We start from the raw sequence: 288,358 nt of genomic DNA on the forward strand, positions 1-288,358 counted from the left end.
TTGCCAGTCCTTTACAATAATCAAATTGCTTGCAATAGCCAGTTTTTCACTGCATTAGAAATATCTTCAAAATGTCAGTGACTGGCAAGGAAATTGGTTATTTCTTATTCTCGGATCTGTGGAGTAGATATAGTTCTGCTGAACTCCTCTGGGTTCAACTGGTCTAAACTGTGTATGAGGCTCCAGCTCAGTTCAGATCTTTCTCACTAGTCTTCATCATTCTTCAACTAGCTACTACCAAAGCATTTTCTTCCCATGGTAAGTAGAAGTACAAGAGATCAAAATAACCCTGCAAACACATTATTTAAAGCCTCTGCTCTTTAATACTCACCAACATTTCATTGGCCACAGAAACTTACCCGGCCAAGCTCAACATCAGTGAGATGAAAAATTATACTCCTCCCAAAATGAGGTAGGTGTTGAGACATTGACAGAATGGGAAAAAATAAATGTTGGAAAACTGTAATCTACCACAATGTCAAGTGTGATTTAACAGCAGTTCCTCTTCCATCCTCCAGCCTGGGTCATAGGCTGCAAGTTTACAGTGTGGATAGTAGATGTGGTCATTTTATTCTAATCTCTTTCCCACTCAACCCCACCCATCTCCAATAACCGTACTAACTCATTCATAGGTAGAGAGTGAGAGATCTTATGGGAAGGGGGACAGTTAAGGGAAGAGGTCAGTTAAATTTTTTACATGAATGATTATTGGCATAAGATGGTTTCTTGCTGTGTGTGCCTGGCTGATGTTTAGATGGAGGGAAATATTGTGGGATCTGTCCTTGGTACTGAACACATTCTCCTGGTGGTACTCTCCAGCTGATACTTTTGGAGCATAAGCAATACTTTTCCTTCAGATGATGGCTTCCCTATTCATCTCCTGTTTGTTTTTATGTTTTGTGTGTGCGTGTGTGAGAAACCCATTTCTCATAGTCTAGAGTCGTGGCACACTTTTTAGTCATTTCTCTTGGGCAGAGCTCTCTCCCGTGTGGAGTTTATTTGTTCTAAGGAAGCACTCATGCATATTTTGACATATCAGCGAAAGGTAGTCCAATTAATCCCTAAAGTAATCAATTACTTGTTTCTCTCCTGCCCGGGCAGCTCTCTAATCAATCTCTGTGACCTGCTTTTGATTCTTTCTGAAAAGCAGAGGACATATTCCAAGCTTTCTGTAAAGAGCCTTAGAAAATTTGTCTTTCTGTAATTGATGTGAAAGAAGTAGTCTCCCTCTCCCATCCTTTTCCAACAGATGAGGGAGGGTGATGGGACTCATAGAGGGCAGCAGTTGTCTTTCAAAAACTCTACTGACAAATTACTTCTTTTTTATTGTATAGTACTTTTTTTGTTGAAATACAGTTGATGTATAATATTATGTTAATTTCAGGTGTGCTACATAATGAGTTGACATTTGCATACATTATGAGACGATCATCACAATAAGTCTAGTAAGCATCTGACTCATATAAAGTTAATAGAATGTCATTATTGGCCTTATTCCTTATGCTGTGTATTACATCCTCATGACTTATTAATTACATCACTGGAGGTTTGTACCTCTTAATCCCCTACATCTATCGCACCGTCCCCTGCCTCCCTCCCTTCTGGCAACCACCTGTTTGTGCTCTGTATCCATGAGTCTGTTTCCATTGTGTTTTGATTGTTTGGCTTTTTAGATACCACGTAAAAGTGAGGTCATGTGGTATTTGTCTTTCTCTGACTTATCCCACTTTGCATGATTTCTCTAGTTCCATTCATGTTGTTGCAAATGGCAAGATTTCATTTTTGAGGGCTGAGTAATACTTTATTATATATTATATACATCACATCTTCTTTATTCATTCATCTATCAATAGACAGGTTGCTTTCTTACCTTGGCTATTGAAAATAATGCTGCAATGAACATAGAGGTGTGTGTATCTTTTCAAATTAATGTTTTTGTTTTCGTTGAGTAAATACTTAGAAGTAAAATTTCTGGATCAAATGGAAGTTGTACTTTTAATTTTTTGAGAAACCTCCATACTGTTTTTCCATTGTGGCTGCACCAACTTACAATCCGACCGACAATTCATGAGGGTTTCATTTTCTCCACACCCTTGCCAACACTTGTTGTTTGTTGTCTTTATGGTGATAGCCATTCTGACAGGTATGAGGTGATATTTCATTGTGGTTTTGATTTGCATTTCCCTGATGATTAGTGATGTTGAACATTTTTTTATGTGCCTGTTGGCTATTTGTGTGTCTTTTGGAAAAATGACTATTCACGCCCTCTGCTTTTTTAAAAACCGGGTTATTTGGGGTTTTATTGTTTTTTTGATATTGATTTGTATGAGTTCTATCTATATTTTGAATATTAATCCTTTATTGTATATATCATTTATAAATATCTTCTCCCTTTTTGTTGGTGGCGCGTTCATTTTCTTGATAGTTTCCTTCATTGTGCGGAAGCTCTTTAGTTTGATGTAGTCCCATTTGTTTATTTTTGCTTTTGTTTTCCTTGCCTGAGAAAACATATTTTAAAATATTGCTAAGACCAATGTCAAAGAGTATACTGCCTTTGTTTTCCTCTAGGAGTTTTATGGATTCAAGTCTTACATTTGAATCTTTAATCCATGTTGAATTTATTTTTATATGGTGTGAGAAAGTAGTCTAGTTTGATTCTCTTTCATGTAGTTGCCCAGCTTTCCCCACACTATTTATTGAAAAGGCTGTTTGTTTTCCCCATTGTATACTCTTGCCTCCTTTGTCATAGATTAATTAACCACATAAGTGCATAAGTTTATTTCTGAGCTCTCTATTCTCTTTTGTTGATCTATGTTTCTTTGTGCCAAAACCATACTGTTTTGAATACTGGAGCTTTGTAGTTTGAAATCAGGGTGCATGATACTTCCATCTCTCTTCTTTCTTAAGATTATTTTGACAATCTGAGGTCTTTTGTGTTTCCATACAAATTTTAGGACATTTATTCTAGTTCTGTGAAAAATGCCATTGGTATTTTGATAGGGATTGCATTGAATCTATAGAATGCCTTGGGTAGTCATCTTAACAATATTAATTTTTCTAATCCGTCAGCATGGTCTATCTTTCCATTGTGTTATCTTCAGTTTTTTTCATCAGTGTCTTATAGTTTTCAAGTACTGGTCTTTTACCTCCTAAGTTAGATTTTTTTCCTAGGTATTTTATTCTTTCTGATGCAATTGTAGATGAAACTGTTTTCTTAATTTCTCTTCCTGGTAGTTTGTTGTTAGTGTATAGAAACACAAAAGATTTCTGTATTTAATGTTGTAACCTGAAATATTAGTGAATTCATTTACTCTAAGTTTTTTGGTGGTGTGTATAGGATTTTCCATATAAATTATCATGTCATCTGCAAAAATTGACAGTGTTACTTCTTCTTTTCCAGTTTGGATTCCTTTTGTTTCTTTCTCTTGTTTTATTTATGTGACTAGAACTTTAAATACTATGTTGAGTAAAACTGGCAAGAGTGCACATTCTTATCTTGTTTCTAATCTTAGAGAAAATGCTTTTGGCTTTTCACCATTAAGCATGATGTGGTCTGAGGTTTGTCTTTTTTACGCCTTTATTATGTTGAGGTATCTTCCCTCTCTACCCACTTTGTTGACAGTTTTTAATATAAACAAATGTTGAATTTTGTCAAAAGCTTTTCTGTATCTATTGAGATGATTATATGATTTTTATTCTTCAATTTCTTAATGTGATGTATCGTGTTAACTGATGCTAACTGATTTGTAGATATTGAAACATCCTTTCATCCCTGGGATAAACCCCATTTGATCACTGCATATGATCCTTTTAATATACTGTTGAATTCAGTTCACTAACATTTTGTTGAGGGTTTGCATTTATGTTCTCAGTGATATTGGCTTGTTATTTTTGTTTTGTTTTGTCTTTGTCTCACTTTTGATATAAGGGTATTGGCTTCATAGTTTGAGTCCAGAAGTGTTCCATCCTATTCAACTTTTTGCAATAGTTTGTTGACAGCTTTTTTTTTTTTTTTAAATTTACTGCTTCAGTTTTATTACTGGTAATTGATCTGTTCATATTTTATTTCTTCCTGATTCAGTCTTGGTTGTCCAATTTTTTGGCATGCAGTTGGTGGTAATCACTTAAGATCCTTTGTATTTCTGTGGTGTCGGTTGTAACTTCTCTTCCACTTCTGATTTTATATTTGAGTTCTTTCTTTTTTTTCTTGATGAGTCTGGCTAGGGCTTTGTCAATTTTGTTTAAGTTTTCCAAGAATCAGCTCTTATCTCTATTGATGTTTTCCACTTTTTGTCTCTATTTCGTTTATTTCTGCTCTGATCTTTATTTTCCTTTCCTTCTACTAAATTTAAATTTTCTTTTTCTAGTTCGTTTATGTATAAGTTTAGGGTATTTATTTGAGATTTTTCTTACTTCTTGAGGTAGCCTTGTAACACTATAAGCTATCCTCTGAGAATATATATCTGCATCTGTAGTATGTTTCTGTATCTGTTTCTCCACCAAACCTTGTTAAATCCTAGACTTTGGTTTTCCTCCAGACAGTGCAACAAAATGAATGTCTTTGCAAAGCCTAACAATGATTCTAAGTTCCCTACACTATGTTACAGCTGATCTTTAAGAGATTTAAATATCCTGTGAAAACATAAACTCTTCAAAAGCTTAAGTATTATCTCTTTTTGGTTCAATGTTTATTTTGTTTTTTAAATCAATTTTAAATATGCAAAAATTTTTAGTAGGTAAATGGCCAAAGGGCATAATTAAAAAAAAAGGAATTCAAAGATTATGAAATAAATAGTAGAATGTTTAATCTTACAATTTAAAAATACAAATCAAGATAAAAGATTTTTTTGTCAAATAACATTTTAAAAAATTTTTCATGAGAAAAGCAAAAGATTCACAGACACTAGTAAGAGAGAAACGTTCAAGTAATCACTCCTTCCTGGCATAAATTAAACCACAGTACCCTACATTTTAACTATTTTTAAATTAGCCCCTGCTCTTTATTTTCTTATTTGCATGCCTAAAAGCTAAAGCACAATTGTTTCAATCTAATGATTTTAATAGTATTTTTACCTCACCATAAAACTTTGGCCTATATCAAGCATGAACATTTTTATTAAGGCTAACCCACTACTCCATATATCTACATGTGCTTAGAAAAAAAAAACAGCTAATCAACAAACCAGTCAACAACAACAAAATTCCATTATATTTTCATTTGCAGCGATTCCATTAACTATAGAAGATCCAAAAGTAATCAGACCCAGAAATGAATTTACAGTTAGTAAGAATAAGTTCATAGCTTGTGTATGGAAAGGTTTGGGATGAGGTGAAATTAAGTAAGATGGAATTGTGATACCTTACCTGAAGAAGATGTGTCCCAAGTCAAAAAGAACTGATTTAATTGTTGGTAATACAGGGGTCCAGTCTTCCTTCTGGCTTCTTTTAATTTTCTCCTCAGATTTAGCTGGTCTTTCAGTTTCCCATTGATGCTGCAATGTTCCTCATAAATCAGTTTTTCTTATGGCAGCCTGAATTAGCTCTGTGCTTCTATTACTGAGTCTCAGGAAATCACATGGTCTTATAGAGTCATAGAGTTTGTAAAGGGAAAGTTAAAAAAGTGGTATTCTAGTCTCAAACCACCCTCTATTTTTGATAAATATTTAATTCTCAACCATACAATAAAGAGTTGATCTCTTAGGTGAAGTAATTTCTACTTCTAAGACTGGTTTTCTCAGTGTAGATTTCCTCAGTGGACAAGTTAAACTCAATTTGAATATAGCACATTATGATTATGCAATAATCTTCAATCTATCAAATACTTATTTGAGTATCTGATAGCCCAACCTGTTCCTAATACCTATATCTGTGTATAATACCTCTGTACTTTTCTGAAAAACATACTTTAGGTACAGCATTTTTTAAATATTTTTTCTATTTGATTTTATTCTCTTCCTGCATAATGAAAACTTCATTTTCATACTTTGAAAAGTAGCTTATGTGTTATGTAATTCAATTTCAGAACATTATTCACCATCATGTGACATAATCTATGGAGTGATTTTCTGAGGACAGCTCTCTGCTTGAATCTATCTGGTTGCCACATAATAAAAAATGCTGTTATTTTTCCTTTTGAATTTTGCAGCTCACATCTTCTCTCTGCACAATAATTCGTGGGTATATATAAAAAAAAAACCTCCACACCTACAAAATAGCACAGCTTGGGCTGCTCTGAATTCATGATTGAACTGAAGAAACTGTGCTCTAAGAAATATATTTGTATACATTGTTATTAAGATTTGGGTTTTGAAATAATTTGCCAACTAATCTCAGACAGGATCCTATCATTGATTTTGCAAATGGTTCTGATCAAAAGTGCTGGGATTTATGAAAAATGCTTTTTTGGTGTTCTGTGTAAGTTCTTATGTATAAAAAGAACATACATATTTTCAAGAGAAACAAGCAAATCATTTGAGGCAAAGTGATTTTTTTTCCAAGCAGAAAATTAAAAAGTTCAGAAAAGAACATGTTTTGTCAGAGCCCTTGAAAATAATGGTTGGTTTTTAAAATGTTGAGGTGGTAACATACATTGACCTAAATATAGCAATGTAATTAAGGGAAAGAATTATACATATAAATGTGGTGAATTAATAAGCAGAGAAGTGTTTAGGCTATAAAATTTGTTCTTTTGCTTAAGATTGAATTTACCAGCATCATCATCCCACCATTGGTGAAGAACTTTTTTTTTTTTTTTTTTGCATAGGAATCAGGATGCCAAATTATTACATCTAATGTATTACATAAGCTATCCTTGTGGTTGAATATTCATAATTCAGCTTATATATTTCTGGAAGAAGAGATCACAGTACAAAGACAGCTAAGTCCTACCTATTGACAGTCTAATGAATAAACACACATAAACACATACATGCACACGCACACACACATGCATTCACAAACTCAAAATTCAAATAGGAAAGAAAAACTCATATAAGGTTTCATTGCATTTTTTAAAAATTCTGTGAAACAAATAAGCCAAACAATTGTATATAACAACTGCTTATACAAGTATACATGTATGTACACACACACACACATACATACACATACACATATTCATGATAGAAGGGCATAAATACTTGAGGAACATAATCAGGTCCATTGAATATAGATCATAAAGCCTGACTGAGGAACCAAAAGAAGAACTGAATGAAGAATGAGCATTAAACAGACGTTGCCAGAAAGCCAAGGCTGAAATACCAGCTCTTAAAGGATGTGTTAAAATTTCATAACTAGAGGGCCTCATATTTGCAGATTTGGGTGACTGGAATCTAGAGGACTATAGGTTGAAACTTGTTCTTAAACTGCCACTGATTAGCTGTGTCATATTTGTAGTTATTTAGCTTGCATGGACCTCAATTTCCCCATCTGAAAATGAGACAATGTGAGTGGAGGATGTCTTAAATTCTTTCAATCCTAAATTGCAATAATTATTACATATCTAGGTTATGCATGATCTTTATCCCCTTTTCTTCTGTCTGTAAAATGATTTTTTTTCATTTTTATTGTTGAAATCCTGCTGATTCTCAAGTGAGCTGTATGCCTTAGCATGTTCATTACAAGGGTATACATTTTAAGGAATAACTGAAAAGAAACTAAATAACCAATTAAAAAATAGCTAAATTTTGGTTAATCAACTCTGGAATATTATGCAGTCATTTAACTTAAAATTGTAAATAAAACTTTTAATAACCATGAAGTTTTTAAAAAGTAGAATAAAAAGTTGAATGTATATTTCAGCTGCAGTTATATAAATGGTATAAACACATAAAGAGAGTAAAATGAAAAAAAGCCAAATTAATTTTTTTGAAGTACTAGGACTATAGGTGATTTTTATTTCTTTTGATATTTATTAATGCGATACTTAAGCAATAATGCTGGTAATGATGACAATTTAAAAGTGTTATCCATATCTTAAGACCTAGCTTAAATGCTTCCTCCTGAATAAAAATAAATTTTCTCATTTGTTTCTACTGCACACTCTACATCTTACAGTATTTATTAATTTAAACTTTATTATATATATTTTTTCTATATCAGTATCCCTTATAGATTATAGACTCTTTGAGGGAAAGAACATGTTGTCAACCTCTATAGTTGTCTGTAATCTATAACTCTATGCCTTGTAGATACTTTGTGCTCAGTAAGTTTGTTCAATTCAGTTCAATTTAATTAGCTAGACTGCACATCATGAAATAAAGCAGAGTTGAACTGATTAATATACTCAATATATATTTATTGAGAGTCAGGTTCTACTTGAGGAGCTGGGGATACCACAGTAAAAATATAAACAAAGTTTATGTAAAACTGTATAAAACATAACTTTTCAGTGTGTTACACCTAACAACGGGAAGGTTTTGTGGCTGCAGAAGAGAAAGAAACAGAGAGGTAGGACATAAGGTTTGAGGAGAGAGGCAAGGCTAGAGCATATAAGGCCTTCAATGTACCTGGGAAGGAGTCTGGATTTTTATTCTGGATAACATGGGAGGCCGCTGGGAGATTTTAAGCAGGGAAGTGCCGTGAATTTACTGGAATTTAAAAAAAATTTGTAGTTGGGAGCTATGCTTAAACGGGACAACATTGAAAGAAGGAAGACGAGTTATAAGGTCGCAAGGGATTTGGACTGAACATGGTGGCATAAATTTTGATGGCAACTATGTTATAGATGGTCTCTGCCAGATAAGTCAGGTCTCTTCTTTAAGGTTGTATACACTGCTCATCTTGGTCACTCAGAGCCTTCATATCCAGTTAAGGTCTTAAAGTAGTCTGGTTGCTGTGTCTGTGTGTTACATTAATCTTAACCATTACTCAATCTCTGCTAAATCCCTATATAATCCCAATTCTTACTGTGTCCAGAATTGGCTTTTTTCTTCTTTTTTTTTCAGATAAGACATAATTCCCACTTTAATTTTCTATGTACTAGTTCTTAGGGGAAACATATATATAGTACAGGAATTGTTTCAATTTGCAAAAGAGTAACTGAATTAAAGAATTTAATTTACCAAACAGCACAAAAAGCGTAGGCAGAGAGAAGTGAAATATTTATTTTCCATCTACCATTGATACTATGCAGTATATAAGACAGTTATATATTTACCACATTTAATCTGCACAAATCCCCCATGAGGTAATAGTTGTTTTCCTTAATTAACAGATGAAAAACAATAATTTAACTGATTTTCGATAATGCTCAGCTATTAAATTTTAGAGTGAGGATTTACACTCAGGTTAGTTTAATTTTTAAGCTTCAGCCTGCCATCAAAGCTACCTACTACAAATTCATCACTCAAATTTGGATGTTCTTTTAAATTTTGTAGTTTAAGATTTAGTCTTTTGCACTTTTTATAAACAAAATGCAACTTCTTTATGAGGATTCAAGTAGTGATTCTTTGGTTTCCTGTGAATTTGTAGGATTCAAATATTTTAGTACCCAAGTGCAAATTATTCCAAATCATAGAGGTGGAACATAAATGTAAATGTAACTTGTTACTTATATTTTTATGTGTTTGTGTGGTTTGTGTGCATGTGTGTGAAGGATATACTACAGTTAGTCTACGTCGTTAACTGTTGAACTTTCATATAGTAAATTAGTTGGTGATTTTTTGTTTTGGCTGCTGGCATAGTGGGTCAACATAAATACAAACATTGATATGTGGAATAAATTGCTTGTCAGCTCTCCTGTGTTTGAATCGTCATAACTTACACACAATGGCTGTTAGCAAGATTGTTAATAATGTCTACAAACTTACTGTACTTTTTGGGCTTTCAGATTAGGTATCCTCTTAGAATCTGTAAGGACTGAAGAATGTATAGGTGTTCATACTCAGGTTTATTTATTCCAAAATGTATTTGAAAGTACATGGGTTAGAGAAAATCCATTTGGTAAATTTACCTTAATTCTCCATTTCCTAGCTATATTGATTTTTTTTTCTCTCACACTTTTTGTCATTGACTATTTTCTAAAACTTAGGTAATGACAATATGCTGCTAATTTCCCAATTTTCCAACAACCACAGAATCAAATTAGAAGACCCATAAAAACTCCCCAAGCTATAATTGAACATTTGGAATTCATGAAATGAAATTCTGGATGTCTCAATAAATCTGGTGTACATGCAGTCTGCCTTTCAATGACTTTTAAAGTGAGTCTGGGCATTGTTCACATGATACAATATTGTTGTCAATAGGGCAGTATGGTTTCAAGACAAACAGATTAATGAATCAGACATCATCTTGTGCTTGTCCTCTATGTAGAAATTTTATGTAGGAATAACAAAATACTATTCCTGTGAAAATATTGTCAGTTTACTTAAAATCAAACAAATTTTCCTTCCTTAAAAGATTTAACGACCCAGAAATACGTAAAATCACAATGTTCAATAATACATAGTATTTTAATTCTATTTTATGTGAAGGGTCTGATATATTTGTCTCTTGGAATTATTGAATAAAATGACATCTGTGTGATTATGTTTGAATCAACTATTACTATAGTATCTTCTATGAGGAAACCCAAGAAATGAGGCTCATAAATTATAAAATCAGTCTTAATAAGATGCTACAAGAATTTATGCGACTAAAATCTTTTGATCCAATGTTCTTCTTCATATGCTTACCAAAATTCCATAATATTTCAAGGAAGTATCTAATGAAAGACAAACACAGCATTTAAGACCACCTCCCTTTCACTGTATTTGTCAACTATGATGCTCATAGTTGATTCAAAGATGAACAGTCATCTGGATCAAGATGGCAAAGTAGAGGGATGTGGAGCTCATCTCCTCCCAAGTACATCAGAAATACGTCAACATGTGAAACAGTTCTCACAGAATACCTGCTAAAAGCTGGCAGGAGATCTCATAAAACCAAAATTACAAGAAAAATCTCCATATGACGAGGTAGGACAAAAGAAAAAAGAAGGGCTTAGGATGGACCTGCACCCCTGAGAGGGAGCTGTGAAAGAGGAAAGATTCTCTCATCCTAGGAAGCCCCTTCAGTGGGGAAATCAGCTAGGACAGAAAGGGAGCTTCACAGGCTCAGGAGAGTGCGGGAACCAGTATGTAGCAGGCAGAACAGAGAGAGGTCCGGGCCAACTTGCTGCATTGCCCAACCTGAGATGCTCATCTGCTAGTGTGAGCGGGGGCTGGGTGCTGAAACTCGGGCTTCAGAGGACAGATCGGGGAGAAGACAGGGGTTGGCTGTGTGGAGACAGCAGACTCCAGGATGCAACTGGGAGTATGCACAGGAAGGAGCCTTGATCTGCGTTGAAGCCCCATTGTTAACATGCATACTTGAAGGGAGGGGTGGAGCCCACCCTAGCAGCTTCATTCTAGGCATGCTCACAGCAGGCTTCTATGAGTTCTGGGAGTGTGCAAGCACTGGCAGGTTGCCCTGAAGCAGAGGTGAAGCTGAAATCCAAGCCAGTCACCAGGGGCCTCGTGACTTTGGAAGCAGGGCTGAAATCTGAGTGTCCTAGCAGCTGTGCATTTCATGTATTTACCCGCTGCAGGCAGTGGGGCATCCTAGTGGCTTCCTGGTGCTTCCATGGCTGGGGCAGGTACAGTTGCCAGCTCTGCAGGCATGCACACACAGAGTGGGGCCGGGGTATGAGCTAACTCAGTAGCTACTACAGTGGGTTGAGTGCCTGACCTCAGTGATTCTGTGCCATCAGATCTGTGCTAATGGCTTTGTGAGCACAGTGACTGAAGGACATCCAGGTCGATTGCCTGAATTCCCACAGTTGAGATGGGGCTGAGGGCAGTACCAAAAATAAGGTACTTTGTGAGCCCACCCAGGGGGTGACAGGTGACACCATAGAGCACACTTTGCAGTGGATGGCTCCTGCACAGCTCTTCTCACAGTGGGAGGACTCTAGTCCCGCCCACCCCACATCACAGTTGAGAGACAGATGGGGGGGGTGTTGACTCCAACAACTGGGAGCATACACTGCCCGCAACAGAGCTGTGACAACCACAGAGCAAAAAAAGAGACCCTGCTCATCACCCAGTGCAGGCTCTGGTCATCACACCAATCACGTCCCCTACCATGGGGGTAATGGCCAGCACACACTGAGGAAAGAAGTTGCAGGCATCCACACTAACAACAAAAATATTAGGCTCACAGAGGCTGCATAGGGACACTTCCACATAAAAATAGCTCTTCAAGACCACAGTAGATAACTGCTTTTACTAAACTCACAGAGTTAGAGAAATATAAGAAAATGAAAAAGCAGAGGAATTACTCCCAATTAAAAGATCAAGAGAATTTCCTTGAAGAAACAATGAACAGACAACTCCAGTCTACCAGAAAGCCCAGAAATAGACCCTTGCAAACCTATGGTCAATCAATCTTTGACAAAGGAGGCCAGCAAATATAATGGAGAAAAGACAATCTCTTCAGCAAGTGGTGCTGGGAAAGTTGGACAGCAGCATGTAAATCGGTGAAGTTAGAACATTCCCTCACACCGTACGCAAAAATAAATTCAAAATCGCTTAAAGACTTAAATAGAAGACATAACACTATGAAACTCCTAGAAGAGAACGTAGGCAAAACATTCTTTGACATCGAGTTGTACCAGTGTTTTCTTAGGTCAGTCTCCCGAGACAATAAAAATAAAAGCAAAAATAAATGGGATCTAATCAAACTTATAAGCTTTTGTACAGCAAAGGATACCATGAACAAAATGCAAAGACAGCCTACAACCGAGAGAAAATACTTGCAAACAACGCAGCCAGCAAGGGCTTGATTTCCACCCAGACCACATGACTCCAGAGAAGTTAATCTTAGTCACAGTGCCGTGGTACATTGGAAATGCATGTTTAGAAACAGACTGTATGGTTATGAAATCACAAGTATTTATTTCTAATGTATTTTCCTGAAGTCATTACTTTGTATGACTTTGTGACATATTTTCCTACCCTAGATCCCTTTTTCTAAGCTTCCGTGCATTTTCCTTCTTTTCTTATGTGTATAGCATTGTTATTCTTCCATGATTATTAATTGCATATATCCTATACTGTACGCCATACTTTCTTATGTAGTTTTAAGACTTCCTACACCTAATGATGGTACTGTTTCTTTGCTCCTGATGCAAAGAAAATATATTCATTGATTTCCCCAAAAATATCACTACAGAATATTCTGTTTCAGGCACTGTGCAAGGCACTGTGGTCATAATAATGGGAAAAGAATTAGAGCCTTTGTATTTAGATAGGTTCCAGCTTATTTAAGGAGAAAGACATTAATGAAATCACTATTATATTGATGACTGTGTAAGTACAACTGATCAGAGCTCCACAGATGAAGACTAAGTATGAAGACTGAGACAGCATACAGAAGAGGACCAAACCAATGTGTAAAAATGGAGGGGAGATGTAAAATGTTGAGAAAATATCTGGAGCAAAGTTTTCATGGGAGAAGGAAGAATGGCATGAAATGAGATCTGAGAGAAGGTTTGATAATGCGCCCAATGTCTTAGCTTAGTCAGAATGCCAAGACTCACTTCCACACTTCTAAATATTGTTGGGTCCGGTTATGGGTTGAGTTGTTTTATACACACACACATACATACATATAAAATTCCTAACCCCAGTACTTCAGAACGTGACCTTGTTTGGAAAGAGTTGTTGCAGATGTAATTAATTAAGTTAGATGCTGCCATCCTGGAGTGGGGAGGGCTCTTTACCCAGTGCCACTGTTGTCCTTATGAGGAGACAGACATGTGAAGACACGGAGATTCAGGAAGAAGGCTACGTGATAAGACAGACAGAGACTGGAGGTATGCAGCTCTAAGCCAAAGAATATGAAAGATTGTCAGCAAAACATTAGAAGCTTGGGAGAGGTAAAGAAGGATTTTTCTACAGGTTTCAGAGGAGTGTGACCCTACCGACATCTTGATTTCAGACTTCCAGCTCCAGAACTGTGAAACAATAAATTTCTGTTGTTTTAAGTTTAATTCAATTTTTGATGTTTTGTTCAGCAGCCCTAGGAAACTAATATATTCCCTTCAACTACAACCTAGAATATGAGCTTCTATTTTTTTCTAATAAAGTGTGATTAAGCTTAAACCCTAGGATTAAGTCTAAGGTATGAAAATTTTAGAATTTAGTATCAAATGGGGAAATGGAAGTTCCCTTTCTAAAAATGCAAATTGAAAAGGTGAAAGTGATAAATCAGAACAACAGTGTAAAATTTTGGAATTAGCATTTTTGTTTCTTTATGTGTATGTGTGCATGTGTGTGCTTGTGCGTGTGTGTATGCTCCATTAAATATGAAAGAGAAAAATATAGATAAATTCCTTCAAAGTATTGTTAGCACATCAAATTTCATTGCATAATGGACATTGCTTGCAATAATTTTCATTTATCAAGTGAAACCCAGTGATTACAAAATCAATCATTTGAAAAACAGCATAAGCAGGAACAAGAAAATAAAGGAACCAACCACAAAGATAATTTTTAATTGTTCTCATTCAAAACTGCATGTACTTTTCAAAACATTGCTCTCATTTCTGGGAGACTAATTACAAATTGTATCAGAGTACATCTAACTGCAAGTTCCACTCCTCCTAGCAGATTGTTGTTGGTATGAGGACATCAGAGAGTGGGGGGGGAAACTGCCTGCACCAATGACATAGTTTCTTTATAAGAGTCAAAGATAGAATCAGAGGATAGGTAATTTCTAGTGAATGTGATCATGCAGGGTGCACGTGGCCACATTATTTACACACACACACACACCCCGTTTTCTTTTTTCTGTTAAGCACAGGGATCTTAACAAGAGAGTGATGCGCGTCAATATTTCCATATTACTTTAGAAAGCTATGTGTCATAACTTTTGGTAATTAAAATAATTTAGTGATGACCTTGTTATAGCAATTACTTAAAAATATAAACTATAGATCCCACTTTTCTCCAATTCCCTCAAAACTTGTAACAAGAAAATTTCATATTGATTGTATAATAAAAATTATTTATAAAAACAAATTGCAAAATAGAAGTAAATATGTCATCTTACATTTAAAAATTTGGTCTTAGTATTCTGGATTACATGCCAACATTCTGAACAGTTTTTAAAAGTAACTTCAAAAATAAAAGATAAGTTTATTATTCATTCATTTAGTGCCAGGCACTGAGAATAGATTTTGTATTAGTATACTTTGTTTGATACATGAAGTTTCTTTTTAAAATTATTTTAAAGGTAAATATGCTTTGCTAAGTGGCTTTTGTCTTCCAGGCACATGCAGTCTCACTAGGCCTTTCTCTAAAGTGCCTGTAGACAGAAAAAAAAAACAAAAAATATGCACATTATTGAAAATTAAGATTACCAGTTAACCCTACATCCTATTAGAAATATCCCTCTACTCTTAAATCAGTGGTGGTTCATTAAAAAAAACAAAAGTAATAAAACAACAAACAACTACCAGGCTTCAGTTTATAGTCTGTGCCCTAGTCGTGAAATGGATATAACCTGTTAAAAATGTATTATCTCTCCCCTAAAAGTTGGGAAATCCTAAGCTAAGTCATACTCTAAAAGACTTCCAACAATGATTGAAAGTAAGGGAATATGTGTTTGGGGAACACAGGAAAAACCAAAAGACAGTACAAGAATGTAATGGGGATGATTAAATTTTTTCTGATAGTACATCAATGCTCTTTCTGGTATCTGTTTTGTACTCCCAAGCTATTCTCTTTCCAGTATTTTCTGCGAAACAATACACAATTTACCACAATGCAAACATTCCCAAGATTACATGAAATTAAAAGCTGATTGAAGAAGTGTATCTAAAACTCAGAATTATGTGGGAAAATTTTCTGTCTAGGCAAAAGAAAAATTTCTCTTATTTTTAAACAAAATTGTCTACATTTAGGGTGTACAACATGACGATTTGATATATACACAGTGAAATGATTACTACAATCAAGCTAATTAACATATTCCCTCACAAGGCGACCACTTTGATTGTGAGATGAGTGCACCTGAAATCTGCTCTCAGCATTTTCCAGTGTTCAGTACACTATTAAGTATAGTCATCCCGTCTGCTGCATTCGATCTCTAGCCTCATCCATCTCACATAACTGGAAATTCTTACCCTTTGACTGACCTCTCCCCTTGTCCTCTCACCTCCAGACCCTGGTAAAGACCATTCTGTTCTCTACTTCTATGAGTTTGATTTTTTTTTATTTAAAGATTCCATTCATTAAAAGTGATATCATGCAGTATTTGTCTCCCTCTTTCTGGCTTATTTCATTTGCATAATGTCTTCTGGTTTCATCCATGTTGTTGCAAATGGCAGGATTTCATGGCAGAATATTTTACTGGGTATATATATATATATATATATATATATATATATATATATATATACGCATATATACCACATTTTATTTAACACATTTTCTTTATCCATTCATTGGTCAGTAGACAGGTTGTTTGCCTAACTTGGCTATTGACAATAGACTGCGATGAACTTGGGAGTGCTAATATCTCTTCAAGATAGTGATTTTATTTCCTTTGGATAAATACCAAGAAGTAGAATTGCTGGATCACATGGTGATTCTACTTTTAATTTATTGAGGAACTTCCGTAGTGTTTTCCATAGTGGCTATACCAATTTAGATTCCCACCAAAAATGCACAAATGTTTTGATTAATATATCTTTGTAGTATATTTTCAAATCGGTAATGTGCTGTCTCGAACTTTGTGTGTGTGTTTTTCTCCTCAAGATTGCTTTTGCTATTTGTGGTTTTTCGAGGTTCCATTTGAATTTTAGGGTTGTTTATTCTGTTTCCGTGAAAAATGCCAGAATTTTGATAGGGATTGCATTTAATTCATATATTGCTTTGGGCAATATGGTCATTTTAACAATATTAATTCTTAAAATTCATGAGCACAGAGTGTCTTTCCATTTATCTGTAATCCCTTCGATTTTTTTTGTTAATGTTTTATCGTTTTCAATAGACAGTTTTCACCTCCTTGTTTAAATTTATTTCTAGATATTTTACTCTTTTTGATACAATTGTAAATGAGATTGTTTTTGTTAATTATCTTTCTCATAGGTTATTATTAATGTATAGAAATGCATTAGATTTTTGTGTATTGATTTTGTAACCTGCAAATTTACTGGATCTGTTTATTAGTCCTAACAGTCTTATGATGATATCATTAGGGTTTTCTATATATAATATTGCCATCTGCAAGTAGTGACAGTTTTGCTTCTTCCTTTCCAATTTGAATGACTTTTACTTGTTTTTCTTGCCTATATGCTCTGGCTGGGACTTTCAATACTATGTTGAATAAAAGTAGTGAGAGTGGGCATCCTTATTCCTGATATTAGAAGAAAAGCTTTAGAAGCTTAGAAGAAAATTTTTCACTATTATAAGGTTAGCTGTGGGCTTGTCATATATAGTCATTCTTATGTTGCGGTACATTACCTCTATGCCCACTTTATTGACAGTTTTTTATTATAAATGCATCTTGAATTTTGTCAGTTTTTTTTCATCTATTGAGATGTTCATATAATTTTTATCTTTCATTTTTTTAATGTGTATCACATTGATTTGTGGATATTGAATGATCCTTGCATCTCTGGAATAAATCCCACTTGATTATCGTGTATAAATCCTTTAGTGTATTGTTAATTCAATTTGCTAATATTTTGTTGATATTTTTTGCACCTGTGTTCATCTGGGATATTCATCTGTCATTTTCTTTTCTCGTGGCCTCCGTATCTCGTTTTGGTTATTGGGGTAATACTGGCCTTGTAAAATAAGTTTGGAATGTTCTCTCCTCTTACCCTTTTTGGAGGAGTTGGAGAAGCGTTGGTGTTAATTCTTTGAATTCTTGGTAGAATTCACCAATGAAGTTATCTGGTCTTGGACTTTTATTTGTTCACGGTTTTAGATTATTGATTCAGTCTCCTTGATAGTAATTGGTCTGTTCAGATTTAGTATTTCTTCATGATTCAGTCTGAAGATTATATGTTTCTATGATTTATTCATTTATCAAGGTTGTCTAATTTGTTGGTATACAGTTATTCATAGTAGTCTCCTACAATTCTTTGTATTTCTGTGGCATCTGTTGTAACATTTTCTCTTTTATTTCTGATTTTATTTGAGTTCCCTCTCTTTTTTTCTTCATGAGTTTAGCTGAAGTTTTGTCAAAGTTGTTTACCTTTTTCAGAGAACCATCTCAGTTCTACTGGTCTTTTCTATTGCCTTTTTTAGCCTCTATTTCATTTATTTCTGCTCTCATATTTATTTCCTTCCTATTACTAGTTTTGGGCTTCATCTGTCCTTTTTCTAGTTTCTTGAGTATAAAGTTAGGGTTTTTATTTTAGAATTTTCTGATTTCCTGAGGTAGCATTTTTGCTATGAACTTCTCTCTTGGAACAACTTTTGCTTCATCCCATGAATTTTGCTATATTATATCTCCATTTTCAGTGTCTCAGTGTTCTTAATTTTTTTTGACCCATTAATTGCTTAATAGCATCTTGTTTAATCTACACATATTTATACATTTGGAACTTTTCTTCATGTAATTTCTGGTTTCATATCATTGTGGTTGGGAAAGATGCTTGATATGATTTCAATTCTCTTAAATTTACTGACTTGTTTTGTGACCTAATATATGTCTTGGAAACTGCTCCATGTGTACTGGAGAAGAATGTGTATTTGGTTGCTTTGGGATGGAATGATCTGTAAATATGTGATAAGTCCATCTGGTCTAATGTGTTGTTGAAGGTCAATGTTTCCTTATTGATTTTCTGTCTGGATGGTCTACCACTGATACAAGTGGGATATTAAAATCCCCTATTACTATTGTATTGCTGTATATTTCTCCCTTCAGGTCTGTTAGTATTTGCTTTATATCTTTAGGCTCTCTTATCTTGTGTGCAAAAATATTTACAGATGTTTTATCTTCTTGTTAGATTGATCATCCTTATCATTATGTCATGTCTTTGTTTTAGTCTTTTTTTGTGTGTGATTGATAGAAACAGAGCTACTCCAGCTTGCTTTTGGCTTCCATTTACATGGACTATCTTTTTCTATTCCTTCACTTTCAGTTTGTGTATGTCCTTACATCTAAAGTGAATCTCTCGTAGGAAACATACAGATCAGTTGTGTTTTTTGGTTTTTTAGTTTTATTTTTAATCCATTCAGCCACTCTCTTTTGATTTAGCCACAAAATGAAGAATTTAGTCCATTTTCATTTAAAGTAATCACTAACAGGTATGTGCTTAATGCTATTTTGTTCATTGTTTTCTGGCTATTTTTGTAGTTCTTTTTTCCGTGGTTCTTCTCTTGCTCTCTTCCTTTGGTTTGATGACACCGATGATAGTGATATGCTTATATTACTTCCCTTTATTTTTGTATTTACTATAGGTTTTCCTTTGTGATTACCATGAGGCTTATATGTAACAACCTATAACAGTATATTTTAAGTTGATAACAACTTAATTTTGATCCCTTTTAAAGCCCAACAACATTACCAACCCCACATTTTGTGTTCTTGATGTCACATTTTACATCTTTTTATCTTGTATATACTTTAACAATTTATTGTTATAATAATTATTTTTACCACTTTTAACCTTCATACTAGCTTCGTAAGTGATTCATCCACTATCTACTATATATACTTCTGTGTAAAAAAGCTCTATGTTTAACTTCTCCTACATTTTTTGTTATTGTCATCACAATTCACATCTTTTCTATATGGTGTATCCATTTAACACATTATTGTAGCTATAGTTATTTTAATGTTTGTCTTTTAACTTTTATGCCAGAGTTAAAATTGATTTACATAGCACCATTACAGTATTAGGGTATTCTGAATTTGTCTGTTCTTAGCTCTACAGTGAGTTTTTACCTCCATGTATTTTCATATTGTTAGTATCCTTTCATTTTAGCTTGAAATCATTTTAGTGCTTCTTGTAAGGTAGGACTATTGGTGATAAACTCCCAAAGCTTTTTTTTTTTTTTCATTTGGTCTGAGAAAATCTTTATCTCTTTCATTTCGAAAGGACAGTTTTACTCAGTTTACTCAGTAAAGTATTATTGTCTGGCAGTTGTTTCTTTCTGTATTTAGAGTGTATCATTCTGCTTTCTCCTGGTTTGCTAGGTTTCTGCTGAGAATTCTGCTGTTAGTATTATGGAGTTTTCCTTGTATGTGAGAATTTCCTTTCTCTTACTGCTTTTGAAATGTATGCTTGTCTTTGATTTTAAACAGTTTTATTATAATGTATCTTAGAGAAGATCTTTCTGAGTTGAGACATTTTGGAGACCTATGACCTTCATGAGCTTGTATGTCTTAATTTCTCCCCCAATTTATGACGTTCTCATTCATTATTTATTTAAATAAGCTTTCTGTCCCCTCCTCTTTCTATTCTCCTTCTGGAATTTCAATAATACATAATTGTGTCTCTTAATGATATCTCAGAGTTCATACAGGCCTTTTTCATTCTGTATGTTGCCTTTTCATTTTGTTGATTGTGTCCTTTACTGTACAGAAGATTTTTTTGTTTGATGTAATCCTACTTTGTTTATTTTTGCTTTTGTTGTCTTTGCTTTCAGTGTCAAATCCAGAAAAAACTTTGAAGACTGTTGTCAAGGAGCTTACTGCCCATGGTTTTTTTTCTAGGAGTTTTACAGTTTTAAGTCTTAAATTTAAGGTTAAATACACTTAAGTTGATTTTTGTGCATGGTATAAGATATGGGTCCAGTTTCATTCTTTTGCATGTAGATATCCAGTTTTTCAACATGATTTATTATAAAAACTCACTTTTCTCAATTGTATATTTTTGGCTCCTTTCTTAATAGCAGGGGGTCTAAGAAATGGCCCACTTGGCTATAAGAGTAGAAATGCTGTCAGTATGGTCAAGACAGTGACTTTTTAGCCACTGGTATCACTATTTTAACTACAAATGTAGCTGTCCTGGTGCATGTAAGGTGAATATGGCCTCTGCATATGACTGCTGTATCTATTTGATGGGAAAGTTAGTGGTCCAAGATGTGGCAATAAAGGTCCCTTTTTTTTTCTCCTCCACTAAAAAGGATGACAACTTCCTAGGTTCCTCCACCTGCATGTGAAGGGAAGAGTTTAACAGAGTACCCATGTGTCTTCATTTGTTGAAGGCAGGGAGCAGAGCTAGATACACTAATGGATAAGAACACTTGCCCTTTGGGTATTTTAAACTTATAGATGATCAAATATAGTTCAGAGCATTGAGTTCTTCAGAAGTTTGCAGATACTCCAGTGCTCAAGAAGAGCCCTTAATCATGACAAGAGATCCCTTGGGGCTTCTTGAGGACAATGCCATCTAAGCCTAGTCTTAAAAATGAGATAGAATGAGTCATGCAATTAAGTGAGGGATAAAGGCTTGGCAGGAGGTGGTAGTTGAGGCAAGGACAAAGTCATAGAGTTGAAAATAGCAATGGAATGTTACAGTCTGGGAACAAGATGTTCAGAAAGCAGCAGCGTAGGATGAAAGGCAAGGAGCTCCAGATGAGTGTAACTAGGAAGATACATAGGATGCAGACCATGAAGGCCTTTAAAAGTAGTTTTCAGTTCACCTTAAAAGATATTGGAAGGGTTTGGAGGCAGGTAAGCAAGTGACCACATTTATAGTTTAAGAAGATCACTGGATGCAATGCCAAATCTAGATTGAAGGGAGAAAAGCTGGAGGCACAAGGACAGTTTAAAAGGCTGTAGGAGCAGTCTAGGCAAGAGATGCCCCAAGTGATAGAAAGGCTTTTTACTGGGCAAAACTTGTCTTCAAGGGATTTGAAGACAGACTGATGAGCCCTGGATACTCAGTGTGGGGTGAGGAAGAAGGAGCAAAGATGACTTTGAAATTTCAGGCCCAGGTCACCATGTGGAAGCTACATATAATCAGTCTGAATCCTAGCTCTTTCCAAGGCTGGGTATCAGAGAGAACACAGGTTTGCTGGGACACTCAATGTATAATATGCCATTACACACGTGAGGACTGTTGGCCAACCACTGTTTTATCAGTGCAAACATGGTGTCTCATAGAAATGATCAAACCCTTGTGCTCACTCCCTAAAGACTTCTGTATTTAGCTGCTGGAAGAGTACTTTGAAAGGTCAGCATCGGGTTTGAATATTAAAACCCACTTCTCCACATCCCAGCAGAATATTTGATGCACGGATAAGAGTAATTGAATGTAGGTTAAAAAAAATTCATAAGTAATCTTTGTGCTTAACAACTTAAACTGCTTTATCCAAGACTTCACAGTTTTCTCCCACTGATAACCACAGAAGGCTTTCAAGATAGAGGCTTTTAAAACAGAAATTATAAAAAGAAAAAAATCTTTAGTTTGTCACTGAAAATGGGAAAAACCCATGAAAGACCAAAAAAGAAAATAGTAATTTTTGGTTTTCTTTCCAAAGGGCTTTATGTGTTGTGTTTTGATCATATTTTGTCTTGTTTTACTTTGTTTTTTCACCTGAACATCTTGATGTGCTGTCAGATCTCAATATCACAAAACAGTAATACACTCTTGCATGGTTTAGTATTACAGTAAGACATACACATCACACACACGTACCCTCTTAACATACTTTTAAAACCACTCAGAAAGATATAAACTCAACCCTCCTATCTTCTCTGATCACTTTTTCTTACTTTTGACAACATAGAATGCTCCAGTGGAAGAGAAGATATTGTGGACACTGTACAAAACATTCAGACTATTTCTATATATTGAGGGCTGTGAAGATATATGCTACAATCATAATTGTACAGCAAAACAAAAGCTGCAGCTAATTAGATCTTGGGTGTGCTCCAGTGCTCTTCTTTTCCGTTAGAAAGTTCTACTCAAGATAACCCAATTAAATAATGTTATGAAGCCTCTGCTGCAGTGTTTCAGATTACTTCTGAGACAGGGAAGAGCAGCTCATAAATGGTGCACTTCAACCACGGTTCCTGACCTCAATATATGGATTACCAATGCACACAAATCAGATCTAATTTTATCATGTTCATGGCGGGGTTCTTTTCCTCCTTGTCTGAAACCCTGAATCATGATTCCTCTGAAGGACCAGTCTGCTTCCATGACTGACATCTGGATCCTAGCTTTAAGCTGTATTTCATTCTATTTTATAATAAACATTAAATTTTTTTTAATGAAAAGGAGATGCTCATTTTTAGGAACCCTGACTGTGGCTATGTGACAGAACTCTTGTCTGTTGCAAATGCTTTTCCTACTTTGTAAAGTAAAATCTGAATTCAGACACACTGATGTGATAATGCTATATAACAACTGACCGAAATCGATAATACATCGCACAGACCAAAAAATACAGCCTAATTAAATGGGTTGCAAGGCCTGTTTAGTCTTAAATTTTAGTGTAGTTCTTTTCCTTAGTACACTCATGTTAATTGCAGTTCAAGCTACCAGAAGAAATGATCCAGAGAGAATATGTTAAGATGTCCATTAAGGTCCTGCATGACCTTGAAAACTATGCAGAATCAAAATGCTATACTTAGATCTCTGATTCAGGATACTTTTTTTTTTTCTTAAAAAGGGTAAATTTGTCAGAGTGAAATGAATTGACCAGTATAGGGATTTGGGTTTATTTTAATTACTTTAATTATAATTATTTTTAGAAATGACTTAGATGCTTTTTTTTTAGCATTTTTTATTGAGTTTTAGTCATTTTACAATGTTGTGTCAAATTCCAATGTAGAGCACAATTTTTCAGTTACACATGAACATACATATATTCATTGTCACATTTTTTTTTGCTGTGAGCTACCACAAGATCTTGTATATATTTCCCTGTGCTATACAGTATAATCTTGTTTATCTAGATACTTGTTTTTTAACAACTCACAATTGATTCACCAAATACAATTGCTAGTACTTTTATTTTTGTTAATCTCCAGCTAGGAATTCTCAACTTGGAGAAATAGTCATTCAGTCAGTCAACAAACAAGCATTCTTAAACATTTATTATTTGTCAGGAACATAATAGATGCTAAATAATCCCTGTCAACAGAAAGATTTAACAAAGTGGTGAAAAAAAGTGATGGCAAAAAGCATACCCTCATGTATGATTCTACATGACTGGCATTATAAGAATCATGAATTAAAAGTCTATAGGAATTCAAAATAAAGATTCTCTTTTATCCCAGAAATGTTAAAGAAGATGAAAGACTTCATGGAGAAAATAATGTTTCTGTTCACCTTGAATAATTAGTGTGTTTCAGCAGACTGAGATTTTGTTAAGGCTAGCACAATCTATGGCTAGAAAAAAATCAGGAGGGAAGTGAGAGGGGTCATGTATGGTTGAAAAACACTCAGTGGGTCTACACTAGGTAGAGCACATAGAGTCATAGAAAATAAGGCTAGAAAGTTAGAGCAGAATCAGAATGAGCTGGATATTGAATGCCATGATAATTTGTGTGTTTATTTACTATTATGTTATTTTTGAAAACAAGCCACAAAATAATATATTTACTGTCACAGTTTTCTAAAATAATGAAAAGGTTTGTGTGCACAGAAAATGTACTAGAGACTCAAAATGGAATTCTTTTTTTTTTTAAACATTTTTATTGATTTATAATCATTTTACAATGTTGTGTCAAATTCCAGTGTTCAGCACAATTTTTCAGTCATTCATGGACATATACACACTCATTGTCACACTTTTTTCTCTGTGAGTTATCATAACATTTTGTGTATATTTCCCTGTGCTATACAGTGTAGTCTATTCTACAATTTTGAAATCCCAGTCTATCCCTTCCCACCCTCCACCCCCCTGGTAACCACAAGTCTGTATTCTCTGTCTGTGAGTCTATTTCTGTCCTGTATTTATGCTTTGTTTTTGTTTGTTTGTTTTTGTTTTTTAGATTCCACATATGAGTGATCTCATATGGTATTCTTTCTCTTTCTGGCTTACTTCACTTAGAATGACATTCTCCAGGAGCATCCATGTTGCTGCAAATGGCATTATGTTGTCGGTTTTTATGGCTGAGTAGTGTTCCATTGTATAAATATACCACCTGCTTCTTTATCCAGTCACCTGTTGATGGACATTTAGGCTGTTTCCCTGTTTTGGCTATTGTAAATAGTGCTGCTATGAACATTGGGGTGCAGGTGTCATCCTGAAGTAGATTTCCTTCTGGATACAAGCCCAGGAGTGGGATTCCTGGGTCATATGGTAAGTCTATTCCTAGTCTTTTGAGGAATCTCCACACTGTTTTCCATAGTGGCTGCACCAAACTGCATTCCCACCAGCAGTGTAGGAGGGTTCCCCTTTCTCCACAGCCTCCCCAGCATTTGTCATTTGTGGATTTTTGAATGATGGCCATTCTGACTGGTGTGAGGTGATACCTCATTGTAGTTTTGATTTGCATTTCTCTGATAATTAGTGATATTGAGCATTTTTTCATGTGCTTTTTTGATCATTTGTATGTCTTCCTTGGAGAATTGCTTGTTTAGGTCTTCTGCCCATTTTTGGATTGGGTTGTTTATTTTTATCTTATTGAGTCGTATGAGCTGCTTATATATTCTGGAGATCAAGCCTTTGTCGGTTTCACTTGCAAAAATTTTCTCCCATTCCGTAGGTTGTCTTCTTGTTTTACTTCTGGTTTCCTTTGCTGTGCAGAAGCTTGTAAGTTTCATTAGGTCCCATTTGTTTATTCTTGCTTTTATTTCTTCTAGGAGAAAATTTTTGAAATGTATGTCAGATAATGTTTTGCCTATGTTTTCCTCTAGGAGGTTTATTGTATCTTGTCTTATGTTTAAGTCTTTGATCCATTTTGAGTTGATTTTTGTGTATGGTGTAAGGGAGTGTTCTAGCTTCACTGTTTTACATGCTGCTGTCCAGTTTTCCCAACACCATTTGCTGAAGAGACTGTCTTTATTCCATTGTATATTCTTGCCTCCTTGGTCGAAGATGAGTTGACCAAAAGTTTGTGGGTTCATTTCTGGGCTCTCTATTCTGTTCCATTGGTCTATATGTCTGTTTTTGTACCAATACCATGCTGTCTTGATGACTGTAGCTCTATAGTATTGTCTGAAGTCTGGGAGAGTTATTCCTCCAGCCTCTTTCTTTGTCTTCAGTAATGCTTTGGCAATTCTAGGTCTTTGATGGTTCCATATGAATTTTATTATGATTTGTTCTAGTTCTGTGAAATATGTCCTGGGTAATTGGATAGGGATTGCATTAAATCTGTAGATTGCCTTGGGCAGTGTGACCATTTTAACAATATTGATTCTTCCAATCCAAGAGCATGGAATATCTTTCCATTTTTTAAAGTCTTCTTTAATTTCCTTCATCAGTGGTTTATAGTTTTCTGTGTATAATTCTTTCACCTCCTTGGTTAGATTTATTCCCAGATATTTTATTACTTTGGGTGCTATTTTAAAGGGGATTGTTTCTTTACTTTCTTCTTCTGTTGATTTATCGTTAGTGTAAAGAAATGCAACTGATTTTTGAACATTAATTTTGTAACCTGCTACCTTGCTGAATTCTTGATTTTTCTTTATAAATTGTATGTACATTTTCACACGTCAAAAATAATATGCATTGTATTAATGTATTGAATAAGTGTTTCTAATTATAAAATTAATATATGAGCAAAGAAGAAAACTATATTTTTCAGAACATGGGAAATTAAGTGCATGCACACACAGAATCCCTAATAATCCAACCATCTAAAGGTAATGTTCAATGTTTTGTTTTATTTTATGCATTAAAAATAATTACAGATTACTTTTGAAAAATTATTACTTTCAATTTAAAAGTATGATAAATACGTCCCAATGTCTAGAAACATGCACAGATTCTTGTTAAGTAAGATTATGATTAAGATCACCTGAAAAATCTCCAGGTTCAAATGGTAGAATAAAATGTAAGGAGATGCTTTAAAACACATGGCTCATCTTGCAGGAACAAAAAGGAAAGTCAGGCAACAAAGAGAACTCTACAAATGTTGGATTTCAGTAGTAGGTATAATAGATTTTAGTAAATTTCTATTTTGGACATCAGTGTCCAATTTTCTCACTATTGTAAATGAGCTGTAATTAAACTGCTTTTCATATATTTTACACATATCTGATTATTTCTTTTAGAAAAGTCCTAGGAGTGTTGGCTCAAAACACAGACATTAAATGCTTTAGATACGTATTGCTAAGTTCCTGTTCAAAAGGCTTAATCAATTTGCATTCTAGTAACGACAGCAACTCTTTATTGACACCGTGTCAGGTAGATTACATATATTATCACATATAAATCTCCCAAAACTGAGGTTTTTATCATCTCCAGTTTCAGGAGTAAAAGCCAAAGATTACAAAATGAAAGTTACTTGCCAAATGTATAAAGTTAATAACTGGCAATATAGTAATTTCTATCCATGAATTACCTGATTTCAAAAACCAGTGATATGAATCACTGTACACCATTAATGCCACTCCGATGAAGGGTGCCAGTTTCTTTCTGTGTTTCCCCATGCTGGCCTTTACTGTTCATTTACATTTTGCCAATCTATAGGGGAAAATGATCTCTCATCTCATTTGCATTTCTTTCATAACTAGTACAGGGTAATCATTAATTTTTTAAGTTCATTTTTATTATGAATTTAACTGTTGAGAGGAGTTTTAGATCCACAGTAAAACTGAGGCGAAGGCACAGAGGCACCCCTTGCCCCACACGTGCAAGCCCTACCCCATTATCAACATCCATCTCCAGGGTGGTAACATTTGTTACCATTGATAAGCCTACACTGACATCATAATCACTCAAAGTCCATAGCTGATAATTACATTCACTCATAGTGTTGTACATTCTGTGGGTTTGGACAAATGTATAATAACATATAACCATCATTACGTTATCATACAGAGTATTTTCACTGCCCTAAAAATCCTCTCTGCTCTTCCTATTCATCCCATTCCCTCCCAATCTTTATCTCCTTTCCAGCAACCACTGAGTTTTTTTTATTGTCTCTGTAGTTTTGCATTTCCCAGAATGCCATGGAGTTGTAATTATACAGTTCATCAGCTTATTTTCAGGTTGGCTTCTTTTACTTAGTTTTATACATTTAGGTTTTTTCCACATCTTTTTCATGGCTTGAGAGCTCATTTCATTTTATGAATAATATTCCATTGTCTGGAGGGACCACCGTTTATCCATTTACCTAGTGAAGGACATCTTGGTTGCTACTAAGCTTTGGCAATTATCAATAAAGCTGCTATAAACATCTGTGTGCAGGTTATTGTGTAGACCCATATCTTTCATTTTTATTTAGTTTTGTTTAAAAAAACCCCACAAAACCCCCCCAAAACTGCCAAACTGTTTTCCAAAGTGGCTGTACATTTTGCATTCTCACCAGCAGGAAAAGAAAATTCCTGTTGTTCCACATCCTTAGCATTTGGTGTTGTCAGTGTTCCAGATTTTGGCCATTCTAATAGGTGTGTAGTGGTATCTCGGTTTAATTTGTATTTCCTTGCTGACATATGGTACATCTTTTCATATGTTTATTTGCCATCTGTGTATCTTCTTTGTGAAGTATCTGTTAGGATTGCTGGCCCATTTCTTAATAGGGTTGTTAGTTTTCTTACTGACTTTTAAGAGTTCTTTCCACATTTTGGTAAGACTCCGTTATTAGATGTGCCTTTTGCAAATACTTTCTGCCACTTTGTGACTTCTCATTCTCTTAAAATTGTCTTTCTCAGAACTGAAATTTTTCATTTGAATCGAGTTCAGTTTATCAGTTATTTATTTCACTGATGGTATCTTTGATGTATCTAAGAAGGCATTATCATGCCCAAAGTTATCTAGACTTTCTCCTGCATTATCTTTTAGGAGGTTCAGAGTTTTGTGTTTTACATTTAGGTTTATGTTTCATTTTGAGTTAAATTATAACTCATTGATTGATGGTGTTATTGCATCAAACTGTCCTTTCAAGACTTTCTGCCTGCTGGATCTGTCCATTGATGAAGGAGTGCTGAAGACTCCAGGTATGATTGTGAATTCATCTATTTCTCTTTGTAATTCTATTAGTTTTTGCTTCATATAGTTTAATGGGTTTTTTAGTCAGGTGCATACAAGTTAAGTATTGTAATGTCTTCTTTGAAAATTGACCTGTCTTTCATTAAATGATGCCCTTCTCTATTTCTGATACTGTCTGCTCTATCCAAAATTACTATAGCTAATCCTACTTTTTGGATTAGTTTTAGCATGGTATCCTTTTCTACATTACATTTACTTTCAATCTATATGTATTTATAATTAAGCAGGTTTTCTGTAGACGTATGTATTTGGATCTTTTTTCAATCCATTCTTACAATTTCTGTCCTTTAATGGGTACATTTAAACCATTGACATTGAAAGTGATTATTGATATATTTGGATTAATATCTACCACATTTGTTACTGTTTTTTATTTGTTGCCATTGTTCTTTTATTTCCTATTTTTATCTTTTACTCTTTTGCTGCCTTTTGTGGTTTTAATCGAGCATTTATATGATTCCATTTTTCCTCCTTTCTTGACATATCAGTTACACTTTTTTATTCTACCTTTTAAATGACTGCCCCAGAGTTTGATATACATTTCCAGCTAATCCAAGTCTTCTTTCAGATAAACTGTATCACTCACAGGTAATATGAGTTCCTTATAATAAAAAAAAATCATAATTCCTCCCTTCTGTCCCTTTTATCATTGCTGTCATTCATTTCACTTATATAGAAGCATATATGTGTATATAAAATTGAACACATTGTTGCTATAAGTATTTTGTACAAACTGTTACCTGTTAGATCAATTAGAATGAGAAAAATAAACATTCTTATTTTACCTTATTCCTTCTTTGATTCTCTACCTTATTTCATGTAGAGCTGAGTTTTTGACCTGTATTACTTCTCTTCTCTCTAAAGGTAGATCTACTGACAACAAATTTCCTCACTTTTGTTTTTCTGAGAAAGACTTTATTTTTCCTTCACTTTTGAAGGATAATTTCACAAGGTATAGAATTCTAGGTTGGTGCAATTCCTCCCCTCAGTACTTTAAATATTTCACTTCATGTTCTTCTTGCTTGTGTGCTTTCCTAGAAGTTGGATATAATTCTTATATTTATGTCTCTGTAAGTAAGGTGTTTTTTAAACTTTATGTTTTTCAGATTATTTTTCTTTATCTTTTATCTTCTATAGTTTGAAAATGATTATCTTAGGTAGAGCATTTTAGGCATTTATCCTTCTTGGTATTATTTCAACTTCATGATCTGTTGACATTAATTGGGGGAAATTTTCAGTTATTGTTTCAATATTTCTCTGTTACTTTATCTCTTTTCCTTTGTTATTCTCATTATGCATATGTTACACTTTTCATAGCTGTCCCACAGTCCTTGGGTGTTCTGTTCTAATTTTTAAAATTTTTTCCTGTTTTTCAGTTTTTGAAGATTTTATTGACATATCTTGTAGTTCAGAGATTCTTCCACAGCTATGTCTGGTCTACTAATAAACCAGTCAAAAGTATTCTTTATTTCTGTTACAGTGTTTTTATTGCTTGGATTTCTTTCTGGGTCTTTCTTAGGATTTCCATCTCTCTGTCTACATTGGCTATTTTTTCTTGCATGCTATCTACTTTATACGTTAGTGCCCTGAACATGTTAATCACAGGTGTTTTTAAGTTCTTGATCTGATTATTCCAGCATTTCTGCCATATCTAGTTCTGATGCTTGCTCTGTCTCTTCAGTATGTGTTTTTTGCCGTTTGGAATGCTTTGTAATTTTTTCTTATTAGCTGGACATGATGTACTGGGAAAAAGGAAGTGCTGTCAGTAGGCCTTTAGCCATGTGGTACTGAGGTGTGGGAGGAGGGGAAGCATTCTGTAGTCCTGTGGTTAGTTCTCAGTCTTGCAGTGAGGTTGTGACTGGACTGTGAACTTCACAAGTGTTTCTCAGGTTTTTTCTCCCCCTCTTTGGTGGAACAGAGAATGGCTAGAACTAGCTGGGATTGGGTATTACCTGTCACTCAGGTTAGTTAGGCTCTGATAAAACCCCAGCAGGTTAGACTCTGGCTATCTAGTTTCCTCTGAGCACCGGCCTTGTTAAGAGAACTAGAGTGCTCTGGTGAGTTTCACGATAGTCCCTTTTCCACTCTCCCTGCTGGAGCATGTGGGATTTTTGTCCAGTATTTTCTGTGGGAACCTGGTTGGGCTCCTGGAGGTAAACTCACCAAATTGTTGTGGTTCCACTCTGAGTGAGTCTCCCGAGAATTTTCAACTCTCAGAGTAGTCCTCACTGAGCCTTCAGCAATTTGCCAATTACAGTTCAGGGTTTCCTTCCTGGGCACTGGTTTCCCCAGTGGTTTCTGCTCATGAGCCTCTGCTCTGGTAAGCTGTGACTCCCCGTATCTGTCTGTCTCTCAAATTTGAGTGCAGCAGTCTGCCCTGTGTCCTCCCTTTTTTAAGGATCTAATATAGGTTGTTGATTTTTCAGTCTGTTCAGCTACTTACCTATTGTTAAGATGAAGTGGCAACTTCCAGGCTTTCTTACATGCAGAACTAGAAACCAGAAATCTCTGAACACTTATTTTAATGTTTATTGGCCATTTGCATTTATACTTTTGCAAACTGCTTATTTGAGTAGAGTACCTGTATTTTCCTTATTTATATGTAAAAGCTTTTAAGAATTATGGGTATCAATACTTTTATAACTGTATTAAGGGTATTTTCTCCAATAAGCTGTTAATTTTTGACCATAATTTTGTCATAAAAATGTTTACTTTTTTATGCTTTAAACTTTATCAATACCTATATATATATATTTTTTTCTGACTCTGGAACATATTCCTAAAAGGATGTTGGTTGTCCTTTGAATTTTATATAAATTTTAGATTCATGGTCTACTTTAAAAAACATGTATAGAAAAAAAGTCTGTAATAAGTATGATAGTCTAAGGTTATTTATGTGGTTTTCCTTTTAACCTTTGAAACTTTTCTTCATACCACATCCTCTTTGCCCAACTCTGTCCTTCTGCCTGAAGATTAGAACTTGTTATAGAAGGAATCCAAGAAAAAGATTCATTTTCTGACATTTAAAAATATTATTTGGAAGCAAGTTTTATAATAACCTTGAGAGCTAGGATATTGTCATGAGAAAAGATTGTCAAATTTCTTTCTCTCTCTCTTTAGCGTATCAAGAGCTAGGATATGTGGGTTAAACCATGCAAGCCCAAAAAGAAAAAGCAAACAGGGAAGTCACTTTTTTTCTGAACCTGGGGAAAGCAGAGAAGGAATGGATTAGAAGCGGAGGTTATGTACATGACTACAGTTGGGTGTCCTGGAAACAGACTCATTAAGGTAACCTTGGTGTTGCTGCTCTGTCTAGCAGGGGGAAGCAATTGCGTTTTATTTCCCCAGAGTAACCCTTGTCTCCCATATTATAGAAGCAGAAGCAAGAGAAAGGCTTGCTAGAATCTCTGTGGTTGTGCAGGGAGCATACAGAGGGACCACTCTGACTAAGATCAGTGGTGGTCACACTCAGATCTCTGATTAGTTCACAGACACATCCTTGGGCAGATCAGGCTCATCAGAGACTCCCTTTAGGACTGTTCTAGATCTGAGAGTTGAACAAAGGTTAATAGACATGGACTTAAGCATTAGAGGCCAGGGACATGTAAAGACAAAACAGACAGAAGATTTACTTCGCAATCAGCTGATGCCAGTCAGTGTACAGCTCAGGACTAGCCAGGGGCCTGTCCCCTCAACATTGCAAGCCCACTCCCCCACTTCGGTGCTCGTTACGGTGAGAGGGTAGAGAAATTACGGGAGGGGTTATTTGAAAGATGCTTTAACCCTATGATTAGTTCAGGTTTTAAACTGGATCTGAGATTTAGTTAAGTTTTGGCTTTTTTTTTTTTTTAAACTAACCAGTGGGTGGTTTCTCATGAAAGAGATCAGAACAACCAATGAGAAATAAAGGGCATATAAAATTTTTTTTCTTTGTCTCTATGTTATAGAAGGTTCACTTATAGTCCAAGTGAATTTCTTTCTAGAACTCAAATTGTTAGAAGGTCATCAGACTGCAGAAAGAAGCTTTGAGAAAAATAGCTAAACCTAAAGATGAGGTAGAAATTCAGAACTTTCCAATTTTACTTTAGTGAAAATTTCTGTGGGAGGAGATGAATGACCAATCCACATTTTTTGCTTTGTCATCCCTTCCTTGTAAAACATAGTCAGGCACAGAGGAAAAGAAGAGCTTGTGCTACTCAACTAACATGAATCCTTACTAATCTTAGTTGCTCTTATAGGGAACTCTCAAAGGCAAAAACTGACATGAGTTATAAGAGGGGAAAAGATCTGTGTATTCTCATCACATAGAATACACATATTTTAAGTAGATTTTTCTCTTATATTAATATTTCTCTGTAACTTAGGTCCTTCCAATGAAGAAAAAGGATTTAGTTTCTGGGTAGGAAATGTAAAACACATACATATTTTAACACATAGAACCTAAGGTGTATGCACTTGTTTTGCATGCATGTAATATTTACTGAATCAAATAATTTGAAGTGATTCTGATATTGCCATTTATTTATTTATTTATTTATTTTGCTCTTGGCCTTAAATGTCAAAAAAGTTGGTATTTAATTTTGTAATCACTGTACTATAAAAGGCAGAATGATGAGAATCCAGAAAAAAGTCTATGAATAGATGGTCTATGATCTTTGGTTCTTTGATATACCTCTTACAACTCCATGAAGAAAAAGTGGTGCCTGTGAAATTGAAAAAAACATATTAAAGAATATAGGTCAAGATCTTGGCATTAAATATTTATTGAATAATGCAAATAGTCTCATTAATGCACTTTAAGTTGGTAGTTCTAATCATTCTTGTAGCATTTGCCGTCCTTCCTGGCTGTTCTAAGTGACTCACAAGGTGAGATTCTTTCATCTCTGCCAACACAAGCCTCACACTGGGACTCAAAGCACATAGGAGAAATAATGTGAGGGTTTAACTGACTCCAAATTGTTCCAAGATTATTTTTATGACTAGGGATAATAGCTTCACCTTTTTATTCAATTTAATGGTAGTAATTTTATATCCTTTGCTTTATTCTAGAAAGTCCTAAAGAATAGCATTGTCTTGCAGACCTGCAGAGCTTGTTTCCCACTCAGGGAAGGTGGCTGGGCTTATCAGCTCTTGGGCAACAACACAGCCTCCAAGAAGGAGATGTGTTCATGGAAAGGGTAGTTTATTAGCCCTCTTATGTGAGGCTCTCTCAACAACTATGACAGGAGAGTTTCAAAGGTCAATAGCTACCATTTTATGCTGCCAAACGTGTAATATGACATATTTTGATTTTTCTCAGTTTTTTCTTTAATTTCTTGTACTATGGAAGAGATGGTAGTTAAAAAGGGAAGAACATTAAAAATAAAAAGGAACCTATGTAATATTAATACCTTTTCAAATAAGGCAGAATTGATATAAATTCAAATTCAATACTCACCCAGTTCAACTATCAGAGCTCAGTTTTCTGCCCTTAATTTGTTTCCATAACCTTCTGTGTTGTATTCATATCAGAAGTACTGAGTTTTCCTCCCTAGTTGTTCTAAAGCATAAATTCAGTGGATTGCTTTTGTCTCAAGTTTATCTAATTTACTTAGTAAAGTGACATTATTTCTGAATTACTGCTTTAGGAAGGTCAAGTACTATTTATTTTTAAAGCAATAAAAGAAAAGCTATTAGATATTTAGGCATAAACACTCAAATAGTGAAGTATTACTTAGTATTAATTGCTTTTAAGTCATCATAATTTTCACACAATATGCATGCCAATCACACACACATTTGATCAGCCATCCAAATGTTCATTTATTAACTAACTCACATTCTTTTAAAAAAGATGCTAACCACTGTATAGCAAAATATAGTTCCCTACTCTAAGATGCAAAGTTAATCAGTGTACTTTAGATTTTGAACTTTTAGATTGATTAATCATATTGTTTCCATTATTATTAAAAGAGCATATGAGATTGCTCATATGTGGAATCTAAAAAACAAAAACAAAAAAAACAAAGCATAAATACAAAACAGAAATAGACTCATAGACATAGAATACAAACTTGTGGTTGCCAAGGGGGTGGAGGGTGGGAAGGGATAGACGGGATTTTAAAATTGTAGAATAGATAAACAAGATTATACTGTATAGCACAGGGAAATACATACAAGATCTTATGGAAGCTCACAGAGAAAAAAGTGTGACAATGAATATATGTGTGTTCATGTATAGCTGAAAAATTGTGCTCTACACTGGAATTTGACACAACATTGTAAAATAACTATAAATCAATAAAAAATGTTAAAAAAAAGAGCATTAGTACTGCTGTTTTCCCACAAGCTGTTATTATTACAAATCAGCATAACTTTACTACTTTATTTAAAAATGGCAGAAAGTATAAACTAATAGATTTGTTGGTTTTTTTTTTTTTAAACAAAAATAGTTTTATTGTAACATGGTGAAGCTTTTTTGGTTTTGCTGCATTTAACAAGCTAAGAACAGAATGGTTTTAGTGAGAGAATAGTTTTTGTTGTGGGAACTATCTTGATAAGCCTCTAATGGAGGAAGAAGGAGAGGAGCCTAGGGAGGCGAGGAACTTAGGTCAGCACAAAGCAAGAAACGAAAGAGATGGTAGAACTTCCCTATGTGATGGCAAAACAGGAATTTGGGGAAAGGAGAAGAGAGAGGAAAAAAAGGGAGCAAGATGGTGGAAAGCTGAAACCCTGTGTAAATTCCCCATCTTCCAAAAACCTCATGTGAAGTTTCCAGTATACTTAAAATGCATGTAAATATAGCTTATTTGATGGGATTTGAGAAGGACCAGAGATCTGGATGGCATTAAGCCAGTGTAGGGAAACCAGGAGACAAATGGTATCATGATCCCTATCCTAAACTAAGCTAACTCTGTTTAGTTCTGTGCAGGATCCCCAAACCAGATGTGAGCTAAACTCTCACTGACTTTACACACACACACACACACACACACACACACACACACACACACACATACAGACACACACAGACACACACACACACACAGATATGCAGGCAGGCAGACATAAAAGTCTTTCTTAAAATGCCTATTCATATGTTAGTTCCAGCTTGGAAAAAAAATTTTGCCGCCTTATTGTCAACTAAGGAAAAATATTATAAACTAGTAGAACCAAAGACCATGTAATAACTTATCACTGTATTTCATATTTTTATCATGTTAACCAGTGCACAAAAATGTGAATATATATATTATACATAATATTTATTACACATGTGCAATAAAAGTCATATATAAACAATTCTACATCATTTACAAACTATCCATTCTATAGATAGATTTGTTGTTAAAATCCCTAATCCCTTGTTTATTTCCCAACTGTCCAGATCCTTGCTTGCAGGTATAGGTAAAAGTAATGCAAGTCTGTTTAATTGTTACATAAGCAATCGTAATTAGCAATATAAATTTTATAATCTTTATAAAAGGTCATACTATTGATTCTAAACCTAGATAGAAATAATTTTGTGTTTGGAGTATCCCAAGGTGCCCTTTACAACTTACCTATTTCTACTGAGATTAAATATTTAAAAAACATGAACATTTTCTTTGATTTTTATTTTTTCAGCAAGAATTCACATGAAATCTTCTGAGGTCTAATATTTTTAATTCCTTCACACTTCTTAAGTAAGTATTCCCCATATGCTAAAAGACGAAACTCAGAAGTTCAAAATAAACAGTTTTTTTTTCATGATGAAAAATCCAAAGCTACTTATTGAATTTTCTCAATTTTAATCGCCTTGAAGCCTTGAAGAACTGCATCTGGCCAGAAATCACTCTCCATCTCCTATTTCTTCCAACCTTACCTTCAATTCTTCCCCGTTCCACTTTTGTGCAGACACATTAAGCATATACATGAGTATATATTCAGCATGTAGGGCGGTACTGTGTTACAGATGGAAAAAAAAACCATATATTAACTCAGTGGAAAAGAAAGCACTTTGTACTTTCATTCAGTCTTTTGTTCTTCCGATGGACAGTAAGTTCCCATCTGCCAAGCACTGTGCTAGACACTGAAGACAAAGAAAAAGCAAGGCATGATCATAAGTGAATGATATGATGGGAATGCATTAGGAGCTAGGAGACGAAAGCACCTGAGTCTGTGTAGAGAGAATGAGGGAGCTCCGGTAATGGTTTCTTAAAATGACTTTAACGCTGAAAGCTGAAAGATAAATACAAATTAGCTCCACAAAGAGAAGAGTGGGAGGAAGAGCCGGTGGAGATGAGAAGTCCAGAGAGAATATGGCCCATTCAATGAATTTTTAAAAAGTCAGTAATACTGGAACACGGAACAAAAGGAGGTGGGGAAGAGGCAGCAGAAAGGCTTGAGAGGTAGTCAGGGGCCAGAGCCGGCAGGCTTCGTTTTCATCCTAATGGCAATGACAGGCCATTCAAGGGCTTAAATAAGAGAATCAATATAATAAAATATGCTTTAAAAGTATGATGGCTTATTTGTGAAGAATATATGAGGGAAAGCAGTGCTGAGCATCAGTGAAAGCAAAGCTGTTGTAGAAATTCAGGTTACGAGCTGCGGGTGGCTGCCCTGAGTTTGTGATTGAAGGTGAAGAGAAATGAAAACATCCAGTAGTTATTTAGAAGCTAGAATGGATAATAAATAGTGAGTTTCTGTATATGAGTATTGGGGGGAAATGTGGTGAAGGAAGGCTGCCAGAAGTTTAATGTGGATAACTATGGATATTGGGTTTTTTTTTTAATTGAAATTAGTTGATTTACAATGTTGTGTTAATTTCTAGTACACAGCATAATGATTCAATTATACACACACACACATATATATATATATATATATATATTCCTTTTCATATAATTTCTAGTATGCAGCATAGTGAGTTATACATATATATATATAATTTTTTTCATATTCTTTTTCATTCTAGGCCATTAAAGGTATTGAATATAGTTCCCTGTGTTACACAGTAGGACTTTGTTGTTTAACTATTTTATATATAGTAGTCAGTATCTGCAAATCCCAAATTCCTAATTTATCCCTTCCCACACCTTTTCCCCTTGGTAACCATAAGTTTGTTTTCTATGTCTGTGAGTCTGTCTATTTCATAAGTAAGTTCATTTGTATTTTTTTCTTTAAGATTCCACATATAAGTGATATCATATGATATTTTTCTTTCTCTCTCTGGCTTACTTCACTTAGTATGATGATCTCCAGGTCCATCCATGTTCCTGCAAATGGCATTATTTTATTCTTTTTTATGGCTGAGTAGTATTCATATATATATATCTCTCACAACTTCTTTATCCAGTAGTCTGTGGATGGACATTTAAGTTGCCTCCATGTCTTGGCTATTGTAAATAGAGCTGCTATGAACATTGGGATGCATGTGTCTTTTCAAATTAGAGTTTCCTCCAAATATATGCCCAGGAGTGGGATTGATGGATCATAGGGTAAGTCTATTTTCAGTTTTTTAAGGCATCTCCACACAAAAACATGGAATGTTTACAAATTTGCATGTCATTCTTGCACAGAGGTTGTGCTAATCTTCTCTGTATCGTTTCAATTTTAGTATATAGGCTGCCAGAATGAGCACTGGATATTGGTTTTATTCTTTGAGAGTAAACATGAAGATGACAATAAAGAAGGGTGTGTGTGTGTTGTGATGGGTTCAGTTTGAATTTGTTGATTTGAGGATTCAACAAGATACTTAGGCAGAAATATTTAAAAGGTAGTTGGACATTTGGGATAAGAGTTTTGGAAAATGGTAGGAGTAGGTCATTAGTACATGAGGGATAAGTGAAGATTTCAGAATAGACAAAACCACTTAGGCAATGTAGAGTGATAATAGAAGAAAGCTCAGTACAGACGCCAAAGGAACACCCACCTTCAAGGATTGATGTGTAGCAGTGGAAGAAGGGAATAGTGTGGTGTGGTGTCCTGTCACAGAGCCAAAGTGGAAGAATGCTTTCTGAAGAAAGGAAGTTAAAAAAAAATAAGCATTGTCGTTTGGATTTAGTAATGAGGAAGTCGCTAGTGCCTAATAGAATATTTATAACTATAATAGGAAAATGCTCAGCAACAGGGATGGTGTGAGTTGAGAAATAACAAGAATGATGAGAAAAGTAATGTCATCAACTGTGCCTGTAGTGAAAGTTTATAAAAATGGAACCATCTCCTAGGAAGTGCCAAAAGCGTCAGAAAGTGGAGAGAAGTGGAGAAAGTAGTGTTTACAGAGAAGAACTTCAGTAGTTGACAAGCAGCACAGTTAGGCAGGGCCTTTGAGCACCTAGCTTGCAGTGACATTTACAGCCGTTAGTGTCTTTGGTGATCCTACATCCTCACAGTTGTTTGCTGTTACACGCTAGACAGTGTGAAACTCGGAGGAAGAGACTGGGCATGATGATTATGATAATAGCATGGCTGGAGTACTCCAAGGTGTATCTTAGAACTCCCTGTTGGGAATTCATATTAGGACAACCTCCTACCCTGAGGGAGGTGAAAAGCAATTGTAAATAAAATAAATGAGATGGAGAGCCAAATCTCAACTAGGCACATAACTAACAGAGGCCAAGGTCGGTAGGCTTAAATGCCAATAAAAATGTTATCACTGTCTATATGAGAGGTATGCGGGGGCACAAGTGCAGTTGGCAATCCTGATACTACGAGCATCACAGAGAATGCCTCTAGTTAGAATACAGGGTACCCACCCCAGAAAAAATGGACAGGAAAGCAGCCAAGGCCATTTGGAGTAATTAAGTGCAGCAGTCTGTGTCCTATGAATACGTATTTTAGTGTGTATGGCAAGTGAGTGAGGAGGTATTTTTACATGTGGGGGCTACAGATGGAGCATGTCTTTTAAATATGCAGTAATTCACATTATGGAATTTATATTAACTCATACCATGAAAGGTACTTCATCCTTCTTTATCTAATTGCTCTTGCTTGATTGCTTTACATAGATCCCAGCTTAAAACTGACCTTTAATGCCATATAGTGTTCCTATGTCCACAGGTGAATTGTACCTAATTTTCTCTGGATAATTTTATTATTTTGGTTGACAGTTACACTATATCACACAACACTGCTTTAATTTTTTTGGAGGAAAATGTAACTGGAGGCATAACAACCAAAGTTCTTGCTTTAATTTTTAAAAGCTTGTAAGGAGTATTATTTTAGGAAAAGCAGAAGAGTTACAAATAAATTTAAATCCGTTTTTCCTGGTCATATGAATTGTTCATTTTAACTTCAGTTGTGGTCATAAACAAGATTTTTTCAAAGCTACCTTTTTGAGCTGCTACATTTTTTAAATGATTGCAGGTTTTTCATAGCTGCATCTAGGCCACTGCAAAGCTCTGAAACACAGAGTTAGATGCTGCTTCGTCTAACTGACAATTTGGCCAGAAGGGAGAAGAATTTATAGCAAGGCCATGTTTAACACTGGCTTCTCAGCACCATGGTCAGCACACTCAAAACCCAAACTCACGCAGAGGGGTCATCACATCTGGAAGGAAGTTGGTTGGGGTGGCATTGGTAGCCCCTTCAGAGACCTGACCCTTCATCTAGGAACGTGACATTCTTTAGGAAACATGAAAAGGAAACATCTTGGTTTATCCACAGCACCACGTTGTTACTAGCAACTCAGGTCTCATCTCCCTTCTCGCTTAACTTTTGTACAACAGAACCCACCAAAACTTGAGAAGAACAGACAGTCACAAAAGGAATCAGATTTAGGGGGTGAAATCTGTTCTAGGTCTTTCCCACTATGTCAGCTCAGATGAAGTTTTCTGTGCTCTAGGTAAGTTCAAGGACAGAGTTTTGGGAGATAATTGCAGAAGAAAGAATCTATAGAAACGTGGAACAATTTTACTAAGACTTTAAAAAGTATTGAAGTTATTGGGTATAATGGAACTGGACTCAGAGTCAAGATTCCTAGGGACAAAGAGATGAGGCCTTTGTGTAACCTCTAGAAATTCATTTAATTTCCCAGATTTTAATTCCTTCAGGAGTAAAAGGTCTAGACTAGATGATAACAGTATCACATTGTTTTCAAAAGGACTTATATGTATGTATGTCATGATTCCATATCTACATAATTTTAGCATCCTGTTTACAGTATGTTTGTTGGATTCTGTTCTCCTTCAAGTGAGAAATTGCAGAGAAGGAAAAAAAATTATCCATATGAGGACAAAAACTGAGATGACAAGCAATTATACAATGGGAGCAATTAATTACACTAAAAATTAAAAGCTTGTACCTGCATATTTTAGGCCCTTAGACTGCATAACAATCTGTCATCTATTTGCATCTGTCTTATCATTTAGATATTGCAATATCCTTAGCATTTATCATATATTCTGGGAACAACATTTCACTGAAGAAAATTAAAAAATAATCTTTACCCTTCATCAAGCAGAAGGAGGTAATACCAGGCTGCCTGTAGTGTCTGAGGTGCTCATGTAGGGGAATGTGAATGTTCATTTAGGACTCATTCCTGGCTGGAAGATTCCTGGTTCAAACTTGTCCCTGGAGGGGAAAAAACAAACAGAAACAAAGGATTTGGGATTGTGAAAAACCCTCAAGGTAAAAAGGCAATGAAGATAAAAAGGGAAAGAGGGTGGAAGAGATGTGCTTTAGGAATGAGATCTCCTAGACAAAATGTGGGGCGAAGAGAAGGAGTGGGAAGAGGCTTTGTTGGCAGCTACAAGCACTGGTGACTATGGTTTAGTGACAGCAAAGCAAGATCTCCAGTTTCTATGCCTGAATTTTTATGCTTTCACACTTTTGTTCTCACCCTTAGTAGCAAAGAAAACACACGTGCATTTCCCTAAACTCAGACTTACTGAATCAGGAATTACAGTCTTAATGCCCTAATAAAATTCCTTCAAAAATTAAACCTGATATAAAAGATAGGGAAAAATCAGTGTTCACAGTGCTGCTAGCAGCTACTCCAGCCAGAAATCTGAGAAATATTAGGCATGAATTGAAAGGGAAAAACAAAAACAAAAACAGAAAATCTCCTGAGAGACAGAGATCTGGAGGAGCTGTGATTGTTGTTGGCTTCCTACCTAAGTTTTTTCCTTCTAATCTTTGCTTACACTTTGAGACCTTTAAGGAGAAGATTCTCTTAGAAGTGAAAAGGGAGCAGAAGTTATTCAAGCAAGATGAATCAAGGTATTAAAAAGCTCAGGAATGTGAAAGTGGCTTGGCATAGATGAACTCTTTGGGAGATGGTTAAGATTCTTCAGGAAATATCGAAAGATGGAACATGGGAGTAAAATTGGGTAAGGCCATCTTGTAAAGGGACATTTACCACATTAAGGTGTGTAGCTTTCATTTGGGGACAATAAGGAGAAAGGTCAGTATTTCAAAAAGGTAGTCGCATTTGTTTTTGAAAGATAACTGGTATGAGCGTAGATGCTGGGTTGGAGTGGGGAAGGGGCAGAAGGGACGAGTTGAACCTACTGGAATAATCCAGCCAAGAGGTGGAGGAAGGAAGCACTTAAGGCAGTTGTGACAGTAAAGACGAGGAGGGGACAAACTGGAGAGATATTTGAAGGGTAAATTTAATTGGGCTTAATAAAAGATTGCGTGAGTGGTGTAAAATTGCTAAGGACAACTCTAAACATAGGAGTTTGGAGAACTGGGTGACTGACAATTTTATCAGCTGGAGTAGGAAATGCAAGAACTAAGTCACTTGTAATTTTGGCCAGGCTGGGTCAGCCTGCAGGATATCCAGGTGGAAACACTCTTCCAGTAATCTTGGAGCCCACAAAAGAGTGAAAAAAAAATGTGGGGTTTACCATAGATATCTAATACTACAAATGCACTACCATTGTACACCCATGTCTCCTTCCTCCATCCAGTTTCTTCACCATCCAAAATACCCCAAAACTCTCTGAGGTCGGATTTTTTAGTCTGTGAAATTTAGCTGGAAAAGGGCCTCCAGACAGAAAGTCTGTCAAAGCACCAGCTCAAACCTATAAGGACACTATTGTATACTGGAAAAAATTAAGAAAACATAATAATCTCTCCAAAATGTAAGTTTTAGTAATCAAATGTATTAATATTATGTCAGGTCCCAGTAAGACTTATGGGAAGTACTTCCAATTTTTCCAAAGTCCTTATTTAAACAGTTTTTTGTCAAATACATTCAACTTGAAATTATTTTAGACATCTTTTATTCATACAGTTGATGCAATTTAAGGACCATGATGTATCCTCTCACTCCTTAATTTAAAAAACAAATAAATGTCTTCCATTTAAGGTGTGAGTTCAGCATGACAATTTGATGTCCTAGTCAGTTGTTATAAATGGTGTTTTATTTGTATTTGACTGTGTGTGTTGTTCACCAAAATAACATGTTCAAGACATGTTGCGCCTCTGCATAGCACTTTCTGTGATGATAATAGGTAATATTCTGAAATGAACAGATTTCTAGGCAGTTTTGCAAAATCATAAATACATTTTACACAAATTGCTGAACATTTTAAATGAGGCCAGTAGTGCTCATACATACCTTAAGCCATTTCTTAAATACACAGGGTTAAATATAAAGGTCTATCGACTTGGTTAATGAAATTAAAGAAGTGAAATTTAAATGTCATTTAATTACCTTTTTGGTGCAACTAAGAATTCTCAGAAGAAACCAAGAAACCACCAAAATCCTTTGATGAAATAGACTTACATTTATTTAAATAATGATTATTTCTGGGATTTTTTTACTTAATGATTTTCTTTTCCTCACTTGTTCCCTTCTAGTATTCCTTGGCAAAGTCAACAAAAACAGATTCTAAGTCCATCCTCTTTTCCCCTCTTCTCCAGATGCACCCTAGTTCGAGTAACAGTCATCTCTTGTCTGGGGACTCAGACCGTTTCTCTATTCTTCCACTCTCATCCATCCCTTACATAGATCCTCCCTTCAGAACAACCTTTTAAAACAGAATATGCCATGTAATCACTTAAAACCTTCCAAAGGCCCCCATTACACATAAAACAAAAGCCAAAACTTAAACGTTACACTGTTTCAGTCCTTCGTCATCCTGTGCTTGTCTGTTTCCAACCAGAATTTGCACTGTCCTCTCTAGCCTAGTCTGTGCCCATCTTAAGGTCCTGGCACCAGATCTTTGTATTTTGAACACTGTTTCCTTCATTTTTGCTTAGCTGCTTCCTTTTTTGTGTCCCAGATCTCCCAGCTTAGACAGAAGAGCCTTCCTATCACCCAGCGTAAAGCAACTGCCTCATTATTGCAGCCAGCCAGCATGTTTTAACTCTCTTCTCAGCACTTGTATGCAGTCACATTTGCAAAGACCTCTCTTGCTTGTTTCTTTATGTGTTTGTTGTCCACCTTCCTCTATGTAATGTTAAATCCCGGGACTGTTCTGTGCACGAGAGAGATGATCACAGGGGTGGGGAGCACAGTTATTGGCATCAATGGCCAAGGTTTGAAACTTTGGTTATAACTGTGCCATCTCTAGAAAGTTATTAAAACTAACTTTGCCTCAGTTTCTCACCTGTTAAATAGGGATAACATTAGTATTTACCTCATCAAGCTCTTGTGAATATTAAATGAGTTAAACAGGGACTGGTGCATTTTAAGCACCTGAGAAACAGCATCTATTATTCACCTCTGGATTTCAACAGCTAAACAGTTCTGCGTACAAGTGGGAACTTAATAAATATTTTTTAAAAAAGAAAAGAAACCTATTATACCCGTATTTATATTGAAGTGTTTTTTGTCTCTTTTAGAAAAGATTTGTTATTTCCTTCATTTCAGCTGTAAGGTATAGGTTTATACCTGTACAAATTCCAAATGGGAATTTATTTTTTAATTTGTAATCCAGCTCCTCATAGATGTAAATATTAGGTTACTTTGGAGCTTCAGTGGTCTTTCTTATAAAATGAAACTAACCTTCCTTGACCTTTCGCACTCCACAGGCATGTAAGGCAGGACAGAACTGAAGAACAGCAGTAAGTTACCGGTTGCTTGTTAATTTAGCTGCTGCCTCTGTGTAACCCCACCGCTGCAATACAAGGCAGTTTCAGTTGTAAACGGGGAAGAATATAAATTGTGGCTAATTGAAAGTGCCAGGGAGACCTGAAAGATGACAGAATGCAATTACTCAAACTGGGTGTGGGCCAGGCCAGTACGGGGATGTCTGCTCTTAGAAATACTGGGGAGCTTTATGTGCCTAGAACAACTTGGTAAAATATGGCCGCTAGAACTAGCTCGCCCCGCGGCCTCCCCCAGTCTCCCCACAGCTCTGTGTTTCCAGAACTAAGTACTCCTGGGAAAAGAGTTTCTGGGAGCTTCTGTCTCACAAATGACCACATATTTGCATAGATGTAACTCTATTTTGCTTAAAGCCCAAGAGTGCCCCTGGTTTCCTGGTCAGGAATGTCTGGTGCCTTTTGGGGGTAATTTGTCTCAGAAACCAGAGGCTGTTCATTTGATTTTAGGTTGGAAACTGCTGCTTCCTCAGTCTTGGGAATAGAATAAAACACAATTTGGTTCTCCCCTTAGGCAAGAAGATGGAATTTAATATAATATTTTTCTTTTATGTATCTTGGGCTTTAATTCGTTGCCATATAAAGAATACTTGCAAGATTTCTTTTTTGTATTTTTATGAGGTTTGCTTTCACTCTGAACTGTGTATATATGAGTTCATTAATTTATTTCAAAGGTGGGAGAAAAGTACATTTCTTCCTTATACCCACTTGCCTTGTGGTGGTTTCATTATTCCCACTTATCACAGGGAGAAGCCTCGTGTTAGAGAGGTTACATGCCTTCGACACAACCACACAGCTTGTCCCTGACCAAGGAGGGGTTCCAGCTCAGGCCCAGGTGAGCCTTCAACACCCCACTGGTTTTCAAGGACAACTACATGCAAAACTGTAGAGAAGGTTGAAAAACTGGATCTCACATTATCCACGCACGACCTTAACAAATTTACCACCTGGTAATGGAAAATGTGGTATAAACATCTGTAAGTAGAGAGGACACTCCCCCTGCTGCCCCACCCTCCTCCTGGAGCCCGAGCTGTTTTTATTGCTGGGATTCATGCGGTGCCCTGGGAAGCGACCCCAAAGAAAGTCTACAGGAATGAGGGGCTGAGTGGCTAGAAGAGGAGTCACTGTTGGGGAAGGAACCACGCAGGACAATCTGGCCTCCAGGGAGCAGAGCTGATTTCAGCCTCTCCCACTACAAGTGTATCTCTGACTCCTCTGCTGCTAGAACACATTCCAATGATCAAACGCTTGCTGAGAGGCTGTTGCACTCTTGCATCAGCAGCATGTTGCACAGGGCTTGAAGCACTGGCCTCAGTAACTGTTCACCAGCATGATAGCGAAGAGTACCAGCCGCGGGGCCGGACACCTGGGTTCCAATCTCTGCTTCACCGCTTACTAATTGTGCGACTTTAGACAAATTAATTAATCTCTCAGTGCCTCAGGTTTCTCATCTGTAAACTAGAGATAATCATACCACCTGCCTAGGACCCCCACAGTATAAGGATTAGATGCATTAATATCTGAAATGCAAAGAACAGTCCATTTTTGATTGAATGAGCTTAAACATTCCCTCATATTTTTTTTTTAACAGAGACATTAATTTCTCTTTTTTTGTTTGTTGGGTTTTTTTGTCATCAATTTTTATTTTTAAACATTCCCTCATCATGGTCGCGAACTTCTGTTCTGTAGCCTCATTGGGGACTGAAAACGGGTTTGGTCTGGTCTGCACAGTGTATAGAAGAAAACTGCATTGGAATATATTCAGCAAGGGCATGCACACCTCATTTTCACACAGCCCCGACCACTGCTTGTTTTTGTACATTCCGCACTCGACAATTTTGTGTCATCTGTCACACTGCTAGTAATTTGTTTTGAGACAGTGATAAAATTGTTAAGGAGGACAAAGACAAGGACATTAATCCATTAGGATGACACAGAAATTTACTTCAACATTTCTTAGATGCAACTGTTCAAACAACTCCAAATCCATGTCAAAGTAGATCATCTAGGCTACGTCTTTATTACACGAATCTATTTTTAAGCCCATCCTTTGCTTAAAATAGTCTTTGTGGAATAATCATTATCTTCTAATTCTCTATAAATATTCACACAACGGATTTCTATGTATTAATCTTGAATCCAGCAACTTTACTGAATTCATTTATTAGTTCCAGTAGTTTTTTTGGTGGAGACGTTAGGATTTTCGATATATAGTAACACTCATCTGCAAATAGTGACAACTTTACTGTTTCCCTTCCAATTTAGATGCCTTTTACTTCTTGTTTTCTGATTGATGTAGCTGAACTTCCAATTCCAATTTACAATTTTTTGTCTTTTAATCTTCATTCTAGCTTATTTAAGTAGTTGATACACTGTCTACTATATATTTGCCTTTACTAGTGGGAGTTTTCTTTTACAGATTTTTACTTCTTGTTGTATCCTTTTCTTTTTCACTTAGAAAAGACTCTAACTATTTTTTTTTTTTAGTGTTTAATATTGATAGACTCTTAATTTTTGCTCTTCTGAGAAGTTATTTTTCCTTCAATTCTGAATGATTATCTTGCTGGGCAGAGTATCCCGGGTCATTGGTTTTTCCCTTTCAGCACTTTAAACGTATCATGCCACTCCCTTCTGGCCTGCAGCATTTCCACAGCGAAGTCATCTGACAGACTTATGGGGGTTCCCTTGTATGTGACATTGTCTTTCTCTTGCTGCCTTTAGAATCCCCTCTTTGAATTTTGCTATTTCATTTATAATATGTTTTAATATGTATCTGTTTGGTTTCATCTTGTATGGGGGCTTTCTGTGCATACTGTACATGGATACCTGTTCCTTCTTCATGTTCCAAAAATTTTCAGCCATAATTTTGTCAAATGTATTTTCAACCTTTTTCTCTCTCTCTTTTCCTTCTGGGGCCCTTATAATGTGATGTGAATATACTTGATGTTGGTCCCTTAAAGTGTTCTCTATTTTTTAATTTTTAATTTTTTTTTTTACTGTTCTGATTGGCTGATATCCATTATTTTATCTTTCAAATCACTTTCTGTTCTTCTTTACCACCTCATCTGTTGTTAATTCCATCTAGTATATTTTTTATTTCAGTTATTGTTTATTCAGTTTTAACTGGTTCTTTTTTATATTTAGTATTTTCTTGTTAAAATTCTCACTATGTTTATCTATTTTTTCCTTAGTTTAATTGGCATTCTTACTGCTAGTGTTTTGAATTCTTTATCCATATTTTATTAGCTTTTTCTGTTATTAGTTTTGTTGTTGTTGTTCTTTCATTTGAAACAGATTTCTCTGTCTTCTCATTTGCTTGTCTGTATGAAATCAGGTGAAACAATTACCTATCCATCTTGAAGGGGTGTCCTTGTGTGGGACTGTCTGTACACAGTCTGCGTGTGACCAGTGGCTTTGGTGGGAGAGCTGGATATAAGGTGAGTATCATGTATCCCCCAGGGTGTGCTGGCAGCCATCACCTTGGTGGGAGGTGGGGCTGGAGATGGAGGGACGTTAGTGCCAGAGTCAGGTGTGGCACGGGGCTTCTCTTCTGCTCAGTGGCCAACACCATCCTTTTGGTCGCTGGAACAGGAACAGAAGCCCTGAAGGTTAGGTCTGAGCTGGTTCCATTCCCTTTAAGTGTGTGTTCTCCCCCCACCCCACCCCCCAGCATTGGTGCTTTCTCACCAGAGAGGAGCAGCACTGGAGCAAAAGGTCCTGGGGCATGTGCCTGCTATGGGCAGGGGCACATGCTGGGGCCATCTTGGCTTACCAGTCAGTTTCTGAGCTGCTCCCTATTTGCTGTCCCCATGGACACCAGTAATGGCTTTCCTTGCACAGTTTGGATGCCGCACTGGGTACAGGCTGGCTCTGTCCCCCATAACTGTGTGCTCTCCTCAGCACCAACCTTTGCTCCAGTGTGGAGCTGGCACCACAGAGCAAGAGGGCAGAGCAGGTGCTCAGTGCAAGCGCACCGGGGTGGTTTCAGGAAATCGCCACAGTCCCAAGCAGTTTCAGTACGCTGCCTCTGCTTCGTTTCGGGGGTGAGCAAGTGTGTGCGTGCTCTTCATTAGTAGAATAGGTTTATTACAGCCTTGCTGTTGGTCCCACTGTGTTTTAAACCAGAGGACTCCTGGTGTCAGACCCCAGGGCTAGGGCACTCACTATGTGATCTGAACTGCTCACTCCCCACGGAGGATCTCAGCCTGTGTAATCCTATTCCTCCTCCTCTTCTGTGCTCCCTCCTGAGTCCCGACCTGCTTCCTTCTGTTCACTTTCTTCCTGACTCCACGTGGGTCTTTCTTACAGTCTTGGTTGTATGAGCATCTTCCTGCCAGCTTCTGGTCTGTTTCAGTGAGAACTGTTCCACATGTAGAGATATTTTTGATGTGCTCATGGGAGTAAGGTGAGCTTTGCTCCTCACGCCACCATCTTGATCTCCTCCGTCACCCTTTAACCTTTAGAGCTACATTTTTAGACTGATCACTTTTGTATGATAAGTGTTCAAACACTTTCTTACAGATACTCAATTGACCCCCGCGCCATCTATTGAGAAGTCTGTCTTAAACCACTCTAACATAGTATCACCTTTCTCATAAATTCTAGGCAATTTTTAAAGTTGAAAGAACATTAAAAAAGGATATAATGTGTAATTGGTGCCCCTTATGAACATTCACATCTCAAATGGTTTTTTCTAGAGTTATTGACATACTTAAAAATATTAATTTATTTATTCTTATTTATTAATTTAGTTATTCAATTCAGTGAGAAGCAGTGTAATAAAATGGTTTCTGTCTCTGTTCCTCATCACTGTGCTTTGTGATAGTACCTCCTTGGTAACCTGCTGATTTTTATTAAGCTTTCTTGCCATGTACAGATGACAGACATACAAAATTAGATGTGAACTAAATGATGTGCTTCTGCTCATACCTATCTCTCCTCTCTGTAATTGTAATATACTCATCAGTAGACTTCATACATATGCAGAGAAGTTTCCATTTCCGAGTAACCTTAGAAATATATTTTACACAGAAGAAAATTGTAGTCCCAGAAAAATGAGGTGACTTGTCACCGTGCTAGTTAGACAGCCTAGAATTTAAGCCTAGAAATTCTGAGCCTTATGTCCTTGAAGATTCTTATTTTTTAACAACAACAAAAAAGAAAAATCTGAGTCACCTAATTATTTTGAAAATATGTCAATTCATCAAAAACATAGCTTCTTTTCTCTCAATAAGATTGGAGATCACTGGGTCTGTAAATTTTGACCTTGAGACAATGGAAGACCTGCTACCAGTCTCCTGAGGATACCTGCTCTGGTCTGAGTATTTGTGCCCCCTTAAATTCTTATGTTGAAGCCTCCAAAGATGATTATATTAGGGGGTGGGGGCTTGGGAGGTGCTTAAGACATGGGGTTGAGTCCTCATGAATGGGATTAGTGTTCTCATGAAAGAGAGGGTCCCTAGTCACAGCAGAAAGACACTGGCTGTGAACCAGGGGGAGGGCCCTCACCAAAGCCAGGCCATGCTCACTCCTTGATCTCATTATTTCCAGCCTCCAGAACTGTGAGGAATAAATTCCTGTTGTTTATAAGCCACATAGTCTGTGGTATCTTGTTACAGCAGCTGAACAGACTAAGACAATACCTCACCTCCTGACTTGTCACCAAGGACCCAGGGAAGTAATAGAAAACAGTAGCAAGAGACCCCACTTGTGTGACACCCCGACTGTAGTGACTCTAAGCTACCATTCACTTCGCGGATTTTGAAAAATTATAAAAATCACTGGCGAGGATAAATGAATTTCTCTCTTAATGTATCTGTCTATATAGATGTATACATATGTTAATAATGCATTTCTAGTCTGTACACTTTATAGACTTCATATGTTTTTCTTCATCTTTTATTTGGACTTTATAAAAATTTTTTAAAAGTACAAATTCAGTCTAATTGATAGCCATTCCAGATTTTTTTAATCCAGAAATCAATATTTAATGCAGCCATACATTTACTTTTTTTGACATTGGAGACATTCGTTCTTTTCTGGGTGTCCCACATCTCCCCCTCCCTACATAATTAAAGTACTTCTGGCAGTGACGCTCAGATCGCATTTGTACATTTCTACAGCTTCCTAGAATATAAATCTTCAGAGTCTTGAGACTTGGATTAATTTAACTAGGGACTGCCTCAGACCATTTATGTACTATCTCAAGCAGTAACTTTTTTTTTTTAATACTGTTCTAGCTTTTTTTAGTTCGAAGGTCATCTTTCCCAGAAAAGATGGAATCTGAGGAATATTTGGTTATTCTTCCTTCTTTCATTTGTAAAAATGACATTTTAAGTAAGCAGTATGTCTGTTATTTTCTTCTTGTCTCTTTACAAATAACTTCTACTGAAATATGACACTTTAAGTGGAGTAAAGCAGACATGAATGTAAATTCTAATTTTATTTCATTCGTTGATTTGAGCAAGTTTCTTAAATTCTAGAAGCTTTCTTTTCTTTATTCCCAATTCTGAATAAATGAATATATCACACAAGATTTGTGATAAGCACTTAAAGGACATGAGGTATAAATATAAAATATTTAGTAGAGTGTTTGGCATATATATATATATGTATAAACAAATTCTTAATTTCATTAAATTGAAAGTTTAACCTATACTGTGTTTTCAGATGGTCATTATCACAGAGTGATTGAGTGATTGTGTGTAAGTTGTGTCTCTGGGAGGCAGACTGAACTGGAGTTAGGAGTGTAAGATTTTTATTGGGGAGGAGAGCGGGAAAAGGCTTCAGACTCCAATACAGATCTGTCTTCTATGACAAGAAAAGAGAATCTCAAACTGAGATAGAGATCTGTCAAAATCTTCCCTGGCCAAAAGGGCTTTGGAGCAAAATTACCCACTAGAAGAGACTTAACAATGGGTAGAAATGCCAAACCCTGGTATCTCTGCCACACTCATCAGGCAGGAATTGGCAGAGACCCCAGGAAGAGTGTAGTGTTTGTTAAAAAAAAAAAAAAATCAGACATTGTAGTTAGACACTGTCAGCCACCTGCACTTCTTGCAGCCAAATAGCAAACTTTATCTTGAAGGAGGATCCAATCAGTACCTCTCAGGTTGCCATGATGGGGTTGTGGAGCGACATTGCCTGTGTTCATTCAAACCTGTCTTACTAACTGGGTTGTGAGGAAAGTCCTTATTAACCTCTCTGAGTTGTCTCCCTCATCTGTAAAATGAGAAAAATAACAGTAGCTACCATAGGGCTTCTGTGCAAGTTAAATTAAACAATGTATATAAAGTATTTAGAATAGTATCTGAAACAGAGCAGAGACCAATAAATGTTTACTATTATTATTGGCATATTCTTACACATTTTGCCACTTCTTTGGGTATATTATTCTTGGCCATATAGCCCCTTACATCTTTTGTATATATTCTTTTCTAAAAAGCATATATTTTGGTGTGAACCTAAAACGGCTCTAAAAAATAGCCTTAAAAGCACTCTTCAAGGATCCTCCTGAGTAAATACTAATTGCTTCTATGCCTTTTCTTGCTCTTGCTTCTCCTCGTTCATTGTTGTCAGTGCAGGCAATTGCACTTATTAATATTTCATTCAATAGTCGCATTTAGTATAGGTAACAAGAGAGTCTACATGTGATTTTCAGGCCGAAACCTTGCAGAGTCGATGTACTGGTTCCACAATATGAACAAAATAAGCTGCTCTGAGGGCAAATCATAAGCACGACGTGCTGTATCATTCCCAGATAAAAGGGAGCTATTTTATACCCATCAGAGTTGAAATAAGGTTTAGTTTAGTGGACCAGAAAAATATTACCTGTTTTGACATAAATACAATGGAACAACTCCAAAGAAATCCAATTTTGAAGAGCACTGCGTGGAGGGATTAGAAAGTTTCGGAAGATTTGGGTGTTCTGAACGCTTTTTGTCGTTAGCGGTGCTCTCGTAAGATGAGCCGAGCATTAATATGACAAAGCGCCTTATCCTTGTGCTCTTTCAATTTCTTCAGAAATGAAAGTTTAATAACCATCCATTATATTCACAGTCTCACCCGTTCCGAGAATCTGAAGTTTTTCAGATGTATCATCGTTTTAAGAAGATACTCCTTTAGAGCCATCCCAGGAATAGCACTAGTATTTTCATGTGAAAAATAGAAACCATGAGCTACTAAACTGTGATTGTAGAGAAACATTGGATTATTTTGACCAACTTGACAATCATGTACTTCCTTTTCAAAGTGTCATTTCTTTTTCATCGTGTCATAATGACAGCTTGCCACATAGAGAATACAAGTCATGAGTCTGTGTTCCATTTTCATGATACTTCAGTTGTCTTAATATGTTGCTGTAAGAATCATCTAATCATCTGCTTTGTGGCTGGCTTACTTCTTGGTACAATGGTATAGAAGTGAATACCTGAAATAACATTCATTAATAACATTTATTTTCCAGCTTAAAATTATTCACTATAATGAGAAGAGAACTGTTACATTGCCTACAGGTCCAAATTGGGACCTGAGCCTCTGCCTCTGCCTCTGTCAATGAGCTTAAGTTGTACAAGACCCTCTGAGCTCACCCTGCTGCAGGCACACTGTTCTACAGCCCTTCTCTTTGCTTCTGATTATCTCAAGCTTTCTCCTACCCTAGGACATTTGCACCAGCTGTTACCTCTGTATGAAAGGCCTTTCCTACAGATATTATGGTTTCTTCTCATTCAGATCTCACATCAAAGGGTGAGCTCACGGAGAAGTCTCTGGCCTCAAATAGCTCCCAACTCCACTCTCCAACACTATTTATCCTTTAATACTGTTTTATTTCTCATCCAAAATAATCACTATTGGAAACTATCATATTTGTTTTTAACTATTTATGACTTTTTTGAAGTGTTCATGATCTTATGACTCCATTTGACAGCCACCTCTCGCCCTTTTATGACCATCCGCAGGACCCCACCGTGTGTTTCTGGATGACTATTTTCTTAGTTGTAATGATCTTTGTATTTGACTTCCCCTAGCACTAACATGCAGGCTGCTTGAGGAGAGGGGGGACTACAGCTTCAGAGCCGTGCACAGTACATAGAAATGTCTCAAAATGTATTTATTGAGCAAATTAATGACTTAATTGACTTACAATTTATGTAATATTTACCATGTAATTACTATGTGCTCTTTCAACTTCCACATAAATAAGGAAAAAAGATATAAGCTTAATCTCCCTTCTCGCTTTTTAAAAAAGCGTTGCTTTCCTACTCTAAAACTATCAAAACCATATATTTTTATAGCCACTTGTGAGTTCTGGGGAATTGAATGCACTTCTCATTACAGGTCTATAAATAGGAAGCAAGCAGGAAGAATTAAGAACATTTGGGGTACTATCACTTGAAATTTGTGTTCTAGGTCACCTCATTCCCCTAAATTAATTATAGAGAAAACTTCTGACATTTCATACACAGGAACTCATATACACACATATATATAAGAAGAATGGGTAAAGCTTTATGTACTGATTTTTAAATTATTATTTCTGTCTGACATTTCTACAACCATTTAAATATACATGCCTTTTGTTAGCAAAGAGCAGGTTTAATTTCTTCCAAAAGTAACAACAGTATTAGAATTTCTTCCAACACCAATTACAGCTCTTCAAGATCATGAAACCTAATTATTTATTAAGTTTTCAAGGAGAAGATAAATGCTTGTTACTTATGGCACTGTAATAGGTAATTCCTCCTATTCAGATAGACTTACAGAGTAGATATTCGATAAGACAAACAGAATATATGAAGACCTAATTATATACAGAGAACAAAACATAAATGTGCTCTTTGATTGTGTCTGTTTTCATCAGAATTTTGTTGCAAAATGGAATATAAATCCTCAAAACCTTAGAGTAGATCAACTAATGCAGCTACAACCAGGGACACTGGAGTAGCTTCCTCAGGTATCATTAGGATTAGCGTGGGTAGAGGTACTGCTGCTGGACTCACAACCTTGACATTGTACAAAATAACAATAATTCAGCTTTTATATTTAAGTATTATTCTTCCATATGTGGTTTGAAATACATATCAGTAACAGGAACATCAGAAATTATATTAAACTGGGCCAAGTATTAAGCAAAGGCATTACATTCTCCGATAGAATTAGATCTAGGATCAATCATGTTTTTAAGAGATATTAAACTGATTCATCATAGAAGGACAGTTTTCTTTGTTTCAAAATGTCATTTTATACAGCATATTCCTTTTCTCTAAAGTGATGCACTCACAAGTACAGTCATTTTCATGCTCTGGAAAGGGTATGAGTTGCCATTGTTTTCCACAGAAGCAGTCGAGGCAAGTTAAACTGAAATGAATGCAGGAGAGAAAAATCACCATCATTCAATGGAAATGTCTGTGCCCCACAGTCGGTGGTGTCTTTTGGAATAATCTAGGGGGAAATGGGCAGTGTTTCCTCTCTCAAATGTTCTTTCAGTGTTGTCCTTTGATAGTGTGTGAAAAGATGTACTCCAGTGATTGGCAGCCTGACTTGCCCAGGTATTCACAGTGGTGTCCCCTTGCATAGATTTATATGTCGAGGTTTTTTACACACTGAGGGAGAGATTTATGTCTACATTCCTCCAGTGCATAAAGTGATGTGCAAACCCCATGCCAATTGGTTATACAAAATGCCTCAACTTGGACAGGGCTGATTTAAAAGAAAGATGAACTCAGGAGCGTCCTGGAAAGAGGAGGAAGTGGACCTAGAAGAAGAAAAGAATAAGATAAGGGAAAGACAGGATGGATAAGGCTGTATAATACTGAAATGAGCAGAAGTAAAAAAAAAAAAAAAAAAAAAAAAGGTAAAAAAATGGTGCACCAACTAGACTATTTCTCAAAGTCCAAAAACAAATTTAGGGTCATTTTCTTAATATCTTTCCCGTTCCTCCACACATTTATCTGTCATACTCAATCCGTAATGTTTTCCACATCATTTTATATTCTTAATCTCTTTAAGCTAGTGTAAGGATTAGTTCCAGGAAGAGGTTCTGTGGATTTTTTTGTCTTCACAGGAGCAAAGATAGTTCTTTAGCACTGCAAATAATGACCTCTGGCTTGTCTTGTATTGATAACCTTAAATTAGTCAAAAATTGGAGGAAATATTAATTTAGGGACAAGGGAGGGCATACAGTGAATGAGATAACAGTTGTGTTCTCCCTAGATACAAATGAAGCAAGTTGTCTTAAGGGCAGGTGGAGTGTGGACATGGTGAGGGCATTTGCCTCCCACAGTGCACCCTGGGAGATACGCTAGTTGTATAAACTCTCCAAAGGTTTATGACCATGAAGGGAGCTATGTTGGAAGAAAGTAAATAATTGGCCACACAGTAGCCATAATGCTTTTTCTGTCTCTTTTACATACTGAAGATGGTGTCCCTCTCTCTCTCTGTGACAAGTATATTTGCCCTGTGGTGAGCTCAGTTCAGCTGATGTGTCAGCTTATGGTCTAAGAATGCAAGTCTTATCGGATTCATGATTTACAGCCCTAATTACAGAAGCATGAGCGATGAAAACTGGCCTTGTACTAAATGGTTATTCACCCTTCTGCAATCCTATGCCCTAGACTTGAACATAATTTTAATAAGTAAAGACGCTGAGGTCAGATCATGAAACTAGTAAAGTGATGAAGCCAGAATTTGCATCTGCAGCTGTGACTCTCAAACTTGCACCCTTCCTGTCTTCCGGTGTTTTCCTGTTAGAATCAAGTGCTTAACCTTCTTTTGAGGACGTGGACACCTTTAAGTAAGTGATAAAACTGCTCTTACTAGAATAATCCATGTGCTTTTGATTTATGAAAATATGCCATACAGTGCAGGGGATTCACAGCCCCCATCTTTTAAAGATGAGTATTTGATTCAGAATGAGACTTTCTCTGTCCCTGAGTCTATACCAGAGGGTAAAGGGAGGGAGGGGTTGATTAGGAGTTTGGGATTAACAGATACACATTCATATATATATATAATAGATAGATAGCAAGGACCTACTTATAGCACAGGGAACTGTATTCAATTTCTTATAATAACATATAATGGAAAAGAATCTGAAAAACATATGTGTATATGTGTGAATTGCTTTGCTGTACATCTGAAGCTAACATTGTAAATCAACTACACTTAAGTAAAAAACAGAATTAAAAAACAAACACACAATTACAAAGAAAACCAAAAAATAAAAAATAAAAAAAAACAAAACCCAGAATGAGACTTTCTTATGAGAAATCAAAACAGAAGCTTTATTTCTCTTCTTTTCTGGAGTCCAAGGATTTTTTTTTTTTTTTTAATAGTGTTGTGTTCAAAAAGGAAGTGAAAGATAAATAAGGTTGATTTTAAGGGACTAAATAGTGTTATAAACTCAAGATCAGCAACAACAGAATAACAGGAGCAATCATTGTGCTCTTTTGTGATTAGAACGGATTGTTTGTACACTTCCTCCCTTCAAAGACCCGCATTTTAAAGTAATCATCTCCTGTTCAGCTCACATGGTAAAATTTTACTTTTCTACTTGTGTTACTGACATTTTAATATTTATTTTTCTATTTCTCCTTTAGTAACCGTAACCTCAAAAGAATGATTTAAACATGGATGCATTTAGACAATACAATGTACGTGACTGAGAAAAATTTTAAAACCATAATTTATGACACGTAGTTTCACCATGATTTTCATCTCAGTTACATCCTCCTGTTAGTACAGTTTAATCTAGATTTCTGAATCTAGGAAGCTCAACATGTCTGATTCTGTGTGCATAATCAGATCCAAAGCGTTAGATACTTTCCCACTTTATTTGATTTTTAGCTTTTGTTTGAATTCATCAATATGATTATTAAAACAATTGGGAAAAAGCACAATGAGCAAATTTTCAAAACATAGGATTCTGTGAGTCTCTAAAATTCGCCATGCCAATGACCAAATTTGAGAAGCTATCAAATAAACTTGGACCAGAACATTTTGATCTAGTTGATTTCTACCCTCGGAGAGATACAGAGCTACTTTTCTGCCAATGAGTAGTTTTTAAAACTCCCTTTTCAAAGTTAGATTATCCTCTCCCCATCTCGCCTGCCGTGACTGAATTAAGTGTCACATTGGTGAGAGCGTGCACACCTTCTCTTGGAAACATAGTAAAAGTTATAGCTTTCCCCCCAGCACAGGTAGAGCCATGGAGGTGATAATGAAAGTGAGGAAATTTGGAAGCCTTGTGAGGATCAATGAGAAATGAACATGAAATTGCTTTGTAAATTACAAATTACTATTTACATATAAAATATTGCCATTCTTATTTTTAGTATTGCTACTACTACCACCATCACAGTTAATATTTGGATTTTATAGAGCCTGAAGGAATCTGAAAGTTCCTTTTGTCCATGAAGGGAGGATTGATAATAGGCCTTGTGCCACAGAGATCAATATCTGAATTCTGGCTCTCCATTCAACATCTGTGTAATTTGGGGCAATTTATTTTAATTATCTGTGCCTCAGGGTTTTCATCTGTAAAGTGGGAATACAAATTTTATCTGAGAAATTCCACTTCTGGTCATGATGGAGTAACTGATACTAGACTTTCCTGCCTATGTAAAGAACTAGATAAATAAGTATGAGCAACCTGTATGAGACAACTGTTTTTAGATATGAGGCAACAGCCAAAGTGGGATGGTTTGCCCTTAATGAAGGGAGAAACCATGCTGAGCCCTACAGTTGTTTCAGCTTTCTGCCTGAATGCATATTCCAGATGATGGAGCAGGGAGAGGGAATCTGTAAGGATGGCACTTTTGTCAGTCGAGGAATTTGCATGTGGAGATCACGGAAGCTGAGGGGGCTGGGATTTTCAGAGCAGAACTGTAGGAGAGGGAGCAACACGCACAAAAAAAATGAGCACCAGAATGTACATAGGGAACTCTGTTGAGTCTGTAATCATGAAACTGTCACATGTGGTAAGACTCCATGAGTTTATGCAAAGAACAAGCACAGGGACCAGGCACCTTCCAGATACTATTAGCTGAAAAATCACTGGGTGAAATTTTTAGAGGGATGAAACCTACTGAGTTCTGACCAACCAGAGTAGAGCTATGTTATTGAACATCTGAATAGGTTAACATTAAAGGAATTTACTACATAGTAACCCTTGAGCAGTCTGGTCCATTTCCCTCCCTTCTCACAGATCCCTTCTTGTTCCTATTTTGTTTTCTAAAGTTGGAAGTGGGGATGCGGATTAACTTTTCTAAAAGGAAAGTCTTTTTGTATGAGGCAAAAGACGAGTAGAGAGAGACAGAGAGAAGATAAAAAGAGGATACACCCTTTGTGCACACACACACCCACACCCAAAAGGAAAGGAACAAATTTCATAAAAGCAAGAGCTCTGAATCACTTTCATATTTACTACATAAGCTCCTACCCCTCAGCACCATGGTCTATTAATGTTCTCAACTGTGACCCCCATCAGTGCTTCTTTTCCTTGGGGGTAGAATACAGAGGACTCAAATTCAGCTAAAGATCAAAGTTTTCTATTAATAGTCATGACCTGAACACCAGTGATGGCAACGTGGAAAAAGAAGGAAATGTAGTGAGAATTGCTGCAGAGGAATAAACTTAAGGCTGGAGTTTCAAGGATTAAGAAGAAAGAAAATGGTGGCATCATTAGTAGGACATGGAACATGGACATAGTAGGCATGCAAAAAGCATGCAATAATTTGAACATGTGGAGATGGGCCTAATTTTGGATTTGCTGAATTGGGATTGCTGGTGTACCAGTGAGGTGGAGCTGTGTGGCTGATAACAAAAAAGAGACATGTTTTATGTGAGCCATTGGAATTTAAAAATAGAGATTTTAAAGTGATCTTTTTGGGGGGTGACTATAGACACTTTAGGCAGTAATTAGTGAATAGGTTAACATTAAAGGAAATTAAAAAGTTTAGGATGAAATGTGGAGGCATATCAGACATTCAGATGAGTGAAATGGGTGAAGAGCCAGTAAAAGCAGAAGAGTGCTGAGAGAGATGAGATTTCCAGGGTGCAGTGGGTATATTGATTTGCTAGGGCTGTGTGATACTGTGATTTTAATAAGAAATAGATAGACATTTAGTTCTTTATCCATTCCTAGAACAGAGCTGCAAAACCCCTGGGAATTTCCTAAGTGGTGATAGAGATCAAGGTGTCTTTTGTTACGTTAATGAGGAGGTGACTTTTAGACAACACCTAAGGGTGTGGATTGGTTGCCAGGAGAACCAACCAAGTGGTAAGAAGGTTGGAACTTTTAGTCCCACCCCCGACTTGGGGTGGGAGGGTGTATGGTTTGCTGCTGGATATTGAGCTCAAATATCAGAGGACAAGGATCTAATCAGTCTTGCTTATGAAATGAAGCCTCCATAAAGATCCAAAAGGAGAGGTCTTGGAGAGCTTCCAGGTTGGTGAACACGTGGAAACTGAGAGGGTGGAGCCCTCAGAAGGTATGACGCTTTCTACCCTTCTCTCATACCTTGCCCTGTGCATCTCTTCCATCTGGCTGATCGTGATTATCCTTTGATCATAAACTGATGATCTAGTAAGTAAAATTTTCTTCTGAGTTCTGTGGGCTACTCTAGCAAATTAATCAAACCTCAGGAGATCCTGGAAATCTCCAACTTGTAGGTGGATCAGAAGTAACAACCTGGGCTTGTGATTGGCATCTGGAGTGAGGTAGGAGGCAGTCTTGCAGGAATACGGTGGAATACTGTGCTATCTCTGGGAAGGCAGTATCAGAACTGAGTTGAGTAGGATGCCCTGCTGGTGTCAGAGAACTGGTGATGTGAGTAAACACCTCCCCGCCAGTTGCAATGGGTGCAGAACCCTTAGGTTGCCATAACAAAATACATAGACTGAGTGGTTTTAACAACATAACCTTGTTTTCTCACCATTGTGGAGGCTGGAAGTCTAAGATCGAGATGTCAGCAGGTTTGAGTTCTTCTGAGGCCTCTCTCCTTGGTTTCCAGGTAGCTGCCTTTTCACTGTGTCACTCAATCTTTTCTCCGTGCACGAGGGTCCCTGGGGTCTCTTTGTATGTCCTCATATCCTCTTATAAGGACACCAGTCCAATTGGATTAGGACCACCCTAAGAGCATCACTTAATCACCTCTTTCAAGGTACCTATCTCCGATTACAGTCACATTGTGAGGTACTGGAGGGTAGGGCTCAACATATGACTTTTGAGAAGACACAATTTGACCCATAATAGTAGGGGAGAAAGAAAAGCATTTAAAGAAAAGTATAATGAAAAATATCTACAGTTAATTTTAGAGAAGTCAAGGAGAAATGGATTTAACAACATAAGCTGTGGAATTCTTAAAATGGTTTATTAGTGTGACGGGGTAGCAGGCAGGACGTGAAGAGTTTAGGATGGAGTGGTTGAACGGGAGATGCTGGCACGTGTGCAGTCCTTTGAGAGTGCAGCAAGACTGAAAGGACTTTTTTTTCTTTCTTTCTGACTAGAAAGGTCTGAGTGTTCTAAGTCGAGTGGGAGAAGCTGGTAATGCACAGACAGAATAGATACGGCCGGTGGAAAAATCTGGGAAGGACGTTTTAAGGAAAAGGCTTAGGAAGAAAATGGGATAGGGAGACTTAGTGTGCAGGATTTAAAGTTTTTATTTTTCTTAAGTTGTAAGAGGGAGAAATTGAACGAGTTCATGCCAGTTGATCTCAACACTTTTAATAAAGTAGGTTGCTAGGCCATCTTCAAAAAAATGAAAAGTTTGCCCTACTGTGACTGGCTTATCTCACTTAACAACTTATAGGAGGTGTCAAAAATGGTCAGACATGTGGAAGAGAATAGAATGGTGTTGTCAGGGGTTTGGGGAGAGGGGAACTGGCAGTGCTGTTCAATGGGTATAAAGTTTCAGTTTTGTGAGATGATCACGTCCTAGAGGTCTGCTGCACAGCACACTAGCCACAGTTACAACACACTATTACTGTGCTTCAGCGCTTGTTAAGAGGGTAGATCTGGTGTTGAGTGTTCTTACCACAAAAAATAAGATAAGATTAAATTAAATTAAAAAGTGGTGCGGCTCCAGCTTACTGGTAAAGCAAATGAGTGAGAAGAGGAGTGATGAGGGAATAGAAAAGAAGTTAAAGTATTGATGATGTGGAGGTTTTAATAGGAAGGAATGAATGGGAGTTTGAAAACAGGAAAATTATATTCAGAGCAGTGTTTGGTGGAATGTGGAGAAATAATAGGGATAGAATGTTCTTGTGCTTTGGAAGAAATAATGCTAGTAACATTACGGATTTTAAGGATTTGGTAAATAAAGAAGAGTAGTTTAATTTTACTGAAGAATGAGTGGGAGAGGAACTCATATCAGGCAACTGACATTAACAGAAGCAATCACCTATTTTTTTTTTTTTCTGTCTCTTAGTGCCCTGGCTCACATAATAAACCATATTAGGAGCTAAAGGGTTCTTTTAATTCTGTAACAATGTCTCATCTTGGAATGATCTGTGTGGTTTTCATTATAAATTTTTGATGTAAATTTTAATAGGCTGAACCTACATAGCCTTAAGAAAGTTAATTTGTTTCTAAGGAATCCTTTAATAGCTATTACAGAAACCAAGAAAAAGAGACCTAAGAAAAAAAAGATTAAAGTTGATTTATCTAAGTCTCAGAAAATGCAAGCTAACTGAAAATACAAAATGCCTCAATGCATGGAAATTGTTGTCGTAAAAATAAATTATCTTAGTGGATATGTATTCAGAGATGGGTAAATAATGCTATTCACTCGTAAGAATACATTTACACTGGAAAAAAATAATAGACATGTCCCATTAAGAGAGAGAGTAATACAGACACACTAAATGGTATAAAATCACAGCACAGTCAGCAAGTCTGAAAACTGATGTGGTCACGTCTGCATAATGATAGTAGTAGGATCTAGGGTCAAAAATTTCACTGTGCCCGTGTTGCCTATTCTCGTTCTATTATAAAATAATGTAACTAAAACAGATAAACAGATTTTATCTGTGGTTTCCTGGAATCAGAAACGCTTGATACATAATCACACTCACAAGGAGAGAAACTCAACAGAGACATGCATTCACTTCCACTGCAGTTCAGACATACAGAGCGTGTGGAGATGCTGTATTCTCTCTCTGATCTGTGGTTCCTCAGAGACCTCTGCTCCCACTGGGCAGCTGAAACTAAATTTACCTAATCCAGTAATCTTCGTTTGAGTTAATAATGTTAAACTGCTCTTTAAGTAATTCCATTTCTTTGGAATAAAAAATATTTTCTTCCAGATTTCTCTCTCTCCCCTTTTGAGAGAAGGCAATGACTGATGCAGTCTTGTGTTTGCAAAGGAGTCTCAGGCTGGGACTCACACGGTGTCCCGTGTGTCCTCCAGGATCTTGGCTTTGGGGGGCCTTGGACTGGTCAGGCCCCTGGTCTAGGGAGGTGTGACTGACCGTGTTTCGCTCCATGTGTGTTGTGGGCTGGCAGCCACTGCTGGAGACCATGGCTACAGGTATTTGTCCTAGGTCGTAAAGTTCCTATCTGCAGTAGCTCCATCATGAAACTACAGATTTTACAGGCCACCTACTGTCCCTCTTAGGACATCTGCTTCCCCTCACAGGGTATGTGGGAACTCCCAGAGCCTCAGTACAAGAAAAAGCCTTCAGGAACATGGGTATCTCTTCAGGTCTATCAATCTACCTGCCTCTGGCCATCACTTCTGAGCCATGTTTATACCTCATTGGATCCAGAGCATTTTCCCAGGGGTTTGCAGCCTCATCACACAATTCCCATGGACTTATGCCTATTGCCACAATATTTCCCAACTCTAACCTTCAGGTATGGATGTTTCTCAAAAACTTCAGCTTAAGGTTTTGGTACTGAGTATCAAATATAGAAGAAAGGGGCTTTGAAACTACTTTTTCATACTTCCCTGAGGAGAGTAAAACTTATGAGCTAATCATCACAGGCAGATGGAATGTCTTCTCTGCACTATGAAAGAAAGTCTTTGGCTGGAGTCTCTCAGGTTTATTTCTTCTTATACTAAAAGAATTTAGAAAATTCATGTCTCTCTAAAAAAGCTTAGAAATCTAGATAATTGTTTTTCATCAAAATACTATTTTAAACATAAACCGAATACAGCATTGACTCTTTCATTCCCTTTGCATTTCTCCTGTACCAACTGTTTGTCTCCACATGTAAACCGAAAGTGATGCCTCGCTTCTGAAAGGCAAGTGAGATAATCATGAACCTATTACATAAAAAGAAAAAAGTGCCCTAATATATTTCCAAATATTGGATTTGTTGCACTGAAAAAGGAAATTGTAGAATTAGAATGGAATTGATTTGAAATTAGGATCTATTATCTACCAATTTCTTCTGGACTTTGCACTAACTTCTTTTGAATTAAGAAAACCAAGCAAGCAGGTCTCACATCTTATCACTTCCCTATTATCTGTGCATTCCTCAGATCAAATCTGGCATTGTGTCCCTACGTAGCATGAGTTATTCTCCAGAACATGTGACTCTGGGGTGATCTGCTAACTAGACAATGAAAAAGCAAAATTTGAACACTCAGTTTTTTGATGTGTGGTGGGATCCTATTAATGTCCATCTATTAATTCCTTTAATACTGTTCTTACAGAAGTCTGGTCTCCATTAGTCTCTCGAATATCTTTATTGTCTTTGTCCATCCCCTTCACTCTAAATTTGGCCCTTATAAACTATGCTGGGCAGACATTCTTTCAGTCTGTTTAGTATCATTTCTGTATTAGTTATCAATACCTCTGTCACTTTTACCATATTTTACTTGTCAGACACAAGTTGTTAAGTCTAGCCCACACCTACTGTGGAGGAGGACTAACCTCTACCTCTTGAAGGGAGGAGTATCAGATAATTTGTGGATATATTTTAAAACCTTCCTATACCTTCCTTCACCTTCTGCCATAATACTGTGTCTGACTTTCATAGTGCTGTTCTGGACCCAGGAGTTAGCATGTGTTCAGACCAAGCCAATGACTCTCATCCACTGGACAGTGATGGTCCATCCATTCCCGAGTCTACTGCTGAAGATCTTTCACTCTTAAACCCATGAGATATATCCACTCTTACCTGTCAAAATCTCTTTACAGATACACTTTGTGTGCTCCCGAATCTGTATACCATTTGTTCACCAGATTTTCTCTGCCTGAAATACATTTCTAAATAATTTTCCCACCTTACAACATCTTCTAAATCTTCATGTATAAAATCCTGATACATCTTGAGTCCTAGCTGAAATGCTACCTCACATTAAAGTGTTATGTTTTAAGAATGTCTTACCCCTGTTTTCTATCCTCTTACATTCTCTTAGCCTACCCTTTATTCAGCTGTTGCCTTAGCAACCAGCTTCACACAGGTACCACCTGACAGCACCTTCCCTTAGCTGTTATATTTTACTTTCTATCCCAAGCTTCCCTGACCCAGGACACCCATGGGAACCAATATGGACACTTACTCATGTGTAACCTGGAAGTATTAGGGAGTTAATGTCCTGAAGGGCAACTGTGATCAGTGGAGAGAGAATAGCTTTCATTAAGTCCTGATCTTTGTCTCTCAGACTGGCAGTTCTGGGATAACTCATGGCCCTACAGATGGTCCAGGCAGAATCAAACCAAGTTTTCACCGCTGGTGACCAACTCAAGAATGTGCTCTGGAGTTGGTGTTTTCCTCCTTAATTATTTCACTCTGCCTCATTTGCCACTCCTCTTCCCTGGGATTATTTCTGAAAGTAAACTACCTATCTACTTGAAACAGTCTCGGCCTCTGTTTCCAGGTGGACACCTCAAGTGCAACATTCTCCCTGACAATCAATGGGAAACTGTCACTTCCTTCTTCTCTATCACAGTAGGTCTTCGATACTGCTCTTATTATGCCTCCTTGTACTTGTCTGTAAGATTCTTTAAAGTGGAAACTATGTGCGATTCATCTTCATAGCCGTGATGCCCACCCCTGGGTTTTCCACATCATCAGTTTTCAAACATTTCTTGAATGAAGACATAAATTCCTTAAAAGTAGATGACATAGTAGCATACATATGCATGCTGCCTGCAAAACCAGATTAAGTACCTTCCTTAATGTGCAGTGTGCTTCTGAACATTTGGTCAGCGATACAAATCAAATTCAGATTACTTAAAATTAAATTCTCAGAGGAGATGCAAACTCTGCCAATCTGAGTTATTGATGGCGTCTCTTCTGGAAAGTTATAGCCACAGATTTACGGGGGCCTTTCAGGGGATATACAGACTTCTGAAGCCCAAGCATCTTGGGGGATCACCTGAGGCTGTGTCTCTGTGACATCAGGAAAATAATAACTTAGAAGATAATCAGAAAATATAAAAATGAAAAGCGTTAAGATAGAAGCCAGCACCATCATTTCCCTTTTCCCTCTCAACATTCTGCAGTAATGAGGGAGACTTCCTTGTAAAACATCCTGTTTATCTATTGGTTGACCAGTTTCCCAAATCTCCACACTATGAACAGTTTTTATTTTAAAGAATATAAGGTATAACTGATCTCCCTGTTCTTATTTGACTTTCTTAAAATTAATTCCCCACACAGAGTAACCAAAATATTTTTAAAATGTACATCAGATCGTGTCATCACTCTCCTTAAAACAGGGGATATTAGAACAAATCCACCCCCTTACCCTGAACGACACAACTGCGTGATCTGACGCTGGCTTGTCTATCCCGCTTTCATACCACACTCAGCCTTGGTCACTGTGCTGATCACAAGCCCTGCGTTCTCTAACAGTCCACCTCTTTCTCATGGGTGGTCTCTACCCTACTTCCCTCTAATCTGGGGTGCTCTTCTACCTTTCTGCATGTCTGAGTCCTTATCACCCTTCAGTTTCAGCTCAGTGTTACTTCCTTAAGCGAATTCTTCCTTGACAACCATATCTAAAGAAACCATACTTAATCATTTTTTTCATAGCACCTTTTACATTCTGACTTTATACATTCATTTATTATCAGCTTTCCTTTTCTCTCTCTGCCCCCACCAAGTCCATGAGAGCAGGGACCTTGCCTTTTGCCTGCATTGCTATATCCCCAGTGATCTGTCCATAGCAGATGGTGTTTGATAAATCTCTTGAATGAATGAATGAGAAACAATATGGTGTGGTAGGAAAAGAATGTGCTTTAGAGTCAGACTGACTAATTTTGAATATCTGCCCCACTGCCCACCAGCTATCTACTATGGGCACCTTACTTGACCTGACTGTCCTCAGTAAAATGCAGATGACAAAAGGACCAATGTTATAACATTGTTGTAAAGATGAAATGCTTAGAACACAACCCAGCATAATAAGCACTCTGTAAGCATTAGTTATTATCAGGCAGAATGATTAAAAAAAAAAAGAACAAAGAAAAAAAGGGCAACATAGTCTTATTTAAAGAGATGAGAGCTGCCTGTATCTCTACCACTCATTTTTAAAGTTAGGGATTCAAGTATTTGGAGGGGAGGGCAGGAGAGTTGTGGTGGATATTCTTTGCTCCCTTATGTAGAAAGGGAAAGTTTTCAACTTCTCCTTCAGCTTGGCCCCTGAAAAAAACTGGCCATGACCATATGGTGTCTTACAAATGGCTAAGAGAAATGTCTGGGAGGTGGTGACTGATCTTCATGAAATACACAGTGACATGAAAGGATCTCAGAAAGAGAGGGCCAGGTGGATAAATGGCAGAATTTCCTAAGATTAACATGAAAATACTGGGTAGTTTTCCAATAGAGGCTTTGAACAGATGAATAACACAATATTAAGCCAGAAGCAATGGCTAAATTAAATTTAAGTTTAAAGTTTCTTTTTTTTTTTTTTTTTCAGTCTTTTGAAATTAGGGTTGGACAGTGAGATGAAATCAGTACTAGAAAATAAGATTACAGATTCAATAAATCTGAGTTACAGTAAATATAGTTTGGAATTCCAGACACACACATAGTCACTCATTTAAAGTGATTTTGAATAGCATTTTAAAAAAGTGCTTGGGAGAAAAGCAACCAAGTTATGCCATGTCTGACGCCAGGGAAGAGGCCCTCAGCTTGAGTGGGTGAAAGAATCACATGGTGATATTATACAGTTACAGGTATTCAACCTTTAATGCCAAAGAGTCTGGGTCAGTAGGGTTGGGTGGGCCTAGAAATCTGCATTTTAAAATATTGCTAGATGGTTAATTATATGCCAAGCTGTATGAGGACTAAATTTAAATAAAACTCTATGTCCTAAAGGTTTGTCTAACTTGTAGTTACGATAAATCAAGAGGGAACTTTCAAAGGTCCACTCCACAGGAGGGTAAGATGCCTGAATTTTAGACTGTATGGAAACAAGGGAATAAATCAAGGAAAATACAAATGCCATTAGTTATGATCTGAAAACCTAAGAAGCAACGTTTATCCTATTAACTGTTAACCAGAGAAAGCTGAAATATTTTAGAGAATGTAAGCTCTGTATAATTAAAGAGGTTAGGGAAAAGAAATCTTACAAAGAAAAGAAGACAGAGTTTTAAATATTTTATTCTTCCATTCTCCCTAATTAATTCATTTCCAAATAGCTTAAATTGTATCTGAAGTCAAACACCAGCCTGTACCAACTGCTGAGAAGCACCTTAATTTTACACCTATAAATGCACATCATCAAGGGAAATACATTCTTACAGGAGCCTCAAGTTACTTGAGCCAATTTGACATTAAAAAAAAAATTGTCTTCTCACTGTGATTCCATCTAACGTTAAGTTCAGTGACAAGCAAAGCTAATCTACATGTTAGAGCTCAGGGTTGTAGCTGCCCTTCGGGGAGGGGCGGCAGTACCTGAGGATGGGTGTCTGTAGAGGATGAAGGGGCTTTGGTGATACTGATAATGTTCTACTTTGTGATCTGGGAGCTGGATATACAAAAGTTTAAACACTTAGGACATGTACTTTTTAAAATAATTTTTTACAATTTTAGAACAGTTTTAGATTTACAGAAAGATTGTAAAGATAATACAGGGATTTCCCACATACTTCCCACCCAGTTTCCCCTGTTATTAACATCTTACATTTGCCACAATTGATTCAGATTTCCTTCGTTTTTACCTAGTGCTCTTTATCTGTTCCAGGATTCCACCTAGGAGTCCACACTGCATTTAGATGTTGTGTCTCCTTAGCTGTGACTATTCCTCAGAGTTCTCTTAGTTTTGATGACCTTGACAATTTTAAAGAATACTGGTCAGGTGTTTGGGATAATGTGTATCAGTTAGGATTGGTCTGATATTTTTCTCCTGATTAGACTGGGGTCATGGGTTTTTGAGAGGAAGTGTCATCATCGCATCATACCAAGAGCACACACTGTCAACATGACTTGTCACTGGATGTTAACCTTCATCACCTGCCTAAGACAGTTACCGTTGGATTTCTCTTCTGTAAAGTTACTCTGGTTTCCCTCCGTTTCCATATTGTGCTCTAGGAAAGGAGGTCACTGTGTGCAGCCCCCCACTTCATGAGTGGGAAGTTACGCACTACACATTTGAGGTTGAAATGCCTACTACATAAATTATTTGGAATTCTTCTGCATGGGAGATCTGTCTGCTTTCCTCTGCATATTCTATCATGTAGTTATACCAGTGTGAACTCATAAATATATTACACTTTGATTTAAATCCCATATTACTTTATGTCTCATGTTGCTCAGATTGTTCCAGTTTCAGCCACTGGGAGCCATTTTATTTGGTTTATGTGCCTTTTTGACACACTCTCACATTGTGTCTTTTTGTGGTGTTGTTTTTGTTGCATTTGTTCATTTGCTTGTTTGTTTTGGTGTTTCCTTCCTTTCTGGCACTAGAAAATACTCGAGGCTCATCTTACCCTTTTATTTACTGCCCTGGACTAGAATCAGACATGTTGTTAAGGAGCAGCTGGTTCTTTTCATGGGACAATCGTTAAAACCAAGATCGGGTGCTATGATTACTGCTACGGGAATGTCATACAACTGGACCCATATGTATTGTAGAGTTTTCAGACTGGCTTCTTTCCTTTAGCAATATGCATGTAAGATGCACCCATATGTTTGTGTGCCTCGATCCTTCACTCCTTTCTATTGCTGAATGATATTTCATTACATGAGTGTAAAACAGTGTGTTTATCCATTTACCTGTTGAGAGACATCTTGGTTACTTCCCAGTTTTTGATAGTTATGAGTGAAGCTGCTATAAAAATTTGCATGTGGGTGTTTGTGCGACATATGCTTTTAAGTCATTTGGGTAAATATCTAAGAACTTGCTTACTAAATCACATGTTGAGATTATCCTCAGCTTTGTAAGAAACTGCCAACTGTTCTCCAAAATAGCTGTATCATTTTGCAATTCCTCCAGTGATGAATAAGCGTACTTGTTGCTTTATATCCTCACCAGCATTTGGAAATGTCATTGTTCGGATTTTAGCAATTCTAATATGTGTATAGTGATATCTCATTATAGTCTTAGTTTGCATTTTCCTAATGACATAAGATGTTGAGCATCTTTTCTTATGCTTATTGGCTATCACTGTATCTTCTTTGATAAGGTATTTGTTCAGCTCTTGTGCCCATTATTTACTGGCTTAACTTATTTTTGTATTTCACCAGCTGTCTATATATTTTTGATGATGTGTCCTTTACCATATATGTGTTTTTCTCCAGGTCTGTGGCTTGTCTTTCATTTTCTTAATAGTATCTTTTGCAGAAAAGTTTTCAATTTCATGAAAGACCAACTTACCAAATTTTTCTTTCATAAGTTGATTTTTTTTTTTTTTTGAGACTGCATAATGGAGAGCAGGGGCAGAAGGTGGGGGTAGGTTGTACATGGAACAAGCTGGAATCCTTAGGTACCATATTGTTTGAGGCTCAATCCTGCAACATGGGTTTTATGCTAAAAAAAAAGACAAAGTGACTTGATGTAAACTCAAGTTGCTTTGTTCTTGTGCAAATTGAACTTCAGCAATTGACACCAGAAAGCCAGATTGACAGACCGCTCCTTGGAAACCATAGCAGCATTACCAGAAATGCAGGTGGGGGGTGGGCATGACTGACATTTTAAAAACTAGATTCATTATATAGCTAATTCTGAGGTTGAAGTTAACTCTCCCTTGGGTTGGAATTCGGTTTTTTGTTAATTAAAATCACATTTATCTAAATGGTGTTAGGTTTCCCTCACATCAGAATTGTGAACACCTCCAAGTGATAGAGACGTCCTAAAGCCCAGGCTGCACAGGAACTGGCCAGTCATTTTTCATTGCCAGAAATGCCCTTGATCCAAATCTCTCTGAGGAAAGTCAGTACATAGTAGGGTAAAAAAATGAAGCCCAGTATTGTTCTCTGAGAGTATGGATACATTTTAGAGGCAATGAAATGTCACTCTATTGATAAGTCCTTACTATAAATTATTTTGCCATAGACATTTGGAAGCAGTAAAATAACACGATAAAAGAAAGCTCTGGTGCCCCAGCACATAGGCTTGTATTCCAGCTCCAGAACTGACTGGACAGTGATCTTGCCTGAGTTACTTAGTCTTAGTTTCCTGACACATACGTAGCCATAGTGGGTCCAATATTAACTACGCTCACAAGGAAATACCTCATTGATTTAACTTGGAAGAGCAGGTTCATGGGGAATTCATGATTTCCCGAGGTTCCATCTTGGAGGTCTCCCCAAACCACCCTGTCCTCTCTTTGAGGTTTTAGACGTCATATCATTTTTTCCTCTCATTTCCATAGGCCTTTTTTTTTTTTTTTAATTTAAGAAAAGCTGGTCTCTGAAAAGACAATCTTTTCCTCCTTAGTTTGGCTGTTTCGTTCAACTTTTCTTTTTCTTTAGTGTAAGATAGATACTGGGAAACTAGCCCATGAGATGTAAGTGTGAGAAACGAGGGACAGGGAATTAGAGACATTAACTAGATGAGTTAATACTTCCAGATATAATTCCACCATACAGATAATACCCTAAGCCCAGCGCCTGGCACTGGTAAGAGGGGAGTAACAGACTTATGTTCTTATCTAATTATAGTCACCACTATTAGGAGGAGTATCTTATTTCGAGGTTCTATAACCAAATACCACAAATTAGGTCACTTATAAAAAAGAAATTTATTTCTAGGGTTCTGGAAACTGAAAGTTGGAGATCAGGGTGCCAGCATGGTTGGGTGAGGGCCCTCTTCTGGGTGACAGACTTTCGACGTGTCCTCATGTGGCAGAAAAGGCCAGGGAGCTCCCTGAGGACTCTTACAAGAACACTGTCCCCTTCAGAAGGGCTCCATCTGCATGACCTAAGCACCTCCCAGAGGCTCCACCTCCTAATACCATCATCTTTGGGCATTAGGTTTTCAACATATGAATTTGGAGGGGGACACCAACATTCAGACCAAAGAAATAACCCAGAAAGTTTCCCTAATTTGGAGTTTGAAAAGGATTACAAATAAGAATTTCTGACTGGAGGGACAAGAGAAAAATAAAGAAGAAGGAAAACCATCCTGACCGACTGGAAATAGCAACCAATAATAGAGAGCCAAAGAAAGAATGAACCAAGGGACAAAGGAAAGAAATCAAATTTTTTTCTGAATGCTTTCTTTGACTGGCTTGTATTTCTCACATAAGAACAGCACCTTGATTTCAGATACAGGAAAAACAAAATCAGTCCTGCTCAGGAACACACATGTATTTTGGCAAGTGCCAAGGCAGAGTTGTTTAATGAACAGCAAGACACGTAACACACATGCCTCTTGCATCAGTCTTGATTCTTGGTGTTGGTCTCTCCCGAACCTCAGTGCTCCAGATGTGGCCACGACAAGGGCTACTACAGAACCTGGGCTGGGTGACCTTCAACGTATTTTTGTTTCTGTTCAACACAAATGATTTCCAAGTCACTTGGGGTAAACAAATTTAATACATTGGCCCCAAACTCTCACACACTATTAGCTAATGTTTATTAACAAGAAAAATAATGTAGTTAAGATACTGATCCCAATTTAGGATTTCATCAGTTTGAGAAGTCATTTTCTATTTCATAAGCCATACTTGGGTCAGTTTTACATGTTGTGTCCAGAAGCTAGAGTTACACCTTAATTAAAACAAGTCATCAAGCCCACTCCTTTTCCTTCCATTTCTTTGAAATTCGAGGATATTTTTTGAAGCTACTCTGAGGCTACAGTGACTTAATCATAATTTTTTGTTTTCACTAAACCTGCAGATTTTTAGCACTGACCCTTTGCTTGATTTTTACATAATAGTCTATTTGCATATACTTTACATGTTAATTATATACTGCTAATTTCTTTGCTATAAAGTTAACACTTCATTATAAAATCCTACTTTTTAAGTTTTATAGCATGACAGTAAATATACCCTGAAGCTAATACTAACCTACCCAATTATTTGCATTTACTTTTTATATATTGAGATATACACGTGTATGTTTTTCTCTGTATATGTGTGTGTGTGTGTGTGTGTGTGTATTTCCCTAAGCTTGGGAATGCTAGAAAATTCAGAGAGTTCTGTATTTTGGTTTTGTTTGCATTTCTTAGCCTCAGGTTGACGTTTACTCCAGTTTTACCATGATTGACATTGTCATTAACAGTTGTTTTACATTGCTGCAAGTAGTTTGGTTTACATTTATCCGAAGCAACATTTTCTATATCAATACCTTTCATGTTAAATCACCTCTACTATCTTACGAGTTGTGTGAGAGGAGGGGCCAAGATGGCGGAGCAGAAGGACGCTCGTAGCTCACCCTCTCCCACAAATATACCAAGACTCACATCCACGGACCCACCCAGGCAACCAGAGCACCTGCGGAACTCTGACAGAACATTGCCCTCTTCAAAAGACAAAGACGCCACGAATCTTACTAGTTGTGTGAGTTCTGAATAATCCAGCTACTTCTGAGCAGTCTTCCTGAAGTGAAGACGGGCCTTACCAGAGCTTTGCTGAGGGCTGGCACTAGTATTGACTCACCTAGTTTTACTGAGTTTAGAGACCCAGGAACTCCAAAGCACAGATACCATTTATTATCCAAAACATAAACCATGTCTCTTTTCTCTTCTAAATCCATCTTCACTAACTTTGAAGAAGCTATTCTAAAGAGCCATTGTGAAAATATGGATTGATTGTCAAGAGACTCGAGTTCTGTCTGGCAGTCTGACCAAGTATAAGTCTCAGCTCTTCTGGTGTTTAGTTCATAATATAAGGGTTTTGATACGATCACTCATAGGGGCTTATTTAAAAATCCTCAGCTTCTGATAGCTGAAATTTCAGTGTCAAAGGCCTGTGTCCAAATCCCAAACCTACTCAGACAAACTCTCAGTTGGTCATGAACCTCTCTGGGGTTAGGTTTTTCATCTGTGAAACAAGAGAGAGTATCTGATCTCCACAGGCCTTTCCAGGTATAACAATTAAGGATTATAGATTACTTGATTCATACATAGTAGCAGAAAGATAAAGAATAAACCCACAAGTGATGGCATGTTGAATATACGTATTATTTTCTACTCCGTCCTAAAATCCTGTTAAATGACACCAAAATCATGTTTATAATGGACAAAATGACAAAAACAATGAGAATGGGAGAAGACACAAGAGCAACAAAATTTGGAAGCTGGAAAACAGAGGCACAAGAAGCGACTGACTTGGTACACCCAAGGAAATGAAACTTAAGGCCAACAGTGGAAAAGCAGAGGAACAACTATATTTATACTGTGGAAACTTCAAAAGGCTCCAGAATTTACTTTAATAGTTAACTCTCGAAATGGGGTGGAAATAGGGCTATAAAAGGCTGACTGAAAATCTCTGAGGTACTGTAGACCCCATATACCTTCCCACTCTTGCAGCCAGTCAATGGCTCTTCCTCTATCCAGAGAGTGATTGAAGCAGCGAGGATTATGGCAGATCTGCCTGAGACAACAGGACAGTGACCGAATGGAGAGAAGAGACTCACTCCATGGACTGGGACCCCAGCGGGGGGCATCTGGCTGTGCTCATGAAAGGAAATTTCCGTGTACAGGGATCCATTTGTTTGATCCTGGAGACATCAGGAGCCAAGCCTCAGGCTCATCACTTCCTGTCCTTCTTACAACACAGGGCCCTGCTCCGTGTGTGCAAGCCACAGGCCCAACTGCCCACTTTTCTCTCTGCTTTGTCAGTGCCCGGGTTCCACATTTTAACCCAGGGCTGGGCCAGGTTCAGGGCCCCCAGCTGGGTGGGGAGGGGACGGGGGAGACTGTGCTGTGTGAAGCAGCCCCTCTGCTTTGGGAGGCAGATTCAAGAGCCAGTAGAAGTGGTGGGACAGAGCTGGTTCTATTTTGTAGAAAAGGAAATCAGTACGCTTCTCTGCCTCTGCAGTTTGATTAGTATGCAGGAAGGTGATTGTTCTTTCTTAAAACATTGCTGTTTAACTGATTGGATTTTACCCCACATTTTTGGGTGTGGAGATACTATATAATCATACAGTCATCCTTGATCTCTCTTCTTGTGCCAGTATTCCCTACTTACTTCGCCGGGGTGGAAGAGATTGTCACACTTCAATGGCGGCTCCTTCATAAGCTGAAAGCGCTAGTGTGAGAAACCTGCCATTTGAGAAGCCATGCTGGGTTTCCATGGAAACGACTTGCAGTTTTAAGAAAAATTCTGAGAGCCAGGTTTTAATCTCAAATGCAAGAAGCACAGAACTACACACATTCTAAATGGAGACGAGGAATGGAGAAAGGGAAGAAGTGCCAATTTGAAAGCACAGAGCGATTGTTTTCTGCAAATTTACAACTTTTTCCTAAAGTCATATTTGTTATATGAATATAGTTTCCTAGTAGTGTGTCCAAGTTTGATTTTGTCAGCAGTCCAGACACATTGAATTTGAAGTGCTGTAAGTAAGAGACTCTCTTCATTTTTAGGGGGGATTTGAGAAAGCCATTTAAAAGCAAGAGTACTCTGAAGTACTCTTCTGTGCATTTTTGTGATTATGCACAATGGGGTTGTGAGAGGTGAGCCTGGACCCATCTCTGCAGAAACATAACACCGTTCGTAGGCACTAAACGACAGGTTGGTTGCGTGTTAAAACTTACCACGAGGAGGGGCAGGTGTGTGAGAAGTGTCATTAAACAAATACAGACGCAGAATAACTGAGTAGAGTTCTTTTGTAATACTTACAATGAGAAAGAAATGGGGGGGGGGCTCTGTGACAATTTCAAAAACATTCACAGGTCCGTTGGCACCTTCAAAGAGTAAGTTGGATGGAAGAAATATTGCCAGTCAGGACACAGAAAAGGTCTTTAAAAAGTTTTGAAAAATCTTTTTGATGTTTTTGCCATCTGGGAAAGATCAAAGCTAACTAGAGGATTAATGGTTAGGTAATGAATCTTACAAAATATTCTAACCAATTATCTTTCCTCAGTGAAAGTCTTGGAGCAGAAAAGGATCAACTGATGAGAATTCTTAAAAGCCTGGATAAATACCTCTATGAAAGTTAAATGAAAGCTTATTTTAAATAAATCATGGTGGTTGGGGACAGGGAGAATGGAGACAAAACTCCCTATTTCCCAGAAGATAAAAGGAACCACTTAGAAATGTGATGAGACCATCTCTACGTAAATAGCTACAAATAAACTGTAGCATACAGGTGACAGATCTATTGCATAACAGCAAATTCTTCATCAAGACACAAACATTTTAATGGAAAATGCCTTTTCTATAACTCCATAAATGGTGGTATTTTGGTATTCTCATTTTCATGGTTTGCTGCTTTACTCATGCCTCACCTACCCCCAAGAACTCGTCTGCACTGTGACACAGCAGAGAGTAAACAAAGGACCCACCAGGACATGGAACTTACATTCCAGAAAGGATGTCAGACTCGAAAAACAGCTACAGGAATATTGACTTTGGTAAAAAAGCCTTGAAGAAAAATGAAGTAGCACAAAGTAATAGAATCATGGCTACTAGTTTGTTTATTTATTTTTATTTTATGTTTTTAATATATTTTCACTGAAGTATAGTCAGTTTACAGTGTGTCAGTTTCTTGTGTACAGCACAATACTTCAGTCATATAGGATCATACATATATTCCTTTTTATATCCTTTTCACCAAAGTTACTACAAGATATTGAATATGGCTCCTTGTGCTATACAGTGTAAACTTGTTTATCTATTTTATATATAATAGTTAGTGTCTGTATATCTTGATAAATCCCAATTTATTCCTTCCCACCTCTTTGCCCACCAGTAACTGTAAGTTTGTTTTCTATGTCTGTGAGTCTGTTTCTGTTTTGTAAATAAGTTCATTTGTCTTTTTATTTTTCTAGATTCCACATATAAGTGATATCATACTGATATGTTTCTTTCTCTTCCTGGCTTACTTCACTTAGAATGACCTTCTCCAGGTTCCTCCATGTTGCTGCAAACAGCATTATTTTATTCTTCCTTTATGGCTGAGTAGTATTCCATTGTATAAATATGCCACTGCATCTTCATCCAGTCATCTGTTGATGGGCACTTAGGTTGCTTCCATGTCTTGGCTATTGTAAATAGTGCTTCTATGAACATTGGGGTGCATGGGTCTTTTAGAATTAAGGTTCCCTCTGGATATATGCCCAGGAGTGGGATTGCTAGATCACATGGTAAGTCTGTTTTTAGTTTTTTGAGGAATCTCCATACTGTTTTCCATAACAGCTGCACCAAACTACATTCCAACCAGCAGTGTAGGAGGGTCCCCTTTTCTGCACACCCTCTCCAGCATTTATCATTTGTGGACTTTTGAGTGATGGCTCTTCTGACTTTTGTGAGGTGATACCTCATTGTAGTTTGGATTTGCATTTCTCTGATAATTAGCGATATTGAGCCTTTTTTTATGTGCCTATTGGTCATTTGTATGTCTTCACTGGAGGATTGCTTGTTTAGGTCTTTGGCCCAATTTTGGATTTGGTTGTTTGTTTTTTTCTTATAAAGTTGTATGAGCTGTTTATATATTCTGGAGATTAAGGCCTTGTCAGTCTCATCTTTTGTAAATATTTTCTCCCATTCCGTAGGTTGTCTTTTTGTTTTGCTTATGGTTTCCTTTCCTGTGCAAAAGCTTGTAAGTTTAATTAGGTCCCATTTGTTTATTTTTGCTTTTATTTCTATTGCTTGGGTAGACGGCCCTAGGAGAACATGGCTAAGATTTATGCAGGGTAATGTTTTGCCCGTGTTTTCTTCTAAGAAGTTTATAGTGTCTGGTCTTACGTTTAAGTCTTTAAGCCATTTGAATTTGTTTCTGTGTATGGTGTAAGGGAGTGTTCTAACTTCACTGATTTACATGCAGCTGTCCAGTTTTCCCAACACCACTTTGCTGAAGAGACTGTCTTTACTCCATTGTACGTCCTTGCCTCCCTTGTCAAAGATTAATTGACCATAAGTCTGTAGGTTTATTTCTGGGCTCTCTGTTCTGTTCCATTGATCCATATGTCTGTTTTTGTACCAATACCATGCTACAGAGCTACAGTAGTATTGTGTGAAGTCTGGGAAGGTTATTCCTCCAGCTTGATTCTTTTTCGTCAGTAATGCTTTGGCAATTTTGGGTCTTTTGTAATTCCGTATAAATTTTGGGATTATTGCTCTAATTCTGTGAAAAATGTCCTGGGTAATTTGAGAGGAATTGCATTAAATCTGTAGATTGCTTTGGGTAGTATGGCCATTTTAACAATATTAATTCTTCCAATCCAAGAACATGGGGTATCTTTCCATTTCTTTAAGTCATCTTTAATTTCCTTAGTGAATGTTTTGTAGTTCTCCACATATAAGTCTTTCACTTCCTTAGTCAGATTTATTCCTAAGTATTTTATTGTTTTGGATGCAGTTTTAAAAGGGATTGTTTCTTTACTTTCCTTTTCTGATATTCATTGTTAATGTAAAGAAATGCCACTGATTTCTGTATGTTAATCTTGTATCCTGCTACCTTGCCAAATTATTTTATTAGCCTTAGTAGTTTTTGTGTGGAGCCTTTAGGGTTTTCTATATATAGTATCATATCTGTATACAATGACAATTTTACCTCTTCTCTTAAAATTTGGATCCCTTTTATTTCTTTTTCTAGTCTAATTGCTATGGCTAGGACTTCCATTACTATATTAAATAGAAGTGGTGAGAGTGGGCATCCTTGTCTTGTTCCAGATTTTAGTAGAAATGTTTTCAGCTTTTCACTGTTGAATATTATGCTGGCTGTAGGTTTGTCATAAATCGCTTTTATTATTTTGAGATATGTTCCCTTTATACCCACTTTGGTAAGAGTTTTTTAATCATAAATGGATGTTGAATTTTTATCAAATGCTTTTTCTGCATCTATTGAGATGATCATGTGGTTTTTGTCCTTTCTCTCGTTGATGTGGTGTGTCACGTTGATTGATTTGTGTATGTTTAACCACCCTTGTGTCCCTGGGATGAATCCAACTTGATCATGGTATATGATCTTTTTTATATGTTGTTGGATTCTGTTTGCTACTATTTTGTTGAGGATTTTTGCTTCTATGTTCATCAACAGTATTGGCCTATAGCTTTCTTTTTTGGTAGTGTCTTTGTCTGGCTTTGGTATCAGGGTGATGGTGGCTTCATAGAGTTAGTTTGGGAGTATTCCCTCCTCTTCAGTCTTTTCAAAGAGTTTGAGGCTTGGTATGAGTTCTTCCTTGTATGTTTGATAGAATTCCCCAGTGAAATGGCTACTAGTTTAGATAATATACTCAGGGGAGGAATTTTGAAACTTTTTGCCAGGGGCATTAATAAAATGAGGGTAGCAGTGAAGCTTGCAGATATCTTGGGGAATATCATTCTGAGAAGGGGAAACGGCAAAGACAATGGAAGGAAGACCCTGTGGAACGCACCTGCATAGAGTGTTCCAGAGACAGCAAGAGGTCTGTGTGGCTGGGGTGGAGTGAATGAGGGAAGAATGAAGGAAGGATGGTCAGGGTGGAAACAAGGGTTAGATCATGCAGGTTTGGATACATCCTGTAAATACTTAGGATTTTATTCCTAGTGTTGAAGGGAGTCACTGGATAGTTTTAAGAAATAATATCGTGATGTAACTTCGCATATTATAAAGGATCACTCAGTCAGCTACAAAGGAGTGGATAAACTGTAAGTTTCCAAAAACAAAAGCAAGATGAGGAGCTGCAGCCAGGGAAGAAAAGGTGGTGGCTGGAACCAAAGTGGTCTCAGTGAATAGAATGAGAAAGGTTCATATTTAGAACATATTTTGAAGATAGAACTGGCAGAGTCTCAGCAAAGGAATGGATGTGGGATGTGAAATAGAGAGAGGAATCAAGATTGATCCCAAGGATTTGGGCATGAGCAACAGAAAGTATGCTTATGCCACTTCCTGGGAAAGCAAATGTTTGTGGGAGGCAGGAAATGAAGAGTTCAATCTTTATAAAGTTAAATTTGAGTTATCTGTTAGAAACCCAAGTGCAGATTAGATATATGAACCTAGAGTTTGGATGAAAAGTCAGTGCTGTAGTTTTGGAGGTGATATGCATATCATTGAGCCTTAAAGCCATGGAACTAGACAAGATTGCCTAGGAGGGGAACGTGGATAGAGAAGAGATGTACAAGGACAAAGCCCAGAGCATTGTAACCTTCAGTGGTTACAATGCAGGTTAAGAAAGGCAGGAGGATACAGCAGAGTAGACTGAAAAGGAGCAGTCGGTATTGGAAGGAAAATCGGAAGTGGGGGTTGTTACTAAAACTAGGAGGAGAAAGTGCTTCAAGGAGGAGAAATAACCAACTGTAGCACTGCTGAGAGTTTGAATAAGATGAAGACTAGGAACTACCTCTTAAATTGATCAATTTGGAGGTTATTAGGGACCCCAATAAGAGCACTTTTAGTGGAGTGGTAAGAAAGAAAGGCTAATTGGATTCAAAACAGAATAGTAGGAGAAGTAGATAAGAGGGTATAAACAACTCCTCTGAAATACTTGCTGTATCAGGGAACACGGGGTCTGTAACTGATGAAGCCCAGTTTTTGTTGTCATTTTATGATGGAGATAGTATATATGCTTCTGTCCAAATAAGAACTATTCATTAGAAAGGAAAAAATGATGATGGTAAAGGGAGAAAAAAATCACAGGAGCAAAATCTGAGATGGAGAGAGGGAACTGAATCAAATGCACAGTTCAGAAGATGGTGTTAGGAGCATGGAAAGTTCATCCGTTATACCGAGAGACAGTTGAATAATCAGGAAAAAAAAACATGTGGGTAGATTGAAATACTTGCTGATAGATGTAGAAATTCTCTTCTGAGGCCTCTACTTCCTCAGTGAGTTCCAGAGGGCACAGAGTGCTTTCGGGATTCAGGGGTGTATTAGTTGCATATTGCTGGGTGATATCACACATTTAGCAGCTTAAAACAATGAAGATTTATCATCTCTCAGTTTCTATGGGTCAGGAGTCTTCTAAGCATGGTTTACCTGGCCTCTGAAAGGCCAGTTTACCACCCAAAGCTGTACTCTTAAGACTTGACTGGAGAAGTATTTCCTTCCAAACTCAAGTGGTTGTTGGCAGAATTTGAACTTACAGATGATTTCCTGCTGGCTATTGGCTAGAGGTCATCCTCAGTTCTCTGCCACATAGACCTTCCAAATGAGGCAGTTTGCTTCATCAAAACCAGTAAGGGAGAGTCTTCTAGCATAACAGACAGTCCAGCATTGTATATCATAATCACAGGTGTGATGTCTAAGTGCAGTCACTTACGTGGTATTTTATTGGTTAGAATCAAGTCACAAGCCCCATTCACACTCAAGGGGAACAGATTACACAAGAACTTGAGTACCAGGAGGTTAGAATAATTGAATGTGTCTTAAGAGTCTGTCAGAAAAGACTGCGAGCTTGAGTAAGAAAAGTTCAGTGCCATATGGAGCTAAATTGAGAAAGGATATGGGGTTTGCACTTTCTGTCAGGGGGACTAAGATAAGCAGGAATATAGGACACAATGTTATATGACTGATGGTATCTTATGGAGAGATGGATGATTAAGCTGAAATGTAGACCCTTCTTGGATCTGGTTCAAGGTAAGGTACGATGATTGGAGCACGGGAAGTCACGGTCATAGTGAAAGTAAATCAAGCTCTGTCATCCTCCCCACAATCCAGCTGAGAGCAGTGTAGGAACTAGGGGAAGGTGTTCTTTCAGCAGCGGTTAGCTTTCAGTATGTCATTATAGCAAACTAAGCACACAAGGTCTAGAGTTACACGGGTCTGGGCTTAAATCCTGGCCCTGTCACTAGTTAGCTTTGTACCCCTAGGTGGGTTACTCTGCACCACTTACCTCAACTAATAACACATAACTCCAGAAGGTAAGTGCTACTATTTGCATTTTATGGATGAGGAAACTGAAAATGGAGCCAAAGACAGCTTACCTTTACCCTACAAGGGTGTTTTGAATGTTAATGAGACAACAAAGTTAAAGCAACGTCAGTAGATACTCAGAAGATATTAGCCAGAAATGTTATCCTCATCTGTGATGAATTAACATGCTCTAATCAAAATATACGCAGGAGTGATGCAATTTCAACTATTATCTTAGAGTTGTTTATGAAGATTTGGCATAGATCATCCAGAGCCCATAAAGTTCAAGGCTGATTAGAAAATGTAAAAATTATTTTGGTGTTTAGATTCAAGAATTGGAAACAGAATCTTACAAGATATGGCATCCTACTTTGGATCCTGTTATTTCTGTAGTTCTGCCTATAAAAAAAATCTGATCTCAAGAAATGTCATTTGTAACACTAAGCTTTTTTGTTGTTTTTGCTTTTAAGAAAGAAGGGAAACTAGGAAGGCAGGAATGAGATAGAAAGGAAAAAAACAGAAAGCAAGGAAGGAATGAAGAGAAAGAAAGTAAAAGATTAAAAACAGACTTTTAAAAGTTTGAAAATACATTTTAGCTTATTTCCAAAGTTCTTACCAATTTTTTAGTGAAAGTTCCACTAATGAGTTGTGAGCTCACTTGAAGCTAGTTAGGTAGGTAAAATAGGTTTCTCAAATTCATAGTTGAAAATATTTTATTTCCTAGAGCACAGTAATTCCCAATAAGAAGGCATGATGCTTCTAAATGGTGAATAAAAACACATTTTCTAGAGTTCTTGGAAATCTGTGCACAATAAAGAAGAAATATTTCAGCGTATGAATACTTGGATTTATGCCTACAAAAGTTAAAAATTCAAAAAGACAGAAAGGTTTCAGGGCATCCTTAAAGAAAATCAGTATTTTCTCAGCTATCTTAATAGTCTGATGGCACAATGAACAACAAAAGAACAGTGTCAGTCAGTGAGAGAAATCTTAATTAAAGTTTTCATTAATGATAAAGAGATGACTGAGATCAGTCTACATGGCACTATAATCATAATATCTGCAGAAAAGCAGATATTATTTGAATAAAATGAATGGTTTATTCTATAAGAGGGTGATTTGTGAGACGAAAAGTTTAAGAAGCTGTAGCATAGAGAAACATTCTATATCAGTTGGTGTCAGATGTTACAAGGTTTTGTGAGCAAATAAATCTGAAGTTCTCTCAAAACTGTCAGCTCTTACAGGACTATTCATGCATCCTCAAAAATATTTATCACTTTTCCTCATAGAAATTAACTTTTTTCTGTTAGTAAAACTAACATACTACTACTCAGAAATAAAGCATTTGAAAAGCAGCACATTAATGTGCCTCAAAATTTTTTTTCTTTGCCTGACTAAGTTGCATTCGTAGAGTGAACACCCACTAACCCATCCACACAGTTGTCACCAGTACTGACTCAGTGTTTCAGCCACATTAGGGGAAATATTGATTCCCACAAGTTGGACGTAATTGTACACACTCAGCAGTAACTGCTCCACTCAGGAGTTAGCAGCCCACAGGTAGTAGACTTAGAGTCTTATAACAAATACTTTGTAAAAATGAACTTAGTTATTTTTCTCTTCTTAAGCCACATTTCTGTTTTACTCACTGGTCTTTTTCTTTCTTTCTTTTTTTTTAAGAGTATTTCTGAATAGTATTGAGAACATCCTGGTTTTTTTGTGTGTATTTATATATTTTTGTTGAAGTACAGTCAGTTTATAATGTGTCAATTTCTGTTGTACAGCATAATGCTTCAGTCATACTTGAACACACATATGCATTTTCATATTCTTTTGGTCTTTAGTAAATTATCTTATTAGATAAATTAAAGTTAGATGGTTTCAGGCCTCAAATCATACTCCTTTGTAAGGAAATATAATCCACAACAAATAAATTGTGTGTTAGTTTGAGTTCTCAGAATACATGGCAAACATTTCAAAACCTGCATATCAAAACTTATTTTCCTAAAAAACAAAAAGCATACTGTGGAATTCAGCTGATGAGGACTCAATTATCAGATGTAAACTTGGGCAAGTTAATGCTTTCTTTTTCAATTATGAAATGAGTGACAATAAAATCTATTTCATAATGCATGTAATGTACTTAAGATAGTGGCTGGCACATACTAAGAACGCAGAAGTTCAGTAAGCCATTTCTCTTGTTTGTCCGTATGTTGAATTCATAGACCTCAAAACTTAGAGTAACTCCTCTGTGAATGTTTCTGTAGCCCTTCAGAGAGGATTGACTTTCCTCTTCTTAATGCCTTCGCCACATCTACCTCTATTTTGAGACTTATAACACTATGCGCAGCTGTATTAATCAGGACTCTCTCAGTTCCATGAAAGAAATCTAACCAAAATTAATCAAAAAGTTTTACTGGCTAATGGAATGGAGACAAAAGGTAGGCGTGATTCAGGGTAGGAACTGAGGGTTCAAAATATCTCATCAGGGGTCTGTTTCTCAGTCTCTTGCTTCTGTTTCCTTCTGTGTGTTGACTTTTTTCTCAGAAGCTTTACATGTCAGACAAAATATATCTATGGGGTGCTCCAAGCCTGAACCATTAGAGCTCAACAGAGCTTCGTTCACATGCCCAGCCCTGGGCAATCACTGTAGCAGAGGGAGAAAATTCATTTCTCAGTCTACACCATATGTCCAGACCCCAAATGCAGAGATTAATAACTCCACCAGGACCACAGAGAGTAGGGAAGGGTGGTTCCTTAAATATAAAGGACAGAATTTTTACCAGCAAGAGTTAAGGGACACTGGGCAATCAGAAACAACAGATACTTGCTGAAGAAACGATTCTTTTGCTTTTAACCTAATGAACTTCTTGGGCATAGACACACTGCATTCATTTTATTGCCTCATCATCTAAAAGTAAGCACACTATATGTTTGTTAAATGGAAATAGGGGCTGCAATCTAAAATAAAACAGTAGTCCAAGGAGGCCTCACTGGGAAGATGATATTTGAGCAAAGACTTGAAGAACGTGGGGAACCACCATTGTATATGTCAAAGCTGAGAAACTGATGTCCCTTAATGTCCTTTTACTGTTCTAGGTTCCAGTCCCAGATACCATTTGCAGTTTGTTTCTATGTCATTTGGGTAAATAAATAAAAAAATAAGGATGTAGTAGTGAAAGAGTGAAAGGATGTAGGAGTGAAAGAGGACCATTGTCAGAATAATGCCTCTGAGCAAACAAGAGGAAATCAGGTTCAGATCCCAGAGGGAGAGATTAGCATTCGATGAAAACAAGCATAGTTTACCTATAATTAAAAGAAGGGTCGACAGAGCACAGATGAAACATGCAAGGGTGTGTGGTGGTGGAAGGCTGGGTTTGTTTTGATTGTGTATTAGTTTTCTATTGCTGTGTAGTAAATTATCACAAATTTAGCAACTTAAGACAACATATATTTTATTATCTCACAGTTCCCCTAAGTCAGGCTATCTGGCATGGCTTAACCTGCCTCTCTGTTCAGGGTCTCTGTTATTACGGTGTCAGCTGGTGCGGAAGACATGTCAAGTTCAGAGTCCTCTTCCCAGCTTATGTGGTCATTGGGTAAATTCATTTCCTTGAAGGTGCAAGCTCGTGGTGGTTTGCTTCTCTAGGCCAGCAAGAGAGTCTAATGCCTTCTGTCTCCAACATCTGGACTTAAGTCACCTGATTAGGTCAGCCCACCAAGGATGAGCTGCCTTTTGATTAACTCAAAGTCAACTGATTAGGGTTCTCAATTATATCCTCAAAATCCCATCACTGTTGCCATTTAATAACTTCAGAAATGATAACCCACTAACTTTGCCTTTTTCTGTTACAGGTAAATTCTGTTAGAGGTTGATTATGGGTTTTGCCCACTCACAAGGGAAGGGGATTTTCACAAGGGCATGGCTCACTGGGCTTCATCTTCAGTGGTTTCTACTTTCTAAGTAGGAAGCAAAACCAAAAATTGTTAGGACAGAGAAGGTAGCAGGGGTTTGAGGAAATGGGGAAGAGGATGAAATGTATCTAAGAATGGGTGTACCTTTTGGCTCTAAATAATCTCTTCAGGATTTACAGGGCTTCTCCAGCACGTGGTTTCCTAGGATAACTGCTGATCCAACCCAACCCTTACTAATTATTCTGAATGATATTTATGGGCCTTTGTCATAAATAGTAAGAATTAATTCTACTGTCCTTAAGATTTATTGATCTATGAGGAATTATGATTAATGGAGAAGTAAGGTTAATAGTCAACACACGGTCTTCTAAATCTTAATATTGACTGAAAGGCATGTCAGTATTTACTTTTTAAAAATTTGTGGTGCATGCTCTGTTTTAATAGCTGTGTTATATTTAGCAAAAATTTAGTGGAACGAGCACAGGGATTATGCAAATAACTCAGAAGCTATGACTATCTCAAACATTATACTGTTAGAGTAAATGACTAATTAAAAGTCTGTTTAACTGGGACACTTCTGCCACTATGTTAAATTGGCACAACAGCCTTACTTTTATGTAAGCAATGGAGCTTTTTTGTTTTGTTTGCTTTACAGAACTTCCCTAGATTGACTTTGTGTAAAAGTCTTATTAAAAAAGAATAACTTATGAAATAGAGCTAGTTTTATTTTTAATGCCTTAATGAACATACAGTGAAATTATATATGCTAATATTATTTAGCTACAACCATCAGATCATGGAACACATCTACAATCTTCTTGCGAGTAGCCCAAGAGGAACAGAAACCTCTGTGTAACACATCATTTTGTGTATGCAAAGCTTCATATGAATCTATCTTAAGTTCAACAGACTTTTAATTCACACCTACTCTGTGCCAGGCACTGGGAGTATAAAGGCAGAAAAGACACGCTCACTAATTAGGGCCAGACTTCAAAGCTACAGGGAATGCTGCATTTCATTAAATTTAATGTTGGATCTATGTATTTTTAAAAAACTTCTATATTTATTATGTTCTTTTTTTCTCTGTGTATATCATATTATTAAATGAAATCAAAGATATTCCCTACCCTCAAGGTACTTATAGTAGAAAGAAAGATACTCATGTGTGAAACTTCTCTCAGTACAAAGCAGTAGGTGCTACAAGTGTACTCTGAGTGCCAAACCTGGAAGTACCGGGAAAATGCTTCGTGTAGGGAAATATTATCAGATTAAGTTGACACTACAGTAGAATGACAGTTTGTTCAGCTCTGTCCCTACTCAACAGTGGGGATGTTGGCAACTTCCGTACTTACAGTTTTTTTGACTATAAAATAAGTAAAAGTTACCTTAGAGTGTTAGGTGAGTATTACAGGAAACAGCATGTACAACACTTATCACTGTGTTTGATACACATTAGCTACTTGTTAGAAGTATTTATTTCCTTTCTTCTTTTGTTTTTATGACCCATTCTCATGCTCCATCCAGCAGGAGTAAACTAAGTGAGAAACAATGGGAAAGACACCACCTGAAAAAAAAAAAAAAGCCCCCAAATCCTCATGAGATTGTATAATAACAAGTTTTGTTTGGTGACCCCTCTGAAGTATAATCTAAAGTATAATATTATTGTAGCAGAAATTTTGAGAAGAAAAGAACCAGGAGATAAGACTCACTGTATGTTTAGGACAACTTATATATTTTGTGAAGAAGTTCATTCTGTAGGTAGGCAATTGGGAGTCACTTAAAGGATCTGAAGCAAGAGAATGACCTAGACTCTGAGTCTAGAGACTGATTTGAAATAGACAGTACTGTAGGTATATAAAGTAGTTAAGAAGCCATAATAGGCCAAGTGAAAAATGATTATGTCCTGGCTATGATCAGAAATAGTACACACAGAGAAGAGCAGAAGTATTTAGGAAATATATAGGGGAAAAAGGAAGTAGTACTTAACGGTTGATGGGATTTAGGACATGAGAAGGTGTGATAAGGCAAAGAATAACCCCAGCTTTCTGGTTGCATGGCCTGAATGACAGCGTCATGTTCTGAGAGAATGACGAGAAAAGATGAGAAATTCTACTAGTGAAAGTACATTTGTCAGTCATATGGTGAAGGTATGATTAACTTTATAAAAAACTGCCAAATGGTTTTTGAAAGGTGAAATATTTTATACTACCCCTAGAAAAGTATGAGAGTTTTAGCATTGTCGGTAATTGTAATTTTAGCCATTTGTGTGACTGTGTAGTAGTACCGATTGTGGGTTTTTAAAAAATACATAGAAAATTCATCTGTTCTTTGTGTGTGCGTGTTGGCGGGGGAGTTGTATGGCTCTGTCAATTTTGGCAGATGAGCAGACTCAGGTAATCACTACCTTAGTCAGGGCACAGAATAGTTCCCTCATCTTCCAAATTACCTTGTGCTGCTCCTTTGTAGTCAACCTCCGTGCCTCCAACTCCTAAACCGTGATGACTACTAATCTATTCTGGCTGGAGTTTTGTCTTTTCCAGAATGTAGTGTAAATAGAATCATAAAATACAAAATCCTTGGAGGCTGACTTCTGTTACATAACATAATGCATTTGAGATTCATCCATGTGGTTGTATGTAGCAGTGTTTAGTTACTTATCATTGCCAAGCAATATTCTATTGTATGAATGTACCAGAGTTCATTTATCCTTTTACCCACATGCAGGACATTCGGGTTGTTCCCATTTTGTGTATAAAGTGACAGTAATGGCCAACGCTTGTTAAACATTACCATCTTCTAGGACTGTTGTAGGTACTTGCTTTGTATTAATATATTTAATATCCACAACAGTGTAATTTGAAAGGAAAAGACTTGAGTTATGAAACATTGAGTAGATGACAAATGTTAGTTTTAAGGTTGGTATGGTTTTATAGAATTCTTCCCCGCCCCCAGGCAGATTTTACATCTTAATTATAGAAATGCAGATGTTTCTTTCTCTTTTTTTGATGCTGTTGATAACATTAACAGGTAAACATTAACAGATAAATAGTGCTGATTACCAGTCTTAGCCATCATCCAACCCAACCCCCTTATTTTAGATATGGAAACTGGGCAGATCAGTTTTTGGTAAACATTTTGGTTTATTTTTTATTAATGGTGAGTTATGGTTATTACCAATTCAGCAAATAGAAATCTTTATATAAAATTCTAAGCTATATAACTAATTTCATTTTTCTTCCTGGAACTAATATATATTTAACTGACTCAAGTCCCTTTCATTTTGATTACTTATGAGAAAGGCTCTGTCATGGGTATAGCTGATTAGATACAAGGAATCAAGAAGTATAAACTGCATCACCTAAAACTTAATGCTTTATCAGTTAAAAACTAAGCATCTTGAAAGAAGAAAGCAACTTACTTAAGTGTATATCGCCTTCACCACTACATTATCTGGAAGAAAGTCAAGAAATATTTAATTAATGAATACCCAAAAAGAAATCAAGGGAGAACTGCTTGAGGGCCATCCTGCATATAGATGGACGGACAGATGGATAGATAGATGTATGACTGCTTTTAGTAAATGGTGCTTTGGCATGATTCTGTAATCACATACTATAAAGGTATTTATTAAAAAGTCTTATGAACTTTGATCTCGATGCATTATAGGGAAGGTGCTGATAAAGATATTGTTGTAGTATAGTATCCCCTTTATGAGAATCCTCAGAAGAAATTCCTCTTAACAGCAAAGCAGCTATCTTTTTCTTGAGAAATTTACTTGTGTCTTACACTATGGGCACTGCACAATGTGTACATGATTAGATGTCCTTTTTCACACTGGCTACTCAAAAGCTTAAATTTGTGGCCACCAGTATAGCAGTATATTTACCACATTATTCAGTTTTCATTTAGTGCTGGGCTCAGTAAGTGTATTTTTATTCCTGCTCTCCTTTTGAGACTGTATTGTCACATATTATGTATCCTAACAAATCATTAATATCCTTTTTGAAATAAAGCTGGTAAGAAGCCAGGTGAGTTGAGGCTCAGACAGACAGGAAGGCTGAACAGCAGGTAGGTGGGCAGAGGCAGGCAGGAGGCAAAAGGACAGAAAACAGGTTGCAGAAGTGGACACCAGAATTAAATGCAATTACCTATAGTTTTTTCCTACCTACTTGCTAGGCTTCAACAATGGATCCGTATCTAAAAAGCAACAGAATAAAAGCATTTCAGGTCCTTCTCAATAAATATAAATGAACTCAAATCAGCTACTCAACAGTAAATTCAGGAGGAATAATAGAGAAGACTGGCTAAGAGATATGCACCTAACTCACTTGTCTGGTGGTTTAATTTCTGATCGGACAAGACCTGGAGAAAGCTATCACATAATCAGAGCCACATGGATTAACTTTTACTGACTTGTCTTTTACTGTTATATACTTGGAATATATCCAATAATAATCACAATAACTAGTCATCTGAAATCCCTGTGAATGTTATAAAATGTTGAGGACATTTTTCGTAATACAGTTTTACATTCTTTACATCAGAGGTCAAAAACTAGTGACCAATGAGCTGGATCCAGCAAGCAAATATTTAAAAACTCTTTTGCAACATTTGCCAACAAATTTTAATTAGAAAAATTTACACACACGCAGGCATACATACTTCCTCATTTTAGGGACCCATAGCTGCAAAGGGGGCAACACTGACAAGAGCTGTTAGCAACTACTCCTATTAGGTGACAGTCGTCCACAGTCCCTAGGACTCTACAGGGTTTAAACCTAATGCATTTATTAATGTTGCCTGACAGTTTTGACCTTAGGTATAGTGCCTGTTTAAGATATGTATTTTAAAATGTATCGACAAGGTGAAGTTTGCCTTGCATAGGAACGGAGGTGCTTCTTTTCTGACAAGAGCCATATAACACCTTGTGTTTCAGTTCAGTACCAATGCAGTCGTCAGCCATACATGCTAGTACCGTATATGTACATCCTTTGTTAAATTCCGTTCTTATTTATATATTCATTGTTAATTATTTCTTATAAAAATGTCAAATCTTTTTTGCAGAGTCAGAGTACACATATTGTAAGAGGAAACATTACCTAAATTTTATTTTAAAATAACTCAAGTAAAAAAAATGACATGAGAAACATGTGCACTAAGGAAATATTTTATTTGAGGATTAAATTAAGACTTCAGCTACAAACCCATAATACTCATATAAGGAAAAATAAAATAGAATTTGAACTCAACTACTGTTTATATGATTGTCACCAACTATTTTGCTTATAAAAACGCCTCAAAAGTCAAGAGCATAATTTTCAAGAATGCACATTAAAGTATAACAGCAAATTTTCAAGTAAGAATTTAGCAATCAGATTTGCTGTTGACTTTACAGGAGTCAGATTAGACTGCTTCATTTTAATAATGGCTTAGTCTGCCACATGGATGTTTAGGTATTAAAAAATGATATATATAATGGCAGTACTCAATAAATATAAATTTAGTACATATAAACAAAAAAGTGGCTGCTAGTCATAAGTGACTGTGTTCAGAGATGTACATTTCTAAAATGTACTACATGTACTACAATTGAATTTCTTCTAAATATTTTTCTCTTTTTCATTTGATATTTTCAAGGTAAGGATAAAGTTTACATTGTTAGCCACTATAATCAAATTAACATGGTGCTATACAGTATTTTGAAAACGGCTTTTGTAAAACTGACTCAAAAATACTTTTGTGCACAGACATAATGTATTTTAGATGCCACTGAGTAGCTGAAGACTGCCCCTTTATTTTGTGTTGTTTAAAATGATTGTTTAGCTTTTTAACCTATTCTTTTAAAAAGTCAAATAAAAACACAAAAGCATGATGATATAATCATATACCATTAGCTGACTTGTTCACAGAATTATAGCTACCATGGTATATCATTCAGTATCATGAAATATTTATTTCAGTGGAATAGACTCAAAGGCTTTTTAAATTTATATAAAAAATTAACCATAAACAGAGAAATTTGAAGTACAATACATAAGATGCTTTAAATGAAGCCTAGAACATATAAAAAGTGCTAGTATGTTTCAACTTTAAGCAAATAATCATAGATCTAAAATTTACTAATTAATCTTAAATTATTTTATCTTTTGATATTATAAATACTAATTTTATAATAACAAAAGCTAATCACACTGAAATGTGTTCCCCCCTTCATTGATACCTGGAATATAACAGCACTGCGACTACATTCTTTGATTTGACTTAGGATGAATGAGTCTCTGTATGTAAAGCAACGTAGTATACCTGAATTCTTAAGAATAATAATCATACATTCAGCATACAATAACATTTAGCCTTTATGTGGATATATAACAAAGTCAGTATAAAATTTAAAGTATATTAAAAAAAAAAAAGAATATCTATCTAAGCCAAAAAACTTTTTGGCTTGGTGTTTCATTTTGAAATTGTAAATGTTTATGACCAGTTAAATTTCAGTTATTTTTATAAAGTATTGCTTCTACGCAGTGGGACATGAGACTGTTCAACCTTTATTTAAATCTCAAATTAAGACTTTTAAGGACTGTTTCTGTAGGCACTATATAAGGAGCAGTCACTGTGTTTAAACTGAGTAACTGATCAGTTTCAAGAAGTGTTTAGTTATGAACTTGGTAGGTTCTCTGGTGGCTTGTTACTTTTGTTTTAGGGGAAGATAAATTTCCTAAAGAATCTAAACTTTTTATGAGTCAAATGGTATAAGGCAGCTGTAATACATACCTGAGGAAGATTGTGGAAGCATTCCTCCCTATTCCTTCTAATAACTTTTATGATAGTCAAATAATTATAAATCAGTTAATTATCATGAGATGTGACTCCAAACATTCTTCCATTGAGAATAACTTTCCGAAATGAGAACCTATCTTATCTTTCTTAGAAATCTGGCTGTTTGGGGTAATGTGTTGGGAACTCCAGCAAAGCTCAGAGGCAAAGTTTGCTGTCACAGATGATCTATGTCTGCAGTGGGAGCTGGAGAGACAATGGTGTCCATATTGAGGATTTAGTTATCTTGTTTTTATGAAATAGTTCTAAGATTCAGAGAAAGTGAATAAAATTTACTGTCATGCTGGGCTCAAACATATGACATACGCAATGCCAAAAATTCCTGTGTGGTAGATATTTCTCTAACTAAACTTTAATAAAATATGGTATGTTATAAACAATTATTAGGTATGACATATTTAGAATTTATCCCTAAGATAATATATAGTGGCTCACTGGATGTAAGGAAAAAAAAATCCACAGGTTATAAATGTATGAGTGTTCCTATGAAAATGCTTGGTTATAACATTATAGTGATTTATTCTTATAATTTCCCATGGCCTGAGCATTCTGAGTAATGGCAAATTCTTAAGTTACAGATAAGTTTAACATTAATCATGCCTCTTTACAAAGCCATGATAGTGAAATCTATTTTTAAACAGTGCTTTTGAAATAAACTGATGAGTGTCTTTATACTCTGAACATTAATATATATATTGTTTAGTATTTCCCTATTGTTTACCTTTAGTGAATTAAATATCTAAATAATATTCATGTAATAGCATATTAGACTTTTTACTATAGTTCTAATTACAAATATTAACTATATGATACAGTGCTTTTTATTCTTTAGAAATTAAACATTCATTTTAGCATTCAGATGATTACTTCATCACATTATGACAACTGATCACAAATCTTTACCCTGATTGATAGGTAACATTACCATTTTTAGATGGGGATATTATTGTATATATTTCAAAGACAGTACTTTAAATTAAATTCAGGTATTATTTCCATCATTAGGTATTTAAACCCACTTAGTCAAACTTCAGGAATGAATTTAAGATGCAAAGGAATTTTCATTTCCATGTCTTTAAAATTGAAAATGCTTAGTAAGTTTTCTCCATTAATGTTAGTAAAAAATAGCTTAAAATCTTAAAAGGCAATCTAATGATAGTATCAACTTTTTCTTATCTAACAGTGGGGCTCTAATTAACATTAAATTTAAAAACATGCATAATAACAAGTTAAAGATTGACTTTAAAAACAACATTTGGGGCATTATATTTTCATAATAACAACTGTGAAATTGAGAAGTAGCTGTAAATATTAGACATGCAAAACAGCATGCTATATAGCTCACCAAAAATGTGCAGATGATTAGGTATACTGTGCTGCAGAAAGCAGGTCTTCCTCACATAATATGGTTCACAGTAAGGCAAAAGGCATATGATTTTACTTTTCTTAAGAATTATCATTGGAGAGTTATCCAAAGTCTGAACACTAACAAATTTAACATAGTTGACTGGATCATTTGGAAAAAAAGAACATGTACATTATCTTTCAGGTCTTTTTTTTCTTCAACACACACCAAATATACACACGATCCTGTTTCTTTGGGCCCAGAACACAGTAGGATTTAACTGTGTGCTACTTTAGGGAACACAAGCAATTATCTAATGTGGAATAAAAAGAGCTATCAAAGCAGGATTTCAATTTCAGTCAGAAATTCAGCAAGTTATGCTACAAGGAATGTTATTTGCACAACTTTTCTCTCAGATATTTTCTCAGTGCAACACTGTGTAAGGTGGCAATCATAATATTACTATCTCTAATAAAAATAATCTGCACATTTTTAGAGGTGATAGTAGTAGCATATTGACAGTTTTCTTTCTGTAACTCAAAACAAAAGGAATGTCTTGAAATTAGGTGATTTCTATAGTTATTAAACTTTAATCAGTGCATTAAAAAAGAGGTAGCTGGGGATCTAATGCATAAGCTGCTCTTTCCTTCCTGTATTTTTCAGACCATTTACGAGTTAGCTCTAGATAAAGGCTTGGTTTATGAGGCCGGTAATCCAGGTATACAGTATTACTAGTTCTTTTGGGAACAGCCTTTTCAATCTGAGTTCCTTCATGCCACTCATTAAAAGAGGTGATGGAAATTATACTGGGTTGGGCTTGGAGTGCAGCACTCAGAGCGGTCTCGTAGTATTTCCCATTGATTCGGTTGCGAGTATTCTGAGTGTTCCATGGACGGATGCTGGTATCTATGTATCCTGGGCCCACACTTGGGATAAATATCAGGTTGTACTGATCACAAAAATATTTTAGCTTAGCCCAGTTCTCATATGATGAGCCATAAGTAAAGCCATTTGTGGCAAAATATGTGTAAATTCCATCAAAACCACCTCGAAGAATTTCATATCTATGTTTGCTGTCCACTAGAAGTGCAATAAATAATGCATCATAAGGAGAATTGCGAATGCTCCGAGACCCTGAGCTGGTTAACAAATTGGCCCATTTTTCAGGAGTTGTGATATAGGAATCATAGACATAAAACATTGGAAGAGCTTTGCCAGTCTCAGTCTTATACCTATAAAAGGCTGGGTGATTTCCATATCTAGAATACAAACATAGGTAAAAAGCAAAGTGAATATACGTAACTCATTTGCTATAGACAATTGTTTATGTATTGAAAATGAAGGTAATCAGTACAGTTTAAGCACTTTGTTCACCTTCTTTGATGAATTAGCTCTAAGTGTAACATTACAAATGCATTTTTAATTTTACACATTGGGAAATGAGATACTGGATACATTAAGACATTACCAAACAAGGAAGTAATTATCTTATGGTTTAGAAATGATGAGTAACAATAAAAAGCCTACTTTCTACATAAAAATACCACTTTTTTTGTATAAGTGATAAATGTCCCACTGTTGATGACATGTTTGTTTGTAAGAGTATGGCATCTGTCACAGACTATTAGTGAAACCGTAGTAATAAATTCTTTCCTTGTGATCATACTAAATATAAATGAAAACATTAGATGTGGGTGCACCACTATAAAAGCAGTTCACATTTCATACGCTGAACGTCCTTTTAAAAAGATAACTAGATACTCATAAGATTTACAGAATTTCAATTTAAAATGTCAGATAACAGAATCATAGTCTAATAAAACAATAAAAACAGCAACCTTTAACTGCATTATAAGGAAATTCAGAAACGTTCCTTAAAATGATTGCAATGTTCACTATCATTCAAATCTAAATATACTTGTAATAGTAATTATAGCATAAAAGGAACTCACTTATCTATAATGTATTTGACATTTGTGTACATGTTTTGCTCATCTCGATTCTTATATGGTTCAATGTGAAAAGTAACCTAAAACAAAAAAACACTGATTAGAGAAAAAATTATGGGATATGCTTTCATTTTTACGTATTTTTAATAAACTGACCAATTTAATAACTTCAAGATGAATACGTACCTAATAGTAATAAGAAAGCTTTCTCTGTTAAATAATATCCTAAATATTTTATACTTTTTAACTTCAGTTAATTAACTTCAGTTAATTTTCTCAACTCTGTAAGGTAGTTACTATTAGAATCTTCATTTTCTATATGAAGCAGTAACAGTTTAGGTTCGTGACCTGTCACCTAGCCAGCTGGAGGCAATATGAGCAATCTGAATTCAAAGCTCAAATGTTCAACCCGTGTGCAATAATACTTCTTCCTATGTGCTTATTCTTTTTAAAGAATAAATAGGGATATATTCTGTTTTTAGACATAACCTTCTTTAAGGCAAAACGAAACATGGTCTAGAAAAACCTGGCTTCTTTTTTCAGCTGTGAACATTAAGTTTACATTTAGATGGAATCAATAGCAAATATCACGAAGTGACAAATTCCCCAGTACCATTAAAATAGCACTTTACAAAATAATCTGCATTTACTATATACTATTATTCAAACAATTTATAACCAAATTACTTAAAAAATCTAGTACTGTTAACAATCATTTTTAGACTGCTTGTTAGTGATGTGGTTTATATATCTCTACCATAATAGTAGAAAGCCGTAACCAAAAATATTTTAAAAATACTGTACACAGAAAATTCCATTTCTTAACATAAATTATATATCAAGAAAAACTGGCTAGCAAAACCATTTTGTCATTTCTAACTAGTGGGGTAGATTGTCGTTTAAGGGAAGTATCATATACACTAAGATCTGCAAAACAAATACAAGAAACCATTAAAAATCTTTATGGCAATCTAATAAACTTATTGATATTATTTTAATTTTAGAGTTTGGTTTCTATGAAGCATGTATGGAATTACAGACTCCTATGCTACTGCAATATAAAATGCCTTTGTTTTCAACCACCCAGTTAAAGTGAAATGTATTTTACATTAATCAGTGCTACTAGGCTTCACAGAATTAATTTTAAAGTCAGACAGCATTTAGTGAGACTATCATTCCATACTTTTAATAAAATGAGATTTCAGTAATATTATGCATGAAAAGTTTTAGTAATAACAAAGGTCAATTCCATTTCTGCAGTATATTGTACGTACTGCTAGGGCAGTTAGATTTTGCAGTAGCTCTAGCATTTGCTTTTTAACTTCAATTGAAAGAAAATTTGCAAGGGTATAGGTATTTTCATACTCTTACATAATCTTGGGTAATCTTTTAGATGCAACATTATATTTTCTAAGTACGTTTCCATTTTATATATAAAGGACACCATATTTAAGCAAATATCCTATGTTGAAATAAATTTACTTTTAAAGTTGCAGAGTATAAATGGCACCCTTTTGTAAAGTGCAGTGCAATATAGTTATAATAATTCAAAAGCCATTATTGATAAATACATAACATTTAAAATATATAACATTTAAAAATTTCCCTCATATATTCCTAACTTCTTAATTATAATATTTGTAGGCTTAATTAATATGATGTAGTCACCATTTCACTATTCCATTTGGAAAAATCTATTAGACCAATACTATGACTTTAAAAATGATAGAATACTATATATAAAATCAAATGTTTGCATTATCTTTAGATGCAGGAGAGTTATATAAATGTTCCCTCATTTCATGCTTCTAATTTTGACCATGACCGTCTCTTCTTTAACCTGCACCTAAAGTGAACTGTCTGAAGTGAAAACCTGATGATACCAGAGAGAGGTATCAGCAACATGATGGCCAAAAATGTTCCTCCTATTTATTCCTTTTTAAATCAATGAATTAGACACTCATCCATGAACAAAAGTACCTCTGCGGTGTTTTGGGACCTCATATCTTACTCCAAGGAACCCGGGAGTTGTCATATCCACCATGAAGCTGGTAAGAGACAAATAAACCTGTTCTAGCTGGGGTAAACAAAAGGGCCAGGCAAAAACTGGGTGAATGAACACCCAGGCAGGCACTCACACAAAAGACAGAGAACTTGCAGAATTCTAGTCTTCCCAAAGAGAGACTCCAGCACATAAGTGAAGACAGAAAAAGAAAAACATCAAGTTTGGTGGAGGCAGGGGCAGTAGGGAAACTTTCCTGGCACCATGCCTCTGCCCAAGGCAACACTTAAAAGGGAGGATTTACCTGGTGGAGGAGACCTGTCCTGCAGGGGAAAAGGAAAGCAGTGACTGCCCAGCTCTCCCAGCTGGAGGAAGGGGCTGGAGGTATCTGTTCTCTCCACTAGCACTTGGACTACTAAAATGGGAGTTTTAAAGCTGGGGGGGAAGGAGAATATTAGGAAACATGCAGGTGAGAACCTCGACTGGTGGTAAAGGGATTGTTTTTTGCAGATGACCACCAAGGAGCCACTGGGCTCACCCTACTGGATCTGTGGGCACCCCAACACACCCAGTGTTAAACCCAAACTTTCCCCCACTCTATGTGGGCCCCCAGCTGCCGCTGCAAAATGAAGCTCTAGTAGACTGACACCATACTCAGAAGCCTCTCTTTTGTCTTCCCAAAGGTTACAAAGGTTCAAAATTCACCCAACAGAGGGAGCAAGAAGCTGCAGCAGGTACAAATTCACAAAAACAGGGAAAAATCAGATAACATCAACATTATGGAATATAACATACCATCTGCTGAAGGCAATAAGAGTTAAGGTATCTACTTATCTTAAAAACAATGCACATCTAAAAAGAATATGAAAAATCATATCATGGAGACATGGCATCACATAAAAATTACGTATTTCTAGTAATCAAGTGCAAAGGCACAGAATACTGCAGTTTATCTGATAAAGAATTGAAAAGAGGTGTTATGAAGAAACTCAACAGGTTACAAGAAAACTCAGAAAGACAATTCAATAAAGTCAGGACTAAAATATAGGAACACAATGATTCTCTATTAACGAGAAAGAAATGATAAAAAAGAACCAAATAAAAATTGTGGAGCTGGAGAGCATGCAATAGAGAGAATATGTAGCAGAGCATATGAGGTAAGAATAACCTACTTGGAGGCTAGAAATTTTTAAGTAACACAAAAGAGGAGGGGGAACTTAAAAAAAGAGCAAAGAGAGCCTATGTGATCTATGGATATCTATCAAAAGACAAATATCAGGATAATCAGGATTCCAGACAGAGAGGAGGGAGGGGCAAGGAGATAATTTAAACAAATAATAGCTGAGAACTTTCAAAACCTAAGGAACGACTTGGACATACAAGTCTATAAAGTTAATAGATCATCCTATTATCTCAATGCAAAAAGACATCTAAGACATTAAAGGCAGACACAGGAAAAAAAAAAAAAAAAAGAGGAATCTACAAAGGACCACCATTAGGCTATCAGCAGATTTCTCTACAGATTCAGGCCAGGGGACAGTAGAATGACATATGACATAAAGAGTTGAAAGACAGAAATGGCCAACCAAGAATACTCTATCTAGCAAAGTTATCCTTCAGATATGAAGGAGCTTTCCCAAACAAAATCTGAAGGAGTTAATCATGACTAGATCTATCTGTCTTGCAAGAAATGCTGAAAGTAGTTCAGGGTGAAATGAAAACAGGCTAATAAATCACATGAATACATACAAAATTAAACAATATGCTGGTAAAGATGAGAAATATGCAGTCAGAAAACTGTAACTCTGTAGTAGGATGGTGGTTTAACTATTTAATTATAGTATAAAGGTTAAATGAATGAGTAGGAAAAATACCTGGCTACTAAAATTTGTTAATATGCAATAAAAAAGAGGTAAATTGTGACATCAATATATGAAAGGGAAGAGCAAAATGGTGGAGACTTTAGGATTAAAGGTAAGTTTCTATCAGCCTAAAATGGATTGTTTAATCTGTAAGATGTTTTATGTAGCCCTCTTTGGTAACGACAAAGCAGAAACCTGTAGCAGATCTACAAAAGACAAAAAGAGGGAAAAAGAAATCATGGAAATACAAAATCAGAATACAGTTAATAAGATTACATGTTAATGATTACTCTGAATGTAAATGGACTGAATTCACCAGTCAAAAGGCACATGGCTGGATGGGTGGAAAAAAACAAGACCAAACTAAATGGTGTTATCAAGAGATTCAGTGAAGCTTTAAGGATGCACATATACTCAACGAGAAAGGATGGGAAAGATACTACATACAGATGGAAACTTCAATAGAACATAAATTTCAGATTAAATGAGAAGTTAATTTTTTTATGGAAATGTTTCCATGTGTATAGCAGTGATGCTGTATTTTAAAATTATTTTTGTGTTTCTTCTGGTTATTTTCTTCCATATCAACAGATCTTTATAATCATTGTACTTATGCTGATTACTGTTAATTTTCTTATTGTCTAAGTGATTGTCCAATATCTTTATTTCTCTGTAGTTTTACTTTATAACTTTGTTAAAATAAATCTCTCTCTTCTATTAGGAAAAATAAAATGGCTCTGGTTCAAGAGGGTGATGTAGGAAGATCTTGAACCTACCTCCTTCCCTAGACAACCAAATCTACAGCCATAAATGGAACAATTTCCTCTGAAAAGAAACTGGTAGAGTGACCCCATCATGTCTGGCAAACAAGAGGGAAACCACATCAAAATGAAAAAAGGCTGAGACAATCTTGCTATAAACCCCATCCCTACCAGTGACACATGATCAGGAGGGAGCTCAGAACCCAGAGTTTTCCCCCTGAAGAATAAAGGGTTTGTATCCCACATTTGGCATACCAGCTTCTAAAACCAGCACCTGAAAGATGAGTCCCCAACACACCTGGCTTTGCAGACACAAAGGGCTGTAGCTCTTAAAGGGCTTGCATGCAGACTCATCCATCCCAGGGACCAGTGCAGAAGCAGTCCTTTCAAAAGTACCCAAATTTTATGTAAAAGTCACTTGCTAATTTTAAAGTAGTGGTTGAGAGGCAAGGACCTGCTGGGATATTCCATGGGGAAGGAGACTGGAGGGCTCTATTTACTCATTCACCCTCTGCTTGCAGGTGTCATTTTTTAACTTTCTTCCTTTTTATCTTTTTTTTAAGCAGGTGCCATCTTTGCACCCCATCAGCCTCACTCTGGGCAATGGGTGTCATCTTCTAGCTCTCCCTCTGTCACGCTCAAGAGCACCAGTATTTCCCAAAGAGGAGCTTTTACATGTCTGGTGACCTAGATTTTGTGGCTGCCACAAAGGGACAATTGATCATGTGGCTCTGGAGGCCAAGGGAGCTTGTGTTCCTGGGTCCCATGGGACTGTAACAGAGAGACAGTTCATGGCAGACTGCCACTCCCATGGCACTGTACAGACATCTAACTGGAACATACCCACACTCTTTCTGAGAAAGACGTCTATTGGTGCTCTGGCCTGAGGGGCAGACTTCTGGTTTTGCATACTTATAGGAGCCTATGGAGGTCCCTGTGGGGAATGGAGGCAGTGGGCACAATCTGCACTCTCTCTGCCTCACTCCAGGTCAGTTATCTTCAGGAACGTAGACAAAGGAAACATAGCCTTAGATCCTTAGCTGGTGCTCTGCTTTTTTCAGCTTGCCAGCAGATACCTCTTTATCACTTGGCACTTGTGGCCAGGGGGGCTTCAGGTTTACCACAATTCTAGAGTCTACAGAGGTGCTCAGGGCACATAGGTCAGAGAATGCCATCTTTGTGCTCTCCCTCTACCTCACTACAGCTCACTGGTATCTACCAGAAAAGAACTTACACTCAACTGGAGCCCCCAGTTTTCACCACTGCCACCCAGCAAACACCTCCAGATCACCTGGCTCTGGTGGCCAGCAGGGTTTATACTGTAATCCTACAGGACGAAATATATTTGCACTTGCTAAAATCTGCTGCCTCAGGGTCTGACTTCATATCAGCCTGAATAGAGGTGCTACCTGAGATCCTCCCCTTAAAGACACTGACTGGTCTTGGCATACCTTCAACTACTATGAGGTAGTAAAAAAAAAAAAAAAAAAAACTAGGCTGTTTGGACAAACAGAGAGGTTTGAGACAACCAAGAGCTAGGGCAGGGTTGAATGACAAGGTTCATCTTATGCAGAAGGCCAGTGCTTCGAGACAGAAGTGTTTCATCAAATGCAAAGAAACCAAAACAGAGTCAAACAAAATGAAAAAACAGAGGAATATGTTCCAAATGAAAGAAAAGATAGTATCTCAGGAAAAAAAAAAAAACTTAACAAAACAGAGATAACTAACCTGATAGAGCTAAAGTAATGGTAATAAAAATGCTAACCAAATTCAAGAAAAGAATGGTTGAACACAGAATGTCAACAAAGATAGAAAATACAAGAAGGAGGTCACAGAGCTAAATAATACAATAACTGTACTGGAAAATGCACTAGAAGGGTTCAAAGCATACTAGAAGCAGAAGAAAAGATCACTGAACTTGAAGACAGGGCAAGAGGCACTCACCCAATCAGAGAAGCAAAAATTGAAAAACAGTGAAGATAGGTTAAGGGACTTCTGGAACACTTATAATGTGAATGCTAGTTAGCTTGATGTTGTCCTCTAAGGAGCAGAGAAAGCGGCAGAAAACTTAATTGGAGACGTACTGACTAAAAAATTCCCTATCCTGGGGAAGAAAATACATTTAGATTAAGGAAGCCCAGAGAGTTCCAAATAAAATTAACCCAAAGAGACCCACACCAAGACACATTATGATTAAAATGTCACAATTAAACGTAAGAACCCAGACATACTCAAATAAATAGGTACAATAGGTAAAGGACAGCCTCTTCAATAAATGGTGTTAGGAAAAATGGACAGCCAAGATGCAAAATAATGAAACTGGATCACTATTTTACACCATAATTTAAACAAATTCTAAAAAATTTATCAAAGACTTGAATGTAAGACTGGAAACCATAAAACTTCTAGAAGAAAACATAGGTGGTAAGTTCACTGACACAGGTCTTGGCAATGATATTTTTGGATTTGACACCAAAATCAAAGGCAACAAAAGCAAAAATAAACAAGTGGGACTATATCTAACTGAAAAGCTCTGTACAGCAGAGCAAACCATCAACAAATAAAAAGGCAATGGAAGAAAACATTTGCATATCATATATCTGATAAGGGGCTAATATCCCAAGTGTATAAAGAACTCCTCCAATTCAGTAGCAAAAAGGAAAAAAAAAAAAAATCCTACTAAAAGTGGGCAGAGGATCTGGGCAGTCTCTGAATAGACATTTTTTCCAAAGAATACAAAAAAAGGCCAACAAACACATGAAAAGTTGCTCAAAATCACTACTCATCAGCGAAATGCAAATTAAAACCACAATGAACTATCATTTCATGTATATCAGAATGACTATTATCAAAAAGATAAAAAATAAGAAGTGTTGCCATACATGTAGAGAAAAGGAAACACTTTTGCATTGTTGGTGGCAATGTTAACTGGTATGGCCACTATGTAAAACAACAGGAAGGACTATCATACAATCAGGCAATTCCACTACTGTCTGTCTATTTGAAGAAGACAAAAACAGTACTTCAAGAAAATACAAACATTCTAATGGTCAGTGCATCACTATTTACACAGCCAACACATGGAAACAACCCAATGTCCATCGGCACATGAATGATTTAAAAAATGCATTGTATGTGTGTATCTATACAGTATATTCCACCATAAAAAATAATGAAATCTTGCCATTCGCAACAGCATGAATGGACGGACCTGAGGGCATTATGCTAACTGAAATAAGTCAGAAAGAAAAAAGACAAATACCATACCATCTCACTTACATGTGGAAAAGACAACAATAAAAAAACAAGCTCTTAGAAATACACAACAAACTGGTGGTTGCCAGAAGCTGGGGGTGGGATGTGGGCAAAGGTGTTCAAAACATACAAATTTCCAGTTGTAAAATAAATATATCATGGAGGTACAATATCCATGGTGGTGTAGTTCATAATACTGCATTAGCATATTTGCAAATACTTGAGAGAACAGATCTTAAAAGTTCTTATCACAAGAAAAAAAATTCTGAAACTATGTATGGTGATGGGTGTTAAGATTTATCATGTTGGTCATTTCACAGTATACCTAAATGTCAAATCTTTACCTTATATACCTGAAACTAATATATTAGGTGTCAATTATACTTAAAAAGTATAAAATTAAAGAATATCTCAAGTGAAAAATGGAAACATAACATACACAATCATGGGATATTGCAAAAGCAGTACTGAGAGTATGAAATGCATATATTAAGAAATAAAGACTGCAAATATGTCCACCAAGACTGAATCAAGAAGAAACTGACCATTTGAACAAACTGATCACTAGAAATGAAATCGAATTAGCAATAAAAAACCTCCCTACAAATAAAAGTCCAGGACCGGACGGCTTCACCAGGGAATTCTACCAATCATACAAAGAACTCATACCAGTCCTTCTCAAACTCTTCCAGAAATTTGAAAAGGAGGGAATACTCCCAAACTCATTCCATGAAGCCACCATCACCCTGATACCAAAACCAGGCAAAGACACTACCAAAAAAGAGAATTACAGGCCAATATCACTGATGAACATAGACGCCAAAATCCTCACCAAAATATTAGCAAATAGAATCCAACAGCACATAAAGATTATACATCATGACCGAGTGGGGTTCCTCCCAGGCACACAAGGGTGGTTTAACATACGCAAATCCATCAATGTAATACATCACGTCAACAAGAGAAAGGACAAAAACCACATGATCATCTTAATAGATGCAGAAAAAGCATTTGATAAAATTCAACACCCATTTATGATAAAAACTCTCACCAAAGTGGGTATAGAGGGAACATATCTCAACATAATAAAAGCTATATATGACACTCCTACAGCCAGCGTAGTACTCAATGGTGAAAAACTCAAAAGCTTCCCACTAAAATCTGGGACAAGACAAGGATGCCCACTATCACCACTCCTATTCAACATAGTCCTTGGAAGTCCTAGCCACAGCAATCAGGCAAGAGAGGAAATAAAAGGGATCCAAATTGGAAAAGAAGAGGTAAAGGTGTCACTATATGTCGACGATACATAGAAAACCCTAAAAGGTCCACCCAAAAACTACTAGAGCTGATTGAGGAATTCTGCAAGGTAGCAGGTTACAAGATAAAAGTTAAAAAATCAGTGGCATTTCTCTACACTAATGATGAATTAACAGAAAAAGAAAGTAAAGAAACAATCCCCTTTAAAATAGCACCCAAAGTAATAAAATACCTAGGAATAAATCTAACCAAGGAGGTGAAAGAATTATACACAGAAAACTATAAACCACTGATGAAGGAAATTAAAGAAGACTTTAAAAACTGGAAAGATATCCCATGCTCTTGGATTGGAAGAATCAATATTGTTAAAATGGTCACACTGCATGAGGCAATCTACAGATTTAATGCAATCCCTATCAAATTACCCAGGACATACTTCACAGAACTAGAGCAAATCATAATAAAATTTATATGGAACCATCAAAGACCTAGAATTGCCAAAGCATTACTGAAGAGAAAGAAAGAGGCTGGAGAAATAACTCTCCCAGACTTCAGACAATACTATAGAGCTACAGTCATCAAGACAGCATGGTATTGGTACAAAAACAGACATATAGACCAATGGAACAGAATAGAGAGCCCAGAAATGAACCCACAAACTTTTGGTCAAGTAATCTTTGACAAAGGAGGCAAGAATATACAATGGAACAAAGACAGTCTCTTCAGCAAATGGTGTTGGGAAAACTGGACAGCAGCATGTAAAACAATGAAGCTAGAACACTCCCTTACACCATACACAAAAATAAACTCAAGATGGATCAAAGACACAAACATAAGACAAGATACAATAAACCTCCTGGAGGACAATATAGGCAAAACATTTCTGACATACATCTCAAAAATGTTCTCCTAGAACAGTCCACTCAAGCAATAGAAATAAAAGCAAGAATAAACAAATAGGACATAATGAAACTTACAAGCTTCTGCACAGCAAAGGAAACCAGAAGTAAAACAAAAAGACAACCTACGGAATGGGAGAAAATTTTTGCAAATGAAACTGACAAAGGCTTGATCTCCAGAATATATATGCAGCTCATATGACTCAGTAAGAAAAAACTAAACAACCCAATCCAAAAATGGGCAGAAGACCTAAACAAGGAATTCTCCAAGGAAGACATACAAATGATCAAAAAGCACATGAAAAAATGCTCAATATCACTAATTATCAGAGAAATGCAAATCAAAACTACAATGAGGTATCACCTCACACCAGTCAGAATGGCCGTCATTCAAAAATCCACAAATGACAAATGCTGGAGAGGCTGTGGAGAAAGGGGAACCCTCCTACACTGCTGGTGGGAATTCAGTTTGGTGCAGCCACTGTGGAAAACAGTGTGGAGATTCCTCAAAAGACGAGGAATAGACTTACCATATGACCCAGGAATCCCACTCCTGGGCATATATCCAGAAGGAACCCTACTTCAGGATGACACCTGCATCCCAGTGTTCATAGCAGCATTATTTACAATAGCCAAGACATGAAAACAGCCTTAAGTGTCCATCAACAGATGACTGGATAAAGAAGTGGTATATTTATACAATGGAATACTACTCAGCCATAAAAACCGACAACATAACATCATTTGCGGCAACATGGATGCTCCTGAAGAATGTCATTCTAAGTGAAGTAAGCCAGAAAGAGAAAGAAAAATACCATATGAGATCACTCATATGTGGAATCTAAAAACAAACAAACAGACAAAGCATAAATACAAAACAGAAATAGACTCACAGACATAGAATATAAACTTGTGGTTGCCAAGGGGGTGGAGGGTGGGAAAGGATAGACTGGGATTTCAAAATTGTAGGATAGACAAGATTATACTGTATAGCACAGGGAAATAAATACAAGATCTTATGGTAGCTCACAGAGAAAAAAAAATTTGACAATGAATATCTATATGTTCACGTACAACTGAAAAATTGTGCTCTTCACTGGAATTAGACACAATATTATAAATCAATAAAACAATGTTAAAAAGATTCCAAATAAATAACCTAACTTTACACCTGAAGGGACTAGAAAACAAATTAAGCCCAAAGTTAGCAGAAGAAAGAAAATAAGATTCTAGCAGAAATAAATGAAATAGAGACTAGAAAAATAGAAAAGATCAATAAAGACATGTTTTTTTCAGAAAGCAAAAAAAAAAAAAAAAAAAGGCACATCTCAAGCATAACTAAGAAAATAAGACAGAAGACTGAAATAAAGTCAGAAATGAAAGTCGAGAAAATACAACTGACAGTACAGAAATACATCTATGATGAAAAGAGACTACTATAAATAATTATTAGCCAAAAAATTAGATAACCTGCAAGTGGATAATTTCTTATAATCATTTAACCCTCCAAGACTGAACCAGGAAATGGGAAGTATGAACAGATCAACAACATTTAAGGAGACTGAATCAGTAACCAAAACCTGAAAACCCCAGGACCAGATGGCTTCACTGATGAATTCTACCAAACATTTCAGGAAGAATTAATGCCAGTCTTTTTCACTTTTCTAAAAAACTGGATAGGGGGGAACATTTCCAAACTTATTCTATGCAGACAGCATTACCCTGCTACCAAAGCCAGAGGAAAGAACCCTACAAAAATAGAAAACTATAGACCATATCCCTAAGAACATAGGTGCAAAAATGCTCAATTCTAGCAAATCAAATTCAAGAATTCATTAAAAGGCTTATATACCAAATTGGATTTATTCCTGCAATTCATGGATGGTTGGACATATGCAAATCAATAAATGTGATATACCATATTACCATAATGAAAGATTAAAATCATATGATCATCTCAATAAGTACAGAAACATCATCTGAGAAAATACAGTGTTCTTTCATGAAAACAGGTTGTGTATAGAAGGGTCACACCTAATGATACTGAATGCAACTACTATACTCAGTGAAGAAAAAGAAAGCTTTTCCTCTAAGATCAGGAACAAGACAAGGGTGCTTTTTACCACTTATTCAGGCCAGAGAAGGAAATAAAAGGCAGCCAAATAGGAAAGGAAGAAGTAAAACTGTCACTATTAGCAGATGATATGATATTATATATTGAAAATCCCAAAGACATTACTATACTAGTAGTTGAATTTAGTAAAGTTGAAGGTCATAAAATCAGTACAGAGAAATCAGTTGCATTTCTATTACACTAACAGTGAAACATCTAAAAAGTGAAAAACAAACAAACAAACAAAATCCCATTCACAGTAACTTCAAAAACAATAAAATACCTAGGAATAAATTTAACCAAGGGAGTGAAAGACCTGTATGAGAACTCTAAGACTTTGCTGAAAGAAATCAAAGATGCAATACAACAGAAAAAAATGCCATGTTCATGGATTAGAAGAGTTAATATTGTTAAAATGTCACTACTGCCCAAAGCCAATTATAGATTCAGCATAATCACTATCAAGATCCAATGGCATTTTCCACAGAAACAGACAAAAAAGATCATCAAATTCGTATGGAAACACAAAAGACCCTGCACAGCCAGAGTAATCCTAAGAAAAACAAAGCTGGAGTCATCACATTCTCTGTTTTCAAACTACATTGCAAAGCTATAGTAATCAAAACAGTAAGATATCGGCATTAAAAACAGAAACATAGATCAATGTAACAGAATAGAAAGCCCAGAAACAAACTCACACATAGACTGTCAATTACTCTATGACTAAGGAACCAACAATATACAATGAGCAAATGACAGTCTCTTCAATAAATGGTATTGAGAAAACTGGATATCCACATGCAGAAAAAGAAAATTAGACCCCTATCTAACATCACTCACAAAATTTGCCTCGAAATGTATTAAAGACTATTTTATACTGTGTGTTGGATAAGGGAATAATATCCAAAATTTATAAAGAACTCATACAACTCAATTTTTAAAAATCTGGTTAAAATAGGGGCAGAGGACATTTAGAAACATTTTTTCCAATGAAGACACCACAATGGCCAATTGATACATGATAAGGTGTTCAATATCACTAATCATCAAGGAAATGCCAATCAAAACCAAAATGAGACAGCCATAGTAACAAATGTGAAGTGCTATCATCAAAAAGGTAAGAAACAAGAAGTGCTGGGTGAAGATATGGAGAAAAGGGAACCCTTTTTCTTGTCTTGGGAATTTCTTTGAAGGAAATCACCTGCACTCTGTTCTCTGCAGCATTATTTACAATAGACAATATGTAGAAACAATGTTAAGAGTCATCAATTGGTAAATGGATAAAGAAGATGTGGCACATATATACCATGAAAAGCTATTCAGTCATGAGGAAAAAGGATATGCTGCCTTTTATTGAAAATACATCGGACCTTTAAGGTCACTATGCCAAGTGAGATAGATTAGACAATGAAAGACAAATATTGTAGATCTTTTATAGTGAAATCCCAGTAAAATTAAGTTGAAAAACAGGACTGATGGTTACTAGAAGCTGGGGGTGGGAGGATGAAAAAGATGTTGTTTAAGGATATATACTTGCAACTAGCAGATAAACAATTGAGGTCCAACACACAATACAGTGATGATATACAACAAAACTGTATTACATTCAACTTGCTAAGAGACTAGATCTTAACTGTTCCCATCACTAGAAGAAATGGTAATTGGGTGACATGATAAAAAGTATTTGCTATCAATGGCAATGGTATTGCAATATAAATGTATCAAATCAATGCTATATACCTTAAACTTACACAATTTTATATGTCAATGATACCTCAATAAAATAAAAAATTTAGTGAAAATCTGCTCATGCTTTTCTTTTCAAACTCCTCCACTCCCTCCATCTTCCCCTACAATTAGAATGAGGCAGATCTTCCTACTCCTACGTGGTGACATCATACTCTTCCTGCAATTACTTGTGTTTGTCTCTGACCTCCAGTAGATCGCAAGGATTCAAGTACAAAGATAGTATCTTATCCTTCTTAGTACTATCAGCATCTCCAATAGTACCTACCACATAGAAGGCCCTGAATGAAGGAATACATGCATGAGTGAATGAATGATTTCCATGCAATAGATAACAGTCAAACTCTAGGTCTGCCATTTATATTCCTCATTTAGGTAAGTTTCACCAAGTTTTAACCACAAATTTGTATCATTAATTTAAGAACAACGCAAAAAGGGAAAAAGAGAAGTCATAGACAATATGTTTTTCAATGGAGCTGAAAAATCATTTGGATCTTTACCACAAGCAGGTTTCACATGGTCAAAAATCTGCAGAAGCCAAAGAAGCAGATACAGTGGTAACTCTAGAGCAATAGGCCAAATAAAAAAATGGATGCTGATAAATCAGTAGTATGGTAAATGTTATCTATATATAAAGTAGAAAAAAATATGCTCTTTTACAATATGATACAAAATTTATTAAAATGCAAGAATACCACCAGTGGCTGAGTGAGTTCTTTCCCCTACAATCCTGAGCAAAGAGAAAGAATCACTGTATCTGCCTGACTTTTTTATCTAGATGGATGGTTTTACTCTGTCCGGTTTGATGGGATGATATTTTATAATAATGCAAAACTGAGTGGCTTTCAAAGGGGAACATTTGTTTATTTCACATAGGTCTATGGATTGGCTATGATGACTCTGCTCCAGACTGTGGATCAAGTTCAATTCTGCTCCTTAGGTCTGTCATTCTGGGTCCTAGGCAGAAGGAGCACCTGGGGCATGCTGTTCTCATAGAAGAGGAACACAACCATGGAAGCACATATAATACTTCTGCTCAGACATGTAATGAAGTTTTCTTACATCTCATTAGACAAAGCAAGCCATCAGGCCAAGCCCAACATCAATGAGGCAGGAGGTGAACTTGCTTGTTCCACAGAGAGAAAGGAAAACAGGAATACTGGCTAAAAATAATACAATCTACCAAAACATCTCTATCATGTTTCATACACAAGATTATTTCACTGTGGTGTTCTTAATCGTGTAAGATGGGGAAGATACAGTGGTAAATATCCAGCTCTGATTTTTATATTCTCTACAAAACCAACCTACTCAATGACAGGTAAAAGTGCTACAGTGCTTGCTCCAGTGAATATGCAGACAAGTATATAAAAGAGCAGATACCTAAATCTCTTTGAAAAATCATGATTTACATTTTAGTTGTACTCAATTACTCTTCTAAAAAATAGTCTACATTTGCTAAAGATAATGTAAAACAAGTAACCAAAGAGTCAATTTTGTTATACTTATTTGTTTAAGACTTAAAAAGCACTCACCTAAATGACTTTTAGTTGAAGTTAATAAATCAAAACTGCAATTAAAACACATTTAGTGACTAATATTAGTTAAAACATTATGTAATCAAAACTAATGAGCTATGACAAAAGCTTAGCTGCAACAAATTTATTCCTTAAAAACTCTATTCCTGAACAACAAAGAAAACAAAGACAAACATTTTCAGCTCAAAAAATACAAGAGTAAAAACAAACTCAAGTAAAGAATGAAAAACACATTAATCAAGATTGAAGTAGGATTAACATCATTAGAGTACTTATTTAAAATAAAATAAAATTGAAGGGCTGTTTTTTGGGAAACGGACTAAGCAAATCTATACTGATCAAGTTGGGGAAAAGAGCAGATTATTTCCTTGCTTTGAAGATTAGCAAGCAAAAAGGTGTTAATATTGGGCCTACTTATTTTATATTTAAAGTTTCAGGTCTGGTCAGTTATGTGTATCGTAGACCCCAGTTTATCAGCATAGAACTCACAACATTATTGTTCATCTATTTGTATCATAGTGCCTTAGAAGTATCAATAATTATAGTAAATTGTTATCATTAATTAAACATTAAGTTTTACTTGTATTAGGAAGCAAAGGAAAGTTTTCCATTATTTACAAAAACAATTTACTACACTTCATCTAATTATAAAAAATGTTGATGCTCAAAATCAATACAACAGAAAACACACAAGAATCCAATAAATAAAACCATCTTATGGCTTCATCCTGTCATTCTACAAATGAGGCAGGTAAGCCAAGAAGATGAAGTAACTAATGTAAGATTCCAGAATTACTCAACTGAGACAAAACTCCAGACTCATGGTTCCTGGTCTAATTTTTTTCTTTCTTTCTTTTCTTTTCTTTTTTTTTTTTTTTTTGCACTGTATAGAGTTCATTCCAAGATACAAGGTCAAGAAATTGTTCTAAAAAATTTTGGAAAATATTTGGAATCAGACAGGGTAATTTTTCTGATCATGACGTATGCAATTTGAAGAACAGAGAGTTCAAGCATGTTGGCAATTAGACCTTTCTGCCACATTCTCCTACACAGAAGCCTACACAGGAGAAAAACCAAACTGTCTTCATGCATCAGAACATTTCACTTTACCTTTTAGAAACCTCCTCAAAGTTCTAAAATTGCCAGCTCTCTTGAGTTGTGAAGGCGTCTTACTTCCCATCTCCCAGGATTACAGTAGGGCCTGGGGACAGAAGGGTGGCTTTTGGAACTGTTTTGTGGAAAATAAATCATATTTATCCAATCTCAGACCTGATGCCAGAACCAGCAGGTCTGTCTACCTGCAGATTTCAAGTACCAGTAAGAGCTCACTGAATGGAACTGAGGGACATGGCAGATGACAGCTCTTGCCAGTCAGCTAATTTAAGAGATGCTACCTTAGCTTCAGGATTGTAAAGTAGAAAGAGAAGGCTTCATTGACCAGAATTAAAAAAAAAAAAAATCTTGCCTATTTAGCTATTCTCTTTCCCTAGAGTCCCATTTCTATTCCCCCAGTAACTACTGAATCTTTAAGCTGCAAAAGGAATATTAAGACAAACGAATTTTTCACATTTTTATGTGGAAATAAATATTTCAACTGTGATCCATATTATCTCTTAAAGAGCTTATTCAATTAGGTTACTGGACAAATCAGCCTGTGTTCCATTAGGCTATATAAACTGCAAGAAGCCTCAGAGCAAACGAAAATCTTCAGCAATTTTTAAGAGTGATAGCCACCTGAGAACTCAGGGTAAATAGTCTCTAGTTAAAAGATACTCTAATTCATGTTTTCAATAAAATTTGCAAACACTGCATTGAAAAAGAATAAACTTGAAGAAAATTGAATAATCTGAGAAGAAGCAGAATTATTAGACAAGAAAATTATTGCCCAAGGACTCAGAACAGCAGGGGGGATAATGCAAAAAACTAAACCAGTATCATGAAGCTAAGATCATTAATAAACAATTCTTTTACACTTGACTCTAAATGATTCTTGAATTACATATTAGATTCCCATATTAAGTGCCTTGTTTCTAGACTCTGTATTACATTTCACTGATCTCTGTATACTGATGCTAATGCCATACTCTTAATTTCTGCCATTTTAAAATACATTTTGGTATCTGGGAACACAAGTTTTCCCTCACTAGTAACCATTTTAAAGAAGTCTTATGTTTTTCCTAACACATTTATAAACTTTAGGATTAGCCTGTCAAATTCTTCATTTAAAATCTCATTGAAACTTTTAACTGGGATTATAGTAAATTTACAAATTATATTAAAAAATAAAATACAAATGTTAGAATGGCCACTTTTGCGATTCTGAATCTTCCCATAAAATTCATGTTTCTCCATTTATGCAAGTCGTTCATATCCTTCAAAAGGCCAGAGATAACTCTGTATATCATTGCTATGTTATATTCAATGTAGTTTTGCCCATATTTTCCCCTTTAATACAGGAATCCTATTGGCTTGTGAATTTTTTTGGTTCTAGTCACCTTACTGGACTCATTAACAGTTTTTAGATGATTTTCATGGGTTTTGTAGATATTTTCCACTTGTAAAAAATGACAATTTTACTTAGAATATGTTTTACTTTTGTATTTTTTAAATTAAACCACTTTGTTCAGAATCTCTATAATAGTATTCAACAATACTGACTATAGAGGGCATTCTTGACTGATATTGGTTTAATAAGCATACTACTGTTTCTCCATTAAGCATGGTATTTGATACAGTTTACTAAAAGATACCCTTTATCAAGTTAACTTCTGTTAAGTTTTATTAGTAATTAGTTTTATTCCTCTAAAGTTTAGTATCAAGAGATCATGTTTTCTCTCTTTTAAATAATCAATGAAGTTTTATTTACTTAACTCTTAACAGTGTTTACTATGTGCCAGACACTAAGTGTTTTACATGTATTACCTCATACAATCTGTATAACCATTTTGTAAAGTATATTTTGTTACTTTTTCCATTGAGAAATGAAGAAACTGAGGCATAAAAGTTAAATATGTAGCTAGTAAGTGGTTGACCCAGGACTGAATGTAGCAGATTTGGATTCAGATTTCATACTCTTGAACCCACTCTTAAATTCTTGCTAATAAATACTTCTAATGTAAGTTTTCTTCAGGAATTTTGCATTTATTTTCACTAATGAGATCAGTCTATAAATCTCTCTCTTGAATTATCCTTGTTCAGTTTTTGAATCAGAATTGTGCTATCATTATAGAGTAAACTTGCCAATCTTCCCTGGTAGCCAGTCTCCAAGATGGCCACCAATGCCCCCCCCCATCTCCTGATATTCATAATCTGTGCAGTTGCCTCCCACATTATACCAGGGGTGGTTTATCAATAAACCAGTAAAATTGGGCATAAGTGATAGTCACTTCCTATATTAGGTCAAAAAAAGATTGTAGCTTCTATACTGAACTCTAATCATTCATTATGGGGAAGCCAGCTGCCATGTATTAAGGAGACTCAGGGAGTTCTGTGGCGAGGCTAACCAAGAACTAAGTCCTGTACACACTGAAACATAAATCAACTGTACTTCAGTTAAAACAGACATAGCTAGAACAAATAATCCTAAAATTTATATGAAATCACAAAAGACCCAGAATTTCCAAAGCAATACTGAAGAAAAAGAATGAAGCTAGAGGACTAACCCTCCCAGACCTCAGACAATACTACAGAGCTACAGTAATCAAAATAGCATGGTATTGCTATAAGAACAGACATATAGATCAAAGGAACAGAACAGAGAGCCCAGGAATAAACCCAGAAACTTTCTGTCAATTAATCTTTGACAAAGGAGGTAAGAACGTACAATGGAATAAAGACAGTCTATTCAGAAAATGGTGTTGGGAAAACTGGAAGCTGCATGTAAATCAGTGAAGTTAGAACACTACCTCACACCATAAACAAAGATAAACTCAAAATGGCTTAAAGACTTAAATATAAGACAAGACACTATAAACTTCTTAGAAGAAAGTATAGGCAAAACATTATCTGACATACATCTCAGCAATGTTCTCCTAGGGCTGTCTACCCAGGCAATAGAAATAAAAGCAAAAATAAACAAATGGGACCTAATTAAACTTATAAGCTTTTGCACAGGAAAGGAAACCATAAGCAAAACAAAATGACAACCTACAGAATGGGAGAAAATATTTGCAAAAGATGCAACTGACAAAGGCTTGATCTCCAGAATACATAAACAGCTCATATGACTTAACACAAAAACAACCCAATCCAAAAATGGGCAGAAGACTTTAACAAGAAATTCTCCAATGAAGACATGCAAATGATCAATAGGCACATGAAAAAATGCTCAATATCACTAATTATCAGAGAAATGCAAATCAAAACTACAATGAGGTATCACCTCACACCAGTCAGAATGGCCGTCATTCAAAAATCCACAAATGACAAATGCTGGAGAGGCTGTGGAGAAAAGGGAACCCTCCTACACTGCTGGTGGGAATGTAGTTTGGTGCAGCTGTTATGGAAAGCAGTATGGAGATTCCTCAAAAGACTAAAAACAGACTTACCATGTGACCTAGCAATCCCACTCCTGGGCATATATCCAGAGGGAACCTTAATTCAAAAAGATACACGCACCCCAATGTTCATAGCAGCACTGTTTACAATAGCCAAGACGTGGAAACAACCTAAATGTCCATCAACAGATGACTGGATAAAGAAGCGGTGGTATATTTATACAATGGAATACTACTCAGTCATAAAAAATGCCATTTGCAGCAACATGGATAGACCTGGAGACACTAATTCTAAGTGAAGTAAGCCAGAAAGAGAAAAAAATACCATATGATATCACTTATATGTGGAAAAAGAAAAGACAAACTTATTTACAAAACAGAAATAGACTCACAGACATAAAAAACAAACTTATGTTTACAAGGCAGCAGGGTGGAAGGGGGTGCGAAGGGATAAACTGGGAGTCTGAGATTTACAGATACTAATATACATATAATAGGTAAACAAGTTCATACTATATAGCACAGGGAACTATACTCAATATCTTGTAGTAACTTACGGTGAAAAATAATACGAAAACAAATATACATATGTTTATGTATGACTGAAGCATTATGCTGTATACCAGAAATTGACACAACATTGTGAACTGATTTTATATATATATTTTAAAAAGTCAGTATCTGGGTTGCAATATACACAACACACACAAAAGAACTAAGTCCCATTCCAATAGCTCAAAGAAACTGAGGACTGTCAACCACCACATAAGGCTTGGCAGTGGATCCTCTAGGCTTCAGATGACTATAGCACCAGCCAACAGCTTGACAGTAACCTTCTGAGAGGTCCTGAAACAGACCCACCAGGCTAAGCCACTTCCAGATTGCCGACCTTTAGAAATTGTGTGAGCTATCAAATGTTTGTTGTTTTAAACTGCCAAGTTTTGGGGTAGCAATAGATAATGAGTAAATTCTCCACTGTATTTAGCTGTCACAAGAATCAGCTGGTTCTTGAAGGCTGAATAGAACTGACAGGTAAGATGTGCTGCTCGGAGGAAGACATAGTTAATAAACTTGTAGAATTTTTTCTAGGATACAAGTCAGTTTAAATTTTTTAAACTTCTCTCTGCACACAAAAAAATTTTTTTTTGTATTTTCCAAGAATACGGCCCATTTTTTATATATTACAAATATGGTGCTAAAAAATCTTAAGTCTCTTCTGTCCCTATAGATATATTTCCTTTCAATTTTTAGATATTCTGTTTTCTCTTTTCTTTTTTAATCTCACCAGTGGTTTGTCTATTGTTTTCTTACCCAAAGTGGAAAAATAATTAATTTATCCTGGCTACTGATTTTGGAGGTTTTGCATTTTATTTAATTGCTTACTTCATTCTTATTAATCCCTCCTTCTACTTTCAGTTTATTTCATTATCCATGTCCTACTAGTATTGATAATTTCAGTGCTGTTTATTTGTAAATCATCCTAAATTTTCACTTTTGATCTTTACTTTTAAAAGAAGTGTTATTTTTAGTTATAATGTTATAATTAAAATTGTAGGTAACTTTGTACTTCTTAAATGTTTCTTTTGGTCTTATTTTTAATGTTCAGTGGTACTGAATATTATCAGAGAATGCAGACTGTACAGTTATATTTTTATGAATTTATTAAGATTAATGTTGCCAACTACTACATAACTGATTTTTGAAAAACATCCCAGGGTTTAAAAACAATTCTTATTCTTTTGCTATTCGTTATAAAATTTTCCTTTGTAGTCCTATTCAAAATTCTTTTAATCACTACTTCTATTTGTTTCCATGATTCATTAATTTCTGAAAGAAATACAATTTTAGACTGTGAGATATTTTTCTCATTTGTTAACATACCTTACTATCTGGGTAGAATGTACTTGGCCTTGCTTAATGCTGTCTTGAGACATTCATCTGCATTTTTTATGTACTTGGGGGTGTGTGTGTTTTATGAGGTTTAAATGAAAATCAAATTTTGACAGATTTTTGAGCAGCAGTTTGTTTTCTAACTACTTTAAAAATAAATTCACATGGTTAACAAAACTTGCTTTTAATACATCTTTGACATTCAAGATACTTAGACATGTAAATCTCACTAATTACTGTATTATCTTCATAAAAGAACACTGCAATCCTCTTTCTTTTCTGCTAAAATAAACAATAAGTATATGAATATAAAACATACATAGAAAAATAGTAAGGAACTTTAGGTTGTAATCTAGATGACTCAGAGGGACTGTAATCTAGGGACTCAAATTTTTTAATGAAAAAATGTATTAAAAAAGATTCTAAGTCATTATTTTCACATCAAGATTTTAATTAAAATGACTACTCCAAAAATTGTTATTATTATTCTCATGTCCCAAAGAATCATTCATGAGTAGCTTGGTAATAAAATAAAATACCTTTAGAGATTTAGTTCAAGATGGCAACAATGTAGGAAGATCTTTAACTTACCTCCTCCCAGGGACACAACAAATCTACAACTATATAAAGAACAATTTTCTCTGAAAGAAATTCAAAACTTAGCTGAGCAATTCCTACATATTGGCTGAACAAAAAAACACCCATGCTGAAACGGGCAGGAGAGGCTGAGACACAATCTAACCACAAAGTCCACTCCTGGCATAGAGTTTCACAATCAGGAGGGAACCCACAACTAAGAGCTCCTTCCTGAGGTGCACAGAATTTTAACTCTACATCTGGCACCCCAACTTCTAAGACCTACACCTGAGACACTAGCATCCAAAACATTTAGCTTTGAAAGTTAACAGGGCTTATGTCCATGAGACCCACTAGGCTATAGTGAACGGAGAAACATTACTTAAAGGGCTCATGAGGACTTACTGTGTCTACCTCCCAGGGCCTAGTACAATGGCAGCCAAATAAAATGCCTAATCTTTCTGTAAAAGATACCTGTAAGTTTATCTTAAAGCTTCAGCCTAAGGGGCAGACATCTAATTTAAGGCATACCTACAGGCTTACTGAATACTCTCCAAAAACCAAGGAGGCTGGCAAGAGCCATCCTGGTATTCTCCCTCTGCCTCACCCCATGTCACCAGTATTTCCTGGAAAGAAGCTTGTGCACACATCTGGTGGCCCAGTTTTACGGCTGCTACTAAGGGGACACTCTGATTAACTGGCTCTAGTGGCCAGGGTGGTTGACATTTGTGGGTCCCACAGAACTGAAACAAATGGAGAAAGAATTCATAACCAGCAACAACTCACAGGACAAAGCAGAGAGGCAACAGACAAGTGCTCAACCTTTCTGTGAAAGAGAACTATTGTCCTATTTTCCTAGCTTTGGCCTAAGGGAAAGACGTCGAATTAAACACACACCTAGGGTCCAACTACAATCTTGTGCAGAGATCAGGGAAACCAGGGGGCACCACCTTCGCAAATACCCTCTGCCCAGCCCCAGGTAGCTGGCATCTCTGTGAAAAGAGCTTCTGCCCACATTTGGTGTACTTTTGTGGTTGCTGCCCAGAAGAAATATCCCTTGGTAGCCTGGCTCTGGTTGTTAGCAAGTCTTGTGTTCACAGATTTAATAGGAGGGCACAAAGGAAAAAAGAGTTCTTAACTATCATGCAGGGCTCAGTACAGTAGGAGCAAATAGAAATGTCTGTCTCACAGGCTTCCATGGAAAGAAGTATACATGTACAACTTAAAAGCTGCTCCCAGAAGTCTGGCTTCCAATCAGCCTGAATTTAGGCGTTGAGATCCTCCCCTTTACGACACTGACATATCTTGGCAAACTCTCAATTGCTGGGAGCCACTAAGAACCAAGTGGGCTGCTTGGACAATCACAAGGGTTTGAGAGACAACCAAGAACTAGGACACAGTCGAACATTAAGGTTCACGTCCTACACAAGGCAACACTTTCAAAACTGGGAGAAGAGGATATTGGTTGTTTTATCTAATGCATAGAAACCAACAAAGAGTGTCAGGGAAACTAAAGAAACAAAGGAATATGTTCTAAACAAAAGAATTTAACAAAAACTTCAGGAAAATACTTAATGAAAAAGAGAAACGATTTACATGACAAAAAGTTCAAAATAACTAATAAAGATGCTCAGCAAGGTCAGCCGAGAATTTCAACAAATAGAAAGTATAGAAAAGTATCCCACAGAAATGATGGCATTGAAGAATACAACAGCTGTACTGACAAATATAATAGAGGAGTGCAAAAGCAGATTAGAAGAAGCAGAAGAAAAGATCAATGAACTCGAAGACAGGGCAGCTGAACTCATCCAACTAGAGCAGCAAAAAGAAAAAAAAATTTAAATGAGTGAAGATAGTTTAAGGACTTTATGGGAAAACATAGAGGACCATTATTCACATTGAAGGGTCCCAGAATGAGAAGAGAGAGAAGAGAGGGCAGAAAATTTATGTGAAGAAATAATGGCTGAATACTATCCTCATCTGGGGAAGGAAACAGACATCCAGATCCAGAAAGCCCAGAAAGTTCTGAATAAGATGAACCCTAAAAGACCCACACCAATATATATTATAAATAACATGTCAAAAATTAAAGACAAGAAGGGAAACTTTAAAGAAGCAAGAGAAAGACACCTTCTTTCATATAAGGGAACCCCCATAAGACTATCAGCATATTTTCCAGCAGACAAGTTGTACAAGAGAGTGGCATGATAAATTTAAAGTAACAAAAATAATTAAACAGCCAATTACTCTACACGGCAAAGTTATCCTTCAGAACTGAAGGAGATACAGTTTTCCAGAAAAGTAAAACATAAGAGTAATGACCAACAGGCCAGCCCTACAAGAATGTTAAAGGGACTTTTTAAGCTGAAACAAAAGTGTGCTATTAGTAACAGGAAAAAAATTAGAAGTATAAATCTCACTGGTAAAAATAAACATATAGTAAAATTTATAAAAACATAACGTTGTAAAGATGATAGATTAATTACTTATATGAAGTGCTAGTATGAAGGTTAAAAAACAAATAGTAAAAATAACTATAATAATTTGTTAATGAATATGCAAGATTAAGATGATGTCAATGGTGACTTCAAAAATATCAACAGGGAAAAGTAAAAATGTAGAGCTTTTGACTGTTACCAACTTAGATTATTATAAATATAAATTGTTTTACATAAGAATTATGGTAACAATAGACCAAAAACCTAGAGTCAGTACACAAAAGATAAGGAGAAAGGAATCTTAGACTATCACTATAGAAAATCATCAAATCACAAAGTAAGAGAGCAAGAGAAGTAGAAAGGAAAAAAGAAATTATAAAACAGCTATAAAATAATAAATAAAATGGCAGTAACTCCATACCCATCAATAATTAAGTGTAAATCAATAAAAAGTATAAAATTCTGGAAAAATAAAAAAGGAAAAACCAGAGAGTGGCTAAATGGATTTAAAAAAAAAAAAAGCCATCTATATCTTACCTACAAGAGTCTTCCTTAGATATACAAAGACACACAGTCTGAAAACAAAGGGATGGAAAAAGATGTTTCATGTTCATAGAAACCAAAAGAAAGGTGGGATGGCAATACTTACATAAAACAAAGCAGAACATAAAACAAAGATTATAATAAGAGATAAAGGACAAAGAAGGTTATTACATAATGATAAACAGATCAATACAGTAAGAGGATATATAACATTTTAAAATATTTATGCACCCAACATAGAAGCACCTAATATAAAAGCAAATATTAACAGACCTAAAGGGTGAAATAGCAATACAATTATAATAGGGGACTTTAATTCTCCACTGACATTGCAAATGGATATATTCCTAGAAAAATACAAACTAAATCATGAAGAAATTCTGAACAGACCAATTAATAGAAAGGAGATAATCAGCAATTAAAAACCTCCAACAAACAAAATCCTGGATCAGACAACTTCACTGGTAAATTCTACCAGTCAAAGAAGAGTATCTATCGTCTCAAATTCTTCCAAAAATTAGAAGAGGTGGGAACACTTCCAAACTCATTTTATGGGACAAGCATTATCCTGATACCAAAACCAGACAGGGTACCACAATAAAAGATAATTACAGGCCAATACACTGAAGAACAAAGATGCAAAAATCCTCAACAAAATTTTAATAAGCTGAATTCAACAATACAACAACAGGATCATACACCATAATCAAGCGGGATTTATTCCAGGGGTGCAAGGATGGTTTAATACCTGAAAACCAATCAATGTGATACACAACATTCACAAAATAAAGGATTTAAGTCACAATGTCATCTAAAAAATGCAAAAAATGCATTCAACAAAATTCAACACCCTCTCATGATACAAACTCTCAATGAAGTTGAGTGTAGAGAAAAAGTACTTCAAGAAAATAATGGCCATATATAACAAGACCCCAGCTAAAGTCATACCTAAAGGAGAACAGCTAAATGTTTTCCTTCATGATCAGCAACAACTCAAGGATATCTAATCTACTCTCACCACTTTTATTCAGTATGATATGGAACTTCTAGCCAGAACACTAATGCAACAACAAAAGAAAGGCATCCAAATCAGAAAGAAAGAGTAAAACTGTCTATGTTTGATGATGACATTATGTGACACACAGAAAACCCTAAACACTTCATCAAAAAACTGTTAGAATAAGCAAATTCAGTAAACTTGCAGGATACAAAATCAACATACAAGAATCACTTGCATTTCTATTCACTAATAATGAACTCACATGGGCAAATTAAGGAAACAATCCCATTGACAACTTCATCAAAAAGATTAAAATACCTAGAAATAAGCTTAACCAAGGAGGTGAAAGATCTGTACACTGAAATAAAGATGTTAATGAAAGGCATTTAGGAAACAGAAGTAAGTGTTAAGATATCCCATATTCAAGACTGGAAAAATTAATATTATTAAAATGTCCATACTACCCAAAGCAATCTATAGATTCAATGCAATCACAAAGGCATTTTTTCACAGAAATATAAGAAACAATCCTAAAATTTGTATGAAACCACAAAAGACCCTAAATAGCCAAAGCAATTTTGAGAAGAACACAGCTGAAGGCATCACATTCCCTGACTTCAAACTATATTACAAAGCTGTAGTAGTCAAATACTTTGGCACTGTCATAAAAACACATACAGATCAATGTAACAGAATAGAGGGCCCAGAAATAAACCAAGCACCTACAATTAATTTACAACAAAGTAGCTAAGAATATACAATGAGGAAAGGATAGTCTCTTCAATAAACGTTGGAAAAACTGAGCAGCCACATGCTAAAGAATGAAACTGAACCACCATCTTTCACCGTAATAAGAAATTAACTAAAAATGGATTAAAGCTTTAAGCATACAACCTGAAACCATAAAACTCTTAGAAGAAAACAAAGGCAGTAGGCTCCCTGAAATTGATATTGGCAATGATTTTTTTTTGGATTTGACACCAAAGCCTCTAGGATGTGAAGTACAACTTGGTAATTATAGTTAATAATACTGCATTGTATATTTAAAAGTTGCTAAAAGAATAGAACTTAAAAATTGTCATTACAAGAAAAAAAAACCATAACTATGTGTGGTGATGGAAGTTAGCTAGACTAAACTGTGATAATCATTTCACAATATATACATATATCAAATCATTATGTTGAACACCTTAAATCAATCTAATAGATGTCAATTACATCTTAATAAAAATAAGTTAAATAAAATACCTTTAGATTATATTTATGAGCTTTATCCAAAATAGTTGGTACTAAGTCATCAGTAGGTTGTCCATTCTCATCATTTGAATTGGGTGGGTACCAAGATAGGGCTAGTACACCTAAAGCAATGACCAAAAAGAAGGGAACAGTAAGTGCAGGAACAGAAATGACTACAGGTATTGTTTTTTTTAAAAAAGGAAGAATACGGACTAAACTGTTAGCAACAAAAATAAATACATTCTCAAACAATGTTGTTTTGTTACTTTACTTACATACCACTTACGGTTATTTGATTACTTTGAATATTCAATACTTCAAAACTTTTTATTGGGCATCAGTATCTTTTAATTAATGAATATATTTTACTTCCTAGAATAAGTTTAGATTTACAGAAAAATTATACAGAAAGTACAATTCCTATTTATTCCTCTCCTTTTCACCATCCTCCCATGACACACAGTTTGTTAATATTAACATCTTGCATTAGCGTGGTAAATTAGAATTGATGACCCAATGTAGATACATCATTATTAACTAAAGACCACAGTTTACATTAGGGTTCAGTCTTTGTACTGTACAGTTCTATGGCTTTTGGCAAATGTACCATGTCATGTAACATGACCCCACCATTACAGTATCATACAGATTAGTTTTACTGTCCTCAAAATCCTTTGTACTCCACTTACTAATCCCTCCTCCACCCACTCCTCCTCAGTCCCCTAGAAAGTAACTGATCTTTCTACTGTCTCTATTTTGGCTTTTTCAGAATATTATGTAGGTGGAATAATAAAGTAACATTTTCAGAATGGCTTCTTACACTCAGAAATATGCATTTAAGTTTCATTCATGTCTTTTTATGGCTTGACGGCTCATTCTTTTTATGCTGAATAATGTTCCATTATATTGATGTACCACAGTTTATTTGTCCATTTATCTACTTAAGACATCTTGGTTTCTTACAATTTTTGCCAATTATAAAGAAAACTCATAAACAGTCATGTGCAGATTTTTGTGAGAATCAATACAACAGAAGATTCAAGAAAGTTTTTAAAATTAGTTTATCCCTGTACTACCTACTTAATTTGAACTGACAAACTACAAAAATAGTTTTAGAAACATAAGCCTGCAAAAATAAATTACTAACTGGAGAGGGAATCTTTGAAATCAACTAATTCAAAGCCTCATTACATACACAAAGAAGTGGAAGGCCACTGAAAGTATGGTCCTAATTTCTAAATCAAAGAACAGACTCTTTAAGACAGGGAGAAAAACACAATGTTACCAAAAGACAAGCATGTGGAAATACAGAAAATGCAAGGTTAGAAACTGGCAGAGAACTACACTGTAAGGCAAACTTTGTTGTCACCATGCCATGCATAGAGCAGTCCCATCTAGAGAAATAAAACAATTTCTAAGTAAGGTAACAGAAAAAAAATGTCTGTCCCCTATACACTCTGAAAATAAAAATAGTAACAAGAACACAAAGAAGTAGAAAAAAGAATCTATAATACATAGGGCTTCAGGGAAGCTTTTGGCTAGCCAAGAGACCAGTCATATATAGGAAAAAAGATCGCTGATGAGTTAAGTGTTTGCAGACAACTGATCAAACATTCAAGCTGCCTACTTTCCCAGTTTATTGGAAGAACACCAATGAAGAGTGACAATAAAAATTTTCTCAACATGGGACCTATGAAAAAATCCTGAAAAAAAAAAAAAGAACGGAGAAAAAGAACGTGAGAAAAAAATTATAAAGGAGAAACATACAAAAGATTATTATGCCATAGCGCTCAGGAAAATTAAGAGCAGAGCAAGGGTCCATAAAATTAAAAACAAAACAAGATTCCTGTTTCTAACAGGAGATTAGGTTACTCAGACCAAAATTCTTAATGAAAACAAATTATAAAATATGGGAACAAAAAATTTCCAAAAGCCAAAGAGCTAAAAAGAGCAAAGAATTACCTATCTAAAATGAAATGAAAATGTGAAGGCAGAGCTGAACAACGAAGTCAGTTTGCCCTAAGCATAACTGGCAGAAGTAAACCAGCCCTCAAAATCAGTGCATTAAATCCCAGGTGGACAATGCTTGGAAAGTCCTTTAGCTTTAAAGTGAATTTCAAGTGGCTAGTATTTTCTGCTGTACTGCTAAGTGCAGATATAGAATATTTTCATTATCACAGAAAGTTCTATTGGACAGCCTTGCTAGAGTATTCTAATTCATCAAGCACCTTACCCACAAACTTGTTCTTGTCCAGTGATTTTCCTTCCTATCCTTGCTGAAGGTATACTATTAGGCTTGGGGAGAATATTCATTATTTGTCCTTATCCTATCATTGTGTTTCAGTTGCTTTATTGTATCAATTATCATTTATACATGTTGAAATATATCCCCATATTGTGATCCACAATCCAATTTATCTTTGTATAACATCTTTTGGACTGTGTCACTCATGAGTTCTGAATTAGTAATGGCCTGGGAACCAGGCTAACGATGCTCTTACTCCTGAGGAGGCTCGGTGCATTTAAAATGTTAATAAATCCTTCACAGTAACCAGAAAGGTCTTTCTAAAATATGTCAACCAAGTATCATTTATACATAAAATCTACTATTGTGTTGTTCTACCATTCTAATTGCTTAGTGAAAAGGGATACACTTTAAAGTTCATTCTTAGAGTATTAGCATATTAAATATAGATCATTTCATAACGATGTCATCTCTCCACAGTGCTTATCACAGGACTTTCAATATAACTAATACTCAATAATTTTCTGTTAAGTAATGCTTCTAAACAAGGTAATAGTTAAGGCACAAGGTATGAAATCAGACAGACTTGGAGAATCCAGTCCCAATTCTGTCACTGATACATGTTTATCTTTAGGTAAGTTATTTGTACTTAAATTTTCACTTGTAAAATGGGAATAAATTCAGTTCATAACCTAAAAGTCTGTCCTAAAAAGTACACACGAGGGAATGCATTATGCAGAGTAAAACCTCCCCACAAAAGTGATTATAAAAAACATATAATAACAAGAAGACAGTAAATAAGTACATTTGCATATGTTTGCCTCCACAGAGCTTGTGATAGGTTCCCATATATATATGGGGAACTTACTTAGTGCTTCTTTCAAACATCTCAAATATTCTTTCAAACTAAGACTTAATAAAAAGAAGGCAAGCCCATTTCCAGGCATAAATACTAGACAGGATGACACAATTTGAAAAAATTACAAGGCATGTAAAAAGGCAAGAAAAATAATGCACTGCCAAAGCAATCAACAGACCCACACTCAGATCTGAAACAGACACTGAATCATTAAACAAGGAATTTTAAAATTACTACGATTAAATGTTAAAAGATCTAATGAGAAATATAGTTAACATGCAGGAAATACTAGCAGAAAGATGAAAACTAAAATAAACAGAAATGCTAGAAATGGAAAAAACATTAAAAGATATGAAGAGTGCCTTCAACAGACTCATGAACAAACTCAGCAGAGCTGAGCAAACAGTCAGGTAATTAGGCAAGTACGAGAAATTACTGTAAAATAAATATAATAAGAAAAGAAGAAAACAACACATCCAATAGCTCTGGGATAAATATCAAAGTTCTAACATACATGTAATTGGAAAATCAGAAGTAAAAGGTACATGTAGAGAAATAATAGCTAAAAATTTTGCAAAGTTAATGAGAGATACAAAGAAATTAATTCAAGAAGCTTGGAGAACACAGAAAAGGATAAAAACCAAAAAAACACAACTAAACATATCATATTTAAACTGCTAAAAATAAAAAACCAAGAAAAAAAAAACTGCATAGAAAGTTAGAGAAAAAAGACAGATACAGGAAAATCAAGATACAAAAAAGATTTTTAAAAATTACAGCATATTTCTTATCAGAAATCATGAAAGACAGAAGATAATGGAGCAACATTTTTAAAGTTCCAAAAGAAAACAAAACAAACCCCGAAAATCTGCTCAATGAGTATTCCATAGCAGATGAAACATCATTCAAAATAAAAGATACAAACAAAATGTAAAAACTTCATTGCAAGCAGATCAGTAATACAAGATATGTTAAAGTAAATTTCTGAGGCTGAATAAATGTGATAACAGAAATCCAAATGGATTTACTCTAAAAAAATGGGAAACATTGGAAATACAATAAATGAATGTAAAATTAATATCTTTAAAAAAATAATTGTTTTATAAGATGGACCTACTATTTAAAGCTGTGGTCAGCAACATATTGCTCATGAACCAGCTCTTGACCACCACAAGACAAGTCTTCTACACTCTTGTTTATGGCTACCTTTACACTACTATGGTTGCTAAGAGAGTGTAGCACATAAAACTAAAAATATTTATTATTACCTGGTCGTTCACAGAAAATGCTTGCAAACTTCTGGTGTATAATAGTAGTAATATATAGAGCCTTTTCAGATGTAAGAATTATAACGTTAGCAAACAGTATGGGAAGGAAAAATCGGGATTATACTGTCGTGAGGTCCTTACGCTACATATGAAGTATATATTATTTGCAAGTAGACTCATTACATAAAGGTATATTTGGTAAACCTTAGGTTATCAACTAAAAAAGGAAACAAATACTAAGCAATAGTAGACACTAAAGGTAATCATATATAAACTGTTCAACTAATCTGCCCAAAATACAGGAAAAAATATGAAAAAGACAAGTAATAAATGGAAGAAACAGGAAGAGATGCACAAGATAGTAGATTTCAATCAATTCAACGATATAAATAAGTCACATTAGGTGCAAATAGTCTAATTACACTGATTTAAGACAGAATTTTCAGATTAGATTTTTAAAAAGCAAGACCAAACTATATGCTGTATGTAAGAAAACCATTTTAAGCATACAAAGATAAAAGTAAAAGAATAAAAAAGATATACGAGGCAAACATTAACCAAAGATTGAGCTGGAGTTGTTATATTAATATGAGGCAAAGTGACTTCAGAACAAAGAATATTACCAGCAATAAAGAGGGATTATTTCATAATAAAGGATTCGATTACCCCCAAAGATATAGTATTCTTAAATGTTTATGTACTTTAAAAAGACCTTCAAAATATATGAAGCAAAAACTGACAAACCTGAAAGGAGAAATAGATGAATCCATGTTTTTACTGGGAGACTTCAAAATTGCTTTATTAGTAATTGATAAAACAAGAAGAAAATTGGCAAGGATAAAGACAACCTGAACAATCCTATCAAGAACTTGAACTAACTGACAGTTTTAAGATACTCTATTCAAAAGCAGCAGAATACTTTTTTTCCAGACAATAAATGAAACCAAAAGTTGGTTCACTGAAAGACTCAACAATAATAATCAAACTCTAGAAGTACTGATTAAGAAAAAAAAAAAAAAAGAAACATTATCAAAAGCAGAAATGAAAAGAGGCAACATCTATAGACTCCACATACTTTAAAAGCCTAAAACACTATAAACCTCTTAGAAGAAAACATAGGCAAAACATTATTCATTATAAATTTCAGCAGTGTTCTCCTAGGGCCGTCTACCCAGGCAATAGAAATAAAAGCAAAAATAAACAAATGGGACCTAATTAAACTCATAAGCTTTTGCACAGGAAAGGAAACCATAAGCAAAACAAAATGACAACCTACAGAATGGGAGAAAATATTTACAAAAGATGAGACTGACAAGGCCTTAATCTCCAGAATATATAAACAGCTCAAGTAGCACAGGGAACTATATTCAATATCTTGTAATAACTCATGGTGAAAAAGAATATGAAAACCAATGTATGTATGTTAATGTATGACTGAAGCATTATGCTGTACACTGGAAACTGACAAAACATTGTAAACTGACTAAACTTTAACAAATATATATACATAAAGTAAAAATAAAAACTACATTTATGTAAACAGGAAAAAAGCATAAAAAAAAAACACATATCTTTCTCCAAAAAAACCGACCAATTAGATTAAATGGACTAGTTTCTTAAAAGATAAAAAGTACCAAAACTCACTCTAGAATAGATAACATGAATTGCCTTATACCTGTTAATGAAATTTATTTTGTCATTAAAAACCAATAAAATCACCAAGCCAAGAAAATTTCATTGGTGAATTTTATCAAATAGATAAGAAAAACAAAAGCAAAAAACAAAAAACAACTCTACTCAATCTCATCCAGATATGAAAGAGAGAAGACTTAATTTTATAAGGTCATATCTAATCTAATAACAAAAGACAAAGGCATCAAAAATATAAAAACCAGACCAGTATCTTATATAAAAGGACTCAAACAAAATCCTTTAAAAAGATTAGCAAATAAGATTTAACAATAAATAAACAGGACACTAAATCATCACCAGACTGGGTTGATTGCAAGAATAAAGGATGAGATTCAACATTTGAAAAATCAATCCATGTAAGTAACTATATTAAAGATAAAACAATCAATTGACAAAAAAAAAAATCACAACGGAAATTGGAAAACACTTAAGAGATGAATAAAACAAAAACAAGACATACCAAAACTTATGGGGATGTGGCCAAGGTGATGCTAAGGGGTAAACTAATAGCTCTAAATGCTTATATTTAAAATACAAGGAAAATCTCAAATAAACAACTTAATTTTACAACTTAAGGAACCAGAACAAAAACAAATTCTAAAGCTAGCAGAAGAAAGGAGATAATAAAAGATTAGATCAGAGATAAATATATAATAGAAAAATAGAGAAATAGAAAACCAGAAAATCAAAAACCAATATTTGGTTCTTGGAAAGGATCACAAAATTAACAAAACTTTAGCTGGATTAACTAAGAGAAAAAGAGAGAAGACACAGATTACTAAAATCAAAGATGAAAGTGAGGGCATTGCTACTGATTCTACAGAAACAAAACGAATATTAAAGAGTACTATGAACAATTTTACACCAGCAAATTAGACAGCCTCAATGAAATGGACAAATTCATAGAAACACAAAACTTACCCAGACTGAATCATGAAGAAATAAATAATTTGAATAGACTTGGAACTATTAAGGAAACTGAATCAGTAAACAAAAATCTCCTGACAAAGAAGCCCTGTACCAGATGGCTTCACCAGGTGAATTCTACCAAATATTTAAAGAACTGAAACAATCCTTGGCAAATTGTTCAAAAACTGAAGAGGGGAGAACATTTCTTAGTGCTTTCTATGAGGTCTATATTACCAGGCAAAGCCAGATAAAGACACAGGAAAACCACAAACCACTATCCATTATGAACACTGATGCAAAAATCCTCAACAAAATATTAGCAAATTGAATTCAGCAGCATATTAGAAGAGTTATACAACATGATTAGGTAGGGTTTATTCCCAGAATGCCAGGATGGTACAACCAATCAATGTAATACATTGCATTAACAGAATGAAGGGAAAAACACTAAAAAAAAACTAGGAATAAAAAAAAAATACCACAACATAACACAAGCTTTATATGAAATAGCCACAGAGAACAGCATATTCAATTGTTAAAGACTAAAAGCTTTTCCTCTAAGATCAAGAACAAGGCAAAGATGTCTACTTTCACCAGTTCCATTTAACGTAGTACCAGAAGTTCTAGATGGCAATTAAGAAAGAAAAAGAAATAAAAGGCATCCAAATTGGAAAGAAGCAAAATTATCTGTTTGCAAATGACATGATCTTATGAACAAAACTCTAAATAGGCCACACACACAAAATAAATTTTAGAACTAATAAGTGAATTCATCAAAATTGCAAAATACAAAGTCAACACACAAAAATCAGTTGCATTTCTATACAATAACAAGCAATCTGAAAAGGAAGTTACAAAAACAATTCATAATAGCATCAAAAAGAATAAAATACTTAAGTAACTTAACCAAGGAGGTGAAAGATTTGTACAATGAAATCTACAAAACATTACTAAAAGGAATTAAAGACAACATGAAAAAAGCAAACATATCCCATGTTCATGGACTGAAATGATTAATTTTATTAAAATGTCAAAAATTATTCAATTATGTGATCTATAGAGTCAATCTAATCCCTGTCAAAATTCCAATAATGTGTTTTGCATAAACAGGAAAACTCATCCATCCTGAAACTCATATGGAATTTCATGTAATCCTGAAAAGCCAAAATAATCTTGAAAAAGAACAAAACTGTAGGGTTTATACTTCTTGATTTCAAAACTTATTACAAAGCAACAGTAATCAACACAGTGTGGTACTGACATAAAGACAGACATATAGACTAACAGAATATAATGAAGACCAGAAATACACCCACACATGTATGTTCAAATCTTTTTTGACAAAGATGCCAAGACTATTCAATGGAGCAAGGACAGTTTTTTTAACAAATGGTGTTGGGAAAACTGGATGGTCACAAGCAAAAGAATTAAGCTGGGTCCTTACATAACACCATATACAAAAGTTAACTTGAATTGGACCATAGATCTAAATGTAAGACCTAAGACAATAAAAACGCTTGGAAGAAAAGCCTTTAGGGTAAAAGCCTGATGACATCAGATTTGGTGACGATGATTTAGATATGACACCAAAGGCACAGGTAACAAAATAAACAATTGGACTTAATAAATACTTTGTGCATCAAAAGACACTATCAAAAGAGTGAAAATGCAACCCACAGATTGGTAGAAAATATTTACAAATCATATCAGACACGGGATTAATAAATTCAGAGTATACACAGAACTCTTAAAACTGAACAACAGCAAAATAAACACACTAGACTAAAAACTGAGCAAAGGACTTAAATAGAAATTTCTCCAAAGAAAACATACAATGGCCAATGTGCACGTGAAAAGATGTTCAACATTACTAATCACTAAGGAAATGCAAATCTAAACTATAATGAAATACTACTTCACACCCATAAGGCTAGTAGCTCTTATCAAAAAAGTCCAGAAAGCAATTGTTGGCAAGGATGTGGAAAGATTGAAATCCTTGTGCACTGTTAGTAGGTATGCAAAATGGTACAGTTGCCATGGAAAACAGTATGGCAGTTCCTCAAAATATTAAAAATACAATTACCACATAATCTAGCAATTTTAGTTCTGAGCATATAACTAAAAAAATAGAAGGCAGGTTTTTGAAGAGATATTTGTACACTCATGTTCATAGCAGCATTATTCACATACCTAAAATGTGAAAGTAACTTAAGTGTTCATCAATAGATGACTACATAAGCAAAATGTGGTGTCTACACACAGTGGAGTATTATTCAATCTTTAAAAAGAATGAAATGATGCAATATGCTACATGGGTGAACCCATATTATGCTAAGTGAGATAAACCAGTCACAAAAAGATACAGTGTACAATTCTACGTATATGAGGTGCTTAGATATAAAATCAGAGACAGAAAGTATAACAGTGGTTGCCAAAGGTGGGGTGGAGGGGGACAGAGTGTTTAATGGGTAAAGTTTCAGTTATGAAGATGGATTATGAAGATGATGGAGGTAATGATTACACAATGTTATGTATTTAATATCATTAAACTATATACTTCAATATGGTTAAAATAATAAATTTTACATGTATTTTACCTTAATAAAAATCTGAAAAGAAAAAGAACAAGCAAAAGATTGTCGAGCGATACAGAAAAAAAAGCATTTGAAAAAGCTTAGCATGAAAAAACTCTCAGGACTACTAATAGAAGTGTACTTCTTTGACTTGATAGATTACATTTACAAAAACCCTACAGCTCATACTTAATACTTAATGAATAAAGACCTCTTTCTGCTAAGATCAAAAACAAGTCAAGGCTATCCTCTCACCACTTATATCCGCATTAACACTGGAAGTCCAAACCACTGCAATAAGGGGGTAAAAAAAAGTATAAAGATAAGAAAGGACATAAACATGTCTTTATTTGCATTTGATTGTTTATAAAGACAAAGAATCCACAAAAATGCTCCTAGAGTTAATAAATTGAGCTTATCAAAATCACAAGATACATGATGGATGGATGGACTGATTGATCTACTTTTGATGGGCAAAAAATATAAATTTAAGAAATAGTATTATTTGCAATAGCACCCCCCAAAATACTTAGAAATAGATGTAAAAAAATATGTACAGGATCTGTACTGAAAATTATAAAAATCTAAGGAAATTTTTAAAAATGTAAGCCCTGTTTATGGAATAGAATATTCAATTTGTTATTGTTCAATACTGGAAACTTAATTTAATATTTTTAAAATGTCAACTTTCCCCAAGTTGACATATACATTCGTGGCAATCCCATTCTAAATTCCACCAGGGTATTTTGAAGACACAGACTAGCTGATACGGATAGGAAAAGGAATTAAATAGCCAAAGCAATTTTGATAGAGAACAAAGAGGAATGATAATACCTAACTTCGGGAAGCTAGAGCAATAAAGACAAGGTGGTACTGATGAAAGGACAGACATAAATCAACAGATCAGGATAGAGTCCTGAAATAAACCCAAACAAATATAGTAGAAGAATATGTCAATGGAGACAGTATGGTCTTCTTAATAAATTAAGTGAGAAATGCCCATATTACAGGCTTAGCAGAGAGGCACACCCATTTTCCAGAGATGAAGATTACTTGCCACAGTCTCTATGGGTCTACAAAAGATAACATGTTTTCAAGAAAAAAATCACAAGACATACCAAAAAAAAAAAAAAAAAAAAAGGAAAAAAAGGAAAAAACCCCCAGCACAATCCCAAAAGAAAAAGCAATGAGTAGAACTAAATTCTGGTATTTACAGCAATATAAAACTATCACCAATCTACATTTATAGATATGCATTTTAAACTTAACACAAACCTAATTATTCTAAAAGGAAAATTTATGACATTGTATAGGTGTTAATAGGTTCATTTAAACTTCAAAAGTCTAATTCATCTTATTCTAAATTCTATTTCTTCTAATTTTATGTACAAATTTTAAAGGCAGGAGATACAGAAATAAAAATTGTGGTCTTTCGAAAACAGATAATTTCGACCTTCAAAAAATATTCTAATGTTAGTTTCCACCTAGCACTTCTGAAGTACCAATGAAGAAAACAAGGGAAAATCCAATAGATGTGATTTATTCATTTTCTTGTCCCTAGAATCTAGCACAAAGTTGGGACACGGTAGAAACAGTAAACAGTTAGTGCTGAAAGGGAAAGGAAGATCATTTTAAATACACGGAGTGAATTATGTTTTGCTAGGTGTATTAGTTTTCTATTGCTGCCATAACAAATTAACACAAATTTAGTGGCTTAAACAATGTAAATTCATTATCTTGCAGCTTTATAAGTCAGAATTTGACATGGGTCTCACTAAGGTAATATCAAGGGATTGTACTGAACTACATATATTCCTTTCTAGAGGTGCAAAGGAATAAGTTGTTTCCTTGCTGTTTTGAGCTTTTGGAAGACACTGCATTCTTTGGCTTATAAACTGCTAGCCCCATTTTCAAAGGCAGGCATAGCAAGATGAATCCTTTTAAGAGCCCTTATCTCTGACTCTCTCTTTTCCCTCTTCTACTTTTAGGAACTGGAAATGATTAGATTAGCCCCACCCAAATAGCCCAGGATAACGCCATCTCAAGGTCAACTGATTAGCAACCTTAATTGTATCTGCAATATTAATTCCTTTTGCCTAGTAAGACAACATATTCAGAGATTCTGAGGATTAGAATGTGTATATCTTTGGGGTCATTATTCTGAATACCCCACTGAGTTTTCTGAAATTTTTATTTAAAAAAGAAAAGTTCTAATCTAGATCCTTTATAATTGTAAGATACCAATACAAAGGATGAAATATGTATAATATGTGATACTTTAAAGATTTGAAAAGGATACATATCTATCAGTGGCTTCTATCTGCTACCTGATAGATTATTGTAATAGCTGGAGTTTAAAAATAACATTAATAACTTCATTTTAATTTCATCATTCTTTCTAGGAGAAACAAAGGTTAGATCATTAGGATTTATACACATAATACTTTAATTGTAAAGCAAATAGTTGACCAATTTGTACTCTGTGATATAAAAGTGCAATTATTTCACACAGCAATTCAATTAAAAATAAAAAACAAAGCCATTTATATCACAGGAAAAATATGGATGTTAAATCAAAGCACATTCAAACATACAGCAATTTAAATAGTCTTCATTTACTGTCTTCTTCAATTCAAAAGATGCCAGAATCAGCATGACATTTCCATGGACCAAAATAGTGTTTTGTATTCAGTATTTTTACAAAAATTCTTTACCTAATAATGGTAAGTATAACAGCAAGTGACATCAGCAACATGGTGGCATAAGATGTTCCTCCTTCGTATCCCCCTTTTTAATCAGTGAATTAGATATCCTTACATAAGTCAGTCACCTATATGGGTATTTTGAGACCTAACACCTTACTTCAAGGGACCTGTGAATAATCTCCCCCAACAATGCAGCAAGTAAGAAACAGATTCAGCTCCCTAAGAGCTCCAGCACCAGCAGAGCCAGCAAATCTGCCTAGACCCCACTCACCACTATCAGGAAGAAATCCAATGAACACTATCCCTGGCAGGTACTCATGCATAAAAGAAAACTTGCACAAGTCCAGCCTTCACAAAAGGATCCTCCCTGAACACTACTGGAGGGAAAAAAAAGCTAAAAAAAGAAAGATCTGAATTTGGTCACACAGAAGGAAGTAAGGGAAACTTGGAGGGAGTAGGGGGTAGGGAGGGTATAGCTCAAGTGGTAGCTTGCATGCTTAGCAGGCACAAGGTCCTGGGTTCAATCCCCAGTACTTAAACTAAAAATAAACAAATAAACCTAATTACCTCCCCTCTGCCAAACAAACATACAAAACCCAAAAAACTTCGAGGAAAAAAAAAAAAAAAGAGGGGAAACTTTACTGGTGCTGCCCCTCCTCTGAGGAAACACTGGGAAAGGTTGATTTATCCAGTGGAGGCAACCACTCGCTCATGAGGAAAAAAAGCACTGTGTAATAGGGTACCCCATCCTGGCAGGATATGGCTGGAGAAACCCATTTGTCTTCATCAGCTCCTAGACTACTAAGGTGGGAGCTCTACAACTAAGGGCAGCGAGGAAGATGCAAAAGGGCAGAACAGAATTTCAAATAGCATTAAAGGGACAGTGCTGAGGAGGAAGTCCACCTATCAGCCTACTGGAACACCACCCATGGAGATCTCTCAACCAGGTCTGTGGGTACCCTCCAGGCACCTCAATGATAAAGCCCACATCTCCCCTGACTTTGCTGCTGGATCCTCATGCTTACTCCTGAGTGACCCTCTGAAAATGTGCTCTGGTAAACAAGGAGCCCACTAAGAAAATGAGCCACTATAGTCAGTGGGTAGGTGAGAATCCACAAACTTGATCTACAGTAGCCACTTTCTGGAAAACAAAAGAGGTTTCCAACAGTCAGCCTGGTGAAATATAAAAAGCCAAGGAGACATAAAAGCCTAAAAGTTTGCCCATAAGAGGTAAGAAGTACATTGGAGCAGGCACACATTCCCAGGGACAAAAACTCAAATATCAACAATATAAAGATATGTTGTATGCCGAAGATACGAGCAGAGTTAAGGAGGTATCTACTACTTCAAATATGACAGCACCAACATATATCCACAAAAACTATAAAAAATCGAGGAAATACGGCATCCCAAAAAGAAAATAGTACTTTTCAGCAATCAAGTTAGAAGGTACAGAATATACAATGTAACTAATAAAGAATTCAGAGTAGCTGTTCTGAAGGAACTCAACAAGTTACAAGAAAACTCAAAAAAGCAATTCAATGAAATCAGGAATAAAATATATGAGCAAAATGATTCTTTAGTAAAGAGAAGGAAATTATTTTTAAAAGAACTAAACAAAAACTGGAGCTGAAAATTCAATGAATGACCAGAAATATGCAATAGAGACCATGTAGCAGGGTAGACTATGTGGAAGAAAAAAATAAGTAACTTGGAGGATAGGAATTTTGAAATAATAGAAGAAAAGAGGGAATACAAGTCTACAAAGTTAATAGAACATCCTATTATCTCAATGCAAAAAGACATTAAAGGTAGGCACAGGGTTTAAAAAAAAAAAAATGGAAGCTACAAGGGACCACTTATTAGGCTATCAGTAGATTTTTTTTGTAAAAACTTTTCAGGCCAGGAGACAGTAGAAAGACATATTTGAAGAGCTGAAAAATAAAAAATGGCCAGCCAAGAATACTTTATCTAGCAAAATTATACTTTAGATATGAAGGAGCAGTAAAGGCTTTCCCAGACAGACAAAATTTGAGGGAGTTCACCATTATACCTGCCTTGCAAGAAATGCTGAAAGGACTTCTTCAAGCTGCAATGAAAACAGGCTAATCAGCTGCATGAAAATATACAAAATTACAAAATATGCTGATAAAGATAAAAAATTTACAGTCAGACTTAGAAAACTATAACTCTGTAGTAGGATGTGTTAACTATTCAATTATAGTACAAAGGTTAAATGAAAGAGTAGAAAAAATAATTCTAGCTACTGTAAGTTGTTCATGAATATACAACTAGAGGTAAATTGTTATATCAGTAATACAACGGGAGGAACAAAATGGCAGATACTTGAGGAAGTTAAAAATAAGTTGCTATCAGCCTAAATTGGACTACTTTATTTGTAAGATGTTTTATGTAACTCCCCTCGGTAACCATAAAACAAAAATCTGGAGCAGATCCACAAAAGACAAAAAGGGGGAAAAAGAACATACCACCATGGAAAATAATTTATAAATGTAGGCAGAAGGAAAGAGAAAAGGAAATAATGGAAATACAAAATCAGAATACAATTAATAAGTTGGCATTAGTAAGTCTGTAAATCCTTGCATAGTAACAAAAACTCTAAATATAAATGGATTGAATTCACCAATCAAAAGGCATATAAATGGTTGGATGGACAAAAAAGTAAGACCCAACAGTATGGTGCCAACAAGAAAGCTTTAAGGATGTATATCCACTCAAAGTGAAGGGATGAAAGGATAGTCCATGCAAGTGGAAACCAAAAGGAAGCTGGAATAGCTATGCTTAAAACAATCAAAATACCTGGAATATCTACAAATACATCGAAACTAAACAAACTCCTGAACAACTAACGGGTCAAAGAAGACATCAAAATGGGAATCAAAGATTATCTTTAAACAAATGAAAATAAAAACACATTACACCAAAACCTTTGGAATGCTGCAAAAGCAGTTCTGGGAAGGATGTTTATAGTGATAAATGTGTATATTAGAAAATGGGAAAAAACTGCAAATAACCTAACTTTATACCCCAAGAAACTAGAACAACAACAAACTTAACCCAAAGTTAGTGAAAGGAAGGAAGGAATAAAGGTTAGAGCAGAAATAAATAAAATAGAGGCCAGAAAAGCAACAGAAAAATCAACAAAACTAACAGCTCATTTTCAGAAAGATAAATAAAACTGACAAATCTTTACCAAGACTACTAAGAAAACAAGAGATGACTCAATAAGTAAGAAATGAAAGAGAAATTACATAGAAATAAAGAGAATCATAAGAGACTACTATAAACAAATAAATGCCAACAAAATAGACATCCTAGAAAGAGATACTTTCCTAGAATCATATAACCTTGTAAGAATGAACCAGGAAGAAATAGAAAGTCTGAACAGATCAATAACAAGCCAAGACAATGAACTAGTAAACAAAATCCTCCCAATCCAGAAAACCTCAGGATCAGATGGCTTCACTGCTGAATTTTACTATACATTTAAAGAAGAATTAATGCCAATCTTTCTCAAAATTTTCCAGAAAGTTGGACAGGAGGGAACACTTTCTACTTCATTCTTTGAGGCATTACCCTGATATCAAAACCAGATAAGGACCCCACAAGAATAGAACACTATAGAGCATGAATATGGATGTAAAAATTCTCAACAAAATATTAGCAAACTAAATTCAATAACTCATTAAAGGGATTATATACCATGACTAAGTGAGATTTATCCCTGGGATTCAAGGATGGTTCAACATTAATGGCAAATCAGTAAGTGTGACACACTACGTTAATAGAATGAAAGATAAAAACCATATGTTCATCTCCACAGATGCAGAAAAAGCATTTGAAAAAATACAGCATTCTTTGATGATAAAATTTCTCAATGGACTGTGTACAGAGAGAACATACCTCAACATAATAAAGGCAATATATGACAAACCCATAGCCAACATCATACTCAATGGAGAAAAATGGAATGTTTTTCCTCTAAGACAAGGAACAAGAGTGCTGTCACCACTCTTATTTAATCAACATAATACTGGAAGTCCTAGCTAGAACAATCAATACCAAAAAAAGGCAACCAAGTAGAAACGGAAGAAGTAAAACCATCACTATTTGTAGATAATATAACCTTATATGTTGGAAATCGCAAAGACTCAACTAAAACACAGTTGGGTTTAATCAATGAATTCAGTAAAGCTGCAGGATATAAAATCAATACATAGAAATCAGTTGCATTTCTATACAATAACAATGAAACATCTGAAAAGAAATTTTAGAAAACCTATTCATTCATAAGAGCATCAAAAATGATAAAATACCTAGGAATAAATTTAACCACGAAACTGAAATGATCTTTAAAATGAAAACTACAAAACTTTGCTGAAAGAAATGAAAAGACACAAATGCAATGACATCCCATGATATGGATTAGAAGAGTTAATATTGTTAATATGTCCATATTACCCATAACCATCTATAGATTCAATGCAACCCCTATCAGAATTCCAATACATCTTCACATTAATAGGAAATCAATCCTCAAATCTGTATGGAAGCACAAAAGACCCGTAACAGCCAATGCAATGATGAGAAAGAAAAAACTGGAGGCAGCGTACTGCCTGATTTCAAGCCTTATTATGAAGCCACAGTAATTAAAACGAAGTGGGAATGTCATAAAAACAGGCACTTAGACCAATGGAACAGAATAGAGGGCCCAGAAATAAACCCCCCCCCCCATATACAGTCAACTGATACATGACAAGGGAACCAAGAACCACCTACGGGGAAAGGACAGTCTCTTCAACAAATGGTGCTGGGAAAACTGAATAACCATTTGTGGAAAAAGAAAGTTGGACCTATCCTACCCTACTCACAAAAGTCACCTTGAAATCTTGAGAGGGATCAAAGACTTAAACATAAGACTTGGCATAAAAACTCCCTAAAGTATACATAGGAAGGCAGATCTTTGACACTGGTCTTGGCAATAGTATTTTGCATATGACACCAAAAGCACAAATAATAAAAGAAAAAATTAACATTAGTGTTAAAAGATGCTTAACAAGTTTAAAATTATAATTAAAACAATGAAGACTAAATAGTAACTAATGTTCTACAAAAAATTATTTATACATCTACTCACACACATATACATACACACTCGCATACATGCACACACATATCAAAACGTACATATAAAATAGTTACCAATTGAAGCTGAGTACATTTGTTTCATGTGAGTTTCAATGACAGAAGGATCCCGAGAGCTGTAACTTCCCAATTCAGGGTAAAAGCTAGAGCCAATGTCATCTGGGGGGTTGTGTTTCCCTTGGGAGTAATTCTTGGTTAATCTAAGGTCCCAGTGCTTCAGGATTGGATGGTTCCAATGTATGTATTTACCATCAAATTGTGGATTTCCATACCAACTATAATAAAATACATGTAAAAAATAATTCAGAGGTGACTTTTCTTCCATGTTAGGTTCAGAGGCTTTGGAAAGTTTCACAGTGATTTCATCACTTTTTAAATTCTTGAAGTTTGTTTCACTGTTGATTGTGTCACTCTTTTGGGAATCAAAAGTTTTCACCAAATGAGGAGTTTCTTGACGAATTTCTGGGAGAAGGTCAAGTCCGAAAGGAACTCTAAAAGTAGCTTTATTTGGTCTCAGCATTTTTAAACCCATCATCAGAGAGAAAATAAATAGAATAAAGAGTGACAAAATGATGCAAGTCCTTCTTCGAAACTTTGCCATGATGTCATACTTTAAACTCCAAAATGGTAAATGTTTAGCTGCAATTTATTGAAAAATAGTAATTAGTAAGTGGCATTAACAATATTTTCCAGTGTATTCAAAATGAAAAGTAAAATCCAGTTTGTTACATTGAAAAATTTAAAAGTACATTCTATATATTTACTATATAACCAAATACAAATATCTACAAAAGAATCTATATATGTCTAGATTGAACAGCAGTATTTTTTTGGAAATATCACAACTACATTTTGTCAGATAAAGAATTTAGGAATTTTCTTTAAGAAAACGAATATACTTTTCATAATTTGGACAGATTTTGCATATACTGAATACAGAAAGAGAATATTACATACAGGGAGACTAAAATTTTCTAAATATAAAATTAAACCTTCATGTTTAATAAGGAAATACTTGAGTATATTAAAAGCCTAGTCATTAAATGATTTTCAACAAACTCATTCTTTGACTGCCTCACTTCTTTCTGTTCTTCCACCCCACTTCACCAATCAAGTGTCATACTTATAGTCTTGATCTTATTAGTGAGCTGTCCCATCAGCTTATCTTTTGGGGTCTGTGGGGATAAATGTCACTTCAGTTTTCTTGCATATCTTTGTTTTGGTTTTATTCTTTAAATGATTTCTTTTTGTGATTTCAGGAAGATTTAAACACTATACTAATGCTGTTGTGATCCCTGAACTTCTTTATGCCTTCCTAAAAATGTAGTTAATATTATAACTTTACCTCTAAATACATCTTTAGCAGTATCCCATGAGTTTTTCACTTCTGTATTTTCATGACCAGTTAGTTCAAAATGTTCTAATTTTCATTATGATTTCTCCTTCAATGAATTATTTTATAATTAAATTTATAAAAATAAATGGGAAAATATGGGGAAATCTCCCATAAATTGGGAGATTTTCTCGTTATCTTTTTGTTACTGATTTCCAGTGTAAATCAACTGAAAATATCCCCTGTGTGATTTCAATCCTTTGAAATATGTTGAGACTTGCTTTAAGGCTCAGCCTACAAACAATTCTGTTAAGTATCCCATATGCACCTGAACTGAAAATATATTCTGCAGTTTGTCATTACTGAGTTCTACATATGCCTATCAAACCAAATATGTTTAGCAAGTTGGTTGTATCTTTAAATATCCTCACTTATCTTTCTTCTACTTGTGTTAAAAATCCCTATCATTATGGCATGTCTATAACTGCTTATATTATATAATTTTCATTGAGTTAGTATGTGGAGACAGATTTAGGAATGTTGTATTTTCCTAAGTATTAAATCTTGTTTTATAGTGAAATGTTCCTTTCCTTCTCTACTAATGGGTTTTGACTTAAACTCCGCTCTAATTAATATTAATAAAGCTGTAACAGATTTTGTTTGGTTCATGTTGACATAGGACATAATTTTTATCACTTCATTGTCACCCTAAATGGCTAGTTTTTTTTGAAATATGACATTGCTTTATTGTTATTATTGGTTTTAATCTAAGCTGATAGTCTTTGTCCAATAATTATGGTATTGAGCACATTTACAATTCTACAAACACAGGTATTATAGCTTTAAATCTACTTCTTACTCTTACCGTTGAATCTACCCTTATCCTTCTACTTGCTTTCCTTTTGGTTTCCTTCTTACAGGCTCTATTTTCTCTCTTTTTGTTTCATTCTTCCCGATTTCATTATTAATCATACATTCTCTTTGCTATTAATTTAGTTAGTTATCTTAGTGATTACAGGATGCACTTGTCAAAATCTAGTATGAACTAGAACTTTACCATTTATTAAATAGTGAAAGTACACTTAGAATACTTTGATTCCTTTAACCCTACCACAACTTTTGAGCTTCTGGTTTGGTATATTTTATTTTTTTATTATCTTAAACCCCTCCAGACACTATACTGTTTTGTATAATTTTGTTAGATCAATGTTCATTATATTTACACTTTCCTTTGCCCTTCACTTCTTCCTCCATCTCCGTATTTTCTTTCAAAACAATCTCCCTTAGGGCGAAGAAATAATTGCATTTGATAGGGCCTTTAGTGCTGGTCTGCTGACAATACTCTTCTCATATTCGTTTGTTTGAAAATACATTTATTTTGCCTTCACTTTGACTTATATGTATATACTTCTATATTGGTAATTATTTTCTTTCAGCATATCACCCATTATCTTCTGCCTTTGATTATTTATGATGAAAATTCAACTATCTTTTTTTACTTGATTCCTTAACGATTCTAAAAATAATGTACTTTTTCTCTGGCTACTTTTAATATTTTTCTCTTCTTTGGTTTTCAGATGTTTTCCTATGAAATATATAGGAGTATGGTTCTCTTAATATTTATCCTGCTTTAGGTTCAAAGTGCCTCTTCAATCTGTGGGTTGGTATCTTTCCTTAGCTTTATTAAAAATTCTTGATTATCTCTTCAAATATTGCTTCTGCTCAATTACTGCTCTCTTGCTCTCTCATCACATAATACATTACACATGTCATAATTTTGTGTCCCATGTGTTGCTTAAACATTTAAAAAATTTCCCTCCTTTTGTCTCTCCATGCTTATCTGAAGACACACTTCTGAACTATTCAAATTTCTAATTCTCTTCAGCTGTGACTTATTAATTTCAGTTATAATTTTAGTCTTAGAATGTCCATTTGATTCTTCTCAAAGATATCAGTTCTCTGATAAAATCTTCCATCTTCCAATTACCTGAATTTTTTATTCCCATTTGTTTAAAGTCCACCTCTAATAACCTGAATTTGGATCTTAGAAATTCTGTTTCTACTTGCCTGTTTGGTTTTTGCCTTTTAATATCTGGACAATCACAATCTTTTTTCGTACATTAGTTTTTCTGTTCTTTTACTGAGTGCCAGAAATCATGTATGAAAATTTGCAGAGACAATGTGAGGCTCTATATACTATTTTCTTTCAGAGAAGGCTTATTTTTGCTTTGTGAAGACTATCTTAATATAATCACAGATTGAAATCTTTAAAACTGGGTTTAAGTCCTTGTGAATACTTGGCCTATTTCTGATTCATCTTTACTCCTTTTTACCCATGAGTTCTAAAATCAAAGCCGCAGGTATTTATCAAGTTCCCTCCTCTAGGATAGGACTTGGAAGGGCCCTGAATTTTGGTCCCCATGGAGCCATGAAACTACAAAAAGCTGTTTATTTTCTTCCCTACTACTTTCTACTTATATTCTAGGCTTCTCTGCTGCTACTTTTCAGTCAGGGGTTTTAAATAACTCCCCTATTACCTACCCTAAACTCTTAAAGAATAATGTAAATTGTAGGGCTCAGAATCATTCAAATACTTATATAATCCCACCTGAATTGCCTTATACTCTTAATGTAGCAAAAGGCTTTCTATACCTATGACTCAAAATTCAGAAGCAGTAAATAAAAAGACTAATTTAGAAAAAAATATATATCAAAAAACACTATATGATAAAGTAAAAGGACAACTGAAAAACTGAATGAAAATATTTGCAAGATTTTCTGTCACTCAAAATTAGAAAAATGTAAATTAAAACCACACAAAGATATCATTTCTTACCTATGAGATAGGCAAAAAATAAAAAGTATGAAAATACATCTTGTTGGCAAGACAGTGAAAAAACAAGCACTACCATACACTACTAGTGAATGCAAATTTGTACAATCTTTTTGAGAATTTGGCAGTATCTAACAAAATTATACATCCATTTACCTTTTGACTCAGAAATCCTACTTCATGAAATTTACCTTGAAAATACACAACCAATAGTAAGTACGTAAATTTACATATAGCATTGTTTATAATTGTAAAATGTTGAGTATCCTGTTGAAAAATAAGGAAGAGCTCTTTGAGATGACTAAGTGATTTTCTAGATACTCTGCTAAGTGAAAAAAGCAAAATACAAATAAGAAAAAATACATTTTCTCAAGTGAGTAAAAGAAACACAGAAAACAAGAATCTAATAAGGTTCATTATCTACAGGGGGTAAAGAGAAATTGGGTGGAAAACATGGGGAGATGAAAATGGGACAGAAGGATAGGGAAGCAACTGAGTATACCTTTTTATGTAGTTTTGTCTTTTGGAGCCATGTTATATTTCACATAGTTAAAAATAGTTAAATTTCAGTAAATAAGTAATTATTTTTTGCAATGATACAGGTTAGCAATTTTTTAAATTTAATGTATACTGTAAAAACAAGCAATATATGCTGGGAAGTAAGGCCCAGGTTTTTCACTGACCCAAAAAAGAGCGAGTTACAAATGTAGAAAGTGGGAAGCTAAAATGAAACTTGGGTTGTCAGGTTATAATTGGCAGAATCAGTATGGATGTATGGCTTTTAAAAGATCAATAAACAGGTGTGTTGGGGGAGTGGGTGTATGTATATATAAATATATTCCAATTATTTCCCAGCTCTGTCCACTGAGATTCTAGAACCAAAGAAACACATCTGATGCAAAGATTTTTATTTTTATGTACCCTTCTCTACCAGATTCCTTGGAGAAATGCTGATTCCAAAAATGTGGCTGGGAAAGTACAAGATAAGCCTGGGACATCTTGCCTGAAATCAGGAAGGACTCAAAAAATGTAGAGACATGTTCTTAAGACACAGGAGCCAGCTTGAGGGGGCAACAACTGACTAAATCTGGAATAATTTGTCATCAAAATAACAAATAAGAATAAATGACAGACATTAAAATAAAAATTCATAAATCTATATTGATTTTTTTAATGTAAAAATAAATGGAATAAAGAAAACTCAGAATGCCAACTAATAAGTGTAGATGGAATGATGGAATTAGATGATCACAATTTTGTTACCATCACAGTAACTATATCAAGCAAGAATCATTAATGGATATTAAATTAGGGATTAAAAGTTTATGAGAAACAGGATATCTACATATTGACAAAGTATCTTGCCAAAAGATAACCAATTAACTACAAAGGGAGACAACAGTGCAGAACCTAACAGACATCACCTTTAACAAGTAACCAAAATTACTTTGTCCGTTAATTTTGAGTAAGTAGATATCATGTGTCTACAGAGAGGATGCCCTAAGAAGAAAACAGAATCACTGCTATGGCATTTCTGTCAAAATTAATCTGGATCTAATCATGAGGAAACATCAGACAATATATTAAGATACATATATACGTACATATGTACACATATTACAATATGTATGTAAAATCATACACAATGTAACATATAAGAGAGTGTGTGTGTGTAATGATAAAGCAAATGTGGCAAAATATTACCATTTCGTGAATCTGTAGGAAAAATATACAGAGAGTTGTTAAGTTGTATTATTTTTGAAACTTTTAAGTCTAAAATTATTTGAAAATTGAAAGAAAAAATTAAAAAAAGACTATCACCAGCAAACTGGAAGATATGAACTGTCTTCTGAGAAGTTTATTCCCAGGAAGAGCCAACTCATACAGTCCTTTAAACTCTGCACTGCAGGGCTCCAGGGACTGATATTCCTGTGTATGGAATGTGACAGTCCTGTGCACAGGAGTAAAGGGATGATATAACCATTTCAGCCTGCCTCTATGATTTATTGTCCCAAAATTTTCAAGTTGTCAAGATAAAAATAAATCCTTCCCTTTCCCTAAAGAAAGTGAGAATTTTGACAAGCCATGAAGTAGGGGGAAAAAAAAAAACCTATGGACGTAATATGATCTCAACTATATTAGAGATATATACAGAAGAAGAAAGAGTACTGAAACATGTATGATTTCCTCTGGGCAATCATTTACTTAGTGATATTTTCTTATGCTGCCTTCTAAAATTAGAACAGAGTATTTCACAAGGAAGAAAAGTTTGTTTGGGGTAGGTATTTTATAATCAATGGTACTGAATATTGACAAATCACAGAGAATGGAATAAACAACTACTGGATTTAGAAATTTGTAAGACACTGATTTTTGTAATGTTGATCAGCTGAATGGCGTGAAATGCATGGAGGAGTCGGGATATATAATAGGAAAAATACTGATCTTGGAATTGGAAGATCTAAGTTCAAATCAGCTATTCTGACCTACTTGTGTGACACTGAGTTTTAACATCACCTTAAAAAAATTAATTCTTCTATTTTTGGACAAAGTTGATCTGTAAATCATGCAAGATACGTATACGAAATAAAATGTAAAAGAGCAATGTTTTAATCAAATGTAAATATTAATTGGATTTTAAAAAAAGAAAAGTGAAGAAATATATGAAGCAAAGAGTGGAGACTTTTTATATTTGTTAAATTCATTTCTCAGAGCTATAGATGAACACAAAATACACTGTATTTATGAAAGCTGCCCTTTGTTCCCCCTCTTGCCTGTAAATCTAATTTCTTAAGCTGGTCTCTCTTTTCCTTTCACATTACTTATTCAATTCATTCACTTAAAATGTTTATCACCTAATTATAGGTGATCCACTGGCTCTATCCCAACCTCCTGATCTCAATGAACAATAAGTCATCTCAACCTAAATAAAGGCAGTAGACCATTGTGATTAGAAGTATGGGTTCTGCAGCTCAAATGCTTGAGATCAAATTCTAGCTGGGACATTTTTTAGCTAGTTCACCTACGCAGGTGACATGATCTTTCCCTGCTTCTTTTTCTCATCTTTACAATGAGTTACTATTACCTCACTCACAGGATTTTTGTGAGAATGAAGTAAGTTAATATTATAAAACTCACAGAATCATTTCAGACTTAGTGTAACACTGAATAAATATGAACAATTACTTATTCTGATGATGATTATTAGTAAAGATGGGTGTCTGGCAAGCAATCAATGACCAACACATAGTGTTCTCTCTCTACATACCTATTCCCCATATGGCTAACTTTTGAAATACTACTCTCATCCTTCAGGACAAAGCTGAAATGCTCCCTCTTCTTCACACCTCTAATGAATGATTCCAGAGTGCAAAGTGCTCACTTTCCCATACAGTCCATTGTTACAGCATTACCTACTTTTTTAAACTGACATTTCTTTATGCATTGCATCATGCTATTTATTTACATGTATTATATCCTCTACTAGATTGCTCATAAGGTCCAGAAATGGAGTCCTTACCTTTATATTCTAGTAGAACCCAACAAATCTTATATTTAGTCAAGGAACATTAAATGTTCAGCTTAAAAAAATTTAATTTCAGGCCCTTTTTTTGACATTGGTATCTGATCGGGCAGTATGTATATAAATAGATTCTACTCACTATACATACATTTGACATGTCTGTAGTTTATACTGAACACATTATATACGAAGAATCATAAATAGATAATTCAATAATTTAAAAAATCCATTTAAATAAAATTTATCATGTCCAACTTAGCAAAACAATGAAACTTGAGAATCCTAACAGGTCTAATGATGTTCAGGAAAGGAGTAGAGAATACTTATTCAGTTTCAACAAAATGAAGTTTCAGAAGTCACCTGAGAGAAAAAAATTCCAAAAAAACAATCTGGTATCTTTAAAGTGAAGTTTGAATGGGATAATAATACACAGAAGTAATACACAGTAGGTTCTTTTGAAACTAGTTTTGTGTTTTATGACTTGAAGGTCTTCTAATCTTTGAAATATTTGTTTTTGACATGAAGGTCTAGTGAGGTACAAGAGCTCTAGAATCAGTACGGTATCAATTATTATCTCAGAAAGTATTTGCTGAGATCCTGTTACTCAGAAAAGCCAGAAAGATTTCCCTTTTTAATTATTTATTGTTATATTCTATAGATTTCTGGTGCTTTTTTCTTCTTCTAGCTCTTTTCCTAGTATTTTCTAAGAAGCCACTGAAGATAAACATAACTAGTACTAGAAGACACACCTGGAACTTTCAAAATCAGTTTCTGTTCCAAGGGTTCCTTGCCCAGGTCAGCATTAATAGTAAACACCTGTACCCTTTCGTTAACAGAAATTCAGTTAATTCTCATCATTCCATTTTCAATCTTTGCATCAACCTATGAAGTAGAAATTCTCTTTAACACCATTTTACAGATGATTGAAGTAAGGCACAAGAGCAGTTGGTAACTTTTTCCAAGCCTCTGGGCTAATAAATGGCTAAGTAACCTGTCTGAGGTTAAGCAACGAGCCAGGAGCAGAGCAGAGGTCAAGCGCTTGCCCTCACGTTACTCCACCTTCCGCAACATTTTAAGACAAACCAAGTTCACACAACAGAAGATCGCAAATTTTGTGACACATGAAAATTGCTGACATATGGTCATGTTTTCATTTAAAGACTAAGAATTTAGAAACAATGACTATCTACTACCTACCCATAAACTGTAGTCCAAATTTAATCTGAAGAAAGCTTACTTTCTTACCATACGCTTACTACTCATGAGTAACAGCAACAACTCTGGTGATGTTTCACGCAGAGTCTGAAAATCCACAAGATTCACTGAATAACTATTTTTTCAAGGTTTACGTACAGCTAAATATTGAATGAAGTAACACTGTTATGAAAAGCTGTGCAAAGAATGTGACTTAATATTACCAATACCTAGATTTTATTTGTTTATATTTTTCTTCAAACGGTTGTCTAAATACTGTACCATAAACAACCCATTCCAGTACTATTTACCTTTTTTTTAAAAGTCATATAATTAACAGTATCCTCCATTGTTTTACTTTTTTAAGCACTTCCACGTTTTCCCTTAACTCTTACCCATAGGGTCTTGCAATAATGAAATGAAAACAAACTATCCTAACTGCCTAAATTTCAATTTGCTCCTTTGGTAACGGGGAAAGATACTACTGCAGCCTTGGTTGCATCCTGAGACTTAGCAAAGGCTAACAGTCCAGAATGATGGAGCCAAAAGTGTTAACAGGTGAACGTGAAAACAGGTGAAAGTAATTTCTCTGCGAGGCCTCGCCATCCTCGCTCTCCTCTCCCGACGCCGTCCGCAGACCAGCGACCGCTACCTTCCTGCTGCAGCCCCAGCCCGGAAGGCCACCACCTTCCCACTAGCCCCGAAGGCTCAAGGCCGAGTTTGAGGACAAAAGTGCAGGGCGCTGAAAGGCTCCCGTCACTCCCCGAAATTCCCAACTTGCTGGGGAAAGGAAAACTGACGCGACCGGGAGTTCTGCTCCAAAGAAGCGGCGGAGACAAGGCCAGCAAGGAGGGGATACAGCAGGACAGAGCGCAGCAAAGCTAACCAGGGCAAAATAAGGGGCAAGAGTGTCAACGTGGGGCGTCCCGAGGCCCCAAGGCTAGCAGCTCGACGCCACCGGCCGCCGGGGCGCAGGGCCAAAGGCCCTCCGGCAGGCGAGCAGATTGACTGGCAGGTGAGCGCGCAGGCGCTGAGGATGGGCCCCGAGCCGGCCGCAACCGCGTCTGGAGAGCCCTGAATCCTCCAGCTACTCACCAGAGTCTGGGAATCCAGCCACCAACAGCACAAACTCGGCCGCCGGAGATGTTGACGCCGGGAGGAGAGGGCGCCCACGGCCGCAACGCTTCGAGCTCAAACAGCCCCGCCTCCCAAGGGCGCGCGCAAAGCGTCCCGGGAGCCCCGGGGGCGGGGCCTGGGAGGAGCGAAGGTCGTGAGTGGGCGGGGCTATGGCCTCCCGTGGCAGCCTCCTCCTTGCCGGTGAGGGACGGGAGGGGTGTGGGTGAAAGAGGGGGCAGCTTTTTTTTTTTCTGGGCGTCCAGTTAAGAGAGGAGCAAAGGGGCGAAGTAGAATTGCGCTGGATTCCCATCCTCTTTCCCCAACTGGGGAGGGCCCTTTCCTCTCTTAGAAACTGGTCTTTAAGATCCGCTGGGATGGGAAGCTTTCACTAATAGAGGACAGCTGCTTTTGATGTGAAGCGTTCAAAAGTTGCTTTTAACTCGAGTACACTGGCAGTTTTCAAACTTTTAAAATTAAGGAACTGTTTGCCTATTTTAAAAAAAATGCAACTTTACTTGGAAGCTAAAAGTAGACAAAGATGACATTTTAAATTTGCAAATTTATTAAATCACATTCCTGTTGAAGTACTTATAGAAATAATTGAGAACAATGAGGCAGCTGTGAAGAACAAGAACTTTTGAGATAGAGGTTACAGCTGAAGACTTTCACCTTACATCAGCCTCAGGGCCAAGAGAATTCTCTATTTTGTTGGTTACATAGTAACAAGGAAATCTTGACTCACAGCCTAGAAGTTGCTTTTGTGAACAAGAGTGATGGGCTCTCCTTAAAAATCTCACTGGGTTTCTTAAACAAATTTTAATTGTGAAATATACATATATGAATGTATCCCAGATGTGCACATTTTAAAGGATAATGGTAAAAAGAACACCAAGTACCCACTACAAAGCTGAAGACACCAAAAAACAGCATTATTGAAGCCTTCTAAGAAGACCTCTTTTAAAATGTTTCCCTTGCAGTCACAGATAATCATGCTAAATTTTATATTACTCATTTCCTTGCTTTTTTGAAAATAGTTATATATATGTACAATTCCCTAAAACATAGTTATCCTGTTATTGTATTTTATATAATGAGTTATACTGAATTTTTCCTCTTAACTTCTTTTTCACTACACATTCACATTTTGAGATTCCTCTATATACAAATTATTTCATATGGATTAGGCTGGCACATCATTATAACACTCGTTAGATTTTTAAATGTTTGCGTGGTGGTAGCATCTGATTGCTGTTTCAATTTGCATCCCCTCCCTACCTTGCTAATAGAGTTGTGCATCTTTATATGCTTAGTGGCTATTAAGGTTTCTGTGGGATGTCTGTTCTTAGTTTTGGCTTATTTTTTATTGGCTTGATCATTCCTGAAAATTAATTTGTAGATAATCTTGTCTATATATATATTTAGAATTTTATTTTTTTACGTTTTTTTAGAATTTTATTTTTTAAATCTTTATATATTTTAGAGTTCAAATACTTTTCTCTGGTCATTCATATGGGTTGTAAATGACTTCTCTTAGTTTGTCAATTGTCTTTTTACATTTTATAGTGTCTTTTGATGACCAAAAGCTATATATTTTAAAGTACCATTAGTTGAATTTAATATATTTTTTAGATTATAAATTTGTGCTTTTTTCTTTCTTATTTACAAGTCTTCCCAACCAGAGACTATAAGCTATTCTATTTTCTTCTAAAAGTTTTAAAGTTTAATTTTGACGTGTTTTAGATGCAGAAAAGTACAGATAATAACATAGTAACATAATGAACACCCATGCACTCAACTCTATGTATCCAAACATTATGCAAGCCCCTTTTCACGATGATTCTTCTCTAAATTGCCTTAGCTATTCTTGGCTCTTTGCTTTTTCATGTAAACTTTAATATGAGCCAGCTAAGATCCATTAAAAAAAAAACCTATTTGGATTTAATTGGAATGGAATTGACAGAGGTCTGCTGAGGCCTATGTAGATACTGACTGGAATGTGTCACCAGATTCTCCCAGAGTTCTTAGTTTAGAGAGGCTAGTGAGGGTTGGTTCTGCCTAGTGCTTCCCATCCTTGTTCACATTTTGTCAAACAATAATATTTTCATAAAACATTGAAGCAAACATCCTACTTGCAGTGAACATGATGGATCTGTGGCTCTGACTATCCCAGACCCTACATGGTAAATCCTAGGATTAAGGAGATTGATAGCTTGGCATACCTGTAGCACATTAGTGGCACCCTGGATGAGAAGCTCTTCCCTAGCTAATTGATTTCACTTCACCACAACACACTATTATACAAAGGGTCTTCAGGAAACTGGGTTTCCAGCAGTTATCCTGGGAGGTGACTGAAGACCACAGCATATGCCACTATGGCTTGTGGATAGATTGGGAAACTGCCCATCTGTGACATCCACCTATGAGTTGAGGACTAGGTTTGGACAATCTCATCAGTGGTCTATATAAATAAGCCCTTGTGAATCTTCCATGCACTGGTGTTCTCACCCAGCTCTGCGTCTTGTAATTTTGTTTTATAGCCTAGTGCATATCTTTCTAGTTCTTTTCTTCTCTTGCAGTAATGGGAGATTTGGAAAAAGGTGGAGACATCACTGTCCTTTTGGTCATGAGAGAGAGAATTTTAACCCAGGCCTGTGTATTCCAGGAAGAAGGGTTTTCTGAGACTACAAGTTGATACTTGCCTAGGGGCAGCTGAGTCAAGCAATTGTTGGCAATGATAAAACAATAAAAAACTAGGAGGTTACTTAGTCATTGTTATTTAACCCTACTTCCTGAAACGTACTGTTTGTTCTAGTCCTAGAACTGTCCTTACTGTCTGTCTCCTGAATACAGTTGTCCCTGGGTATCTGCAGGAGATTGGTTCCAGCCCCCCACCCCTCACCAAAATCCATGGATGATCAAGTCCTTTATATAAAATGCCATAGTATCATTTGCAAATAATTCATGAACACCATCCCTTATACTTTAAATCATGTCTGGATTACTTATACTTAATTCAATATAAATGTTGTATAAATAGTTGTAAATACAATGTAAGTGCTATGAAAATAGTTGCCAGAGTGTGGCAAATTCAAGTTTTGCTTTCTAGAACTTTCTAGAATTTTAATTGTTTTTAAAAAATATTTTCCACCGAGGTTGGTTGAATTTGCCATGTGGAACCTGCAGATACAGAGGACTAGCTGTATTTCAAGTCTTTTTTCCCCCCTGCAGTCCTGGACGTTTTATTAGAGTCTTCTAGATAAATCATGCCATTGTATCTCCACTCACCTGAGGTCTCTTCTCAGTTCCTGTCCACATCCTCTTCACTCCCATTAGTCAGTTATTTTTTTTTTTTAACAGAAATAGAAACTGAATATGGCAAACTAAAACACAGATAGACTTTCTGTGAAAAGGTATAGAGAAAAGCACAAAGGTGAAGGCTAGTCCTTTAGGAAGTGGCAATGGACAGGAACCCAGAAGGGCTGGGCATTGGGAACACAGCCTCATACAACAGTCCAGATTAGGGTACTGTTCCTTTCAGGGATGTACTGAACTCTCAAAGTTGTTGATACTACCAGAATTTCTCAATTCTGTTTGCATTGTTTGCCTCATTTCTTCAAGATTCAAATTTTGGGCTGAAGTAATCTGCTTAGCTATGCCTAGGTTACATGTTTGTATCTTCTTAGCTTCCTTGAAGTGGAAATCAGTCCCTTTGGCTTTCTTAATGGGAAGTGGGGCACAAGACACTCACTATGGTGTTCCTCCAAAACCAGAAGGGTTTTCAGATTCTAAATAGCTAAAAGAAACAAATAAAATAAATCCCAGAACAAAAGTTCAATTACCCACTACACTATGCTTTAATGTCCCATGTCAAGTCTACCTTCTTTATGGCTATTGTATTACATCCTGATTGCTCCAGTCTTTGGATCCCTAGTACATTTATAGGGAGTAATATAAAATGCAGCAATAATTTCTTCATTAAGTAAATTGTCATTCCATTCACAATATTGTATCTGGCTTTACGGAGTTTAACTGGTATACCTCTTGACACATTTTTGAGATGCAGAGAATGTAACTCCAAGTGCCCTGCGTAGAACACCAAAACTTCCACCAGCTGATAGCAGACAATTGAGATACAAACTCTTACCTGTTTCCCTAATGTTCTAATCCTTTCACCATTTAAGTACCCAGAGACCCCGAGTACCTACCAGCATTGTGACAGCAAAGAATCCAATCTAACATAAACTCATGAATTGTGACACAGGTCAAAGAAGAAGCTGGCCTTGGCAGATCACGTATCAAACCGAGCTGTGTAAATTCCCTGGCCTTGCAGTGGCCACAGGGACTAGAGTGCATTCTTTAACCACTAGTAGAGGCTCTTCTGGGATTGACTCACAGCCCAGAATTAAACTCAGTGTTGGTAATTCTCAATTGCTATGCTCTCAACGTTTGTATCCCTCTAAAATCATATGAAGAAATAACCCCTCCACCCACCACTCTAGGTGTTAGCATTAGAAGGTGGGCCTTTGGGAAATTATTAGGTAATGCAACCAGAGCCCTTATGAATGGAATTAATGCCCTTATAAAAGAGGGTTCAGATAGATCCCTTGTTTCCCTTTCTGCCATGTGAGGATGAAACAAGGTCTATGACCCAGAAAAGAGCTCACACCAGACCATACTGGAACTCTAATCTTGGACTTTCAGCCTCCAGAACTGAGAAATAAATGAAATTTATAAGCCATCTAGTCTATGCTATGTGGTTATAGCACCCCTGAACAAATTAAGATACCAACTAAAGGGGCCAAATCCCTTGACAAAAGCTCTTTCATTCTCTGATTCAAGCACTTGCCCAGGTCATAGCACTCTTGAGTGATGGAGATGGGAGAGCGTTTCAGTGTCACTAGCTTCCCTTACAGAGGTGGCAGGAAGTTCACCTCTGGTTGGTTGGTGCTGTGAGATGTGAATGCGCCAATGACTGAGTGTGGGCCATCTCTCCTGAGGGAGACCCTGTTCTGTTCACAGGCATGGTGGTAGTTGAGACAGACGCATGCCTTTAGTTGAAAGCTGGACCAACAAGGAGATGCAACACTTCCTGAGTGAGGAAACTACTCCACAGGTTAATTCAGAGCCTCTTGGTGATTTGAGGGAAGGAATTTTCATGTATTGTGACAGTACATTAGTTTCATACCCTAATCAGCCGTGCCCCAAATGTTACCTCACTTAAAGTTCATGTTTGACAGAATCATTTCCAAAGGCATTAGGGTCTGGGTTTCTTCCTTTCCAGGATGCCTTAGGTTCCTTTACCAAATTGACCTAATCTTTCTTCTGCCATAAACCACCCTCTCCTGACATAAAAAAGGAATAGTTTGCAAAGTCACTAAAAGAAAAAAAGGCTTGCTACTTCCTAAGCTAGGTAAGCCCACTCATTCTCTATTTATATACAAGTAATTCTTCTCAACAGTATTGGCTACAAAGTGATTTTCTGTGCTGGCTCGTTCTAAAAAGTAACTGGTAATTTCTCACTAAAAGAGAAAAAGGAAAACATGCATTTATTCTTTGAGACAACATTTCTTCTGTTAGAGAACCCAATCAAAAAGGAAGTCTGTGCCTTGTACATCTTTTCTACCTTCCATAATTTTGAGCTCCATGAGTACAGATACAGAGAAGTCTGATTCGCAGCTGCATCTCCTATATCCAGCACATAGTAAGTGCTTGTGGTAGGCTCGATAATGGCCCCCAAAGATATCTAAGTCCTAATCCTCTGAACCTGTGAAATGTTGCTTTACAAGGCAAAGGAGACTTTGCAGATGTGATGAAGGATTACCCGGGTGAGTCCTGTCATCACAACTGTCCTTACAAAAGGCAGACAGAGAGAAATTTGATAGAGCAAAAGGCAGTCTGATCACTGAATCAAAATGCTATACTGATGACTTTTAAGATTGGGGAAGGGGCCACAAGTAAAGAAATGCAAGGAATGCTGCTCTGGACACTGGAAAAGGCAAGAAAACAGATTCTTCCCTAAGCCTCCGAAGGCAGTGACCATGCCAGCACCTTGATTTCAGCCCAGTGAAATTGACTTCAGACTTCTAAGTTCCAGAACTGCAAGAAAATAAAGGTATGTTTTTTAAGCTACCACGTTTGTAATTTGTTCCAGCAGCCATAGGAAACTAATGTAATGTTTAATAAATGTGTTAGCTGAATGAAGCAATGAACAGTAGGGGTTCAGTAATGACAACATTAATTACAAGATGCCAGGTTTGTCTAAAAATTGCATGTGAAGAGACAGTAGACGTACTGTATGGTTTTTTTTTTTTTAATAGACCTGGAAAGTTTCTTGGGGTGTGAGAGAAACACCATCCTTCCAATATATCCATGGTGTTAAAACTAATTACATTGACTTAACCTGGGGTTTTTATTTATTCAATCTTTTTTAAATTTATTTTTATTTTTATTTGGAGTGGGTAATTTGATTTATTATAATTTTAATGGAGGTACTGGGGATTGAACCCAGGACCCCATACATGTGAAGGATGCACTCTACCACTGAGCTATATCCTCCCCTCATTTATTTACCAAATCTTGTTCTGGTTGTTTTAGTTGGTTTTGGTTTGTTGAGATTGTTCAGTATGTTAGTTTTATGATAATTGGTTTTATTTGATTATGCATTTATTTACAATTTGAAGGCAGGGTTGCCTACTGTCAAAATACTTCAGTTCAATAAGAAATCTCTGCCTTCTAGGAGCTTGCCATCTACCAAGGGATACAGAGATATACACTGTAAATGATTATGTTAATTATCTACCTACCACTGGGTTACTTCAATAATATTTTATGGTCTATATCTTCAAGAGTTTGTGCTCCTGTAAAGGGAGGCTTTTTTTCCCACTCACTTGTGTACTTTTATATCAACTAGCTTAATACATTTCATGTACCAAGTCCTCAAATATGTTTAATTAATTAAATATATCTATTGGCCAAAAATTCATACTTTATTGACTGAATAAGAAACAAAACACTGTGTGTGTCTGTGTGTGTGTTTATTCATGTGTGTGATGCCTTTGTGGTAACATACTTCTATTACTGCTTCTTTCAGAATAAATTCTCTCAGTATGATTTTAATCATCTTTTCAAATAAAGAAAGTACAATAGTAAAGGCAGAACTTACCAAATTACCATTTATGATTTCACAGCAGAGAAAAGAAATACATATATATTCTGTAAATCACTCTTTCAATATTTTATAAATCATTAGAAAAATATGTGCACCCCAAAAGATGTAATAAAAATACTGTTTTATACACACATTTTAACTGCTTTTGTAGGTTTAGAATTTCTTGCAGGATATGAAATATTTTCAATCTGCAACATTAACTTTTACATTTTGTACAACTTGGTCAGGAAAAGTATAAAGAGAAACATCCAAATAAGAAAACACTGACTTCAAAATTATTTTTCAGGTGAGTACCAATGATATTATTCCATTAAAAAAGCAAGATGAGGAAACTTTAGATTGAGTTTGCCAAGGAATAGAAGATTTTGGCTTCTCCCAAACTTTTCTACAAAGTTCCTTTTGATTTTGATTTCTTCTTACACATATTCAAAGGCCCCACACAATTTTTGTCTTCATAGCTCTCTCTGTGGTTATCGTTACCCCCAGACCTGAGATTTTTTTTCCCTCCAGTTCTTACTGTGGTCAGCTCAGTGATAGCTCCTACCTACAAGCACCTGCAAGTCAAATCCTGACTGGAGGTACCTGGCCTAGGCACATTAACTCCCCTTTGATTGCATCAGGCTTGGATCTGCTGGGACTTTGTTGCAGTTATGGCCACTCATAGGATTTAAGGTGTTCAGATGGTCATTTCTCTTAGCAGAACAACACTTCTTCCAAACAGGTGGTTGACATACTTTCCTCTGAAACATCCAAGAGTAGGCAAATGGATCTGACAAGTCAGGACAAATTGCTGCAAAATTTTCCTCAAGCTGCAACAAATGAGTTTCTCTACCCCTTCCACACACTGGTCCTAGCAATTCGTGGAGCTACAGAAAGCACTATAATCCCTCTCCTGCAAGAAAGCCCTAAAAATAAAGGAATACGTTTCTGATTTTCTTTCCAAGTTTTTAGAAAGGAGTATTTTGACCTATTTAAAAAGTCTCTGTGTGACTTTGCAGCCAGAATAAAGGACTGAGTTGCCAGTGCAGAATACACTCTGTTTTGGAAAGCGTTCTTCTGTCAATGCAGCCTGACATGCCAGTATCAGGAGGAAAGGAAAAGCACCAATTCTTCACATCAACCTTACTTTAAATTTCAAGTGAAAACTTCTAGTGAATGTAACACGGGGTGAACTAACTGATGTGGATAGCCCCTCTTCCCACCCACCTAAAAATGCTGAATAAAATGTACTTGCAGACAGTTTGGTTTCAGTATGTGACAGAGTTGGAAGAAAGAAAGAACTTTAAGTGTCAAAACCAGATAATTTAAAGCTAAACCACAAAGGCAACAATATAAATAATAATAGTAACAACCTGTTAAGTGCAGGCAGTTTTAGAAGTGGTACTAAAAAATATTCACATAAACAAGAAAAAAATTCTCCGGCAAATTTGACTACATTTTAACTGGACTGTGGGTATATGTATTTCCTATTTTTCAAGAATATTTCAAAAGTAAAATTTAAAGTAGATTTCAAAATATTTCATGGTTTAAAAAAAACTAAGAATCTAGGAGAAATTTGGGGACACTTGGTAAGCAAGTATAATTTTAAATAAAGTCTTCTCTGATAAAGTTTATCTCTTCTTTGTGTAAGCTATTCTGTTTTTGTGTGAGTCCCCTACTGATTGAGGACTTCCCTTAATTCACTGCAATATTAGTTGTTATGTGTTCATAAAATACCCCAAGACCACTCTTATGTTTTTATTTAGGTTACTTAAGAACTAATTCTTTTGGAACTTGGGGTGGGAAGGGTAGCGATAGTAGGAAGAGACTGGAGAGTGGCAGAGGAATCAGGGTAAGTGTAGGCGACATCATCAACTGTGGTACACGATGTAGCCAACAGAGAGTGGACAGTCAGCTGTCCCATCAGTTGAGTCCAAGCACAAAGCTATGGGACTCAGAATATGGACCTTTTATTCAAAATTATCCTTCAATATTTTCTGAGTTAATAACTAATATTATCCTGCTAATTCATCACAGACACTAAGAAAATCTACTAGGTGAAGAGGATATTCTCATAAAATCACATGTAGCCCTCTAATGTGTCACACTAGACATGTGAGATTCAGACAAAGAAGGAACAATGGCACTGTGTAGTCATAAAAGCAATTTTGATTCCTGGAAGAGGTAAATGCCATGGCATTCAAATGACTGAGCACATCCAGTTTGGTCTAGGATGTGGATTATGGACACTCTCATGTATTACTTGTGGAAATAATAGTTGAAAGAAACTTTTTGAAGGGCAAATTGGCTACATCTGATAAAGTGATATACCTATTCTTTGTGTGAACTACTCTATGTTTAGCAATTTATTCTACAGAATTACACCCATAATGTGCAAAGCTGTGCACATAAATGAGCCCTCTTTGTAAATGACATGAAAAGGTGTCCATGTATATATATTATTTTTAATATATATATTATATTTGGAAATATAAAGAGAAAAATATAACTTAAAAAGACACACATATCCCAATGTTCATAGCAGCACAGTTTACAATAGCCAAGACATGGAAACAACCCAAATGTCTTTAACAGATGACTGGATAAAGAAGACGTGGTATATATGTGTGTGTGTATATATATATATGTATATACATATACACTTATATACATATACATATATATACACACACACACACAGACATATATATATACACACACATACACATACACACATACATACATACATACAGATGACTGGATAAAGAAGATGTGGTATATATATATACCCACACATGCACACAATGGAATGCTACTCAGCCATTAAAAAGAATAAAATAATGCCAAATGATACCATTTGAAGCAACATGGATGGACCTGGAGATCATCATTCTAAGTGAAGTTAGCCAGGAAGAGAAAAAAAATGCCATATGATATCGCTTATATTGGAATCTTAAAAAAAGGACACAAACTTATCTGCAAAACAGAAACAGAATCACAGACACAGAGAACAAACTTTTGGTTACCAGGGGTTAAAGGGAGTGGGAAGAGATAAATTGGGAATTTGAAAATTGCACCTCTTGAGGAATGATGTAAATGTTAGCTATCTTGATTGTGGTAGTGGTTTCACTGGTGTATATACATCTATCTAAACTCACTAAAGTGTACATCTGAAATATGTGTAGTTCATTGTACAGGCACCATACCATAATAAAAGTGCTTTAAAAAGGAAAAATTAAGTAGCAAAACCATGTAGATAACTATAAAAATATACTTATATCTGTATGTCCTCTATTAAATTATCCTGTCAAATTATCACAAATCTATTGTCTTAAGCAACACAACTCTATTATCTGACAGTTCTGTAGGAGGCATTCTTGGGTCTCCATAGACTAGAGTTAAGGTGTCAGCAGAGCTGCCTTCCTTACTGGAGGCTCTGGGTTGGGTGGGGAGGTATTCCGTTTCCCTGCTTACTCAGTTTGTTGGCAGAATTCAGGGCCTCACAATTGCATGACTGAGATCTGCATTTTCCTGCTGGATGTAACCTGAGCGCAGGCTCCAATTTCTAGAGCCCATGGCATCATTGATTCATGGCCCCCTCCTTTGTTGCTGAAGCCAGCATGACATGTCAAATCCTTCTCATGTCATATTTATCTAACCCACTTTCTAAAAAAATTGAAGTATAGTTGATTTATAATATGGTGTTAGTTTCAGATGTTCAGCAAAGTGATTCAGTTACATTTTTTCAGATTTTTTCCATATAGTTTATTACAAGATATTTAATATAGTTCCCTGTGCTATATGATAAATCCTTGTTGTTTATCTATTTTATATATAGTAGTGTGTGTATCTGCTATTCCCATACTTCTAATTTATCCCTCCCTTCTTTCCCCTTTGGTAACCAAAAGTTTGTTTTCTACATCTGTGAGTCTGTTTCTGTTTTGTAAATAAATTCATTTTTATTACTTTTTAGATTCTACAAGACCCACTTTTCTGCTTTCCTCTTCCACTTTTAAAGACTCATGAGATTGTATTAGGCCCAAGGAAATAATTGAGGATAATCTTCCATCTCAAGATCCTTAAACTTAATTGCATGTGCAAAGTTCCTTATGTCATGTAAGGTATCATAGTCACAGGTTCTGGAAAATATGGTGTGGACATCACTGGGGACTCATTATTCTACCAACCACAATATATATATGTACATTTAATGTATATACATACATATAAATACACATATGTAGTGTGTATATACATGCACACATACACATATAGACACAACCACAGGGGTGAGGAAAGAGAGAGATGGAGAAAAGCATTGACAATAATACAAAACAAATATGTGTGCATGAGAACAAATGTTTAGAAATAAACATTCCAAACACTTTAAACAGTGGTTATTTCTAGGAATTGGGGTTTCAGTTTTTACATATATAGTTAAGAATGGTTTGTACAATAAGCACACATTAATTTTGCACTTAAGAAAGTAAAAGAACAATAAATTGATGAATGAGGCTCAAGATACTTGATCTAAATCACTGGTTAGGTCTCAATATAAACACCTAAGAAAAGAAATGGTCTCTGAGTGAAATATATGTTTCTTGAATTATTCATCAAAATAAATTGGCAGACATTTAATCACAGGTGTTATACACTCTGAATTGAAGAAATTAACCTTTAAACTAATAACTGACTGAATTGCTGCATATCTAAACAGACTAGCAATTTTTAGCATCGAATAATCACATTAGTATCACTACTATAATAATAACATGAATAACATTATTACACTGTGATGGTAATAACAGTGTAAATAATAAATTGTTTTCTATCTTAGTGTATGCTACCATTTTCAAAGCATTTCAAAAACACTCCTTTTTTAAAATTCAGAAAACCATTCTATAATATTAAGTAGGCAGAACAGATAATATTATCATCACTTTTTGGAAGGAGTAACATTCAGAATAACTAGATAGGAGTTGCCCAAGGTCTAAGAGTTCAAAATCATACAGAAACAAAATAAATACTCCCATGTTCTGTTTTAGGAACTATTTACAATATAAAAACAAATATGAGTTTTGCGCTAATGAAGTTAACAGTGTAGAAAGGGAGATGAGACTTGAATATGGGTGGTCATACTCAAGGCAGAAAGTTATAATTATAAAGAGTATAAAAAGGGTACCAATAAAGTGTTATAAGAGTTTAGAGAAAAGTAGATTGCTTGAGTATGAAATTATTGAGAGACTTAATAAAATAAGCCACACTGGAACTGGGCATTAAGTAACAGGTATAGCATGATTTTCCCTAAATAGGAACTGGAGTAGAAGTATGGAAGTATGATCCCAGGATCGAACAAGAGTGGCCCCTTCGAGGCAATGATAAGAAGAAGCCAGAGAGAAGAAACAGTCATTTTGCAATCAGAATTAACATCAGAAGACAAATGAAAGAAACAAATCAAAGACAACTCCAAGTTTTCACTTCTGGATACATGGAATAGTGGAATGCCTAGCAAAAGTCACGAGAAACATTTCCCTGCCTTCCATTACTTCCTAGACCTACTGTAGGATGGCTACCATTTCCCATACCCCTCAGAAATTGCTTTTCTCAAGTTTTCCAGTGGCTTCCTTACACTAAATACAATAAACACATTTCAGTCTCTACCATATTTAACGTCTTGGCTGCATTCAGCTCTATAGTTGGTTCCATCTGTCTTGAACACTTTCTTCCTCCAACTTTTTTGATTCCACAATCTTTGGTTTTACATAAACCAATCCACTCAAAGTGCATACTACACTCAATGCTCAGTACACACACATGCCCACAATATATTAGCTTAGTGCTGTGATTCTTCCAATTACTTTTCTGATAACTCCTTTGTAGTCTTCTCTTTCTTGGTTGGACCCTTAAATAGACATCTGGGTCCTCTCACCTCTCCTGCAATGTGCTCACTGTTGGCAGACTCCGTCCGGCATTATGGTTTCAATAACCATTAGTGTTTTAAGGATCAATAAGGTAAAATTTCCAGTTCAGATTTTTCTCTTAAACTCCAGACCCATTAACTTTCTACTTATTATTTATGCTTATAAATACTTTAGGCAACTCAAATGCAACATGTCCAAGATTGAACTCCAAGTTTTCTCCCTAACCTACTCCTCTTCTTCTATTCCATTTCTCAGTAGAAGGCTGTAGTATAACTAAAAATAAATGTTTGGTCTTTGTTCCCCATTCCTGACATACAGCCCCTAAAATCCTTGAAATTTCTTGAGGGATAAGGGTTATATGAGCATTTTTATTCTAATGAAGTGATGCTGATGAAACCTCCATAAAACCCACAGGATTTGGAGAGCTACTGGGATGGTGAACATGTTGAGGTGCTGGAGGGTGGCATGGAAGTTCTGTGTCCCTTTCCCTATTCCTTGCCTTATGCATTTCTTCCATTGGCTATTCCTGAGTTGTATCCTTTATAATAAAGCAGTCATAAAATCATAATAAAATTTATATGGAACCATCAAAGACCTAGAATTGCCAAAGCATTACTGAAGAGAAAGAGGCTGGAGGAATAACTCTCCCAGACTTCAGACAGTACTATAGAGTTACAGTCATCAAGACAGCATGGTATTGGTACAAAAACAGACATATAGACCAATGGAACAGAATAGAGAGGCCAGAAATGAACTCACAAACTTTTGGTCAACTAATCTTCAACAAAGGAGGCAAGAATATACAATGGAATAAAGACAGTCTCTTCAGCAAATGGTGTTGGGAAAACTGGACAGCAGCATGTAAAACAATGAAGCTAGAACACTCCCTTACACCATACACAAAAATAAACTCAAAATGGATCAAAGACTTAAACATAAGACAAAATAAACCTCCTAGAAGAAAATACAGGCAAAACATTATCTGACATACATCTCAAAAATGTTCTCCTAGAACAGTCCACTTAAGCAATACAAATAAAAGCAAGAATCAACAAATGGGACCTAATGAAACTTACAAGCTTCTGCACAGCAAAGGAAACCATAAGTAAAACAAAAAGACAACCTACGGAATGGGAGAAAATTTTTGCAAATTAAACCAACAAAGGCTTGATCTCCGGAATATATAAGCAGCTCATACAACTTAATAAGAAACAACCAAACAACCCAATCCAAAAATGGGCAAGATACCTAAACAAGCAATTCTCCAAGGAAGACATACAAATGATCAATAGGCACATGAAAAAAATGCTCAGTATCACTAATTTGGATGACACTTGCACCCCAATGTTCATAGCAGCATTATTTACAATAGCCAAGACATAGAGACAGCCTAAATGTCCATCAACAGACGACTGGATAAAGATGACATGGTATATTTATACAATGGAATACTAGTCAGCCATAAAAACTGACAACGTAATGCCATTTGCAGCAACATGGATGCTCCTGGAGAATGTCATTCTAAGTGAAGTAAGCCAGAAAGAGAAAGAAAAATACCATATGAGATCGCTCATATGTGGAATCTAAAAAACAAAAACAAAAACAAAACCCCCAAAACAAAAAAACAACAAAGCGTAAATACAAAACAGAAATAGACTCATAGACATAGAATACAAACTTGTGGTTGCCAAGGGGGTGGAGGGTGGGAAGGGATAGACGGGATTTCAAAATTGTAGAATAGATAAACAAGATTATACTGCATAGCACAGGGAAATACACACAAGATCTTATCGTAGCTCACAAAGAAAAAAATGTGACAATGAATATATATATGTTCATGTATGACTGAAAAATTGTGCTGAACACTGGAATTTGACACAACATTGTAAAATGATTATAATTCAATAAAAAATTAAAAAAATAAAGCAGTCATAGTATGTAAAGTGTTTTCTCATCCATATGAGTCATTCTAGCCAATTATTGAGCCTGGAAAATGAGGGGAGGGGAGTGTTGTGGAAACTCCCAATATTCTAGCTTAGTGGGACAGAATTGCAGATAACCTGGTGACTCAGTTCTTACAACTGGCATCTGAAGTGAGGGCAGTCTTGTGGACTGAGCCCTTAAACCGGTGGAGTCTGATGTTAACTTGAGGGTAGTTAGAGTCAGAACTTAGCTGAATTGTAGGACATTCAGTGGTGTCAGAGTTGGTTGGTGTTAAAAGAAAGACACACATCAAGATACCCTTATACATCACATTACTCGAGCCAGAAGTCTTTATTTTTTATTTGCTAAGGCCTCAAAGAAGTTACCAAGTATTTCAAAATAAATTTTAAGATTCTTAGCTTTTCTCCATCTCTAATGTCATACTTCAATCAAAGATTTCATCACCTCTCATTTGATTCCAATTGTTCTTCCCCCTGCCTTTGGCCTCTCAATATAACTTTCATCCTGCAGTTGAAATGATATGTCTGAATTCAATTGAACATGTCATTCCCTTCCTTATAATCCTCCAATATTTTCTGTCCCTCAGGATAAAGTGCAAATTCTTTAAAACAACTTAAAAAGCTCTTAAGGATTTGGCTGTTAACTACCTCTGCAGTGTGAAAGCTCACTACTTCATACCTCCTTCTCTCTAGCTATAATGAACTATTTTCTATTCCTAGGTTTGCTGGTGTGCCATCTTTCTTACTTCCATGTTTACTGTCTACCTGGAACAAGCTCTCCTTCTCCCCTTTACATGGATAAACTACTACACAAGTCTTCACACACAACTTAGAGGTTACTTCCTTTAAGAAGTTTTTCCTTCATCCAAGTCAGGATTCCATGCCCTCTTTGTTCTTTCATCCAAACTCATCACTACTTGGCACTTATTATGCCATCACACACTTGCCTGCTAACTTGTGTATATGCATCTCTCAAATTCTGTGCAAACCCTTTCAAAGGAGTGACCTTGTCCACTATTTTCACTAATATACACCCAGCAACAAGACCTGGTAGAAAGTATTCAATAAATACAATGATAAATGAATATATAAACAAACAGATGGATGAACGAGTAGATAAATAGATCTGGGAAGGCAGAAGATTATGAGCTTCAGTGCGGGACATGTTGCTCTGACTTAAAGGCATCCTCAAAACATCCAAGGCAGGAGCAGACATTCATCTGAATGCTTGAACCAGAGTCTATGGGAAATGCAAAAGGAGGTAGTAAGTTCTGGGAGTTATCCAAAAAGAAGAGATGATTGAAGCCAGAAAACTGGATGAAACTGTATATAGAAAATATAAAGAAAAAGAGAGGAGAACGGAAAATACAACAGTAGGGAATACCTATGTCTCTTTTAGGTGGAAGCATGGCGCACCTGAAATCAGGTGAGTAAAGACTCCATTAAGGACTTCAGACATATAAAAATTGATGAGGGTTTGTGTTTGTGAATGAGAAGCTATTGATGATGACTTCCATTAAGTAAATGACTCAAGTACTGGTATACCTAGCTCCTGTGCCAACCCAACATTCTCAATCAGCTAGTAATTAATAACGAAATGCCCAAAGAACACAAAATGGTGAAAAGCCTACATAGTATTAGGTATCATTACTAATCAGTGTATTTCAAACTGAGTTAATTTACTTGGGAACAAATCAAGGAAAGACTCATTGCTTCTTACTGAGATTGTAGTGTGACATTACAGAAAAGAAATCTAGGAGATTCTGGCACTTTAGAATTTTCAGCAGAGAGAGAGATACTGGCAGTGCCATGGCATGGGATAAGCTGGAGGCACCTCTCTTGAATTCCTTTTTCCTCTCCTTGCTCTGATCAGCAGCATTCTGAATTATCTGCCCTGGGAGACATATAAGAATGTAAGCTGCTCAAGGAGGATGCCAGCAGGTCATGTTTTCTCCCTGATCCGCTAAAATTTTTCTCAGTGGTTTGGACAGTAACACAGGAGAGGCAGCATGCATGGTACCTATCGACTGAAGATGACCAAATGGAAAATGAGACACACAGAGCTGGTCCTTGGAATAGAAGCCTCCTAAATTAGAGAAGAAATTATGCACAGATTAAATCATCCCACCAGGCCTGCCCCTACCTTAGTCTCTTTCTACTTTTTAGAATGCTGAATTACTAAATTTATGCTAACTGACTTTTTAGTGTAAATCATTAAAGAAATATTCCAAAAAATACATTCAGGTGTATAATGAAGACATCAAAAATGTACCTTCCCATGTGCTTCTTGGACAAATACCAAGTCATACATGACCTTTCCACATTCAAGAATGAGGAAACAAAGCAAAGACTAAAACAAGGAATAGTTTGCTCTAATAAAAGGAATAGAACACAACTCTCTAAAGGTTGTTCTTGAAAGAAAGCTTCCCTGAGAAACAAAAATTGTTTTAAAAGTGTCTGTCTCAGAAAAAGATAAATACCATAGGATCTGACTTATATGTGGAACGTAAAAACACACACAAAAAAACAGAAAACCCCCTGAGCTCTTGAGACATGGACTGGTGGTTGCCTGAGGAAGAGGATGAGGTGGGCAAAAGTAACGAAGGAGGTCAAAAGGTACAAACTTCCAGTTATAAAATGAATGAATGAAGGGGATGTAATACACAACATGGTGACTATAGTTAATAATACTGTATTGCATATTTGAAAGTAGCGAGGAGAGAGGGTCTTGGACGTTCTCACCACAAGAAGAAGAAATTCTGTTTAATGTTTTTAGTTGGTGACAGATGTTAACTGGACTGACTGTGGTGATCACTTTGCAATATGTACAAGTAGCAAATCATGATGTTATGCAGCTGGAACTGATATAATACATCACTTTACCTCAGTAAAATAAATAGCTACATAAATAGATAAATAAATATAAATACATTCATGACTAGAACCCAGTGATACATTAAAAAATAATATACCACAACACATTTAGACTCATCTTCACAGTGGAATAACAGTTTGATATTAGAGAATTAATTAAAATAGTATGCCCAACTAAGTGGTCAAATGAGATTAAAAAAAATAACAAAGTGTCTGTCTTATGCTGTCAAAACAACTCAGATGGACTCCTGAAGTAGAAAAATATAAAACAAAATGATAGTCTACTAACTTCCAATCCTATAATCCTTTATTTACTATCTCTTAGTTTCAATCATTTCCAATGCAGACGTGTGTGAGAACTGAGGCCTCACCCCCTGCCACAGGTCAACAGTAAGAGAGCACTGACTGTAGACAGTTAAGAGGAGCTACATAGGCAAGTACCCAGAGGGACACTCTGTCATGCTTCTCTGACCTGGCAGTTGGCCAGCAGCAAGGCGCGTCATTAGAAGAGGGCTGTGTAAAGCCTGGGTGCAAGAGTACACCCAAATGCTTAGACCAGAGTCTGTAACTGGAGGCCTATTGGTAAAAAGGTTCCAGTGCAGAGAAAACACGCATCTATGCAAAGCCAGCATAGAGGCTGCTTTTTAAAAAAAAATCTTTCCAAAATTCTTACCAATGTGGCATGTTCACAGCATAACGGAAGAGCAATCTATATTACACGTTTCTGCGATAGGTGGTGGATACAGTACAGATGAAATCATTTTTAAAATAAAATTCCTAGGCTCTGGTGATCTGAAAGGGTAATTCTCACTCCCCTCTCTTCAGGCAGTTAAATGATTGAACAGGTAATAAAACCTTGCACTCCATCAATTCCTTAAACTTAAGTTCTAAGTCAATGATCAAACAGGGCCCACTAAATAGAATAAGACTTAAGGAGAATTCAACCAAATTCTTGCAGCAGAGAAGCCACTTAGCTGCAAATGTAAATGACATTCTCTCTGGGCTGACAAAGTTCTTAAAGCTATCCTTTCCTTACAAACTCGGCTGAATACAAGGGAACCTGATTGATTCAGTCCACAGTGGACTTTCCCCTTCAGCACAGTGTGGGGAAAGGTGAAAAACAGACCTCCAGGAGCAAACACCATGGTGGCCACTAACAAAATTATTATACCAGATAATCAGCTTTTTGTTTTCCTTTAAAAAGATTAAATCTAAATGCAGAATAAACTTTAAAATGTGCAGGGCCTATAAGAAGAGAGAGATTATTTTACTGAGGTACATGAATAAAGTCTTGGATAAATGCAGGGCCATATCTTGTCTTCATGAATGCTAAAACACAATGACTTCTTCAGTTGGATCAACATATTCATTGTTTTGCCATCAAAACCCCAAGGGTTCCACTTCCCAACTTGATAAAACAACAACAAAAAAAACTGGTTAGAAAATAAACTAGTAAGAAAATAACAGAAAATTTTTGAAGGAAGAAGAATGAAAAGAATCATAGAGTTACAGTAATTAAAATAGTATGGTTTGGTGGAAAGAGCAGTCAGATCAACGAAACCAAAGAGAAAATCTAGAAATTTGTTTCTACATTCCTGTTGGCACATGAAAAATGTGGCCTAATTACTGGGGAAAATATCAATGACAAGATAAATGACATCGCAATTGAACAACCAGTTTGATGAAAAGAAAATAAAGATCTGAACTGAAGTAAACAACAGTATAAGAAGATTAAATATTTAAATGTAATTTAAGCATAAACTTAAAAATCACAGATATACAAGAAAAATTAGACAACGCTTCAATAATTTGAGTATGAGTCTATCTAAAAAGTGCTTATAAATTAATAAAAAAGATTAAAATTTTTAAAACTGGGTGAAAACCACATAAACAGTAGTCAGAAATTAAATTAACAAGGCTAATATGCATTTAAAAACCTAAGCCTGGGGCCAGATTTATGAGTGTGAAACTTTTAGAGTCATACAGAGCCCCAAGCTTATAAAGACCCCATGTTTAGTATAACAGTCTGTGTCAAAGTCTTGAAATTCTTAATATTTCTTGAACAAAGGCCCTGGAAGTTCATGTTGCCCTAGGTCCTGCACATTATGTAGCCAGTCCTGATGAATCTTCATATACAGTCCATAAAATACATATCAAACCCTGAATTTTAAAATTGTTCTCAGATTGAAAAAGATTAAAAAATTTGTATCATATGATATCCATAGTGTAGATAAAGCACTCATACATTTTTTGTTCAACCATTTGCAAACATTCTAGAACCATATACTAAAATTTAAAATGAATACTCTTGATCCAATTTTTTTTTCCAGAATTAGATCTACAGGAATTAATTGGACCAATATGTAAAAACAAGAATATTTATCAAGGTATTATTTATAATAGCAAAAATCATCAAGAAATTTAAATGTCCATAAAATTATTGCTTGTAAATAGAAAGGTACATTTAAATAGTTGCATATTAGGTTTTAGCGTGAAATGTTATATATATTGTATATACACATAAAGACATTCATATATAATGATATGGAAAGATATCTATGATCCATTGCTAAGTGAAAAGCAGCCTATGTAACAACAAAGAGAGTGAAATGCTATAGGTACCTGCAGAAAACTTTTTTACATATATATATATATATATATATATATATATATATATAAAGTCTGAAAAGACAAACACAAAGATTCTTTTTCTTTGGATTACAGAAGATTTTCATTTTGTTGTTGAATTTTTTGCTTTTTTAAACAATGAAATTTTCTTTCTATTAAAATCAAGAAAAAACATTTTATTTTAAATGAATAAGAATTAGGCCATTTAACTGTGTCTGTGATCATTAAATACTTAAATATATAATGGCAAAAATAATTCCAGTTTGGTATAAAACAAGGAAAATAACATTAAATGTTCTGAAAGAAAAGATAAACAATGTTTAAAAGTTACAGTAACTTGTTTCAAACATGCAGATTATACAATTAAAAATTAGAAGGTGACACCAAAAGTATACTGATTTCCTCATCTTAAAAGTATATAAATAAATATATATCACTTCAGTTTTGACATAGATAATTAAATTAAAGAAAGATAGCTTTAATTTTGTTTTCACAAAGCATAAAGGTAGTAGAATTTATGTTTCTTTAGAAGTATGAAAAATTGTACCAGACAGTGCACGATTATGAGATAGAACATAAGACTGTACGTCTCGAGTTGGAGTAAAGCATAGTACTTAATGTGAAAAATAATTGATTCTGATTCAGATTTAATTAAAAAGAGAAGAAACTGTACCATACTTAATGAACTGGAGAAAATTTCAGTCTTTCTTCTAAGAAGAAAACACACAGAATGTAGCTGAATCTAGATGATGTATTACAGTCTTACAGTCATTGAGTTAATTCATTATGTTGATTAAAATAAAGACATAATCTCCAACAAATTGCTTCCTGACATTCCTTTAAGTTGTTTTGCCTAAAAGAGATTTCAAATGGAGAAAAGTAGCAGACATCTAAAGTAAATTTTGGACCACCTGCAGTTTGACTCTTACAAGTCTGATGAGTAAATATATTTTAGTCAAGTGTCTGTGTAAAACCACATTTCTATTATCATTTTTGACTGAAAAGGAGATTCTTGGAGGGAATTCAGCACAATATGGTCATGAAACTATAAGATAACACCAATTTTATCTGTATATTTGAGCTGTTAAAACAACTTTAAAGAACAAATTAATGGACATGTACTAATGATTTTAAATGAATCCTTGCCAAATTCATGTAAAGTTTATTAAGTCATGTTTTCTTTTCATTCTTTGGAAACATTTTAACCAGAAGTTACTAGTTCCCCAGAAGTTAAAGTTCTCCAGAAGTAATACTAAATTAATGAATGTAACTTTGTGGAAAACATTGTTTCTTTTAAATAAGACTGACCCTATACAGAGGCAACTACTTCAATGACAAAAGTAAGTGACCTTAGGCCAGAAAATGCTTGTGCCAACTTCAGACAATAGATGACCAGAGGAAAAGCAATGAAAGTAGCTGACAACTTTTCAGTGTGTTTCCTGTAGACCACCATCAGCATAAGCAGGGCTTGTTGCGCTTTTTTAAGAATTCAGATGTTCAGGCCCTGGTTCAGAATGACCAAATCCAAATTGCTGAGGTAAGACCCAGAAATTTGCATTTTTGGTCCCAAACTTTACCAACACAACATCTTCAAGGAGTCTCCAAACCACTGCTTACAGGATGAGAGGCAAGAATCTCCAGGAGCGGAAAAGTAAAAGCACAGGAAACTAAACACGGGTCACTGGTTGGTTCTCTGAGAGCAGCTGCCTTCACAGGTCTCATGTGCCGTTAGGCAAAGCCCATAGATTCTTCAGGAACTGCACGAGGAAGACAGGTGTCAGGAGAGTCAGGGTGAGGTGAACAGGGTGAGGGTGGAGGGTGTGGGAACCTGCTTTGTCACCAGTTTTGCAGTTAAGACAAAACTTAGGACTATAAGTTAAGAAATGTACTTATTTTCCTACATGCTATATGAATTTTAGAAAAAAAATTATGTTTTTATATCTATTTCACCATCAAGTATAAAGGAATAAAAATAATGTTTGTACCCTTCCAACCACAGATAAACATTTATATGAACAATTATATATTTCAAGGAGCTTTAATTATGTCTAAGAACTGATCCCGTCTTAACTCGGCCCACTACTTGTCATTAAATCCTTTCACTAAACTACAATTGTTTCCTTTGGTAAACTACTTCCCACCCCCTATACGCTCCTGCTTTTTTTTCTGTGAAGAAAAAAATATGAAGAGGATATTGATAGACTTGGGGACTAACATTTTAACACAATATCTAGCATTGTCACTAAGTATATAATTTATCAATGAGAAATAGTTAATGTTATTGGTAAATTGCTAACATTTCCTTTATGTTTCATGTTTACCTATTTTTCCTCATTCATTGATCAAACATGTTTTGAGTCTCTTCTTGTACAAGACAATGCTAGGCCCCAGTCAGGAAGTGATGGACCAAATAGACACCATCATGAAGTTTACAGGATAATGAAGGAGCCAAGTATTAGACAAGTATTCAAATGAATACATTTCTTTTTAAAGTTAGAAATGCTACCAACAAAAAAGCACAAGGTGCTCACAAAGAATATACCAGCAATCTAACAGGGAGGTTAGCAAGGATGTGCCAGGGGGTGTCCTATTTGTGGAGGTGCTGGTGCCTAAAGGGAAAATTCATTACCATTTGAACATTAGAGTGAAGGTGAAAGGGTTGCAGACAGAGGAGAATATAAATCTGCCTTCAAAATCCAGAAAGCAGCGCAGGATGGCTGGAACTTAATGAGAGAGGGAGAGTCTGCTGGGAGAGAGGCTGAAGCTGAAGTCATGAGTCAAAGCAAAGGCTGAAAAGCCTCTGCGGTAACATTGGGAAACCCTTGAAGGGTCTGAAGTAGGGGAGTGACTGGATCCTCTTGGCTTCTCCATAGAGAAGAGATAGCGGTACAGATATTAGTAAACTTGGGGAGCACATTGGAGGCTATTTAATTCTAGGTAAAAGATAATGGTGACTTGATTTAAAGTCTTCTACTGAAATCACACATTTTGGATGTGCGACCACGTAAATCGGGCATGGGTCAGCTGTGGAGCTGGCTGGGTGAGACAGGAGGAACCAGCAAGCACAACCCAGGGATAAGAATGTCTTGCTTATGTGACATGTTCTCATTTTTCAGTATGACCAAGTATGGCCCAGGAAATAGATTTGGATGATCCTGGAGAAATCTTGACCTCGACCCTGGTCTAATCATAATTTTGAAATAGAGCTTGCTGCCAGGAGTTAGGAAAAGTACATTTTGGGAAGCAGAGTACACTGTGGAAAAGAAATCATAATAGGCGGTAGCTTTATGACACGATGGCGTCAGAGGAAGCCTACTGAGAGGGTCAGGGTTAGAAATCCCAGCAGGAAGGCAGAGGCCAAGAGGCAGCCAGGCAGCTGCTAAAGTGTCCTCCTCAGACCGAGAAGCAGCCTTTGAACAAGGCAGGATTACAGTCCCTCCCTTTGTTTCAGGAGACAAGAAAGCCCAGAGGATTTAAAGTACTGGGTACGTAACCAAGAGAGGGATTTGAACCCACAGAGTAAAAGGCAGAGCCCAGTTGTCATAACTCACATGTGAGAATGAAACCAAGGCAAAATTCTCAAAACTATACCAAGACTGGAGGCACAGGTGACAATGCTTAGTGTCAGAAGGTAGGTTAGAAGTTGTTAGATAGGGCTCGTCCTAGAATCTGCGGTGCTGTGGGCGGGGGTTAGGAAACATCAGCTGTGGGACGACAGGGAACAGAGGCTGGCAGGCACCTAGAGCTAGAAAGTACATTCTGTTTTAAGGCCAGGGAATGATGCTAGTGCAATGTGAGTTACAGAATAAATGTTACCACAAAAGCTAAACTGTGCTGAGGATTTGCACTGCACATTTAAAGTGATGGGTACAAGCATCAGAATCGTGTCTATCAGCAGTGTTTAGTCAAGTCTTCCCAACTTCCAAGTACAATACCTATAAAAATATAAATATATGAACATTCACAACCTCCCAATCAAGACAATCAGTATTATCTACACAAATTACAAGTTTCTTTGAACTGAAAGAAGCACAATTAACAAGTAGTATGTTGCCTTTTGAAGGAAATATTCTCCAGGAAACAGAACCAATAGGTTAGAAGCTGATAGCCATAGATAAAGGTACATATACAGACACAGATTTATAGATTTATTGTAAGGGATTGGCTTGTGACATAACGAAGGCTGAGAAATCTCACAATCTGCCGTCTACAAGGTGGATACCCAGGAAAGTAAGTTGTGTAATTCAGTCAAAGTCTGAAGTCTTGAGGCCCAAGGGAAGCTGGTGATGTAAATCCCTGTCCCAGAGTAGCAGAAGATGAGATGAGGTGTCCCAGTGCGAGCACTGAGGTGGAAAAGAAGGGGCACATTTCTCTTTTCTCTTTTATGTTCTAGTCAGGCCTTCGATGGCCTGGCTGATGCTCACCCACTTTGGGAAGTCCATCTGCTCTACTGAGTTCACAGATTCAAACACTAATCACTTCCGCAAACCACCTCACTAACACACTCCAAAATAAATGGGTATCCCCTGATCCAGGCAGGTTGACGCATGTGATTAACGATCACAAGGGGTAACCAATGTGTCAGCCTGAAGGTCATTAGCCTTCACTGTCTGCCACAGATAGCCTCTTGGCCTCAAGGCCCAATGTCTGTACCAAATACAACACTAAACTTCTTTTCCTCCAATGTGAAGGAATCAGCTTTGCTCTCTAAAACATACAAGACCATTCAGTCCTCTAATGGCTCCTATTTTCTCTCGGTTCATTCTGGGAACAGCATTATCGTTACTCTGTGTCAGCCAGGGGCAGACACGGAAGGTGCCGGTGCTCCTCAGGGATGTGGAAGGACCCGGGCCGAGGGACTGCGACCGGAAGCCGCGGAGCACTGGCTGTTGTGTGGGGCTGCTGCTGCTGTTTCCACTGTGTCTAGCAAGGGAGCACCGAAAGAATATTTTCAATTATCAAGGTATAAAATGATCCTTTTTGAAAGACAACCAGATAGCCACAAAAGATAAACGTCTTCTGGACGTAAGGAATTTTGACAGAGGCTCTGCACATTCATAAATCCTCTGCCTCAAAATCCATCTGAGGGAAGATTGTAATAGAGTCGGATGGTTCATAAATTTACCCACAATGTGGACAAACATCGTGTTTGGATACATTTTCCTTATCAGAATAAGCAGATGTTAAAGATAGGTGGGTTTTGGAACAAATGCTGCATAAAAGACCAATAACAGTATTTAAGTTTCAAGGACATATTTTTGGAAAAAGATTGTCAGAAATTTAAAGCACCTTTTTTTTTTAAGCATTTGCTTTGTGCCCTTAATGCGACTTAAGAGAAATATTGACTTTGGTGCAAAAGAAAAAACATGAGGTGAAAATTGAACAGATTGACAAGGAAAAGACACTAATTGAGAGGCAGGTAGAAATTAAAACAAAAAAATGCAATATCAATGACTCTCCATGAAAAAAAGTTACTCATTAAAAATACTGAATCACTATGCTATACACCTGAAACTAATATGATATTGTAAATCAACTATACTTCAATTAAAAATGTAAATAAATAAAGTAAAATGGAAAAAAAAAGTTACTCAAAATATGTATCAATCCAGCTAAGAGATGAATTCAAATAAAAGACTAAAGAATACCTGGTATGAAGCATTAAAACCAGTGATACAGAATAAGTTGAATTAAATGTTATAAATAGATTATGAGACAAAATACAAAAGTAATTGTTGAAATAAAATATATAACATGGTAAAAAAAAAATAACATTCTGGGCCTAAAATTCCAGATGATAACAATCCCCTATTTTCCAACTGAGAAGTGAATGGGGGATGAAGGAAGCAAAGTAAAGTACACTAAGATCCAGAATTACGCTGTGCGGTATCAAAACACAACTGAAATTGATAACTGGAATTTACTTTTTTGACTTGTATGTATCTGTTCAATTTTAAAATAAGATGTGCACTTTGTAGAACACTAGTAAAAAGGGATATAAAATTATAGTCAGTGAAGAATCAGAGAGAGAGAAAAAAGAAAAAGAACTAATTGAAACTGAAAGAGCACATGGACAAGCTTTTCAGGCAAAATTGGCTTAAAAGTTTTTAAGTTGGTGGGTTAACCTCTCCTATTAAAGACAAAGTCAAAAGTCCAATTATATGTTATTTCCCAAAGACATACCTCAGGGAATATGACTTAGGAAAGTAAAAACAGTAATAATTAATAAAAGACAAGAACTGAGGGGAAAAATGCATGCCAATGATATATTGTATTAAGGCAAACAAAGAGTATAATGGTAAAATCAGTTATATTAGATTTTGAGGCAAATAAATCATCAGAGAATCAGAAAAAAATGACTGTCATTTTATATTGGAAAATGATACATTCACCACGAAGATATTAGAGGCATAAACCTTTATACGACAAATAACATAGCTACAAAATATTTAAAATAAAAACTATGCTATAAAACTTTACAAGAAAAAATTGGAAAAGAAAAAAATAATGCAGCTTTGGAGATATATCTTCCAGGTTTTGAACAACCATGTAGAAAACGAAAAATATAAAGGCTATATAATACTTTAATTTATAATTTATTTAAAAGACAGAGTATGCTCCAAATAAGCAGCATTACACTTTCTTCTAAAAGCTAATGGATCATTTACAAAAACTGCACATATAATAGGACACAAAATAGTTAAATAAGTTGCAGAAAAGCTGAACTTGTGCATGTTATGATATTAAATCACAATATAATAATAGCCATTAATAAGAAATGTTGAAAATTAATTATTTGGAAATAAACAATGCATGGCTCATTAACATGGATCAAGAGGGACTACTGATTATTTACAAAGCAATAAAAATAAGAAAATGTTTTTAAATGCTTGATGGAAGCTCTATGCCCATCAACACTTCGGCTGAAAATCAGAAGATGGGATGTTGCTAATACAGTCAGTCACACTCGGGCAATTTACCTATAATGTTTGTGGCTAAATATCAGGTGTGAATACATTTCTATTATGGACAAAAAGCACATTTTAAAAGACAAAAACGTGCATGAGTGTATTTAAAAAGTGTTACACTGAGTCTGTAGCCAAAGCCAAGTCATTTTATAAATGCTTTCAATACAAATAATAATAAAAAAAATAAGCCCAAAAAACTGAATAAAATACATCATCATTCTTACCACCTGCTTGTTTTAAAATGTAGGGTTTATTCTTTAGTTATGGTGAGGCCAACAGAAAAGGAGATGATTAACATGGAAAAGATGATTTGTTACTCACAAGAGGTGGGTGCATGCCATGATGTACATGGGGAAGCACCAGGGAGGGTTGGTCTGGAAGCAGAGGTTACAATGGGGAAAAACTTGGCAAGAGCCTTTACTGTAGTGTCTGTGGGAAGGAGTGGGTGCGGCAGAGTAAGGAGGTTTAGGATTGGCTAGTTTGAATAATTTCAGCAGGCCAGGGTTTAGGGGCTATCTAAAACTGTCGGTACCTAACTCTGGGGAGATTAGGGTAGGGAATAGTGGTCCTGAGAGGAGAGGAGGTGGTGAGGTGTGAGAGCTCTGGATGGGATCAGGTTTGCATATGAAAGGTGCACTCCTGGACTAATTATTTACTGTCTCTAGGAATTGGCTAGCACCTGCAAAGTGCAATCTCTCCAGGGTCAGCAAGACTCTAAGATGTCAAAGTGTTGGAACTACAGAAAATAGGCAGGCATGATTAATACCCTGTCGACCCCAGCAGGTGGTCAACAACAGGCTTCCTTATCTCTCTTCCCTAGCCATGGCAGATGCTGCAATGCACTGCTGTGTTCCTAGCTAGAAATAAACGACTTATTCCAGCTGCTGAAAGTGCTGTCAACAGACACCTCTTAGCTGACGGGTTTTCTCACCTGCATCACCCTCGACTTATAAGCAGGCCCACATCCGATCACTGATCTGTGCTCTAAGATAGGTTTTTTTTGTGTGTTTTTTTTTAACCTTGGATATGTATTAATGACATTTTGGACAGGATAATTCTTTGTCGCAGTCTGTTCTGCACACTGTAGGATGTTAGTAGCATCCCTGATCTCTGCCCACTAGTCACCCAGTAGTACCCACCTTAAGTCATGGCAATCAAAAATCTCTCCAGATACTGCCAAATGTCCTGGGAGAGGGTAGGGAGGGAAAATCTCCTCGGGCTAAGGACCACTGGCCTAAGAGTATAAAGGCTCACGCACTCATCCTAATTCTGGACAGCTCTAACATGTCACTCTTTCTTCCTCATATCCTACTGAGCTCCGTACAAAGCCCACAACAGTGGTCACCCCACCCACTCCTCTGGGGTTAACTCATCCATGTCCATGCATTCATGGGCATGGATATACTGACAGCTTTCATATTCATATTTCCAGCCCAGATCTCTTGCCTATGCATCAGATCTGTATAATTAACTGCCTATTGGCTGTATCTTTTTATCAGGAGACATTATTTTTCTGTGCTCAAGAACATGAGCTCCGGAAGCAGCTGCTTATATAAGTATTTTGACTCACTGAGTCTCTCCCTTTGCTTAAGTTTTCTCATCGATATAATGGATACAAGAATAAGATCTACTTCATAGGTTTGTGTCAGAATCAATGAGTTACTGCATGTAGAGAATTTAGAACAGTGCCTGGCGTACTGTAAATTCTCAATAAATGTTAGCTGTTACAGTTAGTCACTAGGTTATCTTGCCTGCACCAAAGGGAGTAGTTCAAGTCCAGACTACATGGTGCTATCACTGATTTTTCCATCTCCTACAGTGACTACTTCAAATTAATCACCAAGTCATAGTGAATCTCTGTTCTTAGAATTGGTTGAATGTGCCTAATTTGTTCATCTCAGTTGCTACTACCTGAGTTTAATCCCATATCTCTTATTACAAGATCCTAGTTAAGAAATAAAGAACATAAACTATGGGATCCCAGAGAGCTGGGCTGAAGCTCAATTCTCCCAGTTGAATATTATTGGGTAAATTACATTTCCTCTTTCCACTTTTTGATCATGCTTAGAGGATTGCAAAGAATATTACAAGAGAATCATTGTTTGTATTTTACCCTCAACTTAAAATAATACAAATGATCATTCATAAGAGTTTGAATTAAGTAAATTGTAATAGTTCCACATAACAGAATACTATATAGCACTGAAAATAAACTATCACTGTATACTTCAGCCTGATTGAATCTTAGAAAGATAATATGGAGCTCCTTCACAAAAAAAAGGCAAGACATAACATACATATAGTATTTATATATTTATATTAAAGTTAAAACAGGAAAATGTTTATTGTCTAGTGGTGCTATACCTAGTGGTAAAATTGTAGGAAAACACATGATTATAATTTTTATGAGATCAAACACAGGAATGAGGGGGCCAGGAAATACTAAGAAGGGTGGTTCGGGAAGTGATGATTTAGAGGCTTCTGAGGTGCTGACAATGTTTGTTTTCTCAGTCTAGCAGGTGGTTGCATGGGTTTTAGATATAAATACTATTTATTATACTATGGATCATTATTTTATGTATTTTTGTGTGATAGTTGTATTTTACAAATTAGGAAAGTTTAAGTAAAAGGAATGTAATAGATGAAAACTAAATATAGGCATGGAAATAAGAAAATGTGAATAATACATTGATAATATATTATATATGTGTATTATATATATGTACATATATATATATATAATTTTGTGAATAAAGGCATACTGGCAGGCCTGTTTCAGAAGGTCTCTGATTCTCATAGCACTGTTTCCTTGGAAACAATAGCATTAAGATTAATGAGGAATATTTAGCCTGCCTCATTTGCTGTGTGGAACACACATCTGCCTCGGGCTAGGGAGGCTGTGAGTCAGCACAGGACCTATGTGATAACCATGACCTACAGCTTGGTGGGAATAGAGGCTGAGGTTTCCACGTGTCAAGGTGACCCACATGTACCTTGTTTCTCATCTGTGGCAGCCATGTGTGTCCATGTTGTTGAGGCTGCAAATGAAAGCTCTTCCTGTGTATACTTGAGTAGCGGCTGAGATGAGGATGAGAAAAAGATGATGACCTTACGGCAGCTGCATGGTGCTATGTCATATCCTCCCTGTGTCTCTTGAGTCCGGTTGCCAACTCATCCCCACAACCATAACTGTGGTGCTAGAGTGGTGTCAGAAGTAGGCTTAGCTTTCAGATCCTTGAGTCAAAACCCTGTGGTGCAGGAAACAGAACTGGACAGGGGTAGGGAACAGATTCTGTTGAGAATTTGATGCTGAGGTAGCTGCATTATATAGATTTATCTCCTGGATGCCTTGTGAAAAAGTGAAGGAAAGGCAAAGTGGGACAGGTGAGGAGAGTGACAGCTAAAGAATTAAAGAAAGGATGAATTGGACAGACCTATTATTAGGTGGCAGGTAGGAGAAGGGATAAAAAGGGAAGAAATGTAATGAATTCTTTCAAAAGATTTACTAGCTCATTAACAGGAGTTGGAAAGAAGAAGATCTGCTCTACATCTGGCAGCTGCCTTCCTTAATAAATCCCACGAGATCTGCTCCCCTTTCCCCAGCCTGGATATATTTAAATTCAATAATACCGTTAGGGAACAATGCCAAAAGGTGTTGACTCAGGCCGCTAAATGGTACTCTGAAGGCTAAGGCAGTAAAAACCAAAGAGGACTGATTTGAAGCCTAGGATAGTTTGCCCTACCCCCAGGGGAATTTCCAAGGCCATGTGCTTTGGTTTAAATAGAAGAGCCTAGGGTTGGTAAAACTTTTTGAGATGAGTGGTATTGACATGTAATATTCTATAAATCTCCAGGGAGCAAGATGACAATATCGAGGCCCGAAAAGAAACCAAGTGGGGATAGAGATGCTGTGACAGGAGGTACCATGGTCCCAGTAAGATTCCAGATAGGAACATGATAAAGGAAGAGATATCCAGTAGTGCTGTCCCCTTTGCTTAAATGTATAAATGGAAAGCATGTGATACAGGAACAGAGGTCTTGCACTTACTGGTCTGTAGGTGAATGTTTGGGATGTCTTCCCTTTGCCAGGTTTTAACTGGATCCACTAAATGGGAATCCTTACAATTTCCCTAACTTTCTTTTGTAGTAAAGACTAAACTCTCCCACCTTCCAGGAGGGCAAGAGGAAATCTCAGGTCCTGGTTAAAGAAGTCTCAGAATCAAGTGTCCTGATTGAACACCAGTTCTCTCCATCTTAGTCCTATCTGGCCTGTGAGAAAATCCAGAAATAAACAAAACAATTTTCCCCAAAGCTTCTACCGTGCCAGACATGGTAAAAATGATCAGGAGGTTAAACAGGCCAATGTTGATGGCATGTGGTCATAGACTCATTATCTCCAAAAAATGTCAAGCACTGTGTGTATCTACACCAGAGAGCTTCCATTGCATAGATTTTTACTGTCTTCCTTTAAGGTTACTCACATTCTGCAGGATTCAGTTACTGCCCTGTCTATTGACTCATGAAGCTGATAATATAATATTCTTTCCTTCTCAGAAAGGAAGCTGGGACTAGAGGGAGGGTAATTTAAAAGCCGTCATTGCACTAAGACAAGCCAAGGATGACTGAATAATCTGGCTAATATTCAAGGCCCTGCCCAGTCAGCCCTTTTTCCATGAATAATCTGGACTAGAACTACCAGAGCCATTTAATAAACAGTAAAGGGCAAACTGCTATCCTTCCTGGTCAATATTAGTAAGAGACAGTTGCACAAAGACTCAAAGGGCTGTTTGAGTTCTGGAGGACACATATACCATATCTGAGCATCCTCTTGGCCCTCATATACAAAGAGACTAGTAAAAGAAATGTGAAAAGGGTGTGAATGTGGTCCAGAGCAGCGGGTCACCCCAAGCTGCCCCTCTGGGATTTATAATCGTGACATGGGTGCTTTTAGAGATGTCCACTACTAAGAGACACATAGACACGAGTCCCTGGCCAGAGACTCGGAATGCTGCTTGAAGGTGATCGCTAGACTTCTGGACTGAAAAACTCCCTGATCCTATGCTGAAGAACAGCTCATGTGAGAGACAGTTATTGGCACTCTTTGGCTCTAGTAGAGATAGCCCTGATATCTGAAGAGCATCAGATTATATTGAGGCTTGAGTTATCCCTGATGTCATGAGTGATATCAGAAAGAGATTCCAATAAGGAAAGAGTTATACAAGTCGTCTGATAAGATATAAGTGGTATACTTGGGAACATGCTAGAGACCAGCTCTGAGGGAGTGCGTCACATCCGCACATCCACCCCCAGGCCTGTCTAACTTAGACCTCAGATCATAAGAGGGACAGATCATCTTTTTCTTTGTTTATTTGAGTAAAAGTTGATTTACTTAGAGATACATCAAGAGGCAAGGGAAAGGCCATGATGTGTGTGAGCTGGGTGCTCAGATTAGAGTAAAAGTAGGTACAAACTCCATAGTCAGAGTGTGGGCTGTCTCTGAAGAGGGAGAGAGAGGGGGCGGTGGCCGTGAAGCACTGTGTTGCAACTTTTTATGGGCTCGGAAGCTTTATATATTAATAAGTGGAAGGACCAGTCTAACTAGCCTGGGGAAGGGGCCAGGATTCCCAGGAAACTGGCCATTTCCCACTCTTTGACCTTTTGTGGCTAGCCTTGGGACTGCCATGGTGCCTGTGGGCGTGTTATTCACCATGCTAATATATTACAATAGGCGTATAATGAAGCCCACGGTCTGCTAGAAGTCTGAGTTACATTGAGTTGCTTTTTTTGCTGACAAATTTGTAAAAGATATAATTGTAACAGAAGTATTCTACTTAACATTGATGTCTCTAAAGACATGTTTATATTAAATAAACCAACGCACTTAAGCTAGCTTCAATACCAATACCAGTACTGAATACTTTTTAGACAACTGAACCTGAAATTTATTTTGGCCAGTTTTCTCTCTGTTTGAGTATTTATATAAGTACTTAATTTCCTTTCAGCCAATTAAAGAGCTCTTTTATCATTTAATTGTGCCACTACCATACATCTATGATATACAAACTAAGACACCTTATAGTTTTTATTTTAAAATTTTAGTCATGAATCATATATAACAAAGTAAAACCCACTGGCTAAAAAAGAGGTTGGATATTAAACTGGGGTTTTTAGCAGATAGAACAAATCAAAGTTGCCTATCTAGGTGGTTAAGCCTTTTTACTAATATTTATGAAAAAGAGATAAAATTTTTTACTTGTCCTTAGCAAATTATGGTCCAAATTATTTATAACCCCCAACTTTTTTTTTTTTTTTTGAGATTTGCATTTTAAAAAGATGGTGAGATCAGAGTTCCCAAGAAGACAAGGTAGAATTTTGTATCTCAAAGGCATAGGAAGGCAAGTTTCTCCTAGAAAGACTTTGTTTTTTAAGGCCAGGAAAAGGGTCTTTTTTTTTTTTAAAACACTTGTCTCTTAAGATAAATAAATAGGGGAGGTTTGGGGAGTGGTAGAAAGATTGGTGGGCTTTGTTTCATTTTTGGAGCCACACCTCTGGTCCTGTAAAGACTAGATTTGTAAAGCAAAGACAGTTTTGTCTTTTCTCATTTAGCTTAGGGGAGACTTTTTCAAAAAATTTTTATTAGGCTCCGAATATCAACTATGGTCAGTTTAGTCCAACCAGTGGCCTCCCATTTGGCCATCTATGTAGGAACACTTTTGAGGAGCCTTCCTGGGTTTGAGAATTTTTTAATTAAGGCTCTTGGTTTGGCCTTTGATCTGAAGAGGCTTGCCTGTAGCCTCACGTGGTCTCATTTCTGATGATAACCTGACAATAGGTACTATTGTACCTCTGTCAGGGACCTTAGTTTCCCAGACAGCAGGGTTTACTTGAGAAACAATATGGGGTGGAAGGGAGACCTCTTCTGGCCTGGAACTGAGGCAGGCTTCCAAAGCCCAGAGCAGACACTTTTTTTGGTGTGTGTCTTTCATGTAAACGTCTTTGAATTGGATTATTTACTGGGATTTACTGAGCAAGTAGGTCCCTTCCCAACAGGGGGATGGGGCACTCAGTCACCAGCAAAAACTCATGTGTAAAAGTAAATTTTTAGTAAGCACCTTGTTTGGGGCCTTCTGTTGATCCCTGTTATTACACAGGATTGGGAGGGCAAGGGTCCAGGGAAAGCAGTCAGCACAGAGTAGGTGGCTCCCTTACCTAATAAGAAGACAACTTTTCTACCTGCCACATCAAGGGTTCCCCAAGGCTCCTCCAGAGAAATGACCAGGTGTCCTGTGGGAGCCAGGAAGGGTCCCAGGCCCCATCAGTCTTTAGTCATCTCAGCCATCATTGGTTTGGGAGCCCCAAGCCCCCTTTGGTACAGGGGGCAGTCCCACTTCCAGTGGCCTTTTCGTTTGCATAGGGGGCAGGGTCCCAGTGAACTTTCCCCATACATGGGGCGTTTGTTTTTCTAGTGGCCCTCCTAGCTGTACTTAAAACAGATCCCTTTTCAGTGAGACAGTGGCCCTGAACCAAGCATCCTGGATCTTGTCCTCGTCACGGGTCTTTGTGGAGGATAACGCTGAGGTGGTGCAGGGATTAAGTCTGCCGCTAAGAACTGTGACTTTTGCTGTTGTCCCTGAATCTTTTTTCCCTCTTTAGCCCTGTCTCTATTGTTAAACACTTTAAATGTCAGATCCATGAGCTGATTCATGGGGGTCTGGGGTCCCTAGCTGCCCAGAAGGGGCCTTAGGGGTAGCTGATTGGGAAGACTATCCCCCCTCAGAGTTGAAGGAGTTAAAAGTTCCTGGCTGTGGACCTTGGGGAGGTGGACCCATAAAGAGTCATCTAAAACATTGAGCTCCTGTTGGGGGAGATGCTTTGAAGGGCACGTGAGCCAAGCATACCTGGTAGGAGTTCCCTAGACCTGGGTCTTGGGATAGGGTCAGAAACATTTGGAAGTATAGGACTCCCCATGGCTTACCTCCTCTTTTACAAAACAGGTCTAGCTGTAAGATGGTATTGTAATTTAATGACTGATTCTTTGGTCAGACCTCTTGGTCCCCTAGTTTGTATAGGGGCCATGCAGTATTACAAAGGAAAATTAACTCCTTTTTCCTCAAATTATCCTGTTTAACTTTTCCCAGTTTATGAATGTGTCCTAATGGGGAGTTCTCTGAAATATTTGTTGTCCCATCTTGGTTAGGATATCCTGCCTGTGAACCTGAGATGGCTCCTTTGGAGTAAGGGCCAGTGGGAGAAAAGGTGACTAGAGTCTAGGGTCTAAATCCCTTAGAGGGAAGGAGAAGACCTAGGTCCTGAGTCAATTAAGCCAATTACCTTCTTCAAAAGGGGAAACAAAATAGCTTCGAAAGGTAGAAATCTAGGATGAAACAGGAATGCTACAGCCACAATGCTTCGTAGAATAGAGATCCTCAGCCCACTGAAGGAGTGCCCACCTGCGATGCCCACTCAGCGGTGTAACAAAACCATGACCCCAGCAGGGGTGCCAAAACCATGTCCCATGAAGGGAGTGTCCGCCTGCGACTCCCACTCAGGGGTACTAAAGCCTGCGACCCCACCAAGGGGTGCTAGCAACTGCGATCCGCAAGGGGAGTGCCTGCCTGCGATTCCCGCCTACGGATGCAATGAGGCTGTGCGCTCCAAGGGCACTCTGGGAGGGCCACACTGCAAATTTTTAAGGGGGAGTTCTCCCGGAGTCTCCTAATTTGGGCCCCCTTTCGCAGTTCCATCATCCTGGAACCGGACCAAGACTGTATAGAGAAGAGGAATTGGACTCAAGGAACCACGGAAGGGAATCTCACCCAGTCAGGTTGCCAATTACTTGATACATGGTCTTAGTTTGGATGTCGGAGTGGTCTCCTTGGTGGATCTTCTCAAGTCCGAACAGATAGAGCGATAGAGGAGAGACTGAGAAAAGATCGAGGGGAGAAAAGCCTTGGGCTCCGTGGGCTCCTTCATGGCTAGAGAGCTGGTCTCTGCCAGATCCTGCAGGCAGCGTCAGCCACCACCTAAAGGGCTACTTGAATCTGCACGACACGGGAGAAACCCCCTGCCGCCCTCTGAAGAGCAGGGAGCCACAGCCCAATAGGCGGGTTGAGATTATGCCCTTTGAGCCCTGTTTCTTTATGTAAATGCCCCACATTGGGCGCCAAAGATATGATGCTGGGAAAACGGATGTGGGGCTTGAGGACGGCCATGTCCCAGGCCTCGGCTGAGTCCCTGGGATGTGCCCCGCCAAGTGTGGGTCCTTGGCTTTGTGCAGGAAAGAATTCAAGAGTGAGCCACAGTTGAGTAAAGGTAGATTTATTTAGATACATCAAGAGGCAAGAGAAAGGCCACGAGGTATGGGGGTTGGATGCTCAGATTAGAGTTAAAATGTAGGTATAGACAGAATGAGGGCCGTCTCCAAAGAGGGAAAGAGAAGGGGCGGTGGCCACAGATCATCTCAAAGGATAAATTTCTTACCCAATCTGCTCCTGATAGTAGACAAAACTCCAAAAGGCAACCCAGGAACCCAGAGTAACCCTTGATAAATGCTAACCATTGCTGCCACAAGTTGTTTTTTTGGTTGGTTTCTTTTTAAAACTGAGGTCAGGTACAAGAGGCCAAGGCTCAAAAGAAGGAAAGAAGAGGCCAGGCATTCCCAATGATTACAGCCCTTCAGGGGCAGCCACCATCCCTCAATCCTCCACCCCCAGCAGCCTGAGACAAATCTGATGATAAATACAACATCTGCCGCTGACCTGATCAATGGGCCAAGAAATGTCCCCATCAGGACAAACATTCAAGATCTGCCTGTTTTGGGTATAACAAGCAAGGTCACTGGGTGGCCTGTGGGGGAGAACCGGCCTGTGACCTGCAAATGGTTGTCCAGGACTAAAGAAGCCCCCTCCAGTCAGCCCCAGTGCAAGAGACCTTCATCACTGGGCTGGAGCCACGGGTACAAATGGATGTTTCAGGTAGGACAATAACTTTTTTGGGGGTACCGGGACCACCTACTCTGTCCTAACTTCCTTCTCCGGACCCTTCTCCTCTAGATTCTGTACCGTCATGGGAGTCACAGGCAAACTGACCTTAAGGTTCTTTACTCACCCCCTCTGTTGTTTATGGGATGAACGCTCATTGGCACATTCTTTCTTATGCATGTCAGAATGTCCTAGTCCCGTTAAGGCCAAGATCTTCTTTACCAGTTGGGAACCCGAGTTATCCTGGGAGAAAATCCCCAAACTTTCACCTTTTTACAACTCTTATTGCTCTCTGGGGAAGGAGAAAAACCTCTGGACCCAGAGGCCTGGGAGAATAAAATTAATCCTGCTGTCCGGGATCAAGGCATCCCAGGGCGAGCAAAGACGGCTGCTCCGGTTGTCATCTCCCTCAGAGATCCTACCTGGTTCCCTAATCGAAACAATATATGACTTACTTATCTACTTCCTTACTCAAGAACAGGCCATCCAACATGTAATCCAAACTCTTCACTTCTTGGCAGAGCGGGGATATAAAGCTTCCAGATCCAAGACCAAAATGGTCAAACAAGAGGTAACTTATCTAGGTACTTGTTCTGACTCCTGGAAACCGTAGCCTTTCCCCTGAATGAATTCAGGGAATCTTACAACTCCCTAATCCCACTACTCAAAAACAGCTCAGAGCATTTCTCAGACTAACAGGTTACTGTAGGCTATGGATCCCCCACTACGGGTCTACAGCCCAACCTCTATATGATAGCTTAAAGGGTAAGGATGACTCAGTACCTCTCCAGTGGGGTCCTTCCCAACAGGAAGCAATGGAAGAATGAAAAGAAAATCTCCTGGTAAGATCCCTGGCCTTGGAGCTTCCAGATCCCACAAGGCTCTTCCTGAGAGAGGAGGAATTGCCTTGGGGGTCCTCACCCAGTGGCTGGGTCCTACCCTACAGCCCAGGGGATACCTCTCCACGTGGCTAGATCCCATTGCTCGAGGCTGGCCTTCCTGCCTAAGAGTGTTAGGAGTCCTCTCCACTCTCCTGAGGAAGATTTAAGCTAACTCTGGGGGCCCCTATACAAGCATACGCTAACCATCATGTTTCCGGTCTTTCAAAAGGCAAAGGACATTTCTGGCTCTCAGATGCTGGGCTTCTTAAATATCAGGCATTATTATTGGAAAACCTAGATGTCACTATCTCCAGTTTGTGGGGCACTCAATCTTGCTACACTATTACCATCACCAGACAAGTCTCTTCCCTTTCACCTATGTCATGAGACCCTATCCATTTCTCTAGGAGCTAGAACAGATCTCACCAACCAACCCCTGGAAAACCCTGTTGAGATCTGGTTCACCGATGGGAGCCACATATTCTTGTGAACCTCTTGGCGATCTGCAACTGCTTTTCAAGCAACACTCCGGTGAGACTGTCCCATCGCCCTAGGGACCTATGGATCCCTGTTAGATAAACCTTTTCTTAAATATCTCCTGGCTCAAATCTTTTCTCTTTTAGGGCCCCCACCAAGCTGTTTTAATACTAATTTAAAATGTCTCTGACATTAGGGTCCCTCTTTTTACTTCTCCTTTAGTTCACCTGGACTAACACTCCAACATCTGCTTTCTAAAACCTAAACCAACAGAAAGTACAGAAATCAAATTTTTTTAAGACCTTTGTTTGCCCCCTTCTATCCCTTGGCTAGGATTAGCTCTATATATTTGACCTCTATCTTTTCAACCTTCTTATGAAGTGTATTTTTTCTCATCTAGAGATGAACTTCAAATGGCTATACAACAAGGTAATCAACCAATCAGCCAAGACCACTAATAAACAAGCCTCTTGATGGACACTGATCCTTTGCTCACATTCCGCCCAGTGACAGCCAGCTAGCCTGGGACCCTAATGAGCTCCATGGTCACCCCAGATCAGCAAGAAGTAGCTAGAGTGGTTGTCGCCCTCTATGTCCCAAAGATTTGTGGTCCTATGACTAGAGGAGGGAATGTTAGGTGATTTAGATAGAAATGAACACTGGGCAGGGGGAGAGGAAGGGGAAAGGAAAAACCCAGAACACAAGGAACCTGAGAGGTCAATCAACCAGAGCTCAGGGAATCTGAGTTGTCAATCAATCAATCAATCAACTCCCAGGTCTGAGGGTGGAGGCGCACCCTGTGTCATGTGTCACGTGTCTATGAGACAGGGTGCCCCGCCACCCCCAGGCTTGGGGGTGGAGGCACACATCGTGTCATGTGTCTACGCCTCTACCATGGAGTGCCTGAAGATCTACCCACTTTTATTGTCAGAGGCCCAGAAACCTGCTGAGGCAAGACACCTGCCAGATTCACCAATGGGAGTGTTCCTTTGGAAGGGTGGGACTTAGTATGGGAGGCTGCTGCTGGCTGAGACTGGTCTGTAAAAGTCCCAGCAGCAGAAGTCAGTAAGTATGCATAGCAGGGCTGAACTGAGATCAGTACATGTGACAGCGCAGGAAAAACTTCACGGAAATGTCTGAATATACAGAGGCTGCTGGAGCATGCCCAGAGCCAGGGCTGCATGAACAGACAGGCATTAAATGGTTCCTTGATGAACACGTACATAAGCACAGCCTGGTGTGAAAGGGCGAAAGCGTGGACTTCCCTACAGAAATTCCTAGCGGAAACTGCATTGTACATGCCCACCAAGAGAACCCACTTAGGGCCCAGAGGGTCACTGGAAAGCCAAGGCAGGTGCCCTTGTCTGCCCCTGGAGAAAAACAGTTCGGTACATGAGGTGAGCTGGCACCATAGAGCGCAAGCCATTCCATTGTGGATGAAACAACGGCATATACCAGTGTCACCCAGAAATGCCACTAGTTTGGTGACCGACTATTCTAAATGCTATTAAGAGGGAAAAAATGCCCCAGAATGGCATTGGGAGAATTCTATGGGGTCAAGGACCAGCATATCACTGAACAGATGGGTTACACAGAACACTGCTCGTGGCTCCTGAAGTATCCCAATGGGTTTCTTTTAGAAATAGGTAAGTGTCTGGGGTCCCCTTCGTGTGTCTCAGAGGGAAGACATTTCACCATAGCCAGTTTTAGCAAAATGGGACAAAAAGCACATTATACAATAGACATGTATTCCTACCAGTTACACAGAAGTAGCTGCACTGAAAACTGGAATGGGTGATTGAAACCTTCAGTTTTGAATGCCAGAGGGTACAAAGGATGAGAAGGATGAGAAAGCCTGCCTGGCAGCTCAGTGGGTGTGTGTGTCACCTGAAGGTGAGCAGTGCTGAGGGAGGAACAGCCTCAGGGAAGGTCTCCCTGTCCTGGGAGTAAGTGGGTGGGAAATGAAGCTGTGGCCCTGAGCTGTGTCTTTTACAACTCACAAGGCTCCTCTTTCTTTTGGGTTAGTGGTTTAGATTAGGATTACATCTGCCCCTCTTTCAGCTGAAGAGAGCATTACTCTCTAAGATTGTATTTCTTTGAATTTGATGATGTTTATTGCTGAGGTAATCCTAGATGAGATGGTCACTGGGCCTAATGTGACCAAGGTAAGACACCCTATGTAGCCTTATCACTGGTCGAGACTGACCTGTGATCTTTTATGCCTGCAATTCTCCCATCTATTTCTAGGAATGAGGAAAGAAGGACCTGGTGAGGCTCTGTGGTTACTTAGAGGGAAGGAGAAGCCACTTGGGACTTTATGCCCTGCGACCACTCTGGAAAGGGGCTGTATCTTCAACTGGGAAGGGTTCTCTACTGGGCTTGATTGCTACTGTGTTTAACGCACAATGCTGGGCTGTCTTAGAGCCCAAGCCAGAGAGCTGCACCTATGGAAATGCTAAGGACCATCGAAATTACAGCAGGATGTCATGGGAACTCGTGCTCATTATCATTCCTCTTATTGCAAGTGCGCCATGACTTTAAAAGGTTGTGCCATTTCTTTCTCTAGAGTTGGTGGGTACTGAGCAGAGAAAAGACCAAAACTGTGTTCTCTCTACAGCGTAAATGAGTTGTACTCTACATTAATATGTGGGAACCAGTGTCAATAAAACCTCTTCCTTCATAGCTGAGTAGGATTGGGCCTCCAGGTCAGAAGGAATCCTGAATTTATTGAATACTCTAATGACCATCCCTGTCACTGAAAATAATATCATCTATCGGTAAGAGATGATTCTGCTGGGAAGGCTGGGGAAATTACACTGCAATACAAACAAACGTTTTTTGTGCTCAATATTACTGTAATATCCTATCTACTGCTATTTGGTGTAATATGAACAAGTGTGTGCACTAAGCATTACTTTAATGTTTCGTCTGCTGCTCTTTGGCATAATGAAGTATGTTATGGGCTTACATAAGGAAATTAAATAAAATGAAATATACACTAATGATGGCCCCCAGAGTGAAAAGATATTTTGGGAAACTGATTTAAACCTTCCAATTGACAAGACCTTCTTGGAAGCTGATTGTCCAGACACAATGGGAAATTAAGCCTTAGAGAAACTAAATACACATATAAATGTCTCTAACAATTTTGAAAGATACAAGTGACAGTGAATGAGAGAGAGACATGCAAGTGCCAAGAAAGCATCAAAAGATTTATGAAGCACATTGCTCAAGGTTAACCTGTTTTAGGAAAATGATACCTACACTTTATTGGGTGGCACAAACCCTGGTGGTTACAGATGTGCTAACTGGCTTTTTCCTGCCTATAAAATATTAGATGTGCCTGTCAGAAAAAAATATCACAGAACATTTAAGGAATATGTTTTGTGAAAATATTGACTTGAGGTCACGGGGGGGAAACTGTGCAAAACAACTGAACATCAGCCGGGTCTGATGTAGCCTCTCAGAGAATGACCTCAGCTTCCCACAGCACTCTTTTCTTGGAAGGAGTGGAGCTATGAAAAATGAGAACTGGTGTTGTTGTGTGAACTCTGCACTGGCAAGCAGGTTTGGGGCCTATGAATTAAATAGTATAAGGAATTAGCAGAAAATACAGCTTGTACCTTTTGTGCGACAAGGTGACTACCACACACCCTGGCTCTCATTCACGGAACCCAAACATCTTGTGGTGAGATAGACAAAACCACATATGTTCTTGGAGTTGCTGAGAGAAAAGAAGATGAACTGAAGATGCTACAGCTCTCTGTTTCCTGGCCTGTATTCTGTCATAAAGCTAAATAAATGTAAAACCTATTGATGTTTTCAGGAAAACATCTGGACTCCTTAGTAAGACATCCATTTATTACCTGACCCTGCTTTATCCTCTCCCAGAATTCTCCCTCCTAATCTCTGTATACCTATTGGTTAACCATAGATAGACAGATATTTTAAAATACTTGTACTTTCAAGAAATAATTTTCTCTTATCCCTGACCACTTGCCACACTTTCCCCTTTGTTTACAGTTACCCACTTGCTCCATAAACCTGACCCTACCCCGGCTCACCTCAGTCTTAAAGGATGTGCTTCATTATAAGGCAATGATAATTATTTAGGTTCTATCATGGCATCCCAAGACCCTTTATTGTTCTAGGGGACTAGGCTAGTATATTAGTGTCCATGTATTAACATTTCAAGTTAAAACATCAGTTTTTGTGACTTTATTAATGTCAGTCGGTACCTGAGAACCTTATAAATATGGAAGAACTGAGAAATTCAAGTTTTTTTAATCCATAAATCTAAGGACTATGCCACCAACACTAAAGCACTGCAGGTAGTGAGGTTGCCTTTCTGGTGCTATCTCCCTTTAACTGCAATTGTTAACATATCTCCCATAATCACAATAATCTTTTCTATAAAACCAAATTAATAATATTTTATCCAATTAACCTAGGTCAAAGTAAACTTTGTAAGTTGGTATACATAACTTGATGCTAAATATGTAATTACTCAAGGGAATGAGAAGGTAAGTCACAGATGGGGAGAAAACATTTGCAAAAACATATCTGATAAAGGACCGTCAGCCAAAATATACAAAGAATTCTAACACTCATGAACAGGAAGACAAACAGCACCATTAAAAAATACACCCAAAGACCTTAACAAAGAAGAATATATAGAGATGGCAAATAAGCATATGGAAAGTTGCTTCCCGTTGTAGTCATCAGGGAAATGCAAACGGATACAATGAGATACCATGGCACATCACATGATTTTGACCAAAATCCAAAACACTGACAATACCAAATGCTGATGAGGATGTGGAGCAACAAGAACTCTCATACATTGTTGGTGGGAATGCAAATGGTACAGCCAATAATTGCCAAACCTTGGAAGCAACCAAGGTCCTTCAACTCATGAATGAATAAATAAATTGTGGTATACCCAGACAATGGAATATTGTTCAGCACTAAAATGAAATGAGTTATCAAGACATGAAAAGACATGGGGGAAACTTAAATGCATATTGTTAAATGAAAAAAGCTCATTTGAAAAGACTAAATGCTGTATGATTCCGACTATATGACATTCTGGAAAAAGAGACATGGAGACAATAAAAAGATCAAAGTTTGCCAGGGCTTAGGGGGAGGGAAGGATGAATAAGAGGACCAGAGAGGATTTTTAAGATTGTGAAGCTATGTATGATACTAATGGTGGATACACTTTATTACGTTTGTCCAAACCTATAGAATGTCCAATGCCAAGAGTAAACTGAGGTAAACTATGGACTTTAATTAGGACAAGCCAATGTGAGTTTATCAGTTGTAACAAGTGTACCACTCTTGCTGGGGGTGTTGATAATGGAGGAGTGTATGCATTGGTAGGGGCAGAAGGGTGCATTGTAAAACTCTGTACTTTCCCTTCAATTTTCTTGTGAACCTAAAACTAAATATTCTTTAAAAATAAACACACATAAACACAAACATCAATTATTGCTCCTACATGGAAGTGCTGTAGTGTAGCTGTTAAAACTACAGACTCTGGAGTCATAAAAATCTAACTTCGTATCTTAGATCCACCTTAATACCCATGTGACCTGGCACACATGAATCTGTGTTCCACTTGCCTTCACTGATACTTCACTGGAGGGAAGGGGTAGAAACTCAGTATAATAGCGAAAGTTAAATGTTGAAAAGTGTGCCTGGATCATAAAAAGCACCCAATATATACTAGCCATAACATGTTTTGAACTCTTTCTTTTCATATAGGACTCAGGTTACTAACAGCACAAAATAGTCTTGTAAAAAAGGTCCTCAATGGGAAGGGAAGATTCAGTGCTTCAGTGATCAGGAATTGTGCTCAGAAAATGAAAAGATTTTATGAGTCATACATGTTAAGGAAATACTTCTGATACTGACTTTCATTAGGCTGATCAGTCAAGGTTAATTAGCAGAATATTAGCTTTCTTTGTACAATAAGTTAAAGATGTTCTGTGACGTCAACCAAGCATTTTAAACATATCCTTTTGCTGGGGCACGCAACAAGAATGTTGCTGTGTGTCAGAGCATTGCTTTGTGTAAGGCTGTAAATGATTTTGTTTAAATCTCTATCAGAGAATGAAATATAAATTTAAAACTTTTTTTTAAAATGTGACTAAAAGAACAGCTAAGCAGTAGTTAATATAATTTAATAATCCCAAGAGTGTTGCCGAAGACTTCCAGCATTTCAAAGGAACAAGGAAGCAAAAAGCCACTTGCCAAAGTAAGAGCAGTTGTTCCCTTAGTTCCGGATTCCTTCCTTCACTAGACCTCTCATTGTCTCTTACTTGTCTGACTACAATATCACAATTGTCTCTGTGCCTCTAAAATGCCAGCTCTCTGATGTGCACTTCCCACTAGCGACCTGAATAATCTTCCCCAAATACAAGTTTGCCCATTTTGTTCCCCTTCTGAAAATTCTCCTGGTTGTCTCTGTTTCTCATAAAATAAAGTTACAAGCCATCGTGGCAATGGCTTAAACTTTCTTGGCTCTTGGAACCCTTCATATCAGTTATTTTCTTCAAAACACCCTTCAAGTAAAATAAACCTCCAACAGTTTGATTTATTACATAGTTAGTTCTGACAACTTAATCGTGGTAATGTATATGGTATGACACAGATACCGCAGTGTTTCCTTCTAAAACTGAAAGCATCCCATGGCATTCCTGTGAGTTCTCCATGGCCCCCTGGGATGCACTGCCGCACAGTTTGGGTACTATGACACAATGGTATATTTTTTTCCTTGCTCATCTACTTCTATTTGCTTAACTTAAAAACTGTCTCCCATCCCTTTGAGTCTCCATCCCATTCAGGGACTCTGTTCTTCCACGTTCATTTCTCAGATATGTTGGAGAATTTTATGTCTCTGCACTTTTTCTCATTCTGATTCGTCTACATGCACTACTTCTTCTGTTCCTGTCTGCCTGAAGAGCATCTTCCTCATCATCAGTGTTCACCTCTAATATCATCTCTTTTATTAAGAGTCATTGTTCAGGCAGAGTTGACTTCTCACTCTTCACATCTGCAGTATGCCTTGTACACACTCCTATCATAGCAGCTACAGTAGTTTAACTATTTCTCTGTGGCTTTACTTTCCTTCCGACTGTAGGCTCCTTGATCAAGAAGCAAAACCATATCTAAAAGCTCAAGGCTGCATCCATACAGTGACTCTAATCGTCCTTAAGGTGCCTGCCTGAGAAAAGTCAAGGTTGCCAAAATAATTTAACTGTTTCAGCCAACCTCTGAAGATGGGGCTCCTATCTCCCAATCTCTGAGGGGATGTTAGGAGCCCAACTTCAGTAAACATCAGCTAGAAAACCCAGAGAGGTTTCATGTGAGCCAATACCCCCTTGTTTTTCATTTACCTAACTCTGCTGAGTTTCTGTTCAAGCCCTTTCCTATCCTCCCTTTAGAACATCCTGTACAAACAGTAGTTGAATCCAGTTCCTGTTGTACACTTTTCCCCACTGAAGTAGTTATTACTCATTAAAATCTGTCCTTATCATTTTTAACTAATATCCAGCTTTTTAAAAATTTACAACACCATGAAGAATTTTTAAGGATCATTTGTAATTAATGCATTCAGTATTTCCACTAAAACCCGCTATAAAGATAATAAACTTCATTCTCTTTCCAGTAAGTATTGATCTTATTTAAAACATTAATTTTCATATCAAAAGTTGCTGTATCCTAGACGAAAAGTTCATCTCTTCACAAGCTGAAATTTTACAGCTTACAAAAGGAAGCTTGTACATGTTGGAAAGCTTGTGTTCAATATTCATTTGACCACATGTATATTTTAAAACATTTATTGATTACATAAGTTATCAATGTATAAAATATGCATGCAACAAATGAATTAGGATGTGGGCAAAGAGCTTGAGTTTCCAAACACCAAATTCAATGCTTTTTAAAAATATATACTTTGACAGTGTATTGCTCAAAAAAGGCGATGTCTTGGCTATGTCCCAGTGAAGAGCTTGTCTCTTATAGACATGGCCAAAAGCATGAGATCATATCTAGATTCCTTTGCAGGGTTATAGGTGTTCTTCTAAGGTGCAGTATCAGAGCTTCTTTCTCTCTAGGGATACTCAGTTTTCTCAATAATTTTTTTTCAATTTCACAGGTAATTCAATTGCCATTACACAGTTTATTCTGGCCAAGAGTCTCAAGGGAGTCTTTGCTTCCTAAAGCTACTGACTCTTACAACATCACAGACTATTAATTATCAACAATTCATCACATATTAAATAACAGTACTTTCATTTCGTGTGCTTTAAAAAGGTTCTTTTTTTTTTTTTTTCAGGAACGCTAAAAGCACCCTTGTGAAGGAGAGATGTTTTCCAATATTATATCTAATTGACAAACGGAGGAGCTCTGGCCTGGAGGTTCAATTAAGGTCACATTTACAACTGTTTTCTGTGTACTAAGCGGAGTGAACTGGTATTTGGTGGCAGCTTCCATGTGCTTGTCACTGTGTTAGGCATTTTACAATAGTATCCTGTCAGATCTAGCTAAAGGCCATGTAAGGTGGCTGTTACCATCTCTACTGTACGAGAGAGAACTAAGTCATTCACTTAAGGTCACATAGCTATTAAAAGTCAGATCTGGTCACAAGCAGCCTGAGCTTCAAAGCCCACGAATCCCTTATCTGAAGATCCTCATTTGAATATTTCTACATAAGAGTTGAGAAGTGTATAGAATTACCAGATGTATCTAATTTTGAGGTTATATACCATAACTTAAAATTATAGTTATAGAATATTAAATATAGAGTTACTTTTAAATAATAAGCTCAATTAAAGTGCTTAATCTGATCCACATTACAGTTGATCAAGACAGTCTTAATATTTCTCTCAGTTTGATTTAAGTTTAGACAGGGTTCTAACTGACTATACAGTCCTGACCCCCTTTTCCTTAGAGCAATGACTTCAGAAAACTTGCAACTGTAAATTCTTTCTCTGCCCTTTTGAAATGTATATAAATCTTCTCCCAGACTCTTGCCAGTTTTATAACTCAGAAACCTCTTCCTCAAGGACCTAGGAGCCATTCCTTTGAAATGTAATCATCAAGGAAGAGAGAGCCCCTATCTCCCAGCCTCTGTGAAAAAAAAGGAACCTAACTTCCATGAACACCAATTAGCAAACACAAATGGCCTAACCCTCTCTGCCTCAACATTTGTAAACTTGAGAATAACTCAATGCACTCATTATATCCTATTTATCAGCCTCCCATCTAACAACCTCTGTTCTCTAGCACTTTTCTACTGGCTCACTCCAAAGCTCAGAAACCCTCCAGGCCTTTGTCTTAGGATGAATCTGGCTATCCAGGCTTGATCTGTGTACTCTCTCCTCTTGTTGTCAATGTAGCAAATAAAATCAGATTCTGTCTGCATGTCTTGTTCAGTGTGATTTTGTTTTCTTTAATCAAACACTTCCAATTTTAGGCAATTTTTGAGAAATTTGCCTTTGATGAAAACTCATATTAAATAACATAAAATTATATTTTGCTTTTTTATGCCTATTAATCATTTGTAAAGAAATTGTATCTATCTATTTCTATGAAAATGCCATTCCATAGGTTTAAAAAATGTACTATTTAAGAAAGATTGTTCATAATTCTCTGGTAGTAATTTCAAATGCTTAACACCTGCTGAGTATAAGATGATTACCTAGTTTAGGATCACCTAAATTAAATGGAAATGTCTTAAAAATATGCATACAAAATATGTATGAAGGTAATGCTTTTAATGACTTTGCCTTTTTCTTTTCTTTTTTTCCTTTCCTCTCCTTTCCTTTCCTTTTCTGTCTTTTCCTTTCTAGTTCCTTTTCCTTTCCTTCCTTCCTTCTTCTTCCTTCCTTCCTTCCAACTTAATTACCTTTTCAAGACTATTGCCAAAAAAAATTACATTTTATGGTAGTAGGGGTCAATATATGGATTTTGGAGGATACATTCAGCCCATAACACTTCTGATTCCCTAAATTCTGTCTATTTCACTTATCTCTGGCTAGCCTACAGGTTCTTGGTCTTGAAAAATGCTACCTTAAGACTTTTGCTGTTTCTCTTCTTGCAAGGAATGCTATTCGCCCAGACTGGCCTAATATACACTATTACTTCAATCAGAAATGTCTTCCCTGACATCCAAGCTGAAGCAACCCTCCTTATGTGAACACAGATTGCTTCATCACACATACACTCTCAAGCTTTCTTCATAGCAGGTATCACCACCTGACACACTGTCGTATATGTGTTAGTTTGTTACTTGTTTGCCCACCTTGCTTTACCACCTTAGAATGTAAGATTCATGATATCCCTATTGGTGACATTTACTGCTAGCATGCCTTGTATCTGTTAGGTACTAACTATATGAACCAGGGTTCTCCAGAGAAACAGAAGCAACAGGAGATATAGAGACAGAGATGAAGATAGAGATAGATACAGATTTATTATGAGAGATTGGCTCACATAATTACAGAAAGCTGAGACTACATGGGCTGAGAAGCCCCATGGTCTGTCATCCAGAAGCTGGGGGCCCAGGAAAACTGGTGACATTGTTTCAGCTGAAACCCAAAGGCCTGAGAGCCAGGGGAGCCAATGTTGTAAGTCTCTGTCTGAGTCTGAAGGCCCAGGAACCAGGAATGTTGATGTCTGAGGTGGGAGAAGATGGATGGCCCAGCTCAAGCCAAGAGAGCAAGCTCATCCATACTTCTCTTTTTGTTCTATTCAAGCTCTCAACAGATTGGGTGAGGCCAGATCACATTGGTGAGGTTGATCTTTCTTTCTTAGTTTACCTATTCAAATGCTAATCTCTTCTAAGAAACACCTGCACAGATCGGAAATAATGTTTTATCAGCTATCTGGACATTACTTAACCCCATCAAGTTGACACATACAATTAACCATCACAGGTGGTTACTTTTGTTGTTGTTGTTGAAAGAATGGATTTCTTCTAAGAGTGCATGAAATTATGGATAAAGATGAAGACCACCTAAGAATGTAGACACAGAAGAAAGGGTGAGTCCTGGATAGACTGGATATAGAACACTCAATTAAAGTCTAGTTATTAACAAGCTGAATTTATTATCATTTAAAGATCCATGAAATATACCTATCATGACTCCTTAAGAATTATGAGTCCCAAAGTTTACTTTGGTGAGAAGTACCAATATCAAGACAGCTGTACATTCTTCTGACTGTAGAATCCAGCAAAGTACACACATCTCTGTACTTTTAAAACTCTAGGTCAGATCATAAATAATTATATGGTTTTTTTTTATTTTGGCAAAGATTCAGAATATATCTATTTAAGAAAGAAGAGTTATAGACAATCTTTTGAAAATATTACAGTCCTATATTGGTTTTCTCCTTTAATTGATTTGATTTCTAAAAGTTGTAAAGTGCAGTTAAATTTGGGAGCCCAGTTATGAATAATTAGAGATTGATTTACTTTTGACAAAGAGTTTAAAATGATTGATTTAATTAGTATGAAATCCAGGATTTTATGTAGTAATTTCATAAAATTTAGGATATGGAATGACAGACTTAGAGAAGTCAAACTGTCTCCTCACCAAAGTACTTATCTTAGTTCAGCATACTTTCTGCCTACTGTTTCTATTAGGTGGATTTGAACCGAGTCTCAAAAAACTATAGACCATGATTGATATTTTTAAATCATGAACTATATTTTCTTTACTTTAGAATGAGGTTTTACTACAGATAAGAAGTTGTATTTTTTCCTAATAGAAGTATATAATCGCTGCTTGATAAGATTATCAACACACTAAAAAATAAGATCTATTTAGTGTAACAGAGGAAAGATAACATCATAATAACTTCTTTGTCAGAGCAGCTATTTCCAAGTACACTGACAATTGGATGGGAAGGTTGTATGTGAAATGAGATAACCGAGAACATGAGATTTTTTTTTGGAGACTTCTACATATATGATATTAAAAAAATTATCTGAGAAGTATGGTCCTACAGGCCAATTATAAAATGTTAACAATCTCCATTAAAAGACATTTTTAAAGTACCTCATGTCTTAGTATAATAAAGTTACTTTAATATGATCAGAAGACAAAGTTTTATGTAAAGATTGCCTACATGTACCCACAAAAATGTTCTTTGGTTTCAAATAAAAGACCAACAAACTTGGATAAAGCTGTTTAGGATCAATCTGAGCAGATGTTTCACCGGTGGGCGATTTTAGCATTAGCTTCTCAGGAAACAAGCTAGAGTAAAATGAGTAGTTTTAATGTTGCCTTGACTTTGCTTCCAAGGCTGAGATTTTCCTGTTTACAAAACTTTAGGGATGACTTAATATTCAGTGCTCTCATCATGTTGTTTTTTCAAACAGCATTTTTCAGATACAATTCACAGACCATACAATTCACCCATTTACAGTGTACAATTCAATGGATTTTAGTACATTCACAGATAGGTGCAACCATCACCACAGTCAATTTTAGAACAGTTTCATCATCTCAAAACGGAACCTGATGGGTTTTAATGTGTTTTAATGGTTAATTTAACTCAAGTAATTTTTGATTATACATTATGTATAATAAATACATTATTAATAACTTATTTAATTAATGATTCACTAATACAAAAATTATTAATTTTATGTGTTCTAATGATACTGCAGCCTTTCTCCTGCAACTACCTTAAAAATGGATAAAGGAGGAATCTTTGTGGTTTGATATGTCCCCTATTCCAGTGATTTACCTCCTCCTCAATCTGAGATAAAGTGGGTTTGTAATTGAGACAAAAACAAAAAGATAAGACTAACTCTAGGTCATTATCACAATGTGAAAGCATGACTGCCAATTAATGAGTCTGGACTCATGAACAAGTTGAGAATCAGTCTTTTCACATTCACTCCAGAACACATGATTCTTCGCATCTATTTAAATATGAAATAACTTACATATTCTCTCCTGGAGGAGACTAAATTATGGTAAATTTTATATATCTTGGTGCTAAAGAAATATCAAGTCATTTTCATTATAGTACATTGACATCCTTAGTGAAAGTCAATTATTTTCTACCTTATGAAGGAATCAAAATAATTGATATGTCAGGATCAGGAAAATATATGTCATCCTTTACCTAGCTCATATATGTATATGAATATATTTTACATTCTATCTCTTGCACACCTATGTACACACACATAATACATACACACACGCACACACGCACACACACATATATACAGAAAATAGTGCAAGTTAACATCCTATCACTTGGTATGTTTTTTCAGCTGTTTCCAGAATTAAGATTATATTCAGGGGCTATTTTAGTATTAATTAACATTTTAAAAGTTAAAATTATTAATATTTTATTTTTAATATTTTCTATTAAAATTAGTAATAAAGGCTTATTTTTATTTATTGCTTTTGGAACTGAGCAGAACCCTGTGTGCTCCCCCCCAAGTACAAAGGCCCTCTAAGTCCCCTGCCTCTTGTTTGTAGAAAAGCTGGTCTCCCAGGCCTCCCCAAAGTCCCAGAAGAGCAGGCTTAAGCAGCTAATGACGAGGACAATCAAGTCACAGACTCAATGTCTGATGCGCAGTCTTGAGTTGTTTTATAGATACTAAAACTGCCACCAGAGGGAAAAGGCTAACTGTGTGATGACCTGACTGCAGCCACGACACACATGGGCTGACCCATCCTGAGCAGCACTGAATCTACGGCCAGCACAGTTCCAAGAGCTGGCCTTGAGAGAATGAGATTAACACTACTGTCCATAATAATCTGTATCTATGTGGGCATCAAATTAACTGCAGCTTGTTCTGCCCATGTATATAAGTGGGCAACAAATTGGCAGCAAAGAGAAATTTCAAATCCATGTCGATATCTTTCATCTTAAAATCTCCATGCCCTTTCTTAGCATGAAGCAGTTACAGAAGACGGACCTTCGTCCTTAATCTCACAGAAATGGAGTATTTTAAGAGGGTAGGAGGGAATCTGTAAGTTGTTCTTTTCAGGAAACCATCCTCAGCAGGAAACCCCCTTTGCCTTGTCACTAATTTAGCAAAGTTACATTCTAATTAATTTTTAATTCAGAAGCCCTTGTGCTCTTCTCACAACTCTGGCCCAAGCACATTTTTCAAATCTTCCGATCACACAATATCTTGCCTAACCTGTTGGTTCTCTCTGCAGATCAAAGAAGTAGAAATGAAGAATAAGTAATTAACAGATGACCAGATCTCCTCCCTAGCTTCCCCTTCAGTAATCTTGCAAACAAACTGTGTGAACAATAGCATCTAAAGAAAAACCATGAAGAGGGGACAAGCCTGCATGCAGTGGGAGATGGCTATGAATTTGATCCCTTATCTCAATGATTAACTGAGATTACTTCCCCTTTCCCCTTTAAACACTTTCATGGCTGAGCAGAATCTTTGGAGTTGGTTTTTTGGGGACACAAGCTCGTCTTCTCCCCATATTGCCTACATTCTGATTTAAAGCAACTTTCCTTTCTACCAATTGCCTCTTGGTAATGATTTCTGAGCAGCAAGCAGCCAGACCTGAGTTCAGTAACACCTTCACATGAGGTTTTTGTAAACACACTACAGAAGGTCCAAAAAACAGAAAAAAAACCCCATTATTTTGCCATCAAAATAACATTCCTGTTTTACCTTTAACAGCTCTTTCCAACTCCTTACCATCCCTTCTTCCAATGTAAAATGAATTATAAGCAATTTCCACAGAATTAGTTACTCTTCATACACATCATCTTTTAATGCCCTAAGGATAAGGTTTTTGAGGAAATGTCTCTCTTGGGAACTTACAGTGCATATTAGCATTTAATGTTTGAGAAGGTTTAGAATGAAGATTCCCATTTAAAAGAATCTGTTAAATATTCTTAATCACAGAACCCTTTATTCAAATAACATTAATTAACATACTATGGAATACACTTTGGGATGAGATTAGCTAATTGTTTTCTTATTGATGGTCTCTATATTGTTTGGGGGATGAATATACTTGGGAATGCAGCTTTTTCATGTTATTCTTAAGATAGGATATTCTTAAGGTAGATTTCTTACAATGGAAGTAATGGGTTGAAATTATAGACATTTTTAAAGGATCTGTGTAGGAGTTGTTCACTTGCTTCCAAAAAGGCTTTTGCTGGTTATAGTATACTTGAGTATGTTTCTTTCCTTGAACATATGTCTGCATTTGTATTATCATATTTTAAATCTTCGCTAACGTAATAGGAAAAAAGGGCATTTTACTTGATTTAATTCATTCTATGAAATATCTAAGTTTCGACATCTGTCTGAGATGTTTGAAAAGCCCATATATTCATATCTTCTATTAATCCTAACATTTTAATATTTTCAATTCAACTTGAAAACAAATGTACTATCTGTTTAAGTTTTAGTTACTGTGGCCTAACAAATGTTAATACAGTCAATCCTTGGAATCTGTGGGGGACTGATTATAGGATTCCTAAGGATACCAGAACCCAAGGATGCTGAAGTCTCTCATAGAAAATGACACAGTATTTGCATATAACCTACACACATTCTCCCATGTACTTTAAATTATCTCTAGATTACTTATAATACCTAATACAACATAAAGGCTATTAAATAGTTGCTGGCACATGGCAAGTTCAACTTTTGACTTTTGAAATTTCTTGGATTTTTTTCCCCAAATATTTTTGATCTGTGTGTGGTTGGTTGAATTTGCAAATGCAGAACCTGTGGATGTGGAGGCCTGATTGTACTGAGTTGTGCAACATTAAAGATGATAAATCATGCTATTTCCCTTTTTGGTTACTAATAAATTTTAAAGCCATTATTAAGGTAAAAAAACCATTCAACTGAGAATTCTATTTTAGCAGTTATTCTTTGGTTCCAAGGAACAAAAGCTGATATGAGTTATCTTAAGAAAAAACAGGAATTTCATAGAAAAAAAGGATGTTTATAATTTGATTGTTTAGTAGAGAATCTCTCAGAATTCAGTGTTTTGGACAACAACCTCAAGACATTGAGACTTGCCATTCTGAAAGTAAGCCAAAACTTTAATGAGACTTTGCCTCAACCACCTTGTGGCTCATGGCTGATTCCAATTTTCAGATTCCCAGAATGAGATGTAGTATTAGTGAGACTTTTTGGACCATAAGTTGTTGGGTTCCCCACGAAAACTCCTGGCCCTAGAAAGGTCAAAGGATCAGATCTCAGGTCATCAGAAAAAGTGGAAAGAAGTGACATGCCAACTACAGCAGCACTGCCTTGTGTTGGAGGCCCATCCTCTTATGGTTTCATTTCCCATCCCTGCACACACTGAGGCTTTTATCAGAAGTTAGAGCCTGGTCCATAGATTGGATCCCCATTTCCCTCGAGGGAGAATATTCATAAGCTCAAGATTGTTATATCAGAGTTAGGAGCTAATTCTGAACTAATTTAACTGTTTCATTAGTGATCTGATAATATGAGGGAATCAATTTTTATAAACACTTATTGAATTCTTTAAAAGAAGCAGATTTTCTATAAAGAAAATGCTTCATATATTTGGTATGTGCCAATTTGGTTCCTTATGTCCTCATTACTCATTCTGTTTAATTTCCACAGACAATTATGCTAAATCTTCTAGATTGTTATATGCTAAATCTTTTAGAACAATTCTCTAAAAAGAACAGACCCTAGACCAAATCCAGCAGCAGATGTTTTTGTTAGGTACACATAGCTTTTTCTGTGTGGTAAAATACACAAAACAACATACAGTTTACCATTTAAATCAATTTAAAAAGTACAATTCACTGGTATTAAGTACATTCACACTTTTGTGCAACCATCACCACTATCCATCTCCAAAACTTTTTCATTTTCCCATACTGAAAGTCTACCCATTAAACAGTAATTCCACATTATGCCATTAGAGCCCCTGAAGAGACCGTTCTACTTTCTGTCTCTACAGAATCTGAATACTCTAGGCACCTCGTGTAAGTAGAATCCTATAATATTTGTCCTTTTGTATATGGAGTATTTCATTAAGCATATATAACGTTTTCAAGGTTCATCCATATAGTAGCATGTATCAGAATTTCATTCCTATTTAAGGCTGAATAATATTCCATTGTATGTATATACCACTTGTTATTTTCTGTAATTTTTTTTATAACAGACATCCTAATGAGTGTGAAGTTGTATCTAATCGTCGTTTTGACTTGCATTCCCATAAAATGTTTTGAAACATTTTAAAAAGTAGCCAATAATGAAAAAGCTAATAATTTTACATAGAAACCTAGACTTGTAACTTCTTTTGAAAAACTAGGTGTGATAATACACAGTTTTTCCTGGCAGCTATGAGCTGGAGCTGAGACATGGTGACCCCTTTAGATAGGACATATGCTTTCCTACATCAAGTAGACCACTTTTTCCCAGGCCACCCCACATGGCCCAATAATTTATAATATTTGCACAGCCTCTATAAACAGTTAAGTTTCCTTCCTTGTCATCAAGTTGTACTAGATAACGTATGCTTTCATCTGGATTTAGTCCATAAAATTCTGATGTTCAATTGCCACTGGGTTCAGATGACAATAATTGACATAGGACATAAAGAGAAATTTAGTAGGCTGAGTGAAATGACTATATTTCAGTTGTTATGACCATCTTAGATCTATAAACATGGAGTTTGTGGGCAGCTTTTAATTCAGAATGTGTACTAAATTGAAATTATCTCCACGTATGTTGCTATTTGGAGTGTTTTAAAAATTTAATTAAATTCAAGAAAGATTTGGAAATTGCCTTAAGGTACTTATGAAAGCAGTGTTTGTAAAAACAAGAAAAAGTCAATAGCTATTTTAATCGGAAAAACATTCAGCCATGAAGACTATTTTTCTAATTTTTGATTGTAACGGCATGTTTGGCTGGGGTCTATTCACATCTACTACAGTCAACACCTCCAGCATCAGCACCTTTACCCTCCTCATGGTGTCTGCCTGAATCCATTGCAACTTTTCCCTTTTAATAGGGAAGGCAGAGGGGCGAGAGCATGACAGCAGTGGCGTGATGCATGTGATGCATTCTGTTTCCCTACATGGCCAACTTTCCAGCCCTGACTGAGGGAGGAGTTAAAGGAAGAAACATGTAGAACAATTTTGGGCAAAAGCAGAACTACATGGGAAAAAGGAAACCGAGTATGATACAGAATTGAAGAGGAGAATGATTTTTTTTTGCATCTCTGCACAGAAAGCATCATGCAGCTGGAGGACTGAAAACTTTGGCAATGTTCAGTGATTGCAAGCTTTGTGTGAATATTGCTGATTTCCTGATGGGCACCATCAATGCTAATGCTTCTGTGTGTAGCTTAGCAGGAAGAGGAGTTGGGCAAGCAGAACAAGGAGCAGAAGAACAAATTCTGAGCAGAGGCTGTGCAGTGACAGTAGTTGAAAGAATGATGTGTTACTTCATCATGCAAGAGACTGACTTGGGCACAAAGAGAAAGAAATAGGGAGACTTTGAAAAGTTCTAAATTTTCAAAAATTCAGGTTCCTGGGGATTCTTCCTATGTTGATTTGGCTAAGAATGAAAAACCCTGCACATTTACTATATAGATTTAGAATTATTGGGTTATTCTTTTGTATCAGTTAAAATGCCCTCCACTGCTTGTAAAAGATGAAAATCACATTTCCAAAATGATCTCAAGAGTGAGAAGGATGGTCTTTTGTATAGCAGCAGTCCAGAGGAAGTGTGGTAGCCAAGCATGGCGGTTTCCATTTCTGTAGTCCTTTTGGTCCTGCTCTTCACCAGAGGGTGGCTGTTCTCAGGCTGTATTAGGGAACTTGCAGCCCTTGCATGTTCCATATTCAGATATGTGTCCAGAGAGAAAAATAGCAGGAACTATTCCCAGAGTTCCTCATTGACTGGACTTTGCATGCCATTGGCCAGAATTTGGTAAAATATCCAACTGTAAGAATACAGTGGTTAAGGAAATGAGATGTTTAGGATTAGCTTTGATTTCTGAGAAAAAGCTCCTTGAGGTTAGGAATGGAGACCACTTTCCCCTTAAGTCTTATGGGGTAGAGATTTAACTTAAAATAGAAAAAGGATTGCAAATGTGTCAGAGGAAGGATGAAACAGAGCTTATGTAGATAATCAAGAGTGTCTGTCTTTTGAGTCTATCTCTGAAACATTCAAGTTGACAGCTGAGGCAGTGCATGCTCTGTCTGTCTCCCACAGGAAACCTGTGTTTGATCTCAAAGCAAGCTTGTCTTGTTTCCTGAATGATGAGCCACACACAAAGGAAAGATGAAACCATGGGGACAATGTAAAGAGAATAATTCCCTGAATGAATGTGTAAACAGAATTAGCTTCCACAAGAAAACTTACCTGAACAACCTCAATCTCTAGACCAGGGAAGAGCAATGGAGAAACACTAGCAAGAACGAAAGGAGAAGAAAGCAAATTTTGAGAGCTCAAAAGGGGCTCATTATGGCTGCAGATTAATTTTTTTAAATGTCTTTTCTTGTTTCAATATTATGTTTTTTCTCACACCTTTTCCATTCCATCTCTCCCATTCCTTGTACATTTTATCCATTTTGGGGGGTATATTAACTTTTGTAAGCTCTATTTACCACTGCTTGGTATTAAAAAATATGCTGAGGACACATATGCCAAACAAAACAGAAAAAGTATGAATGCAAGAAGAGTTTGGGAGGGTAGAAAAGAATTATATGACTTTGCTGGAATACATTAAAAATTTATACAATTATGCCATGAAATACTACTCTAGATATTGAATTGGATCAAGTGGAAAAATCAAATAACTGTCAATACTTCCATTCTTTATTTTTTCAGTTCAATGCATCCACATGTATAGCACTACTAATCTTTTAAAAACAGATTATATAGCACCTAGCTTTCTTTTGTATCACTTCTGACATGATAAATTTGATACAAATTCACATTTAATGATTGTTAATGTCATTTAGAGGGAGCATCATTTTCTGAAATTTACCTTAAACATACATGTACATGCACTATATATTTATGCTAACTTTCTGTGCTCCATTATTGAAAGAATGAATCTACATTTATTAGAGAAGTTTACAAAAGATAGTAAGATGTAACATCTGCACTCTAATCTGAAATAATTGGCTCAACCTAGATGCAAATAGAACTGAGAGCATATGTAAATAAGATGATTTTTTTAAACTTTCTACCACAATTTATTTCAACAAATATTTGGAATGTCCACAAAGTAATACAGTTTAAGTAGTAATACAGAGGAAACAGATTCTGAGATTCAAAACAAAGAACATGTCAGGACTTAGGTTAAAAGCAATGTGGAAAGAAGGCCTCCAAAGGTAGAAAATGACCTGCAATTATATGAAGGCAAAGGCAACTGATATTTACTGTCAAGAGGAATGCAGGAAAATTTATTTGATGCATTATAGAAATAGTGGTTTTTGAGATGATAAGAAAGGGCACTTCGAAGAAACACTGTATTGAATGCCTCAGAATCCTAGGGGCAAACGTGGCCACTTAGCTCATTTGCTTGACAACAGCAATTCTTTGGGGGAAATGTACAAAATGCTATTCTATTAACTCTAATCGCTATAGAAAATCTGCAGAAAGTAACGAGTATCTGTGTTAACTGTGAGTGTTTGGATAAAAGCACAGACTTAAGAATTTTACAGGTAATTTGAGATATTGTAGGTGATGCCTTAGTTCTGAGGAGGCTTGACTGCACTTTATTGGAGGACTTGAAAAAAAAGTTTTCTGCAAATTATTTAAATTACATAGTTTAGCATTTTCAATTAACTAGGCTTTATTGATTTATAAGCTTCTTCAAATCAGTGACACACTGTTTTTATAACTTTATTTTTACACTAACCATATTTCTTATTAGCTTATAGACCCATATAATTTCTTGAAAACATGATAAACTCCTTTCAAATCCTAAAGGTACATTCAACTAAATCTTTATTAGGACTGACAAGCTGCAATTCTATCTGACAATGATATTTTAAATGTTACATGAAAATAAACTAATTATCTTTTCCTCAAAAAGATTTAAAATGGTCATTAATTTGTACACTTGATTTTTTTTTCATCATCTCTCATTATTCCGTCAAGGAAGGAAATACACATTTACAATTCTCTCTGGGTAGAATGAGCCCCTAAGTTTGCAATACTTGGATTTGAAATTTGAATTCCAAGTGACACAACTCTCATTAGAAATATTTGTAGAACTTGCATCTCATTTAAAAATTCCATAAGTTTAAAATGTGCTTAGCCAGAAAGATATGATCATTGGGAGAAATTTTCTACAGAGATGTAAGTGTCCTACAAATGCCTCCACATCTTCCATGCTAATGTGGGTGCTGCTATAAAAATGGAAAGTACACTGCAGTGATTTTTATCCAATTTTCAGTCCTCTGCCTGTAACACTGGTTAATACATTGAATGCACATAAGGCTTGCCTTGCTCATCTTATTAAAACATCCCCATATCTAGGTCCCAAACTGTTCAATTCAAATGTGTGCCCTAGCATTTTATAGTAAAGTTGTTTCTTAGATCATAGAGGCATAGAAGAGAATAGAAAACTGCTTAGTTTTTTAACTCATAATCAACTTTACATATTTCAAATTTATTTATTATTAATCCAACAAACATTTATTTCCTTTTCACTATATGACAGATACTCTTCTGTCTGGTTGAAAAGATGAAAAAGACATGAATCCTACAATTAAGTTTGCATATGGGAGAAAGAAATGTGCCTTGTGGCTTTTCCTAATTTCTGTAATACTTTGGTTAATGATTTTCCTCTCTAGCTTGCATGAAAATTATTTTTGGAAATATTTTTTTGTGTCTGGAAGTTGCCAGCAATATGATGGTCTCTGTGATAGATTATGATGACCGCAGTATTTTGTAGTTTGTCCCATCAAGAGATAGAATCTAAATATATATATTGAGAGAGAGAGAGGAGGGAGGGATGGAGAGGGAGAGAGGGAGTGTGCGCAAGTGAGAGCAAAAGAGATGGAATCTATTCTCCCACGCACTGAATTTCAGTTGGCCTTAGGGACTTCATTTAACCAACAGTACGTGGCAAAAGTGAAAGTTGCATGAGTTCTGGAGCTTAGCCCTTAGGACACTTTGCAGTTTCTGCATTTGCCCTTTTGAAACATTGTCCTAAAAATGCCATGTCAGAAATTCAATTTGGCTTACATCAGGCCAAGGGGACAGTAAGAGGAAAACTGAAGTACACAAGCTTTGAGCACACACTGTCAGAAACGTGAGTGAGGCCATGTTGCTTCCATCTGCTTCAAAGTGGGGCCGTCAGATAACTGTAGCCACATCAGTGATCCTAGCCAGGGATCAGAATAGAAAGCCACCTGAGCCCAGATCAAGTTGTTATTTTATAGGCTCTCCAGCTAATAGATGGTTTGTTTTAATCCATCAAGTTTTGAAGTGGCTGATCTTTAAAATTCTGCCTCTTTTGTTCACTTAAAAGTATTGTTATATTATTCAATTTATTAAAATTAGCTAGCCTGTTACTACAAATTAAATGGGTTAAACACGTATTACTTAATAATTTTCATACTCTAGAAAGTGTTAAGGATAGCTGAATTTATATTTTTATAATAATTACTTTGCAAATCTTAATACAAAACACACATGTAGCCCTTTAAGATTGTAAAGGCTCTGAATGGGCAAGTCAGTCGAGGATGATGAGAATGGTGGACTGGTGGAGCCATACTTTCGGTAGAAACAAACAAAAATCTATGTGTGATGCACTTTACAGTTTAATGTTCTTGGAAAAATAGTTCACTTCAACAACGTATTTTCAAGTCCCTGGCTTTAGCCCTTTCAAATGTTAAGAGTTAGCTCACATTTGAAACTTTAAAAGAAAATAAAAACAAAAAAGAAAAAATCCAAAATGGTAGAAGGTAAAAGGGGGAAATAAGAGGAAAAGCAGAATGAAAAGAATAGAAAAATGCCTTATCTCTTTCTAGTATTGCAGTACGATACGCACTTTAGTGTGGGAATATTGTGGACTACAATGCATTTTAGAAGAAAAAATAGATCCTAAGTACCAGTGTTAAAATGAATTCAAGGTACATGTATGCAATTCAGCAATTCACATGACTAAAAGCAAGAGATTTGATATGAGAAACAGTACTTATTTCCGAAAAGTTTAATTAGTGAAAGGAGAATAGAACCCCTGGGGAAATTCAATGGCATTGTCACTTACCAGGAAAAGGCTTAAGTATTAATTGCTTAACTTTAAATAAATGAAATGCTGTATACAAAAGACATCTTGACAATGATTGTGATACTTTTTTTCCTAGAAAAAGTTGCATCTGAGTTGTTTTTATACTCAAGCATGAAATTAGACAATGATAAGGAAAAGTTGAATTTGTACACCATCTTACCTTAGCATAATGGGCCACGAGGAAAGTGTTTTAAGTATAGCAAAATAACACTGCAATGTCCTCCTACAAAAATAGGATCCCTGTAATATTCTTTTTAAATGTTTTTTTAAAATTAATTAATTTTACTTGTCGGGGAGGGAGGTAATTAGGTTCATTTACTTATTCATTTTTAGAGGAGGTACTGGGAATTGAATCCAGGACCTTGTGCGTGCCAAGCATGCACTCTACCACTTGAGCTATACCCTCCCCCTTGCAATATTCTTACAAGGAAAGAAAGGCCTATATTTTAAGCCAAGCATGTGTCATAAAATAAATAATCTTAAAGGGCTGGGTAACTTCTGGCACACCAAATTTAAAAAAGAATAAAATAATTTATTTGGCTAAATCTTGTGGATTTTTCATAAAAGCTATTTCTCAGTATCCTACTTATTAACTCCCTAAGAAGAGGGAAAAGGTAAAAAGAAATCTTGGAGAAAAATGAGCAAGAATGAGGGTATAATTCAGAATTTAGATAGGAGAGGCGGGGGGAACTGAAGTAGCAACAAATTACTCAAAATTGTAGCAAGGAACAGAGGAAAGTTTTTCCTGCTGAGACGCTTAAGTAAGACGGCTTAGTTCTTCGCAAATGTCTTGCCAGATGTCTTGTTACGAGTCCCTCACAATGCTTCCAAATTTAAGATGCCTAAAACCAACTCAGCACCATTCTACCTAAATTAGCTCCCGGTTTAGAACTGGAATTTTATTTTTGTCAGCAGTGACATCAATGTCCAGTTATTTATAAATTACAGAAAGAGGTGATGTGGTTTGGACAAGGATGATAGCTGCAGAGCTGGTAAGAAATAGTCAGAATTTGAAGATACACACAGACATACACTATATTTTAGATTTAGTAAAATTTGCTCTTCTTAGTATAAACTTCTAAGAGTTTTGACCAATATATTACAGTCTTGTAACTAACCTACACAAAGAGGGTGTCCACTACTCCTCCCACCTCAAAATTTTCTTATATCCCATTGTAGTCAAGGCTGAGTCTACTGACAAGCCTGCCAAAGACATTATTCATTTATGTCAGTGTTTCTACAATGATTATTTCTACCACTTCCATTCGACTCCTTTTTATAATTCAATACCAGGATAAAATTAAAAGAAGGAAGAAACACGATGGCAAATGTCCTAGCTCAAGAAGTAAACAGCAGGGTCATAAGATGAATTTTATAGGACTTCTCCATTCTTGGGTTATCCCAGGTTTAACCTGAATTTGTCCTTAGGCCAACCACGTGCACTCCTTACATAGTACTTCATTTCCTAATCACCAAATCTAGACTACTAGTCATATTAATATAACTGTTAATTGAATGCAACTTCCTGTATTCAGCTCTCTTTCTCTTACTGAGTCTATGACCATCCAGGATACAAAACTAGGTAGGTTACTTTCTAAATGCCAGAAGAACACACTTAAGGTATATTAACTAGAAGATAAAAATACAGGAAAATGTATTTAATTATTTTTAGAATATAAGGGCTCTCTATCTCTCAGCAAGCACCTCTCAGCAAAGATCCCTAAACTGACAGAGGAATAAAACAAGAGTGTAGAAAAGAGGAAGCAAAATATTCAAATATGTTTTTGAACAATCAGTTTATGTGACTGTACTCTAGAACAGTTTCAGGGAATTTTTTTTTTTTTCTATTCCTTGGTGAATAGTAAAGAACATTTACTTTTCTTAATTCAATGTTTACAGTCCATAGCTTTAATCTCAACTTGTCACATGCATTTTCAGTAACAATAAAGAGAATATAAAATTCCAGTGATTTAAATACTTTTATAATATTATTGAGAGGAAGAATGACCAGCAGATATTTCCTATTTCTAAAGAACTTATAAACCCACTAAAATCTGGGACAAGACAAGGATGCCCACTATCACCACTCCTATTCAACATATTCCTGGAAGTCCTAGCCACAGCAGACAGGCAAGAGAAAGAAATAAAAGGGATCCAAATTGGAAAAGAAGAGGTAAAAGTGTCATTATATGCTGATGACATGTTACTATATATAGAAAACCCTAAAAGGTCCACACAAAAGCCACTAGAGCTGATTGAAGAATTCAGCAAGGTATCAGGTTACAAAATTAATGTTCAAAAATCAGTTGCATTTCTTTACACTAACGATAAATCAACAGAAGAAGAAAGTAAAGAAACAATCTCCTTTAAAATAGCACCCAAAGTAATAAAATATCTGGGAATAAATCTAACCAAGGAGGTGAAAGAATTATACATAGAAAACTATAAACCATTGATGAAGTAAATTAAAGAAGACTTTAAAAAGTGGAAAGATATTCCATGCTCTTGGATTGGAAGAATCAATACTGTTAAAATGGTCACAATGCCCAAGGCAATCTACAGATTTAATGCAATCCCTATCAAATTACCAGGACATATTTCACAGAACTAGAACAAATCGTAATAAAATTCATATGGAACCATCAAAGACCTAGAATTGCCAAAGCATTACTGAAGAGAAAGAAAGAGACTGGAGGAATAACTCTCCCAGACTTCAAACAATACTATAGAGCTACAGTCATCAAGACAGCATGGTATTGGTACCAAAACAGACATATAGACCAATGGAACAGAATAGAGAGCCCAGCAATGAACCCACAAACTTTTGGTCAACTCATCTTCGACCAAGGAGGCAAGAATATACAATGAAACAAAGACAGTCTCTTCAGCAAATGGTGTTGGGAAAACTGGACAGCAGCATGTAAAACAGTGAAGCTAGAACAGTCCCTTACACCATATACAAAAATCAACTCAAAATGGATCAAAGACTTAAACATAAGACAAGATACAATAAACCTCCTAGAGGAAAACATAGGCAAAACATTATCTGACATACATTTCAAAAATTTTCTCCTAGAAGAAATAAAAGCAAGAAAAAACAAATGGGACCTAATGAAACTTACAAGCTTCTGCACAGCAAAGGAAACCAGAAGTAAAACAAGAAGACAACCTACGGAATGGGAGAAAATTTTTGCAAGTGAAACTGACAAAGGCTTGATCTCCCGAATATATAAGCAGCTCTTATGACTCAGTAAGAAAAAACTAAACAACCCAATCCAAAAATGGGCAGAAGACCTAAACAAGCAATTCTCCAAGGAAGACATACAAATAATCAAAAAGCACATGAAAAAATGCTCAATATCACTAATTATCAGAGAAATGCAAATCAAAACTACAATGAGGTATCACCTCACACCAGTCAGAATGGCCGTCATTCAAAAATCCACAAATGACAAATGCTGGAGAGGCTGTGGAGAAAGGGGAACCCTCCTATACTGCTGGTGGGAATGCAGTTTGGTGCAGCCACTATGGAAAACAGTGTGGAGATTACTCAAAAGACTAGGAATAGACTTACCATATGGCCCAGGAATCCCACTCCTGGGCTTGTATCCAGAAGGAAATCTACTTCAGGATGACACCTGCACCCCAATGTTCATAGCAGTACTATTTACAATAGCCAAAACATGGAAACAGCCTAAATGTCCATCAACAGGTGACTGGATAAAGAAGAGGTGGTATATTTATACAATGGAATACTACCCAGCCGTAAAAACCGACAACATAATGCCATTTGCAGCAACATGGATGCTCCTGGAGAATGTCATTCTAAGTGAAGTAAGCCAGAAAGAGAACGAAAAATACCATATGAGATCGCTCATAAGTGGAATCTAAAAAACAAAAACAAAAACAAACAAACAAACAAAAACAAAGCGTAAATAAAGGACAGAAATAGACTCACAGACAGAGAATACAGACTTGTGGTTACCAGGGGGGTGGAGGGTGGGAAGGGATAGACTGGGATTTCAAAATTGTAGAAAAGATAAACAAGATTACACTGTATAGCACAGGGAAATATACACAAAATGTTATAATAACTCACAGAGAAAAAAATGTCACAATGAGTGTGTATATGTCCATGAATGACTGAAAAATTGTGCTGAACACTGGAATTTGACACAACATTGTAAAATGATTATAAATCAATAAAAAATGTTAAAAAAAAAGAACTGATAAAATACAATAAACAATTCAAAGAACTGTCACAAGTGGAAATTTCTTCTCATATGGTACAGTCTTATTGGTACACAAATTATATCATATTTCCCATCTATGCATTTTCAACACATTGTCATATTTTGACAAAGTGTAGGTAGTCACTTTATGATTGCTGTTCTAAATATCACTATACCCTTTTAAGCAAATATGAACTTTCCTAATTGAGGTTTTTGAATTGAATAATAATTATGAAATAAAACAAATGAGAGAATAAATTTTAAATAAACTTGGACAAGAAACCAAACTTCAACTCAACTGTGTAACTACTGAATATATCAAAATGCTGCCATAACTACCTGACCAGGGAAAAAGAGAAAAAGCCCACTGTGTGGTCAGATCTACTGAGACAAATTTCTCAGGTAACTTGGAGAGAAGCAGACAATTTTCATCCAATTTGAAAAGCAAAATGTCATAGGAAAAACGAGAAAAGTGCCCAAATATGTATCAGAAGGAAAATGGCTAGATGTATTGCACATTAATCATCTATTAGTCATCTACCACAAAGCAGTCAGAATTATTGAGCCAGATCTTCAGGTTTAGTTAATAGACATGGATAAAGATTAAACAAAATGTTAAGTGAAAAAAGCAAGTTGTAGAAAAACGTATCATATGATAGGTTATGCAGTTTATAGATAAACATGTGCAATTATACATATTATGCATATAAATACATATATGTTCTCTCTATATATATAGATATATAATGTATTGTGTGTGTGCATGTGTGTTTGTGTGTCTGTCTACACACCTATATAGTAAAATTATAAAAACATGCTTCGGGATAATACACAAAAAATTTAAGATAGCTGTCACTTTAAAGTAAGGAAACAAGACTGAAGATGCTAGCAGGATGGATTTAATATGTATCTGTAATATCATATTCTTATTATTTTTAGTAATCTAAATTTAAGACCCAAACATAGTAAGAATTAACAAAACTGAAGGGAAGAAATATAACTTCTTGTTATAGCATTCTCTGTATTCATTTAGACCTGAAATAAATACTAATTTAAAAAAATAAAGAAGGGATCACTGAACACACCCTTAAATCCTTTGGTATTTTCCTTGCATTCTAACAATGCTCCTGTGTGCCCCTGTTATCACCTTTATGGCTTAGCAATTGTGTGTTGTCTCCCAAGCTAACCTGAAAACCCTCTAACTCAGGCACAGTGTCAAAGAAGTTTTGTATCCTAAATGAGGTAATAAAAATTTGGGGAGAAATGTACTGCTTTCTTAGCAGCCATAATTTGGGTTGTCCAACTACTGAACTGCACCTTCTTGGACAACAAGCAAAAATAAAAAAAAATACATCATAATCATAAAAGAACTGAGACACGTGAAAATATTTGTTACTGAGCCAAACACATTTTGCATGTATTTATCACACAGCATTTTTAGAAGAGTAAGGATCATTTTAAGAACAATTCTCCCTTGGGAATTTGTAGAATGGGTGCCAACCATCTGTATAAAATGTGTTTAAAAATTTAGTCTCTTGCAGACTTTTCTTTTTATTTTAGTAAGGTGGAATCAAAAACACATCTATAAATATGGCATCCATTTAGAAACAAAAACTAGATCATTCTTTCTGTGATCTGGGAGACAGACCTCTGTAAGTGGAACTTAAAGTGAGAAAAAGGAAAAATGATGGCTGAAGCCATTAAGGGAACTGCCTTATATATGAACCAGAGGAAACACTTTGGGAAATGTGAAGTGTCAACTGAAAGAAACACATGATGTGAGAGCTGTGAGTTCAGTTTTCTTTGGGGACTTACTGAGGACGATAGCCTGGGAGATAGCCTGTCAGCTCAGAGGAATTACTTTGAAGAGGTAGCAGGGAAGGTCAGTATATATATATATATGATTTGGCAAAGAGGGTACATGCAATCAAACTCCTTTTGGTAGAAGGTTACTGTTAGTCCTGGGGAGCAGATATCTCCATTAATGATTTTAGTGCTTTTCTAGGTATGAAAAGATGCAAGAAGTTGGGTTCACAAAATTTTCTCCTGAAAGTATCTATCTGAAGGCCTGTTCTGCCAGTTTTTCCCAGAGCACAGAGTGCCTCATTCCTGATCACCACCCTGAACTTCTTTCACAATGTGCTGGAGGTCAGCAAGTGCAATGGCTAGTGACGTAATCCTTGCAGAGTCAGATGGTGAGTGACATTCTTTAGTTGTCAGAAGCATATGGAATAGAAATATGGTATCAAAGGCTATTAATCAGTTTCTCTTTCTTTTGTCTCCATTTGTTAATAGTGCTCCCTTACTCAGCCAGGGAACTTCAAGGTGTAAATTGTCTTCATATTAAAGAGAAATAGTCCACTGATTAGATCAAGTCCATATTCCTCTGGGTACTATTTACTTCTCCCTTGCTTATGAAGTTTCGTTTGCCTCCCGGAGAATTTTAACATTCTGGTAATATCTTTTGCTATGTTCCTTTTGGAATTATTAAATAAAAGCACTTTTTCCTCTTCTTTCCCTTTAATCACATTTATCTCTGAGTTTAATTGTCTCCTGCCTTGGACCTTCCAGAGTGTTGATGATTGTAAATCAAAAGATAGTAGCTATTCAGAAACACAACTTTAAATGAGCTTAGAATCTTAAGGGAATCACATATTTTTTTCTGTTTTACTAACAATAAAAGTATATTATTTCAAGTTTACACCTTGAAATATGCCTAATTGAGATCTTCAAACTTTTAAAACATACCTCACCAATGGGAAAATGCTTTCATATGTATTTTCATAGTAATGCTTTTATGAGGCTTATATGTTATTCCTGAACTTTGAAAATTCATTTCAAAAATATGCTGAAAACTGTGTTTTTCTTTAACCAAATTAAAATATTTATCTTTGGGGTTTCTTTATGCAGAATAGAATTTCAATGCAAATTCTAATATATTAACTTTATTTCACATACTTGAATATCCTCAAAACTAAGTATTATTATTATACTTGAGAAATAATAGAAGTCTTTAAAAATTTCCTATTACTCGAGAAAAACAATTTGTGCTATCTGTGATTGTTGTGTAATTCAACACATTTTACAGTGATTTTTAAATAGGATAATTTCATGTTTGAGAATTACATCTGAGTGTAAATGTAAATTGGTCTTATTCAAACAATAAGCCCTTCAAAAGTAACACAAATTAATTGTATGTATGTATTAGGATGATTCAGTGCTAATTAACTGAAAATGCTAATGCAAACCAGCTTAAACAGTATTTTCTTGATAAAGTATAAATCCAAAGATAGGGTAAGTTCCAGGGATGGTATGAACATATTCCGAACATTCCTTCAAGAGTTTAGGTCCCTTCCATATCTACTTGGCCAGCATCAATTTTACCCTGGCCAGTTTCTCCATGGTTGCAAATTCTGTTCACACTGTCATGAAAAAGGTAGAGAGAATTTTTTCCAATGAATGTAAAGTAATACTTCTCTTCACTCTGCTCAGCTCAGACAGTAGACTGTCTGCCCAAACCTGGGCCAGATACAATCACCAGAAACAGAGTTGGGTTTAATGTCAAGATAATGAACTGATAGGCCCATCAATTGTATAACCCTCTTCTAAGGCCCAGAGAGAGACTCTAGCAATGTGTTCATATGTTCATATTGTCTTTTTTTTTAAATTTGAGAAATAAAATCATTTAATATAAATTAGTTAAGGCAGCTGTGTCTGAATTTTGACTTACTCTCTATCACACGACCCTTCATTTCAGGTGATGTTCAAGTTTTGAATATTTAGGGAGATCCTGCTGAGGAGAATTTGAGTGGGAGTTCACTTATTTTAGGGTTAATGGTATGTATTCTTGTGGTTTGTAATCACCTTTATCTTTACTTGGTATAGTTAACATTTTGCCAGCCTTCCAGTTTAACTGCCCATTGTGCTTAGGTCAAATTGTAATATAAATGTATTTTAGGGTACCTGGTGCAGGAAGGGTGTGAATAACAGTGAGGAAAAAATAATTTAAAATGTTGAAAACAAGAAATAGTCGGTGAAATATTAGTAGAGTAAAATTAGAAGAATAAAAGAGTAAAATTGTTAGCTGAGGAATCAATTCTCTTTAATTTACTAACATGGAGGATTGTTCTTATCTGGAATATATTTCATATTGTAGAACATACAAATATAAATAATATACTTTTTCCTTATTTGATGGAAACTACATGAAATGCAACTTATCAGAATTTCTTTATTTGTAGGGCACATGCCAGTAGCAAAACTAAAAACAGCAAATGATTATCAGTAGTAAAATGAAAGTTGTTTGATTTTAACATTTCTGGATGAAAGTCTGAAGTCTATTTTTATTCTCACTACAGAAAATGAAACTAAAAAATTATTTCATAGGAAGTGGAGATCAAGGGCTATGCATTTTGAAAAGGAAGGAAAATGTATTGTAGAGATGTCAAGTAGGTCATTAAAATTATATTATTTTTCTGCTTTAAATTTTAGCTAGATTTAAATTTTTAAATTGGTCATTAATTTTCTTATTTTTAACAGATATTAAATCATTCATATTTTTATATTTTTAATTAGTATTTTTTTTTCAGTTTCAGAGTGCAAAAAAATCTTGATCCTCCTGACCAAAGAGTGCTATCTAGACCAATCAGGATTCCACTTTGGAGTAAAAAATAAGGTTAATGACTGGATATGATTTGAGTTTTTCTAGGACAGTGAAGACAGAGATTGGAGAAGCCAAGTCAAGACAAATGATGTAATATAGATTAATGTAAAAGTTAATTTGTAGTTTAAGAAAATATTGGTAAATATTAAGAAGAATCACCTGTGTATGCAACATATATTTTTTTCTCCAGATAAACATACTATAAGTCTGAATTTATAAATAAAGGAAAGCATTAGTTACTCATCTAAATATTTTGCTTTAAAAAGAATGCATATCAAGATAGTTGATAAAGATATCTCTTTCTGTATCAATCTCATCTTGATAGAAAATATGTAACCCACTGAAAACAGGATAATTTTGATGTGTTTATTGACATAGATAAAGGAGTGGGTCTAGGATGATCAAAAGGACTATTGCAACGAAGTGGCTTTGGCAGCAGATGAGCTGGTACCACTTTGGGTCTAAGGAGATCAAGAGAGGTAATTGGAACCCAGAGGGAGAGAGTAAGGTGTTACCTGCTGCCTAGAGTCTTTTGAGTGATGCTGGTTCAGGGATTAGCAGTTCAAGGTCACTTTGAAAGTGGAGGGAGAACCCAGGAAAATAAATACCCTTATCTCACTCTTCTCTCCCTTCAAACTATTGCTAGATTTCTCCACTGGCTGAACCTAACTGGAAGTCAGAAAAATGAGAAACAATAGCTATGATTCACACAGGTCAACCTTCTTGGGTTAGAAAGCAGGATACAGAATAGACATGGAGGAGCAAAATGGTACTAGATGCTGATGAATAAATGATGTCAGAACAAAGTCAATCTAACTTAATTTGTGTGTCCTTGAACTGACTGGCTATTTAGTGACATGGATAATAGACAGTTAACCATTTTATACATATATGTGTATAAACATATATATATGGGATAGAATATCCATCATGCATGCATCATGCATGTCTATATATACATATATTTAGTTACTCATGGAATAGAATTTTTTTTCTGTGTTAGGCCACTCACTCCTAAGAAATATCTATCATTATTCAGCTTTGTCTCCTATTCATAATTTGTGACATAATTATTTTTCCCATTGACACTTTCAATCTCCTAAATAATTATATTTGAAGAGTCTAAATAATTCATTTTACAATTGCACTCATAACAAAATAATAAATAGAAGAAAAGTACTTTGAAGAGAAAAGGTTGAGTTCTGTTATTTCTAATAGATTTTTCCTGCTCAGCTTTTGGAAGAGATCATGAAAGTGTACACTGAAATTTGAATACATAGTGTTATTGCAAAGAATTTACTATAAAATTATTCCATTCACCAATGTTACAGAACATAGACTTTTTCTGGGGAAATTTTCATCTGTTTGAATTTCTCAAAATGAAAAGCTCAGTATGAATCCCAAGGTGAGACTTCATATTCCCCCCAATAAGAGAAATCTCCCTTGGGCTTCACTTCACTTCATCCAATTATTGAGTGATAGATTGTATGATAAATGGGATTTGGTTTTAACCCTCAGTTTTCACATATATATATAAAATGTATATAATATACATATAATTATGTGTGTGTGTGTATATATATATATAAAACATATAACATATAAATAATAGGTATAGTCACATCTGAAAGATTAAGATGATCTGCTTTCTGTTTCTTTACTAGTATTCATTGGAAAAAAAGCTTTCTCAAAAGAAACAAAGATAATACTGCCAATGTGCTGATTAATTATCACTGTATTGCTTCTGCATATAGCTTTTTTCCCACATTATTTCAGAGAGATTAAATTTTTTAAGGATATTTTCACCTTCAGGCTTGAAAATACTCTGGCAAACAAAGAAAGCCAATACAAGAAATTTCTTTTCCTAGCTTTGCCTTGAAAAAAAGATGCAATGCTAAATTCAGGTAGGTGTAAGGGAAGATGCTTGAATGGACCTTATGGACTAACATAAAGATGTTCCCTAACTTTGTGCCACAACTGAGTCTGGGATCTCATGACACCTTGTTTTCGAGAATTCTGGCAGCTTTGCCATCTTTGAAGTAAAGGAGTTACTACTTGTCCATCTTCCTGACTCCATTCCTATTCTCCCTTCCCTCACTACTTTTCCTTAACAAATATTTACTGAGCACTGACCCAGGGATGTCTCTGGCAGTGTGATTATAAACAATATGTGAATTATATTTTGCTTCAAATAATTTCTAAATAAAATTAATAAATTATAATAAAATTATAACTTTCATTTTATATGTATTTTGTACATGAAGAAACTGAGATCCAAGAAGTTAACCACCTCACTTAAATTCAAACTTAGGCTGCAAATGCAGGCAGCCTGACTCTAGGATTTGTACCCTTAACCATGTACTACATTGTCTCTCAGAGGGGAAACAGGGAGAGTAAGTGATTCTGATGACAATCAAAATTGCAATCACGATACAGATAAATAATTTTTAGATTATGATTCCTGAGAGTTGTTTATTAAGCCTGAGGAATAACTAAAACACTAATTTACCTTCCGTGTATCAGTATCATTTGATTGGATACTGACATTGTATTTTTTATTTGTATCTTTTGAAATGGGAAATGGAAGTCTTTGGAAATGTAGGTCTTTCCTTTGTCTTATTATCAAAAGAGTTTTGGGCATAGGCGACTCCACCTTTAAAGTATTCAAGAAGCTTGAGTAGCATCATAAATATAATCATCTAATAAATAATATTCTGGAATCCATTTATGGAATCAATTTAGAGCTGTGAACACTATAATTTTGAAGTGTTTTCATTTCTGGAAAATGATGATTTTATTTTGGATACTTATGCATGAAATACTTTATGACTGTATAGCTCTATTAGTAAATGTACTCCTTCCATCTTGCCAACATTTATCACAGATAAAGGTGCTTATCATTTTGGCATTTCTTGTTACTCAATATTTATTATGATTATTGCTATTGATTTTATTAATGCAGCAGCATTCTCTTTTAATACAATTTTTGAAACATATTCAGAAATGTTGTTTAAAATATAAATGAACAAAATGCACAAATCCCTTTAAGTGTTTCATTTGCTACAGCAATATACTTTTACTGAGACTTTTTTTTTGGTAGATAATGCATTTGGTGCTTTGGAGATAATTAGAGTAAGAAAAATTATTTCAGGCATAAGCAGAACTTGACTTTATTATTCTCATATTTAATTTTTAAGGCTTTCATATTGCCCTTTCTAAAGCCAATTATTGATCTGTTGATTTTTGGCATCCAGCACTACATCTATAAGGTTGACTCTCCTTTTCTGCTTAAGAGAATTCCTTCTCTTCTGCTTTTATTATATTAGCTCTTCTCTTTTATTTCTTACCAGCTACTTTTCATATCAGAAAATTTCAGATATATAAATTGCTAATGGTTTAATGAGTTATATGCCACTACACCTTGTAAGGTGCTTCTGCTCTTTAACACAGAGCTTTTGGAAATGGAAATATTATTTTTTTTCTAATTTATAAGAACAAATATGTAAATGTGCTTTATGGCTAATATCAGATGTGTGGCATTAACAGTGGCTACCGATGTTTCTGTAGTATCTTCTTATATAATTATTCACAGTTATATGATTTTCATTATCCCTAAATAAGGATATCATGTGATCAAGAGCTTAGAGAATTATCTCAAGCAAGACTGGAGCAAGGTTGAGGCAAGTGAGGCACTTGACTTGGGCACAATATTTAAAGGGACATCAAAATACTCATTAATACAGATAAAAAAATTTCAAAGTAATTTTTAATCAATATTAATGCAAGAACATCCATGATGAATAAAATATATAATACAACTTTAAGAGGATAGAAATTACGTCAAGGGGTATAAAGCTAGAAATCAGCTACAGAAGGACAGATCAGAAAAGCACAAAAACACGGAGACTAAAAAACCTGCTACTAAAATACCAATTAGGTCAATGAAGAAATCAAAGTGGCAATAAGGAAAGATCTTGAGACAAATGAAAATAAAAACACAACTTTTGAAAATTTATGGGGTGTAATATGGCAGTTCTAAGAGGGAAGTTCAGAGTGATACAGGCTTTCCTCAAGAAACAAGAAAAATCTCAAATAAACAACCTAATCTATCACCTAAAAATTTTTGAAAAAGAAAGAAAAACAAAGCCCAAAGTCAGCAGAAGGAAGGAAATAATAAAGATCAGAGAGGAAGTAAATGAAATACAGAACTAAAAATAATAGAAAATATCAATGAAACCAAGAGCTATTTTTTAAAAGATAAACAAAATTGATAAGTCTATAGCCAGGCTCACTAAGAGAAAAAGAGAGAGAACCCAAATAAACAAAATTAGAAATGAAAGAGGAGAACTTAAAACTAGTATCAGAGAGATACAAAAAATCATGAGAATACCATGAACAGTAATATACCAACAAATTAGACAGCTTAGAAGAAATAGATAAATTCCTAGAAACATACAATCTTCTAAGACTGAATTAGGAACAAATATATAATCTGAACAGACCAATCTTTGTAGTGAAATCGAATCAATAATCAAAAAACTCCAATCAAACAGAAGTCCAGGACCTGACAGCTTTACAAGGGAATTCTACCAAATGTGAAAAGGAGGACTAATACCTATCCTTCTCAGACTATTCCAAAAACTGAAGAGGAGGTAATCAAATTCATTCTGTGAAGCTACAATTACCCTGATACCAAAACCAGACAAAAGCCACTACATAAAAGAAGAATAACAGGCCAATATCTCTGATGAATATAGATGCAAACATCCTGCAACAAAATATTAGCAAATCAAATTCAATGACATAGGAAAAGGTTTTATACCATGATCACTTGGGATTTATCCCAGGGATGTAAGAATGGTTCAATACCTGCAAATCAAACAATGTGGTACAGCACATTAACAAAAGGACAGATAAAAAAATCACATGATTATCTGAATAAACACAGAAAGAGTATTTGAAAAAATTTAACATTCATTCATGATACTAATTCATCAAAGTTGTTATAGAGGGAATTTACTAAAACATAATAAAGGCCATACATGGCACACCCACAGCTAACATGATACTCAATGGCGAAATGCTGAGAACTTTTCCTCTAGAATCAGGAACAAGACACAGATGCCTACTCTTGCCATTTCCATTTAACACAGTATTTGAAGTTCTAACCATAGCAATTAGACAAGCAAAAGAAATAAAATTCATCCAAATTGGTAGGGAAGAAGTAAAACTCTTTGTTTCAGATGACATGATATTATATATAGAAAACCCTAAAGTCTCCACCAAAAAAAATATTAAGACTAATAAATGAATTCAGCAAAATTATATGACACAAGATTAATACACTGAAATCTGTTGCATTTATATACAGTGATAACGAATTATTAGAAAGAGAAAACAAGAAAACAATCCTGTTTAAAATTGCATCAAAAAGAATAAAATACCTAGGTGTAAACATAACCAGGGATGTAAAGACCTATACTCTGAAATATTATTTAGCCATAAAAAAGAATGAAATTTTGCCATTTGTAACAACATGGATGTACCTGGAGGGTACTATGCTTATTGATATAAGTCAGACAGAGAAAGACAAATACTGTATGTAATCACTTATATGTGGAAGCTAAAAAAATAAAACAAATGAGTAGATATAACAAAACAAAACAGGCTCACAGATATAGATAACAGACTAGTGGTTACCACTGGGAAGAGGTATGGGAGGAGGGGGAGGCTATTAAAAAGCATAAACTATTATGTATGAAATAAATAAGATACCAGATACTATATAACATAGGAAATGTAGCCAATATTTTATAATAACTTTACCTTTAAATTGAGTATAATCTATAAAATATTTAATCACTGTGTTGTACACCTGAAACTAACATTATGTAAATCAACTATACTTTATAAAAAAATGAGAACACTGTATTGTCTTTCAAATCAAAATGGCAGATTAAGCACACGCTACTTCCTAGGGCTGTTGTACCACATTGAAATGGAGCAGATGAATTATAACAGTACAGTACAGGTTAATCAGAGGAGAGCACTTCTCCAGAGGGAGAAGGCTGATGGAAATGTGCGACAGGTATTGAAATGGGGTGGAGGAAACAAGTATGAGGATGCTCTAGGGGATCCCAGAAACTGGAAATTGGATTCAGAGTAGCTTAGGACAAAAAGAAAGGCCAAAAGCAAATGTATGTGGGGCATCTTTGGATATTTTGCAACCCAACGATGCTCATCATAGTCCTATACAGGTGTATACAGAAAGGCAGCCGGGCATTTATTCCAAGACCCAAAAACCCAAGGCACGTCTCCAAAGAGAGTAATTCTAGTATACAAGATTCTGTTTCTAAATTTTGGCATGTGGGGACCTAAAGCCTCATGGACTCTTCTGCTCAGCAATAGGAAGCTATTCCTAAATTAATGCTGCTTACACAGACAGACCAACTAGTGGTTAAGGGTCTGGATTCTGCAGCCAGAGTGCCTGAAGTTCAATGGCGTTGATAAGAGTAAGACTACATTTAAAGTTCTAAAAAGTTCTCAATGATAAGTGTGCAATTAAATTAGCTGCTGATATTGTTATAAATTCCCACTCAGGATATGTCTAAAGGAAATTAGCCCTAACTGTACAACCACAGAGGAAGCACAATAGCTTTCTAGATCAAGGTTCAGCAAACTCTTTCTGTAAAGAGTCAGATGGCAAATATTTGTGGCTTTGTGGGTCATAAGGTCTTTGTTGCAGTTGCTCAACTCTGTCTATGGCAAAAAAGAAGCCATAGTCAATACAAAAATAAATGGGCGTGGTTTTGTGAATACATCTTTATTAGATTAAAAAAATTCTCTGGTCATTTACTGAATTTACTTAATTCCTATGATTTACAAATTTATTGCCAAGTTACATATATATGATTCCTCCCAAAATCAAGTTTTAAGAAAACTTGGCACTATGTTCAGAGAATTTCATTGCACTAAAGTATTATCTGCTACCTAAGTGTTTTCTCAAATGCAAGCAAATACAAAGCATTTTAAATGTGGTTAACAAAGGTCAGGCCAGATTTGGCTTTGCGTTGTAGTTTGATGACACCAGTTGTAAAATCAATGACTTGGATTTAAATATAAGAGTAAAACAAAGGCTCACTAGATACATGAGATGTGGAGGACACTGTGAAGAACCTCCCAGACATTCCTCCTTCAATGAAGGACTCGTGGATTCAGATGCTGGGAGTGTTGTAGGCAGATGGACTTTAGCTGCCAGACTCTCCAGTGATTGTCTTAGCTGCAGAGTGTCTCTCCTGGGATGATCCAAATCCAGGAACTGTGGATGTGAGAGTATGTATGTCTGACCATCTTCAACTCTCTGGGTGTATTCAAAACTGTCATTCAATTCCAGAACTGTTCTTAGGGCAGTGGAGGCTGTCTTTGAGTCTGCACTGCAGATCAACTTCCTCCTTTGCTCAACCCTACTTTCTTCCCCTCTCTTCCGCTGGTGTTGATCCCAAAGGCACTTGTTAAGTTTGCAAACTAAATTCAGCCTCATGGTCTGCTTTACTAGGAAACTATGATTTGAGGAAAACAGGTATTCTGAAAGAGAAAGACCCACAGACAATCTGCCCTTGCAAGAAAGAGAGAATTGAGAGAAAAGAATGGAAAATAAAAGAAATGTAATAAATATGAAAGCAATGTACACAGGTTAAAGAAAGTATTACAGCTATAAAATCATGAGATCCAAAAATAAATTGAATAAACTGTATAGAATAAAGACATAAAAGAATTGAACATAAAACATCTAGGATATAGAGGAAGTCAGAGAGGACCTATCTAAGCAAGGATAATTTTTTTGCAATGGAAGTTTTGAAAAAGAAAAGAGAAAATAGAGGGAACTAAAATATTAAATAAATATTACCATGTCCATAAAATGAATCCCCAAACTAAACTGTGGAAGATATTTAATTTTCAACAACAACTTAACTTTCCTTTCAAGCTTCATTTTGTGGAAAAACTTAATGGGGTATGAAATGGAAAATTCTTGTGGTTTTAATTAGCACTTCCTAATTACTGATGAGATAGAGTCCCTTGTCATATGGTTATTGGCCATTTAGAAATCTTCCATTGTAGACTGTCAGTTTGAATTTCCTGTCCGTTTTTTTGTCACCTGTCTTCTATTGATTTAAGTGCTGTTTATTTATCTCGTATATAACTTCTTTGTTGGTTATGTATATTGCAAATGGCTTATATCATTCTGTGATTTACCTTTCCATTCCTTAGTGGTTTATTTTGATGAATAATCCAATTTATCCATCTTTTTCTTTATGCTTAATGCTACTGTGTGTGCAATATTTAAGAAATTTTGCTTACCCAAAGTCTTGAAAATATTATTATTATGTTTTCTTTTAGAAGCTTTATTATTTTATTTTTTATATTCCCATCTAGAATTGGTTTTATACGTTATGAGAAATTATATGGGTATGTAAATGACCCAAAGCTATTTGTTTATTTATAAGTCCGTTTATTCTCCCATTGTTCTCTAGTGCCACTTTTGTCATAAATCAAGTGTTCAAACACATGTTAGTTTCTTTTTGGACCTCCTATTTTATTATGTGCAATTAGAGTAATTAGCCATCATGCCTATGACATACTGCTCATGTCCTTTGAATTTCTTTCTCTTCCTCAAGATTGTCTCAGTTATTCTTAACCTTTGGAATAAGCTTGTAAATTTGCGCACGCACACACACACACAAAACTATAGGAATTTTTATTGATATTTCTTTAATCTATAGGTCACTTCAAAAAGAGTTGTCATCTTTATATTTATAAACTAAGGTACATTTACAACTAAGGTACATCCCTCTATTTAATTTATCTCACTAATGTTTTGCTTTTGTTTTTATCTGCAGGGATAGTTAATGTTTCTTGATACTGATACAAGTGATACATTTTAGAGTGCGTTTTCTAATTTCAATCGCTAATATATTGAGCTATATTTTATCTTTTTTTAAAGAATACAGTGACCTTGCTAAATCCATAACTGTATTCTTCTGTACATTTTTTGCATTTCTGTGTACAAAATTATGACTTTTATGATTAATTTTAGTTTTTTTCTCTTTCTTTACAATAATTATGCCTTTCACTCCCGTGTCTTGTTATGCTTAAAGTGATCCTCAGAACAATATTGAATAGAAGGGGAAAATCATCTTTATTTCATTCTTCATTTCAGGGGAAAATTGTTCAGTATTTCACCATTTCATTGTCTATCATGATGTTAGCTGATTTAGCTGAATTCTGGGTTGTTTTTTGTTTTTTTTTTGGTCTAGGTATTCTTTATCTGATTAAGAAATTTTATTTATTTCATAGTTTATTATCAAATGGCTTTTTGCATTCACTGAAATCATATTTTCCCAGCATTCTTTCTCTATATTGAATTCTATTGATTTTTAAATATTAAATGCCCTTGACTATCTAAATTCCATTTTTTATATATTATCTTTTGTATTTACTGGTGATTTAGTTTGCTAATTTTTTTTTTTTTTTTGATTTTCATACTATATCCAGGTAAGGGGTAAGTTATTTTCATTTAACTTCATTTCCTATTAGAATTTTGCATTCTGTAATATTTGGGCTTTGATCTTTGATTTCTATCCTGCTGTTATTAATATTTGTTTTCCTAATACTTGGTTCATTTTTATCCTTTTGCATGTCTGATGCCAGACACTGTTTATGAAAACTTTCAGAAAAAAATTGAAGCACTGGATTATATAATTTTCTTCCAGAAAAGAAATATGCTTTACTTCATGAAACTAGTTAGGTTAAGGCCAGGTTACTTTTATTCCATCATGAGCTGAGCTTCTTTAATTGGGATTTAGTTCTGTGAGAGCTGGTTTGATTCTTTTATTCTTACTCTGATCATGTAGCCCTTTTCTAAGCCTAGCCTGTTTACCAGACACTTTCCTCAGACATGCAATTTGATCTTTGATTTCTAGCCTGTTGCTCCCATAAAAGAGGTGTGAATATTTGAGAAGACAGAAGATAAAATGGTGTGGATAGTGCGTGAGGGTGTGTTTAAGACAAGCAATAGGACTGTTGATCTTTGAAGGCTCATTTAAAATCTGTGGTCATGGCTCTGGTGGGTGACCAGTCAGGACATTTGTGAGTCTTCTCTAGCCGTTGCCAGATGCTCAGTTGCATCTGGCTAGCACAGTGTAGATGGAGAGTTGGATTTAACTATGGATGTGGTTGTAACCAATATGAAACAAAAGAGAGAAGGCCACAAGATGAGAAGAGGAGGAAAGAGTGGTCTGAGAGGGAAGCTTTTGGAATAAAAAGAAATGTTACAACATAGCCTGATTGTAAAGGTAGATAAATATGAAAATATGATAAACATATTTATCTTTTCCCCATAGACATATGCTATATAAATAAAATAATTAGAAACTCCAAGGGAAATAAAATCTGACACAAAACCAAGAAGCAAAAGATATAATTAAGAAGACTATGTTCTACATATGGAGCAACTTAAGGCGTTTCATCATTTTAAACAATTGATGGAATGTTACAAATGGGAGTTGCAGTGATCTTGATGCTAGGAATATGCCCTTAGCATATACCAGTGTTATGATATTGGAACGCTGACAGATCATCTGACTTGATAATAATCAACAGCTACATGGTTTTACTCATATATTGTTGTTCATAGGTTTTCAACTTTAAGAATCAAGAGGAAGGACATTATGAACTCCTAAGGACACTATGAACTCTATAAAACAAAAACAGACTCACAGACATAGTAAACAATCTTATGGTTCCTGGGGAAAGGGAGTGGGAAGGGATAAATTTGGGAGTTTGAGATTTACAAATGTGAGCCACTATATATAAAAATAAATTTAAAAATTTCTTCTGTACAGCACAGGGAACTATGTTCAATATCTTGTAACAAACTTTAATGAAAGAATATGAAAATGAATACATGTATGTATATGCATGACTAGGACATTGTGCTGTGCACCAGAAACTGACACATTGTAATTGACGGTACCTCAATTAAAAAAAAAGGAAACAAAACTTCATTGTGATTTCCTATTTAAATGTACTTATTATCTTTAAAGAAATTCATCATTGAATAAGGTTCAAGGTGGAAGGGAAGGTGAAAGGGCTGAGTCAAGATGCTGAATGAAGAGATTTCATGAATAAATAGAAACGTATTAGTGAGTGTTAAACAGGTCATCAACAGTGTAAATAGATATTGTCCAGTGATGTGGTAGAGCAGCCTGAAAGGGATTGCTAGAGCCTAACTGCTAAATTTTCAGGACCTTTTCAAGTCAAGTCTCTGAAATCAGCAAAGGCTACAAATTGGGGCCCCTTTCTCCTCAGTAAACCCATTGTTAAAATTTTACCAGCACATCACTGGTTATAACCTTAGAGAAGGTTAGAGAAAATTGACTTAATGATTTTTTAAGTAAGATGAATCTCTCACTTTCAGCTTTTGTGGGGGGAGTAACTACATATCATTTGAAATTGATAAATCAGGAAATACAGTCTTAAGCTATTAGAAAACAGAAAAGAAATTAAAACAGAAATGTTCAAAAGAAATTGATTCAGGAGATTATAATTGAGATTAGGAAGACTAGGGTGAGAGATTACTTTTTTCGTAAGACATTTTCTGTTCTATACACTTACTAACTAATACACTGAAATTCCTTTTAATAATTTAAATATGTTTATTATGTAAAATATATACATTTATGAATTAAATTTAAAGCTATGGTCCTAGAGAGAGATGAAGCAACTCATCCTTCTGATTTCATTTTCCTATTACTACTAGCAGTTGTAATTTAGACACAAAAATTGAGAAATGCATGTAAATATGGAATATAATTAAGAGTAGTGCCTACACTGCTCGAAGTTACCTAAATCATTTCAATGGTTAAGTGCTTTCAGTTCACTCGATTGCCACTTATCAGGCATAAGCATGACGTTCCTGACATTCCTTGGGGGATGCTAACCTCCTCTGCTCCCTGTGGAAGTTCCATTTGTCTTCCTAAATGCAAAAGGTGAGCTGTGGTTGAAGTGCTGCAGCCTCGAGGTGAGCAGAACAAAACACACAGCAAAGGAATCACAACCTTACTGCAGATGTGTTTCTGGAGGGGAAAAGGCACATCTTGACGTTCCAGCTGAAAGTTAGTTTAGAATAGTATGAGAACTGAATTATGTTTTCTTTTCTCCATTCTGGATTATTATTTTATTGCTTCCTTTACAATTTACCTGGTCTTTTTTTCTTATTGTAATTTTTATTGCTATGAGACTATAGAACCTGTTTTTTGTAAGGTACGTTCCAGGAAGAAATTTATTTGCATGTGTTTCTCATTTTCAGGTTGATTTCTATGCATGTTTCAGTGTAAACTTGAGAACACAGCAGAATTTTGGAGATGAATTCTTGCCGGGAAAGAAAAAAAATTGGTTCAGATATGAGTCATGGTGTGTCAAAATCACATGAAAAGGGGAAAACATATTTTTGGCTTGTCTTTGATAGTTATAAAAATTGTAATGTGCAATCAATTTTGCTTATGAATGTGACTTAGAAGAAATGTTGGTGCCTGAAAAAGGAATAATTGTAGGGAATATTTTTAAGTGGACTTAAAACTTTAACTTTTGGAGGAAGAAAAATCTTTATATTTAAATATACATTGTTAAAAACTTGAAAATTACCTATTTGTTTTCCAAAAGAGAAATAAAAATGTCTTCACTTACTTTTCAAGTCTGTATCACAAGGAGATAATTTCAAATCTGTGTTCACAGTAAACAGAAAACTGTCACGTGCAGTAGAATAATTAGATTTTATATTTGGTTGTCAAAATAGATAAGTGGCAACTCTGAGGCAAGATTACATTTTATCTTTCCCTGGTGTACAATAATGTAGCAAAAATTTATAGGCTAGGACTATGGTGGAGGTACAACTCATCAATTTTGAGAGTTTAAAATATGACTGTATAACTGCATCAGAATATTAAAGATAGGAGGCCTCTTAATCACCATTTAATTGCTTGCCTCCAATTTACATGTAAGGAAATTGACAAGAACTCACAATTACAACATGTGATGAGTTCTGTACTGTGGCACTGTAGACACAGAAGAGAGAAGCAGCTAACTTAAGCTGAGATGGTTTGAAGAAAAGCATCTCAAATGTGTTAGCTCTGGTAGTCATTGAGATAAAGAATGAAGGAAATACATTGCAGGCAGAAGAAAAAAATACATGAATAGTTATTGAAGGGAAAGAGTTTGTAACACTTACATAATCAGCAACAGAAATCCAAAAAGCAACTGGCTTTCACAACAAAGCCATAATTTATGTCAACTAACAGAACGTGAAAAAATAGTGGCCTCCATTTGTGGTAAGAATTAGTCTCTGGCTCTGTTCCTTATTTATTTTTCTTAGTGTGTTGTATGTTTTCTTAGCTCTGTGTGTGTGTGTGTGTGTGTGTGTGTGTGGTTTTCTTTCTTTAACTGACAAGAGGGCTGCCCACAGCAGCTGGAAAATATGTTTCTATGCTGAAGTCTAATAATAATGGAAGAATACTTCTCACAAAATATTGGAATGTAAATCCTTCAGATTGATTGGGCCATGTGCCCAAACTTGGATGCATCATAGTTACCAGGGGAATTTTATGAGTTAATTGGATTTAGCTTTGGATCCATTGGCAAGGGGTTTGGGATTTTGATGACTAACCAAGACAAATAAATGTCCCCTTGAATCTAAGCAAGGGGGTTATCTTCCCATGAATCAGAGACATTTAATGGAAAAGGGTGGATACCTTGGTACTACAGGTACCATAGGCAGTTTCTACACCTATACATTACTCTTCCCATCCCCCTCTTCTCTGTTTTATTTTGTTCTTATATCACTATTTATGAGACCTTATATATTATTTAATTTTTCCACTTGTTTTCATCTTTCCACGATGAAATATAAACTCCCTAAAACAGAGACATTTGTCAGGTTTTTAAATTGATAAATTCCAAGTTGATAGTCAATAAATACGACTTGACTAAATCTAAGAAGACATATAAGGAGAAGAGAGAAATCTAGGGTTGCTTCCAAAACATGTGTGATTGTGTGAATTTGGTGACCTCTAAAGACTAAGGAATTAGGCTGAAGATAATACAATCAAGAATGGACATGTCAAGAGTTAACCAGCTGTCCCCAGAAAACCAAAATGACTGGTCACCCTAGCATCAAAGTGCCTGGAAGAAATATGTCCAAAGAATTAATAGGCCACTGGGTTGTAGAGTTTAAAAGAAAGTGTAGAGTTTAAAGGAATATATGTGTGTGAGAGTGGAATATATATATTTCAGTGTCACACACACATTTTTTTGAGTCATAAACATTTAAGTACTAAGTGATTTTAAGAGAGTTGATGAGTTTTCTCAAGATTATGCAGATGTTGAAGAGACAATTATCTTTCTGTCTAATGTCCAGAGTGTAGGCTTGCTGTGCATTTAGCTTTGCAGGTGGGGTGTGAGCTCTTAAAGAATGGTCTGAAGATTCCACAGATCTGACTCTGGCCTTAGTTTAAGGGTAAGAATTAAACAGGGTGTTTAAAGTGTCTACCCTTTCAAGATCAGCTAACTAAGAAAGATTCCAGAAAGAAGCCTCAGTCTAAAAAGGAACCAAATATCATGGAAGGAGTATCTTAGGACCCAAAAGAAGCAGTTAAGAAGCAAATTTTGGTTTTCTGGGGGAGGTTAACAAACTTTTTGAGATAAAGAAAACCCTAAGTTGTTTATTTCAAAACTGACAACGAGCCACATGAAAATATTGTTTCCTTTACACTGCTGGCAGCAGAGCTAGCTGGAGTTGATCCCCAGGTATACAAGCTGCATTATAAGTTTGCAAATAATGAAAGTGTTTAATACTAGAGTTTGAGATATGGGGATTTATGAAATAGCATCAGTGACACTGAAAGACCAGTAGAAATATGGATCTCAATTATATCATAAAACACAGCCTGGTTCTCTGTTGGAAAGCATTAGTGTTGGAAAGTACTACTATATTTTTGAAAATTTGTCCTTTTCTACCTTTAAGTATTTCTGAAAATACTTGATAAGTCTTGTATATGTTTCCATAAAATCTTGTTAGATATTGCACTCTTAAAATATATCAGATTTGGTCTTTCTTAGATGTATTTTTTTCTTCCAGTTTTAGCACTAGAAATTTTTTTTTTCCCACAGACACAATATATGAGAGTTAGGAAAATAACTCGAAACCTCAATGGATTTTTTTTTTTTCCAGAGACACAGAGGGAGTAAGAATTAAAGTGGAACAGGCTGTGATCCCTGGGAGTGCTTACATCTCTACCTCTCTTCAGAGAAACTAGTTTTTTCTTTCTAATCTGTGCTGTCCAACTTGGCAGCCATGAGCTACAGGTGGTTACAGAGCACTAGCAACGTGGCTAGCTCAAACTGATGTGGTCTCTCAGTTTAAAATATACTTTGCGTTTTGAGGACTTAGTATGAAACAAAAAAATACAAAATGTCTCATTATTTATTTTATTTATTTATTTATTATTGGTTTTATTTACTATTCATTTGATTTAATAAATTAAAAATTAATTAGTGTAATACATCTATTACTTACTGAATTAGATAAATATTGTGATATTTATTAAATTTGATTAAATACTGAAACAACATTTTGTATCGATTGTTAAAACAACACTAAAATGATTTCACAAGTTTTTCTTCCCTATTTAATGTGTCTACTAGAAAAATTTTTAAAAATATGATTTGCATTTGTGGCTCACATGTAACTTCTATTGGATGATCTCCTTCTACACATCACTCATTTATTTCTTTAATTTTTGGTGGGGAAGGGAGGTAATTAGGTTTATTTATTTTTTGGAGGAGATACTGGGAGTAGAACCCAGGACCTCCTGCATGCTGAGCATGTGCTCTACCACTTGAGCTATACCCTCCCCTTATACTTCATTTATTAATCTCTGTCAACTCAACTACAAATACAAAATGAGAAAATACACTGTATGAGTGTGTGTGTGTTGGCATGGTTGGAATTATCAACAAGCTAGTAATCATGTTCCCCTCATCCATCTAGAGCTTTTGTCTGACACTAAATTTAAAATACTAAACACACACACACACAAAATAAAATGCTAAATACCAGTGACATATCATGAAAGTACTTTTTAGCATCTTTGAACACACAAAATAGACATTAGTAGAGGACATTATGGAGTGGAATTGCTATTTTATCTCTAAAAAGAGAAAATGTTTTATAGAAGTATAGAATAAATCTTGGAATATTTTCCTCTAACCTTTAAACAGCACTCTCTTAAGAAGAGAGAGCAATTTAAGCATACATTGCAGATATTACAAGTATTATTTTAAGGACAGTTTCCAAATTTTGATACCATTTATTATGTAAAATCTTTTGAACTGTAAGATAATGTAAATTCCATAAAATATATTTTTATAGTGTTCAAGTTTGGTAATGTGGTACTTGCTGAATTTTGCACATAATTCTAAGTTAGGTAATATAAATACAGATTGTCTTCAATATTATCATCACAAAGATTTACATCATTCTTTGCGTGAAAGGGATCCTTTGAAATGATTATTAAATGCTTATTATGTACCAAGTACTTGTCTAAGTTGAATTCAAAAACAAAACTATAAATTACTTACTATACTCTTTTTTACAGACCAGGCAACTGATACACAAAGAGGTTGACTAACTTGTCACAAGGTCTCCCACCTAGTCAGAGTGGATTGAAGATTCAGACCTAGAAGTCTGGTACCAAAGCCTCTTTCTAATCATCATGATATACTGTCTTTCCTAGCAATGATATTGTGATAATATTTCATATCTGAAATATTCTGACGTTCAAAAAATATAGCTCATTATAATTAAGTTAAACTTTCTGCACATATTTTTTAACAACTTTAAGCAGGCTAACATTTACCAAGCACTGACTAGGTACCAGAGACAAGAAGAAGAAGTTTACTTTTATTAAATGTTAAATCTCACAATTGCGATCCTTATTTTAAGGATGAGGAAATTGACAGCTCCAGAGGTTGACACTTGTACCCCAATGTTCACAGCAGCACTATATACAATAGCCAAGACATGGAAACAATGTAAATGTCCATTGACAGATGACTGGATAAAGAAGTTGTGGTATATTTATACAATGGAATACTATTCAGCCATAAAAATGACAACATAATGCCATTTGCAGCAACATGGATGTCCCTGGAGAATGTCATTCTAAGTGAAGTAAGCCAGAGAGAGAAAGAAAAATACCATATGATATCACCCATATATGGAATCTCAAAAAAAAAAAAAAAGAAGACAAATGAACTTAAATATAAAACAGAAACAGACTCACAGATATAGAATACAAACTTGTGGTTGCCGGGGGGAGAGGGGTGGTAAGGGATAGACTGGGAGTTCAAGATCTGTAGATACTGACAGGTATATATGGAATAGATAAACAAGTTTATACTGTATAGCACAGGGGAAATATATACAAGATCTTGTAGTAGCTCATGGTGAAAAAGAATATGTAAATGAATATATGTATATTCATGTATGACTGAAAAATTGTGCTGTACACCAGAAACTGACACAACATTGTAAGCTGACTATAACTCAAAAAAAAAAAATCTTGGATGCTTAGAGACAACCAAATATGGAGGTTATGTGAAGTGAAAATACAGGACTTGTTGCAAAATTTAATATGAAGTAAATAAAAGACAAACCCCTGGGCATAAGAAGAGAATTCAATGGAAAAAAAATAGTGAAAATGTGCAAATAGAAGATAAGCTACTTTAAAAAAAAATTGGTTCTTTCATTTAACCACATAAGTAGGAAAAAAAGAGTTCCAAGAGAATCACATGGTAAAGATACAGCAATATAGGTAAAATTCTTATATATTACAGCATATATTCCTTTGAAGTTACTCAGTTTAGAGTATCTTTATAGTGATTATCCTTTAAATCTTTATACGAGTTTGAGATGTTCATGTTTGTTTTAACTAGATCACCCTCAGTGCATTCTTGAGTAGAAACTGGTTTTGCTTCTTAGAAATATGTGCTCTGAGGCCCTAAGGCAGATTTTCAGAACAAACAGGAATTATAATGCTCTTGTTACTATTTGCTACTTTCCTGTGGGTTTCACTTTAAGGTTGGTTGAGCCAAACTATCCATAACATCCCTATTCTAGAAAAAGACTCAGTTCATTTGGTAATTAGTAAGATAGGGACTTTGGAGGTTAGTAGAGCAGGTAGTGGAGATATCTGTGGATCATACAATATCAGAGGTTATAAAACCACAAGATCAGACCTCTCTACTTGGCCCTTTTTGCCTGTGGTCTTTAGGACATTGTAAGGGAACTAACTGCTCTTTGCAGCAGAGAGCGCACACTCCGAGTATGAGCAGTGGGCAGCAGGCATGTGCTGCTACGTGTACACTTACTCAGAGGTCAATAATGGCAGAGAAAGGAAACACACGTTATTTATGAGGGCCTTGTGTTTAGATGCTGACTGGGTTATTACATGGTGTTCTCACAATAACTCTGTAAAATAGGTTTTATTATCTTTTTACACTTGGGAAACTAAGGCACAGGGAGGTTATATAACTTGTCAAATATCATACAGCAAATAATTGATGGGATTGGGGCTCAAACTCGAGTCTTTCTAGTTCTGAAACACAACTGTTGTGTATCAGCGATTCCCCAGGGGAGCTCAATTTAGTTGCAGAATTACAGATTCTCACCCATATATTCTTCAGCCTTTCAGAAAATACATATGGTTTATGACCAGCTCCATACTTGACACATAGTAGATTGAAAGCTGATGGTTTGGGGCCTCATTTTCAGAAACACCATTATCTTAACCAAAAAAGTATTTATTCAGACTTTGACTAACCAATGAAATTATCACATACATCGAACATGAACAGCACGGTGGCAGACACAGGCCACACAGCCCAGTGTTTTGTGCTACATTTTCTGATAACGCCGTCCTGCCTTTACACTTTCAGCAGCTGTCAGGAGGAAAGCTTCTCCAACTCCAGCTGCTGGTATTTTTCCAGTGGAATTTTACAACAGCATCACACTCCTTCTGTGGCATCTGCCCACTCACTCTGCCCGTGGGGCCTAGGGAGGAGTGACAAATGGGTGGTGAATTTGAGAAGAGCTATCTGTGCTTGGCATGGACTGTCCTCCTTTCCTCTTGGGGAGCCAGTCAGCCTGCAGAAAGCACACTCCTGCTTCTTCCCAGGAGACTGGCCTCTACCCTGAGCCAACCCTGCAGTGACTGGAGGCAAATGCCTGTCCATTTCTGGGCTCAGGTACCACATGCATATCCATCTCACATGAAGCTCCATCTCCCAAACTAAGCTGGATCAGCAATCAAGGTGATATTTTAGCCCCTATATTATAGTACTTTTTCTTTTCCTCTCTTGGTTCAGAAATTGTAAGAGTAATATAGGTGGTATTTCTCTTATGGCTCAAAGCCCCCAACATATGGTGTATTTTCTGAGAAAACCAATGCACGAAGAGGCAGTAGAATTTAGAGACTTAGCATGTGAAGAGGTTTTGTTGGGTGTGGCTTTGGACTTCCCTGTGTGGAAAGCAAACTGTGATTTTAGCAGCTTGTCAATACTGATCATAGGCTAGGCAGGATTTTATAGCTGTGAGGTTTAAGACGGCCACTGACATTTAATCTTGGTGGGTGATTCTACTTATACTGACTCTGTCCACAGCCCACGGCTATTTCTACAGGGGCCTCCATGCTCATAAAACAAGTACAGGACTCCTCATCTCATTCCCTGACAGCAAAAGTTGAAGGACACACAATCTGTCTAACCTAAAGATGGAGTGAGGGTGAGAGTCCTGAACAAGATTTCTGCCTGGCTGTGCCTCAGATTGCGGTCTGAGAAGCAACACAGCTTTTCTAAGAACCACTGACATAAACTAAGGCTGGACTAGGGGCGAAACACTTTAGGATCAACATGAGGGGTCTTTTAATGAGTTCCTTAGATAGGTCTACGAGTGGGGGATTTAAATGGCCGAGGGCCGTGTTCCCACTTACTACAAAGCAGTGAGGCTCTAGCTTTACTCTGTAAGTCCTAAGCTTAGCCTAGCTTTGTAAAATTAGGGGCCCTGATTTTCTGTCCTGCATTCACTTCAAGGAAGTGGACTTTAGAGAGACCAATTTTTAATTTAAGGAGATGCAAGTATCGTCTGCTTCCTGAAATAACATGACTAAGAATTAAAAAAAAAAAATTCAACACAGAATTAAAGACCATGACCCACAGAGCACACAGCAGGCTCTCTGGTTCTCACAGGATCTATAAAGACATACATTCCAGATTAAGACAAGGAGAAGGCTCTCCCTAGGAAGCATATAATTTAGGCTTAAATAATGCCCTAACAAGAGACAATCACAGACGTTTTTGCTAAATTTTTTTTTTCACAAGGTATTTTAGGGGCCCTGTTATGAGACAGAGCAATCTGCAATGCAGATTGACAATCATGAACCCATAGTTCCCAGGAGGTGGTTGAAAACACTGAATTTAAATTTGTTTCCTATGGATGCTATAACCAATTACCGTACAACTAGTGGCTTAAAACAACACAAACTTATTACCTTATAGTTCAAGAGGTCAAAATTCTGAAATGAGTCTAATGGGCTAAAATCAAGGTGTTGGCACAGCTGTGTTTCTCTTGGAGGCTCTAGGGCAGGATTTGTTTCCTTGCCTTTTCCAGATTCTAAAGGTTGCCTGCATTTCTTGGCTCGTGGACCCTTCCTTCATCTTTAGAAGGCATCACTCTGATCTCTACTTCCATCACCACATCTTTCTACTTTGAACCTCCTGCCTCCTTCTTGTAAGAACACTTGGAATTACACTTGGTCCCTGAATAATCCAGGATAATCTCCCCATCTTAAAACTCTTAATTTAGTAAAATCTGTAAAGTCCCTTTTTGCCATATAAGTAATACATTTATAGGTCCAGAAATTAAAATGTGGTTAGTTTTTGGGGTCATTATGTAGCCTACCACAAGAACCAAAGGTGACTCAAAATCTTGGGATTAGTGTGCCATGTCTACAAGCCACTGTTTGTGAGGAGATGAATGTCTTCATGCATTTTGTGATTGGAGTATTGTCACTAAATCTAATTGACGGGACTCTGAGATATTAGTGAATATACATGAATATAATTGGGATGGAAAATAGAATAAGAAAATATTTTTCATCTCTGAGTCAATAATGGCCTTGTGTTTAAAGTGCTACCCTGAGTCATTTCTGAAATTTGGACATCAACAGAAAAACAGGCACATGTGGAGACAGGAAGGTCCCCAAGGAAGCAGCGACCACATGGATGATGTAGTATGGGTTCTTACCCCTAGGGGTTCTGAGTACACAAGGATGATTTAAGAGTAAGGATTAGCTCAATAGGTTAAGGGAGCTAAAAGCTGGAGGATAGTACGAATGCTTTCTTCCTTAGTTCTGTTACTTCCTTCTCTGTTTAAGAGCCCAGTTAGCACAGCCATGGGCTTTCTCCACCTGTTTGCCCAATCCTCCTCCTCTGTAAAGGTGGGGTGATTTATCTAGATGGTATATTTTGGAAGAGTAACTGGGAGGGTTTGATTCAATTTCAGTCTTCTGAACTCTTTGGAAGCCCACCTGCTCACAGAGAGCCGTGGTCTTCATTTTTGTCCCAGGGCCACTTCTCTCCATATGGTGAGCGGCCTGCCTTAGTCCAGCACTACTGTAATTTGTCTGATTAATTCTAGAATTCAGTTAGCATACTCACTTGTCTTATTTCTCAGTTTATCAAACAACCAGTGGGAATGGAGGATGCTATTGATTTGGGCATCTTAGAGATCACAGAAATAGAACAAAACGGAGGTTTAGCCCAGTATTTCCTAAACTATGTTCTATGCAGCATCTGTGTTTTAGCAAACACTTTTCTGAGATGTTTCTTGGGAAAGTTGTTTTACATTCAAATATTTTTGGAAAACATTGGGTTAAATAAAGTTAAACAAGAGTTTTATTTTATTTTATTCTTTAACTTGCAATAGGAATTAAAGTCTTTGATAAGCTAATATGTATTATGACTCTCTGAAGCATATGGAGTTTTTGAAATTTATTTGTTTTTCCACAGATAATTTTTTGTTTTACCAAAGATCATTTTTTCTCCCTCAGGGTTTAAAAAATTACATACAATATTTGAAACCTTGACTATTGAGTTAAACAATGTTTTCCAAATACATTTGATCTTAATTTATATTCAAATGAAACTTCTTTAGTGACCTTGGAAAAGTCACACCAAATTTCAATCCCATATCCTGAGGAATTTTTTTTAATGTACAGGTATAAAGAATGACTATAATAACTAATGAAGACTATCATTATAAAAAAATAGAGCTATATTTTCTGCATTAGTGAAAATACTAAAAACAGTTTAAAAACTGTGTATTAAGTTTATAAAATATGATGAAAACTTGGTTAATAAACTACCCAGTACATTTAATCTCACACGTCACAAAACTCCAAATGAGAAAATGCACACTACATTTAACCTCATGAGCTAAAAAACTCCAAATGAGTTTCTGTGCATTGGCAATGACACAAGGAAAAAATGCTTTGTTGTGCATTTGCTAACTGTGGGATGTTACTTCTTGTTTCATAATGAAGGTAGTTGATGCTGTCTTTTCTCCTTTGCATTTTGAGTTTCTTAAAAAAGTGTCAACTTAAGAAATTGACAAAAGCAAATCTTGGATGAACTTAAAGAAGAAATCATCAACAAAATAAAGATAATAATGAAAATTAGTATAACAAAGATTATCAAAAAGACAAGAGCATCAAATAGATAAGATTATCATATTAATACCTGATTCTTTAAAAGACTAAGAAAATAAACAAGCTAAATTCCGTATTAATTAAGAGAGACGTCACAAAGAAATAATAAAGATAATTTAAAGACAAAACTATATGAGAAGTAAAACTAAAAATTACAAGTGATTACAACAACAACTTTGTGTCATGAAGACTGAAAGATAAGTGAAAAGATTTCTTTGAAATGTAATCTAAAAATCCTGTTTTAAAAGAAAATTTTCAAATGGGCAAAGGCATTCCTGAGTTAAAATTTGCCCTACCCAAAACTCCAAGCACAGTTTTTATAGGCAAGTTCATATCAAAAAAGATATGAGTCCCAACTTTTATAAGCTCTCTAGATAATAAAGTAGAAGATTCACAAACTCATTTACTTGATGTAATATAATTTTAAAACAAGAAAGAGATCAAACTGTGAAAAGAAAATAATAGAAAATATCACTCTGGATATAAATGCATAAGCATATTGACAAAAGGAATTCAGAAATGCTCAAAAAAGAAAAAGATTCATGATTAGAGTTACTTGAAGCAATAGAAAATGCATTAATGTAAATCTCAACATTAAAGGAAAAAAAAATCATATAATTGATTTGACTGCAATGATTTGATAGTTGCCAAAAACAGTTGTTCTATTCAACCCTCACTTGCGATTGATAAACTAAAAAGCAAAATTTTTGTAAACTAGAATGTAAGGCTTAAGACCCTTAACCTGTCAAAGTAAAGCAACCTCTCTTTCTCTCTCTCCCCTACCATTCATTCTCTTTATTTCTATAGCTCTTTCAACTTACTGGAAGAAACTGATATTTGAAGCAATGATTTAACTGTATAACATGGCAGGAATTCCTGTTAATAATACTTTTTCCAGCATTGTACTGGAGGTAGTCAGTGAAATCAACCAATAAATAAAGTATATAACTGAATAAAACCCAAAACTTAAGATAAATAATTGAAGAAGATATACTGCCACACTTCACTACCTAATAAAGAAATTCAGAAGTTTGATGGATGAAAGATCTGTAGTTAAAAATCAATTCTATTTCTTAAATTGGGAGTAAGTTGTTAGAATGTGAAGATTTTAAAAGACAAAATTCATAACAGTAAAATATCTATTATCTGGAAATATTGTTATAATACTGTAAAACTTTAAGTGGCAAAAATCTATTTTTTTGTTTGTTTCTATATAATTAATCAGTTTTTGCACCTTTTATTCAGCAATAAATGCTATTGCTCACAGATGCTTATATACGCAATAAAAATACAAAAACTCATTCTGAAATGGTATTTATGAAGTGCAGAACAGTGGTTACTTCCAGAGAAGTAGCATACAGGATAGACGTAGCGCTTTAGGTGACAATGTAAATTTTAAAAACATTGTAAACAGATCGAATTTATTTTTAAAAAGAATTTTTAAAGAGATATTTTGAAGAAATCTGTACTTCCTTATGGCACTGGGAGCAACTGTATCTAACTTTTAAATCTGTTTATAATCTCTTCTGTAAAGCATCTCTTTATCATATAAAGAATAGCACATAGTATTTTTCTTTTTTTAATGTATTATTCAATTTTTGATTTGTACATTTTTTTTTTATTCAAGTATAGTCAGTTGCAATGTGTCAATTTCTGGTGTCAGCACAATGTCCCAGTCATGCATATAAGTATACATATTCATTTTCATATTCTTTTTCATTAAAGGCTATTATAAGATATTGAATGCAGCTCCCTGTGCTATGTGGATTTTTCTGTATATTTTCACCATTAGCAGGGCACACCTGTGGACAATTTTTTTCACCCAGAAATTTAAGTAATCAAACTTCACAATCTCTTTAATCTCCTTTTTAGCTAGAATTGATCAAGGTGCAATTTGTAATTGTAACAGATAAAATAGCTAATCTGCTTAATTTGGGGTCAGTTCATTGATCTTGGTGTCAGTGGGATAACATTCAGATCAATAGGAACAGCAGACTTTGATTCTGAAATAGTCTTTTCTTCTATAACCTAGGTTCCCAAATGTACATTTAGAATATTTTACAAATAATATAAGGCCTCAAATATTTACCCTCAGTTAACCATTTGTCAATGAGTTAACTATTTGTCAAGAGTTAACCATTTGTCAAGGGTTAGTTCATTTGTGGATACCGTGGCCTCTGTTGCCTAAATGTGCTTCACAACAGAAGAACTGTACATTTCCTGTGGGGCATGATCTCAATTAAATTCTCACAGGAACTGTGGGAAGCTTCTTTCCATTTTACAGTTAAGGAACAATCAGTTTAATAAAGGTTAAGTTACTTCTGTGAATGTGCATGGGCAGTTTTTTGTTTTTTTTTTTTAATGGCTCATAAATTGTAGCAGGCAGTTAAATCCAGATTTATCTGACCCTAAATTCTGGACTGGTTCTGCTAAACACTAAAAGACACCAGTGTTAGGTTATGATGTCTTAGGTGGGATTTTGACCTGCTTTGGAGGGTTATTATGGAGAACAAAGTGTATTTCAACTTATGCTGGGAAGTTGCCATAGTCTTTTTCAGCTTTATCTCCTGCTCACTGCCTTTGAATCATCACATTCCGCTGGAGAGATGACTCAGCAGTAAAACCCGTGATGGACAGCTGGGGCTGATGCCCTCTGACCTGTGATGCTGGGAGGTACTGCTGCACACTGGGGGCTCTAAATACCGCAGTGCTCCCTCCCCCTCACGTTATCTTCTTTAGTTGGAAGGCAGTCCCAGATTTGCTTGGTCTCTCGGTGTCTCTAGCTCTAGCTTTCACTTTTCCCTTCTTTCTCATACACATTCCATGACACAGGTCCTCCCTGATGATACATTTTGATGGAATATACATTTTTGTAATAGACTTGTCAGAAAAACACACCTTCTAAAATTCAACTACCTGACATGATACTTTAAACATTTCAAAATTGTCAGGATTAGGAGGTCTCAGTATTTTTTAGTATTATTTTTAAAAGTTAATGTTCAGATTTTTAAAAAATTATGGCTTAGTTTGATTTTTACTGAATTAGTTTGATTTGTGGCTTCAGAATCATCACAGGTTTGACTGATATAACTTCCATTTAAGATTATGGACATGGCATTATCAAAATTAAGGTCTTATTTTCAGAAGACTTTATATTATAATGAAATCTTTTGTATAACATTTCTCTCCAAATTTTATGTATTAGACACTAAATATTAAGAGGTTCTCAAAGCAAATAAAAATAATTAAGATGAAGAATAAAGCACTTTAAGTTTTGCTGCCTTCTCTATATTTCTAAAAGATTGTCAGTCATGCTGATGAAAAATACTTGAGGATGTCATGGGTCCAGTACTCAGGGAAACTATGACATCGCCATGTCTTCCCCTTTGTTACCAAACCCTCTTACTACACTTCATATTTTTTAATAGAAGAAAGGGTACAATTAAAAATTTACTCAATACTAGTTAATTTTTTATCTTCTTTCTTTTTTTAAAAGCAGAATCACTTGTCTTGAGAAAAAGTAAAAAGAAATTAAAATGGAATTAATAAACTGTATATACTTTAATTTTACATATGGGAGACTGGTATAATACAGGCAAGGGATCGTATTCAATGGAAGTAATGGGGATTCCTTAGGGTGGACTTCCTATGTGAATAGGGCTGTCATTTAATCTCAAGCAATCTTTGCAGCAAACCCAGTCTTCACACTTCTGTATTACTGTCATTGCTATTTTCCAAGAAACTATACAGATGTCATTGCCCAATGTTAGGTAGCTAGTAAATGTGCAGTCAAGATATAGACCCACCATATTCGACTACAGAGCCTACACTTGCTATTATGCTATGATGCCACCATGAGTTTTAGAAAGCCATTTGCTAAGTTGGATTATCATTTTATATATATCACGAGCCCTGTTTTTCAGTTTGTAAGACATGTGAGACAATCAGATAGAAGCCACGGAGTCTTGATATCTGCATGAAAAGTAAGTTACAAGGTAATTGAGAGACACGTGGTTATTTGCCATTTTGATTTAAACACAAAAATAATGAAATGCTATGATGTGAATAACACCTAACAGTACAGATGAAATTATTATTAAATCAGCATGCATGTGGTTTGTACGTGGAACTGGTAGAGAAAACTATGTTAACATTTGCATTCTTCTAAGAAGCATACTTTTCATATTTAATTGTATGTAATGTCTATTATTTTATTAGTGTTACTAAAACATTATTCCAAAAGCTGACATTTTCACGAAAATTATCCTAGTTGTCAAAAACCAACTTTTTAATATGGAAGAAAAATATAAATGATCTGGCATGATTTCTCACGGACTTACAGCTGTGGGTTCAAAATCATCTCAGACCCAGAAATATGGTAGCTATGAGTCAAAAGTGTGCATATAATCACCTAGGCATTTAAAAGGTTAAACTGTCTTATTATACAGAGCCCTTCTTTTTCATTAAGACAGCAACTATGAAAGAGACAGTAATTTACATTCCAAATGGAAGGAAAATAGAGGTCATAGACCTATTTAAATGAAAGAAAAGCCTGGAATAGGAGGTAACAATTTCATTTGCAAGTTTCTGAATTTTTCTTTAAGGTAAAGACAGTTGAGAAACTTAGTCCTAGTTAGGGAGCTGACCAAGCAGGCTGGTGTCAGTTCAGATCCTGAGGTCCTCAGGGGTGGAATGAGTGCAAAAGGATGTACACAAATGGGTAACAGTCATGGAGTGAGGAGCTGGGCAGAACTGAATGGAAGAAGGCTTGGCTCAATAGTGAGTTTTGTCTGTAGCTCAAGGGTGGTGTACTCTGACTTTAAAAAAGAAAAATCTCAGTACGTAGGAAGGTATGCTAGCAAGTGAAGTGTGAAGAAATTAATTATTTCTAAGTAATAAAGTAAAAATAAGTATAACAAAGCAGTAAGACTGTTAAAATAGGATTCCAGACTTTAAAATTGGACAGAGTTTTAAAAAATGTATTCACTGAATTCTTGGATTCATCCATCCGTATATCTATGCATGTATCCATTCACTTAACAAAAATTCTTTGTGAGATGCTAAGATGCTAGGGATTCTGTGTGAATAAAACAGGTATGGTCCCTGTCATCATTAATCTTACATTATTTAGAGGAATAAATTAAACAAATAATCTCTTGTAACTTAATAGTTATAACTGAAAAACATGCTATAAGTGCCAAGGACAGGATACTGTGAGAAAGAATTAGCAATGAAATATACTGAAGTTTAGGAGATCAGTGAATATCTCTTTGAGTAAATGTCACTTAACCTGAAAGAGAAGAAGGAGGTAATCAGGAATGGGACATAGGAAGTGAGCTTTCTATGCAAAGGCCCTGATTATCTGAAGAAGAGAGAGATCATTATGGCTGAAGTAGCTACAGAGGGAGTAGAGGGGCATAAAATAATTCTGAAAAGATAAGCAGTGATCAGATCATTCAGATAATTCTAGGACCTTTTTTTAGAGTTATTAAACTCTGCCAAAAAACTTCCTAGTACGAAGATGGACCCCAATCTATGTAAGAAAAGATAATATGTTGTTTCAGGAAAATAATATTCAAAGTGCTCGACTTTAACAAATATTCTGGCAAAATGAATGAGTATCAAGATAGAAAAAAAAAATCTAAAAACTTTTAGGTAGAAAAGGAGTTCCCTCTAATTAAATTGGGCACAACCAACCTGGCTTTAGACTTCCCCCAGCAACGCTCAGTGCCAGAAGGCAAAGTGGCAATATGCTCATAGCTCCAAACCACAGGAGGTATTAGCAAGGAATGTTAACCCTACCTCAAAGTAATTGAAGGATAAAGACGAAGAAGATATTTTCAAACACCAAAGTGGTTAAGGAATATTGAATCCATGAGTGCTTCTTAAAAAAGTTCACTGGATAAGGAAATGTACTCAATTCAGTACTACACTGAAAGGCATTTGGGTTGTTTCCCATTTGTTTCTATTACCAAAAGTGCCACAAACATAATTTTGCAGGTCCACAAATATATCTGTAGGGTGAATCCTTCAGGGTGGAATTAGTCCAGCATATTTTAAGTTTTAAATTTAATGTCTACATTTTGAGCTTTGTATAATTTTTAGCATCAAGGGGAACTTCATTAGCCCAATAGGTTTTTAAAAAATAATTCCAAACTTGTCTCATGTATATGATAAAATCTGCTTTCTTTTCGCTTACATCTGAGTTTTTGTTTTACAGAGAAGAATAAAATATGATAGTCAACAGCAGAATATCTGGAGCCAGATTGCCTGGGTTCAGAATACAGTTCTAATCCTTTCTGTGTGATTTTGAGCAAGATACATATCTCTTTGCTTTTCAGTTTATTTTTGAAATGTGGATAAATAATACTTACTTCACAGGTCAGGGGACGATTAAAAATACACTTTGTATCAAGTGATTAAAATCGTAGGTGGCAGTTAGATTTAGATATTTTTATTTTAATAGGTAAATCCTATATACAATACATATTACTTCCTAATCTCTTGAAGTCTTTGGTTGCAAATTTTTTTCCCCTCAAAGTGAAAGAGAAAAAACTCTTCAATACATGTATCTTTGACTTTTAGATTAGGGAACAAACACATCTTTATGAGAGAAAAACATCTTAGATAACCCTACTCTATATTATGCATTAGTTGAAGCTTTATGACATTGCTAGTATCGGATCATTTCATACCTGCAAAAATATCAACTGAATATGGTTCATACTAGAGAAAGAAGGATCTTTTGTAACAAGTTTAACTATTTTTCAACATAGGAGTTATTAAATATTTCCAAAATCAGTCATCCCTCAAGATGAGCTCTAAGGTAATCTCTTTCTGAAGGATTTCTCACCTGATACAAAAAGATTTGTCATTTGCACAAATGGAATTTCATGCTATTTAAGTATGTTTGTACTGTCTGTTGTTTTTATGTTTTTGTTTTGCAAATACTTCTCTCTTCAGTTGCAATTTTTACCATTTTACATTTTTATTATCAGCACTTAGTTTTCTATTTCTCATAGAGTAGATACTACATACATATATGAAATAAACAGATGTACTGATGGATGTGTGGACGAGGGTATCAATAGAACTAGCTTTTTATGCTATTCTACATAAACAATATCTTATCGAAATATTTCTTGCCCCTTCAAAGAATTTTTTTCAAGATTTTATTTTTCAGAGAAGTTTTAGGTTTATAATAAACTTGAGAAGAAAGTCCAGAGGTTTCCTGTATACTCTGTCCCTCATACATGCATAGCCTACTCAGTATCAACACCCCTCATTAGAATGCTACTTTTTTTTTTTTTAACCAAGGATGAACCTATATTAACACATCATAATCACCCAAGTCCATAGTTTCCCTTAGGGTTCACTTTTTGTGTTGTATATTCCCTTCAAAGAATTTCTACATCTGATTTACTAATTTACAAATGAAACTATTAGAATGTCTGTCCTTTGGTTTAAACCAACAAATTGTTTGAGCAAATGCAGTAATAAATCAATATTTTTCTTTCAGTAGCTGGCATGAATTGATTTTGTTCAGCCTTTAAGAGCAGATTTCAATTTGTATATGAAAGTATTAGTTTGGTGGTACATTTAATAATATTAGAAATAGGAGTCTAATGGATAATGAACAAATGATGAAAAATTCTATCTACTTGTTAGATTTGCTTCTGGTAGGTCATGGAAGTAGGGATAGGTAGGACCTCAGTTAAGTAAACCAGAGAGCTGCAGTAGTGATGCCAAACAATAATCAAAATAGCCAGCCCTTCTTAACTGTCTACTGTGTGACAACTATGTCCTAAATGTTTTGTATATGTTCCCTCATTTGTTCCTTATATAGTCTCAGAAATAATTCATGTCACTACCTGCTCTTATGAATAGGGTAACTGAGACACAAAGTGGTTAGGACATTTCTCCAAGGTCATGTAAGGTGTGGAAGAGCTAAAGTTCAACCCTAGACATTGACTCCAGAGCAGCCTGTACACCACCATGCAGAGCTGCTCTTGTGGGATACGTATCTTCTGTTTGCCTTCTAGATCCACTTTTTACTCTTCTCCATTTTGACTAAATCAATCATTCATTATCAACAGGCTCACTTCTCCCAGAAGCTGACTAAATAGATGGTAATCAACAGGCTCACTTGTCCTTGTGCCCCCTCCAGGGCTTGGCCAATAGGGGGCACCATCAAGAGGTGAGAGAGTGAGGACTGAGTGAGGTCCGGGCTCAAAGGAAGCCACGAAATTTTATCTTGAATGTGAACATTAACTTTTAAAAAATAGCCATATTGAAACCTACATTAATCTCCCAATCTTGAAAAGTTTCGATATGCTTGAAGTTTGACTGTAGACAGCTGAATTCTAGGTGTATTTTTTCTGAAAAATTAATTATAAACTTGACTACCTTGGCTCCCACCTTACCATGTTATTGTGAATTGACTGTGTCTTTCTACAAAGACCAGAGTTTCTTTAGGTGACCTCTTCATATTGTCACCTGGTCTGTGTTCCAGTAACCATTTCCTTACCTGTCCCTTTAGGTTTAGGGATGGTGAACTCTTAAATGTTACTAGCATCTGGGGCCCTACACTATCTTTTTGGCTTACATGAACTCTTGTGTAATTTGTAAGTAATCTTTTTATTCAACTCTTATCAAATTATCCAGTTTGGTGTTACCCAGTTTGGTGTTCTATCTCTCTCTTACCAGAATCATAACTGAAAAATCCTCTAATAAAACATTCAATTATATTTTAGGAAAGATTATGCCATCATGTCAAATGGTTATGCCTTATTTTTCCAAATACACAGCAAGCACATTAATGCCTAGCACATAGTGAAGTGCTTAATTAGTTAAGTGCTTATTGACTATCTGTGGAACTTCGAGGCTTTTAATTTAATTAAGATGTTAAAATAATATGTGATTATAGTTAGAGTTTATCATTTTATTTCGATGATGCTGGATGAAAAATGATGAATCTTTCAAAAGGCATGCTGGAAAACCCATTCTTTAACATTAGCATAGTTAATCACTGTGACCTCATTTCATAAAGTCTGATATCCATAAGGGTCTAAAGTCAAAATAGCCTAAAAGAAAGAGGTATTCATATTTGCCCAAAAATACTGAAAGATACTACAGCTGACCCTTGAACAATGTGGGGGTTAGGGACGCCACTCTCCCATGCGGTCAAAAATCCTGGTATAACTTTACAGCTGGCCCTCCATATCTGCAGATCCTGCATCCATGGAGTCAACTAACTTCAGATCGTGAAGTACTGTAGTACATATTTAGTGAAAAAAATCTGTGTGTAAGTGTACCCATGTGGTTCAAACATGTGTTGTTCAAGGGTTACCTGTATTATCAGTAATTGCTTCTAGCAATTGATTACCTTCACCTCTGATTCTGGAAGACCCTAATATAACTCTATGATGGAGAACTCCACGTTGCGGAAAAAATAAATGCTCTTCTAAGAAGGGACTGGAGGAATTAGATATATTTACTTAGAGATTGCTTAATCCTAAACTATTATTAAACATCACAGGTTTGAACTGACTCCATGGATGCAGGATCTGCAGATGTGCAGGGACTTGCTTGATTTAAGATCAGTACATAAGTATCAGTTGCATTTCTATATTACAGCAATAAACAGAATGTTTGTTACTTTACCAAAAGCAGTGGCATACAGGTTTAAATTTAACAAAAAGAATAACAGAAGGAATGCATTTATCAAAGGTATGTAAGAACTTTATGTTGAAAAAAATATACTGAAAGGATTTAAAATACCCTAAAAAATGGAGAGCCATGCAGTGCTTATGGATAAAATAACTCAGTATCCTAAAAATGTAATTTGATTCCAAATTGATCTCTAGATTCACTGCATTTTCAATAAAATATTAATATGGTTTTAGTGGGTTTTGTCAAGCTGTTCTCAAATTTATGATAAAGATCAAAAGCCAAAAATTGTCAATATTCCTTAAAAAAAAAGCTTTCAACTTGTGGAAGGAGAGAGGTATGCCCAACCAGTTATTAATATTTATAAATTGATAACAATTAAGAAAATTTGGCAAAAGTATTGGCACAGGGGTATGGAATTAAGCTAATAAAGCAGAAAAGAGAGCCCAGAAACATGCTATGACACAGCCAACTTTGCTGATCTGTGGGGGAAATTCACTATTGCATATTCGTACTAGATCATTTGGTTATCTATGTAGAAAAAATAAAATGTGATCTCTTCATATTCAAAGGGTGAAATCATAAAGAAAGATATCAAAACATTTGATAATATTAAAATTAAAACTCCTATTGATCAAAATACATTGTAAAAATGTGAAAAGATAAGACATAATCTGGGGTGGGGGAGTTGGCATCTGTAATACGAATAATTCTAAATAGAATAGCACACAGAATTTTTAGAAAACTCCTAATTGTTTTTTGAGAACTCCTCATTTTTTAAACCTAATGATTTCATAGAAAGATGAGCAAAAGTCATGAAGAGATATTTAACAGGAAAGGAAACATGAATGAATGGGTAATTAAAGTATGAAAAGATATTCAACCATATCAACACTTAAGAGAAATGCAAATTAAAACTACAATGAAATACTTAATATCCAACAGATCTGCAAAAATGTAAAAAGTCTGACAACACTAAATGTTAGCAATGATGTGGAACAACAGGAATTATAAGACACTGTTGCTGAGTGTAAATTGATCCAACCATGGTGAAAAACATCTTCACATTACCCAGTAAAGTTTAATATAGATACTTAATGACCTTGAAGTTCACTTTTATGTGCAAACTCTAGAGAACAGATAGTCTTGTCTATGAACATGAGACACACACAAGAATATCCCCCATAATATTATCAGTAGTAGCAAAAAAAAAAAAAAAAGAAAAAGAAAACTGGGAACAACTTAAACCTTTATGAATAGTAGAATAAAAAAAGTTTAAGATACCAAACAAATGGAATACTATAGAGCAATGAAATGGAATGAATTACCTATAAATGCAACCACTCAACTTCAACTTCAAAACTCAACTTCAGAATTTTACATTGAGAGAGCATGCAAGTAATAGAGAAACATATGGATGATATGATTCCATTTATAAATGCACCTAGTATAAGAAGAAATGCTTTTAGGGAAAATATACATTTTTGGTAAAACTTTAAAGGAATAGTGTGGATTATACCCAAATTTAAAAAAAAATGGCTTTCTATAGGGTTAGATAGGGACGCAGCACAGGGGGGCTTCAAAGCGCCGGGTCTGTTACATTTCTTACACACTATGTATACAGATATTCCTTCTATTTATTATTATACAAACATCCGATATATGTATATAAGTGCATACATATAATTAACATTTCTACCATATGGTCTTAACAATTAAATGTGTAATCTTGTGTGAATAATCATTCTCAATTAAAAAGTGAAGAGAAAAAGGATGAGAAATACATTATAAACTACTGTTTTCCAAGTTCAGAGAGAGAGCGACAGTGCTGCTGATAGTTTTTACAGGGGTGAGATAATTGAGTTTGTTTATGGACTGAAAGGGAGGGACAGATAGAAAATATAAACCAAAATGAAATTATGGATGAAGAGGGGCTTCTGTAGAAGTGAAATGGAAGAAACCCCAGTGCAGGGAGGGGAATATACTTTCTCAGAAGCGTCACCTCTGTTTCCAAGATGAAAGCAGGGAAAGGTGAGTGCAGTCACAGGCAATTTAGTTATTCTGGCATTAGGTACTTGAGGGAACTTCACACTTTTTAGTTTTAATTCTTGTCTGTGATAAAGAGTCAAGCCCAGGGATGTGAGAGGGCAGTGAGGGGAGAAACCTGCATGGCGGGCAGGGGGCTGTCCTTCCACAGCGGTTGTCTTCATCTCACGGGCACTACGAAGGTGAAAATCCCTGTCCTCCTGGGGCTCAGTGGAACCAAGTGGCTCATTCTGGTCAATGACCGTTGAGTGGAAATGTGTTCACCTCGGAGCTGGAGCACTGTGCTTGAATCTGCCTGTACTTTGCCTGTCCTCAGTGGCTGTGGAAGAACATGTCCCAATGGAGACACAGCAGCCTTGACCCCCAAGAGACCAAGAGGAGCACAGGCCCCGCTAATCTGCTCTGGGCACATAGTGAAAAATAAATATCTGGCTTTCTGCACCAAGGGCATTTAAGGATTGTTATCTCCTATGATCTATTTGATATGACGTGGCTTTTTGTTTTTGTTTTTGTTTTTTTAATAGAGAATGAGAAAGGAGTCTTATTAGGGAGAAATAACTTACGGGCTCTTGGGATCTAAGTCTGGTTTCTGCAAAATAGATTATTCGAGGCTTTTTTAAAAAATGTGTTTTTAGTTTTCACTGCTTGCTGCCACCCAGTGAATTAATTGTAGAAAAGATGAATTATATGATCAGCTTGGTGATAGGAGGAATCGTCCTCAAATTTACCATTTCACTATTTATAAAACTCACAAGAGTGTGCCATGAGAACCTATTCTTGGGGCTGGGAAACATTCGATTTAATCTCAGTGGGCTTTTTGGTTTGTTTGTTTTTTTCCTTTTTTTTCAAATTTTAAGTATCTTTATTGCCAATGTTTTTAAAAAATTACCAAAGGAACCTATTATTTAAGAATAAAATTTATATAAATATAGATTATTCAAATAAAGAAATAACACATACAGTCATCACGTAGAGAAAAACTGCCAAGTTTGTTGTTTTTTCATATACATGGCAGACTTTAAGAATGAGATGATGTAACACTATTTACTTTTCATATATCTATATCTGTCTATCTATCTATCTATCTATGTTGTCACTGTTATTACCAAAGGCTGCATGCCACTTGGTTATTAACCAGGGCTATGTTGGTGACACCTAGACTATTTTGGTATTTCCAGCATTTTTGATTCATGTTCAGTCTATTGGCTTCACTGAAGCCCCTCTTCTCTTTGGTCAGTTGCATGAATACTCTTCACCCAATCACTGACATAAGATTATGGTGATTGGCTTGAACTAAGAAATATTTCTAGTAGGCTTCTATACATAATTTCCCCCCACTCTCTTAAAATGTCTTTTGTTTAATTATGGAGATATAAAAGCTGAGACTCAGAAGTAAGCAACATGCCTAAGCCACAAAGCTTATCAATGACAAAGTCCAAAACAAAATCTCCCAAACTCTCACTTTTAATTTAGCGTTCTTTGCCTACTTCAAGATCTATCCATAGGGACAATCTGTGACTTCATTCTGTGCTGTCTTATGGTAGGTTCTTACTATGCATTGTTTCGTTGTAAAGATGGATGCTGACAGCCCTGATTTTTTACAGCATGGAGTTTCACCAATTTTTTTTCCATAAAAATATGTCCAGTGAGGGCCATATCTTTGGGATAGAAATTAATATGGGAGTAAATTATGTTTCTCTCTGCAGTTGTAAACACCAAAAAATTAATTTCTCTAAATTATACCACATTTTTATTGCTTATAGCTCCATATAACAGAACAGAGAGACAAGACCAGAAAGATAACCTACACTGGAATTTGGGCCAAGACAGGATGAAAACTGCCCACAGGAAATGATTTATTGTCTACATCCCTGCTTCTCGATAAAACTTTAAATCTGAATCAGAACTACTACTAGTAGTTGACGTTAGGAAAATGGCTGGGAAGATGACAATCCAAATCCACCATCCCTCCTCCACTACTGGATTTTCCTAGAGCACTTTTTTTTTTAATAGAGAGGAATAAACGAAGGCTTCATGGAAGGAAAGAAACCATCATATAATAAAAACCACCAATGGCCAGGAGTTTCTATATTGGCTGCTGTGTGGAATATTTCAGTAACTTAAGAAGCTGGCATAAGCTACTGTCTTGTAACATAAGGGAAAAAAAATGATTAACCAGAATTTCTGAGCACTGACATTTCAAAAGTCACCCAGTTAGGATAAAGGCCTCTTGTCAATTCTTAGCTATCCTGCCCATGCATTTTGATGAATGTTTGAAGTCCCATTGGCTGCAGCAAGAAGTACAAAACTCCATAAGTTCTAGGAGAGATTGCCTGGTTAAGGGCTGAGATCTGATTGGTGATGTCAGAGGTTATACTGTGTGTGGAGAGACTGGAATGCTGGATTAGCAATAGCATAGAGACCATGCTGCAAGTTTTGAGCATGCAGTTAAGGCCCTGGTAATGCCAAAGCTTCGGATTATGGACCCTGTCCTAAAGGAAGTCTCACCAACAAAAATTAAGTTCCAAACCCAAATGAACTCATCCCATCAAAGAATAAAATGAAATCTCACAGGAATTAAAAGGATCTAACCGAAATCTAAGTGTTTGACAGAACAAAACATAACACCTTTACAGGTAAGACTGCATAACCAGGCACCCCAGTGTATGTTGTCTGCAATGTTGAACCTCCACCCCCAAATTCAGTGACCCACTAGGAGGATAAAAAAAAAGGAAAAACCCTAAGTATACAATATTCAATCTGAAGAAAAACAAGGAAAAACACAAATTCTGAATGCAGCCAAGAAAACAATGGATTGCATACTGAGAAAACATTATGCATTTTATACCTGACCTCTCATTAGGAACAGTGGTGGCCGGAAGACACAAAATAGCATCTTTAAACTAGTATAATAAAAAGCAAATGTGAAACAAGAATAATTCTACATCTGTCCAGAAGCATACATTTTAAAAAACAGGGTAAATTAAGGGCACTTTCAAACAAATAAGTCTCTTGTTTCTTTTGATTTTACTTTAAGCACCCTGAATTCTCCAAGATCTTTAAGTATTCTAGGATGTAGTTTTTCTTATGTCAGCATCTTCAGAAGCAAAGCCTGAGATGAGGATTCAGATGAAAATGATTTATATACCAGCATCAACTGATGCATGAGTGGGAGAGTGGGCCAGGCAAGGGAAGGATTTTCCTAAAGAAATCTATACCACTGAGACAATAATAAGGAGTATCATTCACAAATAAGTCAAAGAAGGCAGTCACCACTGACGTAATTCACTTTTGTATTTTAGAGAGCTCATGTGCACTTAAATTCAGAGCATCCAAAACATGTACATGATTTCTTAGTCACACAAAGATGACAAGATCATTCTAGCTTTGAGAAACTGTTGACCTGTCAAGAGTCTTTAAAAAGGTAAACAAACCAATATTCATTCAAGACTAATTTTCACCAAATATAGTCAACATTTTTTCATGCCAAAAACTTTTAACCAAGTGAGAAATGCATCCTCAAATAAGAAAATAAATGTTCTTATAAAAGCTCTCAATTAATTCCAGTATATAGTTTTTGAAATTTTCATTTCATGATTTATAACCTATACTTTAATAAAGTGATGCAACATTATTAGATATTCAAAATTAAATGTGCTACTCTTTTATGTTTAATTATAAACAGGTATAAAATTCAAATGAAATAAAATGGGATATTATTCTCTAGAATACTCAGTTTCTTAACCTTATTTTGTACTATAGACATCTTTACATCAGTTAGGCCAATGAATCCCATATCAGAATCATCTTTTATTGTATAAAACAGAATATATAGGATTACCAAGTAAAGTAATAATAATAAAATATAGTATGCATTTGAACATAGCCATTTAAGGGATGATCTAATGGGTCTAGTTTAAGAATCTGGAAAATGTATCTGTTACTATAATGATTATCACATGTATATCAACATATTTGAAAATATGTTTTAATGCTTTATATGTATGAATAGTACTAGTTCTGATTACATAAGCAATATAAGTTCACTGTAAATAAACTGGAAAAATATAGAAAAACTTAAAGGGAGCTAAGTGATTAATAATCCCAACATGCAGAGATGGGTCTTATACACATTTCGTGTATATACTTCGAGAATTTTGGAATATAATCTACTTAATTTTTAAAATTGAGATAAATTTCTTCTATAAATTTATTTTGTCTTAATATGTTATATTAGTACTTTTCATCTCATTTAATGATCGTTTGGTATTTTATCTTTGGATAACAAAATATAGTTGATATGTTGTTGACTTTAGGTTTTCTAATTTTTCCCATAATAAACAATCTGCAATGAGTATCTTTAGAGATGTTATCTGATCATATTCTTATTAGTGTATTTTATACAAATAAATTTATTTTTTTTAGAATTATAGATAAGACAGCAAAATTTTAAGTGGTCTATTCTTGGTGTACAGAGCAGTCTGTTGTCACTGGCTCTGTGTGCAGTCAACCATGATTTTCATTTTCCTGGTGAGTGCTGCCTCATTGTGGACAGATTAGGAATCACTGAAGTTTGACAAGGGATTAGCTTTGGCAAATATGCTTCATCAAACTTTACATACAGATTTTTTTTCTCACATATATATAACATGAAGAAATAACCACCCATTTTACAAGAAATGTTGTAAAAGGTGGTCTCTTCTCCTGGAAGAGCTATTTAATTACAACTAGTAAATAAGCCTTTCCAATTTACAATATCTTACGGATTTTGTTTTACAAGATGTTTCTTAGGTAGCAAGAAAGAATAGTGGAAAGATGAAGTCATTTACAAAATCACCTCTCCTCTACTAAATGTAAATTTAGTACATTTAATCTCTAATCCTTCCAATTCAGGATGTTGCCCACTGTTATCACGAAGGCATCTTCGCATTCAATTTTGTTTTTTACATTATCTTGATTGATTATCTCATTGAACCTAGCGAAGATGACAAATTAAATTACATTATCATGGCTGATTTCATCAGAGTGATTCCACAAAAAGTTGACATTAGTAATAGAAATGTTGAAGATAATTCAATCAGTGGCAATGAGGCCATTATCTATTTCCCTTTTTATTTTAGTACATCTGTATGTTCATTCATAGCATTGAAATAATTCTCTTCAGACTATAAAAGCATGTTGCAAGTAGACTAAATCACTTTCTTTTGAACATCTGAACCTTGTCGTAGAATCACGGGTTTCAATAACATTCTTAACAATCCATTCTTCAACAATCCTTATTACAGACGTAGAAATTCTCCTTATTTTCATGCTCTTTTTATTCTATAGATTTATAGGTCATGGGGTTCTTATATAGTGCCTCATGTTGGAAGTAAGGCTGGGTAGGAAATCAGAAAACTAGAACCTTGTCCCACAGGGGCCACTGATTAGATGCGTAGGCTCTTGAGTTTCATTTTGATGTACATCGAGTTCACCTTTCATCAGAGGACATTACATTAGGCTACTTTCCAGACTCCTTTTAAAATTATCTAAAATAGAAATAGTTTCTTCAGCAGTTGAGACTCTGTTTAATTTGATTCAAATCAACTCAGTTCACATCCATTCAATTCAACTGTGTTTGAACCAGAGAATTTTCCATTGCTTCCCACTTGCCCAGGCCTGCGGTGAGCACTGGGCCGTCAGGGGCCAGCTGTGAGGAGGAAGGATGAGATTTATAAGGACCGATTTGTGACCTCAAAGTTGGGTCACCTGTCTTCCACTAAATGTTATCCTCATTACTGAAGTGGATCCTAAGAAACCATGACATCAGAAAGGGTGAGCTTTGGCATGTCTTTCTGCTCCTCACCAGGTCCCCTGATAGCTAACTATGCCCTCAGCCTGCACCTGCGGGCCTCCCAGATCCCATATTTTCTATGCAATGTGCCCCAATGCATGTCTTTCTTCACATTTTCTCTAATATGTCAGGCATATTTTTTTTTCCATTTTTTTCCTGTGTTGTGCCTTGTTCTCAACTACCTATTTATTTTTTCAATTGAAGCACAGTCAATTACAATGTGTCAATTTCTGGTGTACAGCACAATGTTCCAGTCATGCGTATATATACATATTCATTTTCATATTTTTTTCATTGAAGGTTATTACAAGATATTGAACATAGTTCCCTGTGTTATACAGAAGAATTTTTTTAATCTGTTTATATATATAGTGGCTAACATTTATAAATCTCAAACTCTCAAATTTATCCCTTCCCACCTCCTTTTCCTGGTAACCATAAGATTGTTTACTAAGTCTGTGGGTCTGTTTCTGTTTTGTAGATAAGTTTACAGTGTCCTTTTTTTTTTTTTTTTAAGATTCCACATAAGAGTAATAGCATATCGTATTTTTCTTTCTCTTTCTAGCTTACTTCACTTAGAATGACATCTCTAGGTCCATCCATGTTGCTGCAAATGGCATTATTTTATTCTTTTTTATGGCTGAGTAATATTCCAGTGTATAAATATACCACAACTTCTTTATCCAGTCATCTGTCAACGGACATTTAGGTTGCTTCCATGTTTTGGCTATTGTATATAGTGCTTCTATGAACATTGGGGGTGCATGTTATGTTTTCACATTAGGGTTTCCTCTGGATATATACACAGAAGTGGGACTGCTGGATCATATGGTAGGTCTATTTTTAGTTTTTTAAAAGACTCTCTATACTGTTTTCTATAATGGCTGCACCAAACTACATTCCCACCAGCAGTGTAGAAGGGTTCCCTTTTCTCCACACCATCTCCAGCATTCAATTACCTTTTGTTGTTGGATGTGGACTAGTAAAATTCTAAATGAATTCCAGTTAAAACATAATATCTTGATATCTCTTATTTACATTTTGGATCCTACTTTCAGTTAAACTGGATTAGAATCTCAACTCCTCCACCAGAAGGCTGGGTTTCCTCCCCGGTAAAAGGAGGATAGTTGTGCCCACCTAACAGTTTTGTAGCAGCGACTAAATGGTCAAAGGAAGTAATTTGCAAAATGCCTGGCATTTAACATTATCACCCAATAAATATAGTGATTAGAATTATTACTATTATTTTAGATGAGGCCATCTGAGAGGTAAGAAAGATTGAGTTTTAGTGGCTTCTAAGTAACTCTCAAGGCATGCCCCTCAGACATGTATTCCTCCACATTTTACACTTTTCATTGTCCACACAAATATATATTTCAACTCTGAAGATTACCGTGCTTCAACACCAGTCCCACGAGAGCCTAATCTGACACAAGAGAAAAAGACATTAGACTAAGTTTGGGAAAATATTGTGTTGAATAGGCTCATCATGAAGGTTCAGTGTCTCATTAGCAGGTTAAAGACACTTAGAAAACCTTGAGTAAAGAAACTATACAAATACTAGTATATAACAACTCTCAACACTATGTTACAGTAAACATGTTTTGGGAGAAGCTGGTATATAAATTATAGAAAGATCATTGTTAAGTCACTATCTCTACTGGGAACCATTAAATGAATAAACATTTATGTTATTAATTATTGTAGACTGCAGTCTTATAGAAAAGAAGCCTATATTTCTTTCATAAAGTTATGCAATGTTTATTTTGAAATATTCACTTACTAACCAGAGACTCATTGATTGCATTGATAGTGATTTTGAAATTAAGTAGCTCCTATGATTTTGTGGTGAAGTATTTTAAATATGACTACATATAATAAGAGTAGTAAAAACATGACTTTGTAGAGATTTCTTGAGTTTGTGATATTTTATAAATAAGAAATAGAAATTCAGTTTGATTTAGTTTTCACTCACTGCTGGAATATTTGTGGAACTTGAGGATCAACAAAGAGTTGAACACCTAGATTTTTAAAAAGCAAGGAGAATATTGGATCCACGCATGCCTGAGTTAGGAGCCTTCATGCCAAGGTGACTTTCCTGTCCCTTTTTCCTGCTTTTTTCAATACATGGATTTCATTTTATTTCAGTGTGGAGTATCTTGCTCTGTGGGCCAGAACATGCCTCCCTGGGAGCTCTTCAGTTCAGCAGTTTACAATTTTAGCCAAGAAGACAGACTCACAAATTCAGTCCTAGAAACCTTGGGGAAAGGCTCTCAAGTTTAAAGTTCAATCTGTGCCCAACAGTAGGCCAGAACTGAGAGGGCAGATTGATTCTGTGCTAATGTGGTTACGTCCAAAAAACCCAGCATGAATGGGGCCCAGAAGAAAAGTGATGGAGAGAGAATTCATAGATGTTGACTGTACCAGGATTAGGTATCACCATTCACTGAGCAGAACGGCACTAACTCTTTCAATGAACTTTCTTAAAGGTCAGTATCAGCTAGGTATCCTCTCCTTGGAAATGCAGATCTCTTTAGAGGAATGTGCTTTTTTTGTTTTTTGCTTTTTTTTTTTTTTTCTTGGTTGATCAAAATCCAGAGGCTCTCCATAAATTCTCTGAGTTCCTGGCAGCTTATACACCCCTGCTTCTCTCTACCCCTGCCTTTGCGCTTTCTTACCCATCCACCCTTGACAGTCTGCACAGGAAGCCCAGACTCTTCACTTTTACGGGGAGGATAGGGTTGGTTGGCACAGAGCTGTGTGTGTGTCGGGGGCAGTGGGGACTGAGGTTTTACAAACACTTATAGTGCGGGTGGCTCAAACTGCTGAGTGCAAGCACACTGCCCCTGTGTCAACACCCCCTAACAATCTCCTCTCTCACCCCAAATCACTTCTGAGGAAACTACCTCCTGTTCACATGTGGAACATTCCTCTGTGTTCAACAACCTCCTCCGACTGATACTCAGGGTCTCATTTTCTACCACGGGTATTTATTTATTTATTTTCTCAAAACTCATTTCTTTTTCCAAAAAGAGATTCTGATTGCTAAAGTGTACTCACTATCTTATTCCATTATAATCATCTATTTAACAGTTTCTGTTGTGTTGCTTTAGTAATCTGGGCTCCAAGCTGAAGTTTCCAATACATTTCACCAAAATATACATATATATATACACACACAAATACACACATATCACTATTATATACATTTTCTATGTAAATATATACACACATATATGTTTTATATAGAACTATATATGTTACATTATGCGTGTATATGCATATACATACATGTATAACATGTACTGTGATCTACTGTGAATAAAGCCCTGTGAGAGCTGTTATAAAAGTAGTGGAGATGAGGATAATGGAGCTTTATCAAGAAATGATACAATAATTTTACCAATAGTGACAATAGCTGGCATTTACATAGCCCTCGCTATTGGCTAGGCACTGTTCTGAGTGCTTTATGTACATGAATTATCCTAATTCCTGCAAGCACCCTTTAAGTAGCTACTAGTATTTATTTCTATTTCACAGATGGGGGGACTGAAAAACAGAAAGGTTAAAGAATTTGTTCAGGCCACACAGCTTATAATTGGGATTTAAACCTAGGCAATCTGGCTCTGTGCCTCTGCTCTTAGAGAAACATTAGCATGAATGTAAAAAAGATGCAGAACCATGCTAATCACTGGAGTATTTAGAGAGATGATATGACAGGTGACCTGGCAAGGCTGCTCACTGCAAGTGAAGATGCCACCCCAGGAGACTGGGCTGCATGCCCTAGAGTAGTGGCTATGGTGGAGAAGGTCCGATCGCAGGACTTGGGATTTGGGGAAGGGGCACAGAGCACAGTGGGCAGATGAAAATGAGGAAGGACCCTGAGTAGTGCAAGATGGGTCTTCCCCCCAGTCTTTGGTGTTTCACTACAAATATGAAAGACACATCTCTAAAAGAGTAATTAGTAATTTGTGGAAAATAGCAAAGTGGCCATGATTAACATAATGGCCAGTGTGGGACCAAAAGATAGAACTCACTTGAATTAGTTGTGGGCCCAGAGGAAACCATGGTGAAATAAATACAGGAACTCACAGAAATTTTTAGATATTTGAATATATGGAAAGCATAATTTGGAACAGATATCAGTAAGAAGGGCAACGTATTTCAATGTATATGTTAAACAATGAGAATTTTGTTCAAGAAGCCATGCCAGAAAATCCTATAAAGCAGTTTGTACATCAAGTCTAGAGGAGCAGATAAATACACAATGGAATTATTTGCAGAAACGGACAAGAAAGCCTTAAACTTCATGAAGGACCAGAGGATCCCTTTGAATTCATGCTGATAGTGCAACTCACTGGAAATGAGAGAAGTGGAGGAGGGGACCAGACAGCATATGGAGGAATCCTGTTTGCATTTGGGAAGCTGGATATGCCATGGGTACGACTTAGCATTCAGAAATGAAATCTTGATGAGTAAGGGTCATGAGTGTGGTGATAAGCAGGTCATTCCTCTTTGGTCAGAGGTCCCACTAAAATAAGCCACGGCTCTGAGGAGAGACCTTGATTCGCCTCTACCTGGTGAGACTTGACATGTGTAATGACCTGCAAGGTCCAAGTAATAGCTGGTTACACAGCTGTAGCTCGACTTATGAAGTATTATGGAATTCACGGGAAGAAGAGGTATTGCCCAAAAGTCAAAGAAGAATTCGTAGAAGAAGGGGCGTTTCACTTGAGTTTTAAAAAATGGGTGTGATTCCAACAGATAGGGAGGCAAGGGTTTTTCCATTCAAAGGAAAAACCAGAAATAAAACAAGAAGGAAAGGAAATTTTGCAGGGAACAGTGAAGTACTGAATTTAGCTAAAACATGGGCTGCAAGTTAGGAAGGATGAGGTGGGTAATACAGAGGAAAAGATATGTCCAGGTGAGATTAAAGAGAATTTAAATATCAGGGTATTAAAAAATGTTGATATCTTTTAAATTATTGTATGAAGTAGTAACTAAGCATTCTGGACAGGGGAATGGCATGACTGCAATGAAACAGACTCTTTCAAATTCAGCTTGTTCCTAAAACGGTTCATTAAATGCTGAAAATAATATAGTTATAAAATATTTTAAGAATTCACAGCATGGCTTAAGAATCAGCTAAGTAAGTGTATTTTTTAAAATCCTCCTATTTCATTGAATAAAAGACATTCTATTAGAACAGAAAGTTGAAGCATCAAAAATGCTGTGTGTATAATAACATATATAATGATATTTTATAATAATCACATCCATCCTTTTAATTAATATTTTCATTTGCTTGATTATTAAGTATTATATATTGGGATTATTAAGTCTGTATTCTAAACATTATATATGTTTTCCTCATGAGTTTATGCTTTACAATTCAAATTGCCAGCAATTCTACATTTTCTCTCATAAGCACAAAGGAACTTCATTATACATGTACACTTACATAATAGCACAAATGTATCAGCCTGCTGATAAAATTTTACGTGATTAATTTTGATACAATTTTTATCATTTCATAAGATACATATAGAATAAGATACCTATGTAGAAAGATACCTAGTTTATTATGGCATAAATTACCTGAAGTACCTATAGTTACACATACGTGAAGTATACAGCTCAGTGATTTTTTTGCAAAGAGAATACAGCTGTGTAACCACTACCCAGAACAAGCAGCAGAAGTCACTGGAACCCCAGATGCCTCCTTGTTCCTTTCCCCAGTGGTTAACTTTGTCCCACAAGTGTAACTGTTATTCTTACTTTATCATCATAGATTTTTTTTCCCTGTTTTTGAGCTGCATATATACAGGGAACACATAGTATTTATTTTCTGTTTGATGTTTTTCATTCAACATAACCCTGTAAGTTTCATCCAAGTTGTTGCATGTAGCAATAGTTCATTTTGTTCCTTTTTGTTCTTTTTTTTCCTGTATGTTATGACATTGTATGAATATACCAATGTCTACTTAAACGTGCTGCTTTTGATTGTCTTTATGTTGTTGCTAGATTTTTACTGTTATACATACAGCTGCTGAGAGCAGTCTCGGATATGTCCCGTCATGTACAGGTGTGCTCTTTGTGTTTAGTATATCAGAGAATGGAATTCTCTGATACTGGAACATAGGGCATGCATATATTCAGCCTTAGTTTAATTTAAATCTTTTCATCTAACCTGTCCAGGGGTCATTAGAAGATGCAATTGTCACTGTTCTGGTAGAACAAAGAAGGCTCTTTTGTGGTTACTCTGGCAACATCACTGCTACTGTTGTATTTAGTGCTTCTTTTTAGGGCACTACAGCAATTTCATACAGAAACACGGAAGTAAAGCCAGCAAAGTATAATGATTTCATTAAAGTCACGTATAAGGTAAGTAAGAGACCTGGAAATATAACTCAGAATATGCAAACTCTCCTGTTATAAATTCCCACTTAAAACTGAATCAAAAGGTAAAATGTTCTGGGGGAATGAGCATGAATTAGGAGTCAGAGGAACTAGCTGGGTTCCTCGATGAGCCACTTAGGACCAGAAACACTGCAGGGGCTGAGACTTTATCTTACTTGTATACTAACAATTTAGCCTGACCAGTAGATGCTGGTAGAAGCAGAGACAAAGGGCAGTTTATTACTTAACAGTCATAACATTCGCCAGAGAATAGTCATCCTTCAGAAACCAGGAGGAATTGGTTGCAGAACCCCTGCATATACCAAAATCTGTGGATGCTCAAGTCCCTTATATAAGATGATGTATTTGCATATAACCTATGCACATTCTCCTGTATACTTTAAACATCTCTAGACTAATTATGATACCTAATACAACGTAAATGCTATGTAAGTAGTTACCAGAGTATGACAAATTCAAGTTTTGCTTTTTGGAACTTTCTGGATTTTTTTTTTCTAAATATTTTTGATTCATGATTGGTTGAATCCTTCATGTGGAAGCCATGGATATGAAGGGCTGATTGTGTAAGCATATTTGGGCTAGTTCCCTAAGCCTTGATCCCCGGAGAGTGACATGAAGAGGGCAAGGTGACACCTGCACACTCAGCTGGGCTGATTTCTCAGAGTTTAAAGAATCCATCTTTCAGAATGGGCAATAAGCACATCTTCCCTTTGCCCAGATGGTTACAGTACCTCCTATCCTCCATGGCTGTGAGCAAACCTGCCTTCTGCTTTAGAGGGAGACACTATCTCTAACTTCTAGGACTGTTACCTATACTAATGTCCTAGAAAATGTAATTTGGAAAAAAAGATTAGTACTTTACAAGACAGGCAAAAACGCAAGAGACATAGGGAGAATCATCTCCCAATAATAAAGAATCTGACTTTATACCATCTTGGCTTCTGGCAAATTTTTTCACATATACACTACTCTGCTGGCCAATCTGATTTATCTTACTGGTGGGAGTTGTGACAAAACACGTTAAATTAATCTTCTATAGTATTTCCATAAGGCTGTAAGCAATAGGACACTAAGCATCAGAAAGAGGCCAACTTGTAGAATTGACTTTAACTGTGCCCTGCCACCCCGGATCCTAGACCCAACCAGGTCCAACCAGGCTGGCCTACAGTTGCCATTAGAAGATAGAAATGAGCATTAGGATTGTAAAAAAAAAAAAAAAAAAAAAAAAAAAAAATGTAAAAGAGCTTATTTCAAAACAGAAACAGACCCACAGACATAAAAAACAAACTTATGGTTACCAGGGGGTAAAGGGGGTAGGAAGGGATAAATTGGGAGTTCAAGATTTGCAGATACTAACTACTATATATAAAATAGATAAACAACAAGTTTCTACTGCATGGCACAGGGAACTATATTCAATATCTTGTAGTAACGGATGATGAAAAAATATGAAAACAAATATATGTATGTATATGTATGACTGACACATTATGCTGTACACTAGAAATTGATACAACATTGTAAACCGACTATATCTCAATTTAAAAAAAAAGAATTATGCCCAGAAACAGTCAAGGTAGAATCCCAAATTTTCTAAGTGGATCTATATAACCCTCCATTCCTTTTGTCTTAATGATTACTCACTCAGCCAAGACAAAATAATCTCTTCTGTGAATAGTCACATTTAATGATCAGCTACCTTACCAAGGGCTGTGGACCAAGGAGTGATAAGGAAGGTGGAGTCGGAACTCTTTTGTGTCTACTCTGAGGAAGCTGTTCCAAAGCTCAGCAATACCAGATCCCTGTGATGTTAGGGAGCATGGAAGGTCCCTTGAAATCCTTGATTATCATCCCACTGTTGAGTGGAGTTTGCAATAAAAGGCACATCTTTGTGAGTCTACAAAAGGTTTTAAAAGCTGAAAATATGACAGATAATTTTAAAGGCCATGATGACATGGCCAGGGCCAGCTGCTCCAACTGGAACAGGAGCACTTTAACTTGAAAAAGTGTTAACTGTGACTTAGTTACCACTTGATCTCCCTGAGTGGGGTGGGTGTGGGAGGTGGGGTCAAAGGTCAAATAAAGGAAGTCTTTTCAGGAGTGAGTGGGAACAATGCACTATGCAGTGCAGCCTCTCTCATTACCAGACAAATGGATAAGCTTTTGGCAGGAGTCCTATGTCTGGCATACAATAATAGACTGCTCAGAAACTAGAGTTATTTGCTTTGTGTCCAGGCTATGATGGTGGATGTGTTGCCATTTCTAGTACAATGATGGATGCAGGCAGTGATGGTGGAAATCTGGATAGTGTAAACTCATTCAGCAGCTTGATGCTAATTAGTCCCATCAGAAAATGGGCCCTTGCTGTGAGCATCTACATGAATTGTCTAGATGGTTTAATCAGAAGCAGCAATTTGTTTCTATATTTTCCAGCCAAGTAGAGGTTGTCTTTAATCTTCCAGTAGTTTTTTAACTGGGAGGAAAAAATAACTTGGTCATTGGCAATAATAGCCCAAGAGCCAGGAAAAAAAAATACAGATATAAATAAATAAATAAATACACACACAAACACACACACACAAACACACATATATAAAACAAGGTTTATCTTTGGGAGTATTGGCCAGAACTAGGAGAAAAGCATTGAGTTTCATTCACTGAGCATGTCCAGTTTCATGGGGCAGGCTCAGCCCAGGCAGCCCACTTTCAGATTTGAGCATAGCTAATCATCAATGAATCAGGCCCAGACATTTATTGAAGCCATTACTATCTGTGCTTCAGATAGTGGAGTGGGGAATAAATTTTCCCCCCAAGACATAGCTACTAAGCTGACATTTCACATGCAGCTAAGAGCCACTGGGACCAGGTCAGCTGCATTCTTGAATATATTATTCAGTTTGACACAATAAGCTGGTTGGGTCTTTCCTACATTGTTAGTGATTGAGTCTGAGTTGAATCACCCAAAATGGGGACATCAAGCTGGAGCGTCACAAGGGTCACAGGGTCACTCGGTTTTGACAAGAACTCAGTAGCAAGCTAGTAGGTGTTTTCCTAAAGCATTGCCCCTGATCACTGTGTGTGGGTGGTGACAAGCCCAGGACTCAGAGGGGCACTTCTGGATGGGGATTTCCTCTTTTTGCTAGAGGCGTCAATCACCACAATCATCAATCACAGAGACTTGTAGCTCAAAGGGGTCATTAGGGTTGAGAGGCCTCCATGGCAGAAAAAATACCAGTTTGCTGAACAGCTTTTGACTCAGACCAGCTCAAAGATGCTGGTTTTCAAGTTGGCTGATATAAAAGCCCAAGCAGAATTCCTCAGTGAGGCACACTCCATCTCCAGTAACTGCGGAGCAATCAGGTACTCAGCCTCCTTTTTCTTGGTTGGAGATTAAACAGACAGCAGTTTTTTGCTGACTGCAGAAACATGAGATCCATGGAGAATTGTCTCCCTATATCTTCGGTTATAAAATTTAAGAAAGTTTCCATGTATTTCTGGCTTTCAACTTCCTTGTACAGAAAATAGTGATAGTCTAAAATTTAGGGCAGATGTGTATAAAATGCTTACCATATAGTAGATTTTCAGTAAGTTGATCAGAAAAAATTGTCCAGAAAAGAGAAATTCATGTGGATACATACAGTAATAAAAATCAACATATGGATTAAATGTTAAATATTCTATCAGTTAGAATTCAATATTGCTATTAAAGCCACTGATCACATTATTCCTAGCAATGTGAATCATTCATGACTTGGTGCTGATTATGAAGATGTCTTTTGATTAAGTCCCAAATCTCAAGATCTTCTCTTAAATAATAATACATATTGGCCTGCTTGTATGTGGTCCTTGGTATAAACGTACATACATGTACATCCACATTTCAGTAAAACTAAGCAGCATTCAGGATGACTAAAACAAAAACAAAAACAAAAACAAAAGGCCAAAAAAAACCCCCAAAGATTGGTGTTTTCTGAGTTCATAAGTTGTGCTAATAAATATTATATATGCCTGTGTGTTTATTAAAATTAATATGCTACTTGGAAATAATTCTGTAGGTGTTTTTTTGACTGTTAGGCTGTTATGGCCTCTTTATATTCATTTATGCAATTCATTCATTCATGCATTTGCCAAGGATACTGAGGCATCACTTCTCAACCACTTCTGGGTACCATCCACTCTACCAGAAGCTTGAAGGGATAATAGGAGATATATGGGATGCTTTCTGCTGACCAGCTATTAGTGATATAATTGTGGAGACCAATCCATGGTGATGCAAATAAAAAGGTAAAGTGCAAAATAATTTTAAAGAGAAGAAGGATGAGTTAATGTGAACTAGAGAAGTTAGAGATGCTACAAAGATCAGGTAAAATTTAAAGGAATAAAACTTACAAAGGACAGAGAAATGGAATTTGCAAAGCATTCCAAGTAAAGGAAAACACACTAGAATTCAGAGGGTGTGTAAAATGAAAAGTATTGTGATCTGTGACAAGAATGGACTGGCTTTAGGAAAGTTGCTGCTATAACACTGGCCTAGCTTTTGCATCCTTGGGTCACTGGAAAGACCATGTAGCTGATCCAGCTACATATTTAGGGAAGATTACAGAAGATATATTTAATAAATACTAAATGTTCCTTATAAAGCTGATTGCTGGGTGTGGCAGTAATTACTGTCTAATATTTGTACTCCCCTTCATTAAATAGTTTAGCTCTAGGAAGTGGTTTGCTATTTCTCAGTGCCCATTACCACACTCTTACCTCTAAGTGGGGATGTATGATTAGTTCTAGCCAGTGGAAGGGGAGGGGTACCCATGTATATCATTTTCAGACCATCCAGAAATGGTTAAGAAGTTAATATGCTTGTGTAAGTTTCCCATAATCTCTTTCCCCAACTATTGGCTGAACAGAGGATTTCAAGGCTCTAGAAAAAGGCAGAGGCACAAGAAGGAAACCCTGAATGATCATATGGAGGGATCATGTCAGAAAGAAAAAAATACTGTTGGGTTAAGCCAGTGAGATTTTGGAGCTTACCTTAAATCACCTAGCTAATACATCAGTGTATTTGTCTCAATTTACCAGACAATTACATTTTAATCATAGTAATATCAGAGCACCATATTTTTACTCTCCTCTAGAAAGAGAGCAACCTGAATTTGATTTAATGTGACTCAGTATACAGAATTCCTTTTAATATTCTATTCTCTGAAAGTCAATGTTCTAAAGCATTATAAATAACTTTTTAGAAATAATTTGATGTACAGAGGTTAAAAAAAAAACCCCACAGAAAACCAAAACAACAACAACAGAAACAAGTAGCCTAGGAAAGTCAAATACTAGCATTAGGATCTAAAGGATGGTGTGCTGAAAATTGTAGAGGTTGACAATGCAGGTGAACTTTGTAAAAAAAAAAAAAAAATGTTTATTTCCACCTCTACCGCAAGGTGATTTAGGATGCATTTCCTTTTTATAGCCTCATTTTAGGCAGTGCCCAGTGTCTTTTAGCAGACAATTTAGCTGCTTCAGTAGATTTTATTGCTTCCTTCTAAATTTGTCAAGTTGTCCTTTGCCTATAGTATCAACTAGAATGGATGGCAGGAGAATTGCCTCCAGTTGTGACTGCTCTGTTTCCCTATGACACCTGGAGCCCTGCATGCTAAGGCTTTTCCCAAGTGCTGTACCAACACTCAGATTCAAAGAAAACTCTGTTTTGCCGTTACTTGGTGGCATATCATACTCCAAGCTCATTTTTTCAGGCAGTTTATCCTTTGTTATATTGTCCTTATGTCCTAAATCCTCAGCGCATCATTTATATCACTAGCAAATAGAGCTGATTTTAAAATTTGGGGCTCTATTTTATTCTACTCTCACTTTTTTTTTTTTTTGCCACTTAATTAGTGATAGGCACAACTTTTTAGTGTCTGAAAAAGCCTGAATATTTTTAGCTTAATCTGGCACATTAGATGTAGATTTATAAATTTAAGATCTGCAATATTTTCTTCAATTTGGAAATGTAATACATGTGTTTAAAACTAAATTTATGTTTCCCCTAGGTACCAAACATTAAATATATTCCAATCTAGTGCACAGGTGTGAAGAGAAGGTTAAAAAATGCCTGACTGCTTATAGGTATCTTGAGAATAATAGACCACTAACTGATTAAGAAAAACAATCTAGGCTTGGCTACATTAAATTACTAACTGACCTTGTATAAAACTATTGAAAGTTATTGTATCCTTGCTATAAAATCTTTTTAAATAGCAAACACGTATGTAGGATTTTACAAGCATTTATTATTTTGTCTGTGTGTATATTATGCCCCTTTTATATAAAATTTGAGGAAACTTTCTTTTAAAAAGACCTGTCTAACAAATTTAACTAAACGGAGACATAAAGGGAAATGAAGATCAAGGAAAAGAGGCAAGTATTCCAACTATGGCTAATTCTAAAGTTACAAGGATGAGAGAACAGTGTGTGTCTGGGCTTCCACAAAGCCAAGCCAAACTCAGCCGTGGTGTCCCAGAAGCAGCAGTCTGAGAATCAGCTCGTGTTCACGTTCTTGCTCTGCAGGTTGGCAAGTTTAGGGCAAATCACATTCCTTTCTCAAGCCTCAGTTCCCTCATATGGAAAAGGATGGATTAAAGCTAGGTCATTTCTCAAGTATCTTCTAGATAGAACACCAGTCACTGTATTTGCTAACAGAAGCTCATAACCTTCGCGGAAATTAATTCCTGAGAATGCTAAATTGGGTATTTGCTATTTGTTTTCCTAGCTGTTATGCTTATGTCCCTAGGATTTCCTCTCTCCACCCACCTAACAGTGCAAATTGTAGCATGTCTCAGAATGTTGAAACTTACTATGGAAAGGAGTTTTGTTTTAACTGACTTCTTTTCTATGAATATGGCCTATTTGAGTGAGCTTAAAAAAAAAACAGATTTTTTGAATTGGCAGTGGAGGCAAATAAGGACTAGTCCTATATATGGTTAATTAAAAACACAAAGATTCTTGTGAATATAGAAGGAAATCTCATTTATTGTCATGAAAATAACACTGGATGTACTAGGTATTAAAATGCAGGAAGACTTGCGTTTCTAAAATCGCACTTGCCCTGTCTTACTCTCCACATTTTACTCTGTTATTCTAAATCTCTAAGTCATAGGGATTTCAGGTCTAAATTGAACAATTTAGATCCTTAATATGACTTAAGACCTATCATATCCAGCATTTTACTGAATTCTAATTACAGGTGTTAATGAAAAGAAATAGTGGCACATTGATATGAGTAACCAAATATCTTTCTTCATTGTTTTTAGTGTGTGTGTATGTGTGTGTGTTTCTTTAAATGTGTTTGCATAGGAACATTTCAGTGGCTGTGTCTGATGTTCTGGGAAGTTGTCATATCTTGAATAAGATCATTAAACCCCACGTGGTGCTGATTTTTTCAGACGGATCCAGAAACTACTAGTTTTCTTCACTCTCTCTCTTAGTTATGGTGCCAAACTACTCAATCTATGCTGTGATGGGCCAGCATTGACTTTCAGTAACAATTTAAACCCTTTCTCTTAGAGAAATCTGCCCTTTCCTTGTAGATTCCCAATTGTACTTCCACACTCCTCACTTCGGATGAAGCCAGCTCTCCTGGTTAGCAGGAAAACAATTTAACTGTAAGCTATTACAGTTCCTCCAGCCCTAACCCAGTTTATATAAGGATCAGGGGAGTGAGCCTCAACTGTGCTCAGTCATGGATTTTTTTTTTTTTTCAGGTGGTAGATAGAATGAGCAAGACAACCTCGATATGCAAATCTATGTTTTACTATCTACACTAATGTGAACTATTCAGCAGGAGAAATGGCACATATATGGAACCCAAACGTTCTTTGAATTTAAAGGTTTGAATCAATTATTTTAAATTCCATTAAAATTTCATACCTTCTGCCCTTGTTTTTTTTAGGATGCCACAATCTCCTTCCAGCCTTCTCCCTAGGTTGCCCCAAGGTGAAGCTAGCTGGACACAGGAAGGCTCAGTTTCCAACTAATGTTTACTTCATGTCCATGTTTTCTTTTATTAAAGTATTATTATCATAGTGCTGTCAGCACAGGGAGGAGAATGATTTCTGTTAAGTAGCTAGGGTAGTCATGTGAACAATATGTCTTTCCTGGAAATTAATAATACTTTATTAAACTCCCTCATTGCCTGGTCAAAACTGTGAAAGATGTCACAGTTCTGACTTCTTTTTCTCCATGATTTTTCTCACTCTTTATTCATTTTTTCCTCATCAACTAACATTGGTGCTTTTTCCTCCCCCTGTGTGATAGACTCCTCAATTTCCCTCTGATTCTTAACTCTTTAGAAATTAGGTTGAACATATACTTCCTTATATGTAAAAGCAACCTGCTAGTGATGTGAAGGCAAGTTATTAAGGCTTACTAAGTTTTATACTCATTTATTCTCATTAGTGCCTGCATCTCCTGAGATCTATAAATCACTATCGTATCATGCAGCCTGACTGTAAGACAACACTATAAAACTTCTATTGCTTTCTGCACATAGAGTAGATTCAGAATGCCCAGGATTTAAGGGGAAAGTGTGTTTTGTCATTACTGCATTAATTGTGTGCCTCAAGCCGGATGATTTACAACTGCTGCTCTTCCTGCTTTTAAATTATGGGGTGCTGTAATTTTTCACTTCATCTTTATTGATTTAGTTAGTTTTGGATTATTTAGTGAACTCTCCAATTTGTAGTGAATATATGAAGTCTGATTTATAATTTTTTAACTAATAGACTTTAAGATGTGAGTATTGAAATTCAAAGATGAATTATGCATACTCATATTACTAAAGCAGATAAAATACCTGTTCTCCAACATATTGACAGCTTTGTTGGTTATCTGCCACCTATGCATTTATGCTATTTAAATAATTTGTAATATATTATTAAATAAATGTAATAAAATTACTAGATTATTTAATGTCATAGTATATTATTTTTTATACACATACATAACATCTAAATAAACACCCGTTCTCACATTGCCCTCATAATCTATCATATGTGTGTATATGTGTATACATTTATGCATATGTAGATATATATATTTGTACGTATGTGCATCATGTAAGCATTCTGCATTGTCTATGTATTTTATCACTGTTAGCTTTGTTCTGCTTGTAGATTGTTGTAGACTGGAGAGAGCAAGCTGTTGACAGCAGTGTTTCTTTTAGCCTTAGGCATGGCTTCAAATTGGGCAAAATTTGTATCCAGTTTGATCCCTTTTTCCTGATCTGTAGTACTTCATTTCTTTTGGTATTTCCTTTTAACATATCTGGGACAGACATTTTAAAATACTATCACAGGAGAAAGTAGATTATTAAACTTGTTTACCATGAGCCAGGGAGAGAGACTAATAAGGGTATTAAATCAAAACATAAAGACTAAGTCTCTGATGATTGGATTTTAAATTAAGAAGAGAATAAAGACTGAATTCACCAGCCTCCTCAAAACCTACCTCATCTTGGTGTCTAATATCTCCATCTATTTATGAGTCTCATCCAAAAGAGGATAGATGTATTAAACTTTAAAAGATCAATTAATGCTTAAAAATAGCCATCCTTTATAAATTTTAAATATTTGGTGTAGGAGATACTTCATGTGTTGTTAAAGAAGAAATACATGTGCATTTGCTGAAATTACATTAGCAGCAACTAGTGAAATAATTCGTATTTCCTCTCATTAGCTGGCAATTCCCTAGACCCTTTAACATTTGAGCATGGACAGACAATGTTTCTGGTATGGAGAAGACTGTTAGTCCATATAAACTCTGCTAGATTTACCTACTATACCTTAAAATGCAATCCCGGACTCAGAATTTCTAGATTCTCTGGAGTTCTTTGATAATTCAGAATGTATTCATTTATCACCTAAGGCCTGACAGACCTGGATTTTTATCAAGTTCATCCGTCTCAGCCCCTCTTCTAATGATATTACATGGTGAATAGCAGTGCTGGGTCATATACAATACACTTCAAATGTCTAAGAATGTCTGAGTAACTCTAAAAAGGAATTGCCAACATAGACAACCATTAGAGTGTCATTTCATGCACACTAAATTCTCAGCACACACCTTTAAGTGTTGATTGCAGTTTGGTATTAGGCCATGAATTAGTAGTTACCTAACATTTTGGAAAATCACTGGATTGCTGTGGTCAAAATGCTGTAATTGGATAAAGTAAAAACTGCAAGTGTTGTTTGTGTTTGTGTGTATGTTTGTGTGTATGTGCAAGCCATGTGTGATAAGGTCTTAATTCCTTGGGAACTATAAATCGTTTTATTTAAGAAAACCCATTATTACACTATGTATGCGTTCATTATTTGTTATTATACTAGGCTCTCCACTTTGCAGGGGGCTAGATAAGATAGTTTTTTTTTTCCTATTTGTATTTTCGTATTTTAGTCAAACTCGTAAAATTTGCTTAGTAGTCATGTTAACATTCTTAATCCTCTTCCCCATTTGTATGTTTGTCAAATTTCAAAAGTATGTCCTCTCACTTTCAGAAGAAAGGGAGTTTGTTCCAGTCCAACCAGGACCATTTAACCTTTATGTCCCAAAAGGCACCTGGCTGCTTTCTGGCCAAAGAGAAAAGAACATTTAAAATTTAAAACAGCTAAGTACCAAATAATTAAATGTCTCTTAAATATTAATTTGCTTTTGACAAGCAATTTGCCCTTTACTTCTACAAGTGAACAAGTACTTCACGCAGAGAACTGTAAAGTCAAAGCGATGCTACTGACTGGCCTTTCTCCTTTCACAATCTAACCAAGGAAAACGAAGCCACGAGAACAATTCCTGGCTTTTGCTGTCAAGTTGTAAAGGAAGAAACAAGAAATGCCCTGGATCTTTATTTCTGTCCTTTGAATAGAAATTTTTAAAAAAATTATAATGTGGGATGAAGAACCCTGTAGAGATCCCAGTTTTCATTTTTAGATGGTTTTCTTCACACAACATTTGTATTACTTTCCATGAGAACAGGTACAATGTTGGAGATATTCTTAGTTCTTACCACAGTAAAACAAACAAACAAAACAAAACAAAAAAATCTACTTTTTTTCCTTGATGTCTTTTTGGACAGTCCTCATTCATTTTACAAGCTGGCAGGAGTAGCGCTCCTCAGCTCAGTTGTGGAGGAGTCTGTTCCTTAGCACTGCAGTGAGAAGCGTAGAAAGCACATGTCTTTGTGTAACACGGGGGTGGAAGAGAATTAGTCACAGCAGGAGAAGAGTGAGTTAATGAAGATGCCAGGGTTCTTTTGAAGCATGAGCTGAGGTGATAGCTTTAGCAGGGAAGCAGGTGTAATTCCTGCTCTTTTCTGCAGTTCATGGGTGCAACTGATGTGAAACTTTCTGTTTATAATATCACCTATTCAAGGTACAGGCTTAACTATGTACACCACTATTTCCTCTCATAAGCATTTAGAATCAGTGCATTTAAAAAATTCTCACTTTTGAAATAGATTCTAGATTAAGGTTAATGTTTAGATCAGGAACTCTTAATCACCTGATAAAGGTTATTTTCTGTCTCCCTAGAAAAATGCGGATATGTACCCACATTTTTACCCACAGTTTTTCAAGTGTTTACTGAATCCATACAGCTCATGGACTGCAGGTGACAGGCCGCTATCTGAGATTACAAAATGTGAACTTTGATTTAAGCATTAAGCAGTTAAGATTAAGTAACCGTAATCTTGTATGTAGTAAAAACAATACATTTCAATAGGCTAGCATTTTCAAAGTATGTTCTACAGATTAATAGTTTTGTTAAATATTAAAATATGTTACATTAAAAGTATTTCCTTGGCTCCCTAGGCAGATAAGCTTTTAAGAAGTGCTGAGTTAAACAAAAGTTACCAATTATTAACAGCTTCCCCTCGAAACGGGATTTCTCAGAGCTTTTAATATTCTGATCTATGTTCTGATTCTCCAAGAAGGGAAATAAGCCCAGAGAGTTTGCAGAATATGTGTAAACATTGAACATTTTTTATCTCGTGGAGCATCTCACAGGAATGATGTTTCTCTGAATCTCAAGAATCTGGGAAATGATGCAATGACCTTTTTCAAATCAGGTAATGAAGATTTCCTTTGGAAATACAACTTCTTTGGGCATCTCTTGAAAGTTGTTTGAACATAAGTGAATCACTCTGATTCAGGCATATTGATCCATCTTGAAGCTCTCACAAGTGAGTTCACTTGATAGTTCAAATTTTAACTGGCACTGCTATGCAAACTGATCAGTAGAGCATTTCTCTAATAACCATAATCACATTGCATTTAAGGGAACATAGGAACCTAAAATAAATGAGTGTGAATAACTTCTGAACGCATTCAACGAATAAGTCCATTTAATAAGTGAAACTGCAATTTGATTTCTTAAGAAACAGAGCCAGTATTATGTCTAGCATCTTGAATGAAAAGTCCTGTAGTCAGAGGATACAGAACCATTTCCAACCACACCCTGATTCTGATACTGAACTTAATTAAAACCTGACTATTCTGTGAGTCAGATTAGAGTCAATTCTACTTCTTTGGTTTTCTTGGAGTTGTAAGACATGCATATGGAAAGACAAAAGATCCCTGAATCTCAGACAGTATCTAAAGATGCTAGACCATTAGTCCTATTCAGCATCCAAAACAGTAAATATTTTTTATAATTTAGACCTAGATGAGTGTGTTACACTATAAACTGATTCAATGTTAAAAGGACTGAGCCAATTTTGCTTAAGTATATAAGGTTCTTACATGGAATGACTTGATTGCTTTTGAAACAATTACTTTATGACATGTAAATTCATTACTTCAGTGACGTGATCAATGTAACGATGCTTCCAAAGTACTTGAGATATCTTCATTTAACAGCTCAGCAGGAGAATTCAGGCCAGAGTATGTGGAAGTATTCAGGAACCTCTGAATACAAGTTGCTCTACCTCCATCTTGATCTCTATTTCTGCCTCTGTCCCACCTACCTCTGTATCCACAGCTAAGCTATGTGTATGTCAACATATAACATCCCTCTCTCCCAGCCAGGATCTTGGAAAATGTAGTTACTTTCCTCTTATAGATTTCTGTCTTTTTGCTAATAACTCATTCCTATTTATAAAACACGTTTTCAAAGAGGAATTATTTCTAATATCTAACTTAAACATGTGATTTTAATATCTTGGTTCCCTTGATTCCCAGGAGATGACATCCCAGCATAGATTAGGTACAAGCATATTATGTTAGGACTCGTAATTAGAAGTGAAATTGCTCCAGAACAGTTTTGTCTGTGGTGGAATCATTTTACCTTTAGTTACGCGCATGAACGGACATAGCCTAACTATCAGCTCTCAACTGGAAATGAGTGTCCCAAGCTCCGGCTGCTATAAGCCTGCATTTCTTGTGTTTTATTTTTCTCATCAGTGAGGCAAGTGTAGCATCAATCTGTGATACACAAAACTGAGACTGGAGATTCAACACTTTCTATGGCAAATGTTAAGCAGAATGTTGTAAAAGCAAACATATTGTCGTCTGCAAAGGTAAGGGAACAGAGTTCATAAAAATCCCCTATTCTGGTCGAGAGAGTCACTGTATCACACTGGTATAAAATTATACATTCCCAAAGGTTTAGAATGTCATTAAAAAAAAAAAACAACACAGCTCTAAATGTACAACAATGATGATTTGACTTTTCTTTGATAAATAAGTGGAAATCTCTAGGTCTTAGAGTTATTATTAATAACTACAATCATTGTAGGAATAAATACAAAGTGCTAATAATTAGACCTTTTAATATTTTGAATTAATATAAAAGTTTAATATATTTTATTTATGTATCAATAAAATGTGCTCTGCAAAACACAGTTAACTTAGTTTGGATTAAAGGACACAGTCTAAAAGTGAAGAGACGGAAAATAATATTCTATGTAAATAATATTATTTAAAATCTCCTGGAATGTATGAATTTGGCTGGGAAAATATATGTATAAATGTTCCCAATTTCCATGCCCTTCCATTAATTGGCTGATATAGAAGGGGTAAATAATCACCTTTGCTTGGGTTTCTGTACACAGGTTTATGCCTTATCTCTCAAAGGTCGAGGGTCTAAAATTCTAGCTATGTTAAACTGAATGAGAACTGTGCTCTGAGTATTCACAGAGAAAGAGCATTGAGCCTAGGAATTTTGTTATATTTATTATAGAAGTTCTATTATATGTGTTCATGACGTTTTCCTCCTTGCAAGAGTCACCACGGAATGTTTTGAGCAGGGAAAACAGAAAGTCTGTCTAGTTCTGACTTTGTGAACTGAGTTTTTCTGATTGTTGTACATGCAATTTATATATACCAGATAACTCCTTAATCTCATTATTGCTCTGCGTTGACTTAATTTGAAAAACAAAAGCAAGTGTTTAGACGGTGGTATAGAGTTTCAGTAATACCACTTTAAAGCTTTCACAGAGCAGAAACCAAACATTCATGTCAGCTGCTTCCTTTATTTCTATATGAATTTACTACAGATTCTCTCTAATCAATTTTCTTTCAGCAAGTTATTGATTAGATTTGTAACCTTTTGGAACTAGGTTCCTGTTTTAACATAATATATCTCAGCTGAGCTATATATTAAGGTCATCACTGATCATCTATAAAGTCCTCCATGGAGAATTTACATTTACGCTGGATGTGTTGGTAATTTATGGGAAAGAAAATCCATAATATAATTATGAAACAACACGGGTGACCTATTTTTCTCTATTGATTCCAGTTCAATATATCTTTGTTTTGTTGGTTATACTTCAAGGTGGCTCTCTATCTGCTTCCACTGCAAGGATAATAAAAAATTACCAGCATGAAATAAGAGAGAAAAGCACTTTTGAATATATTTTATCCTAGAGGTTGATTTAGGTTTGGGGGGAGATGGGGATGCTCGTATTTGTCATGCAGTGGTAAGCTAGACCGCTGAGGATAATTTTCTCAAAGCACTCATTCAGTTGTACAAACAGGACATAATTTCTAATTAAACAGAGTAAAGTTAATGTAATTAAAATTTAGGCTCAAAGAGAGGTGACGTGTGTATCTACTCCTCTAATTAAAATGTATATTATTATATATCTGGGAAGTAGGAAGGTCTCTCTCAATCACCAGAGCCAATCATTATAGGCTGAATATTTTTAGACCAGCAGTGCCTAAGATTGGTAAGAACCATTTTAAGATAAAACTGTTATCTAATTCTTGTTGAAAATAAATTGGAATAAACTGGAAGCATCATGCTGTTTCAATTCAAATTAATTTGTAAAGTGAATATTTACTGAGTGCTTATAATTTGGAACAGCCAAGTGCTAGGTGATAGGTAAGGTTATCCTGAACTGACCCTTCTCCTATTGGTGAAAATGAATCTTTATGCCATTTTATTCTGGTTATATTAAACAGCAACTAAAAATAATGACAGAATTGCAACATGGATTATAGTAGGTAAATGAGACATCTAAATGAGAGCCATTTCAGAGAACCCCAGGGACACCGATTGAGCTCCTGACCGCTCTTTCCCTCAGGGTGTGCTAATTATTTCAGCCTTGCAAATTGACTGTGAATGAAAATAATCTTAACAGGAGATGGAAACTGGATGATAGGTGTATTGTAAACGAGGATCTCTGAATTAAGAAGACACTGTCTAGAAACTCTGTTAAGGGGAAAACAGAACAGCTAGTCTTCTGATGGGCTTACACAGCCATTAGTACGGGAAGATGGAAAATCTTAGATGTAAAAATGCCAATATCCACTGAAAGCTAACAGTGTGTGAAAACTAAAATGTAAAGGAAACACAAACCATGAATAGGAGAAAAGTATGACTTACAGAGTTTAAAGCTAGCTGTCTTCCCAACAGTGTGATGAAGGCTACAGCAGACCAATGAAAGCAGGACCGAGATAGAGTGGGGCTCAGATCATAGGACATTAGGGGGTGGGCAAAGGGAGGGGGTAATAGACTCCAGGTGCTAGGAGAGAGGCCTCAAAGGGACACAAGTGAGATTTCTGAACACTGAGTACAAAGTACCCTCAACTGTAGGAATAAATCCAGTGGACAGAATATTCTTCATTCAAGAAGATGAGGTAACAGGAAAGGGGTCAAGACCTAAGAAAACATGGGAAATTGCTATAAGCAAGGGCTGATGCTCATGCCAGATTCACAAATGGAAATGTATTCCCAGTTAGACTGTAAGTCATCTAATTGTTTTCCTGCATCGTGTAATGAGGCTTCTGGATATGATCTGGTAAAGAAATCAGGTACTCCAGATGGGAGATTATACCAAGAATTTTATAAGACTTCCTGATCCATTGTAAATTCCCTACTTCATTATTCTTGTTTTTCTTCATTACTTCAGGTTGAGGATCTTCAAAACTATGAAAATCCAAAAGACCTGAAGATGATTTGTTGGCTGGAAAGGACACATTTAGACTCTTTTTCCAAAGTCAATCCATGGAACAGAGTGACATTCCAAAATGGCAAAGAAAGCACATATTGTAAAATGGAAAGAGAAGTAGGCTGAAAGTTTCAGAGTCAGTGAGATGAAAAGGACGGCCCCACAGGAAACAGGCTTGGAAATCTCTGGTACTTGGTCTTAGGGACACTGACATTTTTGGAGGACATGCCCCTAGAGTGATCATTTGCTCTGCGTATCAGAGGCAGTTGGACGGAGCAGGTGTGGGGCCACACGGTAGGGAAAACGGTGTACAGTAAAGCCTGTGGTTGCTGCGAAGAGCAGAACCGGTATGTATGTTCTCCCGGCCACATACTGTCAATTGCATTGATGTACTTTTAGTTTGTAAAACTCAGAAAGAAGTGTTGAGGGTGCTCCCCTGGTGATGCTTTCTGCTGTTGGACCCACTCTGGGAAACCTTACTGGGGGGTTGAAAGCAGCCACTCTCAGGGGGAAACCTGGACATGCTGTGACCCTGGTTTTCCTCTTTAACTACCATTATATCTTTTTCTCTCAAGTAAACCATATGCTGTGAAGACTTTTGGAGTTGTGTTTTTGCCTTGCCACATTTGATTTATTTTGAAATTACTTTTGGTTGAATGGATTATTTCTGGAAACCAACCAAGATGCCACTCCAGGCTAAACATAAAGGCTCTCTGAGTCCTGAATAAGGCTGTGAAGTCAAGGGAGTGCCGGGCTATGGAATGTGGACTTCATTCTGCATCTGAGAGACCACTTAGTGAGATGATAAAAGCATGAGGATTTGGGGTTACATATATCTGTGTTTAAAATATTCTATTAAAGGTTATTACAAGATATTAAATACATTTCCCTGTGCTATACCAAAAATTGACACATTGTAACTGTACTTCAATAAAAAATTGTTATATTAAAAAAATATTTTTAGCTACAGGGTTACTGCGCACTGCTTAGGGTCTCTACGAGAGGAAAATACATACTAACTCACTTAGAATTAGGGTCAAGAGGGATAACACACAGAGGACAGTGTAATATCTGGCATCCAGGTGTAATATTTATTGGGACTGAAATGTGAGCCTAGAGGTGAGGAAGAATTCAGCACTACAGATAAATAGTTGAAGAAATGATGATTAAAGCTAAGAACTAGAACAGGGATCCGCCAACTGCAACAGTTTGTCTCCTATTTTTATAAATAAAATTTTATTGGAACACAGCTACCCCTATTCCTTTAAGTATTGTTAGCACTGTTGTCACACTACAATGGCAGAGCTGAACAGCTGTGATAGAGGCCATATGGCTCAGGAAATCTATAATCGCTGTTATTTGGCCATTTATAGAAAAAGTCTTCTGATGTCTGAACTAGAGAGATAGATGAGTTGGATAAGAAAATAAGAAAAAAAAAAAAAAAGAGGAGTCCCAAGCCTGTGTGTAAGGACTGTCTATGTACACGGATTTTCCCTTTCATTTTGGGGATCTCAATAGCACTTCCACATACACAGAGAGAGGGTGTCAGGATCATCAAAACAGTCTATTAAAAGAATAGTAGAGACAAATCAAAGTGTACTCTTTCACCAAATCCTGTTCCTTGTGCATCAAGGAAAGATAAGCAGAGGCAGGATATCCAGCCTGTTTTCAGCACTCAGCTTGCTAAGGAGGCTGAGCATTCTCTAGCTATAGGAAGAACTTCACAAAGGTGAAGTTCCAGGGATTTCCTGCAACTGAGGCTATAGCTAAATCAGTAAAAGTTTATTAGTTAAAAATATGTGGACCAAACTGTCACAATGCATCCATTGTCCTAATGAAAAATATATAAAAGGACAGGTAGGTGATAGACAGTTTAACACTCCGCTGTATATCTTAAGCTTCATGGACAAAGTGAAATGACAAACACTGATTGGGGTGATAATGTTTTCAATCCACCGCTCCATTTGGGACCCAGCTTAATCATATTATCTCCAACTTGGAAGACAGAAGCTTAAATTATAGAATTAAATTTACAAAATTTCAAGCAGTTGAACCAACTATTCCACACATGGATGGCCCCTCAATGACTCTACATCTAAGACTGTCCTTATAACTTTTCCATTAAATTAAATGTATTTGTTCTCTAGAGGACACCCTTGATGTTGGCGTTTTGACTTCTAGGCCCTGTAGATCTAATGTTTGTGAACTAACTTTAGATTTCATTGGCACACCTGACTGAGAATGTTGCCCCTGAATAATGCTTATTCATTGGGATAGCTGCTCCTATACAAATATTACTCTGATTAAAAAAAAATCAGAGCATATTTAATAACCAATTATCTTACAGTCTAAGTGCCAGGTAAGAAAGTCAACTTCAAGAAAGAAAATTAGTATCTGGTGATATTTTTACCCAATTAGTTTCATTACCATCTCATAGTCAGTTTTTATTTGGAAGTGTTTTCATTTGAAAGATGTTTATTTGAAAGCCCAATATACTTGAAAGAAAACAAGTTAGAAATACTTTATCCACTTTATTAATATGGAAAAAGCTAG

The 288,358-nt window shown here is 35.9% G+C and overlaps 1 protein-coding gene, 1 long non-coding RNA gene and 2 other non-coding genes across 6 annotated transcripts; all 4 read right to left on the reverse strand.

Moving 5' to 3' along the window:
* Nucleotides 1–33,670: 33,670 nt before the first annotated feature.
* On the reverse strand, nt 33,671–83,142 carry LOC116665249. Its single transcript, XR_004321769.1, has 4 exons — nt 83,075–83,142; nt 41,510–41,633; nt 36,946–37,024; nt 33,671–33,805 (listed from the first exon to the last, which is right to left on the reverse strand). It is a non-coding gene; the product is annotated as an uncharacterized LOC116665249 (long non-coding RNA).
* Nucleotides 38,598–38,703, reverse strand: LOC116665564. Its single transcript, XR_004322222.1, has one exon. It is a non-coding gene; the product is annotated as a U6 spliceosomal RNA (small nuclear RNA).
* Nucleotides 83,143–91,524: 8,382 nt separating the features above from the next.
* On the reverse strand, nt 91,525–151,860 carry MANEA (mannosidase endo-alpha). 3 transcript variants are annotated; one of them, XM_032484428.1, is made up of 5 exons: nt 151,515–151,669; nt 141,579–142,175; nt 124,132–124,241; nt 96,508–96,584; nt 91,525–95,814 (listed from the first exon to the last, which is right to left on the reverse strand). In XM_032484428.1, the coding sequence occupies exons 2-5, from the start codon at nt 142,135–142,137 to the stop codon at nt 95,157–95,159; spliced, it is 1,404 nt and encodes a 467-aa protein (XP_032340319.1). In that variant the 5' UTR covers nt 142,138–142,175; nt 151,515–151,669; the 3' UTR covers nt 91,525–95,156. The 3 variants fall into 3 exon arrangements, with proteins under 3 accessions (XP_032340319.1, XP_032340320.1, XP_006187306.1); XM_006187244.3 differs by having other exon boundaries at nt 95,123–95,814; nt 141,594–142,175; XM_032484429.1 differs by lacking the exon at nt 141,579–142,175 and having other exon boundaries at nt 151,515–151,860.
* A 6,158-nt stretch (nt 151,861–158,018) lies between these two features.
* TRNAV-CAC lies at nt 158,019–158,091 on the reverse strand. The gene has a single exon. It is a non-coding gene; the product is annotated as a tRNA-Val (tRNA).
* Nucleotides 158,092–288,358: the final 130,267 nt, after the last annotated feature.

This window comes from Camelus ferus, chromosome 8 (genome assembly GCF_009834535.1).
Source record: "Camelus ferus isolate YT-003-E chromosome 8, BCGSAC_Cfer_1.0, whole genome shotgun sequence".
Taxonomy (NCBI): Eukaryota; Metazoa; Chordata; class Mammalia; order Artiodactyla; family Camelidae; genus Camelus; species Camelus ferus.

What these genes read in the sequence shown, in the direction of transcription:
- MANEA (XM_032484428.1), bottom strand. Translation starts at nt 142,137, where the DNA reads ATGGCAAAGTTTCGAAGAAGGACTTGCATCATTTTGTCACTCTTTATT. An exon ending in CTCATAAATATAATCTAAAG is followed by an intron (nt 96,585 to 124,131) that starts GTATTTTATTTA and finishes TTTTTGTTTTAG; the next exon opens with GTTACTTTTCACATTGAACC. An exon ending in GTCAAATACATTATAGATAA is followed by an intron (nt 95,815 to 96,507) that starts GTGAGTTCCTTT and finishes TTTGTATTCTAG; the next exon opens with ATATGGAAATCACCCAGCCT.